A 280,638-nucleotide genomic window follows, 5' to 3' on the forward strand; every position below is an offset into this window, starting at 1 on the left:
ACTCAGTCAACAATAAAACATTTTTCTTTTGAGAAAAGTTAATGCATGAGCAATTGCACTTGGACTACTCTAAAAATCTAACTGCATACTAAAGTGACTAGGATGCATGTAAAGCACCAGCTATTTTCCTGTTCCACTCACAAATCTTGCATACAGTTAAGGAAGGCAGTCACTGAACAAGCAGTTTTGCTGTGTGTTCTCTAAGAGTCTTACAAATTTTCTAAGATCTCTCAGATTCTTGCCTCAGAAGGACCAACCATTACACACTAAGATGTTTTTAAATAATGAAGAGCACAAATGAATTGAGTTTCTAATAAACAAAAGTGATTAATAAAATAAATGCAAAATATTTTCAAAGCAAAACATGCAAATATATATAGTATCACTAACGTGTCATCTGTCCCTGTTGACAAGCAGTCGTGCAGCATCTCTCTTTCTTCTTTCACAGTTACAATTCTCACATCTCCAAGTTCAGAACAAGCAGATTCTTTAGACAACTGGTCATCATTGTCATACCTGCAAATGCAACCCAAACTGTTACTTGAAACATTCCTTATGAACAGAAAGTTTTGTTTTACTGTTTCATCTAGAGTAGTCTTGTGTGCTCAACAGTACAAACAACAAACCAAATATATAGGCTGTTCTACAAAGAATATCCAAAAATCTTCAATTTTAGTAAAATTAGCTGTACACTTCGCTCTTTCTTATATAATTTCTGCCCCATTTTTTAAATATCAGCTACAGTCTTTCAAGTACTACCAAAAAAAAAAAATTGATCTGCCCTTCATGTATAAGGAGAGTATAATACTAACGTTCCATCAGCTGCTATCAAAGAAGTGCTGCCTGACAACGCTCTTTCTTCCTTCATGTTAATTCTTCTCACACTCTCAGGGTGGGAACCGATGGCAGCTTTTGACAACGGCCCACAGCTGTCATACCTAGAAAAAATACACAGTTGGTATTAAAGCCAAGAATTATTTACTTGGTATTAGTAAACAGAGGAGTATTATGACAGTTTACTCACAAGTCCAGTAAAAACCCCGCAACTTCTGCATCATTTCTGAAATCCAGCTTTTCTTTAAGCGTCAACCATCGGTCAATGTGATTTCCCACGTAAATCCTTGTTTTCCCCCTTCTTCTATCAAGGCTTTGCTTTCTCTTTTTCTTTTCCAGAAAAGACAACACCGGGGGCCTTCCACATCTCTTTGCGGTCAGCGACATTGCGAGCCTGGAATTAAAGGAAAGGCTTTTTAGCGAGATGTAGCCCAGAGCAACAGACTATACGTCAGTGTTCCGAGTCACCGCATCAACCGGCTGCCAAACACCAGAAGCCTTTCGCTTATGTGGAGTTTAGAACCGAAGCCGCTATGAAGGAGAACGGGTCAGCGCAGAGGCCGGTGTGAGGGGCTCCCCACCCACCCCCCGCAGCTGGAGGAAGCCGCGGGGGCTCCGCCCGCTCCCGCCCCGTCTCTCCGAGGACGCGGCTGCGAACGCGGCCGTTTCCAGTCAGGCGACGGGCCCCGGGACAGCGCCGCCTCACGCTGCCCCTGAGGGAAACAACCCCTCCTGCTCCTCCGCCCGCGCCGTGGCAGCGCCCCCACGCCCTTACCCCGCCTGAGGAAGCCGCTGGGGCCGCTCACCCGCCGGGTGGGTGGGTGGGTGGGTCGGTCGGTCGGTCGGTGGGTGGGTGGGTCGCTCACCCACCGCCTCCCGGCCCCACCGCCACCAGCTGCGCGACACCGGCAGCGGCGGAGATAAACACGGAGCACGTGACTCCCCGCGCGCGCTGATGACGAGCCTATCACGTGAGGGAGGGGCGGAATATCCGCCACAACTAGTGAGCGAGAATTAATTGGGTTAATGAGCATCACAAAATGTCAGGGGTTGGAAGGGACCTGGAAAGCTCATCCAGTGCAATCCCCCCATGGAGCAGGAACACCCAGATGAGGTTACACAGGAAGGTGTCCAGGCGGGTTGGAATGTCTGCACAGAAGGAGACTCCACAACCCCCTGGGCAGCCTGGGCCAGGCTCTGCCACCCTCACTGAGAAGAAGTTTCTTCTGAAATTTAAGTGGAACCTCCTGTGTTCCAGTTTGAACCCATTACCCTTTGTCCTGTCACTGGTTGTCACCGAGAAGAGCCTGGCTCCATCCTCCTGACACTCACCCTTTGCATATTGATAAATATTAATGAGTTCACCCCTCAGTCTCCTCTTGTCCAGCTCCAGAGCCCCAGCTCCCTCAGCCTTTCCTCACACGGGAGATGCCAGCCCCAAACACGCTCTGCCCCCCAGCTCCTCACAACCCCTGCGCGCTCCCAGAGCTCTGCCCTGTCCCACCCGGAAAAGGCTTTGGTTCGTGTTCCTTTTCTTGGCTTTTTTGCAAAGGTCAAGTACCGGTTATATTGAAACTGGTTAAAAGCCTTTTTAAAAATGTTAAAAGGGGCAATTAATTACAACTACCAAAGAGACACTTAAGGATACTGAGGTAAAAACTGGTATCTCTAAGTTACCGTAGCTGAGAGGAAGCAGGTAACACAATATATTTTTTTAGTAATAATTTAATAACAAACCTCAGTAAATGTGTTGCAAACAATAAAAAATACACTTTTCCCAAGCAACAATTCCCAGAATTAATTGCAAAAATGCTGTATTATTATTTTACCATTTGAAAAGTCAGAATCAGAGATAAAACCAGAATCTTCCTCTAAGGAACAGAAAATGTCTGAAGTTCTAAACCAAAGGGGTTTTTTGGCCAGCAGTACCTTTGGATTGTACCTCTGCCTTTAGTGCTGCCATTTGTGCCAAATCTTCCCCTGTTCTTCTGGTGGTCAGCACTGAATCCCCCGAGGGTGAGATGCGCAAGCGCGGAGAAAGAATTATAGAACACACAAGAATTTCAGCTACTTTCAGTATTCCTCAGCAAGACAAATCGCTACTCCTTCCAGTCACAGAAGTCACCTAAGCAATGCTCAGATTGCTGTTTCTCTAGGAAAACTGAATAAAAGAGCAAGGTGGCAACAATCGGGGCACAGCTCTATGCGAGTCCCCGTCCTCCCTAGGAGGCTGCAGCTCATGGGCATTGGTTTGACTCGATGATCATCAAAACATGAACAGAGATTATTTGGTTAACTCTGCTGGTAATGTTTAGCTGGAAATCTATGCCAAGTGTCACTGAACTACCATTTCTGGGGAAAAAATAAAGGCAGCAAGAGGATTTACTTTGTTAAGAAGACCTTCATGGAAATGAAAACATTTTGGGGAGAAAATCCTCACATGGATGCTCAGCGGTGCCTGTAATGATAGAAGGAGGGGGAAATCGGGTGAATGCTCTTCATTTAAATGTGTGACATGCATGATTGCGAGAGGCTTTTCAGTGGCAGAACCCACACCGTGTCCAGAGAAAATAAGAGATAACGAGGAGAGCGGATGAAATGTGGGAAACAAAACTTGACAAGATAAAATACATCAAAGCACTGACCAGTGGCAACACTATAATTGGAGTCCTGAGGGAAGTCCCTGGAGGGCCAAAAAGCTCATGACAGACTTTCTCATTTTGTGAGTGGTTTATCTGCAGTAACTATAGTACATTTGATGAGTAGTTTTACAGTCAGTGCGTGTGCTAAAGAAAACTTGTGGACCCAGCTTCTCTGTATAACCCTGAGCCTCCGGATCTCAGCGTGAGGAGAACAAGCCCCATGCAGTGCAGGGAGGAGCTGGAGCCAGGTAAGATCCTCCTCAGAGGGACACTCGGACATCAAAGCCCGTCCTTGTGCCTTCAAGGGCAGGGGGCACCTTGGCCAGGCAGAGGAATGGGACACTGGGGGCAGTCCCTGTCGTTCTGGCTGTGTCTGCAGGGGTGTCGGGGTTTGGGAGAGGTCGAGATGGGAAAAAAAAATATGGAACGCTTCACGAATTTGCGTGTCATCCTTGCGCAGGGGCCATGCTAATCTTCTCTGTATCGTTCCAATTTTAGTATATGTGCTGCCGAAGCGAGCACGTTTGTACGCTGCTCTACTCAGGTACTTATAGCCCTGGGGCTTGGGCTCTCGCAGGATAGGGTGACCCCTCTGTCCGAGCGATGGACGCTTCCTGTTTGAGCAGACAGTGCACAGTGCCGCGATGGTCACGGCGGTGCGGGGCTGTGCGGGGGGCGGCAGGTGGGGGGCACAAAGCGCGCAGCGCGTGCCCTGGTTTGTATGCAAATACGCGCAAAGCACTCTGGGTGCCGCCCGCGCGCCCTGGCTGCCGCGGTGTCGCCTCCGCGGCGGGTGGCGCGTTGTCGCGGGCTCTGAGGTGCGTGGTGCTCGCGAAGGTTCCTTCGTTTCTTAAAAATAATTCAGGGAGGACTTTAAGTGCAGCAGTATTCAGTTCTTTCCGCTAGGTAAAATATTACTATTTTCTGTGGTAATATATCGGTAGTTTTTACTTAGTTTAATATCAGTTATCTGCGGCGATATACTCGTAATGTAAATCATTTGTTGTTGTTTCAAGTATCTTTCAAGCACGCGGGAGCTATAAGATGGGACCCATGAATTGGAGGGAACCCGCTCCTACCAACCGGTCCCCCGTGGGGTGGGCGGGCGAGGCCGGGGGCCGGTGGGGTGTCCCCGGTGCGGTGTCCCCGGTGAGGTGTCCCCGGTGGGGTGTCCCCGGTGCGGTGTCCCTGGTGAGGTGTCTCCAGTGCGGTGTCCCCAGTGCGGTGTCTCCGGTGCGGTGTCCCCGGTGAGGAGGCGGCTCAGAGCCTTGTGGGTTTAGGCGGGGAGGGTGTTTGCCAGGAGCAGCAGAGTGGCGCAGCGGAAGCGTGCTGGGCCCATAACCCAGAGGTCGATGGATCGAAACCATCCTCTGCTAGCTACAGTTAGTTTTTCTGCCGTGAGATCAAGTCCGCATGCGCCTGCCCGTGTAGTGTAGCCGGTTACCATAGGTCAAGCGGCGCGACCGTCGGCGCTGTTCGTGGGCGCGGGGAGGGTGTTGCGAGTAGTTATTTTTCTTAAACGGTATTGACAAAGTAGTAGCGGGTGCAAGTAAAGGTGGGGCAGAAGACGTTGTGTAATGCTTAAAACCTATTTTCGAGTGCAGTTTGGTGATTTCATTGAGTCACAGAATGGTTTTGGTTGAAGGGCCCTTCCCAGCTCCCCCAGTGCGCCCCCTGCCATGAGCAGGGACATCTTCACCAGCTCAGGTTGCTCAGAGCCCCGTCCAGCCTGGCCTGGGATGTCTCCAGGGATGGTTCATCCACCACCTCTCTGGCCAAACTGGGCCAGGCTCTCACCACCCTCAGGGACGGACATTTCTTCATCATGTCTGGCCTGAATCACCTCTTTTAGTTTAAAACCATCACTGCTTGTCCTATCACAACAGGTCCTGCTAAAAAGTCTGTCCCCATCTTTCTTACTGGCCCCTTTTGAGTCCGGAAAGGCCGCAATAAGGTCTCCACAGAGCTTCTCTTCTCCAGATGAACACTCCAACTCTTTCAGCCTGTCCTCCCAGCAGAGCTTTCCAGCCTCGGGTCATCTTTGTGGCCTCCTCCAGACTCACTCCAACAGGTCCATGTCTTTACTTATACGTAAAAAGCTTGTTGCACATGCTTGTAGTTTCTCTGTGTCTCACCTGTTTAAATGAAACATGACTTATCCGCTAGTCAATTAATACCAAGAGACGAAACAACCTGGCAGACTAAAACAATAGTTGTGACAATGGCCCTGCTTCTTCTCAAGTATAGAAAGCAAATAGCCCAAAATGCATGAAAGCCAAATGAGTATAAAATTGTGACTTAAAAGTCAGTGCACATGGTGTTGAAATCTACAGTAAAGCTTTAAATTGGATCATCTAAGAAATGGTTAAGTGATCGTGTTTAATGCTAAGGTTGTTATAAATGAACAGTGGGATTGTTATATAGAATTAACACGTGTGAAATACATAGAAGAGAAGCAAACCAAAGATTGTATTTATATGTATTTATAAACTCTTAAACCACTTCTGTTTTCTTGTCAGACTGCGTCAATTAAGGTGGTTTGGGAAGGGCTATCCAGCGGTTCCATGGTGTAATGGTTAGCACTCTGGACTCTGAATCCAGCGATCCGAGTTCAAATCTCGGTGGAACCTAAGTGTTTTGCTTTTGGGCACATTTCTTTAGCTGCCACGATCATGGAAAATTGCTTTAGGGGAAACTTGGGTGTTTTTCACGGGCTTTTGGAATGCCATAAACTGCTGGCGTGCCATGCTACCAGAAAAACGTATTGAAAATGAAAGAGAAACAACCCATAGAAGTTTCCCGATTATTTTTTTCTCCTTATTTATTGTTTGTTGCAGCTAGGTTAGTACAATCTTACACAAATTGTCTGGAAAATTTCAGGCGTGCCATAGTATACTGAAACGTAAGTAATTCTTTTTATTTCTACACTGTCAACAACCCACTTGAAAACACAATTCTGCATTATGCATTCGATCTCCACAGGGCAGCCTGAGAGCGCACGTGTGAGAATTCAGTTTATGTGTCTGCAAGATGTTCTCCTGCTGTTTGCGTTTACTTCGTGATGTTGCATATTTGCGATCATTATATCACGAAGACAAGGAATATCGCGGAAAGGCGGGATAAATGGGGATATTTAGGTTATTTTGAGTTCCTGGCCAGCGAGATGCAGAAGGAAAAGGAGCACTGTGTTTTTTTGCGGGGATTTGCGTGCCGTGGGTTCGTTGCCGGGCCCCGCGGAGGCGGTGCCACCGCCCGGTTCTATGGTGTAATGGTTAGCACTCTGGACTTTGAATCCAGCGATCCGAGTTCAAATCTCGGTAGAACCTACAACAATATCCATTTTTCCACCTGGTCAGTGGCCTCCCGCGGATGTTCCGAGGCCGCTCTTGAGTCCGGACGTGCCTATAGAACACATAAAGAAACGAGGCAAAACCCTGCAATGTCAAAGCGCAGCACAGCAGGGTACGACCAAAATGTGGGTCAAACCCTATGAGCAGAATGCCAAAGAGATTTCCCTGTTGCAAACTGTGTAACACTATTCCTGATTTTCTTAAATTGAATGAACAGCTATACATTTGAGTAAATGAACAAATAAGATTCTGTTTTTTAAACAGTTCTTACTACAATTTAGTTAGGTCTTTCATTATGTTTTCTGTTGTTTTATACGTATCTTAGCTCTTTTTTTGAGAAAAAAAAAAGTCATTCACATTGAGGAAAATCTGAGGTTCAGTAGATAAATGTGCAGAATTTTGGCATTATTTTTCGGGTGCATCTGACTATTCATCTGAGAGACAGGGACAGAAATACGATTTTGGAGTGGGTATAACCTCCCAGATTGAACTCTGCACAATTTAAAAGGATATTACCTCCGCTTTGCTGACACAATTTCAAGAATAACTAAGGACATCTTAACATCTTGGCTCCCCTCCTCCAAACCTGCCCTTAGCAGTCATTTGTTCACACAGCAACAGGAACATCTCTGTTCTGTGCCAAAGTGAAGATCAGCTCCTCCTGCTTTTCTTCTGCCCAGGTAAGGTCTGTGCTGTCCCTTGAGAAACACGCTGACCACCTTCAGGCCTTGGTGGTCTCATTACCATTTTGTGGAAGTTAGGGTCATAACTGTTCAAAGGAATTTAGGAAAATGTTTGCGGAATTCATGGAAGAATTTTTGGCACAACCTACTGATGAAAAAATATCCCCCCATTCTGTGTTTGGGCTGGTTTCCATCCTTTCCCTGTTTGGGGGCTTTGGTACTGTTCCTTGCGCACCAGTGTTTTAAGTAACTGTATATAGTAAATTTCAGCGTAACTAGTCAACCACCATAGATTCACTTCATCCAGCAACATCATTCTTCACAGGTAAGAGAGCTTTAAATGCAGTTCGTGCTTGTCTGCCTTTCAACAATTCTAGAGAGCAAATTACCGTTTCCTACTGCTATCCAGCAACTTTCTCCATTTATCACAGTTTGAGGTGTAGCTGTAAATCCAGAATACTCATAAACACCTGACATGATACTGCCGTTACAGGCTAAGTACTCATGCTAAATTCTCCAGGCAAGCACATATGTTAGAACAAGTGTAAATAATTAAGCTTTTTACATGGAATGAGACAGAATCCACACATAATTTGGTATCAAGATTTATTTAGGACAATTCATGGTCATGCTCCATTTGAATACAAAGCACCAAAATTTAGGTAACTGCACATTATCCAAATATAATCCAGTTGAGACTGCTGCATACAGATATATCCATTATTCTACGTGATAGCACAGCCCACATCTGCCATGTCCATTTGTTATAGAGGGCAAACACAAGGTGCTGGAGAAGACATAGCAGAAGTTCTTCACAATGCGTATCCCTTGTTGTTGCAGTCTCAGAAGTACCATAAGCCAAGGTATCTAAGCACTTGATATACTCAGGTCAATAGTACCCCGAGGATATTTCCAAATTAATTTAGGTTTTCCAGTTACTTTCCCTTCAATCCCTCCAATTTCATCTTTTCTAAAAACATCTGGAGACAAGATTGTCTCAGCACAACATTCAACTGAGAAGTAAAGCCCTATGGCTGTGACTACCCCAGGAACATCTCCCATTGCTGAAAAGGCAGTAGCAATGAAAATTATTAGTTGCCAAAATCATATCAGGGAACTAAATAATGCTGTAGTTTCAGAAAGCGTGGCTATAAACACGTATTGTCAACAATGACAGACTTCCCAACTGTAGGTTTAAAAGAATCAAATCTTAGGCAAGTATTTAACTATAGATGAAGCTGCAATAAGGTTTTCTGATATATGTTAACATTTCAGTGAGAGAAGGTGAAGGGGGAATGACTTATTATAGTTAAGGAAAAAAACCCTTCTTTTGCTTTTAAACTGGCACTTTAAAGAAAAGGGCTTTAAAAACTTTAAATCTTTTTAACTCCAAAAAGTCTTATAAAACAAAAGCTGACCAAAAAAAACCCAGACAAGTATCACTCACTGTAAATCACTAGTTATAATACATACATTCCACCTAGCCACTAAAAGCTGCCCAGCTAGATGCCTTCCTCATCTTTAAAAAGAATACTGTAGCAGACAAATAATCTACTAGATTTTTACATTGCTACTATCTCAATAGGTTAAAACACTTGAGCAGATGGAAGAAATGGTGGATTCGGCTGACGTAGTTTATTTTATGCACTGAGCCACCAATTCCCCACGTAGTGGGAGCACACTACAGCATAGACAGATTGATTTCACCTACTGGCCCATTCCTGGGGTCCCCCCGTGTGGGGACCGAGGCTCCGCAGTGCGACAGGCAGGCGTCACCACAAGAGACAACATGTATAGCAGTGCCACCTGCGCTAGATGAGCATCTGTCAAGTTGCACAACCAGTTCCAGGGTGTCCTTTCAGAATAGCGAGGCAGCTCTTGTGTAGTTTAGTGAAGTCTTCATCAGAAAAGCAAACAATTGTTTTTTTGTACCATTTCATCCCGTTTATGCACATTAAAAAAAAATAAGCATACTATACAAAGAACAGACACAATATAATTTAAACATGCCATCAAAGCTATAAACCATATATACATAGAAACATATGCCTATACAAACAGAACAAGACCACTTTATTACAAGGTAATTCTGTTTTTTTTTGTGGAAATCATGACAGATAAAGAAAAGCAAACCAAAGGAGTTGGATGTTGCTTCTAAAAGTGATCTCTTCAGAAATTTCATGCAACACCACCACCTTTCTGTAGCGGATACTTATTAAAGTTTCAGTTATACATAGGTCTTCCCATGATTTCTGGACTCCCTTCCTGTACAGAGGTAGATTTCTGTAGATGTTCTGATATTGCACCATGTAAGCATAATGTTTTAATTACAACAAGGAACAACTTACAAAAGGCTAATTTATGGGTACAATCTCATTGTGTGCATTTAAGTAGCACAGTAATCAAATTCATTTACACTTGAAAGAAAACATCCCTCGAAGTGTTTTGTTATTTAGGTGGAGGTCCAATTAAAGTGGTCCACATGAAGAGAACTCTCTCTTGTCATCAGGCTAACATACTCGAGTCTGTCCCTCTCCTTTTGAGCCTCTGTTGTTCAGCCAGTGCAAGAACTTGCACCGACTTCACTGATGATGTTATCCCACCCACTGTGTTCAAGTTCAAGGCGTATTTCAAATACACACAGGTTTTTGCAAGTATTAGATCTTACTCATACAAGCAGTTGTAATATCAAGAAATTTATAGGAAGATTCATTCAAACTGCCTGAAATGATTTAAAAAAGCCCATCCACACCTTCAGACTGGAAAAGGAAAGCTGAAACTTCGCTAGCTTTGAACAGCTATTAATCGTGAACAAATCTGATGCTACTAGGAAAAACATGAAGAAGTTTGGCAGTACTTTGCATTTTTTTTGTCCATCACATTCTTGAATAACCCTCTGACAACTCATGAAGGCAATTACCGCTTTAAGATGCCTGTTAAGTGAAGCCTCTACAGCATACTCAAAAAAAAATAAACGCACCAAAATTCATGATGCCAATGTATAGTAACTTAGATAAGCTCACAAGCATTGCTAAATACTTTTCTCAGAGGCACTCCATGGAGTTATTTTTACAGAAGTTTGTCAACATGGAGATCAATGAAAGAACAATGTAGTATTCTGTGTACCGAAACACGAGAGAATAAAAGTGCCCTAAGTCTGGCTCAGCAAATCTAACAAGGTTGCAGCACACACGTGCTCGTGTGATGTCACGGATGCAGGTTTCGCTCTCACACAGAAGCCAGACAAAGCAAGCAGCACCACTCTTCCTAGCTGCAAGTTTCTAAGAAAACTTAAAAGGAAAGATAAGTTCTCATTTTGTACCAACGAACCCATCCGCAACTATTTTTAATGATGGATTGCATTATAACCATTTAGCATTAGTTTCCCAAGTTCAGTTTATATGAAGCATCCTGTTCTTTACAAAATATTACACGAGTAAGGAATGGTGACTAGTTTGGAACTGAATAACGTTTGTTAAAATATGGATAGAAGCATACATAAAGTCATTACATTTCTCCATATACACACTCATCCCTGTAAAGGGTTTTTTTGTTAACGAGGCAAGTAAATCCCAAGTTATTTCACAACAACTGCAACAATACTGAAATTCATGATGACTGTTCTCCCCTGACTAAGGGACTGCAGACCTAGGAGCAAAATATCTCACCACCTTGGGGGAGCCTGTTTTGTGAAGGGGACCCTTCACTTCAGGGAGTAGCTTCATCAGGAATTACTCCCTGCACCTGGCAGAAAGTGCTTATGTACCTTGCAAGATCACATTTTTGATTAAAGAAATCCATTATACGCAGGAGACTACACACGGTAAAAGTTAAATGACAATGGCAGGAGCCAGGGATTTCGGAGACTTCTCTGTAAAAAGCAATGATTCTTCACAATTAGGAAGCGTCTCATTCATACACTCGGCTAGTGCATAGCATCTGCGATTGCATAGAATGTTTCCAGTGCTGAATTGGTAACTAACCTAAGCAAATCTTTTCTAAGTTTGATTGATTACCATTTGATATCCAGATTGCTTGCTGTTTGATTTACTGCGCTGTATTTGGTGTGCAAAGTTTCCTGGACCTTCTTAGAGTCCATGCCTTCCAGCCAGTCCTGGTACATCTTTTCTACGTGCACGTTGGTTTCCGGAAGTCTCACGGGTATTGCAGCATACATTTCTTCCATCTGGTTAAGCAGTGCTTTATCTGGTTTCCCATCTTCAGTTTGTGCCTGACCTTTTCCATTTAGGCACCCTTAAGAAAAGAAAATAAGCCACAAGGGTGGTGAAGATTTGATATTAACTTGGAATTTTTTTTAATGCTAAAGAAAAATCTTGTCTCTTTATGTAAACTACCCCCATGCTGCTATTAATAGAATTTGTATTTACTTAAAATTACTCCAATATCAACAACATATTAATGTAAATAAGGTTTCCATATCAACAATCTTTCTCTGCCCGCTCTTTATGATCTTAATTATGATCCTTGTCTTTTCTCCCCCTTGACAACCACATTTCAGAGTATTTCCTTTGAGGTCTGAAACAACCATAAGAGCCCTGCTGTCCCTTATTTATAGGTCAGAAGAGAGCAAATAACATTGTGGTTAATTTTAGAAAACCCAATCAATTTCTGAGCCAATCCTGCACATGCAATTTGTGTTCTAGACCATTCACTACATAGTAATAATTTTAGATTATTAAGAGGGAATGAAATTAAGTGTCTTCCTGTAAGACAACTTCCCTTGAGATTCAAAAGACATCTGCAGAACCACTGTGGATCCACAGTTATTCTTACCTCCTGGGCAGGCGAGGACTTCTACAAAATGGTATAAAAACTTTCCTTTTTTCAACTTCAGAACCATGTTTTGGATATTTCTAAAGCCATAAGCTGCTGCAAAACGCAGCACTGTCTCACCATCCTTTTCCAGGGTGACTTCTTGAAAGTCCTTGTTCCTGTAAAGATACACAGAGAACATTTTAAACCCCCGCGTTACTCAAGGGATGACCCAACTGTGTCAGTTTCTATTCAGATGCTCTGAAGAGAACAGAACAAGGGTAAGAGTGAGATTAAGGTGAACTCTTCCAGTTTCTACACGGAGTCATAGCAACAAATTTACAGGTTTATAATCACAGAATCGACTGGGTTGGAAAAGACCTCGGAGATCATCAAGTCCAACCCTTGGTCCAACTCCAGTCCATTGACTAGATCATGGCACTAAGTGCCATGTCCAATCTCAGTTGAAAAACCTCCAGGGCTGGTGAGTCCAGCACCTCCCTGGGCAGCCATTCCAATGCCTGACCACTCTCTCTGCAAAGAATTGCTTTCTAATCTCCAGCCTAAATTTCCCCTGGCAGAGTTGAAGCCCATGCCCCCTTGTCCTATTGCTGACTGCCTGGGAGAAGAGACCAATCCCCACCTGGCTAGAACTGCCCTTCAGGTAGTTCTAGAGAGTGCTGAGCTCACCTCTAAGCCTCCTCTTCTCCAGACTAAACAAGCCCAGCTCCCTCAGCCTCTCCCCATAGCTCTTGTGTTCAAGTCCCTTCCCCAGTCTTGTTGCTCTTCTCTGGACCCGCTCCAGCACTTCAATCTCTTTCCTGAGCTGAGGGGCCCAGAACTGAACACAATACTCCAGGTGTGGCCTCACCAATGCAGGGGAGGACTGTTGGAAGATGATGGAGAGCGGCTTGGCATAGTTGCCTATCAGCAAATGAGCTGGGCTAGCAGTAACTGCATTGGGGTTTACTGTGGCACCAACTAGCCCATCCTATGTAACAAGGATAGGAAACTATCACTTACTTTAATGCTTTGTAGGTGATTTCTTTGACATCCATGCCAAAAAGCTCCTTTGCAGCATGTTTAAAAATGTGCTCCAGGTAACCATCGGATCTCTTCCCATCATGCCGTACTACATCTCCCTCCTTGATTCCATCAAACCTTAGGAAACAACAGAAAGACCAAAATTTCATTCCTTCGCTTTAATAAAGGATGTTTCTCCCCTTCTCTGTCTCCCACATAGAGTTATGCAGCAGTAACTGAGAACATATTAACATTTTTATTTATTACAACTTAAAACCTGTTTAAGACAGTAGCAACATGGTGGGAAAAAAAATTAAAATAGGAAAGTATGCAGGGCTTTCCATGTTCAGAAACCTTGAGCAACAGTAATTTATAAGCACAGCCTAAAGACTTGGTTAACAGCCATTCTCGGCTCAGGAAACATTTTTGCCAGATCTGAAACTGTTACAACTGTTCCACTTAAATCTCTCCAGTCTAAGCAAGGTCCAAGCAGGACACAAACCCAAAGGGAAAAGGAAATGTCCAGAGCTTTCTGTTTTGTGCAAGAAAGCACGTTTATTGCTGCACTACCACCACTTTGGAAAGATCCCAAGTAACATCTGTCGCACTTGAACAAAGATCAGTGAGCCCAGCTTTTGTAACTAAGCCTGAGAATTAAAACAACATGCATGCTGCTCTGAGCCAGTCATACAGCGAGTAAACAAAACCTCTTCAATCCTTTGTGTGATTTCATCTACTAAATTTCATCTAAAGCACGTTTCAGTTTTATCTAATCTTGAAAACTGCTCTGTTTGGGCTGAAACAATTCATTACCATTTCCTGAAAGGGTGCTACTTCGATCGATTCGTGCACATGGTGGGGGACGTGGAAATTTACTGTCGAGACGCTGCTCTGAGCGAGGGAGGCACAGAACAGATGGTGGAACCCGTGGTCGCCCCCAGCAGCTTTGTGTGCGGCCCAAGGGGCAGGTGAGACTCTCCAGCTTTCCATGAGCTCAAGCACAGGGGAGCTCCCAATGGGGTCAACAGTCACACTTGCTAGCAAGTCATGAACTTGATACATTCAAATCTAATATTACTACATTAAAATATAAAAAAAAAAGGAGCTACCCAAAAATCATAAACTTTAAAAGAATCCCTAGATGAGTGTCATTACCTCAAATTATCTGCTTTGTACTTAGCATATACAATTTTATATTTTCTGTTTCATATTACTTTTATATATAGCAATGAACATCTAAGAGAATGCTTTGGGGTTTTCTGACTACTATACAAAAGATGAAGCTTTAGTATACTCAGGCTTTGATGCAGGCTTTTCTATTTAAAATGAAAAAACATTATTGTGAGAAGTTTTACATTTATGTTGAATACGCTCAAAGGCTTTGTCATCAAAACAAGGCAGCGATCCACAACAAAACTACTTACAAACTATCTACAGCTACTTCGGTCACATCTTTCATAGACACATTTTTCTGTTCCATTATGTGGACAATTTCACCTGTAGGAAAACATATGACATTTTACTTTCAACACAAAGCAAAATGCACATGCTGTACCTCAGTTTACGGATCAATATCCCAACACCTGTATGTGCTTGTGGCCACATTCTCCAACTCTTGTAAGAGTCAGTTCCCTCCAGCCATGGAGAAGCCCAACACTCCCAGCCCTGAAGTCAAGGGCCTTCAGCTTGCCCCAGACTTCACAACGCTCTCCTTAGCCTTTCAGTGAGGTGAAGTTTCAAAGACATTTCTGTACCACAGGGGGAAAAAGGAGGATAGTTTGGACATGAAACCTAAAGGCAAGAGCCACACCAAAAGGCCTCTGGTGCCATGCATTTGGAATGTTATGAATAATCCCAGTGGCGATCAAATCATGACCGCAGACAAGCAAGACAATGATTTTAAATATGGATTTGAGTAACTCTTACCTTTCTCTACAGGCTGACAAACTCCTGAATCTTGTTTTCAGATTAATACCAACTTAGAAGGAAAAGTACTTTTTGCTTTGCCTTCCCTATACAATACCTATACTACCGGTAGCACTAAAACCTGTACTTATTTTTAAAGCAGAAAAAAAACCCAACCTTACAACTAAAGCAGACTGGAAAAAAGCAATGTCTGGCATAAAGGCTGTTCTTACAATGGTGATTCACTTATATCTTTATAAAGAGCAAATTTAAAGAGGATTTAACCTGATGTGAGAACACAATCAACTTCTTGCGAATTATACAAGGCAGTGTAGAAATCTTCCCGCAAGGCTTCCAGTTTTTTGTCATAACAAGGCGCCACAATTACATGGAAAATTTTATCAGGAGACAAGTTCTGTGGAACACAGAAGAGAACACATGTGAGCTCCCTGAAGAACAAAAGACAGCTTGAAGAACAACAAGGACAAAACCAGCATCCTAAACCATATGCAAGTAATACCAGCAATCAATCCCTAGCAGTTAAATTTAAACACTGCCCTACACAGATGAAGTGATCTGCCGGAAGTCACAAATCATCACCCAGAGTCAGCCTTCTGGCCAAAACTTTTACTTATTCCTTCAGACCACATTTTCTACAGCTTTTGATTGCCTTAGAAAGTGAGTGCAAGTCAGGACATCAGAATTCTGTTTGCTGGCTGTCACTCATTTACTTGCATGCACAGCAAGTCCATCAATATTTCTCTATGTGGAGACAGCAACACTTCCCTATATGATGTGGATGCTGTTAAATTTAAGTATGATATGTAAAAAAAAGGGCAACTTCTTCAACATATCAAATTGAGATGATCACAAGGTTAGTTTCTAGGATACAATGCTTTTTATTGATCCCACATAACAAGGCAGTTCCTCCACTATTCTCCTCCGCTCCCATTTTGGCTGTGCTTTAGAACGACATGGGCAGCATTTAACAAGAATCTCTTTAGCTACCCTGGATTTAACTTTATTCATACACATCTAAATCCACGTTGCACTGAGAGCACAAGGATTGCTGCATGAAATGAGGTTCTTTGTACATTCTTCTTATCATAGGTGCTTGTATAACAGCAGAACGCCATTCACTGTTCAAGTAAAGAACAAACAATTCAGAAGACGCTTTATCATTTTATAATACACTAAAGATCTATATTTCAGTATTTAAACCTACCAGCCTATCATTTTAGAAGAGCATCATGGTAAAAATAAATCAGAATTACCTACCTGCTGCCTGGCAAAGTAGCCCTTTACCAGAGAGCCCATGATCTGCTGTGGGGACTTCGCAGTGCAAATGTGAGGGGTCACGAGATTGGTGAGTACCCTTTCAGCATACCGGATCCAACCTAGAACGCCAGAAAATCACCGTTAGGTAGAGAAGTGGCATGTCGGCATGGAAAACCGGCAGAAGTTACAGAAACAGCTCTAAAAACTGCAGACACCTTCACAGTAGGTAGGACATTGCTGTGTAGGCTGGAAGCTCCACTTTGGGAACTGTAGGAAAGCTCAAGGCTCTGCTAAAATGCTTTACAGTTGGCTGTCAATAATCCCCTGTGTCATCAATTATAGGCCTGGAAACCACCATGAACTTCATGCCCTATTACAACCTTTCTAATGCATAGATTTAACTAAGCAGAAATAACAGGACGCCAGCTAACAAAGGGTAAGCTGACTTTTTAGACCTCAGCCCTTGGATCACCAGATACCACAACAAATGTTCTCTGTTCCGCTGCTTAACTGTAACCTTCTGTTTCCTGAGATTTAATATCCATGCACCCAGCTTGCCTCCTTTAGAACAGAGTCACATGAAAGCATTATCACGAGATGCACACGGATTATGCCTGGAAAAAAATGCCTTATTTTACTATTGTTAGAGTAGCCATACCTTCTTTAGAAACACCCCCACACACCCACACACAGAGTAGTCACTGAAATCTCTCTGTATTCAACATTCTTAGTTCCCCATGAGTCCCCCTCTCTCTCACCAGGCTCCTTCACCATTTCAGCTATGACCCACTACGTATATTCGCATCACCTGCGACACCCAGAGCAGTTCTATTATCCCCCCACTTCCAGAACAGGAGCTGGCAAATGAGCAGATGAAAATATTTAGGGTGTGCAATTCTTTCTTACTCTTACTGAAAACAACAGCCCAGAATCTGTCACAGCAAGGATTCAGAACTTTTTCCTTCACCTACATGAACCAAGAAACAGATACATAACTGTTTCTTAAATGGCTTTAGTGTCAAATGCTGTCAAAAGAGAACAAAAACTGCTTCAAACAAATTAAGGACAGTTTTAAAAACATAAGGTCCTTCCCTTATACTGCAACTGTGTGTTGGGTTTGTGTGGTGAGGTTTTTAGTAGCTGGGGGGGCTACAGTGCTGGGTTTCTCATTATCTACTCTGATTTGATTGGTGATAAATGAAACTAATTTCCCCTGTCCTGATCTTGACCCATGAGCCTTTCATCCTGTTTTCTCTCCCCTTTCTGTCCAGCTGAGGAGGGGAAGTGACAGAGCAGCCTTGGTGGGCACCTGATGTCCAGCGGGGTCAACCCACCACACTGTGATTGCCATCCACAGCTCCTGCATGAGGCTGTTTTCAGAACTGGAATGTTGTAGATATTGTAGTCACGAACTGTAAGGCAATTTCACTACATTGCAAGGGACTTCTGGCAGGTATCGTCCAAAGCAATTTCTTAAATTGTTTCTTTCCTTGCAGTAGACGGAACAAGTGTCTAATAGCTCCAGCTCCAAAATGACCATTCGTCACTGTGTAATTATACAGGCAGCCGTGGTAAATAAGCAACAGGAGGCATTTATCTGCACTTCACATACACGCTGGCTGTTTCTGCCTACTCATCAACAGATTCCAGAGCCAGGCACAGGGAGCCCAAGATATCCAGTTCTTATATCAGTGTACATCTGTACCCATAACAACCTATAGCCTCCATAAATTCATTCAGATTCTTGGCCATGTCTTGTCTTGTGTTAGCAAAAAAACAACAGGAAACCCCTACAAATCACTCCATACATTCTTAGAGATGTACTTCATTATTTTTAGTGGTTGATTGTGAGTAGATCACAAAGTCGCATACTATAAATATCTACGCATCAGTGTAAAGTGCAGAAAAACAAAACTGTCACCACTGTAAAACTCCACTACTGTAAAAGGAAATTAGTTTAGCTGACTGGGACAAAGGCATTTGAATCCTCAGTAGTTATACTCTTCCTACTTACACTGTGAATCTGCTCTAGGAGTTCAGGCTGGCAGTGCATTCAAAATGCTGGCTGCTTCCCACTGCAAGCACTCCGTGTTGCTTACCAGTTTGGTTAATTAGGGAAGAGAACTGATTACTTCTGAGATATTATATACATAAAAATCAGTAGTTACACTATTTTACTCTCAACAAGAAACAAACCCAATAAAATGGATTTCACTTTTAAGAGAGCAGCAGGAGGAGGTAGGCACAATTCAGACACAGACAATAACATGCCCTTTTGTCAGGTTTTGGGACTATACAGGCTCTGCTCTTTTGTTCATGGTAGATTTTACACCACAGAACACTCCTGCAGAGGGTGATATTTCTGTGGAAAGTTACACCCGAGGATAAGTAAGAGTAAAGCAGTTAGACTTGAGCTCACGTTGACCTTATATCTACAGAGCTATATAAAAAACATCTTGTGATAAACACACCCAGCAAACATTTCTACGACAAAATTATGTAATGTGGGGCTGGAGAGAGGAAGGACGAGGAGGAACAGAAAATGCATCCAGACAATTAAGTCAGGAGACAGAGTGAACAACCTCACTTTAAAGATGACTGATCATTACATTTTGTTTCCTGTAACTGCTTTCAATGGGAATGAAATACCATACGCTTTCAGAATGGGTCTGCAGTGGTATTTCAGTTCTGTTTTCCAGAAATGGAAAGCACCCATACCTCTGCTAGCTATTATAGATGTTAACACCATAACTAGCACTGAAAACAGAAACCATCTTTAGTAGAACAGACAAGGACAAGAAAAGTGCTCCATTAACTATTTTAAAATATTTCCAATGAGAAGAGCGGAAAATCTGAGCTCTCTTTCTAGATGAAGAATTAAAATGATCCCAGAAGTTCTAAAAGAAATCCTCAGAGTTTGAGTTTTAAATAAGCCAGGTACAAGATGACAAAGCCGAGTAACAGGGGGTTGTTTCAACTTCACAGGTTTTACACAAAGAAAAAGCAACATATAGTGTGTCTGCTCCCAAAGACAGGAGGTAATGCTAAGATAACAGTAACAGAAAAAGAGAGACTTTTCCTATTAATACATATATGTAGTTCCTAAAGCGTAACCCGGATGCTTCCACTACAGAATACACAAAACAAACAAAAGTACAATTTAAATAGCAGTATTTAAACTTTAAATCAGTGACAAGAGCAGATTCTGGGATCACCAAATGCTTAATCTAACTCGCTCTCTTGCAACACTTCTTTAAAGAATGCAACTCACTGGAGTTATTTCAAAGCTATATTTTTGTATTTTACTAGCCTTTTGAAAAGCAACACCATGAGCTTGCTAGGGTGGAGTTGAGGGGGAAGGTGGGTGAAGGAGTTACTTTTACCCCCTTTTTGATACTTCTTTTTTAGGAATGTGACTTATCAAACTGAAATGATGATGTGCTAACAAATGCAGAAGTAAACAATGAATGTTCTACATCTTGTCAGTTGTAATAAGTGCAGGTTTTGTTCATAACAAAGCAAGTTCTCAGGTGCCAAATTCTCAGAAGTGAGACATTTAGTGAGTCAAGTCTGTGACATTTCAAATGGGAATTATTTTCTAAGTGTCAGACATTACCATCTCACAGTCATCACATCACTTGCTGTTTTCCTCTAGGCTTCAGTGGCAAGTTCAAAACTTTGCTTAAGATAACGGAGATTGTGGTTTAATCATATCAGTAAGCAAAGTTCCTTAAAGATTCTTTTCACAAAGGAAATGCCATGTTCAACTTTGTGCTCCGGATATACGAGCAGCAAGCACTAACTCCTTTGTTCCAGTTCCCATTGATTTTTCCAAAGGTCTTACACAAAGCACCGAGAACCTCAGTGCTTCTGTGCCTCAGTTTCATTATCCAGAGATTCATAGGTCATATATGCGTCTTTTATAGCAGTGATGGGAAACGCAACCAACTAATAAATACCACAAATGAACACTAGCACAAGGAAATCAGTAGTCCAGGTTCTTTGTATTATCAGAGGCCGTGGACTGTAGCAAGGTTCTTTCATGGGTTTTTCTTTTTAAAAAGCAACAATAGAATTCCTCACTTTTTACAGAGCTCCACGCACATATGGGAAAGATGAGATGCTTGTTGGAAACAAATTCTGCTCTCCCAACAGCCTGTGAAAAACAGGCCCCTCTAGCAAAGGATTGCAATGCACTATGGATGAGCAGCGCTACTGGTGGCAAGTACTGGCTGTGATGTTTGGTGTCTCTCAGAAGCAAAACCAAAATGCTCTACATTATGTAAGGCTCCCAAATGAAACCACCCGTGGTAGTTCCAAAGAGCCCAGGCTGAAGTGCGGGAAGGTTGGAGAAATCAGTTCTCACCAGGGCAGGCAGAGGCAAACATTGGTAAGGCATGCTCCTCCTGGTTCCTCCGCTGATACCGCTGCACAAATTCCCTCTGGCTCTCCAGAATACTGAAATCGGCAGCTATAGTGGTGTCAAATACATAATGCACCCCTATGAAAGAAAGCAGTGAGGAAAAGTGCATTAGTAGCATATTCTCCATCCCACAGGCTTCTTTTCAAGTTCCAGATGTATAGAAAATCTTGGGAGGATCAACAGGTATATCCTTTACCCCTTCCAAATTTTCACAAACTGTGGAGCCAAAAAAAATAAGCCATACATTGAAAAGCTACCTTCTACATCATTCATTTAAAAAGGACCACCAACTTGCTAATGGTGACTAGTAACACTTCAGATGCTTGTCTGCTTCCTTACGAGAAACTTGCCATTCAGCCACGAGGCACCCGTCCCATGGCTGAAGTTGGCTGCACAGGCACAGGAGCGTATCACCGAACATATCAGCGGCACCGCAGAGCGCTCCCGCCCGCCTGGGCGGCAGCACACTCCCTACGCCAGGCACAGATAATTAACCATTCTGAGAAAAATGGGGCCCACCAGAACTTGGAATTCCTTTTACATTAAATAAATGGATGCATAAAAACTATTAAAAGAATAAAAAAGAGAAAAGGGAGGAAATAGTATATTATTATCCTTTCCTTTCCTCCCTCAGGTACAAGAAGAGCCTCAAACCCATAGACAAAGTAGTTTTTGTTTTTTAAATAATACTTGGTATATATGGTAAAAATAGCAAAGTAAATACAGCTTTAACATAAAATAGGCAGATACAACAGTTCTTGCATATAATTTCAAATTACAGGAAAAAAATCCATGACTGAGAACGTGCTAGAGATGTGTGTCAAAAGGACTGGAAGGGGTTTAGGTTACGAACTCCCTCCTCCCTTGAGTTACAAAATGAAGGGGAAAAAAAACCTTACAGAAGCTCATGACCAACTCTTCCCTGACTTCTTAGTAGTGAAGGCTCTCAAGACAGGTCCGTAATGTCCTTCAGTTCTGTGACCTTTACTATCAGCATGTGCCTCAAATCCCCATTTCTGGAACTGGTGTATGTCAAACTGGTGCGCTGTCATTATTTCAAACTCTAAACTACATTGTGCAATGGCACTTTATGACTGCATAACAAACAACTCTGCTGAGGAAGCAAAAACCTAAAATAATCTCGGCTTTCTGCTCCACCGTCGTAACATATTCAAACTTACCGAGACTTTTGAGGAAACCACAGAGTCTCTTGGCTGCATCATTCACAGAGAGATTGAATTTAGCAGCAAAATAAGGCAATGACTGAGGGCATATAGACACTGCCAACACTTTGTGTTTTGAGGTATCACACTTCTGGTAAACAAAACAAAAACAAAGAAAACAAGGTCTGTAATCACGACAGGGCAAGGCTCCCTCCTTCACCTCCCTTTTCCAGACCTGGAGCTATTCCTCAACGCCCCAAGTGTAAAACCCCTGCAAAACAACTATCGAGTTTCCTGAGGGCAGGACAAGATGTTCCTCTGACCCTGTCAGTGTTCATCTCTAATCACCTGTAGCTCTTTTTTATATAACTTGGGGAAATCCAGCCCTCCCAGGACAATTCTGTGGTTGGTCTCCTAGTGGCATAAGAGAAGTTAAGAGACATTCAGCATCTATGACCTTCTAGCAATATGGAACATTCTAGCAAATATGAATAAAGCTGTATGTTTAAACATTAATAAACTAATCTTTATGGGAGCATGGGCATTAGATGTTACAAATCCAACCCAGGAAATGGCAGATCCGATCCTTTGTTAAGGCTCCTGTGTCTCTGCCGCTGAAGGCATTGGGGAAAACAGGCAAGACATGACCCTCAACAAATCAGTGTGTGTAGGCACTGAAGAACTCTTTCCAAATACCTAAGATGCTGTGCAACTATAAGGCTCTGATTACTGTGACATTTATATGAAGATGAATCTTGCTTTAGTTGCGATATTTTCCACATCAGCGGAACCCTCGGAAGACAACCAGGACTATGCCACAGACAAGTCTTACCCTAAAAAGATTAGCAACCATAGTTTGTACTTCAACACCCTAATGAGCCTTGAAGCAGAGCTCATGACTGCCTGGAAAGCATCTTCCTTGCTCGCTGTCCTCTCTTGGTCCCCTCAAGTTCTGATCAAGCTACTTGGCTGCCTCCCTTTTGTGGACTTTGGGCTCTCTTAATATGACCCATATTACCCAAAAGATTTTTTCCCCTTTTCTTCTATTTTTCTTCTGTATAACAACATCATACTGTATGGAGAGTTAAACTAGTTCTAAGGAAACTGAATCACTGCGTAATGAATCCTCTTATGTATGACACTTCTATACAGATTAAGAAACTGCATCAGTTCTGGTAGCTTTTGCATCCCAAGTAAGGGCTCAAATCTGGAGCGGAACTAAAATAATTAATTCAGTAATCTAAAGATCCAAGCACCATACATAGCAACTAGCTTCTCCGCAGAAAATAAGACAGCAATACAACACTTTCATAATTCTTGCTAAGAATTTGGACAAAGAATTATGTTCCAAATGTAGTCAGCTTGAATATATATTAAAACCAACTCTACTTTCAAAAACTTGCCTTGATAACTTTTTATTATGTGGATACACCCAGAACAGTTGTAGTAATGAAGGTGTAAGGATTTATAAACACTGAACCACAGATTAATTTGCTATTACAGTAACAAGGTAGTTACGTTTCCCAAAGATTTTACTTCTGTGGGTGCAGTAACTTTCACATTTAGGTTAAGTGCCACAACCTTGCACATCTAGCACAAAATTATTCAACGTTCATCTTGCCTGAAGCTTTCACTTCCTCTTTGGAAAAAGCACATCCTGACAAACCTTCATCTCATCTGCCTTGGGAAACCAAGCTGCTTAGTCATTCTGTGATTTCCTCCTCCACACAGAAAGCTGTGTTAATGTTTGTGTCACGTTACCTTGTTAAGGTTAAGAACACGAAAGAGCTCCTTTTGATTCTGTTGGAAAACTCTGGCTCCTTCTTCTGATGTCATACAATTGTCACAAGCTAGGCAGTCGCTAAGGAGTATTTTAGCATTAGCCAACGTATGAAACTCATTTTTCTGAGAGGAAAAAAAAAAGTAAACAAGTAATTAATAATGATCGACCAATTTTCAAGAGCTCTGCAATTACCCAGCTGAAGAACAAACATACTGTCAGTTTTGTTTAAAACAAGACAATCCATGACACTTGAATAGCATCCAGGATTATTCAGAAGTAATCAGAATAATTTGTTCCATCCTTTTTCACAGCTTTGCTCCTGTTATTACTGTGAAACTGCAAAATGTTTAAGGGTAAACACAGATCTAAATCTATGTCCACGTTCTAGTGACTTGATTTGCATTGCGTTTCAGAGCGGACAGTCCCCAAACAACTGAGAAAACTTCTACTTGAACTATTAAACCCCTTTACTAGCCAGAGAGCTCTCCAACAGCAAGATGGCTTTGGCTTTTCACCACGAGGTAAGACAGAGTACAGTCCTACAAGTTACATTGACCATATACTGTAAGATCAAGAGTCCATATTTCTGGCTACAATACTGTTGGCAGCTCATCTGTGGGAAGAAGGAATACTTGAATAAAAGGGCAACAAAACCAGAGTACTTGTAAAAACATAAAGAAAAATCCCTCAATTGAGAATCCATTCCCGGCTAAACAGTCCTCTGGTAAAGAACAGTATGTGATCTGTTTGTCTGATGTAAATAAAGACATTCCATGCATTTGTACTGTCAAAACCCATTTTCTCTTTACAAGCCCTATGCCTACTTTGAATAGTTGATGGAAGATTTTTGACACTAAAAAAAAAATGTTTAGAGCTTCAATATCAATTTTGTGTTTACATAGTAAGGGTTTTTTTATTTCATCTTTTTAAAAGATTCTTGATTCTCATGAGATGTCTAGAAGTACTCAAAATTGCTTACAACTTCTTGTTGATTAGTGTTATATTTAGTACTTAAGAGTTCTCTACTTACAACCTCCTTTGGGGTACACAATAAAAGCCAGTACCTCACAATTTTCAGAAGGAACATTACCTCTTCAAAGTCATCATTTGAACTCAATGCATCGACAGACGTACTTTGTGTATCATCATTTTTCTGTTTTTTACTGCATTCCTGAAACAAAACATAAATCACATGTATTACCCAAAACTCCTTCACCGTTCAGTAAGAACATCTTCGCAGAGCTGTTTGTACCATTAGAAGCTAACGTGGCTCTTTCACAGGTTTTGGCAGCGTTGAATCTACATCCTTACACGCAACGCTTTGTTTTCGTTTTGCTACGGTGAACATAATTCCGCAGAAATTCACTTGCTTCACCAGTTTCACGGTTCTGAGCGGGTTTTTTTTTAACCTCAAGGGGAAGATTAACTGGAGCACAGAAGCTGTGTGTACATGTCGCGGCGCTACGTGACGGCTCCGGCCCGACAAACAGCCGCGTCCCGGCGATACCGCTGCCCGGTGCCCCCCGTGCGCTGTCACGGCCGCTCCGCGGAGGGGAAAACGGGCACAGCGCTGCGCTCCGGCCGCGGAGAGGCCGGTGACCTTGGAGCCCAAGGCCGCTCCGCCTCACCGGGCAAACCGGGACGCCGCAGCCCCGCCGGCTGGGGGGGCACCGGGAGCTCTACCGGCTGCCCGCACCCCTCCGGCGCCGTGCCCGGGGCCCAGCCGGTCGCGCCGCCGCCGCACTCACCTTTTTGGTGCAGTTCTCGCACTTCATTTGCGATCCCGCCGGCGCAGCCCGGCCCTGGCTCGGCTGCCGAGCGGTCCTCGCCGCCGGGGCTGCGGGACAGGGGCAGAGCGGGGCAGGCAGGTGAGCCCCGGCGCACAACCAGCGGCCGCTGCCAACCCTCCCTCCTTGGCTCCCGTCCCCGCCGCCCTTTGTTGCCGTGCCCGCCTCCTGCCCCTCTTATCGCCCCCGCCGGGCGGTCCCCGCAGCCAATACAGCCCCCTGGGGCGGGGGTGGCCCCGCCGCGCCCCTCACGTGCTCCGCTATTAAAGCTGTAATTAACCAACAATCCCGGCGGGCACCCAGCGCGCCAGCCCGTTACGTGGAGCGAGGGGGCATCGGGCGCCTCTTGGGAGAAAGACGGGGTAAAAACGACAGAAACGCCCCCCCCACCCCAACGGGGAAAGGTCCCTCCGGAGAGCACGGCGGGCGCCCCGCAGCACTGCCCCGGACCGGGGCTCTCTGGCACACGCCCCGCACCCCGGTTCTTCACAGCCCCCCCGCCACCGAGGTGATGGGAGAGCGGGCGGGCAGGAGGAAAAACACAAAGCGAACAGCCCTCCGACCCCCCCGAACCACTCAAAACGGGGGTGGAAGGACGAAGAACCGGTACCGTACCTCCCCGCCGCGCTGAGTCGCGTCCCCGGCAGGAGGAGGCGGCAGCGCCTCACCCAGCGCCTTGTCGCCGGCAGGTCCCGCCGCCTCCCCGCCTCCCGGGGCTCATTGTGGACCTGAGCGCCGTCACGTAGCCGCCGCCGGGGGCGCGCCGCGCGTCCCCGCCGCGGGGCGGGCACGGAGCGACCCCGCACTGCGCGTCCGCGTCCTGCGCCCGCAGCCGGGGCCGTAAAGCCACTCGGGTAAGAAAACGGGGAACGGGAGCGTGTGACCCGCCAGGCACCTGCCCGGGAACGGGCGGCCCCGGCAGCTGCTCCCGGGCAGCATGATGATGCACGGCGGGCTCCGAGCCTCGTCCTCAATAATGCGACTGAGAGCAGTTCGGTGCGGCATTCCCCAAAGGTTTGCTGCTTCTCTTGACCTTCTTCGCATATTTTTTAAAACATTCTCCGTAGTTACATCATATCAAGACTTTACTCCCCTCCCCCTCGATTTTTGTTTTCTCTCAATCCCTTTTAAATGAAATAACACTATGGAAGGTACTAAAAAAATCCCATAATTACCGTTTTATTTAACCAGTATGCTCTGATCTCCCATACCTGCAACAAAACCCAGGTACCAGTGATGCTGTTCCCTGGCAGGCATCACAAATCCTTATGTGCAGCATCATTAAACATACACATCAGCCTTCCACAACCTCATAGACCCCGAAGTATCAAGATACTTATGATTTATGGTGGGCTTTCTAAACCTCAGACTATAACATTTAAACAGAAAGGTTAAATCCACATTTTCCTCCTCTTTTAACTCCCTGTCCATCTGAGCAGAGAAGTATAAACATAAACCTATAGCTGCCCTGAGCAGCTTTTTGAGTATAAAATGACATTTTAGAAATTAAACCACAGAACTTCCAACAAAGATACAATTTCCTGCCTCAACTGCAACTTTTTTATCAAGCGCGCTGGGTAAATCCCCTCCTGTTACAAGGAAGCTCTAATGCTTTAATCCGCAGAAAACGTTTTTGTTAAGCACAAATAGCACAAGAAGTACCGACAATCAGGGCTGGAGAAGTTTGTCACTAAAGAACGTAACTAAATGCTTGTTTCACTGCAACTGTCTGTAAAAGACATCTCAATCCAGAGAAGTTTGTGGATATGGCTGTTAAATATTTCACAGTCAAATTAATTAGTTTTTTAAAGATATCCCCAGAGCAGAATGTAAAAATAATGTTCTTTTTTTAAACAAAAAAATTACAGCTATAGGTGAGTTATCACTGAGGTCAAGGAAACGGGAAATATCACTAATCCTAGCTTAAGGTAAAAATTGTAATAGCTTTGGTAATCGTTTTCTGAGCTTCTGGTGTCTTCATTCAAAGCGCTTTCACATTAGCATATTCATGGCAGATTTATAAAGCACTACAGTCACTCTAGAGCAACGCAACTTCAAAATGGTATTTAGTATTTTCAGAATAAAAAGCTGTGCCAATCTTGTGACTTATTCCACAAAGGTACATGGTTGCATTGACAGATACGGTGATAGCACAGACACAAGTTCTAAATTAGGAATGTGTTGAGATCTGCACTTAAAGGCACAGCTAAACCCTTCTGTTTCACACTGTGGTGACTGTGCTTACATTTATTATCCCAATTCGATATAGTGATTCTTCAAAAGACATGACAGTTTGGGATATTTCTGTAACTCTGCACAGATTGTTTTAAATCTAGTTTTTATTTCCCCCCCTATTTCCTTATATTCACAAGGCAAAATGGATAACCACATGAAAATTGAAACACACACAGAAACACTGCAACATTGAGAACATCTTCGGTACACATCTAAGCCAGAGGTTGACGTAGGTATGCGTAAGGAACACTTAGATTGAATTTCAGCTCAAGAACTCAAAAAAAAGAGCAAAAACTGGTACAAACTGAAGAGCATGCAAGGAATCCAGGTTCCAATGCACAGTGTAATCATTAGATAATTAGATGTCCCATTTTTTTAATCGCCAAGAGCCATTTCTGCTCTCTGTTAGCTATTTATGCCATTTCCCCACAGCACATCAGATCAATTACCGTCAGCACCATGCCCGACAACCTGAGAAAAAGCACCATCCTGTTGTCATCTGCCCCTGGGCAGGTAAGTTCCTACATTTGCAACACTGCAAGGCTAATTAAAAAAAAAATCCACATTATAAAAGCTTTCCTATGCAAACAGTAGGCATGACTTGCTTTTATGGCCTCTCTCAATTTATTTGGCCTCCATTGCTAAATTTAACATTTATACCTCCACCTAAAGCATTTATACCAGGAATTAAATGAAAAACCTAAGTATTTATCTACAAAAACACTTGCTGTGGACTTCAGCAAGCTTTAGAGGTTACACAGCAGTCCTGCAAGGCACTGCAGGCTGCAAATGCCTCCTCAATGTATGCCACTCAACAGCTGTCAAAATTAGGCAATAAATCTTAGTTACAGCTGGTAAACACATATTCCATGAAATTAGCGCTCCCCAGGCTCTATCCAGTGTTCCCGTGGAGGTCAGTGGGCTCCCACACAGCGCCATGGGATGAGCTCCTTTCTAACAGGGACGGGCAGCCCACCCAGCCCAGCCACAAAGCACCACTGGGCTGGTGGCGCTTTCCAACCAACTGCTCAAAATCAAGAACATGTATGAAAATAGCCTGAAATTAGGAAAAAACATCAGAAATATGGGTAGTGCCAAACTAATATCACAGAATCAACTGGGTTGGAAAAGCCCTCAGAGATCATCCAGTCCAACCCTTGGTCCAACTCCAGTCCATTGACTAGATCATGGCACTAAGTGCCATGTCCAATCTCAGTTGAAAAACCTCCAGGACGGCGAGTCCAGCACCTCCCTGGGCAGCCATTCCAATGCCTGATCACTCTCTCTGCAAAGAATTGCTTTCTAATATCCAGCCTCAATTTCCCCTGGCAGAGTTGAAGCCCAATATAAAAGCCAGTTCTGTTATATTCGCATGGTTTTGTTTTCAGATCAATTACTTAGAAGTTACAAGTATATTTACTATGCTTTACAAAAATCTAGTTTTATATTATTGAGCAACAAGTTTACAAATAGTCCATTACATATTTCTGAACGCTTCTTCTAGCAAATAGTTTTTGTTTCTGCAGCAACATGCTTTGGAATTGATGCTGTTCTTTAAGTCCAAGACCACGCTTTAACAACGTGTTTCTTCTTCCTTTTTTATTGGTAGGCATAATGCCACCTACCTACTTCAAAGTGCTGGTGTAAAATCCCTAGATAATTTGCAAAAATAAAGGTGTATAAAATCATTAATCAATACCAGAAGCTTACAAGCATCCTCGCCATATTCCAGTTTGGACACATGATTGTGTGTGTCAGGTGTTCCCATAGGTGAAATAATTTCTAACTTCATAATTAAATTAAGTCACATCAGGCTATTCTACCGTAGTCTTTGCAGAACTGGAGAAGCATAGAGTAGTTAATATTTTTGCAGATTATAACATAAACCAGTGATATGCTGTGTGGTTTATTCTGAGTGGAGGGGACAGATAAGTTTCTTATCTCACTCTGCCTAAGGCATGAGAAATCTTTTGTTTTGTATCACTCAAAATAGCTTAACATTTGATTTCCAGAGAAACGGGCTGCTTGTAAAAACTGACTGACAGCTGCTTAGACATACATTTCTTCCCAGAAGATTCAGTCAGCTGCCCGGTTGGGCTGAGAACACGCCATACTTATTACTTCCTATTTTCTATCTAAGTCCAGCAGCTGGTGCCTCATGACTCGCACCCCCCAATTCATCCCGCCAGCTTCTCACAACCTTTTCCCATTAGGATATTTACACACCAAAATTGCAGATCAGTTTGTATTTTCTGCTACTTACAGTTAAGTCCATACCATGAACTCCAAGAGGAACCCCCATCTTCAAATAGTTCACACTGTACTGTTATAAAACACACTCTCTGCTCAAAAACTCAGTTATTTTTCACCAAAAGCAATGTTCAGGAACAGCTGAACAAACTTCAGCCAGGTTATGGCCTTGGGCAAACACTCTGGTGTATCTGGATTCAGATTAGGGAATAATGCAAACATTCACTATGTCATCCAGGAATGACCGTATTTCTGTACAACTGAGAACCAAATATCATTTATTGATGAAGTTATACATTATCTCACATAAAGGAAATTTAAGAAGCTCAGCAAAACTACAGGTGTCCACACTTCACCCATTTTATCCCAAAGGTAACACGAGCAGTTGCTCTAACAGATAGAACACGAACAGTTTTCACAGGTTAATGATGTTTAACTGAACTAGGAACACAAAGAATTTTTCACATGTAGCCCCTCTGTCCACAACAGGAAAAGTCGGTTTTTCAAGTGAATTAGAAACTTTCCTCTTCAACAGCAGTTTTTCCAAACTCAAGCCTTCAGTTGATATCCAATTCATGAAAAGTCACTACATCAACGTTAAACCCATATAATTATCACCACATCAACATTAAACCCATATGTTATCGCTGTTATTTCTGCTTTATAATCCTCCCACAGGTTTTGAAAAATAACATTTTCTTCAGGATTCCATTCATAGTTAGAATAGCGATCTCAAAATACATTGCCTTGAATTATTATTATTATTTCTGCCAACACACGCTTTTTTTTCTCCTTTTTTTAATACAGTTAAAGCCATACAACTTTAGGACACACCGAAAGCTCTTCCTCAGGCAGCACCGAAGCCTGGCCGCCATCTTCACTCCGGGCAGCGCACCGCCATCTTGAGCGAGCTTCTTTCTTCCTTCCCCCCTCGCATATGAAGCCTGAGAGATGGCGCCAGCGGGCGGGGCGGTTTATTTATCCACTGCTTTGCCCTCACTCAAAATGGCCGCCGGCGCGTCCGCTCCTTCATAAGCCGCGCGTCGCGCCGGCGCACCCCAGCGGCTGCTCTGTGGGGCGGGGGCGGCAAGCGGCGCCGCCGGGTTGACCGGTTTCATTCAGAGCGTGTCTGTGCTGCCGCCAGGCAGGTACTGGGCGGGCTGAGGGGTACCGGTCTGTGAGGGGGAGTGCGATGTGGTGAGGGGCTGGTGGGGCGGCCCCACCGAGCAGGAGCTCCCGAGGAGCGGGTCGGGGTGGTGCTGTTGGCCGGGAGCTAAAGCGAAAGGTCTGGTGTTCCCCACGCGTGGGGGAAGAGAACCCGAGGTTTGTGTCGGCCTCGTCAGGACGCTGCGGTGCGTTTCCACGCGGGGATGCTCAGTGTGGGAGAGCGGGGGTGTCACGGGGAGGCAGGTAAAGAAAATTGACCCGTGGGTGGTCCTGATTCGAGAGATATTTGTTGTGAAACTTTTGGGGTGCTCGTTCATGCAGCTCTTGTTTTCATCCCACCTCGAGAGCTTGGGGAAGTACGTGAGTGTTTATTTTGGTGCTGAAGATGAGTTTAGTGTCAAGCCCAACGAATTCAAGTGAGATTAGCAGTCAGGGAAACACACACTCTCTTTGTAATCATAAAATGGCCACAGTAAAACTCTTGTACTTATTTAAAGGCACGTTTATGACTTACTAAGTGTAGCTGTAAGAGGCTGCTCTGCTGCTTTTTGTTCCCTGAGGCACCTGTCTTGCAAGCAAGCGCCTCTGTAAGAGATGATGCCATTGAGTGTCCATCTTTAAGCTAGGCCTAGTATTTGCATGGCTGAACTGCACTGAGTGAATATGGAGGGTGAGAGACATCAAAGCTTGCGTTAATGGATTTAACTGGTGTGTATATGAGTTATGGTGGAAGTGGGGTGTGGTGGTTGTGAAGTGCACCCAGGTTTCTGCAGCGATCTTTATGTATTTGATACCTTGTTGATACTTTTTAGGTTGCAGTGAAAGGCTTTGTAAGTACAGAAATATTTTCTAATATATTGAAAGCAACTCAGAGGAGTAATTTGAAAATTAAAATTTGATGCTTGACATCTGGAGGAGATGGAGTGTGTCTTGTGCATAAGTGGCTTTGTCTCTTTCAGATTGTCTCAGACATTCTGCTAAGAGATTAAAATCAAAGTCATAGGGTTTTTTTGTTTAATTGAAAAGACTTGACTAAATTTGCTTTATTAAATGGAAAAAAAAAATCCTCTGGAGCTGTGTATCTAAACTAGCCAGTCCATCCAGACCTGCAGCAGTGTCATGTAGTATCTAAGAACAGCAAGATGACTAAAGGACTAAAAGTTGTGTAGTTTTCTTCCGTAAGAGCCTGGATGTGCCTCAGTGTACTCTCTGAATGTTTTTCATGGGTATTAAAAAACCAATTGAACGTTGCTGTTCTTCTGGAAGCCTGTTATAACGGGCAGCTGGCAACAGCTTAATGCCAGCCTCCTACCAGCTCCTCTGGGGGCAGGAGAGTCGGCTATTGAGTGATTAAAGTACCAAGTCAATACGTGTTGGTGTTCCTTGTATTTGACAGTAAAGGAGCTGTTTAATGCTCCTGCAGTCTCCAGAGGGCTTTGCAGATACTGAGCTCCATCACACCCATCATTTCCTTTGTAGAAATTCCTTCTGGGGAAGTCTGCTTAAAACCCCCTGCCTTAGGTGGTGTCAAGGCTGAAACACATGGACGAAAAAAGAAAATAAAAGCAAAAATCAACCAAACAAAAACCCCCACACATGCAAAAGCAAACAAACCAACCAAACAACAAACAAAGAAAACTAAACTAGAAGATATCCTTGATTAAGGCCAGCTGCACCCTGCTAATGTTATGACACAATACTTAGCACATGCTTTCATTTCCCATTTGCTTTTACTGGACTGTGGTCTTCCTAATAACATGTGTCTCTGCCACTCTGTACAAGCAGTAAGTGGCTTGTCCATTCTCTGGTGACAATTCTGAAAGACCAGCTGGGTCCTCATACGCTTCTCGTGTCTTGTACAAACCAGTTGTTACGCTTATGCTGAGAGTATCAGTGTAGGATTGCGTTTTGCGCTGGAGCTCACAATCTTGCCAGAATTCAAACAGTTTTATACTGTCAGTAGTAAAATCTTACTGAAAATGTTGCATGGGATTGCGCAGCTCTAACTGTTTTTAATTATTACATGTTTTTTTAATCGATGCTGTTACCTTCTGTCTCAGTTGAAGGCATGGTCTTGTTGGGGAGAGGTAAACATACTTGTTGGAAACTCCTGGGTTTATTCTTGAGCTGGCTTGAAGATGAGAATGCCATATACGGCATTATGTGACACTGGTACTGCTGGGCTGGGATGAGATCAGCAATGATTCTAAATTCTTACTTATCTTTTTTTTGTCCAGTGAGGTTTCATGAGTCAGACTGGGCTGTTGGGAGTTTCTTCTGAAGATGTACATGTTGGTTGAAAACCGCACAAGTTCCCATCTTCATCTAAAGAGGTCACCAGGAATCCGCTCTTGGTCTCTTTTTGTTGGTAAGACCATAATATTCCTCAGTCTATTTCAGAGCTTGCCTTAGGGGAATGGGGGTCACACAATAAATTCCTGAAAGAGCCTCTAACAAGAGTTGTCTGTCTGTCAGGCATTTTTCATTTTGGAACAGAAATCATCAGGCTTTGAGCTTCTCTTTTAGAGTAGTCACTAAATGAGGCTGGAGTCTCCTCCTCAGTGTGGTAGTTTCATTGTGAGACTGATAATTGTTTGATCTGTCACCTGCAGAACCTCAGAGGCTCGTGGACAGAATTTTAAGGGAGTCCTGAGAGATCAAGAAAATGAAAGTTTATTATACGCTGTATAGCGATGTAAACGTGAGGCTTCTGAAGGGGGTGCATACTTACATTGAGAAACATCTAGGTTTTCAGAAACGTTAAAACCTGCAGTGGGGCGATGCTGGGGTTAGATCTTGTGTGTGGTTGGCAGTGAACTCTTAAGGACACTGTGTATGAAACAGGAAGTTGTGCAGGGTGTTTTTAAACAGTTGTGCAGGCGTCTGTTTTTAAACACCACCAAATATACAGGAAAAAATGGAGCTGTACTTTGTAGGGCCACACAGAGAGCTGGTGAGGAAAATGCAGCTTTATCCTGCTCTCTAGCTGAGTGGAGCTCATTGAGGTGACTTGAGAAGGTTTCATTGCTTTCAGTGATGTCTTGTCAAGTTCTCACTGAGATGAGATCTTGGCAGTTGCAGCAGCCGCTGGGGCAAGAGGCACTTTGCTGCTTCCTCCTCAGTGGGGAAAGGAGCCGGCAGCGCTGACACAACTTCACTGCAGAAGTTTTCTTTTGACTGCATAGAACACATAGAGGGGGGGAAATAACTGTCAGTAGTGTTTGTGTGAGCATGCTCACAGTCATACTGTGCTCCATAGGAAGGATGGTGTGCTGGTTAGATTGAGAGTCCATCTGAAGTTCAGTTACAGCTTCTGTCACAACCTTGTATTCCCGACCTCAGCCACTGTTCTTTTAGTATCTTTGCAGAATGGGAGGGGTTTTGTACTGAGTTCAGAGAAAAAAATAACTGACTCTTTCATACAGTGAGCAATGTTGCTATCACATTTGTGTGTTTTTTAACAAGTGACACACTTGTGAATATTCCTGTTTTTATCAGGGAATTTTAGATGGTTTGAGCTGCTTGTTTGTCCTAATTCTCTCCCTTCTCATCCTAGGAATAGCCTCCATAGGCTTGGCTGCTGCTTATTATAGCGCAGGTAATGAATGGCCTATATTTTTTTTTGAAGAGCTGTTTATTGCTTAATCTTCTTTTCATGCTGATAACTCCTCTCTGCAGCTTCTCTCTGGCCTTACAAAGGCGGTGTAGGTACTTATCACACTTTGTGGTGTGAATATTAAAATCCAATAATACTTGCTGCCTGTGTATGACTTACCGTGTTTAATGCTCTATTTCTTACTCAGCCTCTCTTTCCATTTGCAAGACTATTTGTAATAATGATATTTAGTACTCTGTGGCATTTTGTACTCAGTGTGTTTTGTAAATGTGATTAGCTAGTCCTCACAGCTCTCCTGAGAAGATGTAAAATAATTGTTTGCCACCATAATGAAATTATTAGCTTGCCTTTGCTGGAAGTGCTCTCATCTCTGGAAACTGTTGAATCATCACTGGCAGAGGTTACTCATAAAAACACCTTTGGAGAACAGACAGCTGCTGCCTGGCTCTCGCAATAGAGCTGACGGCACCAAATGCCAGGTCCGTCCATCTGTGGAATTTATCCTGCAGGCTGTCCTGGGATTCTCTTGCTGCATTTGTTAACATCAAATTGTAATACTTACTAGTGTGTAGGAATATACTGCCAATATAATAAATGCATTTTTATTTTAAGGGCAAAGTCCAGTGAAAGCTGCTTGAGACGGCAGCTATATCAGCTTTCTTAAAACATTGCGACAGTTCTCTGGAACAATACTGAGCATGCTTCTGCTCTCAATGAGCCTGAGTAAGCAAATTGCTTGGGCTGCTATATGTAAACATTTCCAGGACATAAAATGCAAATGTTTGTTTGTTGAGAGGGCTGACTGCTTCCTTATATGAACAAACATGTTTGCTTCAGTGAATTTCCATTATCCCTCACCCTTCTCCTCTGCAGCACAAATATTTGGTGATTGAGAGCAGGTTGAAAGTTTTGTGGATGCCTTTTAAGATACCTTTGCTTTTAGGGGAGAGAGAGATGTGTAATGGTGTTACAACCATGCCGATAATCTACATGCTTATAGTTCTGCATGGTTTGGAGCCCAGTGTAGATTTGAAAAATATGTGAAGAGTTCCTATATATTTTATCCTGGGAGAGAGCTGTAAATTAGCTTGCATTACAACTAAAGGCATCATGTTGCATCACAGAAACCTTTTTTCCTTTTGTGCCTTTAAAGGCAGCATGCTGCTTTTAAAACTGTTTGAATTCCAAGGATGGAAAAGAAAACTCCTAAATTTGTGGTTTTTTGCTCTTTTTTTTTGTATTGTTCAGACAGCTTGGCATGGAAGCTCTTCTATGTGGCCGGGTGTTTCTTTGTGGCAGCACAGAATCTGGAGCAGTGGGAGGTAAGATGCTGAATTTGGGAAGTGAGGTTGTGCTGGTGCTGATTCCAGCAGCCTCATGCACTTGCTCGGTCCAAACAGACAAGTTACACTTTTGGTTTATAGGAAATCCTTTGGGGTTACTATACTAGGACTGGAATTAGGGCAATAATTCTTGCACTACACAAACATGAAAACGTGAAACTAAACATCAGAGTGTTTTTTATGGGGAGACTTGACCCAAACTGTTTTGTGGCCTTTTCTTCCTCTTGTTTAAAGGAGGGAGAAAGACCAGCAGCTTCAGCTGCTGCAACTTGATCTTGCACTTGCTGTTTCAGCTAATGATCATTAAATAGGGCAAATCTGACCTGGGCTACTCAGCTGTTTTCCACAGGGAAAAGAGAGAGGTGTTTGTGAAGCCAGTTTATAATTGTGTGGGTGTCAATTTCTTGGGAGTTGGACTGAGAGGAGTGACCCATTATGTGGAGGTTCTTGGAGACATGGGTTAGTGCCAGAGTTGGGTCAGTGGTTGGACTTGATGATCTTGAGGGTCTCTTCCAGCCAAAATGATTCTCTACAGGCTTGTCACTGTACTGCCCCAAGTTGCTTCTAGAATAATAACCCCCACATATGAGACATTCTCTTCTCATCTACTGTCAGGGATATGTTTAATCTAGTGTGAGCCTGGCCTGTGTAGCATGACACCAGAAGTTGGAGTTAATGATAAGAGTAACTAGAACTACGTTCACCTTGTGCTTATACTGTCAGCCAAATGCACACACCCAAAGTGAAAATTACAGGAGCTCTAAGTTAGTGTTCAAATTTGATTCCAGACAAAGTTATATTGCATAAGGAATGTGGCCAGAGGGGCAGTGAAACCTGCTTGAACTTCCTTTTAGAAGTGATGTGGGAGACACAGTAAAGCCTCTGGTAAAGCCCAGGGCAGGATTGTGATTTTTGCAGTCTTACAACAGCTATCTCTAAAATAGCAATGTATTTTTCTGTTACCCAGATTAGCCATATAGCCATTACCCATCTAGCTATTTTTATTTTACTTTGAAGCACAGCTACTGATGGTGTTTTTAAGAACATCTTTGCTTTTATTTTTCCATGTTACAGGAAGCTGTATTTGATAAGAAAAAAGGAACAGTCTGCCTGAAAACATTCAATCTTTACAAGAAAATACTGACCTTCTCAAAAGGAGGCAATGAACAAGGTGAGAAAGCAGTATTTGTGGTAGGATGTGTGGTGGGCACACAGAATAAATGCGTACATGCCTATTTAATAAGCTTCTCTGGAGTTCTGTATTTAAATGAGTAACATCTGTTTCCAGATCTGCTTTGTTCCCAAACAGCAGATGTAATAATCAGCCTCTTAGGACCCAAATGCTTTTTCAGGTTAGATTGCTGAATGCGTCTTGTTAGTTATTTTCATCCAAGGTAACTGAACTTAGAGGCTGCTTTCTATAATAGTCTGAGCCATTTCTTCGGGATGTTCCTGTGCAGGTCTGTATTTCCTTGGCTAACCTGCTTGCAGGTGGGACTGCTGGAAAAACTTAAATTTTGGGCCAGGGCTTAAGATTTCTATAATCAAATCTGGCTTTGGTAGCAGGCAAATCTTTAGCTATCGTATGCAAGCAGGCATGTTGTATCTTGTAGATATATAATATGCATTTAAACCAGCATATTCAGCAGGCTCAGCTTAATGCAGAATCTAATTTCTTTCGAGCTTCCTGTTGAAGTAACAGAAGGTAAAGTACAGGATGTGCTTGGGTTGAGTTGCGGTGAGACAGAGCTCCATTGCAAACTCAGTTAGGATCCTCTTCAGTGTCAGATATTTTTTTAATTCTACTTGCCAGTCTCAGTCCAACCAACTCTCGGTACGGTGAGAATGGAATGTCCTTAAGCTGAATTAATTTTTAAACAGTTCATTTTGGAGATGGATGATAAGAGATGTGCACAGCAGGATGTTTAATGTTTCTAAACTTTTCTTTAGGGTGTTCATGTGTTAGGGAGCTGAGCACGTCTCTTCCTGAGGGATTATTTGGTAATATCTGTTTCAAGTACTGTTAATGTGGGGGTGCAGAGATCAGCAGGTGCTCTGAACAGTTAAACCTTTCAGTATTCAATCTTGGTAAACCTAACACCTGTTTACCTATTCTGTACAGAAAAAATAGTGAAAACTGACATTAAAATAAGTGGGAAACATAAGTAATAAGCTAATGGCCCCTGATTCCTGGGAGACAGTTCATTAGGACCTATGCCAGCTAATATGTGCTATAGTCTCTCCTTGCCTGTTTTGCCTGGATAGCTCAGCAATTATTTGCCATTGCAGGGCTGCCCCAGCTGCATGGGATGGGAGCAATAGTGCTAGAGCACAGTCCCAGTCACTAGTGGCAGCACTCAGAGTTCGCTGTTTGCTAATTGACCGCTTTGTTTTCTGCATCTCTTTGCAGTGGTGGCTCTGCTGAATGAGATCCGAGACGTGAACGTGGAAGAGGAGACGGTGCGCTATTTTGGGAAGGGTTACCTGGTCGTGCTGCGCTTCGTCACTGGATTTTCACACCCCCTGACTCAGAGCGCAGTGTTCAGCTGTAGAAGGTGCAGTGTGACTTCTTTAATTTAAAATGTGTAAGGTGGGAAAAGCCAGTCACATGGGTCAGTCATTGCCAACTATTGAGACTCAGCTCCATTTTCATACTTGCTGATATGACCTTGTGATACTCAGTTTTAACTTTAAAACCCTTTAATGCTTTCAGTTGCAGACATTTAGGTAACACTGTCTCTCATTAGGATACGAATCATATTTAGATCTCTAAGATCCCTTTAGTGCTGCATGTCTGCTGTAGTTACTTTTACTAGCTCAGCTGTGCAATGGCGGAGGGGATTCATTCTATTTTGCAGACGTGCTGTTTTAAGGGGATTTGTTTTAAGCATCGATAATAAGGAATCCTGCAGCAGGGACTGTGGGAAAAGGATTGAGTTGTTCTGATGTGGAAGTAATGGCCTGGCTTGATAGGCCTTCACAAGTGGGATGTTGTCAGTCACACTATGCCATATGTTGACTGGCACTTCAAACACTTACTTGTAGTAATTAGTGTGCCTGTTCTTGCCTTGTCAACACCACAATTCCACTAACTCGTACATTATTTCTTCTTCTCCACAGTGATGTGCAAGCAGTTGCCAAACTCGTTACTAGTTTTCTGGGACTGGACAGAGTAGAGAGCCAACAAGATCTCTCTCAGAGCAGTGAAACGGAGGGTAGTGATGCAGATGAACCACAGGATAAATATTAGTGGTCACCATGAGCTGAAGAAAGCAGAGGTTTTTGAGCATCTGCAAAGTATACTGATTGTTCTTCAGAAAAAGAAATCCCTCAGTCTTGACCTGGGCATTTCTCTATATGTGCATTTATAGCAGGAGGGATCCCTTATAGGGCATATTTTTTAAACTGCCTCAATATCCACATTCCCAGTATTGCTGTTGTAGAGTCCAAAGCAAATTCTGTTTTATTTGCTCCTTTGACTTGGTCTTGCATGTGGACATTGCTGGTTTTTGAACTGTCAGCTCATCAAACTTGTCTAGGAGTAGTTATTTATTAATGAATTGGTTTGAAGTCATTTATTGCATTCCCATTAATGGAGACACAGATGTAGAGTTCTACCTACTGCAAACATCTGCTGCAGGTACAGTATATGAAATGTAGAAGAGCTGCATTTGGAACTCATAGCACAATATTCTGACAGTTCTCTGGGAATGTGATTGAATATCTTGCTGAATTGGTTTTAAGCAGCTTAATATATGCAATTGGGTTTTGCAGGATAGTGGCACTTTTATATTCTCTTCTACTGATTTACCATTAGTCACTGAAACGTTAATTTCCACTGGTATCTGCCTTGGAATGGGACACATCAGAGTGATCAACTCATTACATTGTCTTAATTCTCTTGGACTTGTCAAGGAGCCATAAATAGTAAACAAAAAAGGATCACTTGATGATTCCAGATCACAGAATGTATCTTTGGGATGTTCTAGCTTGATGCTCTTCTGCTTAACTTCTGGGCATAGGCTATCCCAGGATAGAATAACCTTTTTCTATACCTTAACAAATACTATTTTAGAAAGGAAGAAAAGCACATCTGGTACTTTAGGCAGGGAAAAAGACTGTCAAACAACATGGCAGCCTAGATTTGCTTAGTATTTCCTCACTTGAAATGACACCAAAGTGCTAAATAATAATGTTTTTAAGATAGCTGGGATAGACCGAATGTTTTCTGTGTGTACAGTGTCTTGTGTTCTGACCAGTGGTTTCACAAATGGTTAAAATATCAATATTCCAAGATATTTTTTGAAGTAAAAGCTACCTCTGTTAGTCAGCATGTTCTGTCTAGAGCTAAACATTGTGCCTGTATTGACATGTCAGTACAAGAAAAAAGTTGTAAATAGCTGAAAGTTCCTTCAGTGTGCTGAAACTGCTCGTATTAAAGGTCACTGGGCTTTATTTAGGAATTGTACGGTACTAAGACCTGAATTAGAAAATATTTACTCAGTTATTTCTAGGAGATGTGAATGTGGTACAGGATAACTGTGTGGTCTGCGTTCACATTTGGCCAGCAGTAAATACCTTCTGAGAGCAGTTTCTTCCTGAATTAACCTGCCTTCTGTTTCAAAGCATTCTACCTCTACAGAAGAGAAAGCTTTGAGATCTCAGCAGCAGCTCTGTCCTGTTGTGTTCCAGCTGTGTCTGAAACTAAACACACACTTATCTGACCAAAGAACGAGTTGTACCAAGATTTCACTTGAGCAGTTCAGACCCAGTGTGTGAGCTGGGGGACAAATGTCCATTGGAGAGGGTCCCTGGGGATGGCTGGTGATGCAGCTGGACTGCAGTGCAGAAGGGGGTCTGGTACTGTTAAATAAGGAAATAAACTTGTAATCCCATCAGGTGTGGAAGCAGAGCTCTGCCCATAGACACACTTGTGAAGTTCTCTCATTCGGTGGGTGAATCGTGTGTCTTTCAATCCCCACCCCATGTCATGGGAATTGGGAAGCTGCGATGTACGAATATGGGAAATTAGGTTGCAGGCAATTAGGTAAATTTGGCTTTTGTTCTGCTAAGAAGAACAACACTGGAGAGATCTTCATTTAAATGCAGTCTAATATACTCCCCAGGTAATTCTCCTTTTGGAGAGGAGAATGACATTGGGAATTTGGAGAACTTTGTTCCTCACTGTGTAAAATGAGAATGGCAAGTGTTCTAAGGACCTACAGTAAGAAATACTGAAAAACCCCTAGAGCATTTAATGCTATAATGTAAGCAAAAGGGCTCAACCGGCAGGTACCTGCTGCTCTGTAGGGAGTCCATGGTATGGATGTGCATTCACATAATATTCTTGGGCCCACAGATACAGCCATGGATGAAACAGACAGAACTGCCTGCATTTAATCTTGGCTATACTGGGCTTCTCTTCTGTTTTCACGAGAGCTAACATTCTGTGGAAGATGCAAACCACGCTGTGGTTTTCCATTTAAATCAGCTTTAGAAAGGTACGTCTAATCCTGCGCTGCATTGTTTGCCCCACTTCTGCTGAGCTCTTTCGTGCTGTAGCTTGTTGTGCATTCTTGATGTTAGCAATGTATATAGCTATGTACTATGCAATAGCATACAAAGACTAAAACTGTAAGGAAAACTCAGAGTCCCTAGAAACAGGAATGACCTCTAGTGAGGTATAACGTAGCTTGAAATACGTCCTATGGAATAAGCTGTGTTTTGATTTGGGCTGTACTGGGCACTGGTGAGGCCCAGCCACAAATCCTGGGGTCAGTTTTTGGCCTTTCATGACAAGAAAGACCTTGAGGTACTGGAGAGAGTTCAGAGATTTTGACATATCCAGGTTTTCATGTTTTACAGTAACTAAGCATGGAAAATTAACTTGCAAATTATTGTTAACATAGGTTTGGTTATGGGAAGGAACATCAGTGGACTCCTCAGTGATGTGATGCAGCTTGAAGGAACAGCATGTGCCCCCTCAGGACAGGTTCTGGTCTCTCCACTTCACTCTCTGATCCTCTTTTCTTGCACTTTTCACCATTTTGCTGAGGGCTTTTTTGGATGTTTTCCTCACTTCTCTTGGGCCTAGCATATCAAAAGGCCCAGTAAATGTAGCCTTACATGTGCCTGATGTGAGGTGGCTTGTAGTAAAAGGAATCATGTGAAAGACTAGTTTTGGTTAGGAAATTAAACACTCTTAGGAAAGTACTACAGGAGATGTATTTAAGGTTTTTGCATCTCAGGATGTTGTGTAACTTGAGCCTGGGCAGCTGTAGTTTGATTTACATAACATTTGAAAATGTGTGTAGAAGATCTTAAGTTAGATCTAGTGTCCTGCTCCATATGGCAACACTTGTAGTGTGTCCTTTAACAGAACTGTATCACCAGTGCCAGTTGGCAGATGATGAAGCTTCAACTTGAGCAGCAGGTTCAGAGTTACTTGTGTGTTTGTGGTTGGATGGGATCGCAGTCTGAACCATCACCCTGAACAAAGCTGGAGTGCATGTTGTACAAAGGGAGGAAGTTGTATAATCTAAGATATAACCTAATATTCTGATAGCTCACAAAATGAGATACTCCAGTAGCGAGATTCAATTGTGCACGTCTCAAAAAATTCCCAATATTTATACCATAGAGCTGAGATCTGACTCTTGTGCTGTATTTATGAAGTTACACAAATACCAAGAACTAAGCTGGTTTACATAGTATATAAAAAGTGCTGGTTCTGACACTGTAATACATGGCTGAGAGGCAGAAATACTGCTGAAAAAGGTTTAGAAATTGCTTTTCCACTTGAAAATTGTAAGTAGAATTTCACCAAGGGCTTGTATATTGTCTCTTTTTGAAAAAAAAAAAAATCAATTGATAAAATCAACTTGGATAACCTGTGTTGTGTCACTGTAGTCTTTTCTTAATTGGCTTTAATCAAAAGGTATTAAAATATTGATGGTTGTCTAAATTACCACTTGGGACAGATCTACTGAAGGAGTTAATGGGGGGGACAGAGAACAGGAGGCCCCAATGTCCGGCTCCTTGCTGACTCTGGTTTTGCTCTTATAGTGATTCAGCTTTTGATTTCATATAAACTGATAAAACCAACTTGCCACTGGTGAATATATTCACATTTACCCCTCTTCAAACCAACAGGAAAATAAAAAGTTGCCACAAACATTGAGTACCAAAGGATTTAATAAAGTAAAATAAATTAAGCTTTTTAGTTCAAGGTATGTAGCTTTTTTGTGATTGTTACACATAGCAATTGACACTTTAAGAAACCTGCATCTGGACCCAACTCCTGTAGCCCCCATTAAATAAGCTAAAGATTTTTTCTAATGCTACAGTTGTACTTTCTGTATCCATACTAATTTTATAATAGACTGTTCTGAGAGAATTTCAACACCTGTGCTTCCAAAATAGACTTTCAAGAAAGCAATAAATGAAGCAAACAAGTAAAGAATATTTTGAATAGTCATGGTAGTGTGCTTAACTACCAGACTTTCATTTTCTCTTGTGAAAATTACCTTAATCCTCCAGTTAGGTCCACAAAATATATTGCTGTATGTTACTAAAAGCTAAAATAAAGCAGCATTTTCCCCTTGTATTCAGTAGACTTTTTAGTCATGCTTCAAACTGGGATAAACCTGCAGTCTCAGGTTTTATGTAGTGAAGTAGATGCCCTAGAGTGACTGGGATGGTGCTTTTCTGCAGGGGTAAAACTACACTTAGGTGATGCTTTGGTAAAATGTGTTAAGGTGCTTTTCCCCTCAAAGTCCAAGTGTCACCTTCACTATTGGCAATGAGCTCCTCTCGCCCTGTGCTGTCACAGTCCAGGTTCTTTTCTCTGCTGTCACCCAGGTCCTTGCTCTGACATCTGCAAAAAGCTGGATGTTAATTCCCTGCTCTGAAGCTCCTCAAGGCTGGATTTAGGATGGATGGGTTTAGCAGTTCAAACAAAATTGAACAAAACTTCCCTATGCTGTGGAAGGATTTGTCCTGATGGAACAGGACACATCTCTGAATGCACCTAGGAGAGGAAAGGGTCACAGTACAGACCATAAGGACCTCAAGTGTGTTTAAAGTATCTTAAAATCTGACTTTTTAGGTGGAAATTGCAAAGGGAGGACAGGCTGGCTACTGACTACAGTAGACCTTGTGGAACTCCTCCACGTCAGTGTAATGTAAGAAAGTCTATTACTACAAGTACTGAAGAAATAGGGGTTTTTCTCCTGCCTTTTAATACAGCTGAGTTTTGACTCGCTCCTGCATTCTGTTACACAAGGGGAGCAAATCTGACATACAAGGCAGGTGATTTAAGGCTCTATGATGCGTTAAGACAGGAAAATTAAGAGTTGAAGCCTATTATATGAAGTAATTCCTTTATGCCTTCAGGTCCCTTTTGTTTGATCACAGTTCTTGCTTCAACTCTCAAGATGACAAACTCTCACGATACAACTAGTTGCAGATTCCCACTAGCCCTGTTCTCCTATGGAATAAAACTAATTGAAATGTCCCTAATTTTGTGCTTTTATTGCTTCATCTAAATCATCCACCACCTGCTGCAGCTTCTGTAGGCTGGGGTGGACGTTCTCCTCCATCCATTCCTCTACGGTGCACTGGTGGAAAACTCGCTCCATGGCCGCTCGGAGGTCCTGCACCACGGCGTTCCACTTGGAGAGCAGGCTGAGCGGAAATCAGAAGGAAGAAACAATCCCGTTTGCAGGTGAGCTCTGTCTCGAGGGGGCCTGGGCTACCAGGCCTTTGAAAGGGAGAACAGGCCTTGAAATGACTTTACAGGAAAAGCAGCAGCTGTTATAAGGGCTCAAAGGACTTGATTTTGGGCAGATGGCGGAAGGTTGATGCTGTTTAAGTGCCATTAATCTTGGTACTTATGCCATGACTTCTAAAGTACCAAAATGTGAGCTTAACAAAACACTAAATACATTTGAAGTGTAACAGAAACCCACTGTAAGACTTGTTGGGAATTTAACTCAGGAAGAGTGGATGCAGTTGGATGTTTGCTTGGCAAAAAATGTATAAATTAACCATTTAGCATGAGTCAGCATCATCTTTAGGACAAGTTCTGAGACTACATCCAGTGACAGGAACGGGGCTGGGTTTTATTCCAAGCCCTGCCTGGAACATGGGCTGTGGTGGATCCTGCACTGAGGCCAAGAGCTGCAGGAAGGTCTGTGCAGGAGCATCTGCACATTCAAGGAAGTTCTTCAGAGACCAATTTTGTACCTGCATTCAAAGAATTTGTTCAACAGAAAGCAAAGATAAACATGTTCTTCTGTTTAAAACCACATTATGAATGCTTCTTGTTGGATTTTTGCTGATGCTTCTGAAATAATTTTACAAAGAGGCAAGGACTCAAAACTAAATGTTGGGGACTTGAATGCTCCAAATAGAACAGACTTTACTTTCTCTATAATGGAAAATAAGTGTTGTTACCTTACTGCATCTGGCTGGAAGTGATGCATTATTATAGGATGAATAATTCGCCTTTTTCTGTGGTAGGGGCTGAACCAGCCTGTAACATATCTGAAAAAGAGTGTTAGTGTGAGCAGTCTGTGAACCAGCAGTGACGTGTGTTTGTAGCCTGACAGGGCTTTAGCCAAACTTCTGCACACATAGAGATATAAGGAGTAAGTAAATTTAAGTGTACAACTATCTTGGAACTATCTTGTAAGAGATGGATCCTGGCAGATGAGAATAACTGATCACCTGTTGCAATTTAAGTTTCATTTCAAGCACCTGAGATGTCAATATATGGTGCCTGTTTCATTTCAAGCACCTGAGATGTCAATATATGGTGCCTGAAAGGTAGAGCTTGATGATTCAATCAGTCTGCTGGAGCTGTGCCCCACTTTGAGCGGATACAGCCCCCACACTCGTGCAGCCAGCCAGAGCATCACCACAAACCTCGGTACCTGTTCCTTTCAAGAAGCTCATCCACTGATGACTTGAGGTAGAAACTCACTTGCGTCACGAGCGTGAGGACGTTGCTCCCAGGAAAGGTCCCCAGAGCGGTGCTGTGCAAAGAGGATCCGTTAGTTTCTGAACTCACCACGTGCTGAGAAGCGTCAGAATTCCACAGCTGCAATTTCACCTCATGAATGTTTCGGTTTCCAGGTTGGACATTCCCAGGAGCTTTTCCACATTTTCTTTAATCTTTTCAGAATAGCCACCTGGCAGAAGACAGCGGAAATAAGTAAAAAGGAGCCTAAATAACCAAAATGTTCTTAAAGAGGGTTTTCCTGGAGTACCCTGCATTGGCTTAGTAGTTCCCTTTGGATCAAGAATTTTTTGAAAGGTAAAATGGAAATAGAACGAGGAAAAGAACTTGAGGGTGGGAGGAGTACATTGTCTTTCACACAGTTGTAAAGCACTTGTAGCTATGAGCTTTCCACTCGGGGTGCTGAATGATTTTAGTGCCTTAGTTAAAAACAGGTAGCTTGCAGTTTCTTATTTTAGAGATAAGAAATGCAGAAAGACAAAAATAAAAATCCTGTTGGCAACTGCCTGTGAAGAAAAAAGAAACTACAGGGTCTATTTTACAAGCCCTAGATCCATTAATTAGTCAAAACAATTTTTACATGTAAACAAGATCTAAATCTCACTGATATACCAGCAGTGTTTCAAATCAGTTTCAAAAGCAATTCAGCTTCTTAATTTTTTTTTTTAGTATAAGCACAAAGTTTGTGACCATTTACAGGCTAAAATACAAGAAATTATTAGTATACTATGGCTATTTTAAAATACTGAGGCCAAGAGGCTTTGCTCCTGTACTGCAAACATGCAAGTGTATAATTTATTGTTCATAATTCAGACCTCAATCAGGTAGTCAAACCACCTCAAAATATAATAAGCCTGTGCCAACCTTGGGGCAAAGTCACCTCCCTCCTGTGCTAGGGATTAGCTGAGAGAGAATGAAGTGGTGGTTGTACCGTTCTCCAGTGCCTGCAGACACACAGCCAGGGACGGAACTGCCACAGGGAGCAGCTCACACAAAACCGAGAAGTGATCGTACCTAAGTAAGAAAACATCTGCCAATTAGACATTTTACGTTTAGAACATAGTAAACACGGGGGGTGTGTTAATATTTCTATCACTAGCATTCAAAGAAGTTTAAAAACATCAGTTTGTCTCAGAGAAGGCACCATCTACCTCTGAAATGCTAAGTTTCTGTTTTACTAATAAGAACAGATATGAACCAAATTACTTTCTCAAGCCAGATTAGATTCAAAAATTGGAATTCAGCTCTCTCGTATTTCCTTAGACCTCCTGTCGCATAAAATCCTTTTGCTCCTTCACTACGTTAACAAGGTCTCTCTCATGCAACTTCACCCACATTAGACATTCAGCTATACACCACACATTGACTGTGCTGTCTATAAGCAGTCCAACGTGGCACTAAGTATATTCTAGCCTTCAAATCCAATCTGCTGTGGTTAGTGTCTGCCAAAACAGTCGCTCCTGCTGATTAACGCCATGGCAGGTGACTGGAACTCTGAAATCCGCCCTTCACGGTCAGCGGGAGGCCCAGCAGTAACCAACAGGCAGGACTGCAGGGTGCAAAGTTCCCTTCTAAATCCCCAGCCCCCCTGTACCTCCTGGGGAGTTTTTGGGTGGAAATTTGCTTCTGTGGGATCCTCGGAACCATTTATAAGGATGGTCCTTACCTCTGCCAGCCGGTCAGGGCGATACCTTCAAGGACATCGGCGGGGCTATCGCTTGCCACTTTCAGCCACTGAAGATGGTTTTTTAAGTGGTGCCCGATGAGCGTCAGAGACTGATTCACTCCCGTAGCTCCTTTAAAGGCACTGGCAAACCACACCTTGGAGAAGCCGCATCTACGATACTTCTCTATGAGCTGCACTGAAATAATACACAAAAGAACACTTAGGGGACAAGTTTTTCTCCATTTAAAGCATTGACTGTAATGTTCCAATTAACAGCAAAGCAAGTCCAGTTACAAGAGGCTGCTGAGCCTTGTCCCATCAAGTTCTGAGCACCAGCAAGGACGGGAGATTTGACACGCTCTCCGAACAACCTGTTTCTCTGTTTGACTGCCCTCCTATCTTCATGTGCCCAGTGACCATATCCCATCCCCTTGAATTGCTAAATTGCTTCAATGTGCAGAACCATGGGTATGTAACCAGTACGTGCAACATCTGACAACTGATTCTTCTTTGAACAAACAAATATTCGTGTGCATGTCATCTGCCTGATTGCAGCCTTTAGGAGTTTTTCCTTTGAATTCTATACACGTATGAAGCCTTGAAGCTTCTTTTGTAGAGGTGTTTGATACAGAGCTATCTGCTCCCACTGGTTTTAATGCAAGGAGTTAATGGAACGGTACTTGTGAGAAACCTCTCAATCTCCCATCAGTGATTCCATAGCCCTGTTGAAAAGAATTAAGCAGCAAAAAGATGCAAGCCCTTCATAGGAGAAGCAAAAGCAGAGAAAGAAAATAAATAACAGCAACTATTATGTGAAATCAAACAAGGGCTATGTTTATGCTACTAAAGCAATTTAACAAAAATATAATTTGTGTCCAACTAAGGTATGTTTTAATCATATGATTTTGGTTTGGCTACTTTGTTTAACAGGTAACAGAGCTCTTTGCTTTTCCTAAGCAGCTCAGCAGAGAAGTACAAACCTTTGCCCTCCACGTCCAGGTCTGCTGCGTAGTCCCAGATCATGGGCTGCACAAGCTGTGGGACCCCAGACTCTGAAAGGAACAGAGTTCTAAGCAGTGGAAAAGAGCCAGTTAAAAATGACTACTCAGTACATATGGTCGGTGCAGTAACACCGTAACAGACTAGAATTAACTCCGGCTTGTCACCAGAATTCTTCACGTACAGTTGAAGCGACCACATGTCCTGTCAGCCCAGCCAGGGGTTTGAACATGGGGGTTCGCATGCCAGGGGCCACCAAGTCCTTGGACAGCCTGAAACCACTAATACGGAGCAGCAGCAACTATTTATCGGAGATCCCATTCATCCCAAGCTCATCTCATCCTTTGTCCCTGGAATCTACCTGTATACCTGCTGGGCTGAACTGGTGGTGCTGCCAACTGTACACACAAGATTTCAGCTAAATTCAAAGGAAATATTCACCTTTTGAGCTAGAGATTGTCTCAGCTCCCTTTGCACAGGGCTCAGCTTCTCAAGACACTTTGAAAGCACAAATGAAGATATAGGTTTAGCTTCAAATTCCTTTATAATTAACTCTCTGACTAGTTTTAAACATGAAAAAACAAATTTTGGAGAAACTGCAGTAAATTGTACAGAAATTTAGTATTTTAACTTGTTTAGCTCGTTATTGCCTGTGGCAGTACAGTGCACTTAGCTAGATGCTGTGCTGCTCTTGTGGGAACTGCACGGGTCCTATCTGCATTTATTTTGGATGATTTCCCACTACTAAAGCCACAAGTAGGTCACTCACTGCTGGAGGAGTTGCACGGCTGCTCATGGTGTTGTCTAGATCTATTTAGAGCAGACATATAAGGTGGCTCTGAAAATGCTGGAATTCCATCTCCGTTAGGATTAGTCAAATTTTAGCAGTAGTTTCCTATTTTTCAAGAACCAAGACTCAGGATGTCCAGCTCACTGAGCTATCCCACAATTCAGTATCAGAGCTCCTCGTGCCATGCACTGTGACCACCTGCACTGTCAGAGATGCTCACAGGGCCGCAGCTTCTCCGTGCGAGTCTGCACCGCTGGAACCAGAAACTGCACAGAGCAATGACTAACGTTAAAGGCGGCGAAAGGCACAGAAATTTAGGCTGAGACTACAAACGCTTGTAGGCTTTTTTAAATGTGTAAAGAAAGTAGAATTGATGGCAAGCACTGTTTTGTTTGTCACTGTATTACCAGATGGAAAAGTAAAAGCACATGTGTTGAGACTTGCCCACAGTTGTACAGAAAGTCTGTGATGTAGCCAAGGTCTAAATGTTTCCACTCTCCAGTCTAATGGATCGTATCTCGAATATTCTCAGATTTCTTCTTTGTAGTATTTTTCATCTGCCAACAAATCTGTTGTAACTGGCTGGGTAAACTGTGCTATAAACCACAACTGAGCCCAGCACTGGTCACACACCTGCCAGCGTTTCCTCGCTCATCCCTCTGAGCATGTCGTCCCACACGATGGGCGTCACGGCCGGGTACGACGAGGCCACACAACTTGCTACGGCTTTTATGTGGGATAAGCACAGCTTCTCCGGAGTGTTGCCTTGTTGCTGCAGCCACTGCTTTGATTCCTCTCCTTCGCCGAGGTAATACACCTGAAACGTCAAACAAATAATCCTGGCTTGTTTTATAGGCACAGCGGGAGCGAATTTGGCACAGTGTCACAAAACCTTACAATACTGAAATCCTATTGCAAAGACACGACACACCGAGTGGGCACATTTAAAAGCACTTCTGAGTGCTGAGGACACTGCGAGCGTTTCTATCGGTCTGCAGGAGACTGTGACCCTGACTAAACGGATCACACAAGGGAATTTTCATAGAGAAACTAAAATATCTAAAGAATGATTAAAGTGTGTGGTACTTGTCTTTGGAAAGTTTGTCCTCTGAAGTAGCTCTCACCAGTTTTCCTCAGTTTGAATCTACTAACCCATAAGGTCCTAAATAATCTAAAACAAGGTTCCTCTCTTGGGGAAGATCATTTGTATGTGAATCTAGAAGTGACTTGGGGGTGCATCCAAGAGGGGCCCCAGCACAACTGGTCCTACGCAGATTTGGGTCTGTTAAGCTGGAGATGCATTTAAACTCTGTTGTTTTAGAGCAGGTTTTATGTAAAACATGTTTATTCTACATAAATATTATTTTGCTTTATAAAAGCTTGCAGGTTCCTATCTAACCTGGCCGCTTCTTCACAAACAACAGGATTCAAAATGCTAAACTATCTGTACAGCTAAAGTGATCACCATGAATGTCAGGGACCTGCGTGCCGCTGGGCTGGCTCTACGAACCTCTGAGACAGGAGAAAACTCAAGGTTCTCCTCCTCAAGGAGACAAACTACCAAGAGAAAATAAAAAGCACTATAAAAGGGCTCGCTTTGAATAAGTTGGCCAGAACAATGAGCCAACACCTTGCACCAAAACTCACATGAATCTTAAGTAACATCTCTGATTGATATCTCACTTTAAATACTCATTTGACTTACACCAAATGCTGAGTTAATGTTAATAAACTGCTTTCAAGACTTCCAATGTTACAGTCAGCTCAACACAAATGACATCCTGTGCTACTGGAATCATTTATTGCCAAAACGACTTTTCTGCACCGGTTTGAATTGATGTTTTCTGTCCCCAAAAATCCGACCCAAAGGTGGCCTGGGCGCCACTGAATGCAGAAGCCTCAGCCCTTACCTTCGTTCCTCACACAAAAACAATATTCCAGGCTCAAGGGAAGTCCCACCTCATCACATCCAATGTGAAACCACTTTACATCCTCGTGCAGCGCCATGACCTGGTCGATCATGGCTTTGACCAGCGCCCGCGACTCCTCCTTGTGTGGGTTGAGGGCGTTGGGAAACACCTTCACCTCCCGGAGATGGGCGAACTCCTTGTGCTTCAGCACGAACTGCAAGAGAAAGGAGAGCTCCGGGAACACGAGCAAAATGAAGGGGACAGCAGCGTCCTGCTGTGTCACCAGCGCTCCAACAACAGTTGTCCCTCTAAAACCTGAGCTTTAGCATTTATTAGAGGCAAGGAATATGATCTCCTTCGACGCTTGAGCAATTTTGCCAGCACTAACTAAAGAGATTTTAATTAGATTTTTAGGAATTCAAGCTATAAGAAAACATAGTTCCCTGATTAAATTCTGCATAATTAAATCAAATTTGCAAATCCTTGTAACCTACAGTTCTTTGCTTGTAGATTAAAAAGAAGGATGAATTGTACAAATAAGAAGCTGATTTGGCCATAGAAATACTCTCACAAAGTTTTAAGTGTCCAGGAGCCTGGAAGTACTAAATCAAATGTAAACCTAATCCTGAATTAATTTTGTTGTGTGCACAAAGGCATTATAATGCTTAGGGCACGGGTGTCAAATGCATTTTCCCTGGGGGCCTCACAGTTGCCTTCAAAGGGCCGAATGTCATTTTACGACTATATATACAGTCCTAAAATGACATTTATACAGTCCCTGGTGAAAATGAGTTTGACAACTCTGGCTTAGCGGAATAAGCTCCTCAATTCTGAAGGGCTAGTCAAGAGCAATTAAATGGCAAAAGGACTCAAGTTGCGCCAGGGGAGGTTTAGATTGGATATTAGGAAAAAATTCATCCTGGAAAGGGCTGTGGGGCATTGAACAGGCTGCCCAGGGCAGTGGTGGAGTCACCATCCCTGGAGGGGTTCATAAGGTGTTTAGATGAGGTTCTTAGGGACACGGTTTAGTGCTAGAGTTAGCTTAGGTTATGGTTGGACTCAATGATCCTGAGGGTCTCCTCCAACTGAAATGATTCCATGATTCTATGACTACTAATATAACAAGGAGATGGAATTCAGGACATGAATTGTTAACAGCACAAAGCAGAGTTAACTTACTCCTCGTATAGATACAATACTTCAATCGAAGCTATTTTTTATGACACCTTGTAAGGTACAAACAAGCGTGAGACCACAAAGCCGTCATTGGTGCTGAACAGCAGACAATCGCACCAAGAACTCTTGATGTCTTTGAGTTTTCCACGGACTTATGGACAGATCTGGCATCGGCATCAGACGGGAGCCTCAGCATTAGAGTCAGGGTCACGTAAGCACAGTTTGGCTGGGGGTGGCACAGGACGGGACGAGTTCTGACCGGGCTGGTACCGCGGGAGGGACCGCGGGGCCGGGGGTTCCCACGGGGTGAGGGAAACGGGGATCAGCGCGGCGGCAACGCGGGGCGCGGAGCTGGAGAACGACAGGGATCTCCCAACAAACCACCGCGCTCACCTCCATGTGCCCGAAGGTCTGCACCAGCGGCACCAGCTCCAGCCCCAGCGCCCGGGCCTGGCGCAGCACGGCCCGCAGCTCCGCGGGGCTGCGGGGGGAGAACGGGGGTCAGGGCCCGGGACGGCCCCGGGACGGCCGCCCGGCCCCTCCCCGGCCGGTACCTGTAGGCGTGCGGGGCCCGCAGCGGCTGCAGCGGCCCCGCGTAGGGGAACGTGTCCTCGTACTCCAGCAGCAGCCCCGAGCCGCCCAGGGCGCGGAGCAGCGGCAGCACCTGCGGGCCGGGAGAGCACGGTGAGCGGGCCGGGGAGCGACCGCCGCCCCAGCCCCGCCGGCCCCTCAGCCCTCACCTCCGCCAGGTACGCGGCGCGGGGCGGGGCGCCCTTCAGGTCCAGGTGCACCAGGCGCCGCCGCGGCCCGCCCGCCGCCATGCCGCCGCTCCGGCCTCGATTGCTCTCGCCTGCGCACGGCCGGTCCGCATCGATTGCTTCGGCCTGCCGCCGACCCCAGGATGCCCCAGCGTGAAGGGCTTGACCGCGTCGCTCTGCCCCGGCTCCGGTGTCTCGGCGCTGTCCAGGCACGGTCTCTCCGTTCCGGTGAGGCTGCTTTCGGCTCTGTAATGCATTGCTGCTGCCTGTTTGCCTGATGCGCTTCTGCTCGGCGGCCGATTGCTCTCCCCTGGCAGGCTGGCGAGGCGGGCCGAGCGCATCGCTGTGTGCCGGCGGGCACGATGGCTCCGCAGCGGCGGGCGGTGCCGCGGGGCCCCGAGAGCTGCGGGACGGCGGCGGGGCCGGAGCGCGGGAGCCGCCGCCACTGCAGGTACCTGAGGGGCCGGGCGGGGGCTGCGGGCACCGCTGCACCTCCCGCGGGCAGCGGCGGCGCCCGGGCCCGGCGGGCTGAGGGGAGCGGCCTGAAACCTGCGGGCGGGGAGGTGAAGCGGAGAAATACACTGAACAGCAGAGCACGTTTACTGCTCAGCGCGTTCTTTATTTTATCGGCGCTGGGGATCACAGAATCACACACAATCACAGAACGGACTGGGTTGGAAAAGACCTCAGAGGTCATCGAGACGAACCCTTGGTCCAACTCCAGTCCATTGACTAGATCATGGCACTAAGTGCCATGTCCAATCTCAGTTGAAAAACCTCCAGGGACGGCGAGTTTTTAAACTGAGATTGGACATGGCACTTAGTGCCACGATCTAGATCATCCTCCATCTAGACCATCCTCCGTAAGCGCTGGGTGCTCTTGCGTTGCTTCTAATTCCATAATTATTATATATGCATTACAATTTTTGAAAATTTTTTACATACGTCTGTACTAAGAAATAATTGGTGATGTTAGTTATAATTGTTTAGCTTCTTACTTACAATTCATCTATTAATTATTAGTTCATTATAAGCGAAGCACTCTGCTTCTAAACAACGTGTTACTGAGGTTTCTGTCTCGCTCTTGTCGTGTAGAAGAGTCTAAAACTTGAAAAATATCCCCTCATTTTGCAGGTAGTCAGAAAGCATTTACCACGTCAATTGTTTCATGAGGGATATGGCTTTTATAACTGAGTCAAAGTGTATGCTAATTTAGCAGCTTTTCTTTATGCACGTGGGTGTGCAAAAGGGGGTCAGCTGGGGTGCCGGCTCCTCACCGCTGGTGCTTACGTGTGGCTGTGACCGTTCCCTCCGCAGTGCCAAGAAGAGCAGGGCCCGGCAGGACTGGCCATGGAGGTGGCTCAAGGCCGCGCTCCTCGTCTCCTTGGTCGTTGCTGGGGGTTTCCTGAGCTGGCGCTGCCTGCAGAATGAGGACGGGGTGACGGAGGTGCTGGCCCGTCATGGGGACAACCTGCGGGACACGTTCATCGAGGTCCCCTGCTCTGAGGACTACGACAGCCACAAGAGATTCGAAGGTATTTGGGGAGGGTTGTCCAAAGCGGGGTGAAGCAGTTTTCGGAGGACCCCGACTGCTCTGTTTAACGAAACATGCACTATGTAACTCCTGTTCTTCCACCAAACACCTGGTCACTGTGTGTATTGTTTAAATCCTCAAACATTCATGCCCCTTGGGCCAGTGCAGAAGTAGTTGCACCTGAGAGGTTTTGCTGTCGTTCCTACACAATTCTCTTATGAAACTGCTTTGGTTAGGCCGTGAGAAATAAACCTTCTGCTAAATCTATTTCTAGTGTCTTTTCATACTCTGATTCTTGTAATAGGATTGTGGGTTAGTTAGTTACCGGTAAGTACCATTCAGAGTAAGGAATGGAACTGATTTAGGATATTGTCTGTGCTGCTGGCATGTGGTAAAGGCACAAATGCCAGCTTCTGATGTGCTGCTTTTGAGATGTGCGTGTGCTGGCAGCTTTTAATGCAGCCTGCAAAGCTCTTCTCCTCTGTCTTTGCCTTCCAGCTGAGCCTGTTTTCTGTCAAATTGGTATTTGTTTCCCCTGGCATTATTTATTTGCAGTGTTGATGTTGGATCTACTTGAGCAAAGGAAGCTTTTCACCTTCTCTGATGAAGAACGGTAAGAGTCACACTTGCAGTTTGCGTACATGAGCTATGCTGGTGTTCTCTTTCAGATCTGCAAAGTGTGTCTGATGAATGTTTTGAGCTGGTACTGCTGCCGGAGAGCAGCTCTGCTCTTGCCTTTTGTCAGCCTACCTGTAGGTAGAGCTGTATTGCATCAAAATTTTTTTTTTAAATTTGTTTTTAGTTAAATCTGTTTTCTTATCAGCTTCATTATGTGTCTGACAAAAGACTTGCTGATACAAAGCTGGAGGAAGCTGCTTGGAGCTGAGGAAGAATGATGGTGACCAAAGGGTGGAGAACCTGCCTTATGATGGAGACTGGAGGAGTTGGGTCTTTGTTCCCTGGAGAAGGGAAGGCTTGGGGGGATGATGCCACATTATTACAATATTAAAGGGCAGCTACCAAGTAGATAGAGGCCCTTTCTTCACAAGGAGCCACATGGAGAAGATGAGGGGCAATGGGTACAAGTTGCACCGGGCAAGGTTTCGTCTTGATGTAGGAAAGAAGTTTTTTACAGAGAGAATCACTGGAACAGGCCCCCCAGGGATGTAGCAGAGCCTCTGTGACTGGAGGATTTCAAGATGTGGTTGCACAGGGTGTTAGATGATCTTATCCAGGCTTCCTTTCCCATGAAAGGCTGGGCCAGGTGATCTTTTGAGGTACCTTCCTACCTGGGCTGTTGTATGACACCTAAATTTCTTGCAGTGCCAGTGCTGGTAGAAAACGTTTGTCCAACTGCAGCCTGGATGTGGAGGTGACTTCCCCTGTCCTCTTCAGGTGGCTGGTCCTGGTGCTGTTGGTTGAAAGGCTTCGAACAGAAACCAGAAGTTTGTGTAGTCTGTGGTCAGATGGTTTTAAATCCGTGCAGCTATTGTAGCATCTTGATATGGTTTTGGGGGGTTCATCCCAAATGTTACTGAGGCGAAGAAAGCTGCTGTCAGGAAGCTACCAGCAAGGAAGCTTCCTCAGGGCGGGGATTTTCTGGCTGGCACATAAAGACATATGTTCTTTTTTAACTTTTCATAGTTACTACAAGCAAAACCTCTGTGTTCCAGCTTTCTAATTAGGTGTTTACTTGCTGCTGCTTATGTGATTGATTTTGTTTTTAGCAGGTGTTTTTACACGTGTCCCCCTGTACTATGCTTTCAGACAGAGGTCAGTGGTATTAGAAATGTGTGCGCATCTGTTTTGTGAAGTGGTTAATTGCAGTTGTGCTTGGATAATAAACTTTGCTCTTGTTTCTCAACTCCCGTCTCCTGCTCAGCACCGCCAGAGGGTGGTGAAGAGCCGCTGAGCCTTGCTGGCCTGGCAGAGCCGGCTCCTTGCTCAGCCTGGCTGCTACTGGTGGCTTAGGGAGGCAGTAAATGTGGATTATGGTTCTCTGCCGAACTGGATTCAGCGCCGGAACTTGAGTTGCTTCGTTGGAAATAGCTTCCTATCACTCAGTAGCATTTCATTCTGTCTTTACGCTGGCTCGATCTCCACAGCGGCTGGCTCTGTGTCAGGAGGCACATTCCTATCAGCGCTTGGTGCCTGATGCTCAGCTGTGGAGTTTCCACAGCTAAGATGAGCTTTTTATTTACGCACCTGTGCCTGCTTCAAACTGAACTAGTGCCACTCAGCTTCTAGTTTGCTTCAAGTGATACGGTAGCTGCTGTCACAGAGCAGCGGTTTTATTTCAACAGCACTACCTGCCAATAAACATGCTTCATCCAGAAATCAAATGCGTTATTTTTCAGAGGCCAAGCACTTAACTTATTGCATTTGCAGAAGATGTGAGCGCTCAAACCCTGCGGCCAGATCTTTGGCTATTTCTGCTGTCTTGAGAAATGGTGAACTACTTAAAACTCCTGTGTAGTCTCTTCTGTGTGTTGACATGTTATGTCAGTGTACAAAGCATCCATGATCACTGCCCAGGAGACAGCTTCAAGATGCTTTCCAGAGACTGGGTCAGTGGATGTGGAAAGCAGAGAAGCCTGTGAGGAGAAGGGGAAAAGGTCCAGCAGCCACACTGCTGGTGTGGTTGTGGGGATGGCATCTGATAAATCTTTGCCTTGTCTTGCTTTGGGATGGATCGCATTAGGGGAGCATCATGGTGGGGCTTTCATCTCTTGAGAATCATCCCGATCTTGGCAGCACGTGGTTCTTGGCCAAGTACCACTCTAAGTAGAAGACAAAGCTGCACTGTAGGCACTTGGACCCCATGTTCCATCCAGGGGCCACAGGGAGTAGTTGTGTTTTGGAATGTTCCTCTTTTACCTTGATTGGAAAAATACAGTTCTTGGATCCAAAGCCAAGTGCCTTATCTGATGAGTGAATGGGTTTGTGCCTAGTAGGCAGAAATTTGTAGAAGCTACTGAGTACCTGGTGATACTAAACTAAATTTCTCCTGTGTGCAGGTTCTCCAAGCGTGCTTTTAACACTTGAGTGCTCCTGTGCGCTGTGGTCTCGTAGACAAAGACAACACGTTTCTTAATGCTAAAATTGTATTCAAACAAACAGAGTCTTCTGTTTTTTTCTTTAGCTTTCATCCAGTGTTTGTGCCTTACTGTTGGTACTGGGCTGTCTCTTTCTTGGTTTTCTTCCCAGTTTGGAAAAGCTTCTGCTGGTGCCTTCAGGACATGTCCTGACTCCAGTGCTGCCTCCTCCAGTTCTCTGTCAGAGACCCTGGCCATGGAACAGTTGTCCTAGGTAACCCTATAGCTTTGCAAAATCTGGTCCCAGCCTTTCCAAAAGGCTGATACCTGTGCTCTGGTTTGCAGCTAGAAATAGAGAGCACAAAGCTCTTCTGAAATCAGAAATCTTGGTTAGTGTCCTTTTTGCAGAGAGTCGTACAAAGAAAACTCTATTTAGACAGGTTTGTCCTGGAGTATTGAAATTCTCCTTTGAATTTACTCTTCCTCACCACTTCTGTCCTTGAACATCAACTTTCCCTCATCTCTAAGACAATTTCCTTTGCCTTTCAAGCTTTGAAGAGACTTTTTCAATGGCAGAAGCCATTCCCCTTGTCTGTGTTAGCTAGGGAGAGCCTCATGTTTTTCTGTGTTCTGCTTTCTCCCAAACTCATTTTTGTATCAGCCTGTTACCTCAGCCTTTTTTAATCTTGTTTTGTAACGGCAGTATAAAAATGTGTACTGCCAACATCCAAACTTATGCTTCATAAGGTTCCTGGCATCTTTATATGCAACAGAATGCTCAGTACAGTGTGGAGTATATGTTATGTGATTTGTGATTGATGATTATTCTGAAAGTCTTTGAGTGGATCTTATGGTTACTAACTAAATGTCTGGTAAGTTATTTTTTCTCAGTTTGGGAACTCAAATTAGTTGCTCTTTGGCTGGGTTGGTTTTTTTTGCATGTGTCTGAGTTTAAAATTGGGTGCTGGAAGCTGTTACCGCCTCAGCCATCTGTCCCACTCTTTGGGTGAGTGTTTGCGAGCCTGGAGGCAGAGATGGCTCATCCCTGTCAGTTGGCTTCTGAGCCGCTCTTCAGTCTGGCATTCAGAAGTAACCGAAGTTAATCTGCCGCTGCTCAATGTATGATGGAGCTTTACATAAAACGCGTGTGTCTTTGTTAGGGCAGACAAGAAAACTTGTGGTTTGCTGGCTACCACTTGTTACTTTGCAGAACTGCATGGTGATGTTCTCCAAAGGAACACGGCATCTCCAGTGCTTGCGTTTTTATTGCACGATCTGCGGTGTTTGACTTGCACATTGTTGGTTCCTGGAACTGAGATTGAAAAATGCAAGAATTTCCACAAAAACTGCACATAGCTTTTCTAGTTGCAGAGGGGATATTTACAATGTGCCCGAAACATGGCACAGAAGCTCCACCTCTCTCCACTCCCAAATTTGTAATTAAGAATTTTCCACCTATAAACCCCATGTGGGTTATTGTTGTTTTGAATTCTGTACCTTTGGGGCTGGTACTGTACTGCAAAGTGATGTTCTTTAATATGCAAAGCACCTTTGGGTTTTTGCCAGAGTTTTAAACTTTCTTTTGGTGCTTTTAATATACCAAGGCACTACAGCCTCTGCTGAATGGGGTGGTTTGATTCTGCCCGTTTCTTTAGCTCACAGGGTCACAAGAGATAAGTGAGCTGGGGAGCAGTGGTTCTGGCTCCTTGTCGCAGTGCTGGGTTCTGTGCTGGCACTGATAAATGGATGCTCAAGAATGTAATCCCTAGTAGATTTGAGACTGCTGCTTTCCTAGATCATCTTCAAATAACTTACTGTTCGCCTCCAGGAGGCTAAATCTTGAGCCAGCTTCAGTGAATTGGTGCTGGGTCGTCAGTAAATGCAATGAGTTATCTGGGTTGTAATCCAGTTGGTTTGCTGACTTGGATCTGTGTTGGAACAGTCGGCTGCTGTGGGTGCCTTTGACTTCAATTTAAATGTGTTGAACAAGGGGCTGTTCTTCTCCCAAGCAAGGAAGGAATGTCTAGGAGTCAGGGGAATTGCACCAAGCAGCCGTAGCGGTGTAAGTGATGTGACTTAGATGAGTTGAATCTGCAGGAGCAATGGTGACGTTGGCTGGTTTGTCTTCTCTCTGCCAGCGGAGCCAAACACATCAGAATGGAGATGGAACGGCCTTGTAGTTCTGAAACACTGTGAGGTTGCTGTTATCCCTTCTGAATGGTGTGAATCTGAAAGGGGAGTAGAAAAATATCATGGATCTGTTTTGAACTTTTTTGGAAAGGTGACCTTTCCTTATTTCTCTTCCTCCCTGTGTTCCAGGGTGCACTCCCAGGAAGTGTGGCAGAGGTGTGACCGATGCGGTGATCACAAGGGAAGAAGCTGAAAGGATCCGTAGGTAATTTTTCTTTTAGCTCTTTGACCTTTGAGCACTTGATTTAGTGACACTGTGCCAGTGTTTAATGAGCTTTTTGCTGCACCTTAGCTGAAGGAGGGTGGGTTAAACTAGCTAAAACCTTTTTTCCAAAGCCATTTAGTGTTTTTGCTCTAGTGGAGGCAGTTCATTTTCATGTTCTGCCTGGCTTGTGGGGTATGAGAGTTGTAGAGGGGAAAAAAAAAAGGGAAAATTAATTAAATCCTTCTGTTCCATTTGGCCTCTATAAAACCAACAAAACATAAACCTCTTTTCAGCTGAGTCTGTTTCTGGGTAATTGAGCTGGTGCTGACCCTATAGTCCTCTATGAACACAAAGTGCTGAGTTTTAATCAAATAATAGAGGACATTGTCAAATGGTGCAGTTAGAAAAGTTATCAGCCTCTTTGAGTGTGATTTGCATTTGATAATCATGCAAGTGGGGACTATCACTGATGCTCCAGGGGATGGCAGCTGGTGGACGGGCTTGGCTCCCTTCTCGGGCCGGCCACCGATTTCAAATTCAGCCGAGCTGCTGATCTTGATGCAGCGTTTCTGCATTGTACAGGTTTATTTGTACTGCCCCGAAGAATCAACATCTCTGGGGTTTTTATGTTTAATCTTACTTGGCCAGAATGTATTTGAAAGGCAGTGGGTTTTGGGGGTCTTCTGGGGATTTATGGGAGGAGGCTGCAAATTGAAAAGTGTTCTATATTGTAGATACTTTTTCATGACAGGCTGCAAGATTTGTTTCAAATAAATGGCAGCTTCTCTTAACGAGGTTATTTGATGCATCAGATAATACTGAAGAGTTACATGTTGCAAATAATGACATTGAAGGATCCAGTATCAGACTTCAGTTCTCATCTGAGATTGTTGTTTTGCCTGCAGAATAGCAGAGAGGGGACTGTCCTTGGGAGGATCTGATGGAGGGGTGAGCAGTGTCCTGTTACTTTTTACGTTCTTTTACTGCCAAGGCAAGATTATAAATGCATTTTTGGGACTTCTGGAGAGGAGATGGAGAATTTTTTCCTTTCATTCAAACTTGGAAGAAAATTTGTTTGGACAGTTATTTTATCTCCCATTAATACTTCTGCTAGCAGTGTAATTTGTGACTTCTGCAACACAGTTGACACTTTCTGTTATTCAGTTTATAGTTAATTCTAGCGCCTCTCTTGAACTGATTTGTCTTCTCCAGCTGGAAACAGTTACTACAGCAGAACTGCACAAGTTTGACTTCTGAAACTAAGTCACAGTGGTTTACAGCATCTTGTAAAGATTTGCTTTGTGTAGTGATGAAAAATACCATGTAATATCTTAAGCAGATCTTTGAATAATGTTCTTTAAAAATGGAAACAAAACCACTTTGCTTTAACAACCGTGTTGATTTCAATTTCTTCCTCCCCATCTTCATTCTCAGGATGTTTTCGTGTATGAACAGAAACTGTTTCTTGAGTATTTGTAAACACAACCACTTGTTTAGGCCTCTGCTGAATTAGGGCGCATATTAGCAGAAAAGGAGAAAGGTTTCAATGAAAAAATAAGACTTCATTGTCCTTGTGATTGCTGAGGAAGACCTGCAAAAAACCGTAACCTGAGAAACTTAAACAGTGCTGCCTATTTGTGACAATATATTTAAAAGATTTAACACTCTCTGATCTGTTCTGTCAGGATCCCTTGGATTTTTTGCAGTTCTGTGGCTGCATGATTTTCCACTTTGCCCAGATTGCTTTGCCTGGTGGGACCTACAACTTAACTCTTGCCATTAGTGCTGCCAAGTGGGGTTTGTATCCTGTTTTTTGAGGACCTACATCTAATTTGCCATTAGGCTTCCACAGAGGGATTAGAAGGGCAGTGTATAACAGGCAGCCTCATGGATTTGGACCACAGAAAGTTAATGTGCAGCTGGGGGTCAGGAAACTGGGGAAACTGAGGCAGAGAGAGCTTGGAAGAGACAGGAGGGGAGGTGAACTCGCTGCCCAATGCCCAGGGCAGCCCAGGGGTCACTTGGACAACAAGCCAGAGCGTCAGACAAATATAAACTCAGCATCTACGTCATTTTGGAAGCGGCACTGTGGGTGGTTTTTTGAAGGGGAGGGAAACGGGGTGGGGGAAGAAGATTCTATTGTGGCAGTAAAATAAGTCTGTTAAGAAATCTGATGTCCACTGAGAGGTCTGGGCTCTGATCCAACCTGTCTCACATTTCTTATCTGTGAATGTCAGAAAGTTATTGCATTGCTGTAACTCCTTAGGGAAAGGTCCAAGAAGGAAGTTGAGTGGTATTGCATTGAGGTCTTATCCAGAATAGTGGACAAACACTGAAAGATGCTAGAACCACGTGCTGGCCAGTGTTTCTGGGAGATCATGTTTAGGAAAAGCCTTTAATTACAGTCTCTTTAATGCCGCTTTTTCTCCTGTTGTGCCGTTTTCCTCTTTCTTTTTCAATGTGCGTGCTTGTGGGGTGAATCTCTTCCCAGCAGTGCTAGCTTGACTTCAGCAATCACTAAATACTGGTGGGATGTGTGGTGATGTGGAGATGAAACTGTCTGTCTTCATTTGAGCCTTTTTATTGGCTTTTCACATCTCTTACCTTCACAGCATACAAAATGCTTCAAGTCTTCCTCCATCTAGCTACTTTGCCCATATGCCTCTCAAGCCTGTTGGATTAGATTTGCCTTGTTGCTTTAAATTTCTTGGGCTTTAGAATGTTTGGATAATTCTGTCCATTTATGCCTGTTGTTCCAAGACTGATTTTTTTTTTTTCCTTAAAATTCTTAATTCCTTGTTTCTGTTTCATTCTGTTTAATTCTTGCTTTAGCCACTTTGATCTCTCCACTATTCCAAATACCACTTATTCAGATTTCTGCTGGGGTGCAGACTGCATTTTTGCTCTCTCTGATTCCCTCTTGACCCCTTTTTAAGCAACTTCTCTTTCCTGTATGTCATACTCCTTATTTTCAGTTCACAGAAGTGGATTTGTCTGTGCATCTGGATATAATTTAAACACCTAAACGTGCAGTTTGTGGCTGTCAGTTCTCTCCTCTGTTCGTTTGCTGCCCTTTCTGCTTCCTTGGAGGGCTGAAGCATAGCATAACTTGTTTCCTTTCCATCCTTTTTTTGTTGAGAAAGTCCTGGCAAACCCCTGAATTATTGAAGTGTCCCAGGAGTCATGCCCCAGTGGTCATGCTGAGCTTGCTTTCTTATCTCCCTTTGTGATTTTTCCTAGATTTATTTTTGTTTATGCACATGGGAGAGGCCACTGCAGTGTTCTAGTCTAACTTTGAACAGCATCTTTGCCACCAGGGTGCTGCTTTCTGTCAGGGATTGGCTCAAGGAGCATGGACATGAGTCCACCAAGCAACTGTACGAGCAGAGCCCATTTTAGTTGACATAAGTAGGCCTTAGTTAGCTTGTCTATTAGGCCGTGGGAAAGGGGGAACGGAAAAGTACTGACTAAGGCAGGGTCAGGATATCCTTGAAGAGATAAGAGTCAGAAGAATGCGGGATGCGCATAGCTAGCTAAACCCAAGTAGGTGGAGTAAGTAAATGTAACCTTTTAGTGCTTAGCCTATTAGATAGAGACAAGTATGCATAATTACGGTATTTGGTATAAATGCACGCTATCTCGGGCAATAAAGTTGAATCATGCTTTATCACTCACATTGAGTCGGCCTGCATGTTTTCCTCAGCCGCGTACTCCCAGCTTTCCCTTGTACATCTCCAGCTCTGTAGCTGTGAAATAGCTTTGTACTCGGTTCCTTCCCTCGTTCAGAGTGTGAGCTGCATTAGTTCTCTTGATATTTGCCTCAGCTTGGGCTTTTTCTTCTTTCTAAAGATAAAGACCTTTCTCTTTCTTCCCTACCTAATATTTTCTTGCATGCTACCTTTGCATTACCACTTTAGTCATGGCTCATTCATTCACATCTTTGCGACTGCCGTCATGTCTCCGGTGTAAATGAAACGACTCTTTACTGCTGGATCTATTGACATGTATTTAGAAGCCGCAGAGAAGAAACGCCTTGATGCGGCCAGCCAGCGGTGTTCTGGTTCCGGCAAAACTGGCGGGAGCAGCCACCCAGAGCTCCGTTTGCAGGGGATTAGATTCCTTAATCACTGGGAGGACTGATCGATCTGTGTAGCTGTGATGCCAAACAAGGGTTTCTGATACGGGCTCACGGACCTGCGTATAGAACAGTGGTTCTGCAACCATATCCCTCCGTGTTCTGCTTTCAGCCCTCCCAGCTAAATTCTGAAGTCTTCCAAACGCTGTCAGCTCTGCATCTTCCAGAGAGCACATAACACTTGTCCCATCTTATACCTCTACTGCAGGCTGCATGGTTTTATTTCTTCATAATTAGCCTCCTGATGGCACTTAGGAACTTGTACTTGTGAGGGGTGAAAGACATTGTTGGCTGTGTGTCCTCCATTTACTTACAGCTGTGTGTTGCTGTGATTATCTGGACTCGACTCCAGTGAAACAAAGAAATAAACTTAAGAGTAAAATCAATTCTGCTGTTAGGCAGCATTCTTTATTTTATCAGCACTGGGGATCATCCTCCATAAGCGCTCCAATGACTGGATGCTCATGTTGCTTATAGTCACACAATTATTGCATATTCGTTCCAATTTTTGGAAAATTTTAACATACAATATACTAAGAAATAATTGCCAAATCATAAGATTAGTATGAAGTTAGTTATAATTGATTAGTTTCTTACTTACAATACATCTATTAATTACTAGTCAAATATAAGCTCTGCTCCTACACAATGTGTTACTGAGTCTGTCTCGCTCTTGTCATGCAGAAGGATCTAAAACTTGAAAAGTAGCGTCTCATTTTGCAGGTGGTTAGAAAGCATTTATCGTGTCAACTGGTTAATGTTGGGTGCGTCTTCTATAACCGAATCACGCTATATATTAATTTAGCAGCTTCTCTTCACTGTCAGCTGCTCTACAGGCGAGTAGAAGTAAGTTTTTTGTCTTTTTTCTCTTTTGGGTGGTGTGTCTGCTTGCTTTCTGTAGAAGTAATGCTTAAAACTTTGTAAGAGGCAGAGGAAGAAGGTGGAATTGTTGAAGTGAGTGTATATTTTAAAGGTTGGAAATTCCTTTTAGCGAGGATGGTAGGCAGGGCCTGTTGTGCTTTGCAAGACGGGAAGTGGATCCTTTTGGCATACGCTGAACATCGGTGGTTATTTGTGTGCTTTTTGAATCCATTTAGCAGTGAGAAGGTGGAGAACTTGGGACTAATAATATTGATGATCCAAAAGAACGTAGATTGGTCCTCTTTTTTCTTTAAAGGAAGCTCGATTTCCTCTCTGTACAAGTTCTATAAACCACAGTATTGGGGTCATTGTGTGAAACAGGCTCTCAGCGATAGGTGTGTGTTTGCAGTGTTCCTGCCCTCTCTATCAGGGGACACCGCCCAGTCCCAGGCTGTGATCAGCGCTGGCCGCGGAGCAGCGGTGTTGACACAGGCTTCCACAAGGTTTTCTTCTCAGCGTAGGAAACCATGCCGAAAATGCTTAATGTTCTGAAAGGGCAGAGGCCAAAATAAACGTTTCAGTTTGTTTCCAAGGTGGTTGTTAAACAAATAGCTCTGTGCTCCTATGTAATCAAGTCCCCGTCTATGTTTGGCGTTCAGTTGTTTTCCTCTGTCTGGAACAACCCTGAAGAATATTCTTTCTTTTTCAGACTTTCAGTCTTCATCTGGCTTTTCTAGGCTTTATATTGTAGCTATTTTTTCAGCTCTCAATACCTACAGTCCTTGGGGGTGGCTTTTATTGATTTGTTGGGTCATTTTGCATCTTCCCAACTATCATCATCAGGTGCTGGAAGAGTGAGAAGAAATGTGTATGTTTGGAAAGCACGTTGAAAGCATTTGAAAGACAATTGGTTTTTGAATTAAATCTGTCTTTTCAGATGTGTCCTGCTACTTCTCCTTATAATCTATTTTAGCATGATCACAAGCATTTTTGAAGCTACACGGGAGCAGTTTTACTTTTAGCTGTAGCTTGGGTTATTATACAGAACCAGAAACTGATAAATGAAAATAATTTGCTTCTGAAGCTTGAGTAAACCTTATTCTGAGAGCTGTTTTTCCATGAGCATGAGATTATTTGTTTCCATAAGTCCTATGAAGCTTTCGGAGAACTTCTGTGGGAAGGAGAGGTCTGAAAGAGGCCTGATAGCATGAGAGCAAATGGCCTCAAGTTGCGCCAGGGGAGGTTGAGGTTGGATCTGGGGAACAATTTCTTCCCCAAAGGGCTGTTGGGCATTGGAACAGGCTGCCCAGGGCAGTGCTGGAGTCACCATCCCTGGAGGGTTGGACAGACAGAGATGAGGTTCTCAGGGACATGGGGCAGTGTTCCATGGTTGGGCTCAGTGATCCTGAGTGTCTCTTCCAACCAAAATGATTCTGTGAAAAGCTCATGTTATGTCCACTTGAATAGCTTGTTGCTTTATCTGTTTGTGAAGCTTAGTTCAGGGATCGATTTAGGCAGGTTTACTGAAAGATGGTTGTTCCTCTCCTTTCTAAAAGGAGACTGTAGTGGAGTTCCCCGCCTTCAGCCCTGAAGCTCAGAGCAGCGGAGGCTGCAGCAGTTTTCTTTTGCCAAGAGCTTGTCCCGTGTGTCGTCCTCCGCCGTGATGGAGAGGAGGAGGGAGGAAGGTGCTTTGGGCTGGGGTGAAGGTGAGGCTGGGTTGCCAGCCTGGCGCTGCAGCTGGGTCACATCTGTGCGCTCAGGATTTGCTGCTGCTGTGTTTGGGTAAAGGTACAAAGTGGCTTCAAACAGCTCTGTTCCAACCATGCCCAGAAATTCTTCTTGCTGGTAAGATGGAAGTTATCATTCTTTCCAGGCAGCTCACCTAGTGGTTTTATTGTTGTCTGGATTTTGCTAGAATAATGTGAATGGTATGTGGCACATCAAGAAACGCCAGATTGCCTGGATATTGAATATCAAAAATGTCAGTATTCTGGTGCTGGTCAGGTTAATTAACTGTTGCTCCTTGATGTTTCTAGTATAAAAAAAAAGGCTGCTATTAAGCAGACAAATTTTGAAATATCTTTTAACCGATTCACAACAAACGTGTATTTTGTGGACAGCAAGAGACTTACAAAAGCATACTCTATTCAATTTAGAGAAATAATTTAGAGTCCTGAGAGGTAGCTCTTTATCCTGGCAAATGTGAGTACTAATCTTTTCAGGTTGGTCTGGAGCTGGGCAGAAGTCTTTGGTTTGAATCAGATGAAGAAATGGATTGCATTTTCATATGTGAAAACTTTTTACTCTTCGGTTTTCTTTTACAGCGGTTTAGAAATTGGGGAAAAGAAAGTTTGGCTCTAGTAAGCCTTAGAATTAGAATTGTTCTTTTAAACAGACTTTTATGGCCGTATTAAATATGAGAAGCATACAGGAACTTGTGGGGAAGGAGAAGTTTTAATAACAAATGTTGGGCAAGATAAACATTAGTGCTGCTACTTGAGCGTTTCACAAATATTGGAAAATGTTGTTATCTTAGTGTGGAAGGGAAACGTCTTCAAGAAGGGATCAGGAGCACAGTGTCTTACCCCAATGTGTGGAGGAAGATTCTGGCAATTCTGTACGTCAGATCTGAATCCCGGGAACAGCAGCCTTGTGCTTTATTCATATACCTTCATCTCTTGTGCACCTACACAGCAAACTCAGAGGGGCTTGTAGTTATAAATTAAGCATTAGGATTGTGAACCCAGTTGCTAGAAACTAATATTTTTCTTTGGGAGGCTGTGGAAAGTGAGACATGACTTGGGACAGCTATTAAAGGTCATAGTTAATAATGATAAAACCTTTTCATGCTCTTTTTCCTACTGTTTTTGTTTCCTTTCCCAGGCATCAATTTTGGACTTGCACTCGGGAGCTCTGTCGCTGGGGAAGCATTTTGTCAATCTGTACAGGTAACATGGGATGGGGTGTTGCTGCCGCTCGTTGTCCTGCACTTTGGTGCTCGTCGCCTCTTCAGATTGCTCAGACCCTGTGGTTAGTGGTGACGAACTGCACAAGCTGGACGGATTCACCACGGTTTCCACAACCAGTTAAAAAGCTTTTGTGGCATGAAAATGGGTCCTTTGTCGAACTGGGCTCTTTGAAAGCTGCCATTACCTTTTATTTTAAGAGTTCTTCTTGCACCAGTGGGGGTTTTGTTTGTTTTTTACAATTACAGCCTAGTTTGTCAGTGGTGGGAGAAATCAAGTAGTCTTAACTCTTAAAAATTTGAATCCATGTGCTTATTTCATGTGCTCTTTTCATGCCCGGGGAATTCCATTATCTGTTGCTGCATCTTGATCCTTTACTCTTTTAACTTGTAGTCTTTGAGCAATGCTTTGGGAACATCGTGCCTAAAAGCATTTGTAGGATTCCTTTGTATTGTGTTGTCATTTATTGTCTGTGGGTAAAGCACAGTCTGATTCGGCAACTCCTCTTTGAGACTGTTGTTTAATTTTTCAGGTACTTTGGGGACAAAATTCAAGACATCTTCACAGAAGAGGATTTTGCATTGTATCGGTAAAGATTTTCAATAACTATTCAATGAAGCACAAAACATAACTTTGGTTCTCTTGTAAAGCACAGGTTGGGATTGTCCTTTGGACAGACACACAATTAATTGTCCTTTGGATTCAGACACACAATTGAATTTGCAGCTCAGAATAATAATGTCTGTGAGAATTAAGATGCTCTGAGGAAAATAAGTAAAAGGAGCTGTTGGTGACTACCTGATAGGATCTGCTGCTTTGAACTCAGCTGCGTTACCGGTGTCAGGATCTTACGGATGGTGTAAATGCGATCAGAATGACGGCAGCACCACACGATTCCCATTCTGCCCAAGGGGCCGATGCTCTGCAGACCTGCGGGCAAGGAAAGCGGCTTCATCCGAGCTGTGTGGTTATTGGCTAGAACATTATAGCTGGGGTGTAAAATCCTTTAGCATTAACTCCCATTTCGTGTGTTATCCAAGAGCTGTTGTGTTAGATGATGAAGACAATCCTATGCTATTATTATATTAGGAACTTGGGGTTTTTTGGGTGAAGCCCAGCAAAACATAAGGAATAGTAAAGCGGGAAGTGGAAGAACTTCAAATTACTCATGTTCTGGCTAGAGAAGCAGAGGATGCTTTCCCCTAAACAGCCAGAATATGAAGTAAAGGTATAATGTAATAGCTTTGGCATCTAATCCTTTTAGCTTTCCTGTAGACCTGCTCATGTACTTAACGAAGACAACAAACGTAACGAGTTCCATGTGTCTGTGAAGGTGTGTGGCTAAAGTTTAGGAACAATCACTCTTTGACTAGACACAATAAATCTTTAGTTATGCATTTCACTGGCTTTCTCATAATTTAAAATGTACCTGGCTTGAGCTTTTTAACTCTTTTTGTCTTCTTCTTGCCTTTGTGAAGGAATATGACCTCCCTCTAGCGGTGGAAGTAGCATTAAGTAGCCGAATAGGTTTATTAGTTCTGTTAGTATAGTAATTTATCTTAAAATATGAACCACTTAAAGCTTATTTCTATTTGAAAACTATTTTAGATACTGTTGCCTAGACTCTACACTTGCCCTTGTTATATTTCATTAAATTTTTCCCTGCCCAACTCTCCAGCCTGTCCAGGTCTCTGATGGCAGCACAGCTTCCAGTGTCAGCCACTCCTCCCAGCTTGGTGTCATCAGCAAACTTGCTGATAGTGCACTCTATTCCCTCGTCCAAATCATTGATGAATATATTGAATAATACCGGCCCCAGTACTGACCCCTGAGGCACTGCACTAGATCCAGGCCTCCAACTGGACTCTGCCCCATTGACCACGACTCTCTGGCTTCTTCCCTTCAGCCAGTTCACAGTCCACCTCACTACCCGCTCATCCAGACCACACTCCCTCAGTTTAGCTGTAAGGATGCTGTGGAGACTGTGTCAAATGCCTTACTCAAGTCAAGGTAGATCACGTCACCGCTCTGCCATCATCCATCCATCTTGTTATGTCCTCATAAAAGCCAATGAGGTTGGTCAAGCACGACTTCCCCTTGGTGAAGCCACGTTGACTGCCCCTAATGACCCTCTTATCCCTGATACGCCTTGAGATGGCACCAAGGAGAAGTCGTTCTATCACTTTCCCAGGGATGGAGGTGAGGCTGACCGGTCTAGAGTTACCCAGGTCCTCCTTCTTGCCCTTTCTGAAGACTGGAGTGACATTTGCTTTCCTCCAGTCCTCAGGCACCTCTCCTGTTTCCCATGACTTGGCAAAGATGATGGAGAGCGGTCCAGCAATGACCTCAGCACCCACAGGTGCATCCCATCTGGACCCATGGACTGATGGATATCCAGATTGCTTAACTGCTCCCTAACCCAGTCCTCATCAACCCAGGCAAACTCCTCCATTGTCCTGCCCTCCTCTGGGGGCTCAGCAGTACAGGGCTCCTCAGGACAGCCTCCAGCAGAGCAGACAGAGACAAAGAAGGCATCAGTAACTCTGCCTTCTCTGGATCTTCTGTCACCAGGGCACACACCTCGTTCATCAATGAATGATTCTTGGGAGCATTTATCTTCATTACTTTCACTTACCTATGAAGGTCAGTTTAAAAATACACTCTTGAGAGAAATAACTAAATATAATTCATATCTAAGTATTCCTGACTGCAAAAATAACAAATCTGAGTAGGCATTCTGAGCCAGGAGGCTGGTTTCTAAACTGCCTGTGTCAAAATTATGTTGCTTCAGAATCAATTATGGTTTCTAGGTTGATGCTTTAACCACCATCTGCCAGGCATATTACAGCAATTCCTCTCGTTTCACATAACAGATGCATCTCTATCCAGAAGAGACCTTTAAATTGGGATGCTTGGTTTAAGGGTTGTCGCTTCAGCAGAAAATAGCACCATCAAAGATTTATTCTAAAAGTCTTACAACTTATTTAAGGTAGAGACACAGAATGAGCAGAGGAAGAGCTGGTAATGTGCTTTCTTCCTTTATTCATTCAGCACACATGATTTCTGTTAAGCCTTTCTGGCTGTTGAAGAGCGTTGCTTTGTCTGCTCCTGCTGCCTTTGGGGCTTTTCGCTGTTGCAGCACGTGAATCCCACTTTGCAGGGACTCCTGACGGTGCATTTTTTGCTTGTAACTTACAGAAATTTTGCTGTGGCACTTTCAGTTCTTTTACTCAGTCCTTCATGCTGCTGCTGATACATTAAGCTGTCCACTTTACAATCTAGTGAACATCCTTTCTCTTGAGTTGTATGTTCCTTGGACTTCTAGTTACTTCATCATTTATTTTTGTTGACATTCTGAGAATTAAAAAAAGCCAAAACAACAAACCCCAACCCAAGTCACTCTTCCTTATGTGGTTGATCTCCTTTATTTAAGGCAAAATAAGAAAGTACAGGTACATGTTCCCCATGATTTATTAGCTGAGGAAGAAGCTTTGCTCTGAGGAAGCAATAAGGAGAATGCAGAAGCAGCAGGAGAGATGTGTCACTGTTTCTTGTTCTTTGCAGTGATGTGAGACAGCGGATTCAACAAAGGATTGCTCAGGCCTTCGGGATCAGCGCTGCCTCCCTGTACCTGACGAAGCCAACCTTCTTCTCGAGAATAAACAACACGGGAGCCAAGACAACACACGATGAATACTGGCACCCACACGTTGACAAGGTGAGTAGGAGGTGAATGGGATGCAAAATCTTCCTGTTATTATTAAATAATTTTTAAGTCACTTTTAATTAAACAGTCAGTCAAACTTGTTTGAAAATGGGTGCTTGTAAAAATCCTTCAGGGGATGAACCTCATGGAAGGATAAGTGAGTTTTAGAAACATAGGCCGCTACTTTCCTTTTTATTTTATTTTCCATACTTCTGCTAGAATTAATACATTATGTGAATGACTACTCAAGCATCTCTTTTATCAGAAACGTTGAATAAATTGACCTGTAACCCACAGAGTGTTTCAGTCTCTCAAACCTGCGGTTCCATTCAGCTCTTGCTCTTTCAGCAGGTCTGGCAGGAGCTGTTGCAAAGTGCTCGGTTGGTCACTGGTAGCTGATCTGAGCCTGGATTTCAGCAAGGCAAACTTTGGCCTTTTCAGGCAGTTGCTGGGGGAAATCCCACGGGCAAGGCTGCTCAAAGGTAAAGGGACCAAAGATAGTTGGGTAGTGTTCAGGGACTGTTTCTACCGGGCACAAGATCAGAGCATCCTGACACATAGGAATCAAGGAAGGGAGCCAGGAGACCTGCGTGGTTAAACAGGGAACTGCTGGGTATGCTCAAGTGGAAGAGGAGAGTTTCTAGATCATGGAAGGAGGGGCTGGCCACTTGGGGAGAATATCAGGCTGTTGTCAGAGGGTGTAGGGAGGCAACTAGGAAAGCTAAGGCCTCCTTAGAATTCAACCTGGCGAGAGGGGTCAAGGACAACAGGAAGAGCTTTTTGCAATATGTGGCAGATAAAACTAACACCAGAGGCAATGTAGGCCCACTTCAACTGCATAGTGTTCTATCTGAAGGTTTATAGCTCAATACTTTGCATTTTTCAATGGACCTGAATGATCTGGGATTGGTATTATTTCTGAATTTAACCAAGTTCAAAGGTTCATGTAGGCAGACGCGGTTTAAATTTAGAAAATACAGTGACAGCTTCCACAGCCGCTGTTCAGAAGAAGCAAGTGATACAACATGGAATTTTCAGCCACTAATATGACAAAGACCAGCTCAGCTCTTGGATGCTGCTTGTTTAAAAAGCTGCGATATAACCATTGAACAGGAGTGCACCGAGGACTGGGGCGGGAGGGATGATTTTGAGGTGCGGATTATTTTGACTAGTGCTGATGGGAGCTGGTTGTAGAGAATAAACTGTGCTGGGTGGGTTCATAAGAATTCCATCTCATGTTATGCTCATTTCCACGTGAAGTGCAATAAATTCATAGGTTCCTCATAGGTTTTTTTTCACACTTTCAGAGAATTGAATTTGACTGCCATGAGGGACAAGAAAGCAGTAAATTCCAATAACTGATGCCTGTTTTCTCCATATTTTTCTTTTTCTTTCAGCCCAAAAGTGTATTTTAGAATTTCAGACTCTGATTTATTACTATAATGAGTTTTGTGTCTGCACGCGCATTAGGCTTGCCAATATTCTCTTTTCTGCATGTGTTTTGCATTGGTAAGTGAATAAGGTGGTTGGATAACCTTACAATTAAGTGTTTCTACCCCAATTTTTCCTATAATGTACAAGTTATTTTGTCATTTAGAAGCAAATCTCTTTCCATAAAGAGATGCAGCTTCTACAGAGGAAATAAATTCTCTGTTATGGCATCCTGACATTGCCTGTACATGATGGACAGCAGGTGTTGAGGGTTTTGATTGCGGGGTGACAATAAAACCCTGGCAGATGTATTGTTAACCTCCTCTTCCCCCCCACTTCCCCCTTTGGCCCCCTACTCTGTCCCTTCCCACTCAGGACAGGCAATAGGGTGGGAAAGGACAGAGAAGAGAGTTGGAAAAATTGAAAATGTTTTACTAATGAAAATGTTTTACTAATGCTACTAATAAGAATAGAGAAAATAATACAAAATGTACAAAACCAACCTTGAAAGTCTCAGCAACTGCAGAGCCAGCAACCAAAGTCCTGGACTGGACTCTGCAGCCAACCGGAGCTGGATTCAGTCTGTCACTAGGCCTCAGTTCGCAGGGACGACTAGCAAGGTCCTCTCCTAATGCGGCCATAAGCAAAAGGGAAAAAAAAAATGGACGTGATCCTCGTGATCTCCCACTTTTATATGAAGTATTCACGTGAATGGGATGTTATACGCAGTTTCTTGGTCACCTGTTTCTCGTTGCCCCTCTTGCGAGATGTGCATCCATGCCTAGCAATAACTTCTCATTCCATTGCTATGTTTACCACAACATGTATCTGGTTCTCCAGTAAAATGCAGCTAATATGAAGCTTTAACTGACAGGCAAATTCACTAAAAGAGGAACTTGTCTTTTACCAAAACCAGGACAGCAGGCTGGATGGTTGCCTGTTCTTATCCCTCTCTTTTGTCCACGTTTGTTTACCTCGCAGGCTGGCTGTTCAGGGAGCAGATACATCAACTGACTGGCCTTGGCTTTTCTAACCCATCTCCAGCTTCACAAAAAACCCAAAACAAATGCAAAATGCGTTTTCTTAAGCTTGCTATGTATAACCTAAACCTTAGGAGTGTCTATACTGAATAATTGGGTGGTCTGATTTATGACAGCAGTGAAAAGACCATTATCCTAGTTGGTGCAGTTAACAAACACTATGTTCATAATCACGTAGAATTTGCACCTCCAAAAAATAGCATACCTGCTCTAAACCATGAAAATGTGACTTATGCTAATTTTCAGGATATTTTCTGAGAAGTATTGTTTAGATCACACTGGGAGTTAAAACCATAGCTTGTCCTGTGTGTTTTCTACAAGTAGTTTGAACGTTTTTCAGTTCTGTAGCAGCTGACTGTGTTTGGAAGGCTCAAGCATTCAGACCACTGAAGTGCTTTTCATCTGTGCCTTGAACTGATGTTCCAGGTGAATATATTTTAATGTGGTTATCTTCATTCTTGTTCAAGAGCCTTCTTGCAGTAAGGGCTGTATGTGAATATGCCATAGCTGGGCTACTCTCTGCGCTGTCGTGACAGCAATGTTGCACGCTAAATAGTTGAATGATAGCACTTTGCATTACCAGGTTGAAAATTCAGAGTTTGAACCAGGCTGATGATGCTTTAAATAGGGTCTGATAGAGGTAAAACCTTGATCCTGTTCACTTCGTGTCCGCTGTAAAAGTCCAAATTCCATCATCATGTGTTATTTTTACCAGACACTGGCCGCCTTTACTTCTGCTACATCATTAACTTGAATTGGCTTCAAAGGATTCATTTGAATCCTTTCCTTGCTGCACAAACAAGCCACTAATTCCGCTCTAACTTCTGTGTGTCAAAAGGTCTGGTGTTATTTTCCTGTTAAGTGCAATTGGAAAAGAACTATTTCTGGATGTAGCTTCCATGTATGTCTTTGCCAGATCGTGGCTTACAGAAATGTTACAGTATGTGTAGAATATGTCTGTGTATAATTTTAGCCTACTATAGATGTATGTTATGTAGATCTGTAGCTGTATTGGTATGTGGGTAGAAAAAGGTAAGAATATTTCTAGCTGTTGAGGCTGTGCAGGAGACTGAATTCAAACAGGAGGTCAGTAGGTCAGAAGGTATTTCAGAGGAGGCTGAACAGGATAGAAAGGTTGTGGAGCTTCACAGGTTGTGTTCAGAGCAGCCAGCCTGCTTTGTGTTTTAATTTCTCCAACAAACTGTGTTTCACCACCTCCAGACTGCAGTTGAAACCGTTGCTATTGATCTGAGGTAGGAAACGTTTCTCAGATAAGAGCAGTGGTATTCTTATCTTGCCTGCAAAATAAGTGCGAGTACGGGGGAGTTGAAGACAGATAAATAAGCTCAGCATGTTAAAAGTATTGACAGCTTGTTGGATGCTTTTGTGTTGTATTGTTCGATTCCAAGGAGAGTACATAAATAACAAATCACTTTATGCATTTCTGCATAATAATTAAATGGTGAAGGTTGCTTCTAGAAGACTTTAGGATTCTTTTTCTCTGCCTCTTTCCCAAAGAAAGGAAAACTCAAGCCCTTGAAGAATTAATGCGACACTTTTCTATTTCAAAGTCTGACACTGGGTCAAAGATGTAGGCTTGTTAGAACACACCAGTACCCCTCTTCCCTTTTCCCCTATATTGCTTAGACTATTGCAGTTGTATTTATTAATCTAAATATCCTTGGTTTGGAAGATTTTTAACTGCATAATGGAGTAGCACAGATCTGTTGTGTCTGTATGAGGCTTTGCTCTTTTTCTCTAAAATCTATTTGGCTTTTGGTTGCACAGGAATGGAAACCCTGAAATCACTCAAATGACTCATTTAATCTTGTTGAATGTATAAGCAGCTAAATCAAATAAAGAGAGCGTTGGCTTAAGATGTGGAGTTTCATCTTGGATGGAATTTGTTTGGAGATGAGCCTTTCAAACAGCAAATCTCTGATTTATAATGGGGTTGCTGCTGCACGCTCAGCTCTGACAGCAGAATAGTCTTAAAACATCCTCTGATAGAAGTGATAAGGGACTTGAAGATTTCTGCAGTCCCCTGTCTGGGCGAGGTTCCCATTGTCTTTCACAGAACTGTCAGGATCTGCCGTAAGATCAGTTTTGGTTTGTTCTCCTTGCATTTCTTCTATTGGAGCTAGTCCAGGATTTCAGTGTAAATTTTCTTGGTTGCAGCCTTTGTTTGTAGCCTAAATATCTTCATGAGCAGCTTATAGCTATTTTTTTCCACCTCCTCCCATCCCTGGGTATTTATGGATAGCAGTCATATCCCTTCTCAGCCTTTTTTTCTAAGGTGAACAAGCCAAACCTTGTGACACCATCTCCATCCCCCTGACCCTTCCAACCACCCTCTGGCCGTTGGGGCTGTCGCTGATGGCAGCTGCTCCCTGTGCTAGTGGACTTTTCACTCTTTGTCTTCCCCTTGTGTTGTTAGACATGTTATGAAATAACATGAAAAGGTCTTGCTTCTGCCTTAGGACAGCATCCTCCTTGAAATCTGAGGATTGATTTTTTTTCTTGTGTCTGCTGAAACTTATTGCCTCAGCTCCCCTACAGCCCCTGGTAATTCAGAGACTTGCTATTTGGTGTCTTATATTGTCTACTAAATAGATACTACCAATATATACAACACTGGAAGTAGCCATCAAGGCCATTTTTATGATTATCAGCACAGAGAGATTGAGGCTTATGAGAAAAGAGCAGTTCTGACTGATTCCTGGAAGGTATCATGCTACATCTAAGCTGATTGGAAAGTGAACAGATGTATTTTCTTCTGCAATGGAAAGCAGAGGATGCTCTCCTACGTGTCTGAGTAACCACAGGCCTATTCCATATTCTTACCGCTGTTTACCTGCATATAAACATATAACCTCAAAAACCCAAAGGTGCCACACTGCAAAATGTGGCTGGCTAATTCTGACAATTAGTTGTATTTATAATAATAGCCTTTAAGAAGAATCATATCAATATCATTGAGTGTCTACCATTACATATTAGCTGTGTTTGACTTATTTAAATAAAGGGTACTCAAAAAGAACACTCTAACTGTATGAAGTATCAGGCTGAATGGAAATGCCCACATCTTTTCTATTGAATTGTTCCTGAGGAGCTATAGAATTTGATTTGCTGCAGTGTGCCTTTGTAGCTTATCACCTGGTTTTAATGACAGCTTTTCTCACATAGTTTGAACTTCTGGTTCAGTTATTAACCTTTCTGGATTTGGAAGCTATTACCGGGGTAATAAATATATTTTATATACATGTGGGACTTCTGGCATTTTAAATAACTGAGTATAATTTAGTGCCTCCTTTCCGTGGTGTTGCATTTCTCAGGCCTGGCTGCTTTGTTAGTAATGAACAGGGACAGAAAAGCCATTTTCCATTGCACACTTGGTTCCTCAGATTAGTCGTCTATAGAAATCAGATGCTTGGTTAGGCTAAAATGGTTCGTCGCCAGCTCTTAGAAGTTTAGAGTTGGTGAAGGATGAGGAGTGCACTGATGGAGCAAAGATGCCGCAGCACTGAAGAGTTCATAAAAACAATTCTACAGCGTTAGACTTGCAGGTATGAGTTGGGCTTCTCTTTGAACTTCTTCACTGTGCTGATGACTTAATTGGGGGAAGACTTCCTTGAACGGACTGGAAGTTTCATCACCAAATCCATGAAGAGGAAAATAGCTTTGTGAAGCTGATCACCTAATTGCTGTAGAATGGCTGGTTTGAGGTGCTGCGGTACCACATGCTTATTAATTCCCATTTATTGCCTTGTATTGCTACTAAGGTTTGTATAAATATGGGGAGAAGGGGATAATTAAAACATTTCCCTCATTCTTTTAATTCAGACTGTGTACTGCAGCATATCGCCAGATTTGGCTTTTTTCCTTTAAGCCCTTATGATCCAAATAATAAAATGAGTAAGAATGACAATGTCTTCCAATTCCATCTGCTGCTATGTTCTCTTTAGTCGTTGCCCTTACAGAATAATGCGTACGACTGCTGTTGAGCCAAAATTTAACTGGCACTAATGAATGTAACCTAAACCAAAATTGAAAATATTTAGAAAATGTCTAAGTTGGGTAGTAGCACCTACCTCTAATGGTCACCAGGTCACTCAAAACACTCTGCAAATACTATGTATTTATACAGTGCTACTGTGCTGCACATTTTGCTGCTTGACAGTGTAATGCGGAACTTGATGGAGTTGCGATATACTGTAAAGGAATTGGAGAACACAGCCATTGATTTTTAAGTATATTTTTAATTGTTGGTGACATATAGATATGAAAAAAATGTTTTCAGAATCCAGCTAAACTCATTGTCAAATATTTTAATAGCTTCTCTCTGAGTATTACTGCATAGTATTTATTTTCTCCATCTTCAATGTACATATTGAGCAAAAATAATACTTTAAAAGGAAGGAAAATCACCTTGTTAGAATTAAATAAGATGTTTGGTCTGCAGGCTGAGAGGAAGCAGAAACTTTGAAAGTCACATTGGAGGCTTTTAAACAAAACCTGTATGGAAATGAGTAGAAGTTCCTCCAACAAGTGTTTTTACTTGGAAAGTCTGATTCACTGTTATGAGAAACCTCCTGCATAATAGCTGGTGAAAACAGTAGAAGGTGAGGCTTCCAGAAACCTGTAGCTGTGATTAGATAGTGGGTGGAATTAATTAGTCAAAGACTGTTCTTGGTTGTCTTTCACCATGAACCTTAGAGTGGTGTTTTATCTTACAACAGCATAAGTAGATCTGAGCTCATCTGTGTTTTTGATACAAGGCAAAGCTCTAACTTCTGAAGCCATGTTGTTTAGTGCTTGTTTAGCAGACTTTGGATTACATAAGTCAATAAGAGTGGTTCTTTATGGAAACTGTAATAATAGATATAGTAAACATAACGTGCTAGTTTTATGTGTAGTTTGTATATAAACGGAATAGACCAAAGCATATGTAATTTCTGTTAAAGTTCTCAGCTTTCAGAGACCCTTTTATGAAATGAGTGAAAACTTGAAAATTACATAACCCCATCAGATCCATCTGCTTTATTTGTGCTCTGCGGAGTTGAGAGTAGAATTTGGTAATGCTTGGTAATACTGTTTTACTCCTAGGTAACGTACGGCTCTTTTGACTACACTTCACTGCTCTACCTGTCTGACTACACTGAAGATTTTGGTGGGGGACGCTTTGTGTTTATGGATGCGGGTTCCAACAAGACGATAGAGCCCCGAGCAGGTGAGAGTCTGGGTTTGCCTGCGCTGGGGCAGCCCAGGTGGTGCCATTTACTAACTGTGTGGGCTGGTGGGTGCAGTGGGACTTTATTTTGTGTCAGCAGTAACTGTGGAGTAATGCAGCATTTTGTCTGAGCTTCAACCCATCTGTGTGGCAGGTGAGTGCTGAACTTCCAGCAGTGTGACCTTTTATGATGTGAGACCAGGCACAGAAAATCAAGGACAGCTTTATATTCCTACTGTGTTCCATCTTCTTTTCAAGAGAGAAAAGATGGAGATTTACTCCTTTAAGACAGTGTCAGTAATTGCTGACAGGTGTTACCCCAAGCAGAATTGACTTGTGACTGTTGCTGCCTGCAAATGGAGATGGGTGCGGGGTTTTTTGCCTCGTGGGTCATAGCAATCCACTCACCAGCAGTAACGTTGGCTTAAATAAACTCTGGTATTATCCACATTCTGGGTTTGGTGTCAAGGATTGCATGCGTGTTTGTTTTGGCTTTTGTGGTTGGAAATAAACCCCAAACTGAAAGTATCGTCCTTAGCAAAATGCTGCCACCAGTGTTTTGAAAGGGAATACATTAAACTATTCAATTTCCAAATGCAGTTATGAGGTTAGCATGTTTTTATAGCTGTGGAAATCCTAGTTGAATTCTAGGTAGCTGAGAGGGGAGCTGAAGGCTGCCTATGCAGATTGCTGTATGCAATGTTCCTCTGACTTAATTTCAGAGTCTGCAACTGTGAAATTGCTTCCATTCAGCCCCATCCGATTAATTTTCAGGTTGTGCTGTGAGGCGTTGGCTCTTTGTCATTCTTGGGGAGGAAGAGGAAGCAGATGAATTACAGAAAGATTTTTACCAGCACCTGGTTTTGGCTGTTGTATGTGTGCCCCAGAACTGGTTAAACACGCCTTGGAAAACCAGACAACGCAAAGCATTAGGGAATGGCCTTATTTGAAAGAGCAAATGTGCCACATGCACACAACAGAACATTACATTTAATGCCAGTTACACGTTTCTAACGCGCTCCTCTATCTAAACACAGTCACCAGGGGTCCTGTGGTTGTGTCACTACCTGTGGTGCAATCTAATTAACCACAGCATCCTGTGAGCAAAGGAGAAAAGCGTGAGAGGTGAAGCACAAGCACAATGTGAAGGCAATTTCACTTATTATAGTTTTCCTCTTGCTGATAAAAAGTGGCTTGTGGGAGAATGTGAAGGAGGGAATGACCCCAGGGTGTTTTCTGTTGCTGGTGCAAGTTGATCACAGAATCCCAGAATGTCAGGGATTGGAAGGGACCTGGAAAGCTCATGCAGTGCAATCCCCCCATGGAGCAGGAACACCCAGATGAGGTTACACAGGAAGGTGTCCAGGCGGGTTGGAATGTCTGCACAGAAGGAGACTCCACAACCCCCCTGGGCAGCCTGGGCCAGGCTCTGCCACCCTCACTGAGAAGTTTCTTCTCAAATTTAAGTGGAACCTCTTGTGTTCCAATTTGAACCCATTACCCCTTGTCCTATCACTGGTTGTCACCGAGAAGAGCCTGGCTCCATCCTCCTGACACTCACCCTTTAGATATCTGTAAACATTAGTTGATGTGTTTTGCATGTTCAGAATGTTCCTTTGCAGTGTTTTTTTCTCCTCCTCTCTTCGTTTGTTTTATGCTTTTGATCCTTTGTGCTTCTCTTGTCACTCCAACCCAACTCTTAAAACCATGTTGATAAGGTTTTTATGCTTCTCATTTGGGAGATTGAGGCTTTTTGAGACATGACTGTCGTAATTGCTGGTTTGGTTTTCATGCATGACAGGTAATTTACCTTCTCCGTATTGCTAATGCCATTTCAGTCCCAAAACCTGGCACTTCTCGTTGTCTCAAAGTTAGTCCGCGTTTTGGGAACCTGGTACCGTGTGCCAAAATGAGCACATTCCTTTTTCTGTGAGCAGTCATTTGTTAAAGTGTCAGGCTTTACAGTAGGGAACAGAAAGGTGTTGTTACTGATGCAGTGGAGCAGAAAAGCAGTAATTTGAATTTAAAAAAAAATAATAATAATTAAAAATAAAACATTATGGGCTTTCCTGTGTTTGGGAGTCCTGCCTGGACAAGTCCTGCTGCTGCTTCCAAAGCTTTCACAGCACTTGGTATTTCAGGATCTGTCTCAGCCAGGCAGGTAGGGACAGCGAGAAGTGTTTTATGAGAAGTGGAGCCTAATTTCAAATGCTTATCACTTCTCTAATTATATATCACTTGTGGATTGTGTACGAATTCTGGAAATCCTGATTCTCATTCTCACATATTTGAGGGAAAGACTCCTGATAGAATATGTAGCATGGTCTACAACATTGCCTGGTTAAATTATTAACAGACACCCATAGCTTCAAGAAGGAATTATAATTTATTAACCTAGAAGTTCCTGAGGTATTTTCTTCTTTTTAAGACATGAACAAAAGTCTCCACTGTGCCAACTGACATGTACAGACCTCTGGCTAATTCATAACCAAACGTGGCGGTAGGGAACACATTTTTCTTGTGCCGTGATGGGTTTCAGAAGTATATATGTGTCTTTTGACTTCAGTCAGGACCTCTGTTTGCTGCAAGAAACTCACTGTACCATGAGTAAGAGAATTATTAGTGCTGAGTGAAATACTACTTGGAAAAAAAATCATTTTTTTGACAAAGAAACAGTTCTAAAGTAGCGTCTGTAGCTTTTAAATGTCAATGCAAATTCTACTTCCAAAATTGACATCTTGGCTTTTTTTCTGTTCTTTGCACCAGGGGTTGCTCTGTCAATATTGACAATTGGCCTCTAAGGCTCTTTTCCTTGGTATAAAATACCTAGCTATAAAGAAACACATGTAGTATGCACCTTATGTGCTTTCCATTCCTTGCTGCACAGAACTTGGCTTTACGTGATGCGTATGCAAGCCAATACTTCACAAATTTGATACTGCTAGACAAATATGCAGCAAAGCTAAAAGCATAAAGAGAGCAGAAGAAAATTGTCCTCAGCCAGTCAACTTGATGGAATTCAGGTAATGTAATGGATAAAGTAAAACAAAATACCAAATCAGCTGCAGGTTCAGCTGTATTACACTGTATGGTTCAGTAATGATATTTCATTTCTTGGTTCCTGATCTTTGTGAATGTTAATGTCACACACTACAGGTGCTATCATGAAGTCTTTTTATTTAAAGGCCATTTTTTGAATGAGAAATGAGCAGCAGAAGTTACGCTTGTGTTTGTTTTAGTGATTTACTAAATGCAAGGATAAATTCCTCCTCTGTCAACTCCAAAACCTACAACTGGCATCCGTGTGGTTCGACTCTACCAAACATGCTGTGGTTAGCAAGGTCAGGAAAAGTAAAATAGATGTTCCAGATGTATTTCATGTGATTGGAATTGCAACAGTTTGTACTTAGAGGCTTTTCTTGGTAAGAACTTATTGTCGGAGTCCAGTTCAGGAACCTTTTGCTGCTCTGACGTGGTCGTACTGGTGAGTAATGGAGGGGAGAGCTGGAAGGTGGAGCAGAGGTGGGATCCCTGTCCTGTTCTGGGCTGTCGGGAGAAGAAATGGAGCCAGGAGGCCTTGGTGAGACACAGTAGCTGTGATTTGGAGGGAGCAGTTATGCCATTTTGACTTCTAAATACTTCACTGCGTTGTCACACCCTCAGACATAATGTACAGAGCGGAAACTCCTGTTATTCTGAGCAACCAACTGTGCTGGTAGGAGAGCAGCAGGCAGGGGTTCTGTTGAAGTCTAAAAATGCTCATGTACTTTTAGCAGGAAATAATTAAGTTCACTTATTTCCTTGAAAAACTGTAATTTGGAAGTTTGCGGTCCAAGTGCTTCTGAATTTAAAATAGAAGCAAGTACTTTTAAAATTAGTGATAATACTTCTACAAATTACAAGCCAGCTATGTAAATCAGTGACTTTATTTATAACAGCAACTAATTTCTCTGTCTAGCAAATAAATTTCGGACAAGTTTGTAACTAGGCTTCTTTAGGTACACATTGGAGATTTGTGTTGTATGTTTTTTGTGTGTTTATTTTTAAGGTTGTAGGCTTCTTTATGCTTCTATGCTTGGCATATATACAGCATAAAACGTTTAGAGTCGTGCCCCCTCTCTCCACTCTGGATCAGGGCCATTGCAGATGCTTTCATTCCATGTTATTTTTACGGGATTTAGGTAAGGTCTTGCTTAAAGCTCTCCCCATGCAGCGTTTATTTATAAGTAATTGAATAAGCATATCTGTTATATTCTGTAGTCACACAATAGAACTTATTTATGATCAGGTTATTTGCCTAGTGATATGGTCATTTTCTTGAACACTTTATGTGAGAATGAATTATCAATCCGAAACAGATGACAAGGGTAAGAAGACAATTGCTTGTGCAGTTTCCCCGGCAGTGCTTCTGTCTTGGTGTCATTCGGCACATGAGATGCAGTTTTTCTTTCCTTTGCAAGTAACATTTAGAGCTGGTAAATGTTAAGCAGGCAGTCAAAGCTGTCAGTGCCTGAGATGAAAGATGTCGCACGGATCTGTAGTGCCAAGCAAACTGTTCTGCTTCTCTTTAATCAGACAGATGAGTTGCTTCATTTCCTTCTTTCCAGTTCCCGGAGAATGAGGGGACAGTTATCACTCCTTCCTTGTGTGATTGAGTGTTGGTTGAGACAATTGAACACGTAATTTGTGGTTTCTCCTGGATGTTCTCATGACCCAAGGAGTTTACAAGGAAACCTGGCAGTCATTTAAACTGCAAGGGCCAGGATGCTGCCAAAAAAGCAGAAATGTCGGTGCCATGTGAAGGACGGGAGCGTGAAGGGGCTTGGAGTCCAGTGGATAAACAGATGTGCTGCAAATAGAAAGTGATTGCCAAAGCTGATACTCATGTGAATGGTCTGTTCCATGTGTGATCAGAATACCTGAGGTTGGAAGGGACTGCTGGAGGTCATCTGCTCCATGTCCCCTGCTCAAAAATCAAGCACAGGAGACGTGAGGGTAACAACAAAATGAGTGTCTGAGACAGACCTGGGAAACATCGGTATCTGGTTCTGCACTCGCATGCGCTAATGCTGAGACCTTGAGAAACCTGGTGGAACTCAGCTGTTGGAAATCATTTAGACATTGGCCTTGATTTGAGAAAGGGAATTGGACCAGATGACCTCTCAAGGTCTCTTCCAACATAAATTATGCAATGAACTTATAATATTAGGGCATAATGATCTTGTAGTATTTTTTCTTATGAGCATTACAGTATGTTAGTGTTTGTATGGTCTCAAAGTCCTTTCATATATTCCCTACATCTGTTTTTCTCTTGCCAGAATAAGAACAAGGTAGGGCATCTTTTATAATACTTAGAAAACAGAGCATGTGTTAACTGCAAAGTATTGTAATGGTGATTACTAATTAATTTTCACAGTAACCTTGTTAGAATAGGTCACTACCACATTCATTTTGGAGACAAGGGAACAAGTGAGAGAGTAAGTGGTTTGGTTGGAAGTCAGTTACATGTCAAGAGCATAGTTGTGATCGAAAACTGCTTCCTTTTCTTATTCCTCCAATCTGTATTACCTCACAGACCAGGAGTTAGGCAGCTTTTCTTATGGAAATGCAACTGAATGTCAAAATTCAACACAGATGAAATCTCCTGAGAACAAGCCTTAGGGGAATCCTTTTTTACATTTTTACTGTGATGTATAGCTGAATGCAGCTGAATTCTCACCTGCATGATGCTGCTTGCATCAGTTGTATTTTCTGAATCCATCTAAAAAGAATTAATTGATAAGGGGCAATTAAGAATGTGATTAAAACCTGGGAAAGCAAAAGCAGGGAAAAGCAAAAGCTCATTGTTAATACATATCTTCCTCTAGGGGTTTTGTGTGAGTAATTAAATGGGACATAATTGCTGCTTAGTGAAATATCTGTGGCTTTTGCTGCTGGTGAAGTATTATTCCTGAAAATAAGTGTTGCTTCATCTAAATTAGGATCACATAAAATTCGTGGCAGTGCGGTTTGTGACTGGCATTTGTATGTCTTCGTAAATAACGAGTCCTGGAATCAGTGCAGAAATTGATTCTCAAAACATCAGTAGAATAAGTGGTTACCTCTAAGATTAAGGTCTTGCTCCCTGCGAGGCCTTTCCTGTTTTTCACATCACAGGCGTTTCTCAGCCTGACAGCATTTAGGAGCCTGACTTGTGTCAGTGACTCCGAACACCAGGCTTGGTTTGATGGATGCTGTGGTGATGAGCTCGTTGGCAGTTCTTGTCCTCAGTCAGTGTGAGAACGGAGTGTTTAAATGAGTTTGCACCTGGGTTTTCATTCAATTAATCCCTTCGTCCCCAATACAATTTATCCTTTGCTTCCTCTTTTGAGTTATTAAAACTTGTGGGGATGCTTAAGGGCCACAGAAAGGACTGAGAGGAAACTCCACCTGTGGATGGAACTCTTGGCTCATCTTAGTACAGAAGCAGAGCTGCAGGCAGATCTGTGAACTAGAGAGGGGAGCGACTGCATCACAACACTTTCTGCAGCCTGCAAGGAACAGGAGCTCATCAGCTAAAGGTTTATTGGCCCTATCTCCATCCTGAAACACACTGTCTAGCACTTAATGCTGGAAAGTAGAGAAAACTTGGAAAGGAAGAAAAAACAAACTGTAGATTCAGGTATTGTTGTCGAATAGAGGTTGTAGGGCAAGGACTGATTACTTCTGTTACTGTGGAGATATGCAAGCAAGCAAAGCATTTAGAAACAGGCTCCTGCAGGTCTTGAGTTTACCATAAATCTTTCTAATTATTTGGGGGTTTTTTTGCTTTTCTAATAAAAGTGAGAACAAGTGCATTTGTGTGGGAGGAACTTCCTCTGGCCTGTAGTTGCACTCAGAGCTAGGCTGGCGTACAGCTCCCCCCCCGGCCTTAGACAGCCTGGGGCAAACCTTGAAGCCATTTGGGAACAACTATAAAGAAATTAAGTGTTTGTGGGCAGAAGAGAGGAAAGAGCATGGACAGAAGTGCCTACAAAATGTATTTTTAGCTAGTATGGGGCTGTATGTCCAAGTGTTAAGAGCACTCAGTGCGGTGGTGTGCTGCACCGACTGCTGTGGTGAGCTCTGCCCCATTGACTTCTCATGGAATGGAGAGTGGACGTGAGGAGGAGGTGATGGATAGTAGGTGTGACAGGGCAGCCCGTGGCTCCTGGTGGCTTATGAATCTCAACCTCTTTTTCCTGAGGTTGAAGTACAGGGTCAAAGCATCATGAAGCTAAAACAACAGACTTTTTGGCATCTTGCAGCGATTGGGGAAAACAAGTCAAATGTTCACAAGTGGGGTGAAATACTTTTCAGACTACAGATTTATTTAAGTAGAAAAAAAAAGGATTCCTTTGGTTTTTACCCTTGGCATCACTTCTAACCCCAGGACGCCTCCATTCCAATCTCCATCCTTCAGAGTGTAGCTCAGATTGGCCTTTTTCTGAAAGCTTGGAACCTCAAAACAGGAGGTGATCCCTTTGCTGTCTCCTCCTCTCCAAAAGTTCATCCTCTAAGGACCAGGGATTAAAGACTGCATCTTTTTTGCTTAGATAATATACTATAAAATTGTATGGAGTAGTACCTTGTGGTCTCAAAAAAGCTTACACTTTAACAGGAAGTGTTCATAAATCAAACTGGAATTATGTGCCAGAAGGTAGCAGTCAAAATTTCTTTAGTGGAGCAGAAAAGCAAGTTGGAAAGAAACCTGTGCAGGCTCATCAGAGGAGGGGAGGAGAGAATGAAAAGACCAGTTTGAGGCCATTGTTAAATAATGAAAGAAAAGGACAAAGGAAATGGGATACGAATTTTACATACTTTCTCCTGAGCTTTTGTTCCGCAAAAATGTTTCAGCAGGAAATTGTAAGTACGTACATACTTTTATCTGCAATGAATAGTTGCATAGCCATTCTGTAGCATTTGTAGTACAACACTCATCTCTTTTGAAGCTCAGCATTGATTCTATTGATATTTCATAGTCTGGAGAGCTTAGTGGAGATGTCCTGTGCATGTCGTCCTCCCCATTCACAATGAGAGGAATCCTATCACAGCAACACTAGTTGTGGCAGCATTTAACACTTTTTTAAAGTGCACTTTCAACACTTTGAATGCAGCCTCACAGCTACAACCAGACCCATGTTGTATATGATTCTACTAACTTGCTGATGTGGCTCATAGCTTGGAACTTTGGGGTTTAAAATCTTAACTCAAAATTGATTAAAAAAAATAATAGCTGGGACAAGGACAGGTTATAACCTCGGGGTAGGTCCGTGCTTTAAGGAACTTGCTTAGTCCTGACCTGCTTGCTTTTTATTGTAGTGATTTAATTTTTGAAGGGGTTTCCATATACTGTGTATTGAAGCAAGACTGTAAAGGGTCCAGTCTTGGTGTGCTTGAAAGTCTTAGAAGTCATCCTATCTGGTAATGGTACAACTCGATTTTTTGTGTCCTTTGCCAGGAGTCTCTGGATAATGATATTGCCATACATTCCTTGAAGGTTTTGTCAGATGGGATGGGAATTAGCATGCTTCACACTCTTTTTGAACATTTCTACTATTAAAAATAGCATGCCATGGAGACTGTGTGCTTTTGCTTCAGAATTTTGCAATGGAAATTAGTTTAAGATACTTTTTCCTCACTTGGGAAGAATTTATGTTTGAAAACTGACTGTGGGCTTGTTCAGTGACTCAGGCTGTGGTTGACTGATGTGGGACCAGATGCACAAGGAGCTATAGATGCCATATATATGAAGACATATTTATTAAAGAAAGAAATTAAAATACATTCTGTATAGCAAAAAAAAATACCATTTAACTGGCCTAAACAATACACCGAAACTTGTCTAACTCTGAATTGCTGCTTCTTCTCAGAAGGGATCAAACAAAAATGCTTGAAAATCGGTTTAAGGCAAAGCTTTGGGGTGAGTAAGTGAGGGACTGATAATAAAGTACTTGAATAATGTTGAAACAGGATTCAAAAGGAAAAAAATAATCACGACACAGGGACTTTGTATGAAATCCTTGAGCACTGTTCATTGCAACACTCCCAGGACAGGAGTACCTTGCTTAACTTAGCCTTTAATCCAGAAAAGCAGGACACCAAGGTCTAAATGAGCTATGTGTATAAATGGATGTGTTTTTAAAATACATATATAGTTTTAACAATTACTGTTGTGCAGCCACAAGGCAGAGAAGAGTGTGATATGACTTCTGCTGGGCAGTTATGAAAGACTATGAATTATGAAAGATTAAAAGTGAACTGCAGCTGTATGTGCAAGGGACACGGAGGCTGCTTGAAGAGACCTTGGGTTAGTGAGCAAACTGGGCTCACTGAGGCCAGTCTAGTTCTGTTCAAATCTCCCTTGTGCTGCTTAGGAGTATACAAGCAAAATAACTTCTAGCTAAAAGTCGCCCAAATGATCCAGAGGAAAAAAACAGCTATGTTGCCTGGAGTCCATTTCTGCAGTGGAGACCATATAATGGTTGGAATAGTTTATCTTGTGCCCATTTTAAGTAGCCACATAAGTGTTTGATTTTTGCCTGATTGTGAATGAGTCCCAGGCAGAGTTAGATTGGCAATATGAACTCCGTATGATAAGCTTTTTAACAAGCTTTAATCTAATTTGAACAGTGGGGAAAAAAAAAAGCCGAGTGGGAAGAACACACGCTATTGGGATAAACCAGCTGTGCGTACGGGTGTTACTGGCTTCCTCAGGAGAACTCGAGCAGTCCTACGGAATTGCGTCAGATCTGAGTTACTTGCTAAACAAACTTTTTGTGTTTTCAGCAGTTTAATGCTATGAAGGTGCAGAGGGCTCTTCTGTTTCAGCAAGTGGGATGCTAATGTACCTCTGCTGTCATTACCAAAGAAGCTGCGTTTCACCTCGATGCCACTTAGTACCTGGAGAAGCCCAAGGCAGAGTGGTGGTCAGAGCCTGGACAGTGCAAAGCGCAGGAATAAGCACTTATATCTAAAAAAAAAACCCAAAACAAACCCCACAATTTCCAAGCCAATGCATTGATGGTGTGGCTCTAAGGAAAATTAATTTGTATATGAGTGATACGTAACTTTCTAACCTGGCTGAGCAGGGGCTGATCAGGCTGTGCACAACAAGCCACAGCAAATACTTGGTACAATGCTGATAAGCTGCTGCGGCTGCTTGTAAACCTGCTGAGTGTTTTTTCACTGAAGACTTTTTGCCACCTTTGTAGTACTTTGTCCTTTGGTCTGAAATTAGAGCCCAGACTAGAAGGGAGCAGAGAGGAGATCAATACACTTTGTCGCTGGAGTTGCACCTTTCTTTTTTTTTTTTTTTTTTTTGCAAAAACTAAGAACTGGCTTCAGATATTCTTGCCCTCCTCCGGCCTTTTATAAACTATGAGATATGGTGGAATAAAGTCTCCAGCTTTGTAGCGCAGAGGATTAAGGTACGTTTCAAACAGTACATAAAGCTGTCAGAGTGCAGCATAAGCTCATAACAGTTTGGCTCTGCGATGACCGATGGGCTCTCAGGTCACTAGGGAGCAGTTGGAGCGAGACAACAGCAAAACTGTGTTGAGAGCCGAGTGGCGAACTCCGTGTCACTGATTAAATACGTTGGCTTTACAGGTCGGGTTTCCTTTTTCACCTCTGGATCGGAGAACCTACATCGGGTGGAAAAGGTTCAGTGGGGCACTCGCTACGCTGTCACCATCTCCTTCACCTGCAACCCAGACCATGGCATTGGGGATCCCGTCTTGAAGTAATTCCTCCGGGGAAGAGGTCAAATGGAATGAGAGAAGCCCTGCAAGAGGAGAAGAAAGAGGGAGATAACATCTCTTGTTACCTCACATGCAATTAGAATTTCCCAACTGTGTTAATATATTGTAATACGTTTTGTTTTCATATGACCTTTTCCATAAATATTGCAAACAGTGCCTTAAGGACCACCTTAAATTTGGTGTATTCTGAAAATGGTTTCTCTTCACGCCCAAAGGGGATAGGCTAAAATGAAGAGTCCTGGAGCAGGCTCTTTATTTTTCATGTTATATTTTTTAAATTCTCCAGTTTAAAAGATACAAACAATCTTTTGGACCATGTCTCGATACGACTGCCCATGCTGCTGTTGCCTGTTGTTAAATTACTTAGTCACTTCAGTTACTAATGGGAGGTAGAAAGCTTGACCTAAGTTAATAGAGCAAGATGAGTGTTATTTCTTGTGAACATACCTTTTTGTTGAGAGGAATGTATTCTCTTTAGCATGAGCACTAGCAGGCAATACACCTGTGGTTTGACTACTGGGACTTACTTGAACTTTATTTTATTGAATTACTACAGATATTTTCTGCTACAAACTGGGACTAGTTAATATTAAGTCAGAACTAGAATTTTCTGGTGAGCCACAAAACACGTTACGCTTTGGTGTGCTGGGGAATGTCCTGGCACTAGATCGCTCTGATCACAATGCAGCATGCCCAGCTCACCTCATTTTCTGAGTTGTAATGAAAATGAGCAGTTTTCCTCTTAAAAGCCCAGCGTTAAGGTTAAGATCTCCTTATGCAGGTGGCTTGACTGTGTAACCATGTACACCAAGTAAATACTGAACCGGAGAGGACGGCAGAGGTAATCGGACAGTCCTCTGCCTTCATCTCGGCATTTGTCAATCCCCAGTTCCCAGGTAGGGCGTTAGGATTTGTGATGGGAACAGCTGAGGAAAAAGCTGGTTTTGTTGTGTTTTTCCACGTTACTCACTCTGTAAAGCTTGTCTTGCCGTTGAAGGCCGGCTGACAAAACCACATGGACCAGCAGACTCTGGTATGTGGGGTCTGGGGAAACGTGTCCACCTGCATTTTAAATGGATCTGGTCTTGACCTAGAGCTTGATTATAAAACCCCTCTATGCCAAATAAGTACGTGTTCGCAGATCATTGGCTTCACTTATTTTGATCCGCATAAATAGCCTGAATAACTTTTTATTAAGAGTATCTCTTCCCAGTCCTTGACAGATAATTCTGAACTTGAATTACTTTAATTACTGTTCTCTTTCAGGTTCAGCCTCCCTGTTGCTACTGGGAAATGTGCTGCTCTGTTTCCTAGAACTCTCATTACGCCAAGGATGGGATTTGTTGTGTTAAACTTGCGTAAGTCTGATGCCAACCTGCTGCAGACAAGTGCTCTGAATCGAACACAGGGTGATGGCAGAACTTGGCTTCATGTTTCCTAGTTGTGCAAGAACCTTTAAGAGCCCTCATGGTGCAAACAGAGTAGAGAAAGGTCAGTACATGTTTTGTGTGAACTGGGGCTTAGTCCTGACATTAAATTTACAGCCTTGTACCTGAAAGCATACTTGTTACAAGTATTTGGGAATGCTGGTTTGTATTTGAAAGAAAAATACTTGAAAGGAAGATAAAACCTGCTTGTGTGAAATGTCCCAGGGTGAAATAGAAAATACAGCAGGAGAAAAAGCCAGAGATTTAATCCTTTCCAAGAGGCTGAATGAAGCTTCATGGGGACTTCTGCAAAATTGTGCTACTCTAAAAACTGTCTTTCCATTCAAAGGTTTTGGGGAATATCAGGAACTCTTATAAAATCAATAGATATGGGATCAGATGAAGTTTTTAGTGTAATCCTAGCTTTCCATCCCGCAGCATGCATTTGATTTTAATTTTTTTATCCTCTATGCTATGGTTCTAGGAACTCTGAATGGACTCCTTGGCATTACTCATGTATAAAATTTTCATTGTGTAAGCAGTTGTGGAATCATTGTGGGTTTTTTAATTCCTCATAAATCAACCGAAGGTTTGGAAAGGTACATTTATGCTGAGATTTTCCTGAGTATGTATCGTCCACCTGAAATATTCCAAGCACCATCTTAATGAATTTCAAGTCCAGAAATGTTTACCAGAGTACTCTGTTTACAAAAAGAATTTAATTTGGATTTACAGCAGAAATTTAGCTTCGTGTCTTATTTTTAAAGTCAACATCTCAACAGGTTGTAGCACAAAGGTGTGCACATTAAAATAAACGTGTAGCTGAAATGGCATTGATAAAGACTATGCTGTCAAGAGAATCTGGTTTTGTTTCTTCTGTGATTGCAATTCTTATTATATTTGAATTTATCCTTCTAGCTTTCCTTTCCCCAATAAATAAAGATGACTTTGTTTTTAATACAGAGTTCCTCACATTCCTTCTACATGCAGATGTCCTTACACAGTGTGAACTGCAACTCTCTAACATGCTCACGTGTGGCTTGGGGCAGTATTTTTTTGTCTAAATTCCAGGAGTAAAAGCAGGAAATGCTGCTGGAGATCAGGGCTCTTTGAGGGGGAAGAAAATCCAACCAGTCACCCCTCTTCTCTTCCCTCCCACAAGCAAACAAGAAATACATCCCAACTCATCTCTCCTTTTTGAGTCTCCGGCAAGTGGTGAGTGTCTGCTCCTCAGAAAATGAAGAACTCCAGTGCTCTGCCATATCTCTCTTGTAAACCACCTCAGGGAGCTGAAAGCTAATTTTACACCATTTTTGCTGAAACCTGCCGGCCAACTCTCTTTTCATGATAATCTATTTATGTGGGAAGCATCCATGTAGGCATTTTTTATTGTCCATGTGAATGTTGGTGGCTTGTACTAAAGCTTTTCAGGGTGGACTGTCCAAAGATAATCTCTGTCCTATTTCCGAACTGCACGTCTTTCTTTGATTCTGTCCACCATCTCCCCTCAAATCATCTGTTTCAGTGCTCAGTTGTCCCAGCACACTTGAGCTTTTACCTGTGGCATGTATAATAGGGTATATTAAGCTCAGCCTCTTATTTATTCATAGACTGGCTTGCTAGCATTGAAAAGGATCACTTGCCTGGCTTAAGGCAGCTACTTTGATGTACTATTTGTTTTGCTGAAGTAGATGTCTCAGCCTTCTTAATTTAGAAGAAATTACTAATAGAAAACACTAATTTCAGCTCATATGTTAACTTGGGGGCAGGGAGAGAATATCTCATGACTCTATTTGAAATCACAGGATCTGTTGAAGAGCTGCCTTACACCTTCCCCTCTTCTAAAAACCAAAGAAGTCAAGGAGATCCCACCGGGAGCTTCCCCATCCCCTCAGCAGCCCAGACCCAGAATGGATGAGGTCCAGCAATTCGCAGCAGTTGGCAAAATACTCCATTGAGAACCCAGCAGAGTACTCAGAGTACTCAGCTAGCTGTCATTCCAGATCGTTTGTTCCGCCTGTTCAAGAGTTACAACCCTCGACAGGTTTGGATTCCCTTTCATTCAACAGTTTTGTAACCACGGGTAACTGCAGAAATGACGCGGCTCTGTGCTGCTGCAAGGAGGCTGTCAAGGTTGTCAGCTTTTAAAATCAACCTGCTTTGATGGCTCTTCTGTTTTGCCGAATTTACCTTGCAGAGTTTGCTCTGGAAAACCTGCTTAAGAATTATTTTCCTTTTTGCAGCATTTAAACTAAAAGCAAAATACAAGATGATTACAGGTGCCTATCCAAAAGACCGGTGTGTCTCCAGACATATAAGATGTGGCTTATTCTAATGTATTATCTGTGAAAGAAAGGTTAAGTTTACTTCATTCTGAAGTGTATAGCAAAGGATGAGGTTTGGTACGCACTCTTTCCTCCTCTTTATTTTGTGTGTACTACAGACAGGATGGAGCTGCTAGATCTTGCAGGTTCAAAACATTTTTCACTTTGGAAGTGCAAAGGGGATAAATCTGCCTGTGGTCAGCAAGGGTTTCAACCTGTTTTCTTCTTTCTCCCTTCTGAACATTATGAACACGAGCCAGCACTGGGCCCTTGTGGCCAGGAAGGCCAATGGTACCTGGGGTGGGTTAGAAGGGGGTGGTCAGTAGGTCAGAGAGGTTCTCCTGCCCCTCTGCTCTGCCCTGGTGAGACCACACCTGGAATATTGTGTCCAGCTGTGGCCCCTCAGTTCCAGCAGGACAGGGAACTGCTGGAGAGAGTCCAGCACAGGGCAACAAAGATGCTGAAGGGAGTGGAGCATCTCCCGTGTGAGGAAAGGCTGAGGGAGCTGGGGCTCTGGAGCTGGACAAGAGGAGACTGAGGGGTGACCTCATTCATGGTTATCAATATCTAAAGGGTGAGTGTCAGGAGGATGGAGCCAGGCTCTTCTCAGTGACAACCAGTGATAGGACAAGGGGTAATGGGTTCAAACTGGAACACAAGAGGTTCCACTTTAATCTGAGAAGAAACTTCTTCATGGTGAGGGTGGCAGAGCCTGGCCCAGGCTGCCCAGGGGGGTTGTGGAGTCTCCTTCTGTGCAGACATTCCAACCCGCCTGGACACCTTCCTGTGTAACCTCATCTGGGTGTTCCTGCTCCATGGGGGGATTGCACTGGATGAGCTTTCCAGGTCCCTTCCAATCCCTGATGTTCTGGGATTCTGTGATGCTGTAACATTTGCAGTTGACTAGTCCCCTTTTCACCAGTACGTGCCACTGACAGCAAATCCCATGGGTAGGTTTGCAGTGGTAGTTACACCTGACCAATACTGTGCGTGAAGAATATCGCGTATTGAATTAATCTAGGACAAAGGATAAAAGCCCAAAGAAAAGAATTATTTAAAAATCTGTTCGCTAATTGTTTAAAATTAAGTGGTACTCATCTTGAGTCAAATGATACCTCTTGTTTAAGTCTTTCCCTCAAAATTCTCGTGGAAAAGTCCTCAAAATCCTTTCAGTTACAAGCCTGTTTGAATTCTCATACAGACACTTGACATTCTTGGTGCAACAGCAGAGATGTGACAATAAGCTGTAAATGCTTTTTTGGCCTTGCAGACTCCTCAGAGCCCCTGGAAGCTGGTCCATGCTCCAGAAAATGTCCTCAGGGCAAGAAACTTGCTTCCTAAACCTTAAATTATTAAAAGCCTCAAACAGAAAAACCATGTGCCCAGCAACTCTGTTAGACCAGCAGCACCGGAAAAATGACAAGGGCTCCAAGCTCTTCTCCTGTCCCACTTGCTGGGCTCTATTAAACGCTCATACTTTGCTGTTGTGTCTGTAACATCTCTTTTTATTTCCTTTTTTAAATTTTGTTGGATGAGGATTTGATCCCAAAAGTGCCTGAGTGCTTACAGGTGAGTTGTTTCTTATTGAACATCTCAGCAGAGACCGATGGCAGCTTCAGGGAGATCTTAACGCCGGTTATGAATGTTGGGAGGGTTTGCCCAAGAGCGAATGCATCTTGATGACTGAAGTCAAAGACTAGAAAGCGTTCCTGGTTTAACCCTGCAGAGCAGGTAAGCAGAGGTTTTCAAATCCAGGTAAGGTGAGCACTGTTTTGGAGGCCTAAATTTAGCAGTGATTAAATGAGCTCTTAATTAACCAAATATTCCCCCTGCTTGCCTTTCAGTATTATTCAATAACTGAACAATTACAATGAGCTCAGCAAGTAATTACTCCCCATTCCAGGTACTGCCCTCACCAACTGCAGCCTTTGAAACCACCAGCTGTTAATGTGCCAGAAAATGAAGCCCATGAAGTGTGAGTCAAATAATTGAAAACTGAGCAGGAAAAAGCCCCACAGGTTCAGAGGCAACTAAGGAAAAGTGCTCCCCCATGCTGAGTCCTTCGGTGTGTAGTCTCTTCCAGACTGAAGATCTATCACAAAGATTATTAGTGTGGGTTGAAGCTGCAGGACTATGTTTTCATGGGTGCTCTGGCAAAGGTATAAAGGTTCCTGATGGTTTTTCTGGTGGTTATTCTGCTTCACAAGGCTCTAGAAAGCCTCCCTGGGGGTTAATATGCATCCCTAGAGGGGGCGGCCACTGCCTTACCGACCAGAAAAAACAGAAGGTAAAGCCTGAATCATCCAAGAACACAAGTCTTAAAGATGATTCTAGTTGCAGCAGGGTAAAGGTTGTTGGGTTGTGAGTTCAGCCATTTACTGGTCTGAGCGATATTTTAATCTCAAGCGCATTGAAGCTTTTAACTCATGATTTTCAAAACAGATTTGACGATGTCATTTCACAAGCACTTATTTTCATGGCCCATCAGTTGTATTGGTTTAGCTGCCTGGGGTAGACAGTGAATCAGATTGGGACAAGAAATAATTATTTTTGGCTTGATTGGAAAAAAAAAAAGGCCCTATAAAGTAAAATGACTTAATCCTTTAAAGCCACAAGGCTGCAAAACCAGATTTACCAGCCTAAATGAGGGGACGGAGGAGGCTGAAGGTGGAGCAACAGTTAAAGAAAAGCTTGTTAAATTATACCACTAGCTATGCAGATGTAACTTCTATTTAGTTGAAGGATTTGATTATAGCAATCGCACTTGCAGAAACATGCCTGCTTTCTGATTAGGTTGTGGAAATCAATAGAGACTTCTGCCCTCTCTGCAGGCAACATGAAACAACACATTTGAAATTCAAGAGGTATGCAATTTCCCCAAAGCCTCCAAATTATTGCTGGGCTGCTCCAGGGTCTGGTGGGTGTTTTAGCTGTGGGGCAGCGAGGGGGGAGACAGAGGCCCTGGGAGAGGCCACGTCTTGTGGCTGAGAGGGAAACGTTACACAAAGGACGGAAAAGAAAAACCTAAGATGAAAATAGGAGTGCCCAAGACAGCAACGTGCTAAAAACAAGCGCATATTTCTGCTGCACAGATAAGCTACACAGTCACATTTGTTCCATGATCTTTCTAGAAAAGCTTCGATGTGGGCAGGAGATTCTGTCTATGGGGAACGATGGGAATGCAGGGTCGGGAGGCAGGTCCTGAGTCTGTGATTATACAGAGACCTTCCAAGCCCAAAACACCCACCTCAGAGCTCTGCAAGATAAACTGAAGAATGTGATAGAAACAAAAATGCCTATTAAGATGCCACTTTGATGCTTTTTTTTGAGGTCTAAGCTAAGGTGCTTGTGCCAGCAAGCTTCTCCATTTCTGTCTGTGCCCTGACACTGTCAAACAGCAGGGACTTCCCCCTCTCCTGTATCTCCTGACCCTGCACGGCCAGGGCTTGGCGCTTGGTGCGGAGTTTAGAGGCTCCTGTGCCGGGTTCCCTTCCGTGCACAGTAAAGATGAAAAAGAAGAGAAGAGGATTTGCAAGCAAGTCAAGCTGGGACTTGGCTGCATCTTGAACGGGGCACGTGGCTGTCGGATCAAGTGCTGGTTCTGCACCGAGACCCTGACGGGAGGGAAGGTTTCAAGAACCGTAAGTCTCTGTGCCCGGGCACGTGCTCCCCTTAGGGTGCCCATCTCTCCCCTGTGCTATTTCCACACCAGGTGTGAAGGCTTATTATGGGAGGCAGCACGAAGCTGATGTAGTATTGCCTTCCAAGGCCTCTTCTCAGCCTAAAGCAATTTCTGTGTGCTCTCATTAAGATTAATGAGTAACTCAGTATGACACATGAACTATTTCACTCCTCCATTCTGCAGGTAGAGCAGCTGTCGCAGCCCTTTACCCACACCCGAGGTCCTGCTCATCCCGGCTTCCACGGGGCCTCTCTGGGGCTGTGAACATGAGCACTTGTGTTGAGGGGACACAAACAGTTTCCTGAGGCCGTGAAGTTATAGATTTAAAGTTTTTTCTTGTGTTTTATTGGACTAAACCCAAGACTTCTTACAGTATTCTTCTTCTGCATGATGGAGATAGATACTGAATACCCCGGGCACACAATACCTAGGAAAGAAAATATTAACTTACGATGGAGGGAGGTTATTTAAGCCAGCTCTGTAAGAAACTTTTCCTCTAACACTGGGCACCAGACACTGTGGAGCTTCATTTTCTCATCCTACCTAAGAGAAGGTGCTGCAAAGATAGAGGCAGCGCTTTGAAATTTGAGAGATGTTTGCAATAATAAACTCACCTTTGTATTAAAACAAACAACCAAATGAAAACAGCCAAGCAAAGTTACTCGGTTGTTATTTCCTTTGCTGTTGCTGGGAATTACTAGTGCTGTGCCTCAGGCAGGCGGAGGTTCCTCAGCAGATTTAATCATTCTAAAAAAGATGCCAACAACAAAATGACAGGGAAGCTCTGCTGTGTTTAGCAATTGGTGATGAGCATGGGGATAATTCTTTCTATTCAGCCTCCTCTGCGCTAAGATCCCGCTGCTATAGCTGGCTGCAGCACAGACTCTGCCTTTACCTCCGCTGACCCCAGCACTCCCAGCCCGTAACATGGGGAAGAAGAGGCTGCCAGAAGGTAAAGATTATTTTCCTTCCCTTCCACATCTGCTGCTATGGTTTCTCACCCAAGGAGGGACTTTAGAGAGGGTATTGATGCACCAAAATGGTGATGCTTTGATCAGGAGCCTCATTTCAGCCGTGTTCCCAGGGAAGCCAGCCGAGCGCAGCTGCCCTTGCTGTGGGCTACGTGAGCATCTTCACCGATCAGCGGCCGTTCATCAAAAACATATCTTGTGTATCTTCTGGTACACAAACTTTTCCTCTGTTCATCCATTAATAACTAACCTGAACTCTAGTTATCTCTACAAGCAGAGCTTTTCCCTTCCACGCGTAGCACCTCTCATCCAAGGATCTCGAAACACTTAACACACATCAGTAATGCCTTAAAACACCTGTGCAAATGATAGGAAGTGTTGCTGTTTTCTAGGCAGTTAATGACACAAGAATAAGCAACTTCCCTGAGGTCACAGTGCGAGTCAGCGGTGATTTTGTATGAGAAACCAGGACTTCTGAGCACCCCCCGTTTGAGTTAATCTCTCTCTTCAGCTCTGGTGTGAGTGCTGCCTTGATAAGTGTCTTCTGGATTTTATTAGCTCTAAGCCTGCCTGGGTTACTTATCAACAGCCCAATGCTTTCGGGATGAATGGCCTGTGAGTCCCCAGCAGCAGATGATGTGAAGGAGGATAAATATAATATATACACTTGAGTGGGATCAGATAAACCAGTGCTGCCGTGGGGCACAAGGCAGGTGGGTGCTGCCGTCTCCCCGTGTTGTCCTGCTACTGCTCCTTAATGCAAATTCTATTCAGGGGCAGAAAGCTGCTTTAAAAATGTGCTGGCTAGAGGCAACTAGGGCTCCAGCTGACTGCATAATAATGCCTTTTCTCTAGGATATTCCCTTCTACAGTGTTAAAAGAAAGGAGAAAAAAAAATCTTGCAAAGAAAAAGCAGAAAGTCCATTTAAATCAGTGGGTTACTGGGATTGCAAGCAGCGTACTGGTGGAGCTGGGCTGCCAGAGGGAGATGCTGCAGGAGCTGGTGCTGCCTCTCGCTGCGCGGGGCTTGTCCGGTGGGACCGGCACATTCCTGAAGGTTTAGATGTCCTCTGCCCATGTGTGTCTTCAGGGATGCCACTCTCTCCCCTTTTAGCATTCCTATGTTACAGTTAATTTACCTTCTCCTATTTCCACATCTTTTGAAAGATCAGTTTAAAGTGGCCTGAGAAGCAATGGCTACACAGCGCCTTTTCCTGGGAGGCCTCTCGCAAGAGCCATCCTCGTGGTTCTCAAATGTCAAGATGATATTTAAAAACAAATAAAAGGCGTAGAAGCATTGTGAATTTGATGGACATCCCTGGTGAGGTTTGCAGGAGTGCATATATGAAGCGGTAGCTGCCTCTGAAATGCCCTGTTTATGGACACGCCACATTTAGCTTCAGGAATCTCCCTTGCTTTGTTTGGATGAAATCATGTTTGGTTTTAGTTAAGAATTCTGGAGCTGAATTCGAGATCCTAACAGGAATGCACAAGGACAAGCTAACGACACCTCAGGGAAACACTGGCCTAAACAAGCTCAAACTAACTTTGCAGATTTTACTTTTCGATTAGCACCGTTTTGGTTTTAGAATGGCATTTTCTGCCAAGCACGGCTAACATTGCTGGATGGTTTGTTTCTGCACACACTTATTTACTACTTTCCCTCCAGATATCTCGATGGAGGTGTTTGGGTGGGATATTCTACAAGACTGAAGTTCAGCCTTCTCTAATGAATTTAATAAGCGCTTCTTATATCTTCACCTTTTTCCTCACTGTAGAAGTATTCCTAGTGTTTACAAAAATGTTTCATTTAAATTCAAATTTAAATTGTAATTGGAGAGAACCAGAAAAAGTAGAGCCCAAAGAATTCTCAGGATTCATGTCTCCCTTTCCTCTTTTAATTATCCCTTTCTTGAGTAAGGAAAACAAGGGAAAAGGCTGGAGCAATTTTGCTGTGGTATATCCCTTTGCAAACCTTGTGTTTGAGGGCAGGATGTCTCTAGTTGGGACCACAGTGCACAAAGCTCAGTTTTGACCATTCAGAACCTGCCAGGATGAAGTTAGTCTCCCCCAAAGGTGACATACACCACACTAGAAACTTGGTGTGTGCAGAAAGCTGGCTTCTATAATGATAATAAAAATAACTTTGAAGTTATATCCTGTGAAGCTGCTGCTACAACTTTGAAGACAAAGCTATATATTTATTATAAGCCACAGAAATTAACTCCATGTCTTCCCAAGTCCCCAGAAAAACTTGAAGCTAACAGTAACAATCAACATTATAAGGCAAAAAGCCCCCGGCTGGGGTAAACTGAGGTTTGTCACTGGCTCTGGGTGTTTCCATGGGTGCTGCAGTGAGGATGCTGTGCAAAAATGACAGGAGTAAAGTTAGTCTGGGTTTATGTAGAAATAAATGTGGGAGAGGAAAGTTGGCACTTGGGAGTAGGATTTCTCTCCACAAGCAACTTTTCCCCTCCAGATGTTGTAGTGACATTATACTTTACAGAAATTAAATGCTATTCCATAGTTGGGTTGTGCCCTGATTCTGTGCTCCATTGTAAAGCCTAAAATAAAAAGCAAATGCTCTTCCCAAGCCCTGGGGATGGAAGATGGTGCTGCCACCAGAGGGACTCGGAAATACGGTGGGAAAAGCGGAGTGTCCCTGAGCCAACCCAACCTCCCAGCAAATATATTGGACTTTCTGGGGCTGCGCTCAGGTGCTGCATTATCTGCTCGCATGGTTTGTGGGCTGGGCTCAGAAATAAGGTTTATGCATTTTATCCTTTCTTCATGCTTGTGGGGAACAGATTATGAATTTAGTCATCCTGCCTGTTCTCCTTGGTTAACGCAACTGGGCAGCACGCCATGTGTTTTGTATCCTGCAAGGTACAAAGGGCTCATAAAATCGCTGCTGTTTCACTGCCCTCCCTGCTATTCAATCACACGCTAAGCACCAAAAATGACTGATAAAACGGGAGTTGAAACGTTAATGATTTGCTCGCGGTCATGATTAAATTGTAATGTGGGGCCTTTGAGCATTTGTTGCAAATTCGCTTTCAAAAAAGGAGGAGAAAGGTGGTAAGAAATGTGTGATTGAAGGTAAAATCTTCAAAAATTCAGTAAGGTTCAAATGGATTCTCCCATGTCTGGGGAAAACAATCATTCTTACTTGTCCACAGAGAACCAGCATTTTTTCCTTTCAAGTGAAAGCACCAAAATTGCCATTGCTGCATTAGATCCTACCTTAGATTAAAGGAAGGAGAGAACGGTCAGGATTAAAGTGCATTTCACAGCCTGGCTTGTTTTGGGGTTTTTTGTTTGGTTTGTTTGTTTGTTTTGTCAAAAAATCCTAAACCCTAAGGGGTATCGGAACTATTTTCTAGTGATTAAACTCTTTTCTTTCTTGTGACGCATGTGTGGAGTTTTGCAGTGACAACCTCTGCCCCAAGAACTAAACTGCTCTGGCCTTCCCTACACCTACCATTTCCCAGTTTGTGAAGAACCAGCTGTGTCAGTGAACCTGCAACAAAACTTCAGTTATAATAAGAATAAAACCAGCCAAAAAAAAAGAGCCCACATTAAAACCCACAGGATTACAATGATTTGGGTCTGGTAAATGATCCCAAGGTACACATTGCTTGCCTTCTCGGAATGTAGAATAGCCAAAGTAATATTGTTTTCAAGGAAATCACCACATTTTGCCCAGTTACAGCCCAACTGACTTTCCTGTTGTCACTTCAGCCCTGGACTGAGATGCTTCACATTCACCCTAAGTGACAAAATACAGAGTTTGCAAAGTCTTATCATCCAGATTCTGGTTATGTTTATCTCGATTTTCATACAGTTTCACAGCCTCTGTGGTTGTGGAGAAAAGGTGTGATTTTGTGATTTTAATCTCCTGATTTTAGGAGCCCTGATTCATCCTTTTTAGTGTTGAGCACAGGTAATAATTCTCCCTTGTGTAACAAATAGCCTGAGCTGCTTTCCAGCAGTGTTGCGTGGCCTGCACAGAGGGAGATGTGCTTGTGAACACTGAGGTCCTACCAACCCCAAACCAACACACTCCCCAAAATACTTGGGGTTACCCGCAGGCAAAGTTACCCCTTATGGGTCACATAAAGGCTGTGTCAGGCCAGACAGGACTCTGTGCTACAGACATGCAGCAGGAATCCCCTTCCAAAACTAATTACCGTATTAATTTGGGGTTTTTTTGCTAAAGGAAGACACATGGAGACCATCTCCTCATTTCCAAAACATGAGCACACCCAAGAGAGTCAAAACTTGTCCAGTTACAGACAACAGCAACTCAGTTAAATCATCTGCTCTTGCAAGGTATTTATGAAGCGGGTCAAACCTCCTGAATTTTGGCAGTTTAGCTGGTCCGATGGGACAATAAAAGGGATGTTGTTTATGTAATTAATCTTTTAAATTGAGCTCTGATCCCCGGGAGTACACGAGGCTCCCGAGGAGCCGTGTTTGCGAAGGTCTGTGCCGTGTTGCGCCTCCCGCGCTGCCGAGGAGCTGTTGTTCATCACACACAGCAGCATCTGCCGGTTGCTGGCCAGTTTGGTGTGTTAAACAGGCTCCCCTCTGCCCCAGCGACATGCTTGGTGGGTGCCATCGAATTTACTGGTTCTCTCGTTAGAGCAACCTCATACGGGTTTATTCCGATAAACCTGATGGGAGGGAGGAGCAGCACTGGGATGGGACTGGGATGACGCACATACTGGTTGAAAAACCCAATGAGTGACAAATATCCAATATTCCCCCTTTCATCCGGGTGTTCCTCCACCAACCCTTCGATGTTTAACGCTCTGACAATGTGGCACAGAAAGCGCGTTCCCTACACACCTTTCATGAGGCTGAGCAGAGTAACAGACTCACTTCTGGGGACTGACGGGACATTTCGGGAAGCGCACCCCAAATCAAACCCTTCTGTTTGCTTATCCCCACATTAGGTTAAAATGTGGATCTTATCTGCTCTGCAGTTTCATCCCCTTTTTTTTGTAGGCGCGACTGCTTTTCAGCTTCTCCTTTATTAATATTAATAACTATGTTTTTAGACTGTTTGGCTTTATATATTTTAGCACTATGTTGTTTTTTTTTTTACAGCAGAAAGTGTATTTCCTAATACTCTTTTTGATATTTATACAGTTCTCCCATCATCTGCTTCCCGTACATACCTGTTAATGGATATACACTATGCCTTGCAATTATTTCATCCATGGCAATCATCCATCCCCTAGCAGCCTTGTGATACTGCAGTGGGTAAGTGGCCTTGCAAGGAGCTTCTCCTCAGGTTGAGCAATGGAAATCAAGACATATGAGCACTGTGGCAGATCAGGATCCAAATCAGGGTGGGTTTTTCTTTCTATAGCCATACAGAAATACTATTTTGTTTTGCTGAGAGGTGGGCACATGGCATGTGCAGCTCCTGGAAGGGATGCAGCCATGCTGGGCTCTGCAAGCACGTCTGTCTGTCTGCACACACATGCTGCCCAGGAGCAGAACCACACAGAACACCTTGCAGACCATGCACCTACTCCAGCCTTCCCACAGCGCCTGTTCAGTTAAGTCTTATCTTTGTTATTCTTATATGGGAGTGACTTCCAGCCTTGGAAATGAGAAGCAAAGGAAAAGTAACAACAACTTCAGAATTCACAATTAAAAAATGAATTAGTTCCTGAAAAGTTGTTCCTAAAAACTGTTGAAGCCCTTCCTGCCCATTCCTAACATTAATTGTGTGTTAGTCCCCCTATTTCATGAGGAAATGGGCACCATTAGGTCTATTTATACTGCCCAGCTTGGGAGTCTGCACAATACTGCTACATGGCAAAGGGGTCACTGGTGTTTTGAACACGGTCCCTTGGTTAAAAGTAATACGAGCAAGGTGAATTACTTATTCCCCTCTCCCTGAAAAGCACCCCGACAACTGCAGCTGTAAGAATAACTGACTCCTGACACAGGAACGTGCTTCCCTGGTTTCATCCAACGTGTGCCCCCAAGGGTTTATTTTTCTGCTGTTGGTTGAGTGCACAAAATCCAGCGTGTTGCTGTGCTGTGTTCTCTGCTCCCAGCCCCTGGCTGCGCTGCCAGCCCCTCGTGTCTCTGCTTTAGCACAAACGTACCCTGAATTTTGGCGTGTGACACGAGGGGATCACCCAAGGACACGGGAACCCAGTAACGCTGCGGGGCTGGAGCGGGACCCCTCTCCAGTGTACAGGGGTCGGGTTATGCCGTAAGAATGTGGAAATGACTGTTCCTTAAGCAGCCGCCTGCTGTTTCAGAATTCTCTGGGCATCGCTAACTGCTGGCAATAGTTTATGCATTTTCTACCATGCTTTACTTATCCCCAGAGTCTGCTCCAGAACAGGAAAGAAGAATGTTGAACCCAACTTCATCCCCATGCACACGAGCTCTCCCCTGGTAAAGACACCCCTGAGATGGGTAAAGACACCATGCGTGGCGAAACCTGAGGATGGTCCACTTTTCAATCATCATTTATTCTATAAACGGAGGTTTTACAACTGTTTAGATACTTACAAGCATCTCTGGCATCTGTGGTGAAGGTTTACTATGAGACGCTAAGTGGGGAGAAAACAAGCAGAATACACTGAGGCAAAATGCTTTTGATGAAATGTCATGAATAAATTTGTCCCTTTTATGATGAGTCTCACGATATAGGTTTCAGTTATTTTGCTTAGAGCCTCAGGTCTTTGAGTGATAGGATTATACGACATTTTTCTTTGCAAGATAAATTTTCAGTTTTTCAAGCCCTGTTGAATGTCAAGAAATGGACCTTAAAAAAAAAATCAGTGGCAAATTCAAATCACCTTAGGTAGAAACCTTTAAAAATTCCAAGTTTTTTTAGGTAATCCTGTGGTTTCTCACAGCTTACCTTGTGGTTTTTGAAAGCCTGGAGTTCAAAGTGCTGCTGCAATGAATTTTAAAATAGAGACTTTAAGCTTGATGAAACCGTAGTGAACGATAATATAACAAGAAATAGGGAAAGGGGCTTACAGGTCTCTTTGCACACTCTAGAAATAGGCAACAGTAGCATGTAGAGCAAACCCAAGGTTTGCAGCTTAATTGAGCAATATCAGGACAGTTTCAGACGTTTGCAGATCTGAGCCAGCTGCAGGCTGAGGACAGCACTGCGAAGCCACACGGGAGAAACAGTGCAGGGCTGGGCAAAAGTCAGCACAGCAGGGAAAGAGTTTACGGCAGAACTGAACAGAGCACCCACCTCATCTTCTGCACATAAACCCCAGAAAGATTTGTCCCTGCTGGCTCCTGCAGGACCCTCCTGACACCCCTGAGCCAGACAGAAATTCAAACGCATCTCACAGTACTTGTGTTCACACAACTTCTTGCCCTTAACTACAGTGATCACCAGAATTGAGTTGTTAGGACCCTGGAGGGCTTGAGGGGTCCCAAAGCCCTACCTTGGCCAGATGCTCTGCTGGTCCTGGTGTCTCCAGGGAGCCTCCTCTTCCTCACTTGTCCTTCAACGTGGCCATGCCCAGCGCCTCCGAGCTGTAGTCGTACTGGTTGCTGGAGGACATGGACCGTCCCCAGGAGCACTGCAGGTTGGAGCCCCTCTTGCGGAAGGAGGATGTGAACCTGTAGAAGTTGCGGTGCCTGTTGCGCAGGTATTCCCGGTAGTTTTTGGTGAGCAGGGTGTAGAGGAAGGGGTTGATACAGCTGTTGCTGTAGGTCAGGCAGGTCACCAGGTAGTTAATGCACTTTTGGGTTTGGGTGGTGAGCTGCAGGGAGCTGCTGTAGAGCCGCACCAGCTGCCAGATCCAAAACGGCAAGAAGCAGGCCCAGAAGACCAGCACGATGCTGAAAATCATGATGAGAACCTTCTGCCGGGGGGATCTCTTGCTCTTCTCCTTGTGGGGAGGGTTCCTCTGGGACTCCAAGTAGGTCCTGGCCAGGCGCGTGTAGAGGAAGCCAATGATGATTCCAGGGGCCATGATGCTGGTGCTGAAGAGCACCGTCAGGTAGGTCCGGTAGGCGTCCATGCTCCAGGTGGGCGCACACATCCTCTTCACCTTGCCCTCTGCCTTGCCCCCCTCGGTCAGGGTGACCATCAGCATCATGGGCAGAGTAAGGAGCAGCGAGACCGACCAGACGGCCCCCGCCGTGACCTTCCGGTAGCCTCGCGACCGCTTCAGCGTGTCCAGGGGCCGGGTGACGGCCAGGTAGCGCTCGGTGCACATGAGGGTGAGGGTGAAGATGCTGGCGTGCATGGTGAGCAGGTCCAGGCTGAGCAGGATGCGGCACCCCAGGTCCCCGAAGTACCAGTCCTGGGCCAGGTAGGTGCAGACGATGAAGGGGATGGTGGAGAGGTAGAGCAGGTCGGCCAGGGCCAGGCTGACGATTGAGCTGTACATGGGGGCGGCACAGCGCGCCGAGTGGCACATCACCACCAGCGTGTAGACGTTCCCCGCCACTCCGGCCACGTACATCACCGACAGCACCGTCCCGAAGGCCGAGGAGATGAGCAGGGGGCCGCCTCCGGGGGAGCCGCCGCCACCGACCGCCGCCGAGGCGTTGCCCACCCCCGCCGCCGCCGTCCCGTTGGGCTCCATGGGCGGCGGCGGCGGCCCCGCAGCCTCGCACCGGCCCCGCAGCTCCCGGCCCCGCCGGCGGCCGCTCCGCCCCCCGCGGGAGGCAGGGCGGGACCGGGGCTGCCCTCGGGGGAAGGGCCGCCGCGCCCCCCGCCCGCCGGGGCTTCCTCCTCCGCGACCGGAGGGAGAGCGGGGACCCCCCGAGCCTCCGCCGCTCCGGCGGGGCAGGTGCGGTCCCGGAGGAGGCGGCTCCGGCAGCCGGGGCGGGCGCGGAGGGTCCGGAACGAGCCGCGCCGCGCTCAGCCCGGGCGGATCCCGGGGGGGACCCGGCGGAGACGGGGTTCCCCGAGCCGGTGGGAGCAAACCCGGAGCGCTCCGTGCCCCCGGGAACCGAACCCTGCCAGGCGGAGGAGGCTCTGGGAGCTCCCCCAAAAGTTTTCCTGGCCGCTCTGCTGTAATTTGGCTTTTGTCTTTGGTGATGGGAGCTCGCTGCTCTGCTTCATCAGTCCAAGACACCTCTGTGGGCAAGAGGCAGAGCCGGAGGCAGCCCGTGTGTTTCTCAGATAGATGGCAAATCTTGTTTCAGATGGATTCGGAGATAGACTTAGATGGAAGTGGAAATAAACCCGGGGCTGAAATAGCCTCTTTTTTTTTTTTCTTCATGGGAATAGCTTGTATTTTACTCTGAATGGTATAGCAATGTTATAGTAAGATTTAAATTTGAGATTTAGTGTGAGCTCATTCACCTGAAGAAGGTGAAGTACAGAGTGTGATTAATGAGGTTTACAGAGACAACTTTTCCAGTTAGGCAGGAAATCTGGGGACAGTTGCAAAATCAATGAGCACCTCACATTTCGATCTTATTTTAGAGAAAGCAGAGATTAGGTCACTCCACAGTCAAAGCACAGATTTCCAAGGGTACAAGAGTGCTGCATTTCCTCAGCTGCCATTGATTTCCAATAGGAATTAACTGGCTTTTATGCCTCCAAACATTTTGCTTGAACCAGAGTGCTAAAATGACTGCTAGGTGTTTATTTGCTTGTTTTAATCCCTCCTCAAAGTACTTTCATGCAAACTGTCATCTAGTTCTCTGTGGCACGCTGAAAAGTGGTGAAGCTCTTGTTGACTCATAGGAGCAGGATTTGGCCCTATAAAATGTTGTATTGAATACGTGGTTGTAATTTGCTGTAAAGTTAACACACACACGTGTAACTCTGCTTTCCTTCCTGCTGCTGCTCATCACTGTGTGTGCCTCTTTCCACAGCACTCCAAATGCTTAAAGCTATATTCAATAAAGTAGCTGGCTCACACATGATTTGAATGCTGGTGAGGGAGAAGAATTTAAACTGAATTATTGTCAGACGGGGATTTGCTTTATCAGAATCAGGCACCGCACTGACAAAGTTTAACTCCAGGCGTGGAGATGAACACTTTTTTCGCTGGGAGCTGGGACTGGGTGCCGTGCCAGCGCCCTCGCAGCCCTGCATTCCTGCGCGGCAGCTGGACCCGGCAGCTGGGAATGCAGGCGGATGCTTCACCGGGGCCAAATCCTGCCTGCATGGCAGGCAAGGGGATTGACTGCCGCAGACTGCGAGGAAGATCCGGATTTGGCATAAATAGTCTCTGAGAATTAGGTTGCACACAACTTTTGCAGTCCCGTCTCCTTTATGTTTTGAAGCTGTTCTCTGGGGTGTTTTGTTTTCTGTCTTAATTTGACAGCCAGGACGGAGAACCAGAGGAGAACAGAATAGGTATTTTGTTGTCTGCCATGTTACCTGATTTGTTTTGGGCGATCACACAAGATAATAGAGATAAGCATCACATACTTAATCTGTTTAGTAAATACCTAATTTCAGCTTCCCTTTTTTTCCTTCCAGTAGAAAAAACACTTAATGGAGCAACACTAACCATTAGCGAGTCCACAGCACAGTTCTTTTCCTAAATATGTAGGATACTCACATGTATCCATGGGAACTTACTCCTATTAAACTCTTAAAAAATAGTTTGCTGCCTGAAGTCGTGCTGCAGCAGAGCAAAGCAAGAGGCGCTTCTCCCTCCCATGCTCTGCTCTTGCAACGCACTGAGTCTGTTCTGCACACCGGCAAGAATCAACACAGCACTCAGTGCTTCCTGGAATGGGGTCTGGAGCATATGACAACTGCGATCAATCAGAATTAGAAAGGGGACTACGCAAGAGTCTGGAATACTGATTTTTCCCATTTGTTTATGTACACAAGATGCACATTTTTCAGCGGTGTGGGTGACATCTACCAGAAGTAGTGGTGGATTTTCCATTTCTCCAGATGTCTAAGTAAGGACTGCAAGTGCTTTTCTAGAAGATGTATTTTAATCAAATTGAACTACGGAGCTCAGTGCAGAATTACTGTCAGAGTAAGTCTTCAGGGAGATATTGCACACAAAACCAAGTAATCAAAGATCAAATTGTCTTTTATGAACCTCAAAATCTGTTAATCCCCCATTTTCTTTTAATATCCCAAAAAGTATTAATATGAAAATGATTATAATGTACTTCATGTGCAAAATTTCCCATCCAGAGGCATTTGTACTAATGCACGAAAATATACCCAGCCATCTTAAGATATAGCTCCATTTTGCATTTTATTGTGTTTTGAACAGGAAATGCTTTTCAGGTGCTCAGTCCCTAATTTCAGAATTTCCTGACAAAATTGTCTGCTTATTAGGAAGCAGATAATAGGAGTCTAGATGACGAGGGCTATTTGAGGAGCCATGTCCAATGTCTTTTTATGTAAACGCCTTGGTTCATGCAGTGAGTAGCTGGTACTCGTGTGTTTGGTTATGAAGGTCAAAGTGTACATGGTGGGCAGCTGGAAGCTGGAGTTCTGGCAGATGGAATGGCGCCTCCCATTGCTCCATTCAGCTGTGACAGGCTTCAAAACCAAGTGCTGGCTGCACAAAAGGGAGGCAGGGAGGGCTTGGAAGCAGCAGCTCCCTGTTAGGGACTGTCACTGTAAGCTCTTGTTCTCCTAAAGTGCCATCCTGGTGGAATTTTGTTGTTGAGAGTGAATTTTGCAGTTCAGGGTAGGGGAATGTGTGAAAAGCCGCCTTTGCCTCCTTCTCAGCATCCATCAGCTCTGAGGGTGTGGATGCCATGGGGCACAGATCCAGCCTTCGGATGGCACTGCCTCTAATTGCACTAATTCTGCATGGCCAGGCGAGCACCACTGTTTCTTGCGATGTGGCCAATGCTCACCCCATCAGATTCCTACTCAGCAGGAACTGGAAGGACTTAACTGATCACTTGGCGAAGCATCAGGAAAATACTTTGCTTTTGCCAAGTTCAGAGAGGTCTTGATACAGCATCCACATGAGAAAGACAGAGTGAGACGGCTCCAGAGATGCCCAAGGCCGAGTTTTGTTAGATCCCAAACATGCGCTGTCAGATGAGATCCATACATTCACTACTTAATCCTAAACTTAGAGGCTCAAAGTTATCATCTGTTAGTTTAGAGCCTGTAAATGGAATGTAATGTTGTGGTGGAGTGGATGACAAAGAGGTATCGAAAACAACTGCAGCATAATATCCCACGGGATGCCCAGAGACTGAGTTGGCCGCATTGCTTAACTCAATAGCGTGCACCATACAGAACCTTTTCTCGAGTTACTAACACACCAATATATAATCTCTGCAGCTTGGCAATTGAATCTCATTGCAACAGTATTTACACTCTGCAATAATATGCATAAGTCTTCATCTGTCTTTGAAATTGTTTTTGAACCAGAATAATCACTCAGGTGCAAAGGATTATTTAAAACCATGGACCGTGCACAGCATAACCCACTGATCTGAGTGGGATCACTCCAGATCTACAAAGCCATAAGCAAAAGCAAATTTGATCCACCACTTCTGAAAGCTTGTTTTTAATACTTATGTTTACATCTGTCTTTACAGTTGAATATGGTCTTAAATTCAACATGTATACTTTAAATTAAAGTTAGAGCACTCTCTCCCCACTCAGAAATTTAAGAGGCAAGTGTCCTAGTACTGGAGGAGTCACTGGAGGGAATCTGAACCCTCTCCAAGGTCTCTAAAGAAGACTGCATAACAGGTTTCAGGCAGCTTTATTTCTGGAATGTAATTGAGAGGGTTTTTAAAAGCCCTCCCAGATATAAAGAACATAGGAGGGACTTGCTTTTGTACCTCTTAATCACAGCGCTCATGAGCAAGTGCATTGCACTCTCATTCCTGCTGCCACGTGTGAAGAGTCGAGTCACCGGCAGCGTAAGTTCTGAGACGCCGCGGGGATTTGCGCCTGTGGAGGATCTGGCCGGCGGTGCCGCTGCCCCTGCAGCCACACTGAGCCTTTCTACTGGAAGACATGGTCAGGGATGCTAAATCCATGCGACTGCAAGCAACCACGTAAGAGATCTGGGTCCAGAAAAACGTCTCCTTGCCTCTCGTACATCCAAAGACACTTCTTCAGTGTCGCAACAAGCCTGAGATCTTTGGTAGTGAAGGTTATACCTGGCAGAGGCTACAGTGGGCCATGGGAAAAGATGGGAGGTCAAAGGCTTTGTCCGTGGTTTTTGCAGTGGAGGAAGAGTGTAAATTCTGTGCTATCAAAGGGACTTTGAGCAGTAAGGGCTCTGGCAGGATTTTTAGGATCTTCTAGTGTTAGAGTGTTTAAGGAGAGATCCTTTTACAATGGAAAAAATACATGTTAATAACCCCAAGTCATTTCCTGTGGAAACTCAAAGCGCTGTTACGCTTAGATTTGAAATCTTTCTCCCCCACCTCAAAAACAGAATTGCACACTGAAAAATAAAATCGTCCTGCTTCACTGTGCATGTGAGTACAAAGGAGACAGCACTGGCTTTGAGAGAGCGTTTTTGTTATTACACAACCCAGCATCTGCGCAGCCCCGTGCGCTGCAGTGATGGTGCCAAACAGCTGGCAGAGATCTGACCCGCAGAGCACGGGGTATTGCCAGGGACAGCAGCAGGTTGGATTTGGCAATTTGAGTTGCCTTTTGTGTAGCTGAAGAAGCTCTTGAAGTCTCATGCTCAGTGCAGTGCTGCTTTTGGTACGTGATTTGTTTTTGTTCAAGGTAGGAAGGCTTTTAGTGCTATTAAATACCTTATTCTACTGATGGAAAAATTATAGTGTTTGTATCTTTGAATGCCTCCTCCAAAGGATCATCTCTTTCTACAGTCTAAACTCCACTCACATGGAGCACGCAAAACCTATGGCAAGCTTTCATCACCACAAATCAACCTTTTGTTAATAAAGGGCTTCACATACTGGAAACTCTCTTTTATTTCCTGACTTCTGTAATATTTCTTTGTCCACACAGAGGAATTACCTTCATGTGAATAGTCTGCATTTCATAAGAGCAGCCGCGAGAGGAGCTGATGGGAGCAGCCGCTGCACGGCGGAGATTTTTTTTGGAGGAAGCAGCAATAGGAAAATGGATGTTTTTCATCTTGGTTTTATAAGAATTGTATAAAAACTCTTGACAGATGTGAGAAAAAGGTGGAAGCCCAACGAATCTCCTTTTGCCAAAGAAACAATTCCCAGTGAAGCCTTGTGCTCGGTGTCTGGGTCAGAGCTCACTTGAGTCAGCAGGGGTTTTTCCCTGGGTTTCAGTGGGCTTTGGGGGAAGCCAGTGGTTAAAAACCAAACAAGAACTTATATTCCTTCCTCTGAACAGAGGTTCAGACCAGAGCTGGGCCCAGCTTTGGGGATGCTTGAACTGAGCGGTGATTCTGCCTTGGCGGCTGGCAGCACAGCGTCCTTTTTAGGGTGGATTATTTAAACCACTCTCGGAGCATCACAAAGCAGCGCCGTGAGCTCTCGGGTAGTGCGGTGACTCCTGGCACAGCTCTCGGGGTGACAGCGAGGGCTGTGTGTGTGACTCAAACCCGCTTGCCTCCGCTTAGTCATTTCTCTTGTTGTCTACCTTCTATAGATTTCTTCCTCCTGAACTCCTCAGAGAGACCCTCAGTGCAGGTGTGTGTGTTCTGCAGAAAAGGAGCACGTGTGGCATCCCGACCGCACCAGGCAGGGACTCTTATTGCTGCCAGTTTGAGCTGACTTTTGCCTCTGGGGAAGCTGAGAACCATTTGTTATATTTTTATTTTAATGTTTCTCTGGCTTAATTATTTGAGGGTATGTGTCAGAGTCTATCACTGTCAGATGTTGCTGCTGAAAGGGGATTTCAGCCAGTGAAAACTCCAGCTGGGTGGGTACTTAAGCTTTAGTGAGAGCAATGAAGTTCTTTGTTCCAGTTTTTCCATTGCCTTTGGATCAGACTTTGTCTCTCTTTAGATCTGCATTAAACTTTATTTTGAGAGCCTTGGCCAAACAGAACAGAGAATTTACTCCATGTGCTTCACTTCCAGTCCTGAAATTACCTTCAAATCAGAATTACCCCAGTCATTTTTCCACCCAGGGCTGCTGTTACGATGTGCTGTCTGAGCCCCCGTGGGCTGCGTGCCGGTCAGAGAGGTTTGTTCAGACCATGGAAGGATGTTGGAGCAAGCGGGAGGTGATAGCATGAGAGGAAACGGCCTCAAGTTGCACCAGGGGAGGTTGAGGTTGGATCTTGGGAAAAATTTATTCCCAAAAAGGGCTGTGGGGCATTGGAACAGGCTGCCCAGGGCAGTGGTGGAGTCACCATCCCTGGAGGGTTGAACAGAAGGTAGCTGGGGTTCTCAGGGACATGGGGTAAAGGTAGACTTGGCTGTGTTAGGTTAATGGTTGTACTTGGTAATCTCAAAGGTCTTTTCCAACCAAAGCTATTCTATGGCTCTACGCCTGCAGAAGCTGCACAATGCCATGGCTTTGTGGCGCCAGCTCCTCAGTGGCACTGACCTGGAGAGGTTTGTTCCCCAGGGACTCTCCCCTACGTGTCACCGTCCTGGCTGGTGGGTGGTGAGGAAAAACAGAAGCACCAGAGAGACAATAATAAAGAAACCATGGGGAACTGTCTGTTTGTTTATTGGAGGGGGGTTTGGACCCATTTTTTAATTTCATGACAACTTGCAGACAATCAGAAAATCATTGTTCAGAAACTCAAGGACTTAAGAATTCAGCGCTAGGAGCACAGCTTTTTCCCTGCAGGCTGTGGATAGCCACGTACATTTACAATTCTTTACTCATCAGCCTGGGACTAGACCAGCACATTTATGTAAAAACACTAATACTCTTGTTACTGAAGACAGCCCAGAGCTCAGCCCCCTACAGATTGTCTAGAAAATGGAATATTTGATTTTCCCCCAGTAATAGTATCTTTTTTCTTGTTTCCTGGCAGTTTGCACAAAAGCTCTGAAGTACGTGACATACAGCAAAGAGAACATCAAAATCTGCTCTGCCATATGATCAGCTCACGTTGCAGTGGGCATGTTCCTGGCTCCACAAAGCTTCACAGCCGTAAAACTATTTCTTGCTTCCTGCTGGGAATTTGTGCCTTATTGCTGTCTGCAATAATTCATATGTATTTGCTCTCAAAACATCTAATGTTAATGCTTCCTTTAAATATAAAATGTACCTAGGACTGGCAAAGTGGGAGTTGATGGTCCCAGGCACAGTTATTGTCTGGCCATGCCTAGAAGAGACACTTGGTTGATGCGGCTTCCCCGGGCGGTGGGTTTGATGTGAAGAGCGTATCTCCATGGGTAAGTTGGTATTTGCAAACAGCTGAATTTGTGCAGCTGTGCCAAAATAGGGTGGAACCTTTTTTCCCATTTGGGTGATTGGTACGGTGCTAGTGTGTGACCTATAAAGAGCTCTCCTATCTTCTCTTGTCCTTCCCTCGGTAAATTTGCTGCTGCTTATGTTGGTCAGGCATTTATTCGGTAACAACTGTCAGGACGACCCTAGCAGTGATGATACAGAGATGTGTGGCTGCACTGAACAAGCACAATCAAAGGGTTCTTCTGAGCAATAACCGACATAAGCCGCTCCGGTAACCTCTACAAGATAAAGAGTGAGGAATGACAAACAGAGAGACCAGACGGTGACAAGCACAATTGTTTATAAACCAAAGGCTTTATTATTCGCCATGAGTGACCAGCAAATCTTCAGCTAAAAAGTGCTTCCATTAAAATTTAGCATTTAAAAAGGAAGGGATTTGTCTTCAGTAGGGTTTTCCTGCACTGGGCTCAACAGGAGAAATGAAAGATAAACATCTCACAGGCAGAGCCTGGCAGGGGGAAGCCTGATCAGTGCAGCTGAAGTGCTTCGGGCTTTGTGTTCCTGCTGTAGGAAGCGGAGAGATGCGGATAAAAGGCTGCGGGAGTGTTGCTCCGGGGAGAGGAAGCTCTGCGTGGGCAGTCATTTAACTTGGTTGGAGAAAATGCTGTATTTCAGGGCTGTTTTTGTCAGACTGACAAATGCTGCCTTTTCGTCCCAAAGAACTGCAGCTTTAGGATGCTTTGGGGTGCACTGAGGCCAGTGGCTCTGGTACCTCCTTCACTCTTGGAGCTGCAAGATCCCACCTAACAGCGGGGAGGTTGGAAGGAGGCTGTTTGTCTTTGGCCTAACGTACAGAAATATGTTTTTGTAGGCTTCTGGTTAGAAACACAGAGAGCACATTCATGTTCTTAAGACACATACCTGGATTTGGAAGCAGGTCTGTCATTCAGCCCTAGAAAGTGTTGCGGGAGAGTTCCTGTGCCCTGAGCTACATGTAGAAATAGAGATGTCTCTAAATTGGCAAAAACGGGTCCGGAAGCGTGTGTATGTGAGATGTGTGACTTGGAAAGAAAGGCAGGAGGTGGTGGTAGAGTAGAGACTTGGACCTGATGGATTTTCTTCACAGGCACCAATTAGGGGATGGATTTTTTTGCCGAAGTGCAGAAAAGGGGCTGGGATTTCTCTGCCTTCCTCAGTGCTCAGAGGGAGGACGTGCGGGGACACCAGCAGTTTTACCTGTCAGCACCAGGGGAGATTTGACTGCTGAAAAAGAGCCTTAGATTGTACCCCAAATATCTTGGATGAGAGATGAGTGAAAGACAGATATTCTCTGCTAGGAGGGATAATCAGCTTTTTTCTTTCAGGGTCCAGGCTGGCAAGCTGTGGGCTGGAGCATCTTCCTGAAGTGGGAGAAATAGCAGAAGACGTGTTGTTTTTCACTTCCCAAAGAACTCTCGGTTCCCCCTACTCATTTCTAACCCGTTCAGAAACATCTCCCTGTGGCAGCATGGAGTTGAAAGAAGGTGGGAGAGAACCTGACAGAACCACTGGGATTTGGGGTGGATTTTAGAGAACTTTCTTAGCTATTGGTAAAATGATGAATGCAAGCGCTGAGTCTTATGACTTGATTCACTGAGTTTTTTATGCTGCTGGTGGCCTCGGGGTTGTTCTCTCACAGCCACTTTGAATTAGCGCAAAAGCAAAGACAAGGAGAATATAATGGTATTTGTCTCCCAGAAGTGCTGAGGCGTTGGCTCATGTTTGGCAGCTGTCCTAGCACATTGTCTGAAGGTGCCACCTCTGCCCAGTCCTTGAGGTGTCACTGCCACTCGGCTGAGATGCAAACACGCACCTCCAGAACCTCACACATCGCTTGAGTATTTGAAAGGAGTAGCTGCTTTATGACTAGTGTAACAAAGGCATATCCTAGCAAAGGGAAGAGCCTCTTCCAACCCCTGCGGCGGTCATCAGACAGGCAATTTCATTTCTTCTATAAAGGGTGCCACTATAAAGGTCTAGAGATTTTTTTAAAGGACTTGGACTTGTAGGATCATATATCTGATGGAAAATCATTGGGATTCAGGCACTGAAACAGCTTTGAGGGTCCAAGCTGTAAAACAAACGCAGAGTGGAACCCTTCATTGTCCCTGTGCAGCTCCTTGTTCGGTGCTCAGGCTCATCAGACAACCTCAGGTTTATGTTTGTATTGCAGGCAGTGGCTGAAAAAGGAGCTGCTGATGACAGGGGAGGAAATGAGTTGAACATTATTGTAATGATCTTGTCAGTGACTTGTGGTAGTTCCCTCCACTCAGTCTAATCAGCTGTGAAACCCCTGGTTATTTGCTGTCAAATATAGATCTGCTGTTAGTATCCCACATCTTAATTTCCCAGTTTATGAGGACCCAGAGGGGAGCGAGCAGAAGTGCAAACTGCTGGATGGTCCAACCTGCCCCAGGCTGCACGTGCTCACCTGGATGCTGCTGACAGGAGTTTCTGGATGAGGAATCCCCTCTTGGACCCTCAGGTTGAGGTACGGCACCGACCGACCCCTTCGCTGCCTGCTGGTCTTACCTGGCTTGCATGTCCCAGCCAGCTGGAACAACGATGCTTGGGTTGTGTAGCAGGGTTTGAGAATGGCAGTGGCACAGAAATTTTGCACTCAAGCACTAGAAAGCCTGAGAATTCTTGACTTAGACCCAAGTCCATTTTGAAAAAGAGGATTTAAGCAGTTTTTTCAATGTTACTCCGTATATGGTACGTGCTATTTTTCTCTGGCAAGGGGAGCTGTCTGCACTGCATTATGTATTAGGTTCTTGAAATCATAGCTAGTTATGTAATTATTAGAATTATATTTGCATTCACAACTAGGATGTATATAAATAGTATGGTAATGCATGCTAATTAAATACCAATTAATCATTTTTAAAAAATGAGGTTTGACTCTATACAGCTATCACAGATGTAGTAAACACTTATTGCTTATGAAGAATAAATAAGGTGTGTTTTAATATGCAACCCTAGTCCCATATAAACCCAGAGTGCCAATAATTTAGAGCAGATTTAATGTGTTCTTTATTCATATTACACAGCTACTGCTGACTGAGTGACAGTCATTTAATGTATTTGACCAATTTTACATTACTGCACATTAATGCTTCCAGTTGTTCACACTGGGCTGGCTCGTGCTTCAGCCATCAGAAAATGTGCAAATTCATTGAGTTTTACCCTGAAAGCTGGAGGCTTTTCTCATGCTTAATCCATCCAGGCAATCCAGATAGGCTGCTGAAAACTAGTTGTCTGTCTTTGTACAGTTTGAAGCTTTATGGCTCTGGCAGGATGTCTCACATCGCCTTATCTGCAGGCTTCACAAGCTCTGGGGAAGAGAATCAAAGTCCACAGAGAGCTGAGAGCATCTGATGCTTCTGATTTAAGAAACACTCTGTCTGTGTTATAAGTTTCTGCTGCAAGTTTAGAGTTGAGTTATAGGCCTGAGGGGGACAAGTCCAAGCTGAATTAGCGGAACATGCTGGCTGCTGCCTATGGTGAAGTGATAACGAGCAAGCAGAAAGGCTGGCGGTGTGCAGCCATGCAGGGCATTGCAGTGAAGGTGTCACTGTCACCCTTGCAGCAGAGAGGTTGTGCTCGCTGAGGACAGCACACGTGTCATCCCGTGCCCGAGGACGCCTGGGATAGCAGAGGGCAGTGGCACAATGAAGTCGTGGAAGTGGAGAAGGAGAGAGGAGTGTAGCTACACGTGATGGTTGAGATGGCTCAGCACTTCCCACAAAATCTGGGGTTTGCTTTGCATGGGTGTTTTCCTGACTTTTGCCATGCTGTTTGCTTTTGATTGTGTTTTGCCTTGGAAGCCACTCTGAAAAAGCAGGCTAATTAAAGAGTTTCTTTGGCCTGGCAGGATTCGGCCAGTCCAGCCCCCCGTGCAGGAGGTGTATCCCTGTTCCTGCTCCCGCTCACTCGCTCTGGGGTCCACCACGTTGGACACCTCTGTCACACACACCAGGAGGATTTTGCCTGCACTGAGGCCAGGACAGGACGAGGGCTGAGACACCTGCCCGGGGAATTTCCCCAAATCACCCACCTCGCTCCTGGGAGCATCCCCACTGCGGGGCTCTTGGTGCTCCTCTGCCATCCCCAACAGAAAAGAGGGTTCTGGGGACCAGGGCACAAGGAGGAAGAGCAGGAGGAAGGAGAGAGGTAATTAAGAACTGGCATGCTGTGCAATTAGGAATGGAATTATGAGGTCTGGGGTAGCATTAGCGCCAACCCCAACAGCTTCCAAAAAGCGTCTGTGGCTCCTGAGGCTCATTCACCTCCAGTGTCTGGCTCCTAATCCAGGACTCCCAAATTCCTGCCTTTGGCAATTGTTCGTAAACAGCTGCAAAAACGTCTGGTGAGGAGCCTCCCCGTTCCCTTTGGTGGGCTGGTGTGGACGACAGCTGATGGCTGCCTGCAGAGACGTGGTTAACCCTGGCCTTCAACCAGAGCTTCTTTGGGCTGGCTCCTGCAGCCAGCCTCATTATTTCCCCCTCCATTTTATTTAAGGAATACTGTAGCAAATATCTGTTTTACAGGAATTCTGTAAGCTCCCAAGTCAAAAGTTGCTTAGTGACAGAACTAAGGGTTTTAATGCAGCCTCTGCTGTGTATACAGACATTTATTTAATGTTTGTTTTATGTAGTTTCAGTAGTTACTAAGCCCTGATGCATTTCCTCTCAAACTCCATACAACCCAGAATTGGGCTGAAACTTATTAAGAAGATGTACATTTATGCTTTGCTAAACTATCACCTTTTTGAAGTGCCTGGAACTTCTCTAGTTACTCATTGCACCCTGCAAGGGTTCCAGCACCAGGATAGTTAGAGTGTAACTTCCCACCCTTCTGCTCACTTTCTTCATCCTCACTTTTAAGAATCAGGCTCAGTGGTTTTCAGGATCTCTACATTTAATTTGTGGAGCTGGCAATACCTTAAACTGATGATTTCAGCCCATTTGGTTTCATTCAGAAACCAATCAAATCAAATAATCTTCAGTGATAAGCAATTAAACTAAGTTCAAGCACTTCTCAAAGTGTTTTCATAAGGTGCTTGTCTGACCTCAAGCCGTGCTGCATTTATGGCACAGTTTAGGTCTGAAGCTCACTTGAGACTTCATCAATAAGGTAAGAGGGTGCTAGTAATTATTCTAATTTTTCAAGTCAAGATGTTGGTTTGCCAGAATGGCTCTGTGCTTCAACTTACTGCATCTCTCTTTTTTTCCTAATGGCTAGGAATATGAGGGCTAGATATGCAGTTTGGTGTTGCTTTTTTCCTCCTAATGTTATTTCTCAACAGAGAATACAAATTTCCTGTTCTTAACAGTAAGATTTATTGCTGTATATTAACAAGAAAAAAATGCCATTTTACTAGAAGTTCAATTTAGATAATTCTGAAGAAAACCCAGTTTCGGGAGCAGCAACAAGTGTAACGTTCAATGAAGTAATACAAATGTAAAAACTATGTGGGTGTCAAAATAGATGTCCCGTGTAGAAACCAAACTTGATTCTGTATCTTCAGTGGGGTTTTGTCTTTGAGACGTCAGGCTGGCTGGTTGCATTCTGCCAGGCTCACAAAATGTAGTGACGATGTGGTAAGAGAGTTATATTTTAAATGTGTCAAGCAGACAGGTCTCTCAGAGAGCAGTGTCCTCTCTCTCCCATCAAAGAGTAATTCTGATATGTGCCTGCATTGGGTTCTGCCAGCCCATAGTATGTATTAATCACTGCAAATTACTTCAAGGCAGTCTCTATGTGGATATATCAGGGGAATTGATGTGGAGCTTTTAACCTTTGAATCACTTGTTCATTTGTGATGGCAGGTGATGTTAATTCTGAGTTAATTACATACCCATGGCTTGTGGGTGCAACCTGTTGGTGGATCTCAAACCACTTCCCAGAGAGCAACCAAGAACAATATAAAAGCACCAAAGCTAACAGAGCTGGCCTGAGATTAAATTCATCTCTGAGAGCAGACTTAGAGCAGATTTATAAGTGAGTATGGGGAATGTACTTATGCTGTTCCTTTTCAAAAGATAAATGGATGATGTTAAATGTCATCACAGGCTTCTCTCATTGGGCTAAATTCACTCGAGAGTGCTTTTCTCTTCAGAGTGATATAATGTGGAATAGAAAATGCTCAGACACAAAGCGAGCTATCAAAAGGTTAGTGATTTTTTTTTGTTTGTTTTTTAAGGCAAAGTTAGATATAAGCACTGATAATATTGCAAGTTTTGTTATTCCATTTTCTGTGGTAGTGCACATCTGTTTCTTTCATTTCAATGTAAGTTTTTGTTTAGCAAAAGAGTTTGGGACCAGAGTATATGGCTGTACTCTTCTGCTGGACTCTTTAAAGACCTGCAACTTGATTCTAGCACTCAGGTATTTAAGCTTTTTGCCACCTAGCTTTGTTCTAGCAATATGAGCAACTTCATTGATTCCTAGGAGGAATTAATGGATACTTTTCACAAATTAAAACAAACCAAAAGAAATCCCAAAACCCTCTATTCTTTCCAGAGGTCTGGATTCAAAACACCTCCTAGTGCCTTTTTAGTCACTGTGTCTCAATAGACATGAGGATAAGTTTGATGAAAAGAGAAGAGTAGGTTTCTACAGCAGTTTCCAGGCCTGGTGAGCTGAGGGGGAAGAAAATAACCAAACAAAAAACCTCTGTGTGAATTCTGTCCTGCAGTCTCCTACGTAGAGTTTTTTATTATGCGTTGCTTGTATTGAGGGAACTGAGGTTGGAAGACACATGGCTTTGTCACAGTTGCCAAGAAACCCAACTTTGGGCTGGAGAACAGCTTCTAAACGTGGTTCCTGTCACTCCGTATGGAATGAGTTCTGCACTGAGCTTTTTTCATGTCGCCTGTTGGGATGAGTTATTTTGGGATAAGGTGGTTCCATTGATAGGACTCTGACACTCGTTCAAGCCTCCCAACAAAAGATGGAGCGGTGGAGCTGCAGTTGGATGAGCTGGGGCTGCTCTGGTGTCAGTGGCTTTTTCCGGAGCAGGGAGCCCCGTGAGCAGGAAGGAAGAGTTTGCTGAGAATAAATTTGACACAGTGGAACTAAGTGTTCCCCTTCAATGTGTTCTACAGCCAGAATAGCAGCAACGTTTCTGCCAAGTGAGGGGCCTGTTGCAGGAACAGTTTGGCAAGGGAAAAAATATAGCCAAATTAGTGCTAAGCAGCCTGATAGTGGGTGGCTGGATTATGCAATCCTACTGGTGTTCAAAATTTGTTATCTGTTGCAAAGTGTCTCTGAATGAAACAGAATGGTAGAGCAGATAACTCTTTGCATTTTGTTTTCTTCCTCCCGCAAGCCCCTTCTGAAACTTGTGCATTTAAACACCTCCATTCACATTCTTGAAACTTGAGAAGTAAGATGGGGAGGACAGAGCTTATAATGAAACTCTCCTCAGGAACCTGAGGGCAGGGCTGGAAAATGAGCTATTGCAATGTGAGAAATTCTTGGGTTTGTTGAAACGTGGCCCTGGAAGGGATGAGCCAGAAAGGAATCCTAAGAAAAAAAGAGGAAAAATATGATATCCTTTCATTTCAGTGTGCTCTTTTGTGAGCGTAGTCATTTCTGGGAGAAGTATCAAGATTTACAGCTATTCTCAGTGCTGCCATGTGGGATGAATGAGCTCCCATGAATGGAAGAATCATCATCATGTAGAAATCAGTGTGGTTTTGCCTTGGAAAGAAGGATCACAGCTCAACTGTTGTGCTCAACTGCTGCTACTATTTTGCTGTATACAAACAAACAAAAATCGCCTGTCTTGCAAATTAAGGAAAGTTGACTGATTTAGTCTCCCTGGGAGCAACTTTGGCCTCACAAGGTTGAGTTTTAATGTTAGTTAAGGTGTATTTAAGAACACATCTGTCTCGTCCCTCTTGTAGTTTTATTCTAGGAACAAGGGAGGCCTGAGCTTGGGTGACAGGTGCCACAAGGATGTTGAAACTGAAGGAAAATGTTGTTGCTTGTAACACTCTTGTTGACTTGGCCAGTACATTTTGGAGCTCATGGGAGCCGACAAACACGGGCAGCCCATGGGCACGTTTTGCATTCTGGTGCTTTTCAAAGCGCATCCTTACTTTGAAGCAGACTGTTCCCATGAACAATCTCAGAAACGCAGTCTGGCATGGAGCCAAAGGCTTGACCCTTCGTGAACCAAGCTCAATAATGATATCCAGCATAAATGAACCCTCAAAGAAATGAATAAAAAGAAACTGCAGCCCAGCTCTGAGCATTAAGGAGTCTCTGTGGACTAAGGGCTGGTATCACTGCACTATGCCCCCTTGTCTTTCTTTTTGGCATTTAAAACCATCTTGAAATTTCTTTCTACTTGCACAAGTGAATGAGTATTTACAGCTGGGAGGATGTGTGCGATACCACTACTATGATAGTCTCTGTCTACAAATTTTGGTGTGAAACAGTCCCACACAGAGTAAGAGGAACCACTTTTGCCGCACACCTTTGCTGTTCCAAAGCCAGTTCTGGTGGCTGTTTCCAGAGGAAGGAGCTACAAATGCTCAGAGCTGAGCATTCCCAGGTTCGATTCTCTGACTTACCGTGTAAGTGCTTCCCAGAGCAGTTCCCAAATAAAAGCACACTTGCTATAAATTTCCAGTGCCACTTTGGCAACACAAGCATTGAGTTTTCCATTTTAATTCCCTGGATTTTGTTTCCTTTCACCTTCTGAGTTTCTTCCCTTTTCCCCAAGGGAGTGCTTATGTTTTCAGATTAAAAACAGAAGTTTGTTTGACTTTCTGTTAAGGTTGATTTATTAAAAATATAGTTTTAGTATCCTTTCAAATGGTATTTTTCCATATAAAAACATTTATTTTACTAAAAACACATCTTTCTGATGGAAAAATGTCTGGGCACAAAAAAAGTCAACCAATGTCTGGTAGCTTCATAAAATCATAGTTGTACCATAGAAACACTTGTATACAATTAGAGATAACCAGTTAAGTTCTTCATTTTAACTAAAGTAAGATAATTAATGGTTATTTTTTCTTTAGCTGAGGTATGACATGCATGCACTAGAGCCATACTGTGACCTTCTGAATCCTAGAAATGTTGATGTTTAAACTGCAAAACATGGGCATTTTCAATTTTTTTTATCGGTGCAGTAAAGGAGCAGTGAAAAGTCAGTAAAAGCTTGCTGAGGTTTTGTGCAAACTGCCCCCAACAGCTAAGCTGGAGTTTGTGGTTGCTTGTTATTAGATAACGAAGCTCTGTGGTGGTCTGGATTGGAGGATTTTAGACCTTGGATCTCCAGAGCTGGTCTCTTGGTCTCTGCAAGTTTCCAGAACATCGGCCGCAAATGGGCATGGAAGCCTGTTAGTGAGAGCTCCGAAACCAGCCTGTTGGGTTGTGATGTCCTTTGGCACTTAGAACGCTTTGTGAAAGGATTTTCTTTTGGAAGAAAAAAAAAAAAAATAGTTGTTTTGAAATTGCTTTTTGCTGGCTTGTGTTGAAGATGAGAGAGGGAGATGTGTTGTTAAGGGGGAATAAAATCTCACCTCTCTTGGAGTCCACTCTGCAGACCAAATCCAGTCTGAGCTGGTAGCAGGCTGTTATTTATTACAGGGCTAGCAGTGTTTTAACTTTCCTCTCCTAGAAGCGCATTTGGAAATTGCCCCTCATGTACTAAATTAGGCTACCAAAGTAGCTCTCCCTCCTCCAACCCATGCCTAGCAATTCAAAGGCAAGAAAAAGCTTGCTGGCAGCTCCAAGAGGGGCATACCTGTCTTAGCATAGCAGAAAGCTTTCCGGGGGAGCTGGTTGCCAGCTTCAACTTTCTATGTGGTGCAGAAAGCTTCACACCAACCTGTTATTAATTGTAGCACCAAAACTGAAGGCAGATCTACCTGGGGTGATGTCCTGCTGGTTCGTGCTGTGCGGTGATGCTGGAGGAAGGACAATGGTGGAAGGACAACTTCCCGGCTGATGAGGCCACCAAGCAGCAGCTGCTGGTGAGTGAAAGCTCATCCCATCCCCTCTCCTTGTAGAGAGCACAGAGTGTCATGGGAAGCACAGCAGATAACATCTGGAAGTATAAAAGCAACTTGAGCATCTTCACTGATGCAGAAACCTGGTCCCTTCTTTCTTTTCAGCCAGAGGTGATCTTATCCAGTCTGACCTTCTCCCCACACTCCATCTGTGCTAATTAGGCCAGGCTTTGAGGTGTCAGGTCTATGTTAGTGATATTAGCATATAATCTCTAGTAATTTAGATGATTGTTTTAATCATTAACCTTTAGCACTGTGAGCTCCTCTTATGGAGAAAAGGTGTTGATTCCCAATTAGTGCAGTGAAAAGCTGCTGGCAGCCCTTGCTGCAAGTTCGTTCTACCAGGCTGATGAATTTAGGGCAGTTTTTCTGTTGCAATTAAAATATAGGACCTGCAATACTGTTGCACTGGTGGCAGCAGCATGTAAATAAATCTTTCGATGTAGCGGTTTTGCAAACATCCCAAACGACTTCTGGATTCATGTTTCTTCTACCTGACATATCTTAAAAAGGGAATGATAACAAGGAATTTGTAATATTGCCATTTTAGATTTTGCCTTACCTTTCAGTGTGGTAAATCTAAGAACTTAGCTCCCAGATATTGCATTGTTCGTAGCTCTTGAAAGCAGAGAATCTGGCCTATTTATCTAATTGAAATGTAAGCTTACGACACTTCACGTGTTACATTGGTAGACAAGTTGTAGGACTGGAACAGGGCCATGTGTTTGCACTAGCAGGAAATTAAAACTGCCAACTACAGGCTGATACTGTGTACTGGTGAATCAAAATGTGATGACAATAGAAGCCATGTTTCAGAAGCAAAATGTTAGCACTCATTATGTTTTTCCCTGTCAGCAAAAGAAGGTGCCAGTTGCTGAGAAATGTGATCTATTTTAGGTTATAGCTGCTTATGCTTCTTTTAAAGAAATATGATGCACATTTTCTTGGGTAAGAACCCATGCTAATTGTTTTGAAGGCCTGCAGAGAGCTCTGCACTATCACACAGTGGTACGTGTAGATGAGTGAACTGTTGCCCTATGTGGTCACCACCACTGATGCATCCGAAAGTGTTGTGATCTTTAATTTACTTGTAATTTTATTTTTAGTTCTCTGTCCTTGACATCTGTGTGCAACCGTGTGTTGTGCCTGGAATTTAAAGAGTTATTTTGGAAGTGGATATTGGGTGCTACATTTTGTCAGTGTCAAGAAATGTTATGTGATCGTCCAAGTGGGGATATTTTGGGGGAAGGAGGATGTATTGTGATGGAACACACAACCCACTCTAGCAGTAATCACAGTTAACAGGAAAACAACAACAACAACAAAGAATTGCTTAATTTCTCATTGTCCTTTTTTTATCACTATGGAGTAATGAGAGAACCTGCTTGAGAAAGGTCACTGTCAGCAGCACGTCTATAGCAACCTGCGAAGAAGAGATTCTGGCTCTATTTATGGAGGGCAAGAAGGGTTGAAGATGGGTATGCTGACGGTGAGGTTGCTTTGGTAGGAAATCACAAAGAGGGAAAAGAAGTAATGCCAGGAGCATGCAAGCTTTACTAGGTGTGCTTTTTGGTGTAAGTATATTTGTCAGAAGCTGGAGGAGCAGATGATCTCCGTACCAGCTGAGGGTCAGCAAACCCTCCCTGTGCTCATGGCTGCAGCAGCAGAAATAATTCTGTGAGCCTGACAGATTTTATTTGGCACCCCAGTATAAATCATCACTCACTGCCGTGTGCAGTCTCTGCAGGGTGAGAGATCGCTGTGTATTTAAAGCAGCGGTAGGGAAGCTTTTCTAATACGGATTCAGGCTTTGGGCTGGACTGGACCAGGTCCTTGGGTCTCCTGGGGACATAAGGTGGGTTTGGGGCGAGGTGGCACCCCCATGTTGTTCATGGTCACCAGTCCTGCACTAGGACCTGCTACAGAGCTCTTTCCTCAGCACGAAATTCCCTGTAGGAAAAATTAAATTGTCATGTGTAATTCCCATTATTCATTTATTTAAAGTACTGCTTATTGTAGTGGGAATACTGTAAGCATAACATGCCAATATGCTGATAATCTCTTAAATTCAGTTCTCCCTCTGACCTGCCAGGTCGTTTTTGATAGACATGTTCTTTTTTAACAGCTGAAAGAATCAAAATGACTTCTTGTATTCCCATTCAAGACAGCGAGATTCCTGGAAAACGTGTTAAATTGTCTCTTTAGTGATCAGATAAAGAGGGCAAATGAAGGCAGAAATGATACTGAAACACCTTTATTTTTAATCTTATTTGTAATAAGTGGAGTAGATTTAACAGTTTTGTTCTTTTGAGAAATCTTATTCGGTTCACTTTTAATTCACGCTTCAGACTTGCCTGGATTATTATTTTCACTGTACAGTAGCTTCTAATATAGTGACAGGATGAATGAGCGAAGTTTGGTATATGCCACTGCTTGCCAGTGGTTATCAATGCCCAAACGTAAGAAAAATGGCCCAGAGATTTTTGCATTCTTGCTTATAGGTAGCAAATTTGAAAGATCTTGAAAATCTGATTGAAAATTGTCTGAAGAAACTATTTTCTCTCAGGAAAATCTTGCTCAGAAAAATCCAAATATTTTGCTGGAACACAGATTTCTATCAGAGCTTCCTGTGGGAATTTGTCAGCGTAATTAATTGAGACAACATCATTCTGATCTAATGTGCCAGCAGGAAGTTTCAAAGTCAATCTCTCTTTAGGAAAGTTAAAATATTTTGAGAAATTGTAGCTTTATTTTGCGTTTGTGGTGTGGTTTTGTGTTTTGTTTTCTTTCTTCTTTCTTGCCAGTTGAGGAGAATGATTAGAAGTTTGCAAAGCCTGGAGCTCTGTATTTTGGCCAGTCCGAATTTAAAGGGTTGTGATCAGAAAACATGCAGTACTGCCATTTAGAAATCCTTCATTTTAATAGGCATTTCAGAATAGCTATCAAAAACTTAAGGCATATAGTGAGGATTGTGAAATGGTGCAAGCCAGCTGTTCTCATTAACTACATCGTTAGATTGTCACTCGAATATTAGTGGGTGTCTGTGCTGCAGTTTGCCGGGCTCCGATAGGATATACTAAGGCAAGATTATCTATCTGGCCAGAGTAAGGAACTATAAATACCAAAGCCAGTAAGCACATATTTTGCTGAAACCGCTTTTCTGATTGCTTTGAGATTTGTGTGAAGAGCCTGTAGAATTTCCACACCTGAAGCTGCTGTGATTTGCCTTCATCTCCCGCATCTTCCCTCGTCCCTTCCTGTGGAGAGGAGGATCTGTGCCTTAGGTTCTTGTTATTTTCCTTTATTTTAAACTCTTCTTTTCCATCTTTCACCAGTTACAGACTCCTGTTTGGGTAACAAAGCTTCTTTTACAAATTTCTCCATGCTGAGGTGTCCTGCAGGGAAGACAGCAGGAGTTACCTGCTCAGTGCTTCACACCTTTGTTGAAATTCACTTTGGAAATGGAAGAGAAGTATTCCAACCCTTTTTTTTTTCTGTGCAGAAAGCCCAGAATCTTGGTGTGCTCTTGTGGTGCCAATGCTTTTCCCCTTGGAAACTTCGGTACAGGCTCTAGGTAAAGACTAACTCAGCCTGATTTAGGGTAGGACAGAACCAAGCAGCAGCACTGGGGTGTAAGACCAAAACCCGCTTGCAGATGTGAAGTGTCCTGCAATCCCCCTGCATGTTCCTCATAAGACACCAGCTTTTGTAGAAACTTCTGATTTCTCTCAACTCCCCCTAGAATCATAGAATAGTTTGGGTTGAAAGGGACCCCCAAAGGTCATCCAGCTCAAACCCCCACCATGAGCAGTGACATCTTCACCAGCTCAGGTTGCTCAGAGCCCCGTCCAGCCTGGCCCTGAATGTTTCCAGGGATGGGGCATCTGCCACCTCTCTGGCAACTTGTGCCGGTAATTTACCACCCCTGTTGCTACAGACACAGACTCATATAATGGATAGTGTATAAATGTTCATCTATTCATAATAAATGAGGCAACAAACTCCCACATTTCCCTGGTGCCTGAGTTGCTTTTAGTATAGTTTTTATTCTTGTGATGTTTTAGTACCAAAATATCCTACTGGAGGGTGTGGAGAAGTATTGATTTTTTTTTTTCTGTTAAGTTTAAAGGTGGTTTAATACAGCCTGTGTTTCATTATTGCTGACAGTCCCTCTATAGCTGCAGCCCCAAATTTACAGCTGGAATGGGAAGGAAAGACTATTTTGTGTGTGTGTGTGTGTGAGAAGTGATGCAAAATAATGATATAGTGTATTCTGGAAGAAACTTAGGGTTTCTGATTCCTTTAAAAAATAAAATCAATGGCAGCAGATGCTCGCAGGCTGCTGGCGCAGGCGGAGGCAGCGCACCCAGGACACATTGCTTGTTATCACAGTTTTCCCTTTCTCTATCCAGACATGCAGCCCAGAAGAAATAGAACCAGAGTGTACAATATCAAAGAGTTGTGATCATTAATTGTGCATCTCCTCCTTGAAATGACGCATCCTCACAACAGCTGGAAAACCAGCAAGTTTTAGCCTCTTTTTGTAAGAAAAGGCACCTCCTTTGATCGTATGCTCTGTGTACACCAGCCTTTCTGACAGTTCCCCATGCAACTTTTGAGCACTTTGGCTATTTCAGCTCAAGCGAACAAAAGGGTCAGAAATGCCAGGTTTGTGAAAATAGACAGCAAAAAAAAAACCCAGTGAGAAAAACCAAATCAGAGGATCTGTGGAGGTGAAGGAGGCATGAGGCCCGGATTTTGCTGTAAAGGATCCTCTTTGGGTTTTCGGTGGAGTAAGGAGGACCCTGATGCAGCAGCTGCAGAGTAATTCTGCATAAACTCTCTGATAGAGCTCACAGGTTTGTTGCAGGTGGGGATTTATAATTTTTGGCAATGTTGGGAATACTTATTTACTCTAACAGTATAGATAATTGATTCTGAAAAAAAAAAAAAACCCTTTTGTTCTTCCTCCTGATTTTAGGATTTCACTGTTTCCTTAGCCCTTCATTTATGCTGTTCTTAGTGCCCACCCAGCTCTCTAATTGCATTTCTTCTCATGCTATTGCTTGGATCTTCTGTGTCTGCCTGAATCCAAGCTCCAGTAGTCTGAAACCAGAGAACTCTAACTGCGTACATGTGATTAAAGACTTGCTCTCATTCTTGATGATATTTGACCAGGTTTGCCTGCATACATTCCTGCTGCTCATGGGATGCATTACAGCTGTGCGCAGGACAGCTGACAGCTTTTTCTCTGTCTGTGGTTATGTGAGCTGATTTGAGCCATGTTATCTCTAGCTGCAGCCTTCAATTCTTGCCCTGACTCTTATGAGAGAGGAAGGAAAAATCACAAATGTGAAGCAGATCAGGAAGAATGAGAATTGGTAGATCTCGTATTAATAAAGTTTGTGTTGTTCCTGGGTTTACTGCTGTAGGATGTTGAGGAAATCACATCAGGGGGATAATGATCTCCTTGTGTGCATCTTCAAGAATAAGAGAGGGAAAAAAAGTCCTTGTGTTCAGCAATCACTAGAAAGGGGATGTGGACAGGGCAGCGTTGGCTCCTTACTGGCTTTTGGCCAGACTGCTCCCCAGTTTAATTGCACAATTGTGGCTAAAAAGTATTTCCACGCCTTTGTCTAAAACCTGCTGCCCTGTACTTCCACTTGATGTTCTCTAGCTCATGAATTGCAGGAAATGGTGAATAGTTGGGCAAGGTAGTGGTTTGTGGAAAATCACTTATCCCATTGACATGAAGTTTTCCTATCTATAGCCTTCACCTGTCAGCTTTAAAATGCGTGAGCACACAGTCCTTAATGGAAAAAGTGCTGCTTGGCATCTTTTTGGCTCAGAAATGAAAACAAGGTTCAGCTGATACTGGATATCTGACCACCGGCCTCCTCTCTGGCAGTCAATTTCAGATTTGGGTGGCTTTAGCCTGCTGTCAGATAAGATTTGTCCCTTGTCACCTACACAGCAGCTTCTTCCCTGCAGGTGCTGGGTGGGATGTGAGGGCAGCAGCAGCGAGTGGCTCCTGGCACCTCTGCTCAGTGCTATGTAACGGGGTTTTACAACTTGTCTCCATTGCATGCTGCTCTTTAGGGAATATTCTCCCTTCCTGCAAGCATGTGCGTTTGTGAGATGTGGCGAGGGATTATCTCTTCTCAGATGCTGAGTTTGCATTCTATAGAAACTATACCGGTGTTCTCCTACTGCATCACAGAACAGCCACAAGTCATTAGCAATGCGAATTTTATTCCAAGTAGGACAGAGGTGATTAATATTCATACCGGTGCTGATTCGCAAGCAAGGAGCTCAATTTGCTCAGCTATTGAAGTCTAGTGAAGTTTCTGTGGTCTTCAGTGGAAAAACTGGAACATTGAAATGTTGTGGTGACCTCAGTAAGTCATTGATTTTTCTAATTGAGACCTTAATCAAAGAAAAATGAGGAAGCTTCAATTCACTTCTCAGCCTCACAACAAATAAGGATGCTAAGTGCCAGGAAAATGTTCTAATGATTGTATCGTGTTGGTCTTCTTAAAAGAGGCAAGTGCTTTAAATGGAATTATGATAATGATGTGATCATTGTCTGGGCTGGCTTAATGAGTTTAGCAGCTGTTGCACTATTAAATATATTGCACTTAAGAAAAATACCTCCTGTTCCATTCCAAAAAGATCAGAAAAAGCTGATAGAGCTTTTGCTATTGTACTGGATACATCACATGTGGTTCTATATGCTGCCAAAATAACTTCTGGTTTGGACGCTGCTGTATTCTGTATTCAGCTTTGGTGCTTCAACATAAACATAAGAATAGGTTCCCGGGGACGGTACTCTGAACTGATTAATCAATTATATGAAAGTCTAACATATCAGGGTGGCAAAGTGGTTGGTATGTGCATTATATGTATGTGTGCAAATACAAAAAGGTGATATGAGAGTATCAGGAAACAGAGGGTTCTGTGTTGGTCTTGAATAACTGGGCATTGGGGGGTGTTGCAGAGAGAAAAAAAAGGTGCAATGTGTAGAGAGGAACAAGGAGGCTCCATAGAAGCCCCTGACCCTGCTCTGGTTGTGAAGCCATCTCCAGTTGTTCTGTTGGGTGGCAGAGATGGCCACAAGGACACTTTCATCAGCTTTAAAAATGCATCATGTACATGCTCCCACCCTCCATTCCAGTGTAAAGGAGCAAGGTCAGGACTGAGAATGGCATCTTTGAGAATTAGCTGGGTTTTTTTGTACTGGAAATCTGAAACTATTTTCCAGGCTGTTGAAATTTAATTAGTTTTACTGCTTAATAATGAAGCTTTGTATCTTCTGTTAATCCACAACAAAAATTAATGTAAACGTCCATGACTTCTGCTGGGACGTATAAGTAAATAAGAGCTACTTAAAATTAATGGGGATGGTGAGAATCAATCATTTTGCCTTCATTGTTGGAAACTCATTCACAGTCTCTTAAAATTTTGAATTAAAGAAAATGTTAAGAGACGTGCCTAGAGCATTAAAGACATTTGGACTGTTAATACAGTAATATGCTCCATGCTGCTGTTTGCGTAATAAAGATATTAAAAGGTTAAGGAGTGTGCAAGAAGTCCAAGATACGCAACAGATCGTAACTCAGTTCTGAGAGCCTCACGAGACAAGTGACAGTGGTCAATTCACAGCATGTGTCTGTCTAGACACATTCTTTTCTTCTTGCCAGGAAAAAGTCAGATTTCATCAGTACCTGGGTAGAAATCCAGGCCTAAGAACTGTAACTACTTTGCAAAATTTTGGCACAAAAGATTTGTTGATGTGTTCAGGTATTTACCCTTATCCTAATGTATATGCTTGTGAATGTGGCAGGAGACATAGAAAATACATACTTATTTATTATGTGGAGCAAATGTTCTGCTTTTTTCATTTAGTCAATTAAGAGGTTGTTTGTAAGTACAAAATGTTTGTTCTAGGCAAACTGATATATGAAGCCGAGCTGGGGCTGCATTTTCCAGGAACAAACAGTCCTGTGGAACACGTACCCGCCGTTTGGAGCCGGGAGAAATGTCAAATGCAAGTAGACCTTGTAAAATCTCTCCAGTTTCTCAGTGTGAATATCAATGATGGTGGCTTGTGTTTTCATTATAAATCCATTCAGCTGTTAAATTACTGGAAAGAAATGCACCTCTTGAGCAAAGATTCCTGGATGAGTCCTGTGCATTTATAAATGTAAAGAATGTCATTATGATTGGTTTCTGACCCTAAAAAAAAAGCGCCACTTCGCAATTTCCCCGTGGTTTTCATTTAAAAACGCACATACCACTTTTTGGACATAATAAATAAATAACACTGTTGTTAAAAGACTACACATTAACTCTGAACCTCTGCTTGTCTTTAATGTAAAACTCTACATAACTTTTTGTGGGTCTTTTTCCCCTCCCCTCCTTGCATTCTTCTCCAGTGGGTGAATCAGAGCGTCCCTTCACATTGTGGGTTAAATGAGGTCCACCATGGCTTGCTCCTGGTCTGCTCCTGCTTACCCAGACTGCACTTTTCAATCTGCAGATGCACAACTCCAATAAAACCCTCTGATCTCCACCTGCAGAGGCACATCCTAAACCCACAGGTGCTCTAGTAGCTTGTGTTTGAGCTCTCTAGCCAGGATATGATTAAAACAATCCTGACTCTCCTCTCTCCCATCAGCCTTTTGAAAATCAGTTTTAAATGTTGCTTTTTGAAACTCTCTGGAGGGATGCAAAAAAATAAAAGCTTAATCAGCATGAATAAAGTAACCTTTTTCCAAAGGGAAGCAGCTTGGAAAAATGTGTTTTTCAGAGTAGCAAAGGGATGATTCCCAGCAGCTTCAACCTGGAGTGACTCCTGGTGAGCTCCCTGGCTTGAGAATCACAGGAGGCCAAAGTGATGAGCACAACAGCTCCTCGTCCTTTATAATCGCTGGAGGCAGAAGCAGTTTTGGCCCTGTTATGTGACATTTATTAAAGCATGACACTGTCATCTGCTGCTGATCTTGCCTGGAGGAAATTCAAGGGTGAGGTGTCCTGGCTTGAGTGAGACTGATTTGTTTTGGATGAATACCACACAATTTTAAATCATGACATTTAGCCCTCGGTGATCCTTCCCCAGCTGACTGCTGTAGGTTTGTCAGCGCAGCCGCGTGTGGGGAGATGGATGAGGCAACATGGGTGCCCCTTGTTGGCTGGTGGTCAAGACAAGGGCTGCAGATCTGTGTTCTTTTGGTCATGTATCTCTACAGCATGACAGTTGTGGGATGTAGAGATAAAATTGAGTGAAGAGAGGTCAAATACTGAACAGCTGCGAAGACTAAATACCCTAAAGGTTGACCCCATTGATGTTAAAACTGAGGTTATTGGCCAGTCGTGCAGCTACAACTGCCCAAATCGTACAAATTAGTTTTACTTGGATATATTTCACAAGCTTGTGAATTGATTTGAAAGCATGTTTTCTGCAAGTTCAGTCCATCATTAACAACAAAAAGGCTTTGCGGGGTGGGACCGAGCGCTGACATACCAACAGCCATTAACCTGAGAGGTGCTGCGGGTTTTGCCAGCCCAGGTGACACCAGCTCTGCCTCGAGCTTTCTGCTTGTCTGAATAAATGGAATGACAAAGCATCAAAGGGCAGAGAGGGGACATCGCAAGTGCTGGATTGCTGCTGCTTTCACATCTTAGTATTGCTTAACAAAATAAAGTTCATATATGTGACAAAGGCGGTGAACAGGCACATGATACTTCGTTTTAATTTTGACAGAGCTATGAAGTCACATGCCAAGATATCATGAAATTACATTTTGACTTATTCTTAAATGATTTTTCTTTAGGAAGATGCAACAGTGCTATGCTAAAATCCCAGGAAAGCTTGAAGGCAGTGACAGGGAGGAGTGTAAATACAAAGTGCCCCATGGTCTGGAAATTTAATGAGGCGTTAAAGCAGTGCCTGGAGCCCTTCAGTGCTATATAAACTGTTCCGTTATGTAAGCATGTCTTCTTATGGCTTTGCTCATGGATATAAATTCCCTCCAGGCTGATAACAGGACCATGCCTCAGCCTAGAAATGTCTGTTATATGTTGACTTTACAGGTTTGGGGGCAGTGAGAAAGCCGAGTCGTGTTTAACTCTTCCTGTACTTAATGGTTGCTCCATAGCAAAAGTTGCCTTTGAATTGGCCATAAAACTGTGTTGATGTTTTGTTCCCCACTGAGCCTTTACTTGAATTGTACTTATAGCCTTAAATTGCTGCAATCCCACTAAGGATTTTTCCACAAATTGTAAAAAATTTGGCAGGTAGTTTGTAGGATAGGGTGAGGGTGTCCAGGAATGGCCAGCATAGGTTGGGCCCTGACAAATTAGTGGGGATGCTGCCAGCACCTCTGGAGGAAGCAGAGCTGGGAATGGTTTGTGGCAGCTGGCCGTGCTGCCCAATTCGGGTCAGCCTGGACCGCATCTTCAGTGTCCGGTCGGCATCGCTGTCTGGATGAAATAATTGTCCAGGCAGATGCTACAGCTGGAAGTGTTTCTGTGAAGCCTCAAATGGCCTTAGAACAGTTTAATCAATCTGATCCCAAGGAAAAAGTAAAGTGATACACTACGGAGCTTCCTCCGTGCTTCTAGTACAGGCGTGAGCTGTCTTGGATGGCTCAGAAATGTCTTGAAATAATCTTCGTATCAAGCCAGTTCACATATTCTGGCACGCTCTCTGGTGATGATGTTGGAGCAACTGAAGCTCGGTGATGCCCAAGAGATGAGTCACTTGTTTGTCAGAGCCTCAGTGCTTCTGGCTCCTCCGTGACACTGGCTGGCAGGATGTCACCAATGTGCCTTAGGCTGCTTTGGGGGACTGGTATTTTGGGTTGGCTTAAGCTCACAGCACTCTGTGCAGCATTGTGTTTACACTGCAGAACAAAGAGCTTTTAATACTCAGTCTTGTGTGTGTGTAGGTATGTATAATTTTTAAAAATGCCCGTGTTGCTGCATATTTGCACTGAAAAAGAAAGAAGAACAGGTGGTTGCTTATGGTGAAGCTTCTTTGTACCTGTGGACACGCTCTGGACCTCAGAAAACTGGGTGTCCCACCCAAATGTGGGGTGACCTGCTGTGACAGCCACCTCCAGCCCATCGTTGTCCCACTTTTCTTCCCAGTACATCATTGTGGGGAGGCAGCATGTGGCATTTACTTATCTGAATTAGGGCTGCTGATGCTTTCTTTAAAAATAGTCAATATCCCCAAGCACTTGTAGCTTCTTCTCAGACAACTGGGAGGAACTTGTTCTTAGCCAAATGCAAACTTTTGTAGGGTTTGGCTGAAGAGTGTTTATTTTCAATGTTTTATTTCCAAAAGTAACTTTGATAGGAACTAGAGAAATAAGATGGTTATTATTTATAGTGATCCCTCTTATTGCTGTTGAAATTATTCATATGAAAAGGCTACTTGTTGGATCTAATACGAATGTTTTGGAGTTAGAACTTGGATAAATACTTGCCCAGTTCTCCGTCTCAATAAGGATGACTTTGAAAGGTGTATTCATTGTCTTGGTATTATTATTGCGCAAGGAAATACACAGAGGTCTGGGACAAAACCCTCACCCGGTAAAGTTTAAACACTCGCAGCGTCAGTGTCTGCGTCAGTGTGACTGTTCAGATAACTTGCATTGAAAATGAGAGCAGGAGAAAAGGCACTTCTTGGACTTGATTCATCGCATTCTGAATAGGTCTGATGAAGATGTACGTACTGCAGTTATTTAAAGCCAGCAGAACTGAATGTCATGCAGGATAACTGAACAATACGAATCTCTCTTTCTTTCCCCTTCCTTCCCAGTGTTTCAGTTTTCCCAGTCACCTGTCAGTTATTTGATGTCTTTGGGTGATGCAGGAGCACTAAAGCGGCTGCAGGGAGGTTGGTGTAATTCCCAATGCTGTTACTGGTTTGCTGGTGGGATAAATTCTTTGTTGTCCCTCCACCTCTTTGCTGTAAACAGATTATAATGCTGATCAACATCCTGAAGTGTTTTGGTTTCTTCAGGTAAAATGCTAGGAATGAATTATTTTTATTATGCTGTTTCTTACCTCTTCAGCCCATGTTGTTCTTACTTTGATGGTCTCTTATTTTCTGCTTGTCCTTTATTTTCACTTGGATGCTACGCAAGACACCCCAAGGTGCCATTTTCAAACAGAATTAAAAAATGAGCGGGTTCTACTAATATATTCTCAGGAAACAAGTTTGACCTCTGAAAGATGGGGTGGAATAGGAGAGGATTTCCACCCACATCCTGGTTGGATGACTCCATGAGGTGCCTGGGCTTTGGATAAAAGCTCCATTGTCCATCAGGGCTGGTGGGGGAAGAGGTCGTGAGATTTGGAGCCTTCCTGCTTCTCTTGTTCAGAAAGCAACTCTTTTTTAGTCATAATGACCTGGCCAAGGTGTAGGACCCCGAGATCTGGCACTATGGGTCTATCAACCATCCAGGCACTATAATTGCAAGCCATGGGGGAGGTATCTGCCCTGGCAGCCCTTGGGTGCAGGATACAACACAGGTAGTGCTTCAGCTCCATGGGAACTCCTTGCTACTGTGGATATTTAACTTCTTTTAAAAGAAACCTCATGGGATACCAGCACAAGACCCTTCCAAGTTTGAGCCAGTCATTTGTTGGGTTATCTGAGTTAAGTATGGCCTGAGTAACAAGTTTAACCTCTGACTAACCTTAATTTGCTTTCCAACAGCCTCCCAGGTCTTATTAAGTAAATACCATATGCACTAATTTTCCCAGCAACAGGCACACATAGTTGCCATTAATATTAATAGCAGCTATTGTTTGCTAAATAGACTTCTTGGTTAACTGTGTATTTATTGCAGGTTGTTTGAACAAAGTCAGAGTGTGATCAACTGTTATGTAGCAGCTGCAGGCTTGAGGATGGGGAAAATAGGAGAAATAAAAAGAAATTGCTATGCAATTAGATGCTCAGCACTTGCTATGTAAATAAAGTGACCTGCTTGGCTAATATGTCCTGTGTAACCGAGGCAGCAGGCTTACGTGCAGTGCATTTTCATCGGCGAATCTTTGTAAGAAGCCAAGTTCCTTCCTGCGTGAGTCTTACTAGTGAAGCTGAGTACTATGGGCAAAAGTCACACTTTGGGTGCTTCACTGGCTTTCCTAGTTGATTAATCTGGCAGGGACTTCTGTGAATGCATTGGAGCTTTGCAAAATCAAGTTGCTTATTTTGGCAGCTGGAGTCCTTCTGAGTTGTAATTTAAATGTCTGTTCAGCAACCAGAAATGTTATTTTTGTCAGTGAATCTGATCAATATTTTACGTGACGTAGAATCCCCTATTTCTCGCATGCTTCTTTACACTGGGGCATTTTAATTTACTTTTCCATCATTAGAATGGTAAACAGGGAGGAAGGGCAAGTAGTAAGGATGCTGTTTTCTAGGCTGCTATTAATTTTAAAGAGATGGAGCTAATTATAAATTGCCTTTAGCGCCAAGAAAGGCCCAATGGCTGCCAGGACATGCAATCTGCTTGTCAGTGCTGAACTGTGTCGACTTATTCTAAGTCTTCTAGATGTATCTTCTTCAACCTCAGCCATTAATGCCTCTAAAATTCTGTCCTGAAGTGTATTTAAGTGTTTCGTAGCTCTTCTCATGGGCTAGTTGGCACTTGGGATGTCCCTGCAGGGTGACTCGATGGTACCCCTTTGCTGCGAGTTCCTGTGCTGGTTCAGTTTCCCTCCAAATTATACTGACTTCTGATGTGATGCTGGGAAAGTTGCTTAAATAGTGGCTTTCCCAAATGGTTTTCAGTCGTTACGTTCCTTATTTTGAATACTCGGTGTGATATTCTAGTGTCTTATTTGCCAATGTTCCTCAGTGTTATCCTCAGTGGGTGCAATTCTGAGCATAAAAAAATTCAGAGCACTCAAATGCAGATGTTATTATAAAGTTAATATCATAACGTATACATGCTGGGAGCCAAACTTGAATTCCTGCATTTCCTGTAGTTTCAGTGCTTGACTTAGCAGCTGTAGTAATGTTTAATAATGAGGTATGTCTTACTGGTGCTCCTACTGGAATGCTGAAGAATACAGTTACGCCACAATACAAGAGAAAAAAACCCCAAATCTTGTGTAAAATTTAAATTAATTCCCTTTGCAAATAAATAGAATGGAAACCCTTTTCCTTTGTGGTGCATTAATATTCTAGTCCAAAGAGAAGCAGGTAATCTTATATAAGCAGAACTGTTGCTGTTAGAAGGTGTAAAATACATGGTTTAAGATTCTGTCAGCATATGCATGCACTTAAATTACATGTGCTTTACATTGTAAAATAATTAGAATGAATATTTCTTGCTTTTTGTGCATCTGCCTAAGATATAGTCCAGAATTGACATATTAAAAAAAAGGCATCAAACTGTTTCCGGAAAAAATAATAAGCACAGCACTTTAGGGAAGAGGAGAATTATTATGAGAAACAGATTATAGGAAATACCTAATGTTACAAAGGCAATACCTAATTACTTGTTTTTCTTTCAGCATAGGAATGCTGTAAGTTGAATGTTTAATTCATTGTAAGAGTAGTATTGTGTCTAGGTCAAAACTGAAAGGCACGATGCCAGAGTGATTTGTATTGCTGGAGAGATTTATAGGAACGTTTCAAACCTTCTGATTAAACGCTGTTTGAGAATGGACTCAAATTATTCATCGCTTATTTGTCCGTGCACAATAGTGTTTTCTTTTGATTCTCCTTCAGTTATCCAGCAGGCTCTGACTTATCAGAACTGATAAGATAAAAATTCTGTTGTGTCAAGAAAGCCACAGGACAAAGCTCTGCAGACAAACTATGAAGTGGTGCCTTATGCAGTTGTTTTGCATCTCTCCTTGGAGGTGGCAAGGGTAACAGAACAAAGATTTACATTAGAAATACCAAACTCTGTGATTTGGATTTGTATGTTAGCAGTGTGATTTGCTTTGACGACATGTTCTCTGAATGTGCCTGTTTAATAATTTGATCTAGAGCTGCTTTTGCCTCCTCCGGTCTGCTTTTTTAATAGCCTGGATGTGGATGGATGGAAAATATTTCCCAGGTCAATGCATAAATTAGAAAAAAGGTCATGGTTTTCTTTCACCTTTTTCTTAAGCCTTTCCTCTTTTTGTACAATTTGAGCCCTATCTCAGCATCCTGAAACTCATGGAAGACATTTGCTATATGTAATACGTAATGAATATTGACTGTTGGATGCTGTAGCATGAGTATAGACTGCAGGGGATCCTCCTGGCCACTGAGTGTCATTGTTAACCCAGGAGAAATGGGGTGATGACAAAAATCGATGTAACTGGGGAAGAATGGGAGATGAATCTGTGCGGGGAGCTTGGGAAGGCATTGAGATAATTGAAATGGTTTGCTGAATGTCCAGGTTCATCTTCCTAAACAGTGCGGTGTGTCTGCAAGCGTGCTGGAAGCTGGATGTGATATAAACTTGTGAAATACGTTTCCATGTTCCTATGGGTGAATGGGCTCCTTGGCTGAGTTGAGTTTAATACTTGGAGTTTCAGGGAAACTCTCATCTGGGCATCTGAGGTTGCTCCGTGTTGCCTCAGCATATCTCCCCATCAGCCCAGGTCACTGGGTTCTCCCCCAAACTGCTGGCACTCCTGACATCTCTCTGAGCCCTCTTCCTTGGGACTTGTGCCCACTGAGGTTATCTCTGTTCTGTGGGGTGAAAAACGGCACTTTTCTACCCTACGCAGGCTCTAGCTGGTACAGGGGCTGAGGGAGAGGGGCCGGTGCCTCTTTCAGCTCGCAAAACCTTGAAATGCAATAGTCCAGAAGAGAGCCATCACCATCAGAGGCAAAATTATTTCCATAGAAGGAAAAATACTTGAAGAGAAATAGTTCAAATAGTGGTTTGTGCAGCTGTTTTCAAATAGCGAGTGAGTTTTATTACCTGTAAGTATCGCCACTTTTCTTTATGGCCAAGTGCATTGTATGAGCAGAGTGCAATTTCCTCGTACCTAAACTTGTGAATTAATGCTCTCACTGAATGTATTATTCATAGGCTTGATTGGGAGCTTTGAAACTACCCTGCCCTACTGTGGACTATTTGCTATGCGAGCTAAACTCACCTTCATCATCATCAACACTGGAACTAAGACAAGGATTCTGTTTTCAGGAGTTTGGGCTTAAAATTGTGCCCTGCATTAGCCTTCTTGTTAATAACACTGACTTCAGTGATGGCAAGAGGAAAGGATGTGGCTGGAAGGAATGAGCGTGGGGTTGGGAGAAGGAAACTATCACAGGTAGGAAGGAATGTGATTGCTGGAGTTGCCAAATGAGTAACTTTTGACTCTTCTTCTGAAAACCACCTTATTCTTCTGTCTTTGTGCTACCTCTCAAAGAGCAGTTTCTCTGCAGATTTGCCTTCAAGTCTGGAAAAAGCAGGGTCTCTGCAGAATGGCACATCTCTCTTAAAGCCCCTATGTTATTGGAAATAAGATACTGGTGTTTTACTGACAAAGCAGGAGGAAAACCTTCTCCAGCTGCCTTCACCTCACTAGGGTTTAACAGCAAGATTGCTATTGCCTAGTAGTTACGTTGCCATGAAAACACCACCTTTCTGGCCTTAAAACCTACTTAAACTGGGCAGCTTAGGCTGGAGCGGGGCGGCCAGGAGGAATTCCACAGTCTGCCCGTGTCTCGGTGAGAGTGGAGAGGGCTGGTGTGGAGGGAGAGGCTGGTGCTTCGCCAGAAACCACCTCCTTCCGTTGCTCTTTTCCTTCTGTAGCCCCATAGCTGCGGTTTAGCAGCCCCAAAGTTGCGGTGGTTCTCTCCCACCTGCATTAAATCACTTTTATTTCTGGTGGGTGTTGGTGAACGCAGTGGAAGAACTTTCTGAATTGACTTGGAGGCCATTGTTTTCATTCCCATGCTGTGGGGCTTCTGTGATTTCTTGGGGTCTCTGGTTCATTTGGGCAAAGCTTCAAGTGCGAGAGGAGCATCTGAGAAGTCTTTCTGCCCAAACAACTTTGCTATAAATGTAGTGTGGGGTTTTTTTGGTGGGTTTTTTTGTTTGTGTTGTGGGTTTTTTTGTTTGTTTTTGTGTTTGGTGTTTTGTTTTGGTGGTGGTTGTTGTGTGTTTTGTTTTGTTTTCTTCCCAAAGTCACTCTGCTGCTGCGGCTGAAGATGTAATTCAACTCTCCTTTGATTTGTGACCGTTCAGAGCCCTCTGGGAATCTGGGCATATTTTTGCTCCACTGTCTGCACAGTTCCCTGCCTACTCAATTCAGAACCACTTATCTCCAACTTCTCTTGTGCAGCTTTAGTCAATACAGGCTGCAAAGAGACCTCATCTGTTCTGGGCAAGGAGTAGCACTAGCATCACACCAGCGTGTCCATGCAGCTGCTGGGGGAAGCAGCACATGGAGACTAAGTGGAACACGAAAGGAAGATAACATTAAAAAACATCACATTTTCTCTTTCTTGTCAATGCTTATTTTTATGAATAGCCAATTGAAGTCCTTAATTGCTGCCTCTGCCTATGTCAACACCAGCTTTTGATGCTGTGCTGCTAGTGTCCCCTGACCTGGAAGGTGGCTGCTTACACTCAGAAAAAACCTCCAACAAATAGAGCTACTTGGAAAGAGTAAATGTACGATTCATGTGACATAAGGCAATTGGGGCAATTTTGACTTAGTTGTACTTTGAAACAAACTGCTGGCTCCTTAGTGAAATTCTTCTTGCATTAGAGAAGCCTGATAAGAAGGCTGTAAAATGTGCTTCAGGGTGAGGAGACATTATCTGTTGATCATTTCTGTCAAGTATTTGTCACTAATCTTTAATTTTTCTCATTCTCTTCCCAAGATACTTCAGATATCCTGATACCAGTATGCCTAGTCTGGGGACCAGTTAAGTCTGCTGCTTTATTCCCTGCCCCAAGAGGGATGAGGGAGGGTTTCCGGGGGATCTTGCATCCCTCGTTGGACATGTATAGGGGCAGGATCAGCCTCAGAACCAAGACAGCAAGTCAAGGGTCACTTTTGCAGTGGCTGAGATCAGCTGTGCTTGATTCTTGGACAAGGATATGTTGACCAGGTGACTAACGTTGGATAAGACTGCATAGTGAAATGCCTATACTTAATTAAAATGACTCATTCTATAGAAAGGGCTCTCTTTAAATTGATGCATAACATTTTGAGGTGATCACATTAGTCAGTTAACTTTAAAGCAGGGCTTGATGCATCGTCTCTATTTTTATTTGGATTCAATTCTGTCCTGATTCACAATAAGACCCACAAAAAAACCCCAAGGTAAATACATTCCACCTGATGAAATGAAATGCATCGCAGCTTTGGACTTGGCACTTTACTCTTTCTTCATGAAATAATGTTTGGGTGACTTTTGTGTTGGTGGGGCTGAAAGGGGCTAAGAGCAGTGACTAAGACCTGGCACGGCAAGGAGCTGCTCCGCCAACTTCTTCCCTGGCAGCTCTGCCAGAGACCTGTGGAGAAGCTGCTTTTGCATTCTGCTCTCCTTGGACTGGGACGATGATTATTTGTGGTCTGTGAGTGAGCACCTGAGCCGCAGGGCGTTCCCTTGGACCAAAACTCTTCATTTTTCTCTGCTCATTTCTAAAAGCCTTGGGGTTAACAGTTCCAACACAAAGGTTTACGTGGCAGTGTGCTGTGTTTCCATACATTTCTATCTTTCATGAGCCTTTTTGGAAACAAAAATTGCAATTTGTATACATGGAAGGCCAGCAGAAGACGTGTTTGACTGACCAGAGCGCTTGCAGAGCCTGCCATAGCAAAGGCGAAGCGCCGTGCACCAGGGCGGTGCTTTTGGGAGGTACGTTGGCATCACCCCAAGCTGGGAAGCAGATTAAAATAGTGACACACACTGTCTCTTTTCTATTTCTGAAATCCTATTTCAGCCTCAAAAATATGCCTTTTAAAAATAATTACATGCTTCCAAACTCTGTAGTATTCAGCCTCATAATAATGGTTCCATTTTTCCTGATGGTTTCTCTGTATGAGAAGGCAGTGACTTTCTTTTTCGTTTTACATTTGGGGAGCAAAGCGGTGAAGTGACTTGGCCAAAGCCTGAGCAGAAGTCACCGCTGCACCAGGTACCAAAACCACGTCTGCGTTCCCGACTTGTGCCTTTCCTCTCGCAGCATCAGTCATCTCCGGCAGCCACATTTATCTTTGGTACCTTTATTTTTGCAGGTACATCTGCCCACACCTCAGTTGTTATTTCATATCCAGGTGCTGTTTTGTGTACCCTGACCTGGGGGTGCTCAGGAGTAGGGGGCTCTCTCATGCTTATTCCTTGGCTCTGCTGATACTACATCCATCAGCCTTACACTAACACCTCATGCTCTGGATGGGGGCTGCAGTGCACCCAAAATAAACAGATGATGCAATCACAGAGAGTGACCCAGAGCCTGCATGGGAAGAGCTGTCCTGGTGGGGAAGGGAAGGGACATGGCAGGTCTATCAGGTGCTTTCCTGCCTTGTTTTTAAGACAAGTGAAACAACGTGGGGAAAATCATAGTTTTTGCTGTGAAAATACCCAGACGTATATATAAATACAACTATGCCTGCTAGCAATTCCCACCCCTGCCATCCACCCCTGAGTTCATGCTGTTGTCTGCTGCTGCTCCCATGTCAAAAGATTTCTATTTTGTGAGACAAAGGCATCTTTAGCTCTAATGTAGAGCTTAAGTACTTTTCATTTTGACTGAGGAGTGTGCTCTGTTGTCGGTGAAACTTCATTTCTGTGCCGTGCTCCTGCGGGATCAGGCAGTTAATTGAGTAGTGTGTATGGTGCGATGCAGCCCTGTGTGCCAGCACCACTGGCAACGTTTGCCCAGGATGGGACCCTCCTCCATGGGCTCCCACCACATCCTCACGACATGGCTCGTTGTCCCTCTGGCTCAGCTGCCACAGGAATTGCCATCACTTTTAGTTATTTCCAGGGCAGAGGGAGCTGTTTGCTCCCCCCTCATCTGCTTTTACACAGCATTCCCTGGGCAGGACATAGAGATCTCCATCCCCAATCCTGCAGAGGGGTCCCTTGTGAGTGGTGTAATCCTGTTCCCCAATATTGAACAGAGGGTCATAACATGCTCCTTATCAAATGCTTGACCTGGAAAAGTGGGTATTCGGGTTAGTCTCACAATCAGATTGTGCTACCTGTGAACTGTTTGCTACCTCAAACAATGTACCTTCCTTTCTAGGTGTCATTTGCCTTGGTCAAAGACAGAACCGTATTTGTATTTTATTATGATAGTATGTCACTCTGAAGCAGTAGTATTTCTTTAGTGAAGAAAAATGAAGGAAATTAAGGGCTTTCATCATCACAACTTTGAGCTGTCCTCTACTCCCCCTTTGTCTCTGATCGGCTGGGGAGTTTTTGGTTAAGTCAGAGCCTTTACTCTGGGCAAGGCTCTGCTCTTGAACTCAGAAGTAACACAAAACCCAGCCAGGGCTGAACTTAGCAGGAGAGCTAAACATTCCAGCATGCTGCAATAATGCTGGCACCTGTATGTCCGAGTAACTTGATAACCCGCTGAAAACATGAATCCTTCTCACCAGTCCCCTTCCTTAGTCAGGACTTCCCAGATACAGAACAACGAAGCCAATGGGGAATGATGTGGCTGTTGGCATGGCCAAAAACCAGCAACATTTGCTTGAAAACAGACCATTAGTGTTGTGGGAAGGCACAACAGGCTGTCAGGGCATGAATAGCCTGAGGCCTCCAATTTGCTTAGGAGACGGTTATTAAAACGCAGCAGTAATTGCAAGAGGAAATAGGGAGGTTTTTGACAACCTGTTAGAGAGAATAATTAGTCTGTTTGGGGATGGTAAAGGATGAAAACATGAACTGGGGAAAACAATGAGCCAGATTTTAATTTCTTGTAAATTGGCTTTCAAGTCAAAGGAGCTTTTCTACACAGAGAATTTGCCTTGCTGTACTTAATTTTTTATTTTTTCTTTGTTTTTATTTTAAAATACAGTCCTCCCAAGGACTCAGACATCTTTGAGTAATAGCCTAGTTTGTTAGTTGTGCTGAATTCCAGCCCTGAAGTCAGTCTGTGCAGGACTTCAGATGCTGGGGCCTCCAGCTGTTCTTTGTATAACGAACCAAAAAGAAAAAGCAACTCTGATAATTCAGATTGTCTTCCTTTCTTCACTTGTTAGAGGCTTAAATTTTAATGGTTCAAACTCCTTTAAAGGACTAGTGTGACTTTTTATTGCTTATAAGCCACTAAAGTAATAAGCTTAAGAGTCTAAAATGGCATATCTTCTCAGAAAGTGCCTTAATAAGAGCAGGTGAACAGGGAGCTGCTGCGTGAACCTGAGTGATGTGGTGGGGAAGAATAAGAAAACGCAAGTTTGGGAGTGATGCCTGTCAGTGGGAGACAGGAACAAGAAATGAGAGGTTACAGCTCCAGGTGACCCCCTCAGTGCTTAAACACGGTAGAAAAGTAAATTAAATGAATACATTCAAAAGAATTACTGAAACCCTGTCCTTCTGGTCAGAGAAGAGAAGCAGACAGCGGCAACACAGAAAGTATTATTTTCATGCATAGAAAAATAAGAGATGTGGCAGAACAGAATAGCTTGACTTATTAGAGGGTGTCTTGCCTGGGTACAGAGAGACAATTTTGTAAGAAATGAGTCCAAGTACTCTTCTCTGCAAAAAATACAAGACAAAAACTTTAGGAGAAGTACATTCCCTTAAGCTTAAGACCTCTTATGCATATCAGCAAATTTTCTAAATGCGGGAAATAATATTTACCTTTTGTTTTAGAAATTAAGGAAACTGAGGCATGGAGGCTCTGTACGCCAAGTGCCAGGTTCTGCAGAACACGGACTCTCCTGGCCGTGGCTCTGCTCTCCTGCACACAGGCAAGCCCCATGGTGTTACCCACTGGTCATCTCCCTGTTGAGGCACCTGCCCTGGAAAACTCTTCCTTTCCTCTCCCTTACTCCTGTGCAGAAGCAGCCAGGTGCCCAGAGGGGCCGGCTGCAGCCTCTCAGGCAAAACCTTTAATTCATGACACCGAATTCCTGTGCTATTTATTAACAGGAAACCTTTTTTGGGAAGGCGTTAATGACCTTAATCTCTATGAATTACATGTCTTGGTTAGAAAAGCCATTCAGAGGGGTGTCTGAGGAACATTTAAATGTTCCTTAAATAATCCCAGGAAATATTTTCCTCCTGGGCTCTGTAAAAAGCACACCCCGCATTTACATAACTAATGACACTTTCTTGCTGATTGGACCCTAAGCAATTATTGCATCCTCTGGTTCCTAATAGCTGGGCTGTTAAGAACAGAAGAGGCTCTATTAGGTGACAGAGTCCCAACCGGGAGTGTCACAGGCGATGCCAGCTAATGCAGTCTCAAGTGTGCACCAGGAGTTCAACCCGCATATGCCTAATTAATCAGAGCGTGAGTCACCTGCAGCTCTGGGTTGGTGTTAATGAGGCCGGGCTGGGGACCAGCACGCTGTCCTGGGCTGCACATGTTGCTGATGGGGAGGACAAGCATCAGCTGCAGAGAGGAGGATGCTCATCTATTTATTAGCAGCAACTTCATCACGCTGCCCTCTCTTCCCTGTTTCCTGGTGCAGATCAACTACGAGACAAAAGGTTGCGTGTGACAGCTTTCTGGGCAGCTATTGTGGCCAAAAAAAAGTCTGGATGACAGTGTTTTGTTCTTGCAGAATAAATGATGCGGTGCTTTCTCTTCTTGTAACAGCAAAACAAAGCACTGCCAGGAGCCTGGTTTTTCTGAGGAGCCCTGCGATAATGAATGGGAAAATGAAGCCCAGCTCTTGCGAAAAATTTTGGGTGTTAAATAATCAGAACAGCAAAATGTCGAGACTATTAGGAAGAACACGCGTTTCTCGTTGGTAAGAGGATCTGGAATAAAACCAGAATTATTGCTTTTACTGTGTTTAGTTATTGATCAGCAAACACCACCACCTCCCCGTGGCCCATCTCACCTGGCTGTAAAGAGGGAGAAACTGCCTTAGTAGCCCAAGTTTGTTAGCCTTCAAGATGTGCTTCAAAGTTCCTATTTTCTCTGTATTCTTCAGGGAAAAGGATAAATATGTGGAATTTGGGTGATATTTCTTACGAGGTTTATAGTATAATGTTGATTAAGTCACTCTGTCTGTGATAATTTTGTTTAACAAATATATATATTTCTGGTGGCACAGATACAGTTTTGTGCCACCAGATATTCAATAAGAGTGATGAGAGCCATTTAAGTGTATTACAAAGGAAGTCTGGGGGTGACCCGGTGAGAATCTGTTGCTCTGGTTGTATTTCATGTGGCCTGCAACTGCTTTGAATTTGGGAACTTCCATGAGTGTCGTAGCTCATTAATACTAGAAGAGCTTGCGAATTGTTACGAAGTTGGTTAATATTGGAGTTTCTGGTGTTGTAGGTGTATTCCTTCTTGTGCATCGGTGCTTCATTCACAGTGGAGCTTTTTTCAGAGTCCTTTTTTCACAGATGTTGTAATATTTTCCTAAACCTTTCACTCTTAAATTAACATTAGGGTATGGAGGACACTTAGTCTTTTTTTTTGTTCCTGTGGCAATGTTCACTTGCATGGCTCTCTTCTGCATATTTCCTTAAAAAAATAGCACTTAATCACTTTCTTCCAGCTGAGATTTATCACTGCAAAATTAGGGTTAGGGTTTACTGTTTACTCCCAGAATCAATTTTCCTTATTCCCCTGATGATAGGAGTTTGCAGATATATCAGTCCCCAGCCTGTGCATTGAGGTTTTGCCACAATACGGGTGGCTCAGCTTTATTTCGGAGATCATCTGGCTCCACAAAGCCGAGGGCCCAAAGGGTGTTTGTATTTGTTTTGTATTGACAGAGTCTTGTTGACTTGAACGGGGAGTTTCCTCTGGGGATGCTCTGGAAAGAAAGTTGCCTGGGACTGGAAAACGAACGGGGATTTTGTGTAGTTTGCTTCTTTCTTTGTTTCCTGTTAAATATTTTGATTTCTTGTATTCCCCTAAAGGCTCAATTCTGGCTGTAATGAAGCTGTGGGTAAGGCGCCTTCTCTAATCAGGCTAAAGCTCATGTTCCCAGAAGGAGCATCTAATCCATTAAGCCTCTCTGCCATCTAAACACTTCACTTTCCTTTTCAAACCTGCTCCTCAGCTCTGCCAGGAGCTCTGTTCTCCTGTCAGCCTGGGTCTTCAGTATCTTTTCCTTCTCTTTTCTTGATTTCCTCCAATTTGTCATTGCATATTTTTAAGTTTGTCTTAATCTTCAGATATGACTTTAATCTACAATCCCTGGAGACTTCTGGCTGGGAGAACAAGAAGAAAGTGTTTGAAGTGTTGTATTGTTCACTACTGAGGCTGAATTGTCTGCTCGTTAGAGAACAGCGTTACTGTGTGGCTACTGGAATCACCAGAAAGGTGGTGGGTTTTCTTTTCTCCTTGTTTTCTGCAGCTGTACAGGAGCAGCTGCTTTAATTGCCGGATGGTTCTTCCTCTTATGTCCCATGATGTGCAGACCTCTGTGCTCCTGTTCACTGCTGGAGAACCTCTGTTAGCCAATCCAAGTGCTTTTGCAATAACATGAGGGATATTTAAATAAAATCATATTGCAGTTATGCAATTCCTTATGTTGAAATATAATCCATTTTCTCTGGCTGGAATGTACATGTTTTTTGTCTGGCTTTGGCTACTCATGCTCTCTCTGTGCTTCATGATAAAATGCTAAAATGAGACAAAATGCAGTAAATGTAAATCACATGAAAAAGGAATTAGGCATGAGATGATGATGAGAGATGGGTGTGTATCCAAAGAGACTGTGACTCCAACTTCAGTGGAACAGGACTGAGTGTGTATTTGAAGATGTCGACAGAGAGGACTTGTAGCATATATTATGGACAGATGTTGGTAGTAATTTATTTACTTTACCTAAGTAGCTCTTTGCCTTGCTGAGGACTGGTGGCAGCAGCAGCCTTTGGTTACCTATCCAGACTGGCATAAAGGAGGAGGCAAAGAGAGGAGAAAGACTGATTTGAAAATAAAGTACTTCTGTTTTATTGATAGGGAACCAAGATCCATCTGACAGCGAGGGCTTGTGAAGACTTGAGAATGTGCCATGTATTTTTAACATCAGCAGCCTCTCCTGCATAAGTAGAGAAATTTTGCTGTCAGCATTCCCTGCCGGATGAGATGGCAAAGAGCAATTGCAAACGGCGAGCTTTTCAGCAAAGAGCTGCTAAGGAGAAAATGTCTGTGACTTGGAGTCTCTGGAAGATCTACGCCAGCATCTTGTCCTCCAAACTGCTTGTGTATCTCATCAGATCTGGGAACAGGTCCCTGTAAGATCCAGCTCTGACCTCCCCCTGGTGCTTTATCCTGCCTGTTCTCAGCAGGTTTTGGGGTGGGAAGTCTCTGGAGGCTTTAAGGATGAGGCTTTTTCCAGACTCCTGGTAAAAATAGTTCCTCAGCTCCAGCTACTCTTGAAGGGCTGTTAATCTTCCATATAGATTTTAGTCATAAATATACTTCTTGTTATCATTATGGGCTAATACCACAAACCAAATTCTCAATTAAATGTACCAATCTAATGATTAGCCTGGAAGTTTCCAGAGGAAATATATAGATGTCCACAGATGTGCATATGGACACATGTATGTAAGATTTCTGCTGGAGCACCCTAAATGTATTCAAGCAGTTTCAGTAACCAAATCCAAGACCTAAAGGTTATCAATTACACTATGAGAGAAGCAGTAGTTTTCCAGATTGCAGGTCCCTCGGTGATTATGAATGCTTCTCTAGCACCTGCTTTCCACTGATAAGGGGTAGGAGTAATAAATTCTTCTGAGACTGCTTTTCCCTGGCCAGGTAGACATGTGGATGAAAGACTGCAAGCTTCAATCTGTAATGCCACCTGTTGGGAAGTATATCTAGAGCAGCAATAAGAAAGAGGGAAATTGGGGTGGAATGGTGTTTTTTTTTAAAAAAAACCCAATCTTTCTGCACAAATGGTTGAATAAATTAGAGAAATATGTTCATTTCAGCAGTATAAGCTTCAAAGAAACACCCGAGGTGCCCTGAGGGCGTTGTGCATCCACTGCATCCCCTGCTTTTGGTATTCTCCCAGTTGCGCCTTCACTCCGTGCATCCCCCGTTCCTGCTGCAGAAGAGGCGGCTGCTCGTGAGCTCCACGGCTGGTGTGGGCAAAGGAAGCTCGTCCTGCAAGGGGCTTCTTGAGTAACTTCTCACCACCACTTGTCAGATATTCCTGAAGATGACACAATGAAAACTAAATTGATTAAGCCACGAGATGCAGAGAAACACCTGATTATTCATTTTCTAGCTTTTCATTTACATCCTGTTGTTTTTCTGCTCTATTGCTGGTTGGAAAATTTTCCTTTATTTTACTTTTTCTCCCTCCTCACCCTTTTTCTGGCAGGAAGTATTGACTTCTTCCAAAAACCACAATGAGAAACCACAGTTTTTCAACTAAGTACAGTCATCTGTCTGGGGAAAAAAAAGTCAGCTGGATTCAAAGTCAACTTCATAACAAAAGGTACTTTTGCTTAAAAATGCAGGTAGTCTTATTTTCATTGAGACAGATGAAAGCTTTTCTATTGAGCTAAATCGCGGTGTCTAACTGGACAAAACTCTCTGAATGTGATGGAAATGTTGACTTGATAAGGGCAGAGACATTCAGACTGTGTAAGTCTCCTTGTTCTGACTCTGCTTTTCAGCATGTAGCTCTTAACAGTAGTTGTCACCTGCCAAAATTGTTCAGATAAGTAATTCCTTTTTTCCCCTGAAATTCTGAAAAGACAACTGCTTCTTCTCACGTTTGTAGCTAAGTTTAGACAGAATTAAAGTGTCTGTCTTGTTTTTCTGTTTCTCGTCCTGGCTTCTATTTCTAATTTGCAATTTTTCCCCTTGTCCCAGTGGTCAGTCCATGTATTTTTCTCCATTTTAAAGTCTATATATCTAGCATGTGTGAGGCCTTTCTATGTTCTATCTGAAGACATTGGGCATCTTTGGAAAACACAGAAACATGTGGGCTGGCAAAGCCTCTAGGTCGTTCTTGTCCTGTTGATTATTTGTGATGGAGAGACAAATGCATTCTTTGGGTCAGTGGTTTCAATGAGTGCAGAAGCAACAGAAATGCGGTAGAAATCGCATTTAATGACTGTTTAATAACTGAAATGTAGGGCTTGATTTCTGCCTTTGCATTATGAGAAATAATGAAGAATATATCAGCGTGAAAGTTGCTCTGGGGCCTGGGAACTTTGATCCTGGGTGGGCAGCGGGAGCATTCACTGGGTACATTTCATGTGCCATTTCCCAGTTTTTATGCTTTTCTCATTTCTGCCCGATTAAAATTGGTGTTGATTTTTTCCACTTGAAGCTGGTAAATCACTTATTTGAAGCCGATCTGTGTTGCAAATTATTAGCCTTTTTGAGCGGTTTATCTCTTCACGAGCTGCTATGATTCTTATCTTATTTCAGTCACCCTGGCTCAGTGCCATGTCCATCTCATGGGAGTCTAGGAATTGCCTGCTTGTCTCTGCTGCAGCTTTTTGGGATTGTTCTTGAAAGTGGACGTGTCCTTCAAGATTTTGCTGGGTCAGTCCTGAAGCTTTCAACAGCAAGTGAGGGTTTGGATTCCTTTTGTGTTATGTTATCAGGGCCAGGACGACTTTGTACGAAGTCACTTGGGATTGAAAAGAAGGGAACAAGGGTCTAACAGCCCCCAATCAGCAGCTTAATATATGTACAGGTTCTTTGGATGTCTCTGCAGCGTCATTCTGAAGTTCCAGGGGTGGTATTATACTATGTATTGGAGCAGGCAGGGTGGAAGCACAATATTTGGATGGCTGCACTTGTGGGATTTGCACATGGTGAGGGCTTTGCCCCTGAAGCAAAGCTGGCTCCTGCCACCACTACTGCAATCTCTCCCCTTGTCATAAAATTGCACGGGCAGGAGCTGTGGGGTTTCCTGAGCTCATCCTTGCTCGTGGCAATCACTGCTTTCCACTCATAGTAGGTTAGGACAAATCATCTGTTCTTCCTCCCCATCCTGCAGTCCAGAAAGATACTGATACGAGTCAGCTCCTTTTTGGTGGCACCTTCATTGCCACGAGCTCTTGGGAGTGCAGTTCCCTGGAGTGTTTCTCAAATGGTCTGGAGTCTGGAAGTGACGACACCGTGGTGTCAGCTGGCCTCTGCTGTGTGCCTGTTTTATCACAGCTTCCAGCAGTCCTTTTGGTTCACCGCATCTTTCAGATAGCATTGATTTCAGATGAATGTTTCTTATCTCAGATCATATCTCCATTTCTGTGTGATAAGGAAACCTATTTTTTTTTACTTATGAGATTATGTGGCATACATTTGTTGGAGAGTAATTTCACTAATTCTCCTTGGGTACACTGACAGCACAATTATCATCTCACTTGACAGCTGTTCCCTTGAATTTTAAACACCCAAAACACATCCAAGGGCATGCGAGGAATTTGGTGGTATTACTGTCTGTTGCTAAGAAGTGTTGAGCTTTTGGGGAGGAAAAAGTGTATTTCTACAATCCCAGAGAAGACATATCAAAACATGTAGATGCCAGTTATCTGACTAGAAGGGATTTGGGAAATATTATCAGATTTAAGAATGAAAACTTACAACTAGCAAAATTACCAGAGGCAGCAATTGTGATCAAACAGTTGAGCAAACGAGATAAAACAGAAAAACAGGAAACACTAATTTGGTAAAATGAGGCAGTTTTTGCAAGTCAAACCGCTTAAACAGAACATGCAAGTATTTAAAAAGAAAAAGTAGTGAGAATCATTAAACATGTATGAAAATCTTGATGCCTTATGGTGAATTGTGCTTTCTGCATTTTCAGCTCTCTCCCCACTGTGGGCCAGGATGCTGCGCAAAAGCTTTGTAGAAGAAAAGTTTGGGGACTTCACTGCGTGACGCGTTTCCCCATTCGGAATGGACCAGAGGATCCTTTTGCCTGGTGGCTGTAACGTCTTCTGTATTAACTGGTGAAACAGTAAACCAGGAAATAAACGTTAATGAGATAATTTCATTTCTCACACTGCTGAGGTCTGCCTCTCGTTGCCTTGGAGACAACACAGCTATTGTCTGGCAGGAGACGGAATGGGCCGTATAGGATTTGCCTGAAGAGCGCACTTGAGTTTCTGTTCTGCACCTGTCACGCAGCTCATATAGCCTCAGTTTTAGGAACAGAGCCGTTGTTCTATGTCCTTCCTGCATCACAGAGATATGTTTGTCAATAAACACATTTTATTTTCTATTTAGATAGATAGATAGATATATGCTTATATTTTCTCTTTATGTTTGACTAAAAGCTGAGGTCAGAAAGCTGGGGCTTATGGTACCCTCATAGCAGAGGAGGTGGTTTAAGATGGTGAAGCATTTCAAACTGCACCAGTTTCAGATGGGTGCTTAGGGCAGAGCTCACATCAAAACAGAGCACTTAGAACAAGGGAGAGACCCTGATCAGACAGGGTGGGATCCTGCTGTCCCTCCTGGGACGCGTTCAGCAGCTGCAGTAATTCGCATTCGTGCCAGGGAAGTTCTGGTTATTCTCTGTGTTGCTGTATGACGGATCACTCTATACAATTACAGACTTTGCCTTTTTACGCATTCTGTTGGGCTCTTCTGCAGAAAGTGCCACTGGACAGCCCCAAGTATTCAAGGACTAGAGGGTATTAATTCATGTGTGCTTTCTAACCAGTATTCACCAAATTGGGCAGCAGCTTCCCATCATTACCTAAAATTAATGTAATTTGTTCCTCATTCCTATTGCCAAGGAATGAGCCCATGTCCTGATCAGCCCTTCCGATTGCCAATTGCTTATTTGATTCCCTCCCTCCCTTATTCCTGATAAAGTGAAACTGCTAAGATCCATCACCTTCCTCCTTGGCTGGTTTAATGAGATTATTTTTGCCCTTGAATCTTTGCCTTAGCTTCACCTTTTGCTCCCCAGTATATCTGCAAAGTGTTCCCAGGTCTTCTCTTGTGGATATTTTTGTACTCCCCTCCTGCAGATGTTTCCAATTCCCCTCCATGCTCCATCGTCCTCCCAGCAGCGTCTGTCTGCATCTGGTGCTGCCTCCACAGCACTAGGTAAAAGAGTTTCCTGATGGATGCACACTAATACCTTTACCTTTAGAACACAATCTTTTTTGTATTGTTATTAACTACAGTGATTGTTCAGGCCTGTGTTTGCCATTGAACATGTTGTACTTACTGTGCTTTGTCTGTGCAATCAGCAGGATATGGAAGGGATGGATTCTTTGGCACCTTTGCTTAGTGATTAGTATTTGTATAGCACTTGAAAAGCTTAAAATGCTATAAGAGGGATAAGTAGTATTATTAATATTGACATGTTCTACTATAAAGAATGGAGCTTATGCATATTTCTGGTGATAATCCCCAGTCTCATCTTTTCCAAACACTGTTGTTGGTGTGATCTGCCTGGAGCTTCTCTTCCCCACGCCTGTCTGAGCACTTTTCAAACAGCTTTTCTTCTTCTTCTGATTAAAAGCACCAGGAGAACAAAAAAACCACCCCTTCCTGTTAACAGAGAATTTAGCCTTCAGGTTTTGGTGGCTGTGCCCAGATGTGCTGGCCACAGTTTCCAATATTCAGGGACATTGACCTAATCAGTTTTCCACTAATCTCCTGATTATCTGTTGCTGGCCTAAGATCTACCATTCATTAAAACCCATTCAGTTTTTGGCAGCATTTGGGGTTTGATCTTCCTGGAGGAGTGCTCTCCTGTGTCCAGGTAATGTTTCATCTGTGCTTTTTACAAATTAACTTATTTTTATGTCACTCCCTGCAGCTTCTCCTTGGAAGATAAGCTTTGTGACTGTGGAGAAAATTAATAGGTACATAGAGAATATCTGAAGCCTTTGTTCTTTTAATGCCTGACACAGAGTTAATGCGAAGTTTTCTCTCTCGTTTTTCAAGCTGAGAAAGGTGGGTGAATTTTGTGTGTTTACCTCTCAGCTGTGCGTTCCTAAAGCCATGGGTGGCTGCCGGGCCTTGGTGCAGGGAGAGCTGCAGAGTCCTCAGAGGACCTTGTGTGCTTGGGATTGACCAGGCTGACTTGGTCAGACCTTTCTGGCCAGGGCACTCTGTGTTTTGACCTCCTGTTTTTGCACCGGTGAAGCTCTTTCTGATGGTTTCCCACACCCCAGAGCTCCAGCCCTGAGGGCAGCCTTCTTGCCACGCACCCCAACCTGCCTCAGGCTTGTAAGAGCCGTATTTAACCACTCCATGAGCCCTTCAGAGCTCTGGTTTTGTGGGTGCTCTGCCATGGAAACCTTCAGGTGAGGGGAGAGGTTATTTTAAGCACATGCCAAGCCCCTTCTTTGTTACTGCTCTTAATCTCATAATAAAGTGGTGATACCAGTCTTACAGATCTAAATCCAGACCTTCTCTGGTATTAGTTAAAACCGCTTTTGAAACATTTGGTTTGGGTGACAGCAGTGAGGTTGTCATCAGCACTTCTACCTCTTCCAGGGTGAATAATATATATCGTAGCGTGGCTTCCTTGGGTACTTCTATGCTTTAATTTTGAGGAGGCTAAGGCTGGATGTCCAGAAGAGTTTTGATGGAGTCAGAGGGGCTGTACACTTGCTGTGTGGTGGTTGTTCTCTTTTGGCAGGACCCCTTTCAGCACAAAAATAGACATGTGCTCAGTAGCACATTGGCATCATCAGACTTCAGGGACTGTGCTGTAAAACTTACAGGAGCCCCTGGTTCTGTTCATTGCCAGCTGACCGACACTGGATGTTTTTGCAATACCTGCTCAGGTTTCCAGTGGTGGTAGCAAAATTTTGGGGTAACTGAAACCCTTCTGGTGCTTTACCAAGAGAAGAAAGATAATAGTATATCTTTGAGAAAGGGAGGCACAAAAAGAACAGTCTGGGTAGCATGGCACCTCTGTAGAGCTTATAACCACGAATTAAAGGAAGGGTTAATTCAGAGACATCTGTGCTCCTGAGGAGCTGTTGAAGGAGTTGTTTTTGCTGAGCTCTTAAGTGTGCTGTCTGGGGATAATGGGAGGAAAGGAGCTGAAGACAGAAAACAGTGTGAGCCAAGACTGAATTGGCAGAGAAGGCGTATGGAAGCGCTCTCCAATGATACTTTGCAAGTCCTTTTTATTTTCCCAATGTGACCAGGTTTTGAAGTTGTGAGTCAGAACTTGCAAGTGTACTTTGGTTTTGTCAGCTTTTAAAAACAATAGCTGGGACTTCTAGGCTGTGGAGGTGTCTTTACCATAATTTTGACTGTTTTTCAGCTCAACGTGGTGAGAGAACCGAGGCAGTGCAGGGACCAGTCTCAAAGCAGAGCAGAAATTAAATGACTGTGGCTCCTTCCTCCAACCTGGATCACCCTATGAACCAGACCACCAATTTTCATAGGACAGAGAGTCCTGAGCACATATTCTGGTGAGCAGAAGGGAGGTGGGGGGCTGGTTTTGGGGACAGATCAGAAACCAGAGCCATCAGTTCTCACTGTGGGATGGAGATTCTGGTTGCCCACTTTTAGACAGATCTCACTTCTCTATGTGTCCGTGATGAATATTTTACCCTGATGGTTAGAAGTGCTGAGCACTTCTTGTTCTTCTGTGCTTAAATGGAAACTGGGCATATTCAGGACTCGCAAAAATCAATTGTCTTCATTTGATTGTCCGGAGTGGAAGCACAAGAAAAGAGGCCCTGTTCTAGTGGGGTCTTTTTGGCTGCACACTCAGGACTAGAGGCTGGGAATCATGTCAGACCTTTGAGAAAGAAAATGTGAATATTATCAGGAAAATTTTATTTGGCCTGTCAGTCAGTTGTATCTTCCATTAGGCTGGAGAGAGGGGAAAAGGGGGTGGTACTTGGGAACTGCAGCCTTTAAAAGAGGCTGAAATCCTTGATGTACAGTGGAGACAGAACTTGCTGTGCCCATCAGGCAGAAGATGCAGAACTGGGGTGCAGTGCATCTTTTCTGGCTGTGAAGTAGCGGTAAATTATTCCAATCCTGGAGTTTTTCAAATGAAACTCAGTGCAAGTGAGTTGGCAAATTCCCTGTCTCCTTCCCATTCTGACTGAGGTCCTGGGGTGCGTGAGCCTTGCACACGTACCCACTGCCAGTGGTCTGAAATGAAGAATTTCAGAATTTCCCCCATATACACATGGTATATCATCTCCTTTCTGACTCGATTCTCTTAGAACTTCAGTCATAAGTACAGTAACAGCCATGGAAACACGAAAATAACCAAGTGTGCTGAAGGGGAGAATGAGGATTCAGAGGAAACGACTTCTTCTTTTTTAGAAATATGTGATGACCAGTCCAATTACCAAATCTTGCCAATAAAAAAAGCAATTTTGGGTTGATGCTTCTCTTTCAATTACCTGCAGCATGTTCAGAGACTTGAGTGTAAACAGCAATTCAAAGCTGCCTAGTGCGTAGAGGCTTTAATTAACTCTAATGATAATTGCAGAGCATGTGTTGCCATTTTGGGCAACAGTTACCTGGCTTATGTGGGGAATTTTGTGTGGGTGAAAAGTGGTGGGGAAGAAAAAAACCCCTAATATCTGAATATATATGCTTGATACTAACTCGGACTTTGTTAGATAGAGGAATATGCTGTCAGCCCTGAGAGAGCTGGAAGATGCACGGTCCTTGCTGCATGAGCTGCCATGCAAACTCAGGAAAAATGCTCTTACTTTGAAAAGGCAGAACTGCTCTCTTTGTTTTTATTTCAGTATTTCAAGGATCTTTCAGAATGGGGACAAAAAGGCTGAGTTTTTCTTGCCTAGAAGCATGCACGCATTGAGAACTGGAATGGATAGATGTTGGTAGTAAATTTAGGCTATTTTGAAAGCGCCTATGCTAATAAGGTTGGCACCCATGGGGTTTAGGCTTCAAGCTTCCTTTGGCTGTCTTGAAAAGCCCAGCCTAACTGTAGCTGTTTTGAGAGCACAAACAGCCAGTTCTTATACAGACCTATCTTTATTAATTCTGGAAGTTTTCTTGGAGGTAAGTGGGACGTATCCTTAGTGAACAAACATAATTCCACCAACAAACAACCTCAAGTGACCTCAGTAGCTTTCCTTAAATGTACCCTTCTTCTTCCTTCCCCTTTTCTACGACTCCATGAGAATTAAAAGAATTGAAGACTTGTTGTATGTTAATCTTGCCCTAGAAATGGAGACCCAGCTCCTTGGGGTTCCTGTTATTGTCCCTTGTTGTAGGGACAAGTCACCTGCTTGGAAGCATCGCTTCTTAAAAAGTGAGCATTTCATTTTTATTTCAAGAAGTTGGGAACTAACTCAGTGGAAAAAACTTGCCTAGTGTTCTCTTTTTTTCCTTCTTTCTTTCACTGAACGTGTTTGGACTTTCAGAATGCTCTTATTTTTGTAATGAGGACAGTGAAATGATCTCTGAATGCTGCATTCCACATTTAACAATAATCTAAAGCATAAAAAAAAATGGATGAAATGCTGGATTTCTGACTTTTGGCTAGAAGAGGTTGAAAATAAAAACTAGTGTTGTGAAGACACAGAAGAACCTCCCTTACAAAGACTTGTGAAGCTGTATACATAGACATTTTGAAAGCTAAACTAATGGCCTTGTTTCAAAACCCAAAAACAACACAGCCAAAATGTTTCTTTTTTTCCACTTCCTGATGTTAGAAAACATATCAGATGGGCAAAGTTTTTTAGAGATAAAAATAAATTTCAGCAAACGCCTTGCTCCAAAGGATCAAATTAGATTGTTTATAAACCCTCAGATATACTTACTTCTTGGAAAGGAAGAAAAAGAAGCAAAGAGAAGATAATCTTTAAAGAATATGTTAGTTCTGTATTTGGTAGAAACATCTCCTTAACCTGAAGAGACCGTGGGGTGATTTAATCAATCTGTCCATATCTATGCTGTGTCCTGGTCTTAGGTGGAATTAACTTGATGCAAGCTGAGAGGAGGATTGCTTGGTTAATTCATATCTCCTTTTGATTTCAGCCTTAGGGTTCTTGCAAAGGTGATTTCTAGTTTAATTGGCAGTATCTACTGCTTGATCTGATACTCTTTTGGGACCTCCCAATGGGTCATTACTAATAATTTGGGTATGAGATGAGACAGAACCAACAGAGAAAACTGAACCAATCACTGCACTACTGCAGCTATAGTAATTTTTGTCATTTTGAGTTTAAAAGGACCCTTTTGGGCATAGATTGCAGTTGCTGGGTGTCATTATACATATATGTCTTGGTGACTGTTTCATGCTGTGGCTCCCTGGAGTGTTCAAGATCATAAAAGGCTGGTGAGTCCTGTTTTGCATCAACTCCAATCAGGCCCCGATTCTACAATAAAAGGCCTGGAAATGATTCTGAAAGCGTTAGACCACCATATGATACATGCTTGCTGAGTATGTACATGTGCTTTTGTGCATTGAAACAAAGCTGTGCTTTGTCCTCACACAATTATGAATTCTCCAACAGTGCTTATTGTCCTGGAATTTTGGGGAACCACTCTTGACTCTTACCATGGCATAAAACCACATCTGGTCATGAAGAAGCAGGTCAAACCTAGAAGATAAAACTAACTTTTAAGTTCTGCTAGTAATGCTGACAGAGAACGCTGCTCTAAGTAGTGAACTTTGAAGTAACACAGCAAGGTGAGCACTTCCCAAGGTTTTAATATATGCAGGACCTTTGCAATTATTCCTCCCTATTGTACGGTAATCAGAATTGCAGACTTGCAAATTACTGTGCTACTGCTGTGCTACCGCTATTTTTTCTCTCTCTGGTTGTGCCAGGAAAAGACCATTAATTAAAGCTTCAGCGCTCCAGCAACCAACCACTCCAGTCTCAAAAGTTGTATTTTCTTCTTTTCCCCTTTGTTAATCTCCCAGAATTTATTAATTTTCAAAACTACATTTTGCACCTTGGAGGAGTTCAGACTCAAGCAATAGCGCGAAGCTTCTTGGTCCCCACAGAATGGTCTTTCAGGAAAAAGTCCCCGTTCCTGTGTCCCATGACATGGAGACAATTCTTTGCTGTGCTGGGTTGGTACACGTTTGACATAACAATACTGGTGGTGACAGACAGACATTCTCTGCTAGTCCTGCTTTCTGCCTGGGCTTATGGAACCGCTGCTCTCAAATGATGCTCATGTTGACTTGGCTCTGTCTCCAGTGACAACAGCGATCCTGTTGTGGCAGGGGATTCAGGTAGAACATGTATTTCATTTCCTGTGGCTCAGCATTTTTTGTTGGTGCAATAAGTCCTCTTTGGTTCATGAGAAACTGTGGTGTGTCATACTCAGTTTGCCTCTTTGCCCTGATAGTGGGAAAATTAGGTGCATAGTGACACAATAAACATCCCAGAACAAAGTCTTGTGTTTGTGCTAGAAAAATATATAGACTGTGAAAGAAATGAAAGGAAACAGGCTGGATGGGATTGATCATAGCGCCTTTGGTGGCTGTTCATGGGCATGGAGGAGGACATTGTCAGACCTCTATATAAACTCTCATGAATTAGACTACTATGAAATAACTTGTCTTGTCACTTCTTGTGCTAATCCTGAAGTACGGGGAGAGCCCAAACTAGAGGTGACACCAGTGCTTTTAAGATATGGACAGAGGAACCTGAAGTCTGTGGTGAACAGAGGGTAAGTGCTGGAATATGGGCTCTGCTGTACAGCATTTCCCAACTTGTCCTTGCTCACAGGTCCTTGAGGGCATTAAATTGATGCTTCTGTCAGAGCTTAGCAACCAGGTTAACCAAAGCCATCATGTTACTCAGACTGGCTGTTGCTTGAGCTTGCCTAAACAATGTGCACAATGGTCTCCCAAGTGTACGCTATTGATTGTGTTCACAATAAGTGGCTTCTGAGAAGTCTCGCATCGCTGCTCTGCAAGAAGATTGTGTGATGCTAATTGCTCTGACTCAAGGGCAAAGCAAACTTTAATTTATAAATTCATTACTGCACTGTAGCTATGGCCTTTATTAGCTACTCACAGGTAATTGTATTGCTGGAAACTCCTCTGATCAGGAACAAAATTATTTATAAGATTTAATAGCAACCAGTTTTAAAGACATGGGGATCATTTTCAAAACCAGTGGAGCAAAAACTCTGCACATGAAGTGGAATAATTCATGCAGACTCCAGAAATATATATCTCTCAGCGCAGTCTCCTGTAAGTAATAGCAGATGCAGCTGTGGGTCCAGAGAGAAAGAGGTGAGATGCACACCTGGAAATAGATAATGTTCTTTTTGGCAGAAGCTTCCCAGCCCTGTTGTGAACAGAGTGCCATTCCCATTTAGATAATCTACCTGCAGATGTTCCAGACAGGCAAGGTTCATCCCTCTCTGAGTTCTCTGGCTGGAGCTTGGACCGCTAAACATTTCTGTATGGGAACATATGGAGACCTCAATAGCTTGATGAGTGGATTGGAATGATTAAGCAGCCTGGATTTCCATTGCAAAGTGCAATCACACAGTTACGCTGCCACAGATGCCCAGCAAAGTTCTCCAGAATTTCAGACAAGATGATTGAGCTAACCAGGCTACACAGATACAGAAATAATGATAGCGAAGTTTCTTATTCAGAGGGGGAGATAGAGAGTTTTGTTCTCCTTTAAAGATTTCAGCTGCCCTTGTTTGTAAGATTTCAGGAATGTTTATTCAAGCACTCGTGCTCCGGTTGTGCACAGCCCCACAGATCCTTTATAGCCGACTTGAGGCGCTTGAGAAACCAGAAGGACACCATTTCCTTCTGAAAATTTTGTCTGACTTGGTGTCAGTGGTGGGGTGAACAGCATCTCTGGCAAGGGAAGGTACCAGGTCAGTGCTGCACTGAGATGCTCAAGGAAAGTGCTGGAGATCAGAGGCTGAAAAACGTGCTCTTCTTGTCCCAGCAATAAGCAATTGTACAGCAATTCATAAAAGCAGCAATTGAGAGAAAAAGGTGCAGTTGTCGCAAGGGTCTGAGGGACATGAACCCCAAGCTGTAGATCAAATCTAATATCTCTCAGTACATGGGAAACTGAGAATTGGCTTAAATGTTATTTTGGAGGAAATTAGAGACATTAAGGATCTTTGGAAATTCATATCCAGAACTAAACCGAAGAATAACAGTTTGAGCACGTTTTGGTTGCAAAACAACCAAATTACAGATGACACAAGGTCCTTTTAATAGTGGTAGTAACTTTCAGTAGTGGCCTATGGCCCCTTTTGAAACAGAGCTTGGGCTGACCTGAATATTGTCTCATCCCTTTCTCGCTTTGAACCGTGATGATCAGCTCTTTCCCTTTTAAACTAAGATCTGACTTGGTCTACAACAAATATGTTAGTTACCTGGGGAAATGCTGGCAATCCCTAATTTTTTCACAGCCATGAACAAATCTGCCTTTCCAAACAAACAGAAGCAAATCTCCTTTTCTTCTCTAATGAATCCCTGGAGGGAAGTATGTATTCTGCATGAAAATGTGCTTTGCTCAGATTACCTGGTTTTAAGTGTTACTTTTTCTCCCTCTCACTTATTACTTGGTTCAGCAGTATAAATACTTTGCCTCCTTCCCAAGCCTGAATGCTTCTGTAGCAAATCTTTCTCTGTGAACTTACCAGCTGACCACAGCATCCCCAGACACTTAAAAGCAGAGCAAATAGCCCAGTTAAAAACATTCGACAAGCGTCTGAGTAGAGATCAACCCTGTGCCATGCGTGTCTGAGAATCCCAGCTATATAAAGTCTTGCCATCGGCTTTCACTGCAGGAATGAACTTATCTGCCCACACCAAATCACTAAGCAACGTTCAGCTTCGTTTAGTCCGTCTCTGTCTTATCTTGTAGCCATCCCCGGGGACTTCAGGCATCTCCTGGTCCCTTATGGCAAGCAGCACTGGCTGGTGAGTCAGCTTGCTGAGGAAGATTGTGCAGAGTCGTTTACATGGTGACTTGAGCCATTTCCAGGGTTATGGTGTTTGCGGTGTGGGAGGAGGTTTCTTCTCAGGTGGCCCTTGTGAGAGGTCCAGGTGTGACTCTGTCCCTTCTCTGCTTGTACCCCATCACCTACAGTGAAGGAGAAGGGGTTGCAGAGAGGGTCTCTGAGCTGTGTTGGTGGGATACAGGGAAAATCACCAGGAAGCTGTAGGATTTCTGTGTGTTTTCAGAAATAACTGTGTCTTCAGACTTGCTCGTTTTGTGGCTGTGTTCTGCTCTGGTTTTGTGGACTCTTGAGATCAGCGGAATGAGATTGGGAAAGGACTGATGATACTGTTCCATAGGAGGAATATAGAGTTTAATCCTTACATGGTTTTATATGTAACTCCTCTAATTTACGCCATAGCTTTCTACTGCTTGCTAAATGTGGCTTTCAAACTGAAGGCTTTTAGGTGATTTATGATCTTTCAAAAAAAAAGACCCAACAACAAAAAACGAAACATGTTTAATCAAATTTTGTGAACAGTCTAGAGTTTGTTCTTTCTGAAAACAATAAAGTATTGGAGGTGATGCTATGTGGGAGAGAGCAATGAAGAGCACGTGCCGCAGGCATTTAAGCCCATTGCTTAAACCTGAGCGTCCATCAGTGGTCACTCAAGTGAACCATGAAGCTCTTCCTGGGACCAGCTCTGGGTTGATGTTTGGTGTTCACTATCACCTAACATGAAAGTTCATACATTTGCTACTGGAAACTCTGGTCTGAGGATAAAATAAATAGATGTTGCTTGATGTTTTTAAACAGTCACCAGGGACAAACTCTTGTCTCGGCTAAATTGATATACCTCCAGGGCAGATCGCTAGAGCTGCTCCGCACTTCTATTTTAAAATACGTATGACAAATATTGAACTAGAATAGTAATTTTTAAGGCCACTTGCTCTGGGGTTTTATGATAAAATCACACATTCCGGCTTGGGTCCAGATGCTATGCACTAAAGGGGTAACTTCCCTCAAAGTAGATAGCAGTTTTATCACTAGATAAATCACTCCTGTGTGACTATATACGCTGTTATCAGACAATAACCAGATGATTGTATGTCAAATTACAAGCCAGAAATGTTAGCTGTGGTTTTTTTCTTGCTTACGATAGTTACTGAAAATTAATGTGGGAATTACAGCATGTTAGCTGCCTTGCACTGACCAGGTATTTGTTGGATACCTTGTGTTTGCACAGCCAGTACATACCAATGCGTGTCATCCACCTTGAGGAGCAAACTTGGTGGTGATATGGTCTGTTATCTCTGGGACAGTGATTCCAGCCCACCTCCAGTTATGTGTCAAGGAACTGAGATCTGGAATGTTGGTATCTGCTCTCTTCAGTAATTTCAAAAGCTGAATCCTCAAACGTGCTCATTCATGAGTATATTTTAGACTGTAGAATCCTAGGCACTGATCTCTGATTACATTACAGGAGTGATTTATTTCTTTCACTTGTGTCCAAAGGAAATACTGAATTTCCTAGCTTTCATTTATGCCATTAACGAGGCACAATTTTTTACTAATAGGCACTAACAGGCACTTGATCACACAAATTCAGATCTTTAAGATCTAATCTATATAATTGCCAAATAATTCAGTTCTTGACAGTGATGGAGGGAGGAAGGGAATCAGGAACAGCACATCTGCTTCCACTACCCAAGTCTTCCTCCAGCAGGAGAGAGCAGCAGCTGGGATAGTTGTGTTCTCCCTGCCCTGGGCCTCAGAGAGGTTTGAACCCGGACCTCACATCAGACCTAGTTTTGCAATAGACAGAAGCAAAAGCCCACCTGTGGATAGTCCCAGAGTGTGGAAGATATTGGACCATAGCCAAGTCATGTTTCTTGACTAATCATTCCGAAATGTGGTGATACCTTTTGGCTTCAGACTTCCTATCATTATGTTCCTTTGAAAGTCCATCCTTTGCTTGAGGATGGAACCCCCTAGAGACAATTTGATAACTTCATTTAATTAAAGGTTAGAGAATAATTTCTTATTGTAAAAAATTGATAATTATTGCCAGGGCAAATGTTCCAAAACTTTAGAGGAAACATCCCATTTTCTTGAGTTCAACGTCTTCTGTATGACTGAGCCCTTGTGGATGGCCTGCTGTGTCGTTAGCACAATATGAATCATTCCAGCAGCTCCTTCCCCACACCATATGGTTCCCTAATGCCCTGGCCCTGGTAACGTGCTGACAAACAGCAGGTGCCACTGGATGGAAAATAAGAGATTTGCAAAGCTTTCCACTCACCAGCTGGACACATGCACATTGGAGCTGTTAAATGGCTTTTGCAGGGTGATTTTGTGAACAGCAAAGTGGTTCAGATGGGAATGCACGGTACCATCTGGGCTGAGATGAGCAGGTTTTGTTTTCTTTCATTCCAGTCCTTCCTAATCATTTGCTTAGAAATAACTGGAGATAGCAGTGGCCGTTCAGATTTTACAGAAACACAACTCCTCTGTGTATCCAGAGGGAAGCGGTCCCTCACTGGGCGACTGTCTCCGTTTGGGGTTGTTTCAGAAAAATTAATCTCTTTTATAATCTGCTATAACAGAGTCAAAGGTTCTGAACTGCTTCAAGCCTGACTCCAACATTTTTGCTGTCTGGCCTAGGTCAGCAAATGCTGAAGATATGGTCCAGTTTTACACAAACAGCATGAGTAGCCCCCTTGAGAGATGAAGATTGTTCATGCGCTGCTCAGAACTAGCAGAGCTAGAGGCCTTCAAAATGCTGGAGATTATGCGGCAAGTTAAGTAAGATAGAGCAAAGAGTTCAATCTGTTAATAGTATTTGGTGAATATGTCTTGAACATATCTAGCCCCAGAATATCATGGTGATTGGCATGCGTGGGAAGGTGGGCTGGTGTTGAGGCTGGAGTTCTATTGATTTCTTTCCTCTTTAAATAAAGCACTACTTTTATGAAGGTTAGTTAGCCAAGCAAGGCACGGGCATTAATGTCATTCCGTGCCTTTTCTATCCAACTGGAGGATTTTTGTGTCTGCTGACGGCTGGGGCTGAGCTGCAGTGGCTTGTTTCCTTCTTAGTCATTTAGGGTGTTCATCCATCAACCCTACTAAGGCAAAACTAAACAATGATGTTTATAAGCCATTGGATGCAAAAAGAGTCAGGAAGTGCATTAATGAGCCTATCATAATGGATGCTGTTACAATGCAGGCAAAACATGATTTACTATTAATCACAAGAGGAAAGAAATCAAAGGCCAGATATCAACAGTTCTGATTGTACAAATAAGAAATCTTCTAACAAAGCCTGTGTGAGCTGCACAGCCCATGAGCAGGGAGGTGGGGAGCACGTGTTTTGTCCCGGGGTGGCACCTTCTGAAGGGGTTTGCCTTGTTGGCGAAGAGCTTGGGTTGGACTTAGAGAGAAGGAAGAAAATCAGTGAAATTTGGTAGCTCTTTAGTTTACATGAGAATTTCACTGCTCAGACAGAAAACTTACATTTGAAGGAGTAGATTTGTGGACTACATTTTCATAATACATAAAACGCAGGAATAGAAGGTAGATGTGTTTTCTTTTTAGTCGCTCAAATCCTTCCTAATCCTTTTAAGAGTCATGAGATTAAAAATGTATTGGATAATGTTCCTGTCAACACCTACGCACTGTTGAAATGTTGTGTCTGAGATAGGAAGTGGCAGTTGTGCTACATGACACATTCTCCTGTGCAGAAAAACTGCAGCTGATTTTTGGTGATGCTGTTAGAAATTTTCTCTTCAGGGAAGGAATTATCCATTAGGAAGGGGCCTGAATAACTGAGATAACAACTGGAAGAGGAGACAGCTCTAGGAGCTCTTAGGAGAAGTATCCTTAGGTGGACAGAATTGTTGACTCTATCTTGAAGTGACTGAAACATGGAATGTGAAATTGTAAGGAAACGTTTTTATTTTCTCTCTGGTTTTGTGGATGATCGTTTTCGGGTGTTATGAGGTACCACCACCTTTGCTGGGTGGTGTTTTCCCCAGTATCCAAAGAAGTACTACTGTCCAGGTTTAGGATACTAGAGAAGCATTAATTGGGCAGGTGACACAATATTATTGCATCTCATTGGCATTGAAGAAATCACTGATGAGTGTTGCAGGAAACCTGGGCTTTACAGGTATGTGGTGTAACCTCATGCAACATCCTCTGATCTTGGTGCGTTTGAGATGCTGCCAACTCCTCTTGCCTCTCTGTGTCCTCTTGGGAAGCCTAGATAATTGGGGGGGGCAAAAAAGGCCCTGCAGCAATCCAGTTTCTTTGCTTCATGGTTGTATTGCACGAGTTGAAATTCTCCACTCAACATTTATTTTTCATGGCCACGCTGATGTTCCTATGTGTGTCTATACACACACAGGAAATGTGAATCTCCCCCTCTTGATACTTGACTTTAAGACTTCTGTTCTTTGAATTGTTTTCATTTATTATCCACCTTTTACATATACAACAATTCAGTGCATACCCATCTACACGTGTGGCACCCTCTCAGTTTTTCTGTGGTGCTCTTAATGTATAGCTGGAGAAAATCATGTAATAAAAGACCTTGGACTTGAACAGCAAGGCAGTGTTGCGGGAGATCTGCCTGCAGCAAAAAGCAGGCAAGTGGTTTTTGTGGCGCTTAGAGCCTGCAGTACCCAGGGATGTTAAATTATAACATCAAGTGTTTTATGTGTGGGTTTTTTTTTTAATGTATTTATTTTTATTTTTTAATGTTGTTTGTTTGGGGGTTTTTGTTTATGTTGTTTTTTAAATTTATTTTTATTTTTTAAAGAGGTAGTTATAAGCTGGGTATCAGCAGCAGAAAGGCGGAAGGCCTGCCCTGTCTTTTTGGCAGGGTTAAGCCAAACTGCAAAACTCAGCCCATGTTTAGAGGGTGGACAGAGCAGCAGCACCACGAGGGCTGCAGGTTTTCTCTATATGGGCAGCTAGACACCCCAGCAGAGCTTAACCTTCTGCACAGCCTTCTGTACATTAGAACCAGCCAGCCCAAACGGAAACAATAGATGAAAGGGAGATTGTTGCTGAGGTTTGAATTGGGTCTATTTCCAGAAAAGACCTTTGGCATCCAGCATTTCATCTGAGAGCTTGAGGTTGCTGGTTTGTGACGAGTTTAATAACTCACTTCTGTCATTTAACTTAGTTTTATCTCCAGCTTCTGCCGTGCTCTTGTGCCCGTTCATAACTGGTTATGTCAAAATCCAGTAAATTATTCTAAGCCGAACTGGCATAAAATCCTGTGTACAGAGTTGGACCAGTTTGACCAGACTGACATCACATCACATCTCCATGTGCATTTTACAGAGATGCGCGTATGGCGTCTCTGTATGTGCATAAAGAACAGTGTGTGTATCCCCAGGTGGGCTCTGTCACCTCCAGCAGTGGGAGGTGACACTTCAGCCCTGCTCCCACTCAAACCCTCACTGGGCAGGGGGGTTCTGGTGTCTCTAGATCTGTTTCTGCAGTCCTTGCCTGTCACCAACTGGTCCCTCTCCAGCTTATTATTGTCCTTTGTAATTGGCTTTTTGCTAATTTGTTTGGTTATCTCTTGGAATATAAAAAATGAGAACGATGAAGGTGACTTTGCATAATGATTCTCTGGTGGGTTAATGGGGCCCTTCAATAAGCACACAGTGATTATAAACATTAAGTCCAATTAGGAACATGTTCTTGGGAGAGATACACTTCTATATTTTCTGAATTGTGATGGATTTTCCTCCTTTGCAGAGCTCAGTGTGTTTAGCTTTTCTGTATTTGTGCAGTTCCTAGGAGGGAAAAATGCCCATAAATACAGGGCAACAGCCCCTAGTAGGGTAATAAGAAAGGGGATGTTTTGACTTCTTTAGCCACTAGCCCTGTGAGTTACAATAGGATCTTCCAGGAGGAGGAATATATCAGCCTCTGGGGAAGTGAAATGGAAAACAAAAACCAAAAAGAATGAGGAATCGAGAAATTTGCCAGGCCAAAAAAGCAAAGGCATTAATAATGAAGAGCTCTGGAGGGGCTGTGAAACAAGTTGCTCTGTGATGAGTGCAGGAGGCTGAAGCTTTCTCCAGGGGCTCAGGAGATTGAGGTTGGGTCCAGCACATCAAGAGGGAGGTGCTAGCCTGAGGTTTGGCTGGGGAGGTTTTGTGGAAGGGAAAGCGAGAATCAGAATTGTCCTTTAAATGCTGGTGAAACGTTACAGGGTTTATTAGTCACCCAGACTGCAGGAATGCAGCATGGAGAAGAATGGACTTCTCAGACTCTGAAAATCTGCAAGTCACTTTGTCTCTTTTTGTTTTATTGGCCTCAGCCACAAAATCATGCTGAGTGGTATGTATTGCTGGCCTATAAAGTGCTTTGATGTCTATGTGCAAAACATACTAGACAGGAACTGACTGAAAAATCTCCTCCGTACTCTATTTGCAGTGCTTACCAAAAAATGGGCTATGAAGGTAATTATGTACTTCAGATGGCAGAGCCTGTTGTGGATACAAAGGATTCGCTATCGACATAAGATATTGCAAAAAGTATAAATCTAAGAACCATGTGAGTCTTTGTAAATGAGATGAAAAGGGCGGGAATGGGAAATGCGCAGGGTCATATTCTGATAGTTTTGCACAAAGCAGATGCTGCTGACAGTAAGTGAGGCAAGGCAGAGCTGGAAGATGGCGACTCATTTGCCTGCCAGGTGTTTGCTACCAAGAAAAATACTCTTTTTCTGTGCCAGGTTGACCATGCTGAGGACATAGCTCCAGTTGCTTTGATTGAAAACTCCCCTGCATAGCTGGCTTGTGTCATTTGTGCAGCAAGGAGTGACAAAGTGCTGGGAGCCATGATGAGTCTGCTCAAGGTCACGATCACAAAATTTGCTAAGTAAACTGTTAAAATTAATGGTAGAAGAGGGTGGTCCCAAGTTGGGCTTTGGGAGGAGAACCAACAGGCAGCAGGTCATTTAGACAGGGAAAATGCCAAGCTCTTAAATAGTCTGCTGAAAATACACTCATGGGGCAGGGACTCTTGGAAAAATAAGCCTGGGCTCCAAAGAAAATGAGTGTGTGGTAGCGTGCCCAAAGCCAGGGCTGCGCTGGACCTGCTGCCAGCTGCCTGCGGGGAGAAGGCACCAGGAAAGGCGGGGGGCGGGCACCAAAACCCCTTCTGGCTTTCCTTGGCAGGGGTGGATATACTGACCCTGTTGTTGCAAAGATGGGCTGAGTCGTGAGCAGCAAAGGGATGGATGGAGGAGAAGGTCTGTGGGTGTAGAGGAGCTGCTGTGGACAGGCTGTGGTCATAACCCAGGCTGGAGCTGAGCTGCCAAATGCAGCTCCAAGGGAGACGAGCATTGTAAGGTTGTGCTGCTCTAAGACCACCCCAACAGGAGTACTCTGTGACACAGGCCTAAAGGTTGAAGATGTATGAGGATGAAGTCTCCCCAGGGCAGGTGAGGAAGGGTGTGAGCTCTCAGCTTTCAAGCTGAGAAGAATTAATAGCAGTGTAAGTCTGTCATCAGTGCTCTGTCTGCTGTGGGACTGACATAGAGCGGTGACGCAGGAAGCTGTTGCAGAGCAGGAATAACCTAGTTAAATCCAAGATACAAATTGGAACAAGACAGGCATCAGAAAAATCACTTAAAGACAAAAGTAAAGCAAGGCAAGAAGTAGAAAGCAACTGGTCAGTACAAGGCGGGAATTAAAGCAAAATACTTAAGAACTGTTTCTTGTCAGGCTCTGTCCCAGTAAAGTATTTTTGCTTGGCTTGCTTGTTGAAATCTCCTTGTACAGTGAAAATCCAATTCCCTCTCCATCAGTTCCTCTTGTAATTAAACAATTAGAAAGCATCCACCTGAAATCCCCAGTTAGTTGTACTCTGCCTGCTCTCCTCCCAGACTGGTCGCAGTCAGAAGGGTTCTGGGAGTCAGTCGGCTTTGCTGTGAGTTGTCTCTGATTCATATTTAATCAGAACTTGGGCAGAAGACACCGGGTCTGAGCCCAAACCACTAACACTCAGTGGAAGATTATAGTTCAGAAAGCTGTGCTTAATCTGAGCTTGGGTACAGGTGGCTAGATTTTTGCCAGTCTCCAGATTAATTATCTTTTATTAGTTGTCTTTGGTCTCGATGCCCTGTACCTAACTTGTTCCACAGGAATGCAAATATGGTTTGGCTTGGCTCAAGCTCTCCTTTCCCCTGAAATGTTTTGGGTTCGTGCAAGTTGCTCCTGTTTTCCTTTTAATTTCCTGCATTATTTTGCTGCCCCGATTCCCTGATTGATGCTCGTGCTGCTGCATCTACCTCAGCCCGGGAATGGCCCATGTTGGTTAAACCTGCTTTGCCCATGTCCTGGCTGTGGAAGCGGAGTGACCCTCTGCACCGGTGGGTGGACGATTTCCACAGGGAGAGCTGTTTAACTCCTTGTCCACACAGTGTGTCTACAAACCAACAGTCTGAAATGAAAAGCTCGGACTGTGTTCTGTTTTTGAATCCTTGTGTGGTACAAGGAAAGGAAGGAGGCTTTTATTCCCTAGGGAAAACCCATTAACTAATTCCAGACAAGATTCTTTTTCCAGCATGATAAATATTCTATGGGATTTATACTGTAATCACGGAGCTGAGAGGATACCTGGGATCTGGTCCAATGTCACATTTTATCTTTGCGTTGTCTGGGAACACTCGCTTCAGGAGCTATTTTGAGAGGGAGCGATACTGCAGCTCCAGTGCCCATGGCCACGCGATGCTGAGCCCGGGCTGCTGCTTCCCGGCACCTCCGGCCTCTGTCATATTGCGGTTCGTTAGAGAGAAAGTTTAATTTGAGCTTGCGGTGAGCTAATTCTGTACTGTCTGGAGTTTTGGTTATGTCATGAGTTATGGCACCGTTCATCCCCCACTCTTCAAAGTGCTACCAAAGTATTTTTCATCCTTTTCTGTTCTTCATCTGGCAAGTCTTAAACTAGTAATGTGGTGATGTTGCATCAAGGCACAGAATAGCAACTGTGTTCACAGTAACCAAAATAAAAGTGACACGGGCTGTTAATCAAGACAAGTCAACTGGGGTCAGAGAAATGTTTCCAGCCATTTTGCATAAGCAAGATACGAGCTTTAAATCTTGTTGCTGAACAAGATTAAATGTGTCTGTGGCCTCTTCCACCACAGAAATTCTGACATTCTGGCATGAAAATGCCAAATGTTTTTTTCTTTCCTTAACCTTGTGAAGTGTGGCAGCCAAAGTCTTTGTCCAGAAGGTGATTGATTCATTTTATCCAGGGTCCAAACACATATGGAAGCCTGGATTTATCCCACGTAGTTTCAGCATCTGAAACTCCTGCTTTGTATCTAGTCAAGGAAGAGAGAAACAAGCACTTCCAGAGGGTGCTTCAGTCACACTAAGATTTAATTTATCCCTGATCAGCCCTGGATTTCCGGACATGAGTCCCCATGACTGTGGTCCAAAGCTCTGTGCTGTATCTTGGATGTTGGAGCTGAGCAGGACGAATGCACAGCACACAGGTGGAAACCAGAGCTGAGGTTCATTAGCTGAAAGAGTAGCTTAAGACATTTTAGTTGGTCTAGAACTGGAGCTTCACCCATGGGTGTCATATCACTTAAGGCAGAAATTCAAGAGGAAAAATCTTGAATGAAATGAAAAAGAGTATATGGGGGTTTTAAATGTTCTATATTGTTGCCTCGTGCATTCAAAAATGTGAGTGGATGTGTCTTTGTATCTCTTCCCAGTGCTACCAAAGCGTGGCACATCAGCACGTTTTTGAGCAGAGCCCATTCAAATCTGTCTCTCCCTTGCCCCAGCGTTTCCCTTGGCAGTTTTGTTACTGATCACAGCTATATCTTGTTTGACCAAGTTATTCCTTGTCTGCTTTCTTTAGCTCCCTTCTCTTAGCCAAGTCATAAATCTGGATTTGCAGCTGATATTGTTCCCAGGGAAGCAGGCAGGGAAAGTGCAGACGGAGGGTTATGACTTCCCTGAGGGACGTGGTCGAGAGGAAGAATTGGCCTATCAAGTGGAATAGATGCAAAGTAGTAGTCTGAAAATAATGGACAAGTGAACTGATGTGGAAGGAAATCACCCTTGTTTTAATTACTGTCTTCAAGGGAAAGCCCTTCATCTCCACATCCCCTCCCCTCTGAGATCTCAAGCTGTTCTTGGGGATTTGAATCATGTCAGCTGTTTCATCACTTGCATTGCTTGTGGTGTGCTGTGTGTTTTGTTGTTTATGTGTTTTGTTTTCTGGGGTCTTTTTCTTTCACCAAGTTGTTTATGAGACTGAATTACAAAAAGTGATTCCCCAGGGACTGTTCCCACTTGGGAGCTAAAGTGGCTTCACAAACAGGTAAAAGTTCTCTCCGAAATCCCACAGACCCAGGGCAATGGCTTATGCAAAACAAAAGCAAGCAGCACAAATTTCTCAGGTACCATCTGGGTTTGGCTTGTTTGGGACCAGGGGTCCTATTTAGCTCCCATTTGCCATACTGAGGAGCAGCTTTAGGGGTCAATGAGGAAACGTTGCTGTTTCCAACTGCTGCAACCTGCTCTAGAGTTGTCTGGCTGCTCAAAGTTGGCATCAGTGGAAATTCTGACTCCGGTGTATCCACCTGCTGCTGTTGCATGGTTATTTCTCTCCATGGCTCTTACTGAGGTTTAAGAACTTGGTTTGTTTAGTCCCTGAGTCTGTGTTCCACTGTGACGATGTCAAGGATTTTTCTGCAGTTGTAAAATTGACCATTCATGTAAATGCATCTGAATCGTTTCCATGGGAACAGGGCACTCAGCTTGCTCCACACTTGGAAATATGATTTGCATGTGTGAATAAACATGAAGCCTTGCTACCTTGGAGACCCTGGGCTGGAAAAGGAGCAACTGCTGGCTAAGAAATAGAGTTTGAGGGGCAAATGCAGCCAGCAGAAAGGCCAATGTCTGGGTGAGAAGAGGCTCAGACCTGAGCTCGGTCTAAGCCTTTGGGCGCAGCACTCTTGGAATAGGACTCCTGACCATTTGAGAAAATTTGGATTTTTCATTTTCTGACCATGAGATTCAACAACTTGTCACAGGTCTTATTGTCACCACAGTAGTCATTGGTGTGAAGTGTTGTAGGGCTTTCATGTTGAGGGCACAAGGGTCTGAGGTGAAGGTTTTTCAATTATTTTGCAGTTCACACCACCATTCTGGGGCTCAAGAGGGGGCATGCTTTTGCGGCAGGAATTAGAAAGATTGTTGTAAATATAAATTGAAAGGCAGCTGTGAATGTACAGGACCAACTCCATTCCTGCTGTATCTCTGGGGTCTTGATGGAAACACACGAGGGATTAGCTTTCTCTTTCCACCTTATTTCTGCTCTCTCAGAGGATGGGCCTGAATCAAACTGCCTGGAATTCTCACACCTTTGCACTGTCACTTCATGAGGTTTTATCTTCCTGGCAGATGACCCATTCCTACAGTTACAAGTTTCTGTAACTCCAGGGCACCCCATTCTGTTTTAACCCTGCATGGCAGCACTGCAGCCACCTCCGAAAAATGCCTTGAGAGTCCTGCTCACCGAGCACAGGACCCTTATTTTATGGTAACGTTTCAGGACACTATCTTCCTCATATTGTTAACTATATCCCTGACCTCCTTCTCTGTCTTCTGTTTTCTCCATTTTAATCTTGCTCTTTTTCTCTCTCAACTCAAAACCATTTTTGTCTTAGTCTCACCACTTGCCCTGCCACTGCATCTGTCTGAGCCTCCGTCAAACCTGTGGTGCTTGATAATGTCCGAGACAAGTCAGCTATCCCTACTCTCTGTTCTCAATCAGACATATGTGAAGTGATGTTTTTCTGGCTTTATTAATTCCATGGAGTGCTAAACTCCGAGATAAAACTTAGGACTAAAAACAGAACTGAAGAATAAATCACACACACTAGTGCTTTTTTTACCTAGCATCCACGTTAAAATAGGAGAAATGGTTGAATGCTGTAACTGTTTGGTGCTTTTAATGAAATCTCTGATTTTCCAAAGGGGATGCGCAGAGGAGTTACACCATGGTATGTTTGGGCAGCAGAGGCCAGCAGAGGGATCCCCTGGTCCGCTGCTTTCTTCCTTTGGGTTATTCTTGCTCTGTTGAGAAATTTCCAGGTATGAAATCCAGAAAGAAAAATGCAAAGTGATGGGACGGTGTCCGTTGTCTGCTGGTGCATCCACGCTACTGTGGATGATGTCCCCTGTCTGCCCCATCCACCGTCCCTTGGTGCTCCGTGTGTCTGTGCCTGCTGAATTAACGAGCAGGTCAAGCTGGGATTGATTTACCAGAAGGAGGGAAAGGCTCTGAAAGTCAGTGTCTGTATCATTGACCCTGTTAGAGCTGGTGTGGTGCCCACATGTCATGGATACCGTGCAAGCATGGAGAGTGAGGATAATTTCAGGAAAATGGAGTTTTATTTTCCATCTCTTCTCAACACAGAAGAATGACAGTAACGTGAGTCTGTCCGAGTGACAGCATAGCTGTCTGATGTGCTCATGTGCTGGGTACCAAGTTCCTGCTCTGGAGATGTGTAAGGGCTGGAAATAGCAGGTGAAGGCATGAACTGTTCCCTTGGCTCTGTCTGCATCACAAGTTTTGCGAAGGTCAGCACAGTGGTACCAACCCAATTCCTGTTCTCTCAGCTGCCATAGTCGCTGGTAGCTCAGGGACTGAAGCAGCACTGATGCTCCCTGGAGCTGCTGGCTCGTATCTGAGCAGGGCTTGACTCACTGGTGTTATTTAAAGCTGGATCCTGCTGTTTTCCTTTGAATTGTCTTTCAGACAAGGACTTAGTCACTCTCTTTTCCCCTCATCTGTGGTTACAGAGCGACCAAGCATGTTGCACGCTGTGGGGTCATGCTGGGACACACGGTGACATGTGTGCACTTGGACAGAATCTCAGAACCATTTTGGTTGGAAGAGACCCTCAAGATTGAGTCCAACTGTTAACCCACCCCTGGCACTACCCCATGTCCCTGAAAACCTCATCTCTGTCTGTTCAACCCCTCCAGGGATGGTGACTCCACCACTGCCCTGGGCAGCCTGTTCCAATGCCCGACAGCCCTTTGGGGAAGAAATTGTTCCCAAGAACCAACCTCAACCTCCCCTGGTGCAACCTGAGGCCGTTTCCTCTCAGCCTGTCACTTGCGACTTAGGAGAAGAGAACAACACTGTCCACGCTACCACCTTTGGTTTTCCTCTTGTGTACCACCCTGTGCATGCTGCACTTTTACCCTCCCAAGGGCACAGGGTTTGCTTTGGTGTAAGGGCTGCCTGGAGAACCAGCTGGAGGTGCTGGTTCTGTTCAGTGGGGACGTCCCCACTGTGCTTCCCAGTGCCACATGCCCCTGAGCACTGACCTCAACACCACCTCATTTCTCTGCCTTCCTTGCCCCAGGAGCTCCTTGTCAGCTCAAAAATGCTGAATTTTTAATCCTAGGATGCTATTTTTCACCACTTTCCATAATTTTCTCCCTCTTTCTTTTTTTTTCTGTGTTTCCTCCTGATGTCCCATGTCTCCATGAGGAGGTCTGGGCAGCAGCTGCACAAGCCAGTGCTGCTAGAAGCCATTGTCCTGCTGCATGTAGCTTTGCATTTGCCTTCCTTACCTTTGAGACATAACAACCCTGAATTTTTTACATTGCTTTCACCCTTTTCAAGACAACAATCAGGGAGTTTCGTAAAATGGCTCCACAAATCATAATCACTATTAAGCAAATTCTGTTTTACTTCTGCAGCAGCATGGCTGTTTCAGGAATGGCACACGAAACCCTGAAATTTCTCTTGAAAAGCCATCATCAAACAGTCTGTCTCACCCTGACATCCCAAAGACCACAGGCTTCTTAACATCTGATACATTTTGGCACCCTAACTAGTTTGTGGCCATTTTTTGGTGTGTTATTTAAGATGCGTTTTGGCAACCTGACTAGTTTGTGGCTGTTTGTGTGTGTGTTATTTGAACTTGCATTAAAATACATGTGATCTATTACCAGCAAAGCCCAGCGACAGACCAATAGAACGATTTATTTTCTCCTAGAACTAGAAAACAGTTTCTGTCTCTATAAGGGCTTATCTCCCAGACAGTATCTTGAATTCTTCCATCTAATATCAATTAAACGTATCTTTGAGAGCATCTTTTCTTTTATCTTAAAACTTGTGGGTTTTAAGCCCTGGAGGTTAGTTTAATACTTAAAGTAAAAGCTGCACAGCTCTAAAACCACCAGGTCGCTGTTGTTGAGAAGGGGTAATATTTATACATCGGGGCTTGTTTTCATGGTTCTCTGTAATAGAGACACATACATTTGTGAGCAGAGAACTACCTGGCCATTTGAAATATTGGTTTTTTACTTTATATAGCTGAATTAAAAAATAATGTGGGCCATCAGTAGATTAGGAAGCATTTAAGATCTTGTCAGACCAACTAAAGCGTATTTACACACAGTAAATTATTTGATGTGGGTCTTCGCAGCAGCTTCTTCAGATTTCAGAACAGCTGAGGTATTACTGCTTCATTTTTCTTCTGTAGCTGTGCAGAGGCTTTGGGTCGCTTTATCAATGACCGGTGCAGCAATCTGCTCTTGGTAGCAAGAAAAAAACACATTGCAGTGGAATTTCTTAGCCGTTTTTAAAACTGCAGGCCAGATTTTCAAAGGCAAATGCTTTGCTGAACAGGACAAAGGCAGGAGGGTTGGCAGGGGTGCAGCCCCAGAGGGGTGCTGGACAGCGGGCCATGGTGTGGTCCTGCTGCTTTATTCTGGGGGAATTTGGCCTATTTTACCCTGCCCTGCTGGTGAAGCGCTTTCCTGACTGTAGGAATGTTTCTGTTGAGCAATGCAGAACTGTTGCTGTGACGAATAATTCACAGAGTAAACAGCCATGGCAGAAACTTTCAATGCTCGTTCAGATATTTTTAATTTTTTTTCCCTTTTTAATTCAGGCTATTGCTGACCTAATTTATCTAGAGGATGAACTTAGGATTAATTTAATATTAGAAACTGCAGGCAATGATGTGATAATGAAATACTAAACCCTTTTACTGCCTGGCGCTGCTTCTCTGGCCAGCACAGGCGCGTCCTGTGCTCAGTGTCCCCATTGAGCCTCTGGCACTGGGTTGAACACGTGGCTCGGTACCTGGGACCGGGACTCAGGGCTTTGTATCCATTTCAGCTTTGCCCTGTTGAGTGAATTTGGAAAAATTGCTTCACTTTTCTGTGCCGATGCAACCAGCTGCCGTGGATTGCTTTGAGGGGCAGGAAACACAACCGCAGAGGATTGTTCTGCAGTTTTGTGCCGATACCTCCACAGAGGGGTTCTGCTCCTGTGCTCCGGTTGTGGAGATGTCTTTAGTGTCAGGAGCATAATGGGGCTCTCATCTGAGAAAATATTCACAGTGTTTTTATTATTCTTTGTGTTTTCAGGTGTCTGGATTTCTTGTCTTCCCCTGGATATGGCAAAGTACAGCCTGTTTTTGGGGTGGGATGAAGGCTCTGAGGAGTGAGCATCATGTCAAGGGTGACCGAGGAAACCTGTGGTACAAGACGAGAAACCCCGTCCCATCACAGCCAGAGGAGCCTCAATCTCTATCACTGTTTTCTGCTTTTCCTTCAGTGTACCTTTCTCTATGCACTGTACGATTAACAGCTTTAAAATCAGAGTCATATTTCATTTAACTCCTAAATTGCTTCTGAATAAAGCTATCTGTCGTAAGACATAAAGGAAGATGACATGTACAAGTCAAGGGGCTGCTGGACCTTTCTCTACACCAGACAGGCTCCTAAAGCCATGAAAGCATCAGCAACCACCAGCAATGTGCACAGCAAGCCGTGAGCAGTGCACAGTCCCGAGTCCCTTCTGGGGCAATATCCCTTGTTTGTGGCGGGGTCTTGGCCTGGCTGCTGCATGCAGTTTAATTTGACAATTAACATGGCATTTTGAAGAAATTAGAAGAAGCAATATTACAGAAAAACATCTTTTTTTGTACAATTGCAATGACGGTTGAGATGGAATCCCCTGTAGCTGGTAGCGTGATGTTTGTTAAGTGTGCTGATTATTTTCTGATCTCAAATGTTAGTGCTTTTACTGACTGACTGTATCGGTTTGCTCTCGGGGTTTCTCTACTTGACTTTCAACCAGTATTCGTTACTGCCTCTCACCACTGCTGGTATATGTTCTTATTTTCTAATCTCTCTGAAGGTATTGTGTGTTTTCTTGCCTACTGCTCTGGCCTATCCTCTTACCTCCTGCCATCGCTCAGGAGTCTGTGCTGGATGTGGAAATAGCTTCACTGCCACATCCACTCACAGAAAAGTGATTTGTGTGTGTGTCCTGCAGGTCAGAGATATTCTCCTCACAGCCCGCAGTGGGTAGCATAAGCTTTATAGTCAGACAAGAATTTGGAGGCTGGCATTAGTGTTTTTTGCAGCCCCAGCAGCAGGGCTGGCTGTACCCTGAGTGCTTCCCATTGATCTGTTCTCTGAGATGATGCTCAGCAAACTCAGCTCTTCCGCCTCAACTTGTTGGGTGTTCCAAAATGAGAGATGAGGCTCACAGGAGAACAAGTAGAGATTTTAGTAAGACTAAAGCTTGAAGAACTTGAGGCTTTCACTGTAAACAAACAATTACAAGTACAATCAGTCCCAGATAATTAGGTTTTTTTAGTTGTTTTGGTATGTCCTCTCCAATTTAAGGCCTTGCTGAGCCTGCAGTGTGGGCTGGGGAGGGGTTGCATGCTGCTTGCTCTTAAAGTAGTGCCTGGGAGTCAAGATATTTCTTTTCTTTGGTGCAACAGAGTTCCCCTTTCCTGCCTGTGTTGGCTTTTAAATTGCTTCTGCCCTGCTTTGGCTGAGATGGCTTAATGAGTATTCCTGAGCTCTTACTAGAATAACAGTCAATTTTGCGTCATACAGGAGGGAATTAAAAAAAAGGAGGAGTTTAATTATAAATGCCTTCTGTGATGCGTATGCAATGCATTAATTACCAGTGTTTTATGGAGAGTGCGCAGGACACCTCTTGGTACATTATTAACATAGGTAACAAGGTGCTTTGTCTGAATATGTCTGTAAAAGCCTGGTTAGCTTACTTTGAGCAGCTGGCTGAGGAAGAGCATCCACTGGGCTGGGGAAGCAGAGATAGGACAGTGAAAAGCAGGAATAGGATATTGATCCCCACCGAGCTCGGGAACAGGACTATCTGAGCTGTGTACATTACCAGGACTTCTTCTTGGAAGTGTGATCCCACATGAAGTTATTTTTACAATGGGAACAGTGTACAAAGGGTCAGAGGACACTATATCCACCCTGGCTAAGCCCGTCGTGATCTATTGATAGTGGTCATTGGACTCCTGAAATCATCATCACAGGAATCCCTCACCCCAGGCCAGCCTTAGCAGATTTTACTTTCAAGGACAAGCAAAACTCAAGTGCCAGGTGAAACCTCTTGTCTTGCTATAGCACTTACTTGTACCCTTGTTGAGTTACCCAAATCCAGGAGACTGCTGTGACTTCCAGCTGCCCAGGAGGACCATTCATGTGAAGGGTTTGGACAGAAAGTCTCTGGCACATCTGGGTGCTCTGGCTTAGCAAGGTCCTGCCCACAGAGTGAAACCTCTGTCACCAGGGAGGTGACAGACAGGAGAGTCCCAGGCTGTCCTTGTTGGGGACCCTGCATGCGTGGGCAGTGATGAAGAGTTAAAGTCCCAGGTCCTGTTGTGTGGATTCTCCTCTGTGGGGTGGTCCATGGCACAGGGACACAATGAGTAGGGGGGGTGAACTCTTGTTTGGGAGTCCTTTTCCAGTTAGAAACCAGAACTAACAGGGGAGATAAAGTTTTACCCATGCCATCTCTCATCCTGGTGTTAGAGGAGGAAGGTAAATAAGTGTGAGAGGATTCCTTGAGCTTTCATTTGAAGTGACTTTGGTTGTTCCATTGAGCTGACATCCCACACACTGATGCATTTCTGCACTTGCACGTCATGTCGTGTCATGGTAGTTAATCAAAGCTATCTCCAGTACTATTGCTGTGCCCCTGAACAGGCTGATAAAATCTAGAAGCCATAAGGCTGCTTAGTTTGCAATGCAAAATGTTCCTGAGCTCAGCTGTTATGACTGCACCGTAGTCCCGCTTTATTTTTGTGCTTTTGCTGCTCAGTGCAATTCATCTGCTAATTGTACAAGTACCTCCCAAATCATAGTAATTTAACACTAATAAGCTTACAGATTAGTAGGTTGACTGGATTATTGATGTGGAGGGGTGAAGGATGTTCTGGGGGTGAGAATGAGCTGTGAGTTTGAAGGTCTGTGCTCCATGAAGAGCTTGTGTTCACCCTGGGTTGTGTAGCTGGACCAACTCTGGCACCTCTGTGAACTCAAGTATCTCAGCATTGCATGGGAACCTCAACACAGTGCTTCACACTTGCTTTGGGTTCACCATGAATATTCATGTCACTGCATGTTTTGCGTTGATGGTAAATGAGGTCTCTGTATCAGCTGTAGGTTGTGGGGGAAAGGGTAGACTTGGCTTTATTCCGTTTGGAGAAATTCTTGGCATTTCTTGTAGCTCCCAAATCTCTGTGTGTGGCCTAGGTCCTAGTTAGCTCTAAGTTGTGTTGTTGGGGCACTAGCCACACTGTCCCAAAATTTTCTGAGACCAAACTAAATAGCAACTTTCTCCCTTGGATTTCAATGATGCTGCTACAGTCACACCTCCTAGCCTGTGCCCTTTCACGTTGCAATTCCCAGCTGTGGGCAGTGTAAAGACCAGTGGAGTCTGGGGAGGGAAACACTGAGTACATGCTTGAAAACACCATTATATTTTGTATTTTCTCCTTATTGAAAAGGTTTTGGGGATACTTTCAGAGCAACTCTGAAGGTCTCTTTTGTAGTATGTAGCTGAGAACTTGTGCTCTGCAGAAGAGCTCAAGTTCGCTTGTAGCTGAAGACAAGATTTTGTCTTTCATGCAAGTGTTACAGGCCAGGCTGTGTAGCTGGTTTTAGTGCTCTGGGGCTTTTTTTCAATGGGGGCTAATAAAAGGTAACTCCAGAAGCATCCTGGGAGAGGTGGCTGAGGTCTTTTGGAGCCACCATAGTCCAGATAAGACACTGTAGAGTCTAAATGAGGGTGCCCCTGTATGTGCCAGGCAGTTCCCATAGATGTTCCTTAGGCTTCCAGGGCAGCCCATGGAGCTGGGAGCATCCTTTGTCTACCAAACTTTGGCTACCAACCTTATATTTTCAAAAAGATTTCAGGCACCCATCTTGAGGACTGGACAGCTTCGCAATCTGTCCTAGAAGTGTCATGATTTCTTCTGTACTTTCTTATCTTGGTTATAGATTTGGGCATAGATCAATGCAATTATTCGTACAGGGGAGATAAAGCTGCTATTGCAATTTTCATCAAAAAGCCGTGAGCAACTCCTGAGCTCTTCTGGTCAGTCATAAACTTTCTAGCTGAAATCCGTGTTTGGCCATATCATTAAGGTCCCTTTTTGTGGGTTACAAACGCCAGCTCAGCTGGAGGCAATTATTATCTGATATGTACCCTGAGTAGAACATAATTACACTTGTCACTAAGTGGCACTGTGTAAATTACTCTTTAATTGCTATGCATCAAATCAGCAGCTATCCAGTCATTTTTCTGGGAAGATAAAGAGTTCCAGTATTAGCTTTGTCAGTCTGGCATCTGCCTTCACCCAATTTCTCTTTTGTTCTCTTTAGTGCTTAAGATGTAATTTTATGTGATAAAATCTTTTTAATGTGTTTGGCATTTGTCCTGTAAACCCTCTGTTGGACTTAAATATGGTGATAGAGTTTAATGTTAAAAACACAGGCAGTAATGTAGAAGATATGTCCTCCACGCACTGCTGTTGAGATGATTATTGCATTATCATCTGGGGCCAAAACCTCTTTTCTGGCTGGTATGTTGATAAAATAGGGGCCATCACAGGGGCTGAGGAATGTGATCCTTTATCATGGCTTGGTTGGGCTATGCTATATATATATTTTTTTTTGGCCTTAGTATGGGGTAGATAACTGCATTTGAATGCTATTAGTGTGGATGCATTTTAGCCCTCTTAACCCTTGATAAGTTAGGAGCAGAGGGGAGGGAAAATCCGATCGATGCAGTCCAAAGCTGTTTATCTTATCTGGGAACATCTGGAGGCCAGGACTTGGACCAAATGGCTTCATTTGGCCGCATTCCCACGCACTGGCCGCGTTGGGGTGGATGGACACGTATCCTGCTGGTTCATGCAGCCGAGGCCGGGGCAGGTCGGCTCCTGGTCCATGTCCTCTCCTGCTCTTGGCTCGGGGTCCAGCCTTCCCCAAACTTGCTCTGCAGCAGCAGCTCTGAGCGTGTCCCACCCAAAACACTCCAGCGTGCTTCCCACCTCCGTGCGGACGGATCGAGAGGCCATTTCAAGAGGCTGAGTTGTATGGCGTTGGGGTAAAATCCAGATGTGGAGTGGAAATGTGAGGAGAGTGTATATTACAGAAGAATTGCTGGAGGGCTTGTTGTGCCCAAAATGTGGGCTCTTTCTACCCCTTTTTTTGCAGCACAAAGCAGACAGGCTTCCTCAGTTGCATGGGTGGCTGCTGGAGAGAGGCGTTTGCTTTTTTTAATGCTTCTGCCCCTCTTTCTATTACCGACACCAGATACCCTTTGGCAAAGAGGCTGCAAGGAGCAGCCAGGGCCAGCAGCCAGCCTCCCCTGGCTTTACATTCCAGGGCTGTAATTTCAAAAGCACTTTATGCCATGAAGCATGGACAGACTGTTCAGAATAACAGAAGGAATGGTTCCAGTTAGAGAGAACCTCAGCAGTGTGCTTACGCGAAGCCTTTTCAGCCTCCTGCCTTGGGGACCAAGTCCTGCAGCTGGAGCAAACCTATCCAGGGAAGGTGCTGCTGCCCTGCCTGGAGCTCAGACATTAAATTCAAAACGTTATTGATTCAAAGTGTGTGTAGCTGTATGTTATAATCAACATATAAGTGCAGTTGAAAGCCAGAATTTCAAATTCCTTGCAGCCTGCCAGCTTCCCATCACAGGGGTTTGAATTGGGTCCGCTCTGGTGGTGCTTTCTCCAGGAATTTGCCATCATACTGAGGAAACGCTGGATCATGAAGACCCAAATGGCCTTTTTAGTTTGCCGTTTTTAATTATCTTGTTTCTTTTATCTTGCCCCTTGTCTTTGGTACAAGGCTTTCTCAAGATGGATGTGCTGGGTTGAGGGCAGACAATGAATCTGTGGGTGCTGGGAAGCAGAAGCATTAGCCCTGAGCTGAGCCTTAAGTCTGGCCTGAGACTGGCTTAGGTGTCACAGGATGGTATGAGAAAAATGACCTGGGTTTCTCTTTGTCATCTTTATGAGCTAATCTGTGCAACCTGAGGGGCTAGAAACTTAATGGTATACTATTTTTCTTTTTTTTTTTTTAAAGAAAGTTGAGGTTTTCCAACAGTCCAGGGATTTCAGAAACCAGAGTGTTTTAAAAAAATCACTCTACATCTGAGACTTGGTAAAAAAACCTGCAGGAGTTGGTGGCACAATGTCCTGCTGTAATCCTGATAGGGCAATGACAGATCTGGTTTTAAAAGTCCTTGATTTACATCTCTGTGGAGTCATTATTTCTGCCCTGTGTATACACTAAATAACATAGATGGACTTTGACATTTATTTTCCATGTATTTGATTCATTGAGATCTCAGTTGGGGTGCTATTTAAATGATGAATTTAATGTTATACAACACTGGGGAAATTCAGGACTGTGGTTACAGTTTATAGCCGTAGATGTTTACTCTAGACACCCTACCCCTAACTGAGACCAGAACACCATCTTTAATACATTCAAACCATGAAAATCATTGCAGACTAACCGCCTAAATGTGCACTGTTAACGAGAAGCCTTGGCAAAAGCAGTGTTTTCAATAATGAGCTGCTTCTATCTGCCCTGTGGAGGGAAACCAAGATGTGGCGTCTGGTTCCAGCTCCGGTGGCTTTGTCTGCACCAGGAGGATTTGCATGGTGAAGTTCCAAGGGAGGGGTTGCTTTATTCCCACCTAACCAAACACTGAAGCTGGTCACTTTATTTATCTTGTGGGTATGATCATACGGTCTCCATCCAAAGACGACGTTACATTTTTCTTCTGTTGACTCCTCTGTTCTGAGAGCTCCAGGATAGCAGTGAACCTCCTGGAACTGTGGGAGACATAAATCTCGATAATTACATAAAACAATCTTCTCAGCGTACCCTTTGAAGGGTTTCTCGCTGTCGTCACTGGCAAGGACAGATCTGTGAGCTCCCTCAGAGATGTGCTTTTCAGAACCTGTCTCACTTTCCCTTCAGGACACTGCTGGGAACTTACTGATGAGTTGACACTTATTAAAGGTGGACTTCTGTAGCCTACAGCTGGCAAAATCTGTCCTTAAGCTATGCTTGGGAGCTTGGTAGGGCTTTTGGTGGCTGACTGCAGCTGCTAGATTTTACTCAAGGTAAATTTTGTTTCCCCAGAAGAATCCTCATGGTTTCCTTCCATTTGGGCTTTCTAAATTAGGCACGGATGCAAGGAGTATAATTACTGTGGGATGGCTGCGGCAGAGGATAGGTGCCATTTTTTTAGTAAATATTTGTCAAATTAAATGTTGCATTTGCTTTTTTGTGGCCCTCTGTGGTCAAATCCCCGAATACTTGAGCTAATGCGTTTGCTGGCAGGAATGCCTTTGGGTAAAGCTGCTGTGATTGTCTGCAGGAAGCAAATGTGTCAATCTGCAAGCGTGAAAATTTTCATCAGAAATTCCAGGTCCGTGAGTGTTTTTCATCCGGCGTGGGACCAGTAGCAATCCCATCTGACACTGGTGTCCAGTCCAAACTGAGCGACAAAAATCAGAGTGCACTTTGAAGAAATACCTGCTCGAAATGAATCCAGTTGAGAAAATAACTGGGTCTTTTGTAAATCATGAAAGGAAGAGAAGGAAAATACATGGAAGAAATTATTGTCTTTGCCTCACTCTGAGATGTGGCTATGGTGACCTTGAGCTTGCTGATTATAGTTATTTTAGGCTACTTTGATGCCCACGTATCTCTCCTGGATGCAAAAGAGCTGTGTCACAGGATGGACAATTGGGTTCAGGATCCAGTTAATAGCATCACGACGGATGCTTTCCCACTCTGTCTTATTATGGCAAATGAGCACTGTCCTCATTGAACAAATTCTTGGAACTTGTCACTTCTAATTCCCCATTAACACATCAGTTGCCCAGAGCATGAAGGTGACTGTTATCTCCATAGTGGTGCCAGCGAACTGTTCCCATATCTGTCCTTTTCTCTTCCCTGTACTCATTAACTGAGGGGCAAAAAGTGTCGTGGGGCAAATACATTACGCTGGTAGTTTAATGAGTTTGTTGGCTTGTGTTTGAAAGTGCAGATGAATCGATTTAGAGAAGATCATGAGTAGGAAATGAATGCCTGGTGGCTTTAGTGCTTCAACATAAGGTACAATTTCTTTCTTCTTTTCAAGGAAGTTAATCCCCCAGCCAGCCAGCTTAGTCTCTGGTGAGAAACACCGGTGATGATTTCTCTTTACATTTTGATCATCTCAAAAGTTACTCATTCCTGTGCAACTATTTGCTCTGTTTCAACTGGGAGCAGCAAAGGAGAAGCTGATCTTTAATAAATACTGGATAAAAGACTATAGATGCGACTGGTTAGTTGTATTTATGTACCGTAGCTTGGGGGGTGTATGTCTGTGTCTGCCACTTGTATTTACAGCTGGTATGAGATGCTGATGATAGCTGCAGCATCAGAAGTACCGGCACAGCCATATTGTACGATAGCATCTTTCTTCCATTTGTCTGATGCTTCAGGCTGTAGCTGGTGGTGTCTCAGCTCTTCCCTTATCTTCTGTTGTTAATTTTAAGCAGTGCTGGCTTTCCGAGTCCTTTGCATACCTAAAGTGAGGCAAAGAGGGAATTGCCTTAGGATGGCCAGATGTCTGGGTTTGGCTGGGGTAGCCACAGAATATGGGTCCCTGTCTTCCTGCCAAAGGTTTCTCCAGGATACACTCATTCATGGTTTTGGTCTTGGCTACAGGATTTCCCCCTTTTTTCCTTTTCTGATTATGATTTTAGCAATTCACCTCTTCCTGACCTGTGGTGCTAGACCAGGACACCAGTGACATACGCTGTTAGAAAACCTGCTGTGAGGTGTGTGCCTGCTGAATATCCCATACGGGGTCACATGCAGAATGTGTGCTTGTTTTTTGCTCACTGTCAGCACAGGTTGAGTTTTACCTGCCAAGAATAACACAGATAAATACTCTGGTAAAGCTGTGGAATAACAGGAGCAGGTGGGCTCTTGTCCTGCAGGATTTCTCCCAGCGTCCCCAGCCCTGTCAGTGGTCCCACTTCATCCTGAATGTATGCATGTTCTCTTTGAGGCGATGGAGCTAATTAAAACAGGCTCGCCTGATGGAGAAAAGCAATGCCAGCCTCTGATGCTGTCCTGCTGGCATCAGCAGCGCTGGCAGTGGCTTGTGCCGGTGCAGCGTGGCACCCGTGTGCCCACCCAGGGCCAGCATCGCTCCCCACCGCTGCTCCCGGCTGTGTCGAGGGCCATGTCAATGGCACAGGACAGATGCCATCAGGTCCCTGTTGCTCAGGGAGAGCCTGGCTCCATCCCCAGTCTCTGCAGTATATCACTAATTCTGCTGGTGTGGGGTCTGACCTATGGAAGATTAGAAGGGGACAGCATCTCCTAGTGTCACTTGCTTGTGTCTTTTGATCTTTTTGTTTCCTTTCTGCTAAGTTAGTAGTGTGTCCCTGCCTGTTACTTGTGAGAGCAGACCTGCCCTGCACCTTCTTGCCAGCAGAAATTGTCCCTGCAGATGGAGTGAGGAGGGAGCCTGAGCAAGCACAACCCTCTGCAGAACACAGTGGGGTCCCACTCAGTGTTACCCCATGAAATGCTCCATGAAATGCCCCTTGATTCAGGTCACCGCCTGAGGAGGTAGATTTTCATGTTTGAGCCAGTAAAGATGATCTTTAAATTGCCATGAAACAGTTAGACACCAAAAGTCCAGGAGGCTTCAACCCATCCTGTTCTGCACTGTGAGGTACAAACCGGAGTTTGTTCCATTTGTTGGGCACATAGAGACCAGAATTTCTGAGTGCAAATTGTGCTGGAGTGATTCAAACCGTTGCTGCTTCTGGGAGTAATGATACCAAGCCACTAAAGTCTTTCAAATATCTATTCAATGTGATATCAGCGCTGGCACTAGAATGTCTGTGGGTTGTTTCTCCCACCGCTGTCTGCTTTTTCACTCTGCTTTTTGCAGTCCAAAAGCCACTAGTGTTACTGCTGATTGGAATGAAACAAAATGCAGAGTCCCATCGGAGATTTAAAATCATTTAGGGAGGGGGGAAAAAAAAAACATCAAAAAACAAACAACAAACCAAAAGCCTGGAATAAATGTTAGTGCTTGTGGGAGATGAAACCAAGAGCCCTGTCCAGGGCTGGCGCTATGTGAGTGTGGGTTTTTCTCAGCCAAGTTCTCCTCCTCATGCTCCACAGGGATTTCAGTCTGTGCTCTGTCTTGGATGGAGAGGGAAATTAAAAAGGCTGGTGACTTCATAAGGTGGAAAAGTGTGTGTTTGTGAGAATGTTTAAACTACCGAGCTCTTTTGAAAAGGCCCATGTTGGATGCCAAGATAACATTTCCATAAAACATGATATTCCAGGATGAATCTTAGTTAAAAAATCGGTGGTGATAGCATCCCTTCCTCTAGGGAAGGATTCACATTCCTTTCTTGCCTGATGTCTGTGGTCTTGGTTTCTAGACATCTGTCCACTTAATCTGTTCTCATTACTGTAGCAGCACCAACAGCCAAAGTGTTTGATATCCATCTCTTGACACCGTGCCTTGAAATGGTAATTTGTTCTTCAGGCCTCAGAAAAGGCAAGACCTGGATGGTTTCTCCATGCCGATGTGCTGGGGCCAGCCCGTCCCGCTGGCTGCGGACAGGACTTTATCCCCGGTACCTCTAGCCCAGCGCTGCTGGTGGGAATCTGAGCCCCACGCAAGGGCCCAGCTCTGCGGGAAGGTTGTTCCCAAAATGCTTACAGGGATTTGACGGATCTGTGACAGTTCTGAAGGTTACTCTTTGTGTAAATGCAGCTGCCTGAGGATACAGAAAACAACCCCCTTCCTTTCTTTGTGGGTTATGCCAGAAAAAAACTTGGAGTTGTTTTATAAATTGTAAAATTAGAGATTGATCTACAGCAGCTTTTGCATTGTGACAGTATGCTCCTCTGGCTCTGGAGGAGCTTCCATGTCTTAAGCATGTGGTAAATCTTTTTGTGAGCCTCTTGAGGCAATCTCGTGCTGTTAAATACTTTGATTTGATGAGAAGAGCGAGGGGCCAGGAAATGGGGAGACAGGTGAATGTGTGTGAGACCGCAAAAAACGGAGTACACTTTTGAGGCTATATCCAGCATTTTTGTTGAAACCGCAGCACTGAGCAAGAGGGAGAACAAGGGAGGAGCTGGGTGAATAATTGGACAGACGGCTCTCCGCGTTTTAAAAGTGTTTTGAGGGTGAATGAAAATCTTCAGAGAAAATGCTGTGAGATAAAACACGTATTTCTGTTGTGCCTGTGTGAGCAGAATAGGCACTGTCAGTCCTGCCAGCTGTTAATGTGCCATTACCCATGTATCTTCAGATACAACATCGTTATCTAGTAATTAATTTTAAAGTGCTTATTTTAAAGCTTTCCCACCCATGCACACCTGCTGTTTCTCTACAGTAGCTTCTTTAATTTCTGATATATTGAATGCCTTGGGGATTGTCACAGAAAACAGAAGCAGTTGGGAGGGGATAAAAAAGATTCCTGTTTGCATCTCTGCCGAAATGGGTGGCATCCATTTCACACCCCACGGAGCTGGGGCGCTGTGAGATGGACCCGTGTGCTGCAGAATGTGGGCAGGGATTCGAGACAGCAGGAACACGCAGTCCTACGGGGGCTGATCCAAAGCCCACTAAGCACAACGGGGTGCTCAGCACCCTCTGCAGTGGCCTTTGAACTGGTCCCATATTTATTGTGCTTCAGATAGTAATGATTTGCTGCAGAGCCCCGGTGCATTGAGCTGCAGAGTTATATCAAGCTCTTTTATTGTGGCTTGGTCCAGCAAGGTACAATTTCCTGTAGGATAACCACATACTGTACAACGCCAATTATACGGATTTTTCTGTTGCTGTCATGTACTGACTAATGGTATTCAGGCTCTGTTAGTTATAGAGGGTGCACGCTATTCCTGCGATATTTGATTTCAGAACCAGCCACATTTTCTGTAACTCCTGTGCTATCTACAAAATTATGAATCAAATTGGAGGATCAGACGTTGATGCTGTGACTCCTGAGTGATGCAGATCTATCCCAGGGCTGTGTGTGGAGACTCTTCATTAGGTCTAGTCCCTACTGAGAGGTAAATCTCTCCCAGGATGGAGAACAGCCATGGGGTGCACTTAACTACATCGGCTGTAGGAGGGCATGGACACCAAGGTCACCTCCTTGAAATTGGGATGCGTTCTCACCCCTGTGCCTCTGGCTGTTAATAAACTGAGCTCCTGGGCAGTCTTTACATCCATTTGCACATTTGTGTAATTACAGGTGTGGCAAAGTGCTTGCAAGTGATGCTTTGCCCACCCTTTGCATGCAGTGATGGGCCCTTGCTTTGTGAAATTGTGTTTGCCAGCTGTAATGGAGCTTGTTGCTGCTGCTGAGGATTTTCTAATGTAACGGATACAGAGAATGTAGAAATTAATTGTAGCCCAGTATAATTTTCTGCTACAGGAACGGCAAAGGACAAATTGTTCCTCCCTTGCGGGAGTTTTAGGTGCTGTTATTACAAGGCTCTTGTATTCCCCTGGCTTTGCTAAGCTGGTTTGGTACCTTGCAGCAGGAGATGCATAGCGGCTGTGGGGTGATGCTAAGCAGATGTGATACAGAAGTCTGGGAAAATTCCTTGTATGAAAATCAGTGCAAATGGCTCTTGATTGTCTCGCTGTGACCCTTTATCCAAAGCATACACTTGCTCTTTCCAGACCTGAAAGGCAGCTCTGTTGTCTTTGCTGCTGGCCCACCAGGAATGGTAAGAAAGCTGCCTCGGAGCGGGTCAGGAGGAACGTGGTGCCGTTGCTCATGTGCACAGCCATATGTGTGCACTGAACACAGCACTCGTCTGCCTCTGTCATGCACAAAAGGACTACACAGTGCTCTTCCCATCACTTTCACAGTAACCCAACCATGTGCATATGCCTGCTGATGCGTATCTACTCTCCTATGTGGTTGTTCTGCTCTCCATAGACAATTTTCGGTTCCCCCATCAATGGGCATCAGCAAGTCCCTTCTGCCACGTGGGCTCTGCACAGCCCTGAAAGAGAACTAAAAGTTCTCAAGATTTACATAAATACATAAAACAGAGAAACCTCCGCAAGAGTGCTGCCTTGGGTGGTGCCAGAACAATCCCATTCTGCATCCCCCGCCAAGCTTCAGTCTGAAGAAACATCTGCCATATAACTCAACTCGGGTATATTTTTCTTTCATTTAAAAAAGCGGCCTTATAAACATCACTTCAGCTCGGGGGAGCGCTGCCAAGGATAACTCGGCATTGTCGTGCCTCTGGGTGAGCGGCGGCATGCTGAGCGGTGTTCACAGTTCAGCTTTTCCTCAGGCGTACCCCGGTGTGGCGGCGAGGCGGTGACCAATCCCCCAGGGATGAAGTTGTCTTGCACTGTGCCAGCTAGATGGTTTCGGCTCAGCGTGGCCTTCGGCAGAGCTCTCAGGTCTCCCTGGCTTGTACCCGATATTACTTGCTCCCTTTCCCAACCAACCTGGCAGATCCTCTCTCTTCCTGAAAATTATTTCACTCAGAAATAAAGAAAACATATAACTGTGTTAGTTTATGCTAAAGTGAAGATCCAGGAAGTATAGAGTGTCCTGTTGTTTTGTGCATTGATCTCAAGGGACTTCAGTAAGGAAAGCAAATATTGTGAGCTTTTCTGTATTGACACTTGCTGAAGGTCCAGACCTTCCTGAGGAGAGGCGGAGGGGACACCCTGACATGCCGTTCCTCCTGGTCAGAGCTCAGCAGTTTGAGGTACGGGCTTTTCTAGAGGTAACCCCCAGGAGACAGCTGTGCACAGTCCTTCGCCATCCCTGTCTGGCAAACTTCTGTTACCCAAAGCTCAAAAGTCCTTTCCTCTGTGCACACCGGCTCGTCTCCCTGTTTCACACCTTTGCTCTGGTCTGATGTTCCCACCTCCTACCCCAGAGGAGCAGTTCTGCAGGTTGCTGAGCTGCAGCAGCTGCAGCAGTAACACTTGCAGGCATTCGCAGGCTTGTGCGGAGAAGCCCCATGAAAGGCAGTTTCTACAGTTTCTAAACCCTTCCAAGCCAATTTTCAGATGTAGCTTGTAGGCTCAGATTGGCTGTGGGGGTGTCAGGGCAGTGCTGGGTAGTGCCATGGATACTTGAAGCTCCCAAAGCTGGAAATTCAGCTGCCCTTTCAAAGGAGAAACAACTGCATTTAACTAATACTAAGGTCATCTGACATTAGCCTGCTTTCTTTAGCCAAGATATGCGAAGTGATAGCTAAGCCATTTGGGCAGCATTTTTACATGTCAGTGATGGATTTACCTGACCAGTCAGAGAAACTCCAAATATGCCAGTGCAGCTCTTCCATAAGCACATATCCAGACAGAGCCGTTCTTTTCGCAGCAGGGCAGAAAGGCTGCTTTATTATTCATTGGGAAAATAAATAAATCCTGCAATGACTTTGGAGGCAGCTCTATAACCTGGCTCGTGCAGGGCAGAGATGTCCCACAGAGCGAGGTCTCTGCTGCTGCAGACACGTGTCCTGTCCCTTCCTCTCTCAGGAGCACAGATGATGTGTGCTATATACTCTCTTTCCCCAAAAATAAGACCTACCCTGAAAATAAGCCCTAGCATGGTTTTTCAGGATTTTTGAGGATGCTCACAACATAATCCCTACTCCAAAAATTAGCCCTAGTTACAATTCATTTTAAAAAGTCAATTTAAATAGTGTCTAGGCAGCTATGCATGTAAAAAAGTAATAAGTTTTAGAGCAAAAATCAATAAAAGACCCTGTCTTATTTCTGGGGAAACAGGGTATGTATGGACATCTGACACCACAGCACCAGCTTTGTCAAGGATTAAAGCCTCTCTGTAGTAAATACCTTTGCTTTTAACATTAGCAGCTGAAATTTGTTGTTTGTATCATAGCTGGTTTTGAAGTCATTGGTCACCTTCGTGGCCCTGCTGTACTAAACATCTACGCAGGTTTTGCGAGAGGTACTCAGTGTCCTGGGGAATTTATACACTAAATAGAGACGAGGGACAAAATGTGGGAGAAAGAAAGGGCAAGTTAGTGATGAGAAACTCAGAAAAATTAATTGACTGGCCTGGGTTCACATGAAAGTCTGTGCCGGAGCCAGTTTAATTAGAATTTCTTCAATTTCAGCCACATGTTTTCAGCACAACCCCATTGCTCCCCTTTGTTCTTGGGGACAGTGATTCCCTGGTGTGGGGAGGGCACAGGAACCACCGCCTGTCCCTGGGAAGGGTATTTTGTTGTTCAGCTCTGCGGATATAGGCTGGGATTTTGCTTTTCACCACCAAGGCTTTGAGGAGGGTTTTTTCCGCTAAGATAATTCTCTAAAGCAGGTATTTGTGATTCTTAAAACATCTGAGATAATCCTCAAGCACTCCAAGCCCGCGTATCAAAGCCTATAGGCTTCTGTTTGCAGGTAAGGATTTAATAGTCCAGCACTCCTGCAGAATGGGAGAAAGATGACTTTACGTCTTTGGTGGCTGAGCACCATTCTTCATGCATTACAGTGTTTGCTTCAGGGTATGTTCTGGTGCATATCGGCCCAAAAGCAGATCTTTTGAAGCACAGGTTTCAAATCAAAGAAGAAGTTTTAGACAGCAGAAAGCAAATCAAGCCCCAGCAGTTTACAAAGATGTTTTCTTCTTTAATTAGCTAACCTAAATTATAATCAACCCACCAGCTAGCACTGCTAAATGGGGAACTGCTCTTACTATTTTTGGTCCATCAAAAAAAGCCGGGGACACGATGATGTTTTAATGAAGCCAGATGGCCAGAGCTGCTGTACTGAAACCCAGCCATGAAGAAGAAGGCTGGAACAGCACAGGAAGGTTCAGCACAGGCTGCCCTTAAAGAGAGGAAATGTACCGTTTTCTGATGCTCCAAAGACTGGAAAACTTTGGAAATTCCACCTTATTTTATATTGTTCTGCACTGTTTCTGATGTGACTTGGGGTAGGCTTCCCATTTGAATACTGCAAGTCCTGGTAAATTGATTACTTTATCATTCATGAGACCATTTGCTATCTTGATTCTTATTAATGTAGAAAACTGAAATTCATATTTACTGGAGTCAAAGGGCCAAAAATGTTTTGGGTGGTGTTTTTTTTTTTTTTCCATAGGATAAATTGGTACAGCTGCATTGACTCCAATTAAAATCAACCTATTTGTATTGAGACTTGGCCCTGTAGGTTTTCCTTGGTAAGCACAGCTTGCATGAAATAAGAGATTCTTAGCCTTGCTTGAAAACATAGGCAGACTTAGTGCAAACTTAAACATGCCTGAACTGTATTATATCTCTGTCTTAGTCCTGGACTCCCTGTGTGGTTTGGCCCATAACCTTCACAGTCAGACTTTCTTTTCCATAGGCCACCTGCACATTTCAGCCAATGCCAGGTGGGACCCGCCTACTGCTCCGCTCCTGCTTTCCTCCTCTCCGCATTTCGCTCTGTGTTGCCAAACTATCCAAATATTTTGGCAATAACGCAAGGCAAAGATAAAATTCACAGAATTCTTTTTTTCTCCCTTGACTTCAGTGGAGTTGCTTCTCAGCTGAAGTCAGGTCCAGCATCTCCCAAGTGGACTTGCTGGAGTGCTCCAACCCACCAGAGATGTCGTCCAGTGAGGGCACCTGGTCGAGGGCACCTGGTCCGGGAGCTGCTGGGGCTTGTGTCACACTGTGTCATCCTGCCACAGCCTGGTTGTCCTCGGTACCGAGATCCCTCCGGTCCCTGTTCTGGGCACAGAGCAGAAATCTCCCTCTGAAGATGTCACAGAGTACTAGTGACTCACCAGCTCGCACAGACATTTGGGATGCAACAATTCTGTTTGTAGAATGCCTGCAGTTAATGAATTAATTATGTTACACTCTCCTTTGAGCAGTAAATCATAAACTAAACAAGCAATCAGCAGGAGGCTGGATGGGTGTGTTTCCCTTAGTGTTTTGAATAAACACAAACACAGGAAAAGCTGGAGCGCACCATTGTTGCCCACGTGCGCTCAGGTTTGTGCAGCAGATTCAGTAGTTGTAATAATTTGTGATTTCCTGCAAAAGAAAACCTTGGAAGGAGTGTTGCTACACTGGTTCCCAATGCATGTAGTTACCTGCTGCCATTGTGCAATGGAGAAAACCTCCTTACTGATGCTCATGCTTCACTATTGGCATTTATCTTTCTTTTCCGTGAGGACTGACTTATTTTGAGGATCTGTCCATTGGTGGGTGCACCATTTGTGATGCCTTTGGCCCATCTGAAAAAACAGGTCTTGGATGTTTTGTGGCTGGAACTGCAGTTGGTGCCAATGAATTAGCTGTAATGGGAGTTACAGGATGTCTGCGTGTAATGTGGGACGCCTGAATCAGCCAGGAAGGTGGTTACAGTCAGAGCTGCTGTGATAAATCCTGTCCTGTCTGGTCCTGTGTCGGTGGATGTTTCACTCTATCATTGAGTCAGGTTCTTTCACTGATTCTTTTTTTATATATATTTGATGTTATTCTGTTGTTTTATCCTCTTCCTAGATAGCTTTAAACTAGTAACAGCAGCTACTTGACATGTAATTAGATTTAATGACAGTTAAAATTATGCATGCCTGAGTGTTTTGCTCTTTGAAACTAGATTTACGATATTTGCACTTTCTCCTGTAGCAAAAACATGAGCTCTCCTGGCAGACAGATGCCTTGCCAGGTGATAAGCATTAGGAAGACTGGATTTAGCAACAAGCCTTCAATTTGCATATAAAACTCTGACTTTTTTGACTGGTAGACTCCTTGATCTCCCAGTACATTGATGGGGTGTTTGTTCCTGGGAAAGCAGAATAAAAGCAAGCTAAATTTTCTCTTAAAATGTTTACTGTGCCAATTGCATTTGGTGAACTGCTGGGATTTGGCCTTATTGCTGCCTGGGGAGACTCGCGGGAGTCAGGTCCATGTTGGATTTATGTGCTGTGTCCTGTAGCATTCAGACCTGTAGCATTTTTGGGTTTTCGCCACTCACAGCGTATGCTAAGTGATGTGAAGTACCTTTGGTCGTTGCATGTGACAGTCTGATGTATTGCAGTAACATGAGAGCTGAGAAACTGAGGAAAATCTCTCAATTTTAAATCAGAAATGGCTGGGCTGGGTTGAACCAGTTTTGCTCTTGCTGCCTTTCTGCACAACTGGCCTGTTTGCTTCTTGCATTGCTGCTCAACATTTGGCTGGTGACTTGTTATAGCTCCGAGGTCCATTATTTGGTGTGTAAAACTAAGATTAATTTTCCTCATAGGTGTTTCTTTGTTAATATCAGCAATGCATTTATCTGCTGCTTGACACTCACTCAACAAGGTGAGATATTTTTCTGCAACCTTTGCAGTTAGCTTTCAGTTTTACTGCCCTGAAACACCAGGAATCAGCAACAAATTGCCTGCTTTCCCTCTGCCTCTCCTTTTCCAGCCCACTTTCAAATATGTCTCCCTGTTCTTGCAGCATAATTTGTTTTCTATTACATTGCCTCCTTGATTACCTTGATTCCACCACATTTCTGATATGCCTGGATCAGTATCCTTATCTGCAAGTCAGGTGTACCAGGGTGTAAGCAGCACTTACAGCTGAGATATTGAACTTGGACATGCCAAAGTGATCAGAATCACTTAGAATTGTCACTTTTTTTTCTAGAATATGATAGCTCATGCAATAAATAGATGGCAGGAATCCCCATGCAGAGCTGGGCCAGATCCGGGTGTGCATGGGACGATATTCAGCATGTCTGGGTGTCACTTTGATGCAAAACTGGCCAAATATGAGAGAAGGTCTGATACTTTTAGTTTATTTCAATGAATTCTCTAGTGTTGCACTGGAGGCAGCTGGAGTTTGATCTGGAGAAGGGACAATAATAACTGAGGGTTTCGATCATCTTAAATCAGGGAAGGTTTGTGCCCGTGGGACCTGGGCAGAGGGTGTTTGCTGCATCGTTCCCCACCGGGGGTGCCCAGCCCATCCTGCTGGGTTTTAGACAGGGACACACAGCAGTTGCTTTGCAACTTGAACTTCTTGTGAGAGTCTTGCGGTTTGAACAAAACGGGCAGAGGATTTTTAAAATTGAGTGTAAGAAACCCGATGAATAAAATTTCATCTGGAAGTGAGAAATTGTGTTGTTTTGCCTCCTAAAGGCTGAAATGAGACAATTCAGTATTTCGAAAAATTAAAAGAAAGAAAGAAAAAAAAAACCCTTTCCAGAAGGATTCTTGAATTTCTGGGTGGATTTTCAAATAGTTTGGCTAAACACAAACGTCATCCTTTTCTGGCAAAGACACTATCCAACTGAAAACATCGCCTGGCCCCAGCTGTATTTTGCTGCCTGTTTCAGCCACCAGAGTGGGTACCGGCCTTTCCCAGCTGGTAGGAGCTCCACAGGGACCAGCATTTCTGTCCTGGCCCTTTCTGGACACCCTGTGTATATACAGCTGCACTTTCTGTGAGTTTTGAGGCACTGCTGAACGCAGCCTGGCTTAAATGAGCAAAACATCGGAGTTTTGACTTTGCCACCTGGAGCATCCTTTTTACACTGATTTCAGAATTTGTTTATGAAAAAATCAGCTCTTGCATCTTTGACTGATGGTAGATTTCTGCAAGAAGGAATAAACAGGGCACAATAATTATTTTATAGCTACTGCTAACCAAGCAATTAATCTATATTTTGGAGGAGGCAGTTCTATCTTTAGACCTCACTGCCTGCCAGGACACCCCCATTTATATTCAGCAGGCTCTCGTGGTTGAGTTGCTGTTTGGTTTCAGGGTGACAGCTGTCTAATGTTTGATATCTGAGTGTGGCTGGTAAAGTTAGTTGGGGATGCAGAGCTGGGGCATATGCTGTGTGTGAACTGCTCAGAGCCTTGCTTTTACCTGTAGACAAGGAATAATATTCCCTTGTGCTGAGTGGTGATGGATGTGAGTGTTTGAAGGAGAGAAAAAAATCTCAGCCTGGGGGGGAGATTGAAGTGCTTTAATGGAACATCTCAGCATTCAAAGATGACCCGGTATTGATGGACACATCCCCTGCAATCATTCCCTGACTTGCGGGTGTCTTCTTTTCTCTCGCCTTTGTTGTGCTGATTTGACAAACACACTTGCAAGCCCCTGTGGAGAACACAGTACAAGCTTCAAACGAGAAACAAGAAATAAGCCCGTGCAGCCCAGGGCTGAGGCTGCGTGTCCTCGGGGGGGCAGGGACCCCTGTGCCCGGCGTTGAGCCCAGCTCAGCCCCCAGGGCACGGCAGGGCCTCCGGCACGGCCCGCTTCCACGGCACGATGCTCGTGCTGCTCTCCGGGTGCCTGTTGCACCTACAAAGGCTTTGTGCAGATATTTTCCGTGAGACACGTTGGTTGTGGTGGACTTGGGGATGTTAATCAGAGCAGTCCCGCTGGGGATAAAGGGGTTAGACTGATTAATTCTGGGGACAAATCTGCTGCTGTGTCTTTTGGTAACTCTTCTGCACTCACTGGTGTGTAAAGCCTGGATGAGTTGAGATTTCCAAACCACCCTCTCATTTGACTGTCTGATACGAGCAAAGATGGACTGTGCTGTCTAAAGGCTCAACCCGCGGTGTCGTTGCTTCACAACGGTGGGAAGCGCTTGTGCTGTGCTTGTCTTGAGCATGTCTGGCTATTTCTGAGCAAGGAGAAGTTAAAATTGTAATTTCAAAGAAAAAAAAAAGGAGACAAAATTTTGCATTCTGACCTATGATGAACACCTGACTGTGAAAGTGGAAAATGAGTTAATGAATACAGCAAGTCTCTTCACCTCCCATCCATGCACTCCCTCGTCCCTATGGAGGGGTGAGTGACGCTTTAGTCTCTCTAATGGGCTTTGGCTAGTGTGTCTCCAGACTGAGGAGTGTCTGAAAACTAACAAGTACTGTTGGTATAGGAAATAGCCAAATATAATGGTGTTTCTGCCCCTCTATAATCAAGAAGGGGCTTATCCTGAAGTAGGACTTGCTGGGCAACACACTGCACTGCAAGCAGGGTCATAAAACTGCATGCACAAGAGTATTCTTTCATGACATGTGCAATCTTCCCCATACATAACAAACTTTACGCATGAAAGAGGCAATTTCTTCTCCAAGTGTATAACCCAGGGAGGCTGGAAGCAGAGTTTTCACTGTCCTCATGAGCAATGGCCATTTAAATACCTTGGAGGGGAATAAGTGCTTAAATCCTAAATTCTGTTTCTGTATAAGCAAGCAGAGTTCACTGCCAAATGGAGTATCACACTAGAGGCCAGAATTTATTCCTAAGTGTTAATTTGCTTCTAATTCTGTAACTTGCTTAGAGTCGTGTTGGCATTGCATCGTTGTATCCTTGCTAATGAGGTAATGGGGCTAATGCAAGCAGAGGACTCCTTTACAGGTGTTGGCAGCATCCCAGAGAAGGTACTTTTAGACTCATCGGGCAAGCGCCAGACATCATGAAAGATATATTTATACCAATGATTCAGTGAAAGCCAGGGCAGGCAATGTGTTTGTGGTGTAGGCAGGGCTATGTTCACTTTTTGTAGCAGTAAAGCAAAATAATCTCCTGTGAAGGGAAGAAGTAAACTCTCTAGAAGGGAACCAGTGCTTTTATAATTGAGAACATTAGGTCAGATAGCATAGCTTTGCCCATTGCAAATCACATCTCCTCACCCTCCCTCCTCTCCCTCTGTCCTTTCCTCCTGGCCTTGGTAATGTAGGTCTGGTCCCTCAGTCTGGATGTTGCAGTTTGTTGATGGATGCCCCGAGAATAACAACAGCAGAGGTTCCCAATTCCTCCTTGGACGAGGGCAGATACCTGTGTCCAGGATAGGTGATGCTCCCCAACACGGGTGCTCATGTGTTTGGGGTCACCACATTAGGGGATGCTGAGTGTTCCCTGTGGCACTCTCATGGGAATCCTGGCTGGCTGGCGTGAACCATGGTGTAACTCCACTACAGACATCTCTGTGAATGGAGCATCAAGCCCAGTGCATACACTAGCATAGAATAAATGTGAATATGATCAAAACCAGGACAAACACGCCTAGATATGCCTCATGCACATTGTGCAGTCCTACCCCAAATTCAAACCAAATTACATGTCACAAACAGCAGCTGCTTTGTCTTTATTTCTTTGTTTTTAGTCCTCGTACAATTACAAATTTAGCATTACTGCTAAAGAAAGAGCAAACTACAGCCATTCACAGGATAACATAATTTTAAACTCTGTGAGACAGCTGATACTATTAAAAAACATGGCCCTGTTATAGGCTTTCATTATTGATGGCTACTTGAGGAGACGTACACTATAAAATACAAAGATAAAAAGCGAGAGGCTATTTAGATAGATGTTCAGCTGAATGTTGCTAGCATCAAATCGGTGGCACTGAAGAAAATGAGAACAGACATACGGCACGGCCTCCGGACTAAATGTGTGCACATGACGGATCTGCTAAGGCTTTGCCTTTACAATGTACACTTTAAATCAAAGCAACATTGAAGTCAATATTGATTGTTCTGGGAGATATATTTTACCTTCAGGCACTGCTGTTTCCCAAAGGAGCATGAGCAAGAACATATGTCTCTGTGCAGTGCTGACTGCTCGTGGACAGGGATCTCCCCGAAATCCTCTGAAAACGATTCCTCCGTTGGAAGTACCCGCTGTTGCTGCTAAGGGACCGCTGTCTGTTCTTCAGGTACTCCCGGTAGTTTTTGGTGAGCAGGGTGTAGAGAAAAGGGTTGATACAGCTGTTGCTGTAGGTCAGACAGGTTGTCAGATAATTAATGTTCTTCATCACCTTGGGAGATAAAGGTAAGGATTCATAATACTGGAAGAGGAGCTGCCATATCCAGAAAGGCAAGAAGCAAGCCCAGAACACCAGCACTATTGTGAAGATTAAATAGAGCACCTTTTGATTTGGCAGCCGCTTGGTCTGCTTGAAAGATGCTGTTTGCGACACCCAGTAAATCTTAGCTAATCGGATGTAAAGGTAGCCAATGATTACCCCTGGGCCCACGATGCTGGTACCAAAAAGGATGGTGAGATAGACTTTGTAGGATGTCTTGCTCCAAGTGGGCAGGCAGATGCTTTTGTTGTCCCTTTGCACCAGCTGGATCATGATGAGCATTGGGAGGGTGAGCAGCAGTGATACCAGCCAGATGACAACAGCGATGGCCTTTCGGTAACTCTTGGACCTCTTCACTGTGTCCAGGGGCTTCAGCACAGCAAAGTAACGTTCTGTGCTCATGACCGTGAGGGTGAAGATGCTGGCGTGCATAGTGAGGAAGTCCAGACTGAACAGAATGCGACAGCCAATGTCCCCAAAGTACCATTTCTGAATGAAGTAGGTCCCAACGATGAAGGGGATGGTGAGAAGGTACAGCAGGTCCGCCAGCGCCAGGTTGATGATGTAAATGTACATGGAGGCAGATGATCGCAAGTAATGGCACATCACCAGCAAGGTGTAGACATTGCCTGTCACCCCGATCACACACATGAGGGAAAGGATCGTCCCGATGGTGCAGATGGCGATCATGTCCTCCATGGAACTGGCGGCTGGGACACCATCCCCGGTGGCATTGGTGGAGGCATTGGGACCGATTCTGAAGAGGCTGCCCTCGCTTGTGTCTGTCACCATGTAGGGGGTCGCGGAAAAGTGGCTCTCCAGCTCATCGGTGAGGGACATCCTCCTGGCCTTTGAATGCCAGAGGCTTTGCTCATGCCACAGGGCTCCGAAGATCTGTTCCTTCTGCTTCGAGAAATGCAACCATGGGGAGACAGTGAACCATTTTGTAGCAGGGTCTCATCCAAGGATGATCTGCATTCTCCACTAGAGGAAAGACATCAGAAACCAACATATTAGAAATCTGCCAGATCAACATGAATTATCATTTAGAAGGTACCTGTCCCTGAGTACGCATCTGTTTACATGTACCAAAGGTCTTCCGCACTGAGGCCACTCATGTGTAAGGTTCATTCTATTGTTACAAGAGCACAGCTTTGAGGAGTGACATGTTTTAGTGTGTCCATGGAAAAGAGACAAGAGAGACTGAGCTGATCATTGGAACCACTTGCTGCAATCCTTAAAGTTAGTTTGGGGTTGAGGAAAAAAGCGTCCTTCCTAAACCCGTAACGGCAGCTTACAGATGTGTCAGCATGATTGCTTATACCTCTTTGCTAAGCTCTTAGCTCTGAAGAAGTAAAAGACCCCAAAAGAGGGAAACCAACCTTTGGATTTACCACTTGCAGCCAAATTGTTGCCTGTTTTGTGTAAGTGATACACTCAAAGTCCTGCCCAGCATTTCTGCAGTGCTTCCACAGAGCAACGTTTCCTTGAATGAGAAGCTCCTGCTGTGTCCTGACCTGCAGTTTCAAATTGTAGTTGAGCGATGGAGAAAGAAAACACATTTTCTATCTATAGAGCAAGCTGTAGGTTGCACTGTGGGTTTCATATGTCTGTAAATGCTGTTTCTTTTCATGCTCTCTGTCAAGTGTGATCCCACAGCTTTTCATGTGTCCACACATGGAGGTATTTCAGACAGACCTGTCGGTGAACCTGTCTAAACAGCCTTATTCAGCGAGGTGTGAGATTGTTCTGTAGTGTGTTAGACAAGCAATCGCTCTTTGTACGCAGGAGCTTGTGGTAAGCTCGAGCCCAACACTATATAAATAGTGGCTGTGTTGCTTTGAATTTATACTGACTCTGCATGTAGGCAAAGGGTGATCACACGTACCTGTGGGAAACACTGAAGAAGTAGCTAAAATGCCCAAATTTTAAGACATACTAGAAGCCTGTGCCAACCTAAAGGTCACTGCGCACAGAAGTATGTTTGTACTATGTGTTTTATGGAGCTCAGATTGTCCTTTTGTTTGGAAAATCCTGTGAGAAGGGGTTCTGGACCCCCTTGTCCTTGCAGGGCTCAGCAGCCAAAGACCTCCCTCCGCCTCATTCCACTGGGCAGGTTGGGTTGGTTTTGTCCTGGGAATTTTTTAAGTTTTGCAGCTTTTCCCAGTGAGCTTGGTGTCCCTTTGCCTCCACACCAGCTCTGACTCCTTTCCCTCTTTCCTCCCACTTGCTCCTTGGCAGCCGGATCGCAGCACCAGACCCTCCTCTGCTGCCCTTGTGTCACAGACCCCAACAGTGACTCCTGAAGCACTAGAGGATGGACAGTGTTCATCCTCTTCAGGGCTTGCCCTCATCTTCTTCTCTTCCTGTTATCACCTGTTGTGGGTCATGGGTGCTATGGAGATGTCATGCAAAAACTCTGCATAAAAGAGATCAATATAGGACAGAGGGAGACTTCTCCTTGTTTAACAATTGAAATAGGGGTGAAAAAGAAAAAGAAAAGAGAGAGAAAAACACAATACACAGAGCTCATCTCCCACACGAGTTCTTTCTGGTACATCTGAGAGGGAGAGACGAAGCATGGTCCTGCAGTACTCAGTGCTCCTTTGGGACGTCATTCTTCTGGGCTGCTCTCCAGCAGCTTCACCAGCATCTTAGCTTTTTTGGACCTTTCAAACCCAAATCTACCCCCTCCCTCCCCGGCCATGCTGTGCGGTCTCCTCCTGCATGGCTTTGGATATGTGTTGCCAGCCTGTCCATTCACCAACTTGTTCTCTCGTTGTCCACTTCATCGATATCCACGGATGAGCTGTGCTGGCAGCTACAGCATCACGCATGAAGGAGATGCAGACGCTCGGCGAGCTCTGCCTGCTCCTCTGCCACACAATCTCCAGCACACTTGGTCAGAAACAAATGGCTCTGCATGGGGTGCTCCAGCCAAGCCCAGAGCTGGTCATGCACACAGCTATCGAGCTCAGTTGTATTTGTAATAGCTAATTTTCAGGAGTGTGTTTCCATGGCCCAGGTCCTGTGTTCCTGCAGCTGCTTCACTTTGAGCTCCAGGCACCTGTAGCAGATCCGCGCCGTGCCTGCGCACGTCTGTGCGGTTCCCTGCCGTGACAGCTCCTGCAGAGAGAGCTCAGCGCCGCGCATCTCCCGCTCTGCTCCTCTGCCACTGAACCTGCCGTTTGCTTCATTCATAAAATTCCTACAGCACTAAATGCAATCCGGACACTTCACCTGTCTCCAGACAGAGCCCAGAGCGAGACAAGTCCTCATTCCTACAGGAGGAAAATTAAGCAAACTGGGGAAACCTCTCATTGTTTTAAAGTTACTGTCATTGCTGCACTTGTACGTAAATCCACACACTCACATGCACACACACAATACAGAGCTTGTTATTCCAAGCAGCTATTCAAGCATCTTACGGTCTAAGCAATTTTCCCAGCCAATCCTGCCTTTTCCTCTACATTATCATCACACAGGAGTACCATGCACATTCCGGTAGCTACAAACATAAATGAATTCCTCCTGCTCAAACCTTGCTTTAAATCCAGCAGATGAAGTTTCCTACAAGAAATAAAACAAAAACAAATCTTGTAGCATTAAAGCTGAAGCTTAAAAAAGAAAAAAAAAAAAAAGAGAGAGAGAAAAAGGAAAAAAAGAGAATCCTCCTTCCTGGGCAGCCAGCGAGAGATCCCCGTGCTCCGTCGCATCTGGAAGGGCAGCGGCAGGAAGGGACCGCGCTACCTCGCCAAGTATGTTTGAAATCTGTGCGCTCTTGATACTCTCATTCTCCTCCCTTCACTCATGCCTGCTATTTCTGTTCCTCGGTGACGTGAGGCATAGCGTGGTTTTGACTGCAGCCAGCGAAGAGCCTTTTTAAAGCAGCAGCATTTTGATAGCCAGGGCTTGTTTAGGCAGCTCCCCCCGCCTGGCCAAGAGCCAGCTGGGGATGCACAATCTCAAGGGTGTTTTCGTCCCAGGACCGGTGATACAAAAAGCCATCCCGCCCCTCCTCACATCGCACTGACGAGCACTGATGGCTAATATTGCCTGAGCAAAACCATTGTGAGAGCGGTTGGGCCAGGGAGGGTTAAATTCCTGCAGGAGGGTGGGTTGCCCAGGGAAATGGCAGAGCTCCTCGGTTCAGAGATCAATTCCAAAGTGAAGCCAAAGTTTATTTGGGTTGGACGGCGTATCAACAGACAAATCTGTGTGGTGGTATCACACACCACAGCATCTGAGATATTTCAGACTGGCGGTAACAAAATGTTACCCAGGTTGTTTGGGGTTCGGCTGGTTGCCTTTCCCCAGTGATACTCAAGGAGGGTAAAGATGGAGTGAGATCAACCAGGCGCCTCGAAAAAAATGCCTGTGAGGAAGGGGCTGGTGCTGAGAAATGCCAAAGCTAACTCAAGATTATTTCATTAGCAGCTGCATATCGCGCTGGTTGCCTGCACCAGTAGGATTGCTGGTCCTCCCAGTTCCCCGCTCGGTGGACTGCAGGGAATTGCTCCTGATTTGTGCCGGTGGGAAGCAAGGAGCACTCACCTCTCCCGGGTGTCTCCCAATGGACACAGGGATGGGAGAGATGCCCGCCAGGTCTGTTGCTTGTTCCACCAGTTTGCATTTGGGCAACCATTGCAATGAGGAGATGCTTCCCAGCATGGGGCTCCTGGGAGACGGCTGGACCCAGATCATCCATCCTGCATCACTGTAACTGAGATCTATTTTCTCCTCTAAGTCCTTCCCCTGGGTACTCGTTTAATTTCTTCATCTCCTTAGCCTTTTACACTCTGCTATCTGGGTGCTTTGAGATGCATCTTGTGTCTAATGTCTTGTGTTCCTGCAACATGAACCCAGTTTTGCTCAAGCTGCGCAGGGTGACTGTGGTAGCACTGGGAAAGATTGGCGAGCACGAGCAGTGGCTGTCCCTGGTGTGCACAGCACGGTCCCTCTGTGGTATGGGCTTTCAAGGGTGCTGAGGACTTGGGTCAGGCGTGAATCCTCATGTAGAGGGTGGATTTTTGCACTGAAAATAGATTGTATGTTAACAGCTCTAAAAAGGGCTGCCTGAGCTCTGAAATCTCAACCCAAACACTCCCAAACGGATGAGTGTTCTGCATTAAAGGTTTTTTCTAAATCTGCGTTTTGTGGCTGGCCCATTTGGAAAAGTGTGGTCTTAAAGCTTCTTCTCACGCTGCTTTCCAAGTTAGATGGAGCTGCCCATCATCTGCATGACTCCGGTGAGTGGCAGCGGTCCCTTGGTGAACACCAAAGGCAAAGCCATTGGCAAAACACTTTATTTGTGGGTGATCCACTGGCAGCAAGGTCATTCACACAGCAGCCTCCTCTCCACACACAGAGCAGGGACAACCTGCTGCTGTCCCCAAATCCCTTTGCTCCTGTCTGTGTGCAGCTCAATGGGCTCGTTGGTACAAGCCCTGTGTGAAGGAACGATGCTGACTGGGGTGGGAGGGGGGTGTCTCTGCCAGACCCAGTCCGGCTGTGCTGCTTCCATCTCCAGTGCCTGGTAGGTGTGCACAGATCTCCAGGCACCTACACTGGAACTGTCACCCTCCTGTCCCTCTATCACTGAGGTTCCTGTTGGGTTGGTATTGACCCATGACCATGGGAATGAAGGGGAATGGGATGGGGGAAGGTTTCTGCCCAACCCAGCATTTTCCTAGACCTGTTGGTCCCAACCTGGTAGTTCCTTTTTTTGACATTTAAACCTTTTGAAAAACATTATACCAGTGGGTTTGTTTATCAGGAAATCTCAGTGCCCAGGAGGCTGCCATGAGGGGAAGCTGGACACCCATACGTCTGTGTCCTGCTGGAGTCATTAGAGGAGGTGTCTGGAGAGGCGTTCAAGAGCAGCGTGGACAGTGTCAGGTTCACAAACCTGGCTCAGAGGGTTGTTTGTGGTTGTCGTTTTGCTGCTTCTGTTCCTCTTCTTTCCTCATCAATAAAACAGAGATCATCGAGCTCATTTATCTCCCGGTGCACTGAGTTTCAGGGCTTTTCACTTTTGTCAGATGCTATTAGAGCTACGGACGGGAGTTCCAGCCCGCGTGGTTTTTAACAGGACTAGGAACTGCACAGTCAATGTTGGATGAAGGTAGGAGCCCTCTGAGATACAAAACAGGCCTGTTTAATCATTCAGGCAACATCCACTGCTACAGGGCACAAATTCTGCAGAGGGGCCTGCTGAAGTTACTGCAAAGGTAATAACCACTATTATTCTACTAAATGCAGGGCAAAAAAGACTCCTTTCCCCCTTTAGTATGAGGATTTATGCCAGTGCTAAGCTAATTTGATTGTGTTTGGTTAATCATTCAAACCTCATTGCATCCTGACAGATGTGCACCCCTCCAGCTGTGCACGCTACCAACTGTCTGCTGCCTCCCTTGGTCTGTGCAGAGCCCCTTCAACATGTTCCACTTTTGCTGGAGCAGTTTTAGGACCAGGTTTACCAGCAGCCATAGGCTCCCTTCTGCTCCAAGCTGGACGTATGTTTGTCTATGTGTCCCATTTTAAAATATGTACCAAAGTGCTGCTCCCTCTGTGTAGGGAAGGACATGTACAAACTCAGCCAAAACTGATAAAAGAATCTCATGAATGTGTCTGCATTTTTGGGTTGGGTCAGGTCTAGAGACCTGTGCAAGCTCAGGATAAGATGTGATTCCCATTCGCCTGACTCAGTTTACTCATCTCCATGCACAACTCCCTTTAATACCCAGAAGTAGTCATGATATAGCGTACGTCTTGTCTCCAATGCAAATGTTATCGTGCTCACACAGAAATTCAAATTAGCTTATGAGAAGCTGTCCTGACAAAGCAGACCAAGCACTTGCAGCATCCTGCTGAGCCCAGGTTCTCCCGAAGCCACGCGGACAGCTGGGAATGACACAAATGGCAGCAGCTCCTGAGAAAGATCATCAGTGCGGTGGTTGTGACCCACCGAGCAGGACCTGGCAGTCCCCATGGTCACCTCTTGTTCCTAGGAAAGCTGCATTTAAATCCCTCTGTTCCAGCACTCATAGTATTGGACACATGCAAATGTGATATCCAAATTCCCAACTGGTCCCCAACTGCTTTTCTCACTCTTCCTGCTATCTGTCCCTGCCAGTGGAAGAGCCACCCAAACTCGTCCAACGCATTTGGAGACTTCACTGAGCTTTTGGAGCTCTCTTCCTGTTTATTTGCAATATGAAACTTCAGTTGTCCTTTCCGAGCTGGTATGGCTTTGCTCTTGCCTGCTTTGTGTGAAAAGTGAGACTGCGGGGGCTGAAATCACCAGCTTGTTTTCCCTCATCCAGGATCTCTTACTCAGATGCCGGGTTTATAGTGACTCTGCTCGTGGATGATGTTCATCCCTTGCTGAGCTCTCTACCAACCCCAGAGGATTTGTGTGTTGCTATCAGCTTTTCCCCTGTGCATGGATAAATTGCATGGACAGCTTGAGGAGCGGTGCTGAAATGGGACTGAGATGCTGTCCTGGGTTTTTAGCTACCACATCTGGTGTTTCTGGACCAAACAGTGTCACTGTCCATGGGTCTTTCTGTACCTGGAACTAGATGGCCTTGTGTGTCCATCAGGCTAAATGAAGTGGTTTGGCTTAGTTGCTATTTCCCATATGCAGGGACTGGATTTTCATCGGAAAGTGAGCATGCTGGTGTATCCTGGCTGCTGTGTGTGTATTTCCTTGCTGTCTGTTGTACCAACATGCTCACCTTGCTGGCTAGGCTGGGAAGAGGCAGGTCTGAACCCTGTTTAGTCCCTGATTTTGGTAAATTAAAGGAGATCCTTACTGCACAGCAGCTGGATGTCTGAATGAGGCTGGAAGACAGCACAGCAGGGAGCAGCTCCCTCCGGCACAGCCCGCTGTGTGACTGCAGTCTGAGATAAAATGCAGAAAACACCACGAACACATGAATATGGGTGCTTTTTGTAACGCAGAAGCCAAGGTGCCCGGTGTTAAGACATTAAACTGGCGCTTGGCCAAATGGCACATCTGTGCGTAAAAGTTTCTGCCAACAGGGAGCCAGAGCAGCGGTTACACTTCTTGGTTGTTTGCAGGCAAAACAAGTTTTTAATGTGCTCCTTTATGAGCAGTATCTAATGCCAAAGCAAGAACTTAAATATATTGATTTACAATATATTTGGGCTTTGCAAGTCTGCTTTGCCAAATCCATTTACCCCTCAGTGTCTGGAAAAAAAATAAGTATCCAGGACCTGTGAGGAGAAGTTTTCCTCACCTCTTTTCTACTGCTGCATCAAGAGTTGTTCTTGGAGTACCAAAACATGCAGAGGACAGAGATAAGGATGCTGGAAACCATTGCTAATGAGCATGTATTTTATAAAAGTATAGCAAATCATGATTAGCAGTGAGTGGTTTTATATCTGACATCAGTGATTAAATGGCTGCTCATGGATTTGTCTCAGTTGAACGCGTCCCTGGCCAGGCACTGCTGTCTGCGGTGGAAGAGATGGGTCCTGCCTGGGATGGCCTGAGCTAAGTCATAAGCTTGTCTTAGTTTTAGCTGTTTTTTGGAGAGGTTTTAGCCGTGCTAAAGCTGTTTCAACAGTGCCCATAGCTGGGTGCTGCTCATTCAAATGAGCTGGTGACTTTGCTGGCAGCCTTCTGCACTACATAGTATGGCCAGTGTGTCATTTGCACAGCTGCCTCATTAAAACTTCTAAATCAAGCCATCCTGCCAGATCTTCCAGGACTTTGTGAAGACAGTTGCTATCCCCACCCCATCTGCACAGCCCCATTTACATTTCTATTTACAAGGTCATCACTGCCCTCTTCGTTCTTGCCTTTTGGGAGATCCTCTTCAGCACAAAAGAGAATTTGGACTGGTTAATATTTCACATTCTTCTCCATGCCAGTTATAATATGAGCATCTTTTTGACAGTATTTTGGGAGTGACTGTGGTAGGGGGAGACAGGCAAATGTTAATGAATTCTCTTTATTGCAAAGCACTGAAGATTAACAAATGAAAAAAATGCAGCAGAATTCTCCTGGAAATCCTCCCAATCATCACCAGAAAAGCCTTGGGGAGTACAGCCAAACTGCGAGAAGCACCTTCCACGGGCCAAAAACCTGGTGCTAGACTAGAAACAAAAATTTCTTTGCCGTTATTTGCCATTACTTATATTTTGTGTAGCACCTCCATGTTCTGGTCTGCATGACCGTGCTGACCACAGCGCTGGTTTGCAGGCTGGTTCGGTGTCCTCAGTCATCCCTACTCCTCCCTAGCTGCCCTGTTCCCTCCTAGGAGCTATTCAGTATTTCTCAGCCCAGTTCCTCATAGCTGGGAATCAGAGGATTTAGCAAAGTGTTTTGGGGCCAGAAGAGTTGTGGGGAAAAATTCAGGCTGCCACCATTCCCAGCCGAAGCTCCTGTTGCCGGTCCCAGGGGTTTTCTCAGCATGGAGGGCAGCGCATCCTCAGCTCTTGCTGCATCTGCTTGGCAGCAAAGATGTCTGCTGAAGCTTTTGAAAACCTCTTATAAGTACACAAGACAAAGCATGAAAGATTGTCTGGCAGCTTGTAAAGAGCAGCAAATGTCATTGTGTAAAGTTGATGGACTGTGGACTCTCTGGTGGCATTTGCCATCCTGCACACAGGGGGGCAGAGCTGGGAGGACCTGGGGATGGTGACAGTCACTGACAGCTGGTAGGGGTCACCTCTCTGAAGCACCAGATGCTAATTCAAATTCTCCTTTAAAAAGCTGCTTTTCTATAATAAACCATACTTCTACATAATACATTTTCTTGCTTACTCTGATGAGCAACTTCTGTTCTGACTGGTGATAGCTCAGTGCTGACTTCTAGTGCCTGTCTTCACATTGCTGTGTAAAAGAGATGGTAAAGTCCTTTTTTTATTCCTTGTGGCGGTGTCACCAAACTCTGAGCTGGAGTGATGCTCTTTCAGCCCTGTGTGGATCTGTTTCCCTCTTTCTGCTGTATACAGTGTTCCCTCAAGTCTTTCCAGGTCCTCTCTTGATCAGAAGCATCCAGTCTGTCCCAGCAGTGTGGTGGCAGAGCAGAAGTGTGGGGGTCACCACGCAGGGAAAAGGCTCCGTTCCCCTCCATCAGCCACCCCTGGCTGCAAGATGAACTGTACAGCATTTACCTCCCATGTTCTGTGCACTGCCATGAGGTCCCTGCCAGGGCAGGTGGGAATGACTTCATGCCAGGTGCTTGAAAGACTTGAAGCTAAAAGCACTGCCAGAAATGACAGGTGTTAGTTAAAAGACTCAAAAGCCATTTTAAATAAAGCATTTTGCCCTCCATGGGTTGCCTCCTGTGCTGAGGAGCAGGTAGCAGATGTGTCACTTCTTGGCAGGGACTCCTGCGTCACCAGGATGAAGTCTGGGCAGCAGCGATGGACCCCGCGGAGCACAGGGGAGATGCTTGTGTGGTGTTCGTTCCTTTGTTTGCTTTTTGATGTAGAAACTGGCTGGAGGACGCTGTGTCAAGCAGGTAAGGGACACGGCACTTCACCCTGAGTGGGGACCTGTTCCCCTTGGGCAGCGGTTGCTCCACTTCTTTCATTCCGCGTCTCCAGGGCATGGAGCCTCTCTGCCTGCTGTCCCTTCCACCATTGCCTGCTCCTGCCTTTTATAAACCCTGCCTGAGAAGGATGCAGCTATTGGCATTTTATATCAGAAGGGAATTCTCCTGGAAATGGCTCTAATGTAGAAAAAGAGGCTTAATTCCCCAGTTGAAAGCAGTGGGAAGACTGAGCAGGCACCTGGTTTCACAGCTGGAGAGCAAGTTTTATCGTTTGAAGATACTTTTCTCTGGCTTGATTTGGTCCAAAGTAACATTTTGCTTAATGGAGGCTTTCTGGGTGTTGAGTCCTGCACCACTCAGTGGGAAGGGGCTGCGTGCAGCAAACGGGGGGGACTGAGGATGGGGCTGGGGCTGCACCCCAGCACTGATCCTGCAGAGAAGGGGTGTGCAAGGGAGGTAAAACCGCCCCTTTGCAGCCTGAGAAATGCCTTTCTGCCCCTGTCAGACTCACCAGGCTGGTGCAACGCCATTTACTGTATGTTTGCGTCACCGTGGTGGCTGAGGCCGCTGGCCACGCCAAGGGAAGCGCTGATGCCCATGGGCTTGTCCTGCCCAGCCGTGCTGCTCCCTCTTGCGCTGAGCTGCTCCGACAGCACCCTCCAGCACGACTAGATCATTTTCCTCTTATTCCTGGAGTACTTGGTGTTCTTCAAAACTGCTCTCACCTCACTTAAACTCTACATATGGGCGCAGCATCTTTCCCGGATCGGCCTCACTGCAAATATTTTATTTCATCTCTGCTGCTTTCCCAGCAGTGGCTGAGCCCAGCTGTGCCATATCACAGAAAAGCTTGTTGGCAGCAGCCGCAAAAAAACATTACCACGAAGCTGCCACATAAAAGTCACCGTGAAGCTGCGGCATAAAAAGCCGTAGTGGCTTTAGAACATTTTTATTGTACCATTGCTGCGCATTTGGAGGTCTTGTAAAGTCTTTCTGTTTGAAACGGGCTGTTCCCAGTGGGCTGGGAAGTGCCTTTGAAGCGTGTTGTGGCCTTTTGTTGCTGTGTGTGGCTCAAGAGTGGAGTTTTTTCAGGTTTTGGAAGTGGCGTCAGAGCCACAGCTGGTTTATTGCGGAGTCAAAGGGAGCAGCGTCCCTTGCGCATCCCTTGCTTTCCAGGCTGTAAATGCCAAAATATACAAACACCTGCATTAGTGAAACAAAACCCAACCAAAACATTAAAATCCCTGTTTCGCACAGAAATCAGTAGTAGGTTGACTTGCTCTTCTTCTGTGTCTCCAGACCCTGAGCATGTCACCTCTCGATTCCCATCAGGGTGATGCGGGACGCAGTTTCTGGCGACGTGACTGAGCTGTCGTAGCTGGTACAGCCGCACCTGCACCTCCTCCTGTCCCATCCTCCTGTTTTGGATCCCGCCTCACTCTGTAGCATCCCGGAGTTGTGCGAATGAAGAGATTTGCAGGAAAACAAAGTGCTTCATTTCCCATGCTTATGAATCATAGCTGTGCTTAAAGCCGTTGGTATTTCAATGCGAAGGAGCTGCAGAGGGGTTTCTCACGCAGCTCCTGTGCTCCGTGTGCTGCAGGCCAGTCCCTGTGCCCGCCGGGGCACCCAGCACAGGGGAGCACATCAGCGCCTTTGCCATTCCTGCCACACAAATCCCCACAATCTCTTCTTAACCCACAACCTCGCGCTTCCCGGGCTGCCACCACTGTTTGATGTCCTCTGCTAACTGTTTTGAATGAAATGGTTCTCCAGGCTAGAAGGGCAGGAATAGAGACAGGCTCGTGGGGCTGGGGCTGGCAGGATGCCTTTAAGCAGTTAGTACTTTGCAAGTCAACCGTGTCCAACACAAATGAGAGATATTGGGCACCTGCTGCGTGGGGTGAGCAGTTCTTGCACAGCCCGTCGCTGCTGTGAGCCTTTAAACACCTTAAGTGTTAACTGCAAGCAAAACATTCAAGGATCGTAGCGATTTAGAGCTACTTTTGCCAGCCTGCATTAGCAGTGTGTGACTCAATGCAATTAGTTATCCCACAACTTTTGCAAAGAGGCTCTAGGTGACCTATGCCACCCCCGTCTGAGTCCCAGTCCCCTTGGGACATTACCCAAGTGTTGATCCAGGACTGTGTGACACTGCAACATCTGGCCATGCCCTTCACCACACAGTTCCTTGTTCCTCAGCTGTGCACAGAAAGCAGCGGGAGCTGACAGCATCAGAAGGGACGGGCACCTTTCTGCCTTCGCTGCCTGTGCCAGGGGCAGCTCTCGCCAGCAGTATTGAGCATTTCTCTTTCAAACTCATCTACCTTTCACCACCAGCCCTTCTCCGGAGCTGCCCATTGCCACGGGGTCAGCCGTGCCCATAACTCTGCAGCACCACAGCCACACAGTGCAGGAACCCAGCTGCTTTCATTGCCTCAAATTAATTACATTGCAAAGGGCCATCAGGGTATTTGTAAGTGCAGAGGAGTTGTTGCTGCTGGAGTCCTGTTCTGCATGCAGACCTAGTTGTAAGTCTAAGATATTACTGGAATCAAGAGGAAAACCAAATTTTTGCGTCTTTACTATCCAGAATCACTTTGTGTCATCAACAAACTTTGTCATTTTCCTGTGTGGTCCTTTTCTTCCAGATCATTTGTGAAGGCCCTGCATGGCTGGACAGCATAGGTGACTCTACCTCCCCTGAAAATCGACCATTTACTCCCACACTTTGTTTCTTATCTTTTAACCAATTATTTATTTGTATTATGATCTTTGCTTCTGTCTCATGGAAGATTAATTGTTGAAGGACCTTGCTGAATGCTTTCTCATAACCCAAGCGAATGACATAACTATATTTCCCATTCTTACACCCTCATGGGCTCCTTCAGAGAGCTTCAATCTGTTTGAGGCAGAACTGCTCATTTGCCTTTTCCCCAGTATACTTATCTATATTCACTCTCTTTATTTCAGTTTCTCCTAATTAATCATATTTACTGCTCTGTAGTCTCCCCAATCATCATTGAAACCTTTTTGGAAAACTGATGTCACATTAACCACTTTCTAGTAATCTGCTACAAAGAGAGCTTTAAGCAATAAGTTAATGTCATAGTTAATGCTGAAGCTATTTCATCCCTGGGCTTCTTTACAGCTTTTGGGTGAATACAGTTCTAAATCTGACATCCTTGAAATAAGTTCATACAGGAGGGGAAGATCGTAGTCTCGTGTATTTATTTTACTTCATTGACTGTCTGGCCTTTAATTCACTATATAATCTATGTTTCAGGACATGTGGTGCATCACACTGACTTAAGAATACTTGGGCTGGGAATGCTGTTTTTAAAAATTCATTTGAAATAATCAAGTCTGGACTACTGACCCCAGCTCCTTTCAGAAGGGATAAAGGAGCTGTTAAATGTCCCGCAGAGCATTCTTCAACATCTGCAGCCCTTGATACATAACCCTTGGCATTATCTGGGGGGCTTTAGAAAGAAAAGAAACAATGAACAGGAAGAAAAATAATAATAATCTTTCTACTGTACAGAACACATTCTTTCCTGCTGGGACAGCTCGTGCCCAGGCTCTCGCTGTTCCAGGCTGCCTGTTTGCAGCTCTGTTTGCTCTCTGCCATCATAAATCTTGTCAAGAATCTGACTGTTTCTGTTTCTTTATTCCGCCTTCTTAGAAGCACTTTCTGTAAATTTTGCACACACGAGCCTGGAAAATAAATCCCTACAGGTGCTGTTAATGCAAATTGGGTGTGTTTAAGCTCAGTGAGTTGAGTGGCCTGTCAGCTGTGATGAGAGGTGGGCTGCATATATCTGTTTCAGCTGTAATTACAGGGTTAAACCGTGGAAAAGTAGCACCAGTGTTAGCTGGGGAAGTCCAGGTTTGGGGGTGGCTGTGGCTTGAGGAGCTGCTGAAACTGCTGCTGAAATCTTGTAGGTCCAGGAGGGCCAAGAGGCAGCAGGAGTCTTAGAGCACGAGCACACAAAAGCTCTAAGTTTTGTTATTCCTCGTGAAAGGTCTTGCTGTGTTTTGTGTTTGTACCCAGTAGCAGCTGGGCCAGGGGGCAGCAGAAGTAGCAAAAGAGCCTTATCCTTATAATAAATAAAAACCATGGTTGATGCTTGAAGTACTTGAGCATCCAGTGTCCCCCAGGGTGGCAGAGCTGCCCCGTCTCTCTTGTTTAGCAGCACTCAGCTGGGTGGGAGGCTGGTGTCTGCTGCCAGCTCCAGTCTGGCCCTTCAGCGTGTCCCTGTGCTGGGAAATCCCTTCTCCTCTGTCCCTCCATAGGGAAACTCTTGTTTTTCCTCTCAGGGCCCTGGTTCTGCACAAAGAAGCAATCTTTTTTTCCCTTGCACAGTCTCTACCTGTTGCAGGCGATTACGCTGTGGCCCTTGCAGTCTTCTTAATGCTAAAGCACTTCAGGTCTTTCCCATTTGAGTCATCCTTCTGCCTTGGATTTTCTGCATTTGTGATTTCTGCTCATTACTATTTTCTTATTCTTTTCTTCCCAGGCTAAGATAAAGTTGACCCTGTGGTTCTTCTTTTTATACATCTCACGTCAAAGTGCAACCCTCCACCTCCTGCTGTCACAGCTCAGACTGTGATAAAGCAGATCGAAGTGCGGGTGATGTTGGTTTTGCCAGGGGAGCCTGAGAATTGGGATTTAAAGCTGACATGCTGTTCGTGCCCCTGGTCTGACAGCAAAGCTGCTGAGATGCTGTGCCTCTACTGACTCAGCTTCCTCGCGCCTGGGAGATGCCAAAACGGGCAAGACTTTTGCTGAGGATGGCTGTATCATTTTCCTCTTTACAACAATATCTCAAAGCAGACAGTGTTAGGTTAATGGTGCTCCCTCTTCGCTGCAAGTCCATGATACCAAACACTAGAGCTCACTCAGCTCTAGTTCATTACTGAGTAGGTGAAAAAGCTTGATGAAAACCCGTGCCCTCCCAAACTGGAGCTGATGTTCTCCCCTCCTTTCCAGCCAGATGAGGCTGGAACATGAGACGTGCATACACTCGTGTCTCTTTCCCGCAAAAGCATCCTACGTGAATAGTTTTGCCAAAGGGACAAGTAAACTTGCAGAAAACTCGCAGCTGGAGCCTGTCCCAGGAGCGGCACTGGCTGTTCCTTGGAGCTGTAACTCGCAGCTGAACAGCACATAGCTTTTCCATCAGGGTAATTTTTCAAGACTTCAGAATATATAAGGGGAGGGGGAATGGGGAATGAAAGCGGTTTTCTCCCATTTTGACCAGAGCTCCTTCTCTCAAAATTTGGTAGGATGTTGTTCAAAAATACCCCAGCTCTCACTGGCCAGCCTTTCTTGACAAAGCTTCTTGTCAGGACATCTGATGAGTTTTACTGTGATTTCTGCTGGTGTCTGCCAGCACCTAGGAGACAACATTTCTCAAACACTTCAGTCTGCGTTGCTCATTCCTCCCTCATGTGCCAGATCCCACCTCACCTGTTTATCTCTTGTCTTGCACAACCCTTGCATTGTGCCAGACTTCTCCATCTCTGTCACTGCTCCTGCCTGCATCCACACTCCCTACGCTCCAGCTGAGCAAACCCCAAATGTCCTGGTATGGGGGGCATCTAGTAATCAGGCAGCACAGGTCTGGGTCTCCAAGGTCTCCTTGGTGTGCATCTTTGAGGTGCTTTCTCTACTTTCTGTGGGTGCTTTGAGACTTGACCTTACCAAGAGCTGCTGTTCCCAAACCTGCTCCCATCTAAAGGTCCCTGTGTCTGTGACATCCTTGGCAGCAGCAACAATTGGGTGCATTGGCAGATGGCAAGTGGGACCCTTGTAGGAGAGCATGGTAAAAAAATTGAGAGTGCAGAGGAATTAGGAAGGTATAGAGTGAAGAACAACAGAAAATCTGGCAGGTTCTTCTTTGGGTTGCTCCAGTTCAGAAAGCTGGTCAAAATGTCTGCTGGCTTCTCTGAAGGTTGCTAAAGCCCACCCTGACCTTGGTGAAAGCTTGAAACGGTTGGTGTTGCTCACATAGATCAGTATAAGCTAGGTAGACACAGGTTTAGTGTGTGGGGACCCTGGTGTTAGGGTACGTGTGTGCGTAGACCCACTTTGTGCTTTTAGTTCAAGGGTCAAGGGGAGAAGCAAAGACGCTTTTCCGAACCAGTTAGGCTAGATCAGAGCTCTAAGCAGACTCGTGTGCTTGGTGCTGTGCTGAGCCCCGGTCCTGAGCTCGACAAGCACACGGCTCTGCTGTGGTGCCAATTAGCCCTGCAGCGCATCACAACTGGTTATAATTTGGGTGCAGATCTGCGCTGATGTGATTATGCTGCTTCTGCTCCCCAAGCAGGCTCCGTGCAGCTTTGCAGTGATTTTGTGGGGCTGCAGAGCATCTGGGGGCTTTATATAAAGAAATTAAAAAAGGAAGTTGCAGGAGGCTGAAAGGAGCCCATGCAAGCAGGCACCCAGGGTGAGGAGCTGTTGGATTTGATGTTACGTGTGAAGTTTGTGTGATGAAACGGCTTTGGAGCAGGTTGGACATGTCCCCGGAGTACCCCGGGGCTGTGCCGTGCCACTGTGATGGGCAGGCTTCCCAGGGGGAATAATAGACCAGCTGAATTATAATAACAGCTCATACATTGTAGATTATGTGATGGCCTGCCCCTGCGCCCCACGGTTCAGTCCTGCGCCGCTCTCATGCTTGTTTCTACCAGCACAGGCTCCCAGCTGCAAGAAGCGCAATCTGCCAAAATCCACCCCCCAGCCATGGTGTGGCAGCAACCAGGCTGTGCCGACACCTCCCATAACCTTCTGTTTCTCAGCTTAATAATTCCAGGTCTCAACTGTGTGTGCACCGAATAACAGAATAACTGTGGGTCTAATTCTTTCTCTGATGCATTATTTATAGGTATGAAGTAATACACTGTCCACGACGGGAACATCTGGGCGCTTGGCCGTCAGCATGTGGTGCAAGTTGTCTTCAGTTTGTCTTGCAGCAGCCTGTACACAGGTATCTCTTCTTTTCCTTGGCTCTTTCCAGGAAAGTTGGCTAAAAAATACCGAAAGATGAGCCAAAATTGTAGCTAGTAAGTCTTCAACTTAAGAAAAACAAGCATTTATCCCACTTGTACTGATTTACCCACTCACAGCTACCATATTATTGTTACCTCTTAGTCTGAAATGTTTCCCGTGCTTACACCTGAATCTCCTAAGCAGAGCAGTCCCCATGTCTCATACCTTTCACTATAATCTCTGCCTACAAAGATGACACAATCACCCTGTTCAAATGCTGCTTTCCAGTTCCGAGATTCACAACTCACAGCCCTCATGCTGAGTTAATCATCAATTCATACACCTCTTCCAAAATCTCAACCCTCTCCAAAACCCCTTCATAGAACAGATTAGAAATGACAGAGCAAAGAGGGGTTTTTTTAATTGAAAAATGTGGTTCCACTCATACTTTCCATGGTAAAGATTCATTGAGACATTAACCTTTTAAAGCTTTTCTTCCTATTGTTTCATCTGAAGCACAAAAATGTTTGGATTTAGCAAAATATTGTATTTCAATTGAAAAGAAACTTCCAGCTATTCTTATCCAGAAATCTTTAATGTCCCTTTTATAGTTCATGAGAGATCTCAGCAGTCCAGCTTTCCATTCCAGTTTGGGGTAGAAAGTAATTGCAAATTCCTTGAGATTTTTGAGGGGAATCATCACTTAGCCCCAAAAGGGAATTAAAACTAGAAATAAAACACTTAACGTGTGTAAGCACCTGTGCTTTGTAGTGATGCTTTAATTTCACTCAGCACCAGCTTCTGCCTCAGGCATCCCAGTGTGAGTTGTATTGGCGAATCCAGTGGTTTCCTCAGCATGGTAAATGGGTAAATGGGTTTATTTAATAGCCTTAATTGTGTCTTCATGTGAACAGAGCCGAATAAAAATGCTATTAAATATTTTTCTTCTCTTCTTCCTTGGAGCCTTATGGGTTGTCACTGCTCTCGTCCATTGAGGGAGTGAGGGGTTGGAGCAGTGAACTCGAACTGGGGGGATTCTGGTGAATTTGGTAAAGGGTCTGAAGCACAAGTCAGATTTTTCCAAATCAGAATACATACTAACTTGCATCAGCCCTGACAGCAGAACCTCATATGGTACATACATGTCCTGTCCAGAAAGGCTGTGTTGGGTCGCAGGGGCACCAGTCTTTCCTTGTATGTCTCTTACAGATATGTCCCCTCTGGTGCCAGCTGTTGCGATTTGAGTTGATGACTCTAATGGGGAAGGGGAGGGCGGGTTTTGCCTTGATCTAATTCTTTCTCTTCCCCTCTCCCACCCTGGGTTTCTCATGGCACAGCTACTCCTGGGAGGTGGATGCAGGGCTGGTCAGGAGCCTGGCACAGGTGAGGATGCTTGGACTCCCTGCCTTCCAATTTCATAGTTCATTGAGATGCACAGGCAGGAGAGGAGGATTACTGCAAAGCCAGCCCTCGCCTCTTCTGACTGCAGAATCGAGGTGGGAAATGGCAGTCTCTGAACCCTGAACTGTCTCACTGAAATCCTCTTGGGGTAAAGGACCTGGAGGTGTAGTCTCTGCTCTGCCTCTTCTGGGGTGAGCCCTTGAAGAGGGGATCTCTTATTTTGAGATTTTGAATATTATACTGAGGATTTGACTGCAGCTGGGCTTTAGATGTTTTTAGGAATAAGAGCTGACTTCATTTAGAGTGAGAATCTGGAATGTGAGCAGGTGCAGGAAGGGTGAAGCGTGGCTGCCTCCCCAGAGGGGATTAGGGAAGCTTTGCTGGGCTCATTCCACCTGGCAGAGCTGAGACTGGCAGGAGCTGAAGATGAGGGAAGGAAAAAGGTGCTTAAACTGATAGGCTGTCTTAATTCATAAATGAGAGAGTAGGTGCCAGTTTAGGAGTTCCTGGGGCATCCTCCACAGTGTACCTTTTCGGAGAAGATTTGCATTTTCCTGTTGCAGATCCCAGACATGCCTTAGATAAGTGACTAATTCTTGCTCTGAAGGACGAAATGGCCACAGGTCTGTCGTGTGTGTTCTGTAGGCTGTGTCCTGTGCCACATTGTGCATCTCTCCCCAGCCTAGGTTGGTTGTACCCAGACCCCATGCTTTCCCTGCACTGGGTGTAACATCCATGGAGACGGGAGCAATTGCAGTCTCTGAAACACAGAGCTTGGAAAGCGCTTCCTATCTGGAGCTCAGCTCTGGCTCTGTGAACCTTGGCACATTCGGCTCAGTAATTCCCTTCTAATGCTGGGAAACCTTATCCAAGGAGGTGGAGGAGTGTAGCAGGGAGTGGAGTGTGGGGGTGTGTTTGTTATTTTTGGTTGGTTTGGTCTTTTTTGGGGTTTTGTTTTTTTTTTTTTAAGGCTTTTCTGTGTTATCAGCACATGCCCAGCAGCGGCACTTGGGCAGCTATAATTTTCTTATTGTCCCCGGTGTAAACCTGCCTGGCATCTCAATGCTTCCATCAGCCGTTGCCTCCAAAGGATGGGAGGCAGGAGCTGTGAGCATCCCATGACTCTCATGGAAGATGAGGAGCTGTTGGTGTCTCACCTGCCAGTTTCCAGGATGATTTTGGATTTCCACCCTCTCCCCACCCTCCCTGGGTGAAGGGAAGGGTGCAGATGTCCCTGGCGGCTTTGCTAGCCCTGGCAACTGCAGCAAACTTCAAAGCAAGCAAGGGAAGGGGAGACAAAGGGTGTTTAAAGGAATATCCATACTGATACTTTCCACAGCTTGGCCAGCCCTTGTCATCTAGTTCATGTCTCCCTGTATCTATTGTATTGTGCTAAGTTGCTAAGCGATTCCTGTGTGTAAAAAGAAAAAACACAAACCCACACTCAAAACGACAAAACAATCAAAAATATGCCACCTCCCCCAACCCTAAGGCCACATTTTTTTTCTTATACTGTTACTAAACACAGTCTTGAGATTTTACTTCAGAGGGCAGAAGCCAAGAGTAGAACAGGCAGAAAAGCTCACTAGAAGTCTCAGTTCGCTATAGCAAATGGTACAAAATGTGGTGAAAAATGAGCCTGGATTTATGTGACTCTGGGAACTATAACAACTTTGTTAGTCCTGGTCTGAAATGCATTCTGAGATACCCCTAAATTGGCAGTGATGAAGCTGACTGATTTGATTAATGCCTCTGCCAGTTCTGCTTTGGTCCAGCCAGCAGCCCTACCTTGCCTGGCCTCAGCTTCAGTGCTCCAGATCTGAATCGCTCTCTGTTACTCTAACGCTGCCTCTCGTGCAGTCTCTTCTATTAAATAATCCAGCATCAGGGAGGGGAGAGGGAAAGTTTTAAAACTGAATATTTTCTTTTATATGTAGGAAACGCTTGTTCGCAAGGGTCTATTTTTCTCTCCCTTGCAATGGAGTGCAATCTGTGTGGCCCTGTGCAGTGGTGAAATAAAGCTTCAAGTCTAGTGTTTGGCCAGGGCCAAGAACAGAAAGCAGAAAAATCACAGAGTAGTTTGGTTTAGAAAGGACTTTGATGGGGCACTGCGCGATGTGGAGATAGTAATGGTGATGGAAACTGGAAATAGGGTGTTGTCTTCTTAGAAATAAGGCTACAAATAAATCTCCTCTTGCTCTCTGCGGAGCAACTAGATCTTTCTTTGCACTGCATGGGGCTGTTGAAACGCCATGTCCTGTTTCCTTTTTGTTTCTCTGGTACTGTGGGAGCTCAATGGCTCATCTCAGAGGGACATCCTGATGGACACATACTTGGCCACACTCCTTATGAGGCTGATGAGTGTGTTTGCTGCTGTGTTAACGATGAACTGGGCTGTGGGGACAGGCCTTGCATCACTAGTGACCCAACATCCCCCTGAGTCATGGCATTAGTATTCAAGAGGGAGTTAAAACGCAGGCGGGAGTGCGTGCACTGACCAGGAGGAAGCCACTCAATAGCTACATGGTACAGGTCCCATTAGCAGAGTGGTGGGAGCATCACTTTCAGATTCTGGGAACTACTTACGAAGTTCTAGATGCCTGAAGGAAAAGTCTGCAGGGGAAGAAAAACACAAAAATATTTGTAAGGCTTTTGGGTCTTCTACTGTTACTCCCTGGTGATGGTGCCATTTTTTGTGGTGCGGGGACTGAATGATAATCAGACCTCTGGTTTCTGAGGTGATGTGGGGAGCAGCTTTTGGTGCTTTCAGAGCGAGGAAATGAAGTTAATTTTGTTTGGTGGTGGGAGGAGGGCCAGTACAGGAAGGCAAGAGGTGTTCTGAATCAGACCTCTTTGCTGAAGGACATAAAACCTGTATGAGAAAAAAACGTATAATGACATTTGGAAATCAAATTATGCATAACTGCAGTGCCAGGTTTTAGCCTGATTTCTCCTCCTGTCTTCTGATGAAGCCGGTATGACTCTTCCTCTGCCCCATTTACAAAGCGTGTATTTGTGCATCTTGTTGCCTTGTTGCTGTGGAAGAGGTTGGGGCTGTGACAGGGTGGCTGAGGAGCAGGCTAGGGTCAGGTTTGCCACTGAGCTTGCCTGTGAGCCAAATGTCACTGCTGGCTTTGGCTCTTGGGACAGCATCGCCCTGGTCTCCCTGATGGGTCTCGGCAGGTCCCTGCTCGTGGTGTTGGCCCCGTCCTGCCGTGGTGCAGCAGAACAGTGTGTTCTTTCACGGGCGTTCATGCTGCCCCAGCACAGCAGCTCTTTGCAGACATGACGGCTCCTTCTCGGGCAACTCATCAGGAATTCACCGTGACTTTGAAGCGCCGTGTTTGGGAATCAGCAGTGTGGATTTCTCAGTCCTGCCCGGCTTGGAGCAGTCACGGTTGGTGCCTCTGTACAGGGCCTGTGGTTTGCTGCGCTGACAGTTACCGTAAAACTTCTTTGCTTGCAAATGCTGCCTGGAAGACATTAGTGTTCGCCAGTTTAGGGAGGCTTAGGGGGTGGCAGAGTCAATCTGCCAAATTCTAGTGTCCCATGGGATGAGTTTTCTTCCTGGCACATGGAATAGGGACAGATTTGTTGACAAGGTCTTTTCTTATTCCATATGCTTGTAGCCCCGTGCCCACCCGTGCTTAGGTAGGCATTGTTCAAGAATGGTAACATAGCATATTTATTTCTTTATTTGCCTAGGTGGTTGTCAAAGGCCTCTCAAAACAGGGAAGGTGGCAGCACTTCATCTGCTGTGGAACAGTCTGTCCTTTGTCATCTATTTCTGTCTTTTCTCCCCTCTAACTTACCTCTGTAAATCAGGAATATTCCCTTGCACTCCTTCGAGGTCAGACTGCATATTTTGATAATAGTGTTATGCTCAAAAATATCTGAAGTTGCAGAAGTTTCAACAAAGGAATTGTGGTATTTTGGCACAACCAGCCTGAGGCTTAGTTTTCCCCAAAACCCTCAGTAAAGGAAGTTCAACATCAGGAGTACTCATATAGTAGGATACATTTACGTTAGTAAAGTAAAACTAAATACCACTGATGATCTCTGCTTCTGTGGCATTCTTCTCTGAAAGGTCTCTGGGCTTCTATAACAAAGCTTAAATTTCATTGTTAACAGATGAGAATTTAAAATCTGATTCTGCCACAACCTCCTTTAGTGACCTAGGGCCAAAGATATATAGATATATATATAGATAGATATATAGATATATAGATATATTTAAATTCACTTTGTGGCATCCTCTGTGCACCCAGTGACGTTTGGGCTGGGTGAGAAGTTCCCTTGAGCTGCCCCACGGGCAGGACACGTCCCCAGGGAGAGGAGAGGAGGGAGGAGAAGGCTCTTGAGGGTGATGGACTTTGTGCTGAGCTGACAGATGATGCAGAACTGGTTTTAGTGCATTGAACTTGTACTGCTGCAGTAGAAGCCAAGTAGTGTACTATGGTCCTGAGCGTAGTCTTTAGGGATCTGATATAATAACTCCTTGGCACACGCTATCCTCATAATGAGATCAGGAGTTACAGTTGTCAGCAGACACATTATCTCGTATTTTGCTGATGAGAGGAAGCAGAGGCTGCAGTAAATGCTGGGGGAGACTGCCAGGGTCAAGAAACCTCTCTGAATCCCCGCACCGGGGCCCTCTTAATCAAGCCCAGCTCTGTTGTGAGCTGGAGATGGTCACCACGAGCTGGAGATGGTCACCACGAGCTGGACATGGTCACCACGAGCTGGAGATGCTCACCACGAGCTGGAGATGCTCACCACGAACTTTGCTGGAAAGGCTCTGTGGTCCCAACCACCAGCAGTGCTACCGCAGCAATGAGTGGCATCTTCCCTGGCTGAGCCAGACAGCTGATGTATTGAGACCAGCGTTAGTTTTGTGTTACATCCCTGCTCTCAGACTCTGGATTTTCTGCCTGTAAGTGCCAGAATGTCAGTCTTTGAGGGGAACAGGGGAAGCAAGGAAAATGGCTCAAGTTTTAAAAACCGAGGCAGCAAATACAGAATCCCATTCAGCCCAGCTCGGGAAGTGTTCACTTTTAAAACCATGGGGAAAACCTTTAGAAAGCACAACAGGAGCACAAAACAAATGCACAAACAAAAACTCTTCTATCCCCAGCGATAATTTAACCACCAAAAAGGGAATTAGCCCGTTCAAAGCGTGACTGCTCAGGCTGGGGAGGTGCAGAGTAAATGCAAAGCTGCTTAGAACAGTACAACTCATGTTCCCTCTAATGGCCGCTTCTAATTTCACCTCCTGTTTTCCCTGGAAAGCAAGCAGAGTCTTGTTTCTTTTGGATATAATAGCTTTGGGGCAAGCCAGGACATTCTTCGTATCAGTTTTCTGTGGTGGTTAAATGTGAGCAGTGCTATTGCTTGGTGGGAGAGGCTTCACCATCGTGATCAGTGACCAAAACCTGGGGCTGCATGTTGTTTTGGTGGCATTTTTGGCTGTGCTGTTGACTTGCTGCCTGTGGTGGACTTGTGCATGGGGAAGAAACCTTGGATGAAGCATGTGCTGCAGAGCTGGAGGGAGACCCAGGGTGTTGGAGCACTGGGGTGATGTGGAGCGAGACCCAGAATGTCCCAGGCTGCAGTTTCACAAGGGTTGGGGTGCTCCTTGTCAAGTGTGGGTTCGTGGGTGTATTTCTCCTGAGAGGGATGCTATACCGAGCCTGAAGTCTTGCAGTTCAAATGTAAACCATTAAAACTGTCATACTACGCAAGTGCTCGGTGTTGTAGGATCATGGTGCTGGAAGTCGTTCTGGGGTTTTCTGTATGGTCAAAGTCACAGTCTGTCATTCATCTGGTCTGTCCTACTGGCATCTCCACAGGTCAGTGGATGGGGACAAGGGGAGTAAGAAGCACAAGGCAAATTCGGCCCCCAAAAAAGCTGGAAAGCTTCTCTGACCTGTCCTTTGCAGGGAGGAGGATGTCAGGGATGGAGATGAGGCTGGATGTCCCCATTGCCCTGGCTGGAGAGCAGAGCCCTTGGGGTGCGGTGATGTTCAGCAGAGGTGGAAGCTCCTCCCTGAAGCCCCTTAATTTGAAAATATGCTTTGAAATCCGAAATATTCCTCCTGAGCTGCCAAAGGAGCGATTGCATTACTGGGAACCTCAGCTGCAGCCAGTGGAGTGATAAAATGATCTGGTTCCCCCCTTGACTTTCTCATACTCGCTGTACAATGAGCAGAGTGGAGCGAGAGCAGCTTGAGCTGCCTGTGTGCTCTGTGATGCTGTCAGCTCCTTAGACTGATGCTGGACAAGGTGCTGGACATCAGTGGTGCTGCGAGGTGCCTGACAAATCTGTGCCGCCGAGGTTTGGCTGTATTGACACTGGGATAAAAATGAAAGCTAAACAAACAAAAAAGGATGTAGCTGGAATTCTGAACAGCTTGTTTGCAGCCCGGTTAGCTGGAGCTTTGTGGAAATTGGGTTGTGCAGCAGAGAGCCATGGGAGAAGTATTGTGGTTTTCGGGATCATGTTGCAGAAAGCTTTTAAGCAGGTGAAGCTGTTTTCCAGTACCCAGCAGAGATCACAGCCCTCAGCCCCTCTTCATGCTGGTCACCACAATCCTGCTTATTAAAGCTGATCCAGCAGGTGAACACCACCACTCTTAGCACTGTTCTGTGTCCGAAGAAGCACAGTTCAGGGAGATGCTGTGATGCATGGCATAGTTAGGGCTTCGGTATGGCCAGCTGGGCCTGAAATGGGTGTAGTTCCTCAACTGAGCCTCTGCTTTGGAATTAAAAGGTAATTTTGCTTGGCTGGAGTAATACATATAACCCTTGTTGTGGTTCATGGCTTGGCCATGTGTGTATTACAGTGTGGTGCAGGGGCCCTGGCTGTGGTCTGGATCCTGCTAAGTTGACCCTGCAGGGAGATGAAGTGAGAGCCGATCCTTCATTTGAAGCCATGTAGGATTTGCTCTGACTGAGCCTTCTTGAGCAGCACGTTTTGGGAGAGTGAAGGGGTTGGGAAAGGCTCCTGGGAAGGGATCAAACCAGGCAGACATAATGCTGAACTCCTGGAAGGTGGCGTGGGTACGATGGTGTCTCATTTGAGGACATTGGGGAAGGGGCATCTCTGTGCATGCGCTGCCATCTGTTTGGCGTGCTGCTTGAGAAAAAGCTGCTCCTTTGGAAAACTTACTGAACAGAATCCCAGAATGAATTGCTAACATTTCTTTTTTTTTTTAAATGAAGTTGTCTCACCCCAGTGCAGGCACGGGGTGAAAGCATGGCTCAGCTTCATTAGACAGCTGGTTCCTGAGAGACATGAAGAATATTCATGAAGCTGCATCTTGGAAAACATGGGCCACTTAGTGAGTAGTTAGTTAACTCAGATTGTGAAGCAAAATTCCATTTTCCTATTCTTTTTAGTGAGACAACCTATGCCTGGAAGAAAAAGAACTTCTGTCCTTTCCAAAAATCGTGGCTTTTAAAAAACATGTATTTTCATGGATTTTGGATGTTTTTCATAGGGTGTGTGAATATTTCACCTTTCTCCTCAGCATGCTCTGTGGGTGCTCGCCCGCCCGCAGCCATCTCCTCTGGGTGCCGCACACACAAAGCAGGAGGATCACCATTGCTATTGCAGGAGCTGTCAGGAGTTCAACATCTCTGACAGCACTCAACACGCTGCACAGGCTTCGTAATTATTTCATGGTGATTAGTAGTGCAGAAAATCCCACAAAACCAATTAAATACTGTGCACCTGACTGAAGGCTGCTCGCAGGACCCAGGGGTTGCAGAGCCCAGGCAGTCCCCACAGGTTGAGGATTTGCCCTGGTCTGGGCAGATCCCACCAAGGATGGGAGAAGCCTCCAGATTTTTGCACCATCCTTGTCACTCAGATGAGGAATAAAGGCAAAGTGCTACAGGTGTAAGGTCTTACACATGATTTAGCCGCTGCACTTGAGTGCATTTGCATTACATTTGGCTATATTAAAATCCTGTTTAAGGATGAGCTCCTGGGTTAGTGGGGGACACGCAGGGTGGAAAGGAAAAACCTCATTTTCACAGCCCCCCTGTCACTGTTCTCCCCTGGGAGATGGTAAGAAGAAATCTTCACTGCTCCAGCTCAGCAAGGGTTTGTTGTCTCAGCAGAGCAGGAACATCCACCAGTGCTCGTATGTGAAGTGGCACTTGGTGTCATGTGTAATGACTCATCTCACCTGGGTTGAATGGATGTTCCCAAAATTAAGTGTTATCAGAACTGCTGCAGCTGGGTTGAAAGAGCATCACAGTTGACAGGGTTTTAAACAGGCATTTCCCCTTTTATTATGCAGGCACCCTGTAAATGATTTATCCAGTTAATTATTTTTCAGCTCAAACAGTAGTTGCTTTGTATAGATTCAGTAACGATGCCATTATTAGTAGTAGCAGCAATAATATTTTCCCCTGTAAGTGCTCCAGCATCTCTGGGTTTAGGTCCTAAAATGGGTGTGCTGTGGCTTTTCTGACCCCTGAATTACTGTGTCTGCTTCTGCTGCTCGTGCAGGAGGTACCGGGAGTGATGCTGCCCAACCTTCCTGGAGTAAATGAGCCACACAGCCCCAGTGTTAACTGGACTCAGTGCACGCTCACCTCCCTTGTAGGCACCTTATAGGTGGCTTGGGGAGCTTGTTCAATTTGGGGAATCAGTTGGGCAAGGAAAAAGCTGTTCGTTTCCCTCCCCCTGGGCTGCTTAAAACAACTTTTAAACATGTGACTTTTTTCAATAGTAACTTCGTTCTCATGCCAAAAGAGAGGTGGTGGAAGGATCTTGACTGAGGAGACTCCTTCCAAAGGCTCAGGTGCTGAGTTAAAGCTATTGCTGTGTTTAGTATTAAGCAGTGCTGTGGTACAAGGCAGCTGAGCGGGACCGATGGACTATTTATATTCGTTATACTCAAGCAGGCAAAGTGTCAATTGAGACAAGCGGCAGCTCCATCCACGTTCTCCGGGAGCTCTCCAGTGGGCTTGGGGTGTTATTACACCTTTGATTTTGCACTGAGCAGCTGAGTTATGGGCAATAATCTCTTTACAGGTTCCCTTTCTTCTCCAGTCTCCTTCAAGCAGTTTTGGAGAATTTTGCTCCCCTTGGGATGTTTCCACCACCGTGCTCCTATTGGTAAGTGTCCTGAGTGTGTTCCACACCCCCCACTCTCCCTCCCTTAAACACCCCCAGGGCCTGGGGGGATTTAACAAGGTGATGCCCCAGCCCCCGTCCCCGTGCCTGCTGCTTGTGGACCTTCCCAGGGGAGCTGGGAGGCTTTTTAGTTTTCTTGCCCCACAACCCCCCCACTCAGATACCAGCGCTTGGCTGCCCCTTTATTGCTGCTTGCTCAGTGCCCAGGACCCCCATCCTGCCGGGCTGTCAGGGTGCTGATCCATTTTGGTGGGGCTGGGGGGGCGGGAGCAGCCCCGGTGCTGGGGAGAGGTGACCGAGGTCTGAGGCTGATCCTTGGGACAAGGCTCGTTGGTGCTCCAGTGAGCAGGGGGTGCCTGGGGGTGAGGAGCAGGGTCAGCACAGGCTGCGCCCGCCCCCCCACCCCCAACCCGACAGGGTGTTCTCTGTCCCCCGGTGCCCTGACAAGACCATACCTGACTGGCTCAGTGAGGACTCAGTGTCTGGGCTGTCCCTTTGCCTTAGGGACAGCTCAGGGTTGTCCCTCTGGAAGCCTGGCAAGGAGAGACCAGAGCAAGCCAGGGGAGTCATTGGGGGGGAGAAAACCTGGCACCCCACGGCCACCCTGCTGCTGTCCCCTTCATGCCACCAGGATGGCCTCCACAGGCATGACCCAGCCATACCTGCCTGGTCCCCCAGCACAGGCAGCTGCCCGTCCTGCTGGCCCGCACTGATGCTGTTCTGGCACAACAGCATCACGTCCTTCTGGGAAGGAGACAGCAGAGAGAGCAAGGGTCTGAAACACGGGACCAAATTCAGTTCTCCCTGGGGAAACTGAGGCACAGATTTCCCCCCTACACTCAGCATCCCAGCCTCGGTCACCCCCACCATATCCCCACCTCCATCATCCTGACCTTGTTCAGGCACCGGGCAATGGGTGGGAGCCGCCTTGGGGCGCTGGGCAGGTGAGGCTGAAAGCGCGGGGGGGTGAGGGTGTGTGGGCCCCCACAGCTCCGTGGAACAGTGGGGTATCTGCACTCGCCCGTCTGTTCCCTGTGAGACAGGACATGGGGTGCTCAGTGCCTGACACAGCAGCACCCCAAGTGTCAGCCGATGCCAGGGAGGGGCCAGGGTCATGTCAGGGTGGGACCCCCAAACCCTGGTGCCTGGCACTGCTGGCACCGACCTCTCCCTGTCCCCCCGTGTGGGGCTGGAGGCTACTCACGGTCCAGGCGCCAGCATGTTGAGGGGCCGGTCACAGGACAGGCAGTGAAAATCAGCCAGCAGCTGCCTGGAGTGGGGAGAAAAGAGCTGGGAGAGCAGCCAGGTTACACTGTTGGCAGGGGGAACCCAGGGGGCTTGAGCCTGGTTTATCCCCCAGCCAGCCCAGCAAGGTCCCAGCCTGCTGGCTGGGTACAGAATAAAGGGGGAGAGCGGTTGTTTGTGGGATCCCACCTGGGAAAAAGCTCCAGCTCGTATCAGGCACCAGAGACTGTGTAGAGGGGAGCACCCAAACCCACCCTCCCCGCCCCCCACAATGGGAACTGCTCCCACAGCACCCCAGTCCCATGGGAACTGGGGGTGCTGGCAAGGACACCACCTTTGAGGGTTCTTCTTGCAGGAGTGGGATGCCCCCAGCCCGGGAGCAAATGCTGGGCCTGGGGGATGCAGAATTGCCACTTTTTAGGACAAGCTTTGTCACAGCTGTCCTGAGGATCAAGGTGTGCTGGCAGCTCCGAAACATGGCAGCTGCTCACAGCAGGCAGGGATGTGGGGTGAAGGACACAGGTGCCCACATGGACACCGGCTGGGACAGCCAGCAGGAACATGGCCAGCGCTGTGCCAAAGCCACCACTGTCCTCACCACACTCACTTCCTAATCCCAGCAGCATCGTCACGCTCTGGCTGCAGCACCTTCTCCTGGAGCTGCCCCCTGAGGCTCTTCCACCGCTCCTCCAGGTGCTGCCGGAACGGCCCCAGCTCCCGGCGGTCCAGCTGTGGACGGGTGACACCCTCAGCCATCTACCCCAGGATGGGACATGGCAGTCCCTGGGGGGACAGCCAGGACAGGGGACCCTCGCAAGGATGCTGCCTTAGGCTGCCAAGCCCCGAAGGTGCCAGTTCTGCATGGAGGGGACGAGCCCTCACCTTGGAGTCCATCTGTGTCTGGAGCTGTCGCTGGAATTGGTGCCAGCCCTTCTCCTGGCCCGTCACCCGGCTCGTCACCTCCTCCATCATCGCGTTCAACCGCTCCACGCACGCCTCAAACTGGCTGCAACTGACTTTGTCGGCCAGGGCGGCTTTGTCTGCTTTCTAGCAAGAGGGAAAGGCAGGAGAGCGGTGGGAACAGGATGGAGGGACAATGGGAGAAGTGGCTACGGGGCCCTGTTCACCCCATCACCCCCGCAGGGTTGGTCCCACCAGCCGAAGGGACTCAGGGTGACAGACCTGGCAAGGGACCCGCAGCCAGTCTGGAAGCCCACCCTCCCCCTGGCTGCTTCTGCCAGCTGACACCCAAGGGACAAGGGGTGTTTGTCACCCTGCCCGGGACACCCTTGGCTGGCACCAGGGCCCCTCGAGCCCGTACCTCATCGATTCCCAACAGCAGCAGCTCCTCCTTGTCTGCTTTCTGCTGCTTCAGCCTCTCCAGGGCCTGGGACAGAGCCTTCCAAGGCAGACAGGTGCCCGTGACGGCAGGGTCAGACCTGCGCCCCCAGCCGGCTGAGCACCCCCTGCCTCCCCACCCCATCAGAAACCTCCAGGAAAGGCATTGGGAAGCTCTGCAGGGCTGCAAGCAGGGTGGCAGAGGATCAAATCCCTTGAGTTTCCCCACCTGGAGGATCCTGTGACTCCATGGGGGTTTCAGCCACCCACCTCGATGGCTTTCTGTTCCTGGTGATGATCATCCAGGAGGTTCCTGAGGGCAGAGCTGAGCTGCTTGTAGTCCCCTTGTACCTGCATGATGGTGGCCTGGATGCACTTCAGCAGCTCGTCCTGCTGCAAAAAGATGACAAGGTGGTGCTGAGCAACGAGGGGCAGGCTGCTGACTCACACAAGACAATTTGGGGAGCAGCAAGATGCTCCCGCACATGACAGTGAAGCGCAACCAGCTGGAGGGATTCCAGCAGCCCCTCCCCAAACCCCCCACGCCAGCATCTCTTTGCCTTGCTCCTTCCCAGCAGCTGCCTCACCATCTTGCCCACCATCTGTTGGGACATGGAGGACTCCACCAGCTCCTGGAGCTTCTCATAGCGCTGGAGGAGCTTTGCCACCTGCACTTTGGTGTCTGAGTTGCAAATGGGGCACCCTGCCTGCTCCTGCCCCCCACTCTGTGTGGGCACCCTCGGCTCATGCAGCTGCTGGTAGGGGAGAAGAAATGAGCTCTGAGCTGGGCTGGATGCTGCCTACAAGCCCAAGGACTCGCCCCAAGCCAGTGGGGGCTGGGAGCACTGCCCCCGGACCTCACCTCTGCCTGCAGCTGCTCGGACGTCTTGGTCACCAACTGCTCCAGCGTTGCCTTTGTCGTCTCTTGCTGCTCTGCCTGCAGCTCCTGCTTCATCTCGTGCTGCGGGGACCTGGCCAGCGAGACGGCAGGGGCAGGCTTTGCTTACAGTAGGCTACTCAGTGGGGAGTCCCTTGTCCCCCCCCCCCCAAAACGGGATGCTCCCAGAACCCCAAGTTCCCTCGCAGCCCTGCAGGGTAGGAAACCTCTCATCTTCTTACCCCAGCAGGAGGGCGATTTGGCCACTGTCATCTGCTTTTCTGCCAGCTCCATCAAACCTCAGGTTTCCAAGGGCGCTCTCCAGCTGCCTGATCTGGGAACAGCGGCAGGGGCAGAGTGAGGGCACAGCCTCCTCTGTCACTCTGGCACAGGGGCCCTTTGACTGCCCCTTCCTTGTCCAAACTGTTCCTGGCATCCTTGCAGCCCCCTTGGGGACTGCTGCTGGCTCACCTTCTCCGCCTTCTCTTGGAGCTCCTTGGCCAGGCCCTGCAGGTTGGCCAGGATGCTGGTGGTGCTCTCCTGGCCTAGAGAGACATGGTCCAAGAGGATGTGCTGTTGGTGAGGGGGGTCTCACCCTTGGGGCCAGGCTCTTGAGTATGACAAGCTCCTGACCCAGGGTGTCCCCACACCAAACAACACCTGCTAGCCCCCCCACCACTCTAACCTCTTTCCAGGAAGAGCTGATGCAGGTTCTCAAGCTCAGTACGGTCAGACTTGGTGGCTTCCAGCTGGGCCACCTGCTCCTTCAGGGCAGCACAGAGGTGGCCAAGTTGTCCAATCTGGTGGAAAGCTTGTTCGACCTCCACAGCAGTGCCGCTGGAGCCCGATGATTCCCAGAGCATGACTGGCTCTTTCCAAGGCGACGTGGCCCTGGGAGCAGTGTTGGGGGGGATCTCAAACCCCTGGGCTGTTGTCTGTATGGTCTGAGCTGCTGGGTGGCCTGCCTGAGCAGGTACAGTGCTGGGCAAAGCCTTGTCTCCATGCCTGGAGTTTGTGGCATTCAGACGTGTCCCTTGAGATGCCAGCTGTGTCCCTGGCGTGGTGGCACAAGTGCTAGGTGACCCAGGCTGCATCCCTGGGGTGGTGGCATGAGTGCCAGGTGATGCTGACTGCATCCCTGGGGTGGTGGCATGAGTGCCAGGTGACCCAGGCTGCATCCCTGGGGTGGTGGCATGAGTGCCAGGTGACCCTGGCTGCATCCCTGGGGTGGTGGCATGAGTGCCAGGTGACCCAGGCTGCACCCCTGGGGTGGTGGCATGAGTGCCAGGTGACCCTGGCTGCATTCCTGGGGTGGTGGCACGAGTGCCAGGTGACCCTGGCTGCATCCCTGGGGTGGTGCTTTGGGTGCCAGGTGACCCTGGCTGCATCCCTGGGGTGGTGGCACGAGTGCCAGGTGGCCCTGGCTCCATCTCAAGAGTGATGACATGAGTGCCAGGTGACCCAGGCTGCATCCCTGGGGTGGTGGCATGAGTGCCAGGTGATCCAGGCTGCATCCCTGGGGTGGTGCTTTGGGTGCCAGGTGACCCTGGCTGCATCCCTGGGGTGGTGGCACGAGTGCCAGGTGACCCTGGCTCCATCTCAAGAGTGATGACATGAGTGCCAGGTGACCCAGGCTGCATCCCTGGGGTGGTGGCATGAGTGCCAGGTGATCCAGGCTGCATCCCTGGGGTGGTGCTTTGGGTGCCGGTGGCCCCAGGCTCTGGGTGCAGAGTGGTGGTCTTGGTGCCAGGGGACCTCGTCTGCATGCCCAGGGCAGTGGCCTGGGTGCTGGGGGACCCAGGCTCCACCCCTGTGGTAGTGACCTGGGTGCTAAGGGATTCTGGCTGTGTTCCTGTGGTGGTGGTGCTAGCATCAGAAGTCCTCATTTGATCTGAGGGAACATCACCCAACTTCTCAGGGGTCACCAGTGTTCTGTGTGACCCTGGAGTCCCCTGGCTGGTCTTTGTCCCATGTTGTATTCCAGGTCCATTTGGACCCCGTGCTGAGTTCTCCCCATGCTGGGCGTTTACATCCAATTCAGGGGGCTCAGCAGAGGCAGACTGGCCCCCACTGTCATCCTGGGAAGAGGAGGCAAAGGACAGCAGGTTTACTGGCAACCACGAGGACAAACCCCAGAACCCCACACCGTGTCCCCAGTCCCTGTCCCCAAACTGGTGCCTCATGGGGCCAAACTGGTGGTCAGCCCGGCCATGGAGCCGGGAGGTTGGGACCCCCAGGAATGGGACCCCCCACATCACTGCCTGGCACCCCCAACCCACAGGCTGTGCCTCGAGGCAGGAGGGCTGGTGTTCCCGAGGGAGCCGGGGACACAGCCGCCTCCTGTCCTGGTGCAGGGTCCAGGCGCTTGGGCCATACCGCATTGCTGTCCCGCGCCAGCTGGTCCTGGAGGCCTGACAGCTGTCCTGCAGCATCCTGGAGGGGAGCCCTAGTCTGGGAGAGCAGGTGGCGGGGTGAGCCCAGGGGAGGGTCCTTGGGGACCTGGACCCTGCTGTGCTCTGCTGCCCTGAGCTCGGGCTTAGCTCAGCCATTGGTCTGAGGGCAGCACCACGGCAGCGTGGAACCCAGAGGGGGTGTCTTGTGGGTGAGCACCCAGGGGACCAGCAACAGCATCTACCTTGCAGATTTCTTGTTCCTCTTCTGTTGCTTTTGCCGTAAGATCCTTGACCATGGAGGTGACCTCAGCATTGCTCCTGGTCCTCTCCAGCGTGTCCTTCCTGGGCAGCTGCTCCTCTGGCTCTTGGGGCTGCTGTCCCGTGCTCAGGGCTCCATCTTCTTCCTCCTCCTGGCCAGGCTGTTCCTTGGTGTCCTGGTCCTTCCCCAGGCAGGAAGTCGGGCTTTGCCCTGGCTCCAAGACAGGCAGTTGGTGCTGGCCCAGCTGCCCGATCATGGCCTTGAGCAGCTTGTGCAGTGCCCGTAAGTTAAGAACCCCATCATGGGGTATCTCAATAGCAGTGTCCAGCATCTTCATGAGGTCATGTGAGGCCATCACGCTGTGCTGGAAAACACTGCGCCTTGTGTGAGGGGAAAGGGCTTTTCACCAGGAGATTATCTTGGAGGGCTGGCCAGCCGGCGGCCCTTCACTTCTCCCTGCTCCCCGCGGCGCGCAGCGGAACCCCGGCCTGAGCGGGAACGGGCGGCGGGGCCGGTGCCGCCCGGGGATCCCAAGCAGTGCTCTGCGCTCGGCCCGCCCTCTCCCTTCATTGGTTCCCCACCGGCTCCCTTGCCGTCCATTGGCTGAGGCCGCTGTGTCCTGCTAGGGGGCGGAGCCAGTGGAGCGTCTCCCGTTGCCTAGAGACGCCCCGTCCCGGAAGTAGGCGCTCACGGCTCCCTGCGCCTGGGACTTGGGCTGGGCTTAGCCAGGGGATGGGCTCAGGGCATGGGCAGCGCTGCTGCCTTGCCCACTAACACCCAAAGTATTCTTGGGGACGTTTCATCTTTTGCAGCCTGTCACTGCAGCCGGTTGTCCCTGCACAGGGCTGGGCTATGGCTGGGGACATGGTGCTGCTGCCATGCTGTGCGCTCCAGTCCAAAACTCTCCTAAACCTGAGACCAACGAAAAACCTAAACATGAGGTGGGTTTCTTCCAAGTAGCAAAAACATGGCTTTACTCTATTAAACATGGCAAGAGTGGCGGGCTGCTGGTGCCAGCACCAACACTCCAGCATCTTGAGCCAGCAGAAAAGTACTTCGGAAAATAACCTTTCTTACAACCTCTCAGCTTTGACCTTCCTGCAGCCAGAGCACTGACACCTCCCTCCTTCACAGGTGCTTGCAGAGAACTTCCAGGAAAGGAGGGTGGGCAAGTAGAAAAACAGATGCCTTGCTTGTTTAAAAGATACGTAATAGCAATTTTCAGGCATTAAAACAAAAGCACATGTATCTGGTGTGTGTGCATGTCTGCTTTTCTTTTCCAAGCTGGGAGGATTGCTTTCAAAGAGGGAGACCCCAGGATGGGAACAAGATGCACTGAGGGAAGAAGCCAACAGTTGTGGGAGGGATCCCAGGCCTGGACTCCCACAAGTGGCAGAGCTGCACCTAGGGACTGCTCAGGCTTCCTCACAGCACTTGGGGCTGCCAGGAAAAGCTCCAAGGCCCTTCAAAAGGCCCAGGGCCATGTCAGCACAGTGGTACAGCACCAGCAAGGGCTGGGGATCAGGGCAGAGGGGAAAACAAGGCACCAGGCTCCATGTTGAGGTGATGGCAACCTTGGCCCAAGCTTGGTCAGGTTGGGCACATGCCATGTCCTGGTGTCCACCAGCCCAAACCCATCTCCCCTGAGCTTTGAGGCCCAATGGATGTGGGGTACCACTGAGACAGGAACATCTCCTGGCTCCAGTTTAACCAACTGCTTTTGGCTTACAGGCAGGGTAAGGTTTGAACCAAGGCCAGGGGATAACTGGAGCTGTGTCCTGAGAATCGGGGACAGCAGCACAACCCTCTACTCACTGGTTCCACTGGCTCTACCCAAACAGAGCGCAGTCAAAGAACCCTGAGCAGGGTGACAGCCCTCAAGAAGCCCTGACCTCACTCCTGGCAGGTCTGACAAGCAGTTTGAAGGGGAAAGAAGAGCAGCACTGCTCACATTTTTAATACTGATTTCCAGTACACAGAGCATGTTCTGGTACTGGCTCCAAACAGGGCGGCACACACTTGTGGATCCGCTCAGGAATACGGGCAGCACAACAGTGCTGTCACACTGGGCCAAGGAGCCACACTGTGGTCACACAACACAGCTGCAACCTGTTCTTACACTTGGAAAACCATCAGCAGCCTTAAGACCTCATCCAGCCCTGCACACCCCTCCTGGCATTTGGCTTGGAGGGATAATCCATGCTGGATGCTGGAGCATGTCTGTCTCATCAAGGGGGAAGATCAGAGTTTGAGGATTTATTCTTATCCTAAAGACAAAGCCCTTCACAAGCACATTGTGCTGCTTTCTCAAGTGTCCCCTCTAGCCAATGATTAGTGTCACCCAAGGAAGGAGCAGCAAGTTCTGCCTTCCCAAGCAAGGTGTCTGTGAGCTGCCCAGTGAGCCCGGTTACACCAGCAGCCCCACAGTTCAGACGCAGCAGCTGGGCAGAGGGCACAGGGTTCACGGGAAGCACCAAAATCAAAAATCCTACACTTTTTATTGCAGAGATGGTGTTAGTGTTTTGGAGAGCACGGCTGCATTAGAGGCAGATACTGTTCCAAGTCCCCTTCCCCACAATGCTGCCACAACTCCTCAGCCCCAGGCAACGCCAGAAATTGCGCCTGGTTTTGCAGTTCACACAAGTGCTCCAGTGAGGAGCTGGACCCTCCCGTGACTTGCCACTGAAGAACAATCACAAGCCAAGCCTCACACAATGACACAGTCAGCGCACTAATGAGCACCCCCCGCCCCACCGGGAGACACGTGAGCTTGTTTGGAGCACCCCGACACAAGGCTGCGAGCAGCCCTGCCCATGGGGTGCCCTGAGCTGCCCTTTCTGCACATTCCGCTATTGAGTTTCCATGAAAGTCTCTGCTGTGCACGGGCTGAGGCCGCTGGGCTGGCACGCAGCTGCTCTGCCCTCAGCTCTGCCAGCAGCCCAGCCCGGCCACCCCAACAAAGCGCTCACCCACGTGCCCTCGGGCGAGTCACGGTCAGAAACAAACCCACAGGCTGCCCGCACGCAGCAATGAACAGTCTCTATTCCCTTCTCATCAGCTGACAGCTACTTCTTTGTTGCTTTGCTTCCGCTTTACAGGGCAAGAGATAACACACTAAAAAAGAAAATTAAAGCAATTCAAAAATTCACCACCACCTGATTTCTCCATCTCAGTTAAGGTGTAATCCTCCCCACTGCCAGCGGCCGCTTCTATTCTCCTGTAAAGTGCTGGTCAGGTTGATTTTTTTCTACTAGATCTCATGGCTCAAGTCTCTGAAAACCTTCACCCTTCTACAAGAATAAGCAGTTGTGTAACGCCTATAATTTATGGTATTGCCTTTTCATGCATATTTCCTTCTCTTGTGGAAGCCAGGACAGGAGCAGCACCAGGTCTAGTCATCAACAGTGATGTTGCGAAAGAGATAGGCCATGGACTCGCCATTGTGGATTCGCCGGATGGCTTCAGAGAGAATCAAACTGATATCCACAGTCTTTATCTTGGGGCACTGCAGCTTCTGCACCTCGTGAGGAACGGTGTTGGTTACAACCACCTACGGAGAGCCAGAAAGAAAAGACCATTAGTTGTGCCACCGATACGCTCAGCCTCACTGAGCTGCCACCCTGGATGAACTCCACAAGTGGTGCAAACCTGCTGTTTCACTCGGGGGCAGAAATCCTTGTATGTTAGAAAAATAGATTAAAAATAAATGTTCTCCACTACAGGACAGTCAAATCTGTTGTAGAGTGCTGGTTATGCTGGTCCATCAACCACCACCTCCACACAGGCAGGTGGGTCCCACTTAGATCTCGGGATCCTACATGTTTTTAACTAAGGGCGAGGTTTGAAATCTCGTCCTCTCAACGTACCCAAGAGCCCAGCGTCACTGCGGAGAGGGGCAGATGGAAGGTCTGCGCTGTGAGAAAGCAGCCGCGTGCACCCAGCTGCGGTCAGAGAAGCATCCCAGCAGGGATGACTAATATCTGTGCATCGGGGAGAAAACATACACAGCGGCAGATCTGTCTGAACAAGTATAAGTCACACATGCTTTTTTAATTATTTTTTTTCTCCAGTGAAGAACCAGCTAACTAAAAGCATCTGATGCAACCAGTCACTTCAGAGAAGAGCTACGTGGCAGGGGAAGAACATCAGCTTCTGGTTTAAATCATCACGGCCCCCAGCACCAACCCTTCCGTGCAGCCCCGAAAGCAGACGCACCTCATCAATGGAGGATTCCTCTATGAGACGGGGGGCATCTGCTGACAGCAGCCCGTGAGTGGCCATCACGAATATCTTGTAGGCCCCACGCTCTTTCAGGATCTCTGCAGCAGCTACGAAACTTTCCACGTCATCGATGATGTCGTCCTGAGAAGAAACAGAAGTAACGTCAAAACCAGAAGTTTACCATGCCTGCAGGGCAGCAGGGGATCTGCAAGGTGCTGCAGCTGTGGCTGCGCACACAGCCAAAAAGGATGATCCATGGCCATTCCAGCTGTAGCCATGTGCACGACTTAAATCTGTGAGCACCATTTCCCTAATTTACAGACTCTTTTGGCAGCGTGCAAAACAAACACTATGTCTTGGAAACAAATTAGTCTCTGCTTGTGCACACACAAAAAGCTTATCTTCAGCAAGGTATTTTTTGCATGGGGATAGAAGCTGCATGTTGATTCCTGACACTGCAGCATGGCACAGAAAGCACGCAAAGCTCAGCAAGTTGTTTTTGCTTGGTTGGTTGGTTGGGTTTCTTTTTAAACACTTCAGGAGATTTCTCTGCATGTCCTGGATTTTTTGGGTATTTGTAGATTCAAGTGAACAAGGAAATTTCAGGGCTTAAAGTGCTGAAACACAAAGGGTTTTCAACAGAAATCTGAAATGACCCAAGCAAAACTGGAGAAAACAATGGAACAATGGAACGATCACGTTCCCACCCCTACACCAGCAGGCCATCCTGCCCTCTGGGATAAAGCAGCTCAAGAAAAGATGCTGGGAAGAAGCCACCCCCCCTCCTCCCCATCATACACATACCACAATGATGGCAATTCTTCCTCCGACGTCTCCAACCACAGTTATTGGCGGTTTCTCCTTGGCCATCATCACTAAAGAAAATTAAAAAAAGAACAGGTCAGTCAGCTCCACCACGTGAGAGGCTCAGCCCTTAACTGCGCCTTACGTTGGTGCACAGACACAAACGTGCTTTACGTGATCCTGACACCCACCCGAGTGAGCAACCACTCGGTTTGGCTCATGCAAAAACTACACATGTAACAGGCTTTATCCTGTATCCTGAAAAACATCGTATAACATAGCAGTATCAAAGAGAACAGAAACATGAACTAGGATGCACTGAGAGTGTCCAGATGTAACACAGTCTACAGACTCGCACCAAACACCAACAAGTCTATTATACCGGCCAGGGACTTGCTATCCACAAGCCAAACCTCTCGCTTGATTTATCCAGTGAATGCTGTACAAAAACTCCCAGAACAGAAAGGAAACAGCGGTGGGCACGCACGTGTCAGTAGGTGATAATCTGGGCTGACCTAAGCACTGCAGCAAACAGGAACACGCAGCATTTTGTAACACTTAACCTGGCCCACCTGCATCCCCCAGGTTTTATGCTCTCTGCAGGGAGTTCAGCAAAATGTCCTACACTTTGTACCCTCCTCTTTGTAAGCTCAGGTCTTGCCATGATTCCAGCACCAGATGCCTCTCAAACACCAAAGAGTTTTGGACACCCCACATAGTAATATTTTTCTCCTTTAAGATAACCTGCTTTGCCATAATACTTCACACTTGAGCAGTATGAGAACAAGCAGCATTGCCCATCAAAAAGCCTGTGTGAATGCTGATTTCTGCCCTCCTGGGTAGAAAAATCCTACACAGAACTCGCCTGCACAGCTGATCCAGTGCTCTTGCCACACTCTTCAGGGCCTGGGAACACTCACGGCACAAGCAAAGCTGGGTGAGCGAGTCAGACTGAGGGATGCGACCAGAGCAGCTGTACCGCAGCTCCGAAGATTCAGGTGCAGAGCTGTTCTTCTCATGCACGGCACACCCTACAGACCGGTTTTCCATCAGCCTACCAAAACTGCACAAAAGGTGTCCAATGGTTCTGTTTTGACACAAGTTACATCACTCACTGCTAGGTTTTGCAGTGGAAGTCACAGCTACCTTGGACTTGAGAGTTAATTGCTCTTTGGAGCATAGATTCCCCAGCCTCCCTTGCACTGCCATTCCTGAGTCTCCTATCAAATGCAAAGTCACGTCTAAATCCTGAGGGGAAAACACTCTTATGAGAAGGAAGAGTATTTGTAATGAACTAGGATTAAGCACCACAAAAGATAAGCAGACCATAAATTTCAATTACTGGCACTACCTACCTGCTCTGGTTAGTTATTAGTTTATTATCTAGTTTCGACAGTAACAAAACTTCTGGAGGGAGCTGTGAAATACCGAAAGGATTCCACATCTGGCTGCCATCCCACCCTCCGTGTGCATCCCCAGATGAGCACCATTCCTGTTTAAAACAGCCAGGCTAGGGAAAACTCTTTTCTAAGCAATGGTGAGCACACCTTAGGAAGCTCAAATTCAACAGTAATTTACTGTCAAACACGTGAAATTTCAGCAAATCAGTATCCTCCCATTCCATTAAGGAAGCAGATTCCTCACTATGCTCAAAGGCTAACAGCAGCTAGCAACGTCAGCAGTGCTTTGCATCTCCTGTCTGCTTTTAAATGCTGTATTTCAAGTTTGCTTTATTTCTGAAGTGCGGTAGGCAGCGTGTCGACCTACCCGGATCCTAAAGAGATGTTTTCCCTTTTTCTTGTTCAATTTTCTCTGCAAAGAAAAGAAAAAAAAAATGCAAGCCAAAGATCTGCGCACAACCACATTAAATCGCACGTGAACTTTGATTGCTCCAATAAGATAAGAGCTTAGGCAAGAGTTATTGTAGCCAGTTTCTCTTTCTTCCAAATCTTGGGACATATCAAGGTGTGCAAGTCAGAACTGTTATGAGAAGGCAGCTTGAAAACTAATTCAAACACTAAAGAGTATTTTCCTCCCAGATACAAAACCTCCACTTGTATGTAGACAAAAGATGGCAATAGAGTAAGCCACAGGTGTACTTCTGCCCGGCATGACCCCTTGGAATATGTACAAGTTTAGGTTAAAAGAGTTGCTATTTTTTTCTGGAAACTCAGAAAAGGTGCTTATGGTATCTGTAGCTTCAGGGGTGGGGGGAAATAAAGAAAAGATATTAAAAAGAAAACTATTTAAAAAAAAAAAAAACAGGATATCGAAGAACACTGAAGGGTGGTGGAGAAATAAGTTAATGAGCCAAACGCTCTGACCTGCACTTTCATTCTGATGTAACATACGCCAAAGGCAAGATGATCACTGGCATGAAGAAACAGCATCTCCCAGTGCATAAACCTGTTGCTTTAATTGAGCAGTCAAAAACTGGTGAAGGAATGCTAAAACAATTTCTGTATGGAGCTGACAGTGTGTATTAAAGTGATAATCACAAGTAAAGCAATGCTGCATTTACAACAGAGTAAATGAGCAAAAGGCTGCTCAAGAATTAACTGTTTTGTGGAGAGACCTGGAAGGACAGAGAACATCCCTGTGCACGCCCAAACACGGGAAGGAGATGGGTGTAAGGGAGTAGGAACAGACCGATGGTCGCTCCGGTTTTCACCCAAACTCTCTTCCTTCACGGGGGTTTGCTGGGCTCTGGGTTTGGAGCAGACCATTAGCTATCTGCATGAATCACCGAATTCCAAATCCACTGAAATGGTTTAACAGCTGGTGCTCCACTCCTTTTCTCCAGGAGGAGGAAACACGCAAAGAGCCCCCCCATGCATTTGTTAAAGCACAGCCCCAAGCCAGCTGCAAGCTCCGAGACACAAAGAGGATCACCTCGGACTGACATCCCATCTCAAAGGCTCCAATTTCTGGGTTTTGAGTGACGTGAGCTGTTGTGGCCGCTTTAGCACAGCATTTTAAGAAGCACCTTGGGCATTTTTCTGTTGTGACCAAGCAGACCTAGAGACCGGTTCTACTCTGAGAACTGGAGGGTTTTCTGGCCAGTTTTTGTGTAAGGAAGCACAGAGCTCTGGGCGAGTAGCGTGTGTCCTAACGCTCACAGACACCACGGGGACACGGCTGAGCCCTGCATCACTCTGCCATCGGAACTTACAGCACCGGGATTGCTGGTGACAGTTCACACAGCAGGAAAAGCGGATCCGGGGGTTTGTTTCTTGTGCCATACAAGGGGAGAAGACACTTTTCAACTGAATCGGACAAGAACGGAGCCGTAGCGCAGAGGGTCGGTGCAGACTCCCAGCACCGCCGTCCCTGACCCAGCTGCATTTTCGCCTGTCTGGCAGAGCAGTTCCCCGCAGAGCCTGCGACACAACCAGGACGCAGGAGAAGCTCAGGCTGCTTTTAGACAGACATTACCTTGGTATTCTGCACCTCTAGTAACAGAGCCCAGCTCGCCCAAAACTCACTCAGAACCAAGTATCCACTAAGATTAGAAAACTGGAAAGAAAAGCAACTTTCTGCTGAGAGTTCTGGACAAGCTCACCCCATAACCCACCCCACATCTCACCCCCAACAGCTACCAAGCCACAGCTTGGTTGTTTTACACTTATGCCTCAGCCATGCAGGAATTTAATGTCATTAGTCAAGTGCTGAGAGTCTGCAGGAGATAAAATAAGGAAGCGGTGATACACAGCAAATTAGTTAATGTGTGGATAGCTGGGGACTGAAAACATTTTTCCACTGGAATAATAACTAAATTGGACAAGGGCACATTTCTGAATGAGCTACCATTTATGGGACTCTCCAGCAGCACATGCTCCTACAGCTGAGCTTCCTTGAAGTGACACAGTTGTAAATAAAAATACAGTCACATCAATGTCCTGTCCAGGCAAATGTCAGCTGGTGATGTTTTGGAGGACAGTGTCCTCTTCAAAGGGGCAGGGGAAAGAAAAGGCCAGGAGTAACAATGCAAATTCCTGTTTTGCTGGAAAAATCCCCTCATCAGAAGGGGAACAATCAACGTGAAGTCCCAAACTTCATTGCCAAACTCCCGCCTGTCCCCAAGGTCCAGGAGGAGCTTCAGCAGCAACATGAGCATTGTTTAACTGATTGTATCATGGTGAGCGATGACTGGGGTAATGTACAATGCCTGCAGCCTCACTTCCTCACACAGTGGTTGGATGTTCTCTCTAAACTCCAAAAGACAAGAGGAGACTCTTATCAGTAGCCCCAGGCACTGTCAGTAGAATGAAGTCTAGCTGCAGGATGGACATCTTACCACCCACAGCTACACGGATCCTTTCTCACCATCAGTTCTCAGCCACACTCACTGCACTCATGATTTCTGTTCTACCACCATCCCCCTAGAAAGCTAAAATCCTCCAAAAGGGAGCTGCGTTTTGATTTTACTGTTGTTGCTGGATTGCTGGTGCTGCAGGAATACGAACAATCCTAAGAGTGCTGCATTTCCCAAAATACAGATTTCCTCCTTTTTGCTTTGCTCTGTGCTCCCAAATCAGCAGCTTACCAACTGATGGCAAGAGCACGCAAAGCAGCTTAGCAATGCTCTCAGAGAACCTGTTTGCCCAAGCCACACAAGCTGCAAAACCTCATCAAAACAGCCACTGGGACATGATCACCAGGCTCTCAAGACAGAGAAAATCTCCAGCAGTAACAATGGCTGCAGCAGGAGGGGAGGACAAAGGCCAACCCTCCCCTCCACGCTGCAGACAGCAGCCTGTCCCAGTGGCTGTTCCCACCTTAGTTATGCTTTTGTATTTATTTTCTGTTTCATGAGCTCGACAAGTTTTGCTGCTGAGCACTGTAAAAGCATCACCTTTATCAGAGGTTTGTCAGTCCAACACTGTTGAGTGGGCAAAGCCAACAGTAGCAATGCTGACATTCTGCCCAGCCAGAAAGAGTTAAACAAAAACCTTGCCCTGTACCACCTTCTACAACTTGCTGATATCAACCCTTCCATTAGAAAAATTCCACCGGTCCAACTACCAGTAGGTTGGTTCCACCTTCACAGTTAAACCAACAGCTATTTCCTACCAAACTTTTCTTCTTTTGCCCAAAGATAAGCAGAGAAGCTTCATCTTACACGGCAGCTCCAGACCGGGATGCACTGTTGCATTTTTGACCATGGGAGGGGAGTGACGTCCATCGTCCATGTCCTGCTCCGTACACTGGGCCTCGCCGTGGATCACCGCCAGTCCCAGCCGCAGCCGCTCGGCGTAAGACTGAGCCCTGTGGGAGAACCACAGCGGGTCAGGACGACGTGGGGCTGATGCAGCTCCTCAGCGCAGCGCTGCAGGCCGCTCCCAGAGCACCCAGCAGAACAGCACAACAGCAAGAAACTTCACTGGAAGTGGCTTTTCATCCTCCTTAACACCCCAGAGCCCAGTCTACCCCTTGGCTCCACCACAGGCATTCCTCCATACGCTAAACGCTTTCGGAGGTGGTCAGGCACTGCTAGAACTCATGCAGCGAGAGTGATCCTGGCCCCAGGTGAATCACCCAGCTCCACAGCAGCAGAGACCTCCAGAGTTTACTCCCATGGGGCTGGGACTGCAAAATTCAGCTGCCCATCTGCACCACTACAGACACCCATCCCATTTCCAGCCACAAAAGACAATGGCCCAGATCGCTGATCCATTTGCAACCCTTCCATGTTTTTCCTGGCGTGTTTCCCATCAGCCCATATCTCTTCCAAGTGACTTTTAACCAGGTAATAAAGCATCCATTTACCTTTTAGCTGCATCAGGAGATTTGGCTACGATAACTGCGTTTCTGTAATCTGGAATCTGGATGTGATAAAAAGTTATTTAAGTAAAGACCTTCTTGTGATTTGATACATGGCTGAAGAATCATCACACCCACTCCCTTTCCCTGGCCCCACATCTTCATTCTGTGGTAAAAAACTAGAGGGGCAATTGGACCAGCTGCAGTAACTTCTGTCTGCAGGGGAAGGTCCAAACCCAATGCCCGCTCTCCGGTACAGGGAAGCCTTGTTCTCACCACGTGGACACAAATCATCATCTTTTGCACATGGAAAATAAAACCTCCATGCCCTGCCCCCAGTCCCGCTGTGCTCAGCATTCCTACACTCAGCCCAAGACAAAGTCTATATCAATAATTCAGAGCAGTCAGACATGCACCGCAGAACAAAAGGCGAGGGGAGACAGTTTAAGAGGATTTTAACAGGATTTAAAAGGTGATCAGAGGCAGAAGCATAAAGAGCATCTCTCAAATGGCACTGACTCTAGAGAGCAAGCTCATCTTCTGCTTATGGTCAAGAGTTCAGTCGTGCAATATAATATAACATTTTCCCACTTTCCTGAGGAACATACAATAGCTACCCACTAAGAAAGAATTCATGAACAGAACAACTGGCCTGGCAGCACAACCTCTGCATGAGCAGAGGCCCAATGCTGCTATCACATAAAGACAAGTTAAGACAAGGTGATATATATAGAACTAGAGTAACCTCACTTCTTCCTGTATATACTGAAGCAAGAAAGGGGATGCTCTCAGGTTGTCTACTGGGAAGCTGAAGAAACCTTGAATTTCCTTTTGATGAAGGTCCATAGTGATAATATGTGTTAAACCTATGAAAAAAAAAAGATAGCAATTCATTGAGATGACTCCCACGTGGCTGGAGTTCCTCAAACATCTATTTTAGCTATTACTCAGACTATTATGCCATGTGACAAAACAAGCACAAACAGGTTAACGTAAAAAGTTCCACAGACATAATGAGAAACAGGCACGCGGTAAGTTCCAGCGCTAGGCTGACACTGTATTTCAACATGACACTTCTAGGCCACTTCCCCAGGTGCGAGTTACAAAGAAATAAAATGAAGTTGAAGAAAATGGATTCACCAAAGCAGCTCAAGGGCTTGGCAGCACGTCCCCACATCAAGCAGGAGAAGGACGGAGGGACAGACGCCCTCTGGGATGCCCAGCAGCGTCCCAGTGACACTCACCAGCCTTGGCCAGCATCGATGCCAGCAGCTTGCAGACTATGGAGCCCCTCTTGCGCATCTTGCTCTGTTTGCTGTAGGGGAAGTACGGGATGACCCCGATGATGTTCTTGGCACAGGATGTCTTCAGTGCGTACGCCATTATCAGCAGCTCCATGACAGCTGTGTTCACATCCCTGGGAGATTTGAAAACCATTTCATAATTAGTGGGTGTTTTCCCAATGCAACTTCTTTTCCTTTTAAGCCAATACCTCTCCTCAGACTTCCAGGCAAACAGTGCTACATCTTATCCTAATGTATGCAAGACCCAGATCGTGATCTTAAAGCTTTTCCATCAAGCCACAGCACATCACAATCAGCTGTTACATGCATGGGACACGACTCCAGCACTCGAGAGCTGCGGACTGGAATTTGATTTTGTATTCTAACATTAAGGTGTACGATGATTTCCCTTCATCATCATAACAAAAAGGGCGTTTTTTCAGTTATGTTGGAACAAATGTCACTTCATGCAGCGCATTTTGAAATAAAATAGTCTTTTAAAGAAGCAGCACACATGCAGCCAATGCAACTTCACCCACACTGGATTTATTGGGGTATTTTTATTCTTAACAATGTAAGGCAGGTTATTTTTCCTGCCTTAAGAAATACTGCATTCTGGAGCAGTACAAACTCCAGACACATCATTTTGATGGAGGTCAGCATCTCCACACTAGCTAGCTAGCTATCTAGATGGAACTATCTATCTAGAGATGGAACAACAGCATAGTAAATGCTAAATGACTTTTACTTGCAAGAAAAATAAAAACAAGCAATGTTGGCAGAACATATCTACAGACCACAGCAAGGAATACACATAAAACCCCATTTTCAGTTAGCTTGACAATCATGGCTGAAGTGGCCCTGCAGGAGCGTGTTAATCTGTACCTGAATTCATTGTGGAAAAAAACCAAGCCCTTTTAGCTCCTCAAAACCAAGAGACACTGTCTGCATCCTCACAGACTGACTCGAGACCATTTGGGAACTGAAGAACATCCACTTCAGATGAGACAGAGGGACAGAGAACCCTCCCACAGCACAGATGCCCTTGCTTGGGCACTCCACGTCCCCAGCGTGGTCCCCAGGAGGGTCACACGGGGGTGGCTCAGCCCCGGAGGTGACGGAGCAGGGCTGACGGGGGCATCTTTCCCCAAGCAGCAAAGGAATAAACAGCACAGAGCAGCTGAAAGACGCTCGAGGACCCGTTTTCCTCCTGACCACTGGGGAAGGCTTCCCGCAGAGCTCAGATACCGTTTCCCGAGCCTCCGTTTGTGTGTGACCCGTGACAAACCTCTAACCATCCCCATTTCTCCACCAGTCCCCTCCCTTCAGAAATCAACCTCCATTTGTGTCTCTTCAGCTGTGAGTGCCCCGGGTCTCTGCTCTCCCGCTGCCCCCAGCCCTCACGCACAATGTTGTTTGCACACAAGAAAGCTTTGTTAGCTCCGAAGCACCAAGCCAAGAATTACATAAAACAAAGCCCCTGCCACGTAGGACAACGAGCAGACAAAGAGCCACTTCTTCCCTTTGGTGTTTTAGCTGTGCCAGTGGGGCCGGAGAGAGGAAAAAGATACTGCTATCAGTGTTGTGTAAAAACAAAGTGGCCAAGTTTAAGCCTATTTAAAGGTCATCCAAGAAATTCAATATTTTCCATCACTATTTTTCAAATTACATTAAAAAAAATGCATGCATATATATTTTTTCACATGGAAAACAGATAGAGAACCAGACTGCTCCTGGGAGAAAGTGTTACCACTGATTTCAAAGGGCACCAGCAGTCCTGGTGCTGCTGTGGGATGCTGGCAGCTACGCTGATGGAGAAGTTACTGGAGGAGAAAAACTACTTTGATTTTCTACAGTCTAAACATGAGCCATTTGGTTTTCACTCATATGAATGCTTGTCCACACACCAACAGTCCTGGATGATACTTGTCTTTGTCACTGGTTTAGTTGTGCTGTAGGTTTTTTGGACAGGGAGCTTCTATCAAATATCAAATACTCAGGTCTTTCTGTTCTCTCTCTGTGCATTTAGGATGCAGGCTGAGATTCACACTGCAGCGTGACAAGGTTGTTTAGCTCTCTACTCCTTTCCTACCAAGTCCTAATATTTTGTTTCCTTTTCAAACTGCTACCGAGCACAGAAGTCCAGTCCTCAGATTAATCAACACAGTTGTTGTTTTTATTCTCCTGCAAAGCTCCCTGAAACCCACAGCAAAACGGAGATGCCCTTGAACCTGTCCTCTGGAGCAATGCAGCAAGGCACAGCTGCAGCTTAAGAATAAAAGATTACTTAGCTGCACAACAGTGGCTCCTCGCCTGGAGGATCCTGAACATTTTGGCTAAAAACGACCCATTTCTTAGCCCATATCACTGAATTCAGCTTACGAAAAAACAAGGGGATCAACAAATTAAAACCAGGGGAGGTTTTCTCCTCCCAAAACTATTGCTGTCCCTAATACTGCAAGTTATCACTCTGAATACCTTCTCTGTTTCTTGCTTACACGGCTCTCAGTTACAAATGATTTCAGAGAGCTCTCTCACAACACACAACACCATGGCACTATTCACACAAAACATAAACCTGATTCAGTGGGTCTCCATCTTGCAGTGATTTGCTTGCTCCCCGAGGGAGGAAACACTTGGAGCATCTCTCTGGAGAGAGATGAGCTCTAGGAAAATGTCTCAGCCTGCAAGAGGAACCCCAGAGGTGAGCAACCTGATCTTGTGGTCCGACTGATTTCTTTAACAAGAGGCCAAGCATTACAAATAGGGAATAAACTTCAATTCTCACCGGGCTCTATTTCTTCAGCAAGAAAAAAAATGTCTTTCCAGGGTATTCTGCTGTCTGCCTGAGCTCTGGTACTTACTAGTTTTTGTGACCACCAAAATCTGAGCAGAATTTGGTCACCTGAAAAAGGCACCAGAGCAGGAATATCCTTGTTTTGCTAACTGTGCAAAAGACGTTCTATCAATACCTCATCTCTGAAAACAGCATCTCTCCTGTTCATAGCTGGTCACTTTGCAGTTATCATTTGTGTACAGGCTCCCTTCTACTAGCTTGGCTAATGGTGAGAAAACCTATCGAACCATCTGTGAACCAGAAATTCAAAGCATATCACAGCTGTAAAACCGTTCCTTACCTGGGGATTGTCTGTATAATGAAGATATCCTGTCCCCGGACAGATTCTTTTATTTCAACTCTTGTTTCTGAAGGGGATTGAAAGGACAGTCAGTTTTGTTTCCAAACATCAGGCTTACCGTGATAACACAGGATAACTCCGCTGAAAGCACAGTGACGTGCTGTGCAGCAAAGCACTTCAGACCTTGTAGCAAGCAACCCGATTTACAGCTAACCCCAAAGGGGGGTGAGCTCACACTGGCACGAACCCAACACCAACCCGACCATCACCAGAGCAGCTTTCACACCGTGTGGCCCGTTCTGGCTGCAAGAGCCGCAGCACTACCATAAATCCTCATGCCAAGCAAACACCGTTTCTAGCCCTTCCTCTCACCCATATCAGCTCTCTGGTTCTAGTCTCTTGCAAACACAATAATTGATGTCTCGAAACAGTCAATGACTCTTAGCCAGTGAACCCCATTAGCCAGTATCCTTGTGTTTTAGCCCAGCATCTCAAAACAGACACCTCCTACGTTTAAAGACGACAGCAAGCTGCAAGAGGCACGCTCCCCAGCACAGCCCTGAATCCGTGCTCTTTAAGGCAAGAAGACAAGTCCTTGCTAGGGCAGCTGTAAGCTGTTTGTGGCAGGGGAGGGCTGGAAGAAGAGGATCCTGTAAAAGTTTGCAAGGCAGACACTTAGAAAGCAGGCCATTGCTTTTAAACCTGGGAAATGTCTTGCTAAGCACAAGGGCGTGTAAGATCCTCTAGCAGCTAAGACCCAAGGTAGGACCCTCCTTTAGAGGAGAATCAGCTGATGGGCAAACAAGACAACAGGAAAACAAGAAACACATTTAATTGCTTTGTCCAAGGTCAGACATGGAGCTTTAGCACTGCCAGTCGCAGCAGGAGCAATCACAGCTGAATCGCTGCACTTATTCAAGAGGTTTGGCAGAAGGAGCTACCCGGTATTTCTAAGATTACCTCAAACAGTTGCAAATAGTAAAGATTCCTCTTACCTCCATTGGTTTCCTGGTACACCACAGATTTCCCCAGCTCAGCACCTAGACGCCTGGAGAGAAATAAGAAAATGAGGAATGGAAGAACCCAGCAGTTCTTCCAAACCAGAGATGTGACCAAACATTACACACCAACAAACCACAGCACTGCCTAGCAGGGAGCAGAGCGCCCCAGGCAGGCTGCAGAACCACACAGCCGCCCCTTCCCTGGGGTCTCCCTCACCCCAAGGGCCCTGGGACAGACCCCGGGACATGTTCCTCTGTAGCAGGTCAATGCCAGTCCTCGTATGACTGATCATAAGCTGCGATTCCTGATGGCAAAGGACATCTTGCCATCAATGCCACCTTAGGTGGATCTGCTGTGGAGCTAAACATTAATGATTTAGTCAGACTTGATTAATGGCAACTGAGTCACTTTTTTGACTCCCACGTCTTTCTTCTCCCCCCCCCCCCCCCCCCCGCCTTCCAAAATAATTCAAGTCGTAAACTTCAAAAAGCTTACTCATTTTTTCAAATTACTCCTTCCTACTCTCAAATGTCAAACCTACAACATTCATCACAACAAAGATTACAGTCACTCACCTTTTTATTTCTTATATAAGAAATACTCCTTTTGAGGAGGATTTTAAAAGGCTCCAAAAGGCAGACTATTCCCTCAGGTGATACTTCTATATTTAACTGTACTGACAAGTAATCCATTAGTATTTTCACTCCAAAATACCTTTGTTCAACACGTTGATTACGGCGGCAGTTTCCTGTCTGCACATAAACTGCATTTACCTGGACACAGGCCAAAATTATGTCCATCGGGACTAACCCCAAATGAAGAGCCCACATTTGTCTCTGGCTTTCCCCTGGTCTCTCCGCATGTCCACAGCCACAGACTCAGCCTTGTCCTTCAGCTGTCACAAAGATTTGTTCTTCCAGGAGTAAATGAGCGCGGCAGCCCGACCCTGGCGTGCTGCTGGACTCAGCTGCGAGCCCGCACGCTGGAGCTGGCCTGGAAAGCATGGCCGGGACAGCTGCGGTAACAGACACTCGAATGCAATGCGATATATTTGCATACAAAGTGCATATTTGGCACGCACGCGTTCCCCATAATGTGTCTGGCAACACGTTTTGCCACGGCTGGGGGTGGTGAGTAAATGAGCACATTGAGAATCATACACACGAGACTGTCACTGGTACAGGTACCAACTGTGGCATCACCTGGGGACCCTGCAGTCCAGGGCAGGGAAATACCCAAACCTCTAACCCAGGTGAGTTTTGCAGATGGGATCCCTCAAGTTCTCACTGCCCATCGGAATCCCGCTGTCTTTCTGATGATAATCGGGCATCTGCAACAACTAAGCTTTGGCTTAATCCCTGCCAAGGCGTCCAAGTCCAAACAAGCTCAACAATCACACACACACACGCAAAACAAACCCATGTGTGGGGGGAAATGTCTAATGACTCACACTTGTTCCTCCAAAACTGTACGGCAAGCCTTGCAAGCTCCCTTTGGAGGCACATGTGCCCCGACTTCACTGCAGACAGCACATTCCCACCTCACTAAATAAAAAAAAGTCCATTAACGAGGCTGTGCAAGCACCCTTGGTCAACCCTGCGTCTCATGGAAGGAGGGAAAGCTTCAGAAAGAGTCCATCTGGACATATCTCAGCAAAATACCCCTTGGAGGGTGGCACTGCCAATGCTAAGAGGTGGCAAACACAGCCGGTGGAGGTTTGTGATGCTCTGCGAGGATGTAGCCGGCAAGAAGAAAGCAGAGCCCAGTGCTCCATGGTTCGGACCACACAGCGGCAATGCCGTTTCTGTGCTGCTGAAATGAGGAATCACAAATATAAGTTTGCTCCCTGATGGAAAAGGGGACACTGAACAGCTCAGTTTGTTGAACCTGGGGACAGAATCACAATTATTGTACCACTTGTCTGCACACACGGGCACATCTGCACAAGGGAAGGGATGGCTGCAACTACAGGTAACCCAGAGCACCCCCTCCCCGCCCCCAGACACAGCTGCTTCTTGCAAAAAAACTTTAGGTCCTGTCGATAAATCACATCTCCAAGCAAGATGAGCTCCACCGACAAAAGTCGTGCTGTGTGGAGCAGTATTTGGCTACAGGAAAATGGGGGCTTTTGCTGATTCTGAACTGTTTAAGACTGGACAACAGTCCAGCTGATTTAACAGAATTCACAGGAATTTCACTTATTAACCAGCGTTGAGCAGGCACCAGAGCCGAAGTTCACTTCTGGAAGCTCCTTTCTGCACCAAAGAGAGACAGAAACCCAGTTTGGTGTCATTTTTGTTTTTAAGAGCAGCAGTCCTCAGAACTGAGACCTGTTCTAAAAAAGCTCCAGACATGTGGCCCTGCCAAGCGTGGTGCAGCAGATCTAGGTATTACTGCTCCAGTTTTTGAAGTCTTTAACGTCACCTCAACACAAGCTTTCTCTGTGTGACCACTCACTGCTCATGATGGGGAAAGCCCAGCTCCTCACTCTGCTCTGCCATCCACTCAGCAGCTCCGTCACTAAACCAACTCCTCTAGGACCTAAGAACACCTAAGAGAAAAATTCTCTTTATGGCTTTAAACATCCTTCTCAGACCAACTGGCCAGTAAAAATTCATATAGATCTGAAATCTGTAACCATTGCCCAGGAAAGAGGATCTGACTTTCCACAGTCTCAACATACAGCAAGAAGATATTGAGCTGTGGATACAAAACTGTTTATAAAATCAGTCTCAAATTCACGGCCTAAATGTGAACAGCCCACAAGTCACCTACAGTTTAATAAGGAAGTGACACACTGGAGTATTTTAGGAAACACCACAAGGTTGTATTAGACTGCACTTTAAAACATCCTCTGAAGGCTGTCAAAAACCATTGTACCAGCCTCTCGAGACAAAGGACGGTCAGTTTAAAGAGACTTGATGTTTAGCTGAATCAAAATTCAAGAGGCAAGTTCACTTGCAGTATTTCATGCCACCAGAGCACGTTTCAGTACTGCTGGGAAGGGCTCCCAGCCTGGGCCGTGTTTCCTTCTCCTACACTGTGACAAGTACCTAGAAGACGTTAAAGAAGTTGTTGAAGGAAGACAGAACGAGGAAGGCTGACATTACTCTTCTCCATCCCATCAGAAACACTCCTTCCTTCAGCTGAGGAACGCTCCTGAGAGTCCTCCTAACGTGCCATCTCTCCCAAAAGCAGTGCTCACCTTCTGCTCACTCATAGAAACCATCACCCTGGTTTCAAATCCAGTATTGGTGCCCTCTGTGCCCAGCGCAGCCAGCGAGAGATCTCAGTGCATCTGTTGGACTCCAGAGATTAAAAAGACTTGCTAGACCTCCCTCCCCACAGCAGCACACAAGACCCATCAGGGACCAGCACTGGTCACAGAAATTATCTTTCTCCCCTGCAAATGCAGCTTGTAATCAGGTGCCAAGTGTCCTAATTACAGCAGGAGTCTTCTTTCCATCTGGGAAAGACTTAAGAAAATATCCCTCTCGATTTATAAGATACAAGTGAACATATGTTTTTATTTATGTTTCAGTGGTCCTGAATCTTAGGAGCATCTTTATTATTTAAAGTTTCACAAGGCAGTTGGTTCTCATAAACCAGAACCATCTCCTCTCCCTGGCAGACACTAACATAAACCAAAGCTCTGAAAACTCAAAGTGAAAGTTAGATCAACCATTTAGTCATTCCTCCTATAACCAGATCAGAACACATAACGGGAAACTGCAAAGATGGGAAGCGTGCCAGAATGCCACACTCAGAGCCTGAATCGAAAGCAACTCTGGAAGTTTTGCATTAAATGAAGCAAGGAGATTGAAGAGCTTTTTTATGTCTGGTTTATGTCACTCTGCTCCTCCAAAGGCCTAAGATTTTAAAAGAGGCTAAGCCAGGACTCCTTGAGTACTGATTTAAACATACCTACAGGTAAAGAGCAACAGAGCCTGGATGGACAAGTGACTCAAGGGGCCCTACTCCCAATATTGTGTGTTGTTTTAAAGTTCTTTTACTACTCATACTAAGGGTCATAAAAAAACTTTAAAAAGAACGCACAATATTAGAGGACAGACTCACCCTTGTAAGACTGCTCCAACCCTATTAAGAGGCGCAGCTGACCTCCCCAGCAAAGCGCGGGCTGGGATGTGACACAGTGGGACAGCCAGCAGTCACGCATCTTTTGTGACCTGAAAAAACAAGGGGTGGATTACAAACGGGTTGAGACAGCCCCTGCGCTCCTAAAGGAAGCCAGGGGGTCGCTCTCTGGATCCTGCTGTTATTCCCCCTCAGAGCATCCCTGGGAACCCTGCACAGGGTTACAGCAGCACGTCACACAGCCTGCTCTGTGTCTCTTCTCATCACATCTTTACAAAAAGAGGGAGTTTTTTTAGACGAAGAGCAGAAAATAAAGATTGCCCGTTTGCTCTTTCGGTCCTGAGAACTTGAAGCTCGTCCCCAAGGGACTTCAGCTTTGTTCAGTGTTGACGCAAGAGGACAAGCCTGGTAAAATCATGGCCCATCTCTGCTGCAAAACTTTTTTTACAGAGAGACTTTCTTTTCAGAGTTGTACCAGTGAAGGGAAAGTGATACAGAACTGACCCAACACAGCAAAGATACATGAACAAAAAAGAGCTTTCCACTCCCAAACACAAGGGTTTCTCTTGCTGCCTCACACCCAAAGAAGTCCATTGCTGTTATCCACCACGTGTCCCATCAACACCAGTGATCCTGGCCAAACAGCCAAGTCAGCTTCATGGAGATCATCTGTGCTAAGTATTGAACACTGTTAAGCTAGCAAAATGGTCTTGCAGTTAAAGGTGCCAGCACACCTGTACTTAGTAATGGTTCCAGTCTAAGCATACCCTAGCCCTCTCGATCTTGAGAGCAGCTTCCCATGAACTGTAGCTGAGAGGAAACAGAAAGGAAACCCAAATCCTGCTTCAGGATGACAGCTCCCCAAATCCACAGCTTCCTGCCTCTTAGAAAAGTACTTTCAGCTGGGAGTGCACACACGCCAGGTGCCCTGATTTGAAACAAACTAACTCAGAACAAAAGATCAAGTGCTAGGAGAAACCCACTGCTGCTCTGAGTGCCAAGAGCCCCATTTCAGAGCCAGCTGTTCCACACCTCCTGCAGCAGGACCCAGCGCATCCATCCCTGCCAAGTCCAGGTCAAACTCTGCCCCAACTGATGGGCTGGACAAAAAGGGGCTCACTTCTATCCCTAAGCTAAATCCTCTTTTGTCAGCATGTGCTACCCACCTTTCCTACCCCACTGAAGGGCAGATTAACTGATCCACTGTGCTCAGTGCAACTGCAGGTGTTGCACCCAGGTTTGCACACCCAACACTCTCCCAGCACTGAGGCTGTCGACCAAATGAGGTTGCCAACCTGCCCCTGCAAATAGCAGCAGAGAAAGTCCTGAGCATCTCCCAAAACAGTTAAAATGCTGAGGTTTGTTCAGCCCAGTTTCACCTCCTCCCTCCCCAAAACTAACAGTCTTTGCTGCAACTCCGCCTTTCCAGCATCGAAATGGGCGTCAGAGACGCAAAAGACAGAAAGAAGACGGTCTGTTTTCATCACTGGCTCCAACCGAGTTATCAGGAGGAATGAGCTGGCGCTGCAGAGGAAAAGGGCAGAGCTGCTGAACCCCCCCAGCAACGGTGTGTGCAGCAGACGCCTTTGGCTTGGGAAGGCGGGGGGACACCAGGAGCCTCTGCAGCCACTCTGCACAGATCCTGCTGCTCGGGGAGGGGAAAAGAAACTTGGAAGAGAAGGAACTTACTCCGTGATCCTCTTGGCCAGCTCGGTGCAGGCTGCCGTGGAGTTGGCCGAGAAGACCCGGTAGCCGCTTCTGGCTGCGTTCATCGCCAGAGAGTCGTGCAGCCCCGGCGGAGCTCTGAAGTGAGAAAAAACAGATTTGTAAGGCAACAACAGCTTCCGTGGCATCGTTTTCTTCCTCTCCGCCACTATCACCGCCCCTAAAGGGGTGGGGAGGAGGAGGAGGAGCGGAACCCTTCCGCTACCTGCGATTCGGCGGGTCCGCTGCTGTGGCCCAGTGTTAAACGGGAGGGAGGAAATACGAATATGAAAATAAACCGGAACAGCAGCACTCCCTTGGGGGGAACGGGTTCCCTGCAGAGCATCCCCCCCGGAGCCAGAGCTGGGCTCAGCCCAGCCCAAACCCGCCCCACGCTCACCCAGAGGCACCTCAGGCACCAGGGGGCAAGTGACCCCAAGGTGGGGGGTAGGAGGGCAGAGAGGGGCTTCCCTCTGGCTGGGGAAGGAGGGGAGAGTCGAGGGGGCGCCGGGAAGTTTGGAAAAGGGGAGGGGGGCTCACTGTGAGGCAGCGAGGCTGGAGGTCCTGTCCCCTCACCCAGCCAAGCGAGCTCCGCCACCCGGCCGGAGCGGGGGTGCCCACGGTCGCCATCTTGTCCGCGGGGAGAGACCGCCCCCGCCGCCATCTTAGGTGAGGGCGCAGCGGCCGCGCTCTTGCCGCACAGAGATGGGTATCAGCCATTACCCGAACAGCGCCGGTACCTGAGGAGGAGGCGTGAAAACGGTGTAAACTCCCCCTCCTCCGGGGATGCACCGCCCGCTTCCTGAGTGTGGCTGGCAGCGCGGCCACCTCCCTCTTCTCCCCGGCGGTACGAGGCACGGCCTCAGTGCGGCAGCTTCACTGCCCGTGCTTAAGATGGCGGCCGTGCCGGCGGAAGCTGTACGGCGACGCTCGAGCTTCGCTCTATGGTGCTCGGGGCTGGAGACGTCTGGGCTGAGCCCGGCGGTGCGGGAACCGGGAACCCACCGCCCCACGGCTCTCCCCGACCCCCGGGCTGTGCCGGCGGTGGGATGGCGGTCCCAAGGTGCTGCTGGAGCTGCAGCTGCTCTTTGCACCGTTTCCCAAGGGAATACTCACTATCAGGCTCTTCAAGGTCCTCCAAGCTCCTTGGACATGAGGACAAAGTCCCACTGGGGTGCAGGCGCTAAATGACTAATCTAAGCAGTAAACTTGTGTTCCAGCCCACCTGACAGAGCTCCGTGCTGACCCTTCCAGGCCCAAGAAATGTGCTTTATATCCCAGGGAAGCCAAACGGCGTTAATTTCATCACCAGAATCACATCACTTTGTTCACCCTGGAGGGACAGTTTTTTCCCAGCAGTTCCTAAGCCGCTGTGTAATTTCGCCATCCCTTGTCCTGTTATCTCCGGGCTGAGGGGGGAGGTCGCAGACATGGAGGATGCTCGTCTCCCTGGTTCAGCTGTGTCTCTCCCCACTGCCAGGCTGCTCTGGGGCGTGCAGCCGCTCGGGTGCGTGACAATGGTGGTGCCTCTGGCGACGACTCCTGTCAGAAACATTTCGTGTTTAGCTGGGAGCCGCAGCATCGCCATCGGTCCCTTTCCACCCAACACTTCAGTAAAGATTGTCTCCCTCCAGCCTTCACTAAGACGCACCATCCTCAATGTGAATAAGACACTAATGCGCCAGTGCCTCCTCCATGTGCCACAGCTGCACCTCCTGAGCACCAATAAGGACAGTCTTGCCTCCCTTCACCATGCCTGATGACATGTATTTGTCCCTACAGCGTGGATCCATCCCCACATCTCCCTCCACAATCACTCAAGACCAGCCCCATGGGGTGTATAATCCAGGAGAGCCCCCTTTTCAGCTCACCAGCTGCCTGGGTTTGCTCCCACAGCAGGATCAGGCCATGGGGTTCCACATGTATGCCCTGGAACAGCCGTAGCCCAGACCAGTGGTCCGTGCTGGGTTGGTGGTGACTCTCGAGGTCCCCTCTGTCCCCAGCAGGTCCTCCATCCTTATCCTGGCAGGGGCTGTTCTAGCTCCACTCTGTCAGGGAAGGATGCAAAAAGTCAAGCTAGGCAGATGGCAAACTCAAAAGCAGAATTTATTTTTACCTCTTCCAAACAAAATCCTTTAACCAGTGATTCTCTTAATCAAAATCGCTTTATGCTCCAACAAACATTCAGTAAACCAAATGGTCGAGATAGTGAGGGGAATCTAAATAGTACACAGCAAATTCAGACTCAGGGGATCCCCAAAACCTGAGAATGGTGATTCAAAATGTGCATTCCCTCACTCACAGAAAACAAGGACCCTCAAGGGTAACCCAGAATATATATATGATCACTAACCAGTAAGGCAGGGGCTCTCAGTCCTCAATGAAGTTTCCTTAGACAGTGTCCAGGATCCAAGGAGGAGACTCTTTGACTGCAGACCCACTGATCAACTTGAAGTGGGTCTCAGCAGCTCCATTTACACCTGAGTTGAACCTGAGCTGGGGTCATTTATGGTCAGTGGTTTAGAAATTTCTCTCAGCAGAGGCTCTGTCTGTCCACCAAGGAACATGTACATGACCACAGTGGTCCCTCGATCTAGAAGTTTCTGGTTCTTTCGGGGCACCTGCCACACACTCCCACATCCCTCCTTGTCCCCAGTGGCACATAAGCAAGGGGAAAGCTCACAGCACCAGCTGCTGGGATCCACTCCGTGCCTCCGCAAAGGCAGCACAGCCGGGCATGCGATGTTAATATGGCCCTCAAGCTGGTGATTACCCTGCGGCTTGGGGTGAACTGGCAGCTTCCATTTGCCAGGCAGCCCAGAGCCCCCTCGTGGGCACCCCTGACCCAGGCTCGCCCTCAGCCACATACACAGATGCATGTTTAGCAACAGCTGCCGCTGCCCTGCAAGGGACAGTCATCTGACAGCGGTCACAGCACCCGTGCTACAGCTGTTCGCTTGTCACAAGTTGCTGGCTTTGTCTTTCGAAAGGGAGAAGCTGAAAAAAAAAAAAAAAAAAAAAGGCTATATTTGTGATGTGGGGAGCTGGCAGCTCCCTGAGGTCCCTCTTGCACCCATCAGAGAAACGGCAGCTCCCAGGGGAGCAGGGAAACCCCAAGGGATGTGAACAGCAGGGACACCCTGGTTTGGACAGGAGGAAGAGGGAACAAGTCCTGAGGGTGGGGATGGAGCTGCAGTGCAGGGTGCTCAACATCATTAACTCCTTCCCAGCCCTTGGGGAAGAGACTTGCTGCTGCCTCCCTCTTTTAAAGCCCTTCCCTCCTGGCTTGCAATGCAATTCAGGTGTGTGGCAGAAGGCAGGGCTGTTCAACCCCTTCCTACTCGGGGCCTCAGCACACTAGCCCAGGGCTGATGCTGTGGCTGCTTTGAGTGTCCCCAGCCTCTGCTTTGTCCCCCAGGTCCTCCAGCATCATCCCTGGTCCTCATCCCTGCTGCCCTGCAGGGTGCTCAGAGCTGCAGGGGACAGATCCTGCCCCTGTTGTCACCTCCCCTCGCTTTCCCAGCTGCAGAGACTGAGATGCAAGGAGTTTGTGCGTTCTGCTGTGGGGCAACCACTGGCACAGCAGACCCCAGGTGGCACCTCTGCGGTCACCTCAGAGGGGCTCAACAACATGTCCTGCCCCAACACTACCCCACGCTTGTGTTTCTGAGCCCACCCAGTGCCACCAGCTTCATCCCCGTGGGCAGAGGCCCAGCAGCCTCGCCGGGGTGGCCCTAGGGGTGCCATTGAGGTTGTCCTGGGGTTCCCACCGGGATGGTCCTGAGGGTTCCACAGGAATGGGTCCATGGGTCCAACCAGGATGGCTGCAGGGTCAGGATCAGCCCCCGAGGAGCCAGGGCAGAGATCATGGCTGTTATCAGTGCAACATCCAACCATTCTCCTGGAAAAATGAGTGACTTTGCTTTCTCTGCAGGCTGAGGGTCACACCTGGTTTTACAGCCAGGCAAAGGAGAAGAAAGAAGCGATTCTGTTTACTTGGGGAGCAATTAATACCCCAGCTCCCAGCACATACAGACACAGAGGAAACCTCCCCCACAGCGCGGAGAGCAAGGCTCTGTAGCCCTTTATTATTTCATTATCAGCCAAGCAGGATTAGGAGGGTGGGTCAGGGAACAGCACCAGTTTTATGCAGGTTTAGTTCCTTCGAAAAAGCTTATCCAGGCTCAGTCTCGCTTGCTGGCTGTGATGCAGTTTTGTGCTGAGCAGAGGGGTTTGAGTAATGTTGGAAGGGGGCGGGCAGGGGGTCACACATTTTTAATAGCAAAAAATGGTAAAGCTTAGCAGGGAAAACCTGGGAGGTTCCTTTACCAAGAACTGCCTTTATTTGTTGAATTTCCACAAGCAAGGAGGGCAGTTTCTCAGCTTTGCCAAGACTTCCCCCAGAGAAAAGCAGACCCTTGGTGCTGCCCTGTCCATGCTGGGGGGCTTTGGGGCATGAGACCCACACAGCACCAGGGTGGGACAGACATTGTCAGGAGCTCCCTGCAGAGCTGGATGAAGTTTTGCCCTTTTCTCCTTTACCAAGTTTCCCCCTGGAGCCCCGGTGGAGTGGCTGGAGTGCGCTGATCCCAGACCGGCAAGGGAGGAGAAGCCATGGAAACCACAGCACCAAACCCCTCTTCTTCTTACCCAGGCCAGAAATGGTGGGACAAGTGTCCCCATCAGTAATTCTGCCCCGGGGATGCTGCCCGCAGGCGCCGAGCATCTCGATGGTGGGGATCCCGCTCATCCCAGGACCGGATAAAGTCTCCCAGGTGGTTCTCATTGCAGCCGCTGACTCACCTCCCAAAAATGCCTTTGCTCACATCAGAGCAGGAAACCGCTACTGGGAAGTGGTGAAAACCCTGCAACAGCCTAAAATTTGTCTTCCTCCAGCTAAGGCGGAGATCAAACAGCAGCACTTGGGCCTCAATCCCTCTGACGCCAGGGCAAGTCATCGGGGTGACTTTTCGGCCGAGCGAGTGGGGTGTGTGGTTATTCCAGACTCAGCAGCTTCTCGTGGAGCATTTGGGAGTGTTTCCCCGTAGGAGGCCTGACCTCAGAAACATTTCTGAGTAATTCGTCAGCTGAGAGGAATGAGCCCAGCTTGCCAGTGTTGTCCAGGGCTCTCCAGGCGAGCCCTGTGGTCCTGGGCTGTGCCAGCGGCCGTGGGGAGCTCAGCTGAGAGTTGGGGCTGGGTAGCAGCCCATAGTGGGTCACAGAGCTGTGATTTAGGAGCTGCTGTAACTTGCAGCTCCTCAGAGGCTGAGAAGCCTGGGCCCCATATGACACCAGGGTTGTGGGTGCTACCTGCTGCCCAGGGGTCATGGAGACAGAGACCTAGGGTGCAGTCACTTGCCAGAGTCCTGCAGCAAATCAGTGGCAGACCCAAAACCTGTGTCCCGGCTTGTGCACTAGGTGGGATGTGATCCCAGTCGCTCTCCTCCAGGAGATACCTCTGTTATTTCTGTCCCCTCCTGCTCGGTGCTGGTCCCCTGTGTCAGCAACAGCATCTCCCTGGGGAGATGCAGGGTGACTGTTCCCTGTGAGCCCCCATGGCTGGGGACTGAGAGGGGCTGAGCCGCAGTCTCTGGGCTGTGTCTGCCCCAAAACTGCTGTGTCTGCCCCAAAACAGCTCCGTCTACCCCAAAACATCTCCATCCCTGCACTGGCTGCTCCTGCAGGCGCTGGCTGGAAAGTTCCCACTGCTGCAGTCGGTGCCTGTCCCCCTGCCAAACCCTGCAGCCCTGCCAGCCCCGATGCAGCGCAGCGCTGCGCTATTTCTGGCTCCACCTTGAGACATGTACCTTCAGCAGTGGGAACGATGCTAAAAGAGATGGATCTGGGATGAGTGCATCCCCTTCCCGTTCCCATCCCTGGGCGGCAGAGCGGGCAGGGATCAGGAGGAGCCTCGAAGTGAAATGCTGTGGTTCATCTTGCAGCAGAGCTGTGTCCTCTGCACGCCTCCCCTGAGGCTGCCCGGTGTAGGCAGCGGGAGCCTGAAATCCCAGCCTGCGCTGGCACAGAGAGCCCCAGGTCTGTGCTGTGGCCGGGGGAACAAATGGTTATGGCAGGGCCGGAGAGCCCCCAGGCTCTCTGCGTTCTTCCCCCAGGACATGCTCCCTGGGGGGACCAGCTCCTCTGGCAGCTGGGGGCAGGAGCAGGAAGAGCCCAGGGGCAGGAGGGAGCTGAGGGGGTCTTTAATTGCCATATTTAACCCTTGGTTTCTTGCACAACTCAAGGCAAACCTCGTCTGCTGCTTCTGCCTCAGTTTCCCCAAACACAGAGCATCCATCACCTTCTCCAGTGGGCCCAGGGCACAACACACCAGATGTACAAGCCTTCTCTTCCAAATTACATTCGTGGGGTCTGGGGTGCCCCACGAGCCCTCCCAGGAGAGGAGTTTGAGGGGTGTTTGTTCTTGAAGCCTGGTGCCCTCTGTGGTCATTGCCGAACCAGATGCCCTGTGCCCTGGGTGAGCCCCCTGTGCAGTGAGAAAGGATGTGGGGGGATTCACCACCATCTGTCCCCACTGGCATGCTGGCTTCCTGCCTCATCCCCACACCACGTCCCCGTGCCACCCTCCCACGCACACGGGCTCTGCAGCACCGCATGGCGGGAATGGAGCCGATCAGGACAAACCTGACGGGCAGACACCTGCCCATGGCATGGGACCCCCGGCTGCTGAGCACATTGCCAGGCCGCCGGTCAGGTCAAGGGAGCTCGTTAAGGCTCTCCTAATTAAGATAGCCCCAAACAACTGTTTATCAGCACTGAGCAGTGACGGAAGTGATCCCAGTTCCGTATTAGACATCGTGTCTGGAGGCAAACAAGTAGCGCCTGAGCAGGACTGGGTCGAATCAGCAGAGAGCAAAGGGACAGGTGGTGGGCACTGGGCTGGCCATGGCACAGAGCAGGCACCTGCCAAGGGTCGCGTGGCATCAGGACTGGCTCACGTGAAGTCCCCATAGACCAGCACCAAGGCAGAAAAGCTCTGCCTGGGTGTCCTGAGCCATCACAGATGCTGTGATTGTGCTGGTCCCATTCCCCACCCAAGAACAACCTGGCTGTGGCCCCCCCATCTCCCTGCCCCAGCCGTCCCCACCACGGCCATCCCTGCGCTCCATGCCCAAGTGCTGCAGCATCACTGGCTCCCACAGCTTGCAATGAACCCGCTCTCAGTCCCGTTCCCCAGCTCACAGCATGGCGGTGGACAACACAGCCCGGCTGGGCACTCGACTCCTGTTTAAAGCACAGGCTGGGTGAGGGGGATCCCTCTGGCGCGGGGCCACAGACGGATGTAGCACGGTGAGGACAGAGCCCAAAGTTGTCCCGTGGCACCTGCCAGCAGCAGTGAGACAGCTGCTCCCACATCCTCCCACCACTTCTCGTGCCTTCCTGGGCGGAAATGGGGAGCGGGTTAGTCACCAGGAAGGGTGAGGAGCAGGTCAGGATGCTGCACTGCCAGCATCCAGCTATTTCCTCCCGTGACACCTTGCTGAGGATCTCGGGGCTGTTTACAAACGCTGGACCATGGCACAGCAGTGGCTGGGGAAGTGACCATATCCAAATTTCACCCAGAACTGGCTGCAGGTGCTGCTGTTCTCCAGCCAAAAGCATCAGCCAGCAAATGGCTGGGAGGGGGTCTTCTCCCGCCTCCCACTCTAAGCATCTATTTGAACCCACAGCACACAGGGAAGTCTTTTTGGAAAGCACGATGCTCCAAATCATGGCACTTAAGCTCTCATTTCAGGTCACTCTGGGAAAGCAAGACTGAACCACATTATCCACCCAGCCGGTCGTCCTGTGCCCTCCCTGCAACTTTTGGCCAGTTCCAGCAGGTTTAAGTGGGGACAGAGGGCTGAGGGCTTGCTGTTAATTAAACTGCTTTAAGTGTGAAGAGCGATGCCTCCCCAGGGGGGGAGCTCAAGGTTACGGGGTCTCAGGCTGCTGCCGGCTCAGAAAAACCCGCCTGAGTATTGGCACAAAGGGTGGTCTGAGGGCTGAGGAAGGGGTGAGGAAGGCCCGGGGAGGAGAAGGGAGGCACTGGGGCAACTCTGTGTCTGCCTTACCATTTCCATGGCGTTTGTCCAAGTGCTTATCACCCGCTTCCCCATGCAGAGGCTCAGCTTTGTTTTGGTTTGAGCCTAAGGAGCACAAAGGGTCAGCTGGAGCACATGGAGCAGAGGTATATCCAGGGGAAACTGCTTGGCCCAAAAAAATCCTTATTGGGCTGGGCCAGACGCCCTGGAGCCCAGCAGCCCCTCAGGAGGGTGAGCTCAGTCCTGGTGCCATCAAAAGCTGCTGTCAGTGATTTTTGCCAGCTGTCACAGACATGGAGCTGCTCCCAGCTGTGCTGGCACCCTCCGGGCAGGTCCCCAGGGCCCTGTCCCCAGCGCTCTGTGCCCTGAGGTGGGGTTCATAGCACAGCCCAGCCCCATCTATGGGGCTCTGTGCCCATGGCACCCTCCAACCTGCAGATATCTGCTGGCGAGCCACCGGTGATGGGTAGGACATGGTCCTCCTCCATGGTCTCCTGGAGGTGTTCTCTGCCCGCTGTCCTCCTCAGCCCTCACCGTGCCTTGATTTCTTCGCGCACCCGCTCTGCTCCTCTCACCCTGTTCCAGCTGGAGAGATGCAGAAACGGTGTTAAATGCTGTTCAGCGCAGTGTGGGGGTCAGGGGACTCAGCCAGTGCCTATCTGTGCGTTGCTGGACACGCTGCTGCCCTGCACTTTGCCACTGGTCTCTCAGCACCACCGCGGGTGGGTGCTGTGCCAGACCCGCACCGTGGGAGCACCCACGCCAGACACCCACCCGGGCAGGGCAGAGCCACTCACGGCAAACCCACGCTGTCGCTTTGCCCCGTGTCTGCAGGGTCTTGCTCCAGCCCGGCAGACCGGGTGCCCCCCCGGGTCACCCGCGGGGAGCCGCCGACCGCAGCCCTGCCCCGGAGCGCGGGGCGGCGCTTGGGGAAACTGAGGCAGGCGGAAGCGGGGGGGCCTCGGGACAGCCCCGGGACGGCCCCCCCAAGTCTCGGCGTGGGGGGGCTGGGTTAAATTTTTCTGAATGGGGCCGCCCCGCCTGCCATTGCCGGGCGGCGCGGCGGGTGTCAGCAGCGAGCAGCGGCGGGCGGCGCTCCCCGGTGCGTCCCGCTCCCGTTCCCGTTCCGCCGCCGATGGCCGCCGGCCGCCGCGCTCCCCCGGAGCCCGGTGGGGGCCCGGTGTTACTTCAAGGTATCTTCGGTGCGGGACCGACTCCCGGTGGTGCCGCTTGCTCGCTGGCTCTTACGGCCCGGGAGCTGCAGGTGCGGCGTCCCGGCGGTTCTTCCGGGGGCTCGGCCGGTCCCGACGCCGCGCTCCGCCTGGCCGATTGCGTGGGCTCCTCCGCCTTCCCCGCCGCCGCCGCCGCCTGCTTCTCCCTGGTGTGTTACCCGCTCCGCGGGCCGCGCTGGGGCTCGCCCGCCCGCCAGCGCCTGGAGCGGACCTTCCGCGTCTCCCTGGGACCCGACGCCGAGGACAACCTGCGCATCGCCCAGGCCTGGAGCCGCAGGATCCGGGAGCTCTCCGTGCCCGCCGTGCCCACGCAGGACGGTCAGTACCGGAGCCGCCGCCCGCAGCGGCCGCCCCCACGCTCGCCCGGGGAGGGACTGTCCCGGCTGCGTTGCGTGTCCCGACGGAGCGAGCCCCGGGAACGGGCCGGGGGGGTTGTGGCTGGACCGGGGCCAGCGGCCACTCGAGGGCTCTCCGCTGCCTGTCCCCCGCGGGACGGCTGTCCCCGTCCCCGAGGGGCAGCTGGCACCGAGCCGGGGGCGCTGCGCGGTGGTCGGGCCCCAAGGCACAGGTCAGGGCCGGAGGGGATAGACGGGGGCGATCCCCCATCTCTGTAGGGTCACCTGGATCCTCCCCGCTCAAAGCCCGGGGGGCGACAGGGACATCCCTGTGCACAGCCCCAGGGTCGGGGGTGGCTTCTCCCTCCTTTCACTCTTAAATCGAAGGGGCAGCAGGGACGTGGTAGCACCACAGGGGCCCTTTGCACGCCCCCCGCCCCACCCCGCATCGCTTTCGTTCAATAACTAGTAAAGCTCCAAAGGGCAGCATTAACCAAGAAAAAAATAAAGTCATCATTGCTGACGCAGGCAGGACAGGAGCCAGGGACTGTCCCCAGCAGGTCCCATCCATCACCTGGGAGGAGGCGAATCCCCCCGGGGACCCAGCGGGGTCCCAGGGTGGCACGGAGGGGCCCAGATTTCAGTTCCCTCTCCCCTCCAGGAGCTGCCACCAGCTCGAAGGGGAGCGGCTGGCTCGGGGACCAAGTCCCCCAGCTCCTGCAGTCAGGGCAGGGCAGGCTGGCATATATTTGAACATCTGAGCAGAGATTCAATTATATGCACTACTTCATTTATTTAGCTGTCCAGTCGCACTGATCAGACTTGGAAATTAAGAGGCATGCGGTTAGAGGGATCCTGTCAAATCATATTTAGCCCAGCTCTTCCCTGCTTGCATTTTAAAATGCAGCTTTTTTACATGACCTGCAGCTACAAAACAACTTTCTGCTACTCCTCCAAAAGAACAACAAAAAATCCAGTGGAACAGGGTGAGGGCAAAACCAGTTCCCTGGCTCTGTTTCCAGCCTGAACTCTGCAGCTGTAAGTCTCCAAGCATTTTAAAACCCTCACCCTTTTAGCAGGCGGTGCGAGGGTGCTGGGGCAGGAGCCGCTCACTGCATGGCAGGGACCTCAGGGGAGCCTGAGGAAGGAGGACGGGAGAAGGTGGTGCGGGATTTTGCAGTTATTTTTCTAGCTGACGGCCAGCAGGATTTGCAAACCTCCTCCCCCAGTTTGGGACAGAGCTAAAAATGCCTCTCGTCACACCCTGCACTCCAACGCACCCTCACGTGCCGGCATCGCGGCGTGTGCGGGGCAGATAAGGCCGTGCTGGGAAGCTGCGTGCGAGTCTGTGCAGAGCAATCCTGCCACCCCATCCCCACGGGGAGGACAGCCGGGGAGCCACCAGCGATCCATCCTGGTGTCATCTCAGCTCCAGCATCCTCTGGGATAAAAGCCCTGTGGAGAGCTGCAGCACGGGTGAAGTTTCCCCCTCCTTATTTCACCTCAAGGGAAAGAAAAAGTCCCTCAGCAGTTATAACCACAAAGCTGGGGCTTCCCGCAGCGTGCAGGGAAGTGTCCCACCCTGCAGCTGGCCAGGAGGGACCAGCTGTCCCCAGGCTTGTGTCCTGGTGGGGAAATCCAGCCCCAGTTGTGGCAGGAATCTGCTGTTGAGCTGTCAGCAATGGCCATGGCACCGCGGTGTGTCAGCAGCAAGTGGGACTTGGCCCTGCTGCAAGGTCTTGTTTTGGGAGACCCCCTTCCTGTGCTCATCCCCTCGCTGTGCAAGGGGACAGGAGGTGGCACTGCAAGAGGAGACACACAACAGGCATATCCTGGTCTGTCCCAGCCTCATGCCACCCAGGTCACCGGGCAGGACAGCCCTGTCCCCTGTCAGCCTGGTGCGCTTGTTCCTTGTGCCCAACGAGTTTCCATAAGGATGTGGGCACACAATGGAGCAGCTGGGGCTGCTGATGGTGGAGCTGCGGCAGCGTGGTGGCCGCCTGAGCATGGCCAGGACACGTGTCCCATGGGGGGACGTGGGTGGGGGGGGGAGAGCAGAGTTTGTGCATGGGCAGCAGCAGCTGGAGCCCCTTCCTCCTGCTGACTCAGTGTCTGCTCCGCACAGCGTTTGGGGTTGAAAGCAACCGCGCTGTGCTGGGAAGTGGCTGAGCCTGGCCGAGGGGCCGGGGCTGGCCGGTGTTGTGCAAGGGAGCAGGATGCTGCTGAAATCTGTCCCCCCGGCCTGAGCATCGCTGTGGCCAAGGCTCTGAACCAGCACCCCCCACTCCGGCCATGGGAGCCCAGGCCGAGCCCAGTGCTGCTGGTGTCACTGGTCTCACACTGGGATTCTGTCCCGATTCCTGTTCACACCCTGGTAGCAGCAGTCTGTGCCTGGTGATGGAGTCACACCATCCCGCGGTGTCCTGACAGGGTTTGCCTTTCCCCCTCCAGCCAAAGAGCGGGTCCGCGGGGTCCCAGACGTACCCCACTACTATTCAGGGACCACGGGGTCCAGGCAAGACCCAGGTGCAGCTCCGTGTGCGTGTCAGGAATGATGTGGCTGATAAGAAATGTTATGGGTTTAAAAAACTGTGTTTAGGTTCTTGAAGAGTCTTGTGCTCTCGCTTTGCATCCTCTGGGGTGGGAAGGAGAAAAAGGAGAGAAAAGTCCCCCCAGCCCCTGCCTCTGGCAGGTGGGACTTGAGCACAACCCCCTTGCCCAGGGGCTGGGCTGTGTTTGCCCAGAGGGACCAGGGAAGGCTCCGCAGAGCGGGGACCAGGGCCAGCCCAGTCCTGGGGCTGCTGCCCGTCATCCCTGACCAAAGCTGGGGTGGCCTCGCTGCTGTCCCCAAGGGCTGCTGGTCCCCTCGCATCTGGCACCCACTGATAAGGGGCTGGGGAGGGCGGGGGGCAGCCGGCCGCTTCCCCTGGCCCTGGGTGGCAGTGGGGAGAGCCCAGAGCCCGGCCACAGGCTCAGCCCTGCCTGATGGGCTCTCATGGATGCACCTTGGCTGTGGTCTCGGTGAGAGGTCCCAAGGTGTGGTGACAAGGAGGTGTCCTGCGGGATGACAGCCTCACCAGGTCACTCCTGGGGGCAGAAAATCAACATAATAGTGCCCAAATAAGTACAGCTCTGTGTGCTCCCCAGGGCTGCGAGGGACATGGAGATGGGATGGATGGAGCTCCAGGGGCAGCTCTGCCAACCATCAGGGCAGCCCCAACGTGGCTGTGATTGGTGTGACGCTGGTGTCACCCAGGGGACGTGGCACACATGGGGACCTCCATTGCCCCAGGCTCCCCTTGCCCCTGCGTGGGCAGCAGGAGGGGGGTTAGCTATAAAAATGCTGCTTGTGTTCAAACAGCTCGAATCACCCTGTGTGTGCAGCCTGGGGGGCAGGTTGCTGACCCCACCCCCCGCTCTGCCCCGGTTTTAGGGGGGTTCCCAGCCCAGGCAGTGCTGGGAATCGCTGTCTGCTTTGGTGACTCAGCTCCTGACCAAGCAGCTCTTTCTGCTGACTCAGCAGGCACAGCCCCCATCCTGTCCTGCAGAGCCCCCATGCCCAGGCTGGCACCCACCGCCTGGGGCAAAATCACAGCTTAGGGGGCCCAGAGCTGGTGGGGACACCCCCACACCTCCCCAAAACCCCATCACGCCACAGGGCTGGGGCTTTCCAGTGGCACTGTGGAAGCTCGAGGCGCCCTGCCCTGCTCATCAGGGTTTGGGGTGCCCAGGGAGCACTTGGGGGTTCTGCTGTTGACGCACACTGCCACCAGCTCCCCCAGGTGCCATCGCATCCCTCCTGCTGTGTGGGGACCACTGGGCTGGGGGGCTGGCAGAGGCATGCAGGCCCCTGCCAGGCGTGTAATTACAGCCCAGCCAGGGCCCTCACACATGAAACTTGAGCCCCGTGGGGAGCAGGGGAAGCAGAGGCGTCCGTCTGCCGGCGCAGGTGTCTGTCCTGGCCCTGTTCCATAGGGGATGGATGTGGGGAACAGGGACCTCAAGGCCCCTGGCCCTCGTCCCACCCTGTCCTTGGCTCACTGCGCATTATGTCATGAACTGGGGGGTTCACAAGGGAAAACTCACAGCTGAGAATGTTTGGGGCCAGACGCCCTTGGGCAGGTTGTGTTTCAAACTTCCCGTTTGCTCCCCCTTTTCTTTCCCTGGTGTGTCTGTAATGTCAGTTGGCAGCGCCCGCAGCCCCGGGGTGCACAGGAAAGCTCAGGGCTGCAGAGCCCCTGCTCCACTGCGGCATCGTTGGGCTGCTCGGGGCTCCAGCCTGGGCATCGAACATCTCTGCTGATTGCAGGAGAGCTCAGGATGAGTCCCCGCAGGACCCCCTGTCCCTGCAGGACCCCTTGTCCTTGTATCTGCCACCTCCCCTGCTTTCCCAGTGCCTCTGGGCGCAGGTGGGGATGGGGGGCAGCTCCCCTTCCCCTGTGGCAAACGCTGCCCTGGTTCGCAAAGCCCTCCCTGGGCAGCACCACGGCCCCACCACCCTGACCCCCTGTCCCCCACAGGTGACAGCTATGGGGTGCTGCCCCGGCCCTGTCGCGCGCTGGTGCTGGTGAACCCGCAGAGCGGCGCTGGCCGCGCGCTGGAGGACTTCCAGGCGGTGGTACAGCCCATGCTGGCCGAGGCTGACATCGCCGCCACCGTCTTCATCACCGGTGAGTCCGCCAGCAGCTCCCTCACCTCCTCCTCCCTTCCTGGGATGCCACCTGGGTGCTGCCACCCTGGGACGGGCTGCTCCGAGGGCCTTGTACCTTCTGCATCACTGCAGCTCCAGCTCCTGTGGGGCTTGTTTGGACAACACGATGGGTGGGCTGTCACAGGCAGAGGTGACAAAGGGTATGAGAGGACATGACTGCACTCAATAGGGGTGGCAGCCTCACCTCCTGCATCCCCCAGCTGGGACCATGGGTCTGGGGTCACTGTCTGTGGGGTGGCAGGAGGATGGAAGGTGATGCTCGACTCTGCTTTTCCCCCCAGAAAGAGCACACCATGCTCAGGAGAAGGTGCGGGATGAGGATCTGTCGCAGTGGGACACGTTGGTGATCATGTCTGGGGACGGGCTGCTGCATGAGGTGAGAGTGAAACCATAGAGCATCCCCAGGCAGGATGAGCACAGAGTGGGAGGAGAGGGGTGCCCAGGGCAGGAGCCAGGCAGGGAACGGCAAAGGAGAGATAACACCCCAGTTGGAGCAAAGTGGGGCTGCCCAGGCCAGGGGCACCATGGGCTCCCCTCTCCCTGGTCCTTGCACGGCCCCAGGTGCCACCAGCTCTGTCCGTCCTCACAGGTGGTGAACGGGCTCATGGAGCGGCCAGATTGGGCAGACGCCATGAAGAAGCCACTGTGCATCCTGCCAGGGGGCTCTGGGAATGCCCTGGCTGCCTCCATCAACTACTACGCTGGGTGAGTCACTGAAGCAAAGGGCTGAGTGTGGCTCCAGCCCAGGGGACGGGTGCCAGGTACAGGGATGCCCAGCACAGGGTGCCCACCTGCGTCCCCACCTCCTGCAGTCCCTGCAAGCATCAATTTGCATCCCTTTGTCCCCTCCAGGCTTGGGGTCTGGCACAGCTTCACTCCAAAGCCACCCGGGTGTGGGAGCCGGGATTGCCCTGACCCCGCAGCCCCAACCTGGTTCCCTCTTTCAAAAGCTGCTTTATCCTTCCCACCCCCAGCAAACCCTGCCCTGAGGGACACTCACCCAGCTGGGATACATCCCAACCACAACACAGGGGTGAGGGCTGCACGTGGATGCTGGGACTGGAGGGAAAAACCCTGAGCTGGGTCCAGCCGAAACTCACCCTCTCCGTCCCTCACAGCAATGATCATGTCGCCAAGAAGAAGCTGCTGACGAACTGCACATTCATCCTCTGCAAGGGGCTGCACACGCAGATGGACTTGGTCTCGCTGAGCATGGCCTCGGGCAAGCGCCTCTTCTCCTTCCTCAGCTTTGGCTGGGGCTTCATCTCAGACGTGGACATTGACAGCGAGAAGTACCGCCGGCTGGGCAATGCCCGCTTCACGCTGGGCACCCTGCAGTGCCTGGCCAAGCTGCGGGTGTACCAGGGCCGCCTGTCCTACCTGCCCGCTGTCCCTGAGCAGGGCACCCCTCCGGCACACAGGGACCCCAATGCACCCATCACCAATGGCCAGGCTGCTCGTGTCCTGCCACCAGCAGGGACAGAGGCACCTGGTGCTCTGCCCACCGACTCACTGCTGGTGCCGCTGTGCCAGCCTGTGCCGGCGCACTGGACTGTGGTTCCCGAGGAGGAGTTTGTCACCGTCTATGCCATCTACCAGTCCCACCTGGGCACCAACCTGCTGATGGCACCGGCGGCCCGTCTGAATGACGGCTGCATCCATCTCTTCTACCTGAAGGCCGGCATCAGCCGCCTGGCGCTGCTGAAGATCTTCCTGGCCATGGCCAGGGGGACACACCTGGACTTGAACTGTCCCCACCTGTGCTATGTCCGCGTCCGGGCTTTCCGCCTGGAGCCGCAGGCGGCCGCGGGCATCATGACGGTGGATGGGGAGGCGCTGGCCTGCGAGCCGGTGCAGGGCCAGATCCACAGCCGCCTCTGCCGCATCGTCAGCGGGTCCTGAGCAGCCGGGTTCAGCCCCCGGCACTGAGCTGCCAGCACGGCCCAGCACAAGGGCAGCAGAGCCTTCCTCCCACTCAGGAACCTTCTCCTCCTGTAGCAATAGCTCTTGGGGGCCGTGGGCACTCATCCCTTCCTTCACTTGCCCCCATGCTTAGCTTTACCCCCCTTGGGACAGCCAAAGTGCTGCCCCAAAACTGAGCCACGAGTCCCATCAGGTACTCGGTGCCGACAAGACACCGGCGTGTTTTATCCCGGTACGAGGTCCCGGCCCAGGCGGCTGCGCCGGCACAGCCCCTTCCCCTCCCCGGCTCAGACGCACATGGTGGCATCGCTCATGTCCCCGCCACAGAGCCAGCGCCACCTCCCAGGGATGGTCAGGACCAATATATCTGATACAAGAAATTGACTTTTTTAAAGTATGTTTCTACCCAAAGCTTCCTGTAGAAGCAGAGTTTATTCTTGTGAGAAATGCAATAAATATCTAGAGTTTTCAAAAAGAGTCCTCCCTGGGTTTTCAATCTGAGCTCCTGGCTGCTGTGGTGCTGTCACCCTGGACCACCAGCAGCTAGGGTCAGGATCAGCATGGAGCAATGGCCACAGGAGATGCTGGCAGGGCAGGTGCCTCAGAGGCAGGACATAGGGCAGTATTGCCACCCACCCTAATTTTTTGGGGTGTGCTGGTGCCTCCTTGCACAGCCTCACACTGGGGTTGATTGAATCCTGGCAGCTCAGCACCACAGCATTGATCTGGGACATCTTGGGAAAGGCTCCAGGGTGGGGAAGGGGTCAGGGAGGAGGCTCAAGGAGGGGGGTGTTGGATCTGAAGGGTTTGGTTTTCCACGGGGGCCCTATGGGGAGCTCAGGCCTCCCCTTTCCTGGGCAGCCAGGCCAGCTGGAGCCCTGCAACAGGTTCCTGCCCAGGGGGCTTGCCTGGGGGGCAGGATTACTCAGCCTGTTCGGTATAAAATTGCAGTAATTAAACCTCATTTACAGTGCTCGAGTACAAAGTAGAAGAGCAAACAGTGGGGGTTGTTTGCATTTATTCATCTGCAAACTATGCAATTAGGATTGCAGAGCTGGGGAAGAAGAGCACGATTGTTCCTCCCCCACCCGCCCCACTCACTTGCAGAGAGCTGAGCCCGCCCCACTCACTTGCAGAGAGCTGAGCCCGCCCCACTCACTTGCAGAGAGCTGAGCTCGGGTTCCCAGGCCAGCCAGGCAGGCAGGGGCTGGGAACCCCCGCCCAAAATAAAGTTATTTTCCCCATGGCATGGGGCCAGGTGTAAAAACAGGCTCAGCGATGGTTTGCTGAACCCTCTGATCACGTCAAACAGCCAGGGGAGGCTGCGGGGGAGCCCAGGGCAGGGAATGCGCTTGGCTGCCAAAGGAGACGGGTCACTGGAGCGGAGCGGCTGGGGTTCACAGCACCTGAAAGGCTCCACGGAGCCAGCCCTGGGCCTCTCTGAGGGATGGTTGCATAGAGTCACAGAATGGTTTGGTTGAAGGGACCTTCCCAGCTCCCCCAGTGCCCCCCCTGCCATGAGCAGGGACATCTTCACCAGCTCAGGTTGCTCAGAGCCCCGTCCAGCCTGGCCTGGGATGTCTCCAGGGATGGTTCAGCCACCACCTCTCTGGCCAACCTGGGCCAGGCTCTCACCACCCTCAGGGCAACAATTTCTTCCAGCCTGAATCTCCCCTCCTTTGGTTTAAAACCGTCACCCCTTGTTGTTTTGAACCCCCGCAGAGCTGCAAGCTTACCTTGTGCTGAGGATTTGCTTCACCCCGGGCCTGACCCTGTCTGTGGGGCAGCAGCCAGCTGTTTTGGTTTGACCTGAGCTGGCAAGACAACAATAGCTGCTCATTCACTGCCCCCCTGGCACCAAACAGGGGAGAGAACCAAAAGGGGAGAAACTCATGGATGGAGATAAACACAGTTTAATAAAATAACACTAATATACCACTACTACTGCTAATATATATACAATGGAAAACAATATAAAATAGAAGATGGTCCAGTTCCTCTCAAACTTTGCCCACACAAAGCAGCCAGTCCCAGGGAACAGCACCTGGTCCCAAACAGACAATCCCAGAGAGAAAAGAGAAACAAGCAGAAAGGCCCAGAGGTGACAAAGAAAGGCAGCAGGGTGACAAAGGCCAAAAGAAAACTCCCCAATGGAATTCCACCAAAATAGAGCAGAAACCAGAACGGATGCCAGTCTCCCCCTCCCCAGCCAGAAAAATTCAACTCTCAAATATGAAGCGTAAGGAACATTTAACAAAGGAATGTTGTTTTTACAAAACTAAGGAGCTGGTGCCTGACCCCAGCAGGGCAGGGGGGAAGGACTGAGACACATCAGACTATGAATCCTTAATGTAAAACAAAGTCTGTTCTAACTAATCCCAGAATGCAAACTGATACCTGTATTAACAAGTTAATAATCTAGGGGGAAGGGTAGCCAAAGAGCCAGGAACCTGTATTTTAAGTTGATTGATAAGGGGAAGGGTATTGTTCGGATTAGAGGAATGGAACACGTAAACTAAGGTAGGCATCGGATGGTCTGTAAACCCTGAAGAACACAAGCAATAGGGAATATAAGCAGGAGCTTTTTGCCCTATTACGTGTGCCTAACTTTAGGCAGAACACTCGATCTTGCAAAACCGTTATTAGAATATGCTTTGCTGAGAGATCCTGCCTGGGCCTATTGTATTTGCAAGGTAATTGTTTCCTACAGGAAGCACGAGACCAAGGGCATGGAATGTTCTTATTGACCAGTCTGGATGCCCACAAGGTCCGTCCCATCCGCGCCCCCTTCCCAGCTGCCCCACACCTGTGGGCAGACCTCACAGACCTTGGCTCCCAGACAACAACTAAAAAACATTAACTCTGTCCCGGGGTGTTATCTTCTCGTTCTCAAACGGAATCCAAACACCGGTCGTGCCAGCTATGGGAGAAAAAAAAAAAGGCTTTGAACTACATGGAGAAAATTAACTCACTTTCAGTCACACCAGCGCGGCAGTGGAGCCCCCAGCTGTGCCGCGGCACACGCTGGCAGCCTGCGAGCACCCCGTGCCAGCAAAGAGCTGAGAATAATAGAAACACAGCCTGACAGATGCCTTGTGAATCAGGGGCTTGGGGAGCTGCTTTATCCGGAGCCCTGGGGCAGATCTGCTCAGCTCCCCCAGACTCGCTGTCCCCTCTGTGCCATCGAGCAGCCAGCGGGACCCCGTCCAGCCCGGGGCAATGCCAAAAGCGTGGCTGCGGGGGGGAAAGAAAGAGGCAGGAGTCAGGACTACTCACAGAGGCAAAATTTAATGGCAAGTCATCTTCCCTCCTTTATTACACCTTGGTTAGCCAAACCAACAAAAAAAAAAATTCTGCAGGTAAAAAAAGTTTTAATGGTCACACAGCACTTTATACATATATCATAAGCAACCAAGCATCCACATCTGCACGTGAACGACACACCCCTAAGCACGGCCTTAATAGTCAGGTCTGTTTTTTTCTTCATTAAATACTGTACAGAATCAAGGCTACAAACTGATTTTGTAATGCTTCTTCCCCAACCCCAGCACTTAAAACAGTTACAGGCTGCTCTCATTTGTACATCACACAGTCATGTAGCCAGTTTTAAGGCTAACAATATGCATCATGCTTTGGCTTTTTTTGTGTGTTTTTAATTTTTTTTTTTTAAAGGTTTTAGCCTTTTAAATTGTTACCCTTAAATATTACATACATACACAAAAAAATTACATAGCTGCAGTGTGCTCACCACCAACCTCATCACCCAGGAGCTTCACATTATCAAAAGCTTTAGAAAAAAAATCTGTAAACCTCTGTGCACGCTTCGGTTTGGGACAGCCGGCTACAGAGAGCGAGCGATGCCGGGGCTGCGTCCCCTTCCAGAAGGCAGATTCACACCTCCTCGGTAGACAGGGAGCCCTGGGAACCTGTGCAAAAGCTCTTGATGAGGATCAGAGGGAACAAAGACACTTCTTGGGCGAAGGGGAGGACTGGATGACCAGCCCCCAGCAACCACCTTCCTATGGGATGAGAGCTGCAGAGAACACAGGGGGACAAAGCTGGGACCCCCAGAGCTCTTCTGTTCCTCCACCCCAAGCCAAGCTCAGCCCTGAAGGGTTTTTCTCGCTCCCTGGAGGTCCAGACTAAGGACAGCCACAGCCCCACACAGGGGACAGAGACATTTGTATCCATATGTCACCAACTGCAATTTTTTGTGGTGAGTAAGAGGTTTAATCATCTGTGCAAGAAGCCTCTGTGCCTGCCCTTCCCCTGCCCCGAGCTGCAGCCTCACCTCTCTGCCCCAACCGACCCTTGATATTTTGGAGACGCCCCCGCTTCTCGCTCAAAGGGATTCATTCATGCAGCACCAGTCACAGGCAGAACGTGTCTGGGAGTTACATGGGCAGCTCAAAGCATCTCTCTGCACCCCCCGGGGTCTGCCAGAGCTGCTGTGCAGGGGATGCACCTGCAGAGCAGAGCTTGGGGAGCTCCGCAGACCCAGGTCTCTGTTCACAGCCAAGTCCTGCTACCTCCAGAGCACCTTCCAAAATCCCGACAGCGGATGGTGACACAAGAAGGGCTTTATGCAGCCAGTCCCCTGGCTTGGAGCATCAGGTGCAGGGAGCCGGGTGGGGGAATTTGGGCCAGGGGGACAGATCTTGGTGTTTCAAAGAGCAGAAAGCGCTGTGCAAACGTGCTGAGATTCACCTGCTGTTCTGTTTCAAAATGAGAAGATGCTGGCCTGGGTGTGGGGAAGGGACACAACCCTACTGAGCAAGAGCAACAGAGAGTTGTCTTCACCCTCAGTTCTGGCAGAGCCAAGTGCTCAGCCTGACTCTGTCCTGGGAAGCCTGGAAGGACCAACAGACACTCCCTGACAGACTGTGTTCCACACAGATGCCAAGCGGCTGCTTCTCTAATGCCTAAACACTGGGCAAATACAACAGTGCTGGAGGGTGATCTCCCACCTCCAGAAGTCAAATTAAGTGCGTGCAGACAGAAAAAGAGGCTTTGGGAAGGTGTCTTGACCAGGAGACTCTGGCAAGTGCCGGCTTCAAAGTGCTCACGGTCACCAGCTCAGGCAGCTCTGCTGCTGAAGCTTGGGCTGATCCCACCAGCCGTTTCCCAGCACGGTTAGGATTAGGGACAGTATGTGCTGTGCCCACAGGGGACCCAGGCCACCACAGGAAACAGCTGGCAAGGGAAGGGATTGATAACAGTTCGCACCAGGGGCTGATGCGCTGAGGAACAGCACAGGAACGGTCACAACAGGACCTCATCATGACACAACAGCTCCGTTCCCTTGGGTGAGCCTGGCTGAAACAGCTCAGAAATACCCACCTACCACTGAGTGATGATGGAGAAACAACTGCCGTGCCAGGTTCCCCAGCCAGCCTAGCTGGTGGATCCACAATATGCCCCAAGATCACCCGGTGCTGCCTGGCCAGGTGAGGACGAGGTCCAGGGTGGGTGTAGTGCTGAGAGACAGCCGGGAAGGCTGGAGTGAAAGACGTGGATACCTCAGCAAGTCACACAGGCAGAACCCTGCATC

At 46.1% G+C, this 280,638-nt stretch overlaps 10 protein-coding genes, 6 long non-coding RNA genes and 4 other non-coding genes across 67 annotated transcripts in view; 12 read left to right on the plus strand and 8 right to left on the minus strand.

Annotated features, from left to right (window-relative positions):
- Nucleotides 1–3,891: 3,891 nt before the first annotated feature.
- LOC135575811 (U6 spliceosomal RNA) lies at nucleotides 3,892–3,998 on the minus strand. The gene has a single exon (XR_010467108.1). It is a non-coding gene; the product is annotated as a U6 spliceosomal RNA (small nuclear RNA).
- A 782-nt stretch (nucleotides 3,999–4,780) lies between these two features.
- TRNAM-CAU (transfer RNA methionine (anticodon CAU)) lies at nucleotides 4,781–4,852 on the plus strand. The gene has a single exon. It is a non-coding gene; the product is annotated as a tRNA-Met (tRNA).
- A 1,182-nt stretch (nucleotides 4,853–6,034) lies between these two features.
- Nucleotides 6,035–6,106, plus strand: TRNAQ-CUG (transfer RNA glutamine (anticodon CUG)). Its single transcript has one exon. It is a non-coding gene; the product is annotated as a tRNA-Gln (tRNA).
- Nucleotides 6,107–6,730: 624 nt separating this feature from the next.
- TRNAQ-UUG (transfer RNA glutamine (anticodon UUG)) lies at nucleotides 6,731–6,802 on the plus strand. The gene has a single exon. It is a non-coding gene; the product is annotated as a tRNA-Gln (tRNA).
- A 1,296-nt stretch (nucleotides 6,803–8,098) lies between these two features.
- On the minus strand, nucleotides 8,099–26,415 carry NARF (nuclear prelamin A recognition factor). 2 transcript variants are annotated; one of them, XM_065034616.1, is made up of 12 exons: nucleotides 26,260–26,415; nucleotides 25,606–25,694; nucleotides 24,948–25,028; nucleotides 23,836–23,979; nucleotides 22,093–22,225; nucleotides 20,855–20,989; nucleotides 16,489–16,607; nucleotides 15,496–15,625; nucleotides 14,730–14,802; nucleotides 13,306–13,443; nucleotides 12,304–12,461; nucleotides 8,099–11,763 (listed from the first exon to the last, which is right to left on the minus strand). In XM_065034616.1, the coding sequence occupies exons 2-12, from the start codon at nucleotides 25,630–25,632 to the stop codon at nucleotides 11,522–11,524; spliced, it is 1,380 nt and encodes a 459-aa protein (XP_064890688.1). In that variant the 5' UTR covers nucleotides 25,633–25,694; nucleotides 26,260–26,415; the 3' UTR covers nucleotides 8,099–11,521. The 2 variants fall into 2 exon arrangements, with proteins under 2 accessions (XP_064890688.1, XP_064890689.1); XM_065034617.1 differs by lacking the exon at nucleotides 25,606–25,694 and having other exon boundaries at nucleotides 26,260–26,385.
- Nucleotides 26,416–26,451: 36 nt separating this feature from the next.
- On the plus strand, nucleotides 26,452–52,108 carry LOC102097991 (cytochrome b-245 chaperone 1). Of its 16 annotated transcripts, none has more exons than XR_010467012.1 (9): nucleotides 31,114–31,277; nucleotides 33,534–33,664; nucleotides 34,853–34,894; nucleotides 36,161–36,234; nucleotides 37,330–37,426; nucleotides 38,666–38,810; nucleotides 41,615–41,756; nucleotides 44,823–44,980; nucleotides 51,111–52,108. XR_010467012.1 is itself a non-coding variant. In XM_065034639.1 (8 exons), the coding sequence occupies exons 3-8, from the start codon at nucleotides 33,580–33,582 to the stop codon at nucleotides 39,503–39,505; spliced, it is 573 nt and encodes a 190-aa protein (XP_064890711.1). In that variant the 5' UTR covers nucleotides 26,452–26,498; nucleotides 28,312–28,392; nucleotides 33,534–33,579; the 3' UTR covers nucleotides 39,506–43,146. The 16 variants fall into 16 exon arrangements, 9 of the variants coding, with proteins under 9 accessions (XP_064890711.1, XP_064890707.1, XP_064890706.1 ...); XR_010467011.1 differs by having other exon boundaries at nucleotides 48,873–51,505; XR_010467014.1 differs by having other exon boundaries at nucleotides 31,139–31,273; nucleotides 48,873–51,505.
- HEXD (hexosaminidase D) lies at nucleotides 43,432–53,814 on the minus strand. Of its 7 annotated transcripts, none has more exons than XM_065034609.1 (13): nucleotides 53,558–53,814; nucleotides 53,372–53,481; nucleotides 53,211–53,298; nucleotides 51,691–51,855; nucleotides 50,365–50,548; nucleotides 48,923–48,994; nucleotides 47,943–48,138; nucleotides 47,208–47,290; nucleotides 46,370–46,448; nucleotides 46,241–46,292; nucleotides 45,712–45,801; nucleotides 44,814–44,940; nucleotides 43,432–44,131 (listed from the first exon to the last, which is right to left on the minus strand). In XM_065034609.1, exons 1-13 carry the CDS (start codon nucleotides 53,636–53,638, stop codon nucleotides 44,025–44,027), a joined length of 1,434 nt encoding a protein of 477 aa, XP_064890681.1. In that variant the 5' UTR covers nucleotides 53,639–53,814; the 3' UTR covers nucleotides 43,432–44,024. The 7 variants fall into 7 exon arrangements, with proteins under 7 accessions (XP_064890681.1, XP_064890678.1, XP_064890680.1 ...); XM_065034606.1 differs by having other exon boundaries at nucleotides 48,923–49,011; nucleotides 51,642–51,855; XM_065034608.1 differs by having other exon boundaries at nucleotides 46,191–46,292; nucleotides 48,923–49,011; nucleotides 51,642–51,855.
- On the plus strand, nucleotides 53,813–93,074 carry OGFOD3 (2-oxoglutarate and iron dependent oxygenase domain containing 3). 5 transcript variants are annotated; one of them, XM_065034628.1, is made up of 9 exons: nucleotides 53,813–54,026; nucleotides 54,893–55,110; nucleotides 60,464–60,539; nucleotides 61,445–61,487; nucleotides 68,419–68,483; nucleotides 69,034–69,090; nucleotides 72,066–72,219; nucleotides 79,785–79,908; nucleotides 90,538–93,074. In XM_065034628.1, exons 1-9 carry the CDS (start codon nucleotides 53,938–53,940, stop codon nucleotides 90,672–90,674), a joined length of 963 nt encoding a protein of 320 aa, XP_064890700.1. In that variant the 5' UTR covers nucleotides 53,813–53,937; the 3' UTR covers nucleotides 90,675–93,074. The 5 variants fall into 5 exon arrangements, with proteins under 5 accessions (XP_064890700.1, XP_064890701.1, XP_064890702.1 ...); XM_065034629.1 differs by having other exon boundaries at nucleotides 53,822–54,026; nucleotides 80,063–93,074; XM_065034630.1 differs by lacking the exon at nucleotides 79,785–79,908 and having other exon boundaries at nucleotides 53,822–54,026.
- Nucleotides 88,666–107,881, minus strand: LOC102093847 (urotensin-2 receptor). The gene is made up of 2 exons (XM_021288631.2): nucleotides 106,539–107,881; nucleotides 88,666–90,712 (listed from the first exon to the last, which is right to left on the minus strand). Exon 1 carries the CDS (start codon nucleotides 107,688–107,690, stop codon nucleotides 106,590–106,592), a length of 1,101 nt encoding a protein of 366 aa, XP_021144306.2. The 5' UTR covers nucleotides 107,691–107,881; the 3' UTR covers nucleotides 88,666–90,712; nucleotides 106,539–106,589.
- Nucleotides 95,068–105,907, plus strand: LOC110359325 (uncharacterized). 3 transcript variants are annotated; one of them, XR_010467017.1, is made up of 4 exons: nucleotides 95,068–96,171; nucleotides 96,344–99,074; nucleotides 103,313–104,361; nucleotides 105,450–105,907. It is a non-coding gene; the product is annotated as an uncharacterized LOC110359325 (long non-coding RNA). The 3 variants fall into 3 exon arrangements; XR_002414414.2 differs by having other exon boundaries at nucleotides 95,085–99,074; nucleotides 103,313–103,425; nucleotides 104,248–104,361; XR_010467016.1 differs by having other exon boundaries at nucleotides 95,072–99,074.
- Nucleotides 107,882–108,246: 365 nt separating the features above from the next.
- LOC135575761 (uncharacterized) lies at nucleotides 108,247–118,413 on the plus strand. The gene is made up of 3 exons (XR_010467018.1): nucleotides 108,247–115,325; nucleotides 116,709–116,867; nucleotides 117,736–118,413. It is a non-coding gene; the product is annotated as an uncharacterized LOC135575761 (long non-coding RNA).
- A 2,249-nt stretch (nucleotides 118,414–120,662) lies between these two features.
- Nucleotides 120,663–134,325, plus strand: LOC135575693 (uncharacterized). Its single transcript, XR_010466917.1, has 3 exons — nucleotides 120,663–121,557; nucleotides 125,250–125,378; nucleotides 133,362–134,325. It is a non-coding gene; the product is annotated as an uncharacterized LOC135575693 (long non-coding RNA).
- Nucleotides 134,326–147,694: 13,369 nt separating this feature from the next.
- On the plus strand, nucleotides 147,695–188,098 carry LOC135575762 (uncharacterized). The gene is made up of 4 exons (XR_010467019.1): nucleotides 147,695–148,074; nucleotides 148,184–148,337; nucleotides 154,335–157,923; nucleotides 179,845–188,098. It is a non-coding gene; the product is annotated as an uncharacterized LOC135575762 (long non-coding RNA).
- LOC135575763 (uncharacterized) lies at nucleotides 148,368–154,179 on the plus strand. Its single transcript, XR_010467020.1, has 2 exons — nucleotides 148,368–152,003; nucleotides 152,948–154,179. It is a non-coding gene; the product is annotated as an uncharacterized LOC135575763 (long non-coding RNA).
- A 13,799-nt stretch (nucleotides 188,099–201,897) lies between the features above and the next one.
- UTS2R (urotensin 2 receptor) lies at nucleotides 201,898–206,621 on the minus strand. Its single transcript, XM_005503155.3, has 2 exons — nucleotides 206,190–206,621; nucleotides 201,898–203,632 (listed from the first exon to the last, which is right to left on the minus strand). The coding sequence occupies exon 2, from the start codon at nucleotides 203,486–203,488 to the stop codon at nucleotides 202,340–202,342; it is 1,149 nt and encodes a 382-aa protein (XP_005503212.1). The 5' UTR covers nucleotides 203,489–203,632; nucleotides 206,190–206,621; the 3' UTR covers nucleotides 201,898–202,339.
- A 13,449-nt stretch (nucleotides 206,622–220,070) lies between these two features.
- On the plus strand, nucleotides 220,071–232,868 carry LOC110359324 (uncharacterized). The gene is made up of 3 exons (XR_002414411.2): nucleotides 220,071–220,172; nucleotides 230,622–230,705; nucleotides 232,662–232,868. It is a non-coding gene; the product is annotated as an uncharacterized LOC110359324 (long non-coding RNA).
- QRICH2 (glutamine rich 2) lies at nucleotides 220,076–239,087 on the minus strand. 12 transcript variants are annotated; one of them, XM_065034645.1, is made up of 16 exons: nucleotides 236,819–239,087; nucleotides 236,560–236,634; nucleotides 234,869–236,261; nucleotides 234,655–234,728; nucleotides 234,426–234,517; nucleotides 234,169–234,277; nucleotides 233,894–234,061; nucleotides 233,577–233,699; nucleotides 233,290–233,367; nucleotides 232,851–233,015; nucleotides 232,576–232,697; nucleotides 231,928–231,993; nucleotides 231,617–231,755; nucleotides 231,179–231,467; nucleotides 220,933–231,079; nucleotides 220,076–220,211 (listed from the first exon to the last, which is right to left on the minus strand). In XM_065034645.1, exons 1-15 carry the CDS (start codon nucleotides 237,188–237,190, stop codon nucleotides 230,952–230,954), a joined length of 3,393 nt encoding a protein of 1,130 aa, XP_064890717.1. In that variant the 5' UTR covers nucleotides 237,191–239,087; the 3' UTR covers nucleotides 220,076–220,211; nucleotides 220,933–230,951. The 12 variants fall into 12 exon arrangements, with proteins under 12 accessions (XP_064890717.1, XP_064890719.1, XP_021144300.2 ...); XM_065034647.1 differs by lacking the exon at nucleotides 236,560–236,634; XM_021288625.2 differs by having other exon boundaries at nucleotides 231,179–231,256; nucleotides 231,386–231,467; nucleotides 234,869–236,961.
- A 227-nt stretch (nucleotides 239,088–239,314) lies between these two features.
- Nucleotides 239,315–260,137, minus strand: PRPSAP1 (phosphoribosyl pyrophosphate synthetase associated protein 1). Of its 8 annotated transcripts, none has more exons than XM_065034656.1 (11): nucleotides 259,961–260,137; nucleotides 258,830–258,943; nucleotides 253,039–253,091; nucleotides 252,044–252,110; nucleotides 248,868–249,040; nucleotides 248,374–248,489; nucleotides 247,630–247,685; nucleotides 246,983–247,128; nucleotides 241,861–241,931; nucleotides 241,051–241,197; nucleotides 239,315–240,385 (listed from the first exon to the last, which is right to left on the minus strand). In XM_065034656.1, exons 2-11 carry the CDS (start codon nucleotides 258,910–258,912, stop codon nucleotides 240,227–240,229), a joined length of 1,071 nt encoding a protein of 356 aa, XP_064890728.1. In that variant the 5' UTR covers nucleotides 258,913–258,943; nucleotides 259,961–260,137; the 3' UTR covers nucleotides 239,315–240,226. The 8 variants fall into 8 exon arrangements, with proteins under 8 accessions (XP_064890728.1, XP_064890729.1, XP_021144296.1 ...); XM_065034657.1 differs by having other exon boundaries at nucleotides 260,070–260,118; XM_021288621.2 differs by lacking the exon at nucleotides 259,961–260,137 and adding an exon at nucleotides 259,585–259,954.
- A 7,172-nt stretch (nucleotides 260,138–267,309) lies between these two features.
- SPHK1 (sphingosine kinase 1) lies at nucleotides 267,310–275,562 on the plus strand. The gene is made up of 5 exons (XM_065034654.1): nucleotides 267,310–268,436; nucleotides 272,974–273,123; nucleotides 273,446–273,540; nucleotides 273,754–273,869; nucleotides 274,283–275,562. The coding sequence occupies exons 1-5, from the start codon at nucleotides 268,022–268,024 to the stop codon at nucleotides 275,064–275,066; spliced, it is 1,560 nt and encodes a 519-aa protein (XP_064890726.1). The 5' UTR covers nucleotides 267,310–268,021; the 3' UTR covers nucleotides 275,067–275,562.
- A 2,794-nt stretch (nucleotides 275,563–278,356) lies between these two features.
- UBE2O (ubiquitin conjugating enzyme E2 O) overlaps nucleotides 278,357–280,638 on the minus strand; it is a 59,770-nt gene continuing 57,488 nt past the window's right edge. For both annotated transcript variants that reach the window (XM_065034642.1, XM_021288620.2), the window contains exon 18: nucleotides 278,357–280,638. This exon is cut by the window's right edge and continues 1,546 nt beyond it. The gene's annotated coding sequence lies outside the window, so the exon portion shown is untranslated.

This window comes from Columba livia, chromosome 18, assembly GCF_036013475.1.
Source record: "Columba livia isolate bColLiv1 breed racing homer chromosome 18, bColLiv1.pat.W.v2, whole genome shotgun sequence".
NCBI lineage: Eukaryota > Metazoa > Chordata > Aves > Columbiformes > Columbidae > Columba > Columba livia.

Bases quoted from the DNA above. Each gene is read 5' to 3' on its own strand.
- NARF (XM_065034616.1), bottom strand. From the start codon at position 25,632: ATGAAGTGCGAGAACTGCACCAAAAAG. The intron at 20,990-22,092 runs GTAAGTTTGAAT...TTTCTTTCATAG, and splicing joins TGGTTTCCTCAAAAGTCTCG to GGGTGCATTATGTATTTGAC. The intron at 14,803-15,495 runs GTTAAATCCTCT...GTTTTCCTACAG, and splicing joins TGATTGTGTTCTCACATCAG to GTGAAATTGTCCACATAATG.
- LOC102097991 (XM_065034639.1), top strand. From the start codon at position 33,580: ATGTACATGTTGGTTGAAAACCGCACAAGTTCCCATCTTCATCTAAAG. The intron at 36,235-37,329 runs GTAAGATGCTGA...TCCATGTTACAG, and splicing joins AGAATCTGGAGCAGTGGGAG to GAAGCTGTATTTGATAAGAA. The intron at 38,811-39,375 runs GTGCAGTGTGAC...TCTTCTCCACAG, and splicing joins GCAGTGTTCAGCTGTAGAAG to TGATGTGCAAGCAGTTGCCA.
- HEXD (XM_065034606.1), bottom strand. From the start codon at position 53,638: ATGGCGGCGGGCGGGCCGCGGCGGCGCCTGGTGCACCTGGACCTGAAG. The intron at 53,482-53,557 runs GTGAGGGCTGAG...CCCGGCCCGCAG, and splicing joins GCGCCGCGTACCTGGCGGAG to GTGCTGCCGCTGCTCCGCGC. The intron at 44,941-45,711 runs GTAACAACACTT...ATTTCCGCTCAG, and splicing joins TTCCAGCCAGATGCAGTAAG to CCTGCTCTCCAAGTGGAACG.
- OGFOD3 (XM_065034628.1), top strand. From the start codon at position 53,938: ATGGCTCCGCAGCGGCGGGCGGTGCCGCGGGGCCCCGAGAGCTGCGGG. The intron at 55,111-60,463 runs GTATTTGGGGAG...CCTGTGTTCCAG, and splicing joins CAGCCACAAGAGATTCGAAG to GGTGCACTCCCAGGAAGTGT. The intron at 79,909-90,537 runs GTGAGAGTCTGG...TTGGCTTTACAG, and splicing joins GACGATAGAGCCCCGAGCAG to GTCGGGTTTCCTTTTTCACC.
- LOC102093847 (XM_021288631.2), bottom strand. From the start codon at position 107,690: ATGGAGCCCAACGGGACGGCGGCGGCGGGGGTGGGCAACGCCTCGGCG.
- UTS2R (XM_005503155.3), bottom strand. From the start codon at position 203,488: ATGTCCCTCACCGATGAGCTGGAGAGCCACTTTTCCGCGACCCCCTAC.
- QRICH2 (XM_065034643.1), bottom strand. From the start codon at position 236,732: ATGGCTGAGCTAAGCCCGAGCTCAGGGCAGCAGAGCACAGCAGGGTCC. The intron at 234,278-234,425 runs GTAAGAAGATGA...CTCGCTGGCCAG, and splicing joins CAAATCGCCCTCCTGCTGGG to GTCCCCGCAGCACGAGATGA. The intron at 233,368-233,576 runs GTGGGTGGCTGA...CTGCCTTGGAAG, and splicing joins AGGAACAGAAAGCCATCGAG to GCTCTGTCCCAGGCCCTGGA.
- PRPSAP1 (XM_005503151.3), bottom strand. From the start codon at position 258,993: ATGCCACGGAAGCTGTTGTTGCCTTACAAATCTGTTTTTTCTCACTTC. The intron at 252,111-253,038 runs GTAAGAGGAATC...AATCCCCTTCAG, and splicing joins GTACCAGGAAACCAATGGAG to AAACAAGAGTTGAAATAAAA. The intron at 241,932-246,982 runs GTAAGATGAAGC...AATTTTCTTTAG, and splicing joins TCCCGGTCTGGAGCTGCCGT to TGATGATGGCCAAGGAGAAA.
- SPHK1 (XM_065034654.1), top strand. From the start codon at position 268,022: ATGGCCGCCGGCCGCCGCGCTCCCCCGGAGCCCGGTGGGGGCCCGGTG. The intron at 268,437-272,973 runs GTCAGTACCGGA...TGTCCCCCACAG, and splicing joins CGCCGTGCCCACGCAGGACG to GTGACAGCTATGGGGTGCTG. The intron at 273,541-273,753 runs GTGAGAGTGAAA...CCGTCCTCACAG, and splicing joins GGGACGGGCTGCTGCATGAG to GTGGTGAACGGGCTCATGGA.